The sequence below is a fragment of the Ailuropoda melanoleuca genome, chromosome 6 (genome assembly GCF_002007445.2).
Source record: "Ailuropoda melanoleuca isolate Jingjing chromosome 6, ASM200744v2, whole genome shotgun sequence".
Lineage (NCBI taxonomy): Eukaryota > Metazoa > Chordata > Mammalia > Carnivora > Ursidae > Ailuropoda > Ailuropoda melanoleuca.
The window spans coordinates 101,345,415-101,633,772 of record NC_048223.1 but is presented as its reverse complement, the minus strand read 5'-3'; the positions used below and the strand labels follow the sequence as shown (position 1 = coordinate 101,633,772).

At 42.9% G+C, this 288,358-nt stretch overlaps 4 protein-coding genes and 2 pseudogenes across 13 annotated transcripts in view; 4 read left to right on the top strand and 2 right to left on the bottom strand.

The window, feature by feature from the left end:
* Window positions 1-35,800, top strand: part of ERLIN1 (ER lipid raft associated 1) — a 38,580-nt gene extending 2,780 nt beyond the window's left edge. The window contains exons 4-12 of one of the 2 annotated variants that reach the window (XM_002924276.4): window positions 3,681-3,727; window positions 5,886-5,947; window positions 10,680-10,805; window positions 13,453-13,526; window positions 20,569-20,627; window positions 22,518-22,609; window positions 30,104-30,193; window positions 31,258-31,337; window positions 33,497-35,800. In XM_002924276.4, coding sequence (XP_002924322.1) covers window positions 3,681-3,727; window positions 5,886-5,947; window positions 10,680-10,805; window positions 13,453-13,526; window positions 20,569-20,627; window positions 22,518-22,609; window positions 30,104-30,193; window positions 31,258-31,337; window positions 33,497-33,718 — 852 coding nt within the window. In that variant the 3' untranslated portion in view covers window positions 33,719-35,800. The remainder of the gene's footprint in view (window positions 1-3,680; window positions 3,728-5,885; window positions 5,948-10,679; window positions 10,806-13,452; window positions 13,527-20,568; window positions 20,628-22,517; window positions 22,610-30,103; window positions 30,194-31,257; window positions 31,338-33,496) is intronic. The other variant, XM_034663134.1, reaches the window with a different exon arrangement.
* A 6,106-nt stretch (window positions 35,801-41,906) lies between these two features.
* LOC100467427 lies at window positions 41,907-43,890 on the top strand (annotated as a pseudogene).
* A 20,984-nt stretch (window positions 43,891-64,874) lies between these two features.
* On the top strand, window positions 64,875-89,165 carry CPN1 (carboxypeptidase N subunit 1). Its single transcript, XM_011231121.3, has 9 exons — window positions 64,875-65,350; window positions 69,777-69,973; window positions 74,598-74,753; window positions 76,249-76,431; window positions 77,941-78,052; window positions 80,779-80,918; window positions 82,142-82,241; window positions 85,069-85,187; window positions 88,886-89,165. Exons 1-9 carry the CDS (start codon window positions 65,128-65,130, stop codon window positions 88,997-88,999), a joined length of 1,344 nt encoding a protein of 447 aa, XP_011229423.1. The 5' UTR covers window positions 64,875-65,127; the 3' UTR covers window positions 89,000-89,165.
* A 12,869-nt stretch (window positions 89,166-102,034) lies between these two features.
* On the top strand, window positions 102,035-209,095 carry DNMBP (dynamin binding protein). Of its 9 annotated transcripts, none has more exons than XM_034663129.1 (18): window positions 102,035-102,269; window positions 102,511-102,999; window positions 142,490-142,644; window positions 143,103-143,225; window positions 153,543-155,546; window positions 187,021-187,214; window positions 188,053-188,152; window positions 191,629-191,776; window positions 192,372-192,389; window positions 192,720-192,919; window positions 194,656-194,786; window positions 195,749-195,853; window positions 199,411-199,539; window positions 200,818-201,150; window positions 201,591-201,770; window positions 203,349-203,547; window positions 205,612-206,159; window positions 207,467-209,095. In XM_034663129.1, exons 3-18 carry the CDS (start codon window positions 142,500-142,502, stop codon window positions 207,650-207,652), a joined length of 4,743 nt encoding a protein of 1,580 aa, XP_034519020.1. In that variant the 5' UTR covers window positions 102,035-102,269; window positions 102,511-102,999; window positions 142,490-142,499; the 3' UTR covers window positions 207,653-209,095. The 9 variants fall into 9 exon arrangements, with proteins under 9 accessions (XP_034519020.1, XP_019660473.2, XP_034519023.1 ...); XM_034663132.1 differs by lacking the exon at window positions 102,035-102,269 and having other exon boundaries at window positions 102,336-102,999; window positions 153,543-154,069; window positions 154,214-155,546; XM_019804914.2 differs by lacking the exon at window positions 102,511-102,999.
* A 14,038-nt stretch (window positions 209,096-223,133) lies between these two features.
* ABCC2 (ATP binding cassette subfamily C member 2) lies at window positions 223,134-281,480 on the bottom strand. The gene is made up of 32 exons (XM_034663127.1): window positions 281,023-281,480; window positions 279,258-279,431; window positions 271,074-271,199; window positions 268,937-269,071; window positions 268,610-268,717; window positions 268,124-268,179; window positions 266,742-266,976; window positions 264,427-264,587; window positions 263,430-263,607; window positions 258,920-259,174; window positions 257,659-257,724; window positions 254,726-254,863; window positions 254,038-254,184; window positions 252,381-252,465; window positions 251,597-251,663; window positions 249,641-249,767; window positions 247,651-247,827; window positions 246,534-246,701; window positions 243,717-243,897; window positions 238,847-238,970; window positions 238,422-238,551; window positions 237,498-237,717; window positions 237,202-237,356; window positions 234,401-234,556; window positions 232,735-232,934; window positions 231,228-231,354; window positions 229,275-229,376; window positions 228,701-228,844; window positions 227,710-227,868; window positions 226,538-226,704; window positions 224,607-224,801; window positions 223,134-223,953 (listed from the first exon to the last, which is right to left on the bottom strand). Exons 1-32 carry the CDS (start codon window positions 281,053-281,055, stop codon window positions 223,824-223,826), a joined length of 4,626 nt encoding a protein of 1,541 aa, XP_034519018.1. The 5' UTR covers window positions 281,056-281,480; the 3' UTR covers window positions 223,134-223,823.
* LOC105239786 lies at window positions 270,003-270,789 on the bottom strand (annotated as a pseudogene).
* Window positions 281,481-288,358: the final 6,878 nt, after the last annotated feature.

Below are 288,358 nucleotides of genomic sequence, written 5' to 3'. Positions count from 1 at the left end.
GAGGATCCGAATTTTTATATACAACTTTTCTGCCTCGCATTTTTGCCTGGGACATTAAGCACAATTTTATGTGGAACCTTAGTGAATGCTCTTATTTTGACAGCATCCCAGAGTATTTGAAATAAGCATCTGTTCATTGAAAACAGTATCTTGGCCATGGGAGACACTTAGTAAATATCTTTTGATACAACAAGATGACGAAACAGGACTAGATCATGACTGCTTTTGCAAGCTCAGTGTGATCATAAATCTTTGGATTCAGAAGTTTTTGTACTATCTGCTGCTAATTTTTCTAGGACTCAGGAAAATTCAGTGTATTTAATCTTGTAATTTAAGTCTAGGCTTCCTGCTAGTGAGAGTTTCGTAATGAATACTTAAATCCTCCGGATTTCCTTCCAATTCCCTTTTGGATGGCTTTGGGCAAGAATTGTGTCCATTGAAATGAGATGTAGTGTTTTTTCCCTAGTCAGATCCATTTCCATATTGTTTTCCCATGTTTATTTTTTCACTTTTGCCTTGGTTCATGTTGTCACCTCTTCTCTCACTATCTCTCCCTTTGTTACTGCTCTCTATCTCAATCTTGCCAGCCTTTTAAAGTCACATTGCAAATCCCTCTTCGTCTAATCTATAGCTCCTAAAGTCTGTATCGTAAGTTTTGGCTCTTGTCATATTTCCTTTAATAATGATGTTTGTAGTCTCCAAGTTTCTTTGTGTATTTTCTTTCCAGAAAGTCTCCCAATTTCCTGAAGACAGGAGTTGTAACACATTCATATTTCTGCTTGTGCTGAAAGTTTTTAAATTGAGCCTATTTCTTAGGAAGCAATATGGTATAGTGAACATGAGGCCAGAAACCTGGAGACTTAGGTTCTGGCTCTGCCACTAATTGATTACATGACTTTGCAGAACATTTAACCATAGACTTCAGTTATTCCTCCATGAAAGAAGGGGTTTTAATTACATGACCTCACCAACAGCCCAAACAGTTAGTAATGATGTTATCAGTGGCATACTCAGACCCTTAGAGATAAGGAGCTTTTTAAAAATCTTACTCAAAGCCAGGCAAATCTGTTTCTGCCTTCTTGGAGCTTATTGAGTCATACTGCTGCAGAGATATATGAAAGAGTTACAGTCAATAAACATTAAAACATATTTAGAAGTTAACAGCATATAACAGACATATGGTGTATATGTATATATACATAAATAGTAATAAATCGTCATACTTAATAAGACATGAAATTAGTAAAAAGATTTTAGGTTAAACTAATGCACTTCACATCTACAGAATATTAAAGGCTAGAGCCAGTGTGGCTAAATAGGAATGTTCTTTCTTTATACATGATACAATAACATTCTAGGAAAGAAATACATTAATGAAACTCTTTTAAGAAATTGTTCTTGTAAGAATGAGACATAAATTTATTTTTAGGAATTTTTGGAACACATGAGAACACAACCTATATAAACAAATGGCTTAACAAACTTGGCAGTTGAAAGGAATATATAAGTAGCATCTTGGAAAATGTGAGATCCTGCATATGATATTAAAAAAAAAAACCCTATGCTTAGAGAAATATGAAAACCTACACCCTTTAAAACGTATATAACATAACCAAAGACTGACTTCTAAAATAACTGTTTATACTGGGAAGATAATTTTGGGGATGATAGAAAAGAACTATAAAAGTACTTGAAGATAGGATATTAAATAGAGGATTTAACATTTGAATTCTTTCCTAGTTCTTGGCTAGGTTATATCCTCTAGGTTAAATAGGAATGTATATTAAAAGTTGATATGGGATATGGAAATTGAATTTGGTTAATATTTTGAAGGAAATAAATTGAATTCATCTCTTCATCAATTCCCCTCACTCTGCCTAGAACCTGTCACTAATGTTTACCATCCCCCTAATCTCTCAACCCTAGAGTTACCTTCTTTTCTTTTCCCTCATGGAATGTTGTTTGTAGCTACTTACTACATCCTTCCTGTTATGTCTCTTGAACTGACAGCCTTCAATTTCCATGGCTTTTATTAAATTAATCCAAACAAAGTAATACTTTAGCTTCCCAGCTGGTTTTCTTGCCTCCAGGTAAGATGGATAATGAGAACCATATCACATAGAAGTACAGGAATTAAGGGAAAAAAACATTTGAAAGGTCCATTTTGTGGCTGAATGTAAGATGGACTAGGGAGAGCCCAAGCCCCCCAGTGAACATCCTGGGCCCTCTGTCTAATAGCACATTCTCTTACCAGAATTTGCCCTCCTCTATATTGCCTCTTTTGCTCCAGGCAAGCCAGATCGCTTCCTGTCATCTAGACACACCTTGTACTCAACTTTGTATGTTTGATAGTATAGCTCCTTTTTTTTTTTTAAGTTTATAAAGCTTTATTAAATATTTCAAACAGCTGTGTAGCAAACACACCAGAAATAAGAGCTCCAGAATAGCAGTCCAAATGTTCTACATGTTTGGTCTCATGGTCCCGTTTCCTAGATAGACTGCCTCCAGTTCTGTCCTCTGCCTGGCCTGCCTCCTTTCCTCAGGCAAGAGAAAGGTGGATGGTTTAGACTATAAGGACAACCATGTTGGTCCCTAGTGGGCAGGGGCCCGGAGAAAATCTCATTTGCCAACACTTGTTGCCAAAGCACAGAAAAAGAAAAAAGTAGGGCACCTGGGTGGCTCATCTGGTTAAGTGTCTGCCTTTGGCTCAGGTCATGATCTCAGGGTCCTGGGATCAAGCCCCATGTCAGGCTCCCTGGAGGAGTCTGCTTGTCCCTCTCTCTCCATCCCCACTCGTGTTCTCACTCTGTCTTTCTCTCTGTCAAATAAATAAATAAAATATTTTTTTTAAAAAGTAAAAAGCAACTGACAGTCACAAAGTCTTTCTGTGTGTTCTTCATAATGTATAGTCTGTATGTGTAGGCCATAAGGAGCTCCTGGCCTGAGAAACTATTGAACCTAAGATGTGTCTCTGCCTCATCTTTCTCATTTTTCCCCGTCTAGACCTGGCTTATGAATACTTCACCACAGAGAGCTTTCCAAACTATTATTTTACTATCACTTAACCTAACAATTTAGTGTATACTCTCATATTTTGTTTTATGAGGGTTTTATCTCCTATGTTGGATTGTGAGCTTTTTAGAAACAAAAAACAAGGACCATGTTTCCTTTCTTGTTTATATTCCATAGTGTAATATTTTGCTGTATGCTTAAATAAGGTTCAGTGTGTCCAGAATATGCAGTGGAATTAAAGTTCAGAGCACAAGTCCTAATGGTAGTATCCTTGTGGGTAAGCCATGTAGTTTCCAATCCCAGGCCAGCTCTATGCAAATAAGGAACTCTGAAAGACTGAACATTGAAACTTTCAGATTGAATATTGAAACTTTCCAAGTGTACTTTTTTTTCTTGGCCCCAGCTTCCACCCCCAATCAACCTCTCCACTCTGGGTTGTGCAAGTGCATCTTGATTGGGACATTAGTTATAAAATATTTTGTCTTGTTTTTCACGTCTACTAGGATACGAAAAGAAATTACTCTGATAGCTAATCTTTGGGGACTGAAATTGTAATGGAGCTCTTCTGTACTTACCTCTTAGCCGTTCTCTGGAGGTTTTCCTCTGGGACCAGTAGTTCTTTGACAATATGTGTCCTGAGTATTCATGAAAAAAATTTTTTCCCCCAGACAACACTACAAACCGATGAAGTTAAAAACGTGCCTTGTGGAACAAGGTAAGCTTTCCCTTTGCTTACCAACCTGCCTTTAGTTCAGATGGCGTTTCTGTTCATGAACTCTGGTAACTTAAACATCTTTCAGATAGACATGATAGTAACCCAGGGAAATTTCTCTTCTGAGAGTCATTTGAGTAATTCCCTGTCTCCAAGCTTTCCATCTCAGAAGTCACTTGGGTATTGAAAAAAGTAGTTTCAGAGCTGGCAGACTTAACTTTGTATATCAGCACTGCCACATCTGCTTTATTGACTTTTTTCTTAATAGACTAGTTTTTAGAGCACTTATAGGTTCATTGCTAAGCAAAAGGACAGAGAGTTCCCATATATTCCTTGTCCCCATACATGTGTTTATTGATTTTGTTAAGCTTACTTTCCTTGTTTGTAAAAATTAGGTAATAAGACCTCTCTTGCAGAGTTACTTTGAGGATTAGGATTAGTGTATGTAAAGTGCCTAACCCAGCACTTTACTTAGAATAGGTACTCAGTAACAATAGTTGGAATGATATCATCTCACCTTATTGTCATCTGTAGTACTAAATGCCATCTAACAAAGATTTTTTAAAGATTTTATTTATTTATTTATTTATTTATTTATTTATTTATTTATTTATTTTAGAGAGAGTGAGTGAGCAGGGGAGGAGCAAAGGAAGAGGGAGAGAGAAGCTCAAGCAGACTCCAATGCAGGGCTTGATCTGACACCCCTGAGATCATGACCTGGGCCGAAACCAAGAGTCGGATGCTTAACCTACTGAGCCACCCAGGCAGCCCCTAAATGCCATCTGATTGGAGTTTCTGGTCCATTAGGTCTGGAATTAGGCTCAAGAATTTGCATTTCTAGGGCACCTGGGTGGCTCAGTCAGTTAAGCATCTTCCTTCAGGTCAGGTCATGATCTCAGGGTCCTGGGATCGAGTCACACATCAGGCTCCCTGCTCAGGAAGGAGTCTGCTTCTCCCTGTCATTCTCCCTTTGTGTTCTCCCTCTCTTTCTCTCTTTCTCAAATAAATAAGATCTTTAAAAAAAATATGAAAAGAATTTGCATTTCTTATAGAAGTTTCTAGGTGATGCTCCTGCTGCTGGTCTGAAGACCTTACTTTGAGAGTCTGTGCCGTAAAGAGTTTTAGGGGGAGAACGGCAAGCAAAGCCCAAATTATTTCTAGAGTATAATCAGTATGTTGAATTGTATCAAAAAAGATTGTAGAATTCAAGGTTTTAAATGCTCTATTTTAAGTGACTAAAATACCTGTATTTATAAGCCTGTAAAAGAGGCATGCACATCTATGGAAGGGCAGAAAAAGGGAGACTCTCCCTCTTTTAAGTTTACATATTTGGTATTAAGTTTTTCCTAGGTCTTTCTGTAACTCTCTTTTATGAATTCCCTTTAGAGAGGACTCAAAATTGGCAACTCATGAGATTTGGGGTGAATTTCATCTTTACGCTTCCCTTATTTTCTCAGATTTTTTTCTGTGAGTAGGTATTACCCTTTTTTATCAGGAAAAAATGTCACTATAAGTTGTTAGGAAGACTTAGTTGTTTAGTTTCAAAATCTCTAACTTCAATTGAGGTTCACATGTGTGTTAAGGTCTGTGCTGACAGGCCAAGAAGTATAGGAAGTCATTAATTAACAAGACTGATCTTTCTGAAGTGTCAATTTTACTTGAGGGTTTGGGGGGAAATCCTTTTTTTCATATTAGAATAAATACAGATTAAAAAGTAGATTAAAACTCTTCATGAATTATTAAGATAAGTGAGGAAACCAAAAAAATGTCAGCCCATGGCTGGCTTTCATACCTCTTGGGGAACCATTTTACTTGGTTCTTTGATGGAAAAGTTTGAGAAGGGCACTGCTTTAGTTGTTGGCTTCAGTTAGTAAGGGCAAAGTGCTAAATAGCCCTGGGTTACAGGTTTAGCCTTCATGTGAGCTGATTTGATTACAGCAGTTACAGAGGTGAACCTTGGTTATGAGAGGAGCTAGATTAAGTGTGTGTAGGGACATCTGAGTGATGAGTGAGTAGTGGTTAGTGGTCATTTTATCAGTGAGCTGTGGATGTCTTTAGATTTTCCTTCTAAATTTCTATCCTGTGGGATATGTTTGATGATGTGGGAATCTGGGGTTGTAATTTTATTTGGCTCACATTTTTTCCATTTCTTTGTTTTTAGTGGTGGGGTCATGATCTATATTGACCGAATAGAAGTGGTTAATATGTTGGCCCCTTGTGCAGGTATGGTACCCATATATTTCTGTTTTGGTTTTGTTTTTTGTTTTTTAAGTAGGCTTCATGCCCACTTTGGAGCCCAACATGGGGCTTAAACTCATGACCTTGAGATCAAGACCTGAGCTGAGATTAAGAGTTGGACGCTTAACTGACTGAGCCATCCAGGCGCCCCTATTCTGTTTTTTTTTTTTTTTTTTTAAGATTTTATTTATTTATTTATTTGACAGAGAGAGACAGCCAGCAAGAGAGGGAACATAAGCAGGGGGAGTGGGAGCAGAAGAAGCAGGCTCCTAGTGGAGAAGCCTGATGTGGGGCTCGATCCCAGAACGCCAGGATCACGCCCTGAGCTGAAGGCAGACCTTAACGACTGAGCCACCCAGGCGCCCCTTTGTAGTTATAATTAGAATATTTAGGGAAACAAAAGGAAAAATGAACTGTTGGGACTTAATCAAGGTAAAAACTTCTGGACAGCGAAGGAAACAAATCAACAGAACTAAAAGGCAGCCTATGGAAAGGGAGAAAATATTTGCAAATGAAATATCTGATAAAGGGTTAGTATCCAAAATCTGTAACAACTTATCACACTTAACAAACAAAAAACAAATAATCCAATTAAGAAATGGGCAGAAGATATGAATAGATACTTTTCCAAAGAAGACATCCAGATGGCTAACAGACAGATGAAAAGATACTTAACATCACTCATCATCAGGGAGATACAAATCAAAACCATGATGAGATACCACCTCACACCTGTCAGAATGGCTAAAATTAACACAGGAAACAACAGGTGTTGGCAGGGATGTGGAGAAAGGGGAAACCTCTTGCACTATTGGTGGGAATGCAAACTGGTGCAGCCACTCTGAAGAACAGTTTGGAGTTTCTTCAGAAGTTAAAAATAGAACTACCTTACAATCCAGCAATTGCACTACTAGGTATTTACTCAAAAGATAGAAAAATACAGATTTGAAGGGGTACATGCACTCTGATGTTTATAGCAGCGTTATCAACAATAGCCAAACTATGGGGACGCCTGGGTGGCTCAGTTGGTTAAGTGGTCTGCCTTCCGCTCAGGTCATGATCCCAGGGTCCTGGGATGGAATCCCGCAACAGGCTCCTTGCTCAGCAGGGAGTCTTCTTCTCCCCCTGCCTCTCACTCCTCCTGCTTTTGCATGCGCTCTCTCTCTCTTTCTCTGACATATAAATAAATAAAATCTTAAAAAAAAAAACAGAAAACAGCCAAACTATGGAGAGAGCCTAAGTGTCCATCAGCTGATGAATGGATAAGGAAGAGGTGGTTATATACACACACACACACACACACACACACACACTGGAATATTAACCATCAAAAAGAACGAAATCTTGCCATTTGCAACAACGTGAATGGNGTATATATGTGTGTGTACACACACACACACACTGGAATATTAACCATCAAAAAGAACGAAATCTTGCCATTTGCAACAACGTGAATGGAGTTAGAGTGTATTATGCTAAGTGAAATAAGTCAGTCAGAGAAAGATAAATACCATATGATCTCACTGAGATGTGGAATTTAAGAAAGAAAACAGATGAACATATGGAAAGGGAAAAGAAAAAAGAGGAAAACAAGCCATAAGAGGCCCTTAAAAATAAAGAACAGACTGAGGGTGATGGAAGGAGGTGGGTGGGGGATGGGCTAGATGGGGGATGGGTATTAAGGAGGGCACTTTTGATGAGCACTGGGTGTTATATGTAAGTGATGAATCACTGAGTTGTATTCCAGAAACCAATATTGCATTGTATGTTCACCAACTAAAATTTAAATTAAAAAAAAAAAAGAGTTGGTGGGGGCGCCTGGGTGGCACAGCGGTTAAGCGTCTGCCTTCGGCTCAGGGCGTGATCCAAATGTTATGGGATCGAACCCCACGTCAGGCTCCACCACTATGAGCCTGCTTCTTCCTCTCCCACTCCCCCTGCTTGTGTTCCCTCTCTCGCTGGCTGTCTCTATCTCTGTCAAATAAATAAAATCTTAAAAAAAAAAAAAAAAAAGAGTTGGATGCTTAACTAACTGAGCCACGCAGGAGCCCTTATTCTGTTGTTTTTATGTTGTTTTTAACTAAAGAGATTCCTTAAGGAATAAAAGGGTACTTTTAAAGTTTTATGACCTCATTCATTTCTGATACATATAAAAAAATGATGACTGGAATCTTTGACATTTCTGGGGAATGGTGGCAGAGTCACAAGTCAGGTCACAAGTCCTAAACAGAGCTGACTTTCTGCAACTGTATGTGTTACTCTTCTCTCAGCATAGTTTTGCTAAGAGCAAGACAATCATTGATTATTTCTATAGTTTGTAGTTATCCAGTCAGAATGAGAGAGCATTTCCTTGCGTGCTAAAAATCTGTAACTGATCAGTTCCTGGGCCAAACTGATTTATGATCGTAGAAAACTCTTTTCTAATTGAGATTTGCTATAACTTGCAAAGCAATCTGAAAAATCTCATTGTGGGGAAAACATTTCCTTGGTAAAAGATCAAAACCCACAGAGATGGAATGGTTTCTGTTCAAATCAAAAACTTAATTAGAATTTCTGAAGACAGATTTGCTTTTTTTTAATGTTTGATTTTTTCCCCCAACTTTTTTTTTTACTGTGGTAAAATACATATAACTTAAAATTAACCATCTTAAGTATTTTTAAGTGTACAGTTCAGCAGTATTAAACACATTCGTAGGGGTACCTTGCTGGCTCAGATGGTAGAGCATGTGACTCTTGATCTAGGGGTTGTAAATTTGAGCCCCACATTGGGTGTAGAGGTTACTTAAAAATAAAATCTTAAAGAAGAAATTCACGTTGTTGTGCAGCCATTACCACCATCCATCTCCATAACTTTTTTTATCTTGCAAGAATGAAACTATACCTATTAAATGTTAACTCCCCATTTCCCTCTGTCCCCAGCCTCAAGCAACTACCATTCTATTTTCTGTCTCTATGATTTTCTTTACTCTTAAGTACCTTATATAAGTAGAATCATAGTATTTGTCTTTTTGTGACTGGCTTATTTCACTTAGCATAATGTCCTCAAGGTTCATCCATGTTGTGGCGTGTGTTAGAATTTCCTTTTTTTTCTAAGGCTGAGTAATACTGCATTGTATAAATATACCACATTTTGTTTGTGTCATTTATCCATTGGTGGAAACTTGGGTTGCTTCCATATTTTAGCTATTAAGAATAATGCTGCTATGAACATGGGTGTATGTGGATCTATTTGAGACCCTGCTTTCATTTGAAAGAGCTGCCATTCTATCCTTATTATTAAAATTGGCATGCTTAATATGTACAGGATACTGTGTTTGGCAAAAACAATTTAAAAAGGTGAAATTAGACCCTTTTCCCTAAGGGGTTTTTCATTTTACTTCTGAAGATGTGATACCAACCTTAAAAAATAGATATATCTATAGATATATATCTATATCTATATCTATAGATATATCTATATATATATATAAATGTAAGTTCATGCTAAATTTCATGGCACTGGTACAGGCACAAAAAGCAAAAGGATTTTAGAGTAGAGAGCAAGCTGTATTACTGCCACGAGGATTTGGATTATATTTTTCTGTGATTATTTTTGTCTTTTTCTCATCTATTTCCCTGGTGGAATGAATTATGATTGGGAAACTAGATGAAGGGAAAGATATTGCTGGTTCTGTAGCCAGAGATGAGGAAACTGTTGGATCACCAATTCATTTGGAAATGACCAAGCAAGTGAGTTAGTCAGCAAGTATTTATTGATGGCCTGACCATCATTTGTGATCTAGAATCCAGTTATATCTGAAATCTTCCATGGGAAAGCCAGTAGAACAAGTCCTTGGGTCTGAAGGAAGAAAACAACATGTTTTAATAGATAGAGCACATATTCTGGTGTGGTTTAGTATGTGCCCTTAAGAACTTTTCTGAAATTCTCTTGTTTCTGTTTCCTATTATGCAAAATTAGGAAAGATTTTTGTGAAAATTAAGTGGTAATGTATGTAAATTGCCGGATATAAAGCCTGGCCCGGTAAAGGTTCACTTCTTTTCCTTCTAGTTTGGTGTCTTTTTACAGCCTTTATTTATTTTTAAGATTTTATTTATTTGTCAGAGATAGAGCACACAAGCAGGGGGAGCAGCAGGCAGAGGGAGAAGCAGGCTCTCTGCTGAGCAAGGAGCCCCGAGGTGGGACTCCATCCCAGGCCCCTGGGATCATGACCTCAGCGGAAGACAGATGCTTAACTGACTGAGCCACCCAGGCATCCCTTTTTACAGCCTTTAAAAAGTATCTTTTCAAAAATGGTCTTTGGCAGCTGCTTCCTTCTTTCATATCCAGTGTTTTTCAATTAATTCAGGCCTTCTTTACCTCCTTGATAAACTTTTGCTTTGTAGTAATTGCCTTACACTTTCCCTGCCTCCCTATTTACCTTCACACTGCTGCCACAGTACAAATGAGATTGTGTCAGGCCCTTCCTTGAACATTTTGACAGTTCCTTATTATCTCCAAGATAAGGTATACTCTCCTTAGTATGGAACTCAAAATTTGCCCATTAGAATTGCAAATGCAGTGATATTTGGAAAATTGAGCATAGGAACACATCTAGGTTTGTGAGCTGTGTTTCATTTTTCCACTATTTTGTTGTCACTTTTCCTCATGTATATTATAACTTTTACCTTGGTTGAATTAGAAGATACATGGTAAAAATGGATTTTACCTTTCCTTCAGTGTTTGATGTTGTGAGGAACTACACTGCAGATTATGACAAGACCTTGATCTTCAATAAAATCCACCATGAACTGAACCAGTTTTGTAGTGCCCACACACTTCAAGAAGTTTACATTGAATTGTTTGGTAAGTGTCTTATTTGTTGTAAATTAAGTATGTGAATAACCAATTGGAAATCTTAGTCAACTCTGTGGACTCTCTAATATTAGTAAACATTATCCTATTTGAGCATTTCTTCTGAATTTATAATAGAGCATTTGTCTTTAAAATATTCTTTAAGTTTAAATTTTCTTTTTTTTTTTTTTTAAAGATTTTATTTATTTATTCGACAGAGATAGAGACAGCCAGCGAGAGAGGGAACACAAGCAGGGGGAGTGGGAGAGGAAGAAGCAGGCTCATTGCAGAAGTCTGATGTGGGACTCAATCCCGGAACGCCGGGATCACGCCCTGAGCCGAAGGCAGACGCTTAACGACTGCGCTACCCAGGTGCCCCTAAAATTTCTTAAAAGATATTTTAAGAATGATAATTTTCCAAAATATATGTAACTTAATAGAAATTGAAAAAAGATTATTTACAGGCTATATTCTGTTTTTACTCTGATAATAGTGAAAATTAGCTTTGTTGCTATTTTAATAATAGATAATTTGGGGAAATTTAAGTCTTGGAGTTTCCCAAAACTCACCTCCATGTTTGGTGACTTGCTAGGAAGACTGACAGGACTCAGTATATGTTCTACTCACAGCTAAGATACAAAAGGATACAAAGTAAAATCCGGAGGAAGCCAGGCACAAGCTTCCAAGAGTTTTCTCCCAGTGGAGGCATGCAGGATACACTTACTTCAGTATTAGTGTGACAACACATGTGGACTGTTGTCCACTAAGGAAGCTCATTAGAGACTTACTGCCCAGAATTTTTTTTAGGGGGGAGGGGCAGAGGGAGCAGTAGAGAGAGAAGGCTCCACACACAGTTCAGAGCCTGACAAGGGGCTAGACCTTATAACCCTGAGATCATGACCTGAACCAAAATCAAGAGTCGGACACTTAACCGACTGAGCCACCACAAGCCCCACTGCTCAGAATTTTTACTGGGGGCTATTGGGGGCTAGATAGGCATCCTCTGCCTATAGCACATAAAATTCCACACTCCCAGAAGGAAGGCACGTGTTCAGCATAAACCGCATTGTTTGTATAAACAGTTTAGGCAGAGTGAGTCATTCTTACCAGTTCTGGGAATAGTGGGAATCCTTTCCAAATCCAGGTGACAGCCAAAGGCAAACTTGCAAACAGGGCTTTCTAAGGATCACAGCTTCAGGCCTGCTGTGTTAACTCTTTTCTGTACAAATTACTTTTCGTTTGTGATAGTGAAAGTTGTGACCTGTGATACGGTTGTTGCTGTTGTTTGCTTACTTCTCCCTCCTGGAATTCTTAGTGAATTTCTTACAGGCAGGCATAGGGATGGTTAATCATTTTAGAGCTCTACCAGTTGATTCCTCATTGATGATTGACAACTACTAGGTGTATGAGAAAACTGTCCTCATTTTTCATATCACCAGTCATTTTAATAATGGTGAAAGTACATTGAGGTGGATAGAAAATTCATGACTTACAAGACCAAGTGAAGTGATAGTTTTATTGTCCATTTTTGTGTACTTCAGAGACCTTCCTGTGAGCCTCCCCCCTTCCTTATTTTAATTTAATGTTTTGTTTTTTTTAAGAGAGAGTGAGTGTGTGCATGAAGGAGGGGTGGGAGGGGCAGAGAGAGAGAGAGAATCCCAAGCACTCCATGCTCAGCACGGAGCCTGTCACAAGACCGATCTTGCAACTCTGAGATCGTGACCTGAAAGAGGCAGATGCTCAACTGACTGAGCCACCCAGTCGTGCCCCCCCCCAATCCAAAATACTAGCAGAGACCCATGGAAATGAAATTTAGTTATTTGGAGATTTGGGTTAAAGACTGACTGAGGGGCACATGGGTGTCTCAGTTGGTTAAGTGGCTGACTCTTGATTTCGACTCAGGTCATAATTTCAAGGTCCTGGGATCAAGCTCTGCATAGGGCTCCACACTCAGTGCGGAGTCTGCCTGGGATTCTTTTTCCATCCCCCTGCTCATTTGCTCATGCGCATGCTCTCTCTCTCTCTCTCTCTCTCTCTCGCTCTAGAATAAATAAATCTTAGGGGCTCCTGGATGGCTCAGTCTGTTAAGCGGCTGCCTTCGGCTCAGGTCATGATCTCCAGGTCCTGGGATCGAGCCCCACATCAGGCTCCCTGCTCAGTGGGGAGCCTGCTTCTCCCTCTCCCTGTGCCCTTCTGTCCTACACGTGCTCTCTCTCTAGCTCTATCTCAAATAAATAAATAAGATCTTAAAAAAAAAAAAATCTTAAAAAAAGATTGAAAAATGGGAATTTGGTTTTTATGAGAATCAGGACACACATTCAGTAGCCACACTGAATTAAGATATTAGAGACCTAGAGTCTCCATTTATTGGATAAACAACCTGTTTTTCATTTTCTTCCTTAAATTCTTTGACAGTTCTTCACACTTTCTCCCATACAAAAGGAAAACTAAATATGTATTTTAAATGAATATATAATGACATATTTATAATTTGCAATTAGTTTTTTTTTTCATGTATATGTGAAGTGGTTTAAGCTCTATAGAGTAGTACCATGGAAACTTTAGGTCTAATAATGATTGGGTTTTTTCAATATTAATACTATGAAAAAAGATTATTTTTGAGTATCATGAGAGCTGTTGTTCTTGGCCTCAAAAACAGATCAAATAGATGAAAACCTGAAGCAAGCTCTCCAGAAAGATTTAAACGTCATGGCCCCAGGCCTCACCATACAGGTAAGCCCTTTTCCTAGGGAAATTCTCTAGGAATTTTGAGAATTTTGAATTTAAATGTTCTTTCATCGGACATTGTTTATTCCGCAATAATTTAATTGAAATGCTGCAGGATTTTATAGAATAGCCTTCTCAATTTGACTTAGGTCTTTGCCAAAATAAAATACTCTTGTAGCTTGTCCTGGGTGGCATTTTCTTCTGATAAGCTGATAACCTAAGGGTCTTAAAAGGAAATGAAATCCCTGCACTGCTAATTGTGAGACATTATTAAGATACAGTAATGGTTATAAATCAGTGTAAGTATAAGGCTGTAGTCTCAGTAAGATTATGAAAAAGGATTTCAAGTATAAGATTGGAACAATAATTCTAGCAAAAGATGTCACATATGATTAATTGACAGATGAACTGATTGGATGATTATTGCTGTAAGTCTTTAGAGTTCAAGAACATTTCAAGAGAGTCTCCCTGGAAACAACTATAATTGAGTTGGAATTTTAGGTGGGTCTGGAAGAATTAGCAGGATTTGTATGGTAGGGAAGGAGTAAGGAAGGTATTTTAAGTGGGTAGAATGGCCTGAATAAAAGTAAGGTAGCAGATGAATTTGGTGGTGGTGATGGTGGTGGTGGTGGCAGTGGCATTGGGAGATAGAATGGTGAGGGGTTGTAGGCTGGTTTTTTTGGGTCAGTGTTTTTTCAGATTGGGTTGAAATCCATGAGTGATTCTAAAATCAGTTTTATTGGATCATGACATGAAAGCATTTTAAATAAAATAAAATTGAATAAGAAATCAGAACACATGACATGTACTAAATTTAAGTATCGTTCTGTAAAACTTTTGTTTTCTCTAAGTGTGGTGTAGATGTTTATATTGGGTATCGCTGTAAAATGCGTGTCTTACAGTGGTCACGGTCAGTAATATTTAAAAGCTATGACTATAGGTCTGGATTACCTGAGAAGTGGTAAAATGGCTTCTCTAGTGCCCTTTCTTAGAGTTTTTTAGGAGACCAGTTGTTGTGGTAATGAATGTTACTGCAGCTAAAGAGAAAACTTTGGTGTCATGATGTCTCAAGTATTGCACTGTTGAGAGTGTGCATTCACTGTAAGTGACCATGTGTGATCTCATCAACAAGACTGGAAAGATGGTGAGAGTTTCCCCTGTCCTTATCCATGCTGTGCATTATCTCTGGTGCCTGAAGGGAAGCTGCCAAAGTTAAGGGGTCATTTGAAAAGCCCAGTGCTTTGTAAAATCTGCCTGGTTGTCCATTCAGTTGTGGCTGGAGTTCCTTTTCAGTTTTAAAGATAATAAATGTGAATGTCACAGATTCTTAGATTCTGCTCACGTTGTTACTTGGGAGATGTAGCTCATCTTAATAGCTTCCTAGAATTCTTTCCTTATATTACATAATCATTTCTCTGTTGTTTCTAATTTTTGCTATTAAAAAACAATAGGGTAGGAATATTCTTGGCACATCTCCTTGTATGTACAAATTATCTTTCTAAAACCTGCACAAATCTATATTTTTATCAGCAATGTATGTGAATACTTATTTCTCTATAAACCTCACCAGCATTCGAAGCAATCAGACATGCTAATTTTTGCCCTGGAATGATGTTATGTCTCTCTTTGATTTGCATTTCTTTAGTTATTAATGAGGTTAAAAAAATCTTGATTTTTTTTTTTTGTGACCATTTTGTACTTTGTCAACTGCCTATTCATATTCTTTGCTCACTTTTCTGTTGTATTGTTTTACTTTTTTTTTCCTCCTGATTTGTAGTAGTATTTTGTATATCCTGAATATTTTTATACACAATGTGTTTTATATGTTGTAAAAAAAAATTGGATATTGGGGAAAAAGATGAATAACAGAATGAAATTCACCAGTAATCATACCATGCAGAGATAAGAGTTTGTTGTATCTTTCTAGACTCTTCTTAATCTAGAGGAGTGTATGTTTGTTTATATGTATAAATAATGTTAAATTAAAGTGGGTTTGTACTCTAGCTGCTTTTTTCACTTATATATAAGCATCTTTTCAATTCAAAAATACAGATTCACTTCATCACTTTTAATGTTTTTATTTAATTAATCTGTGGCCTCCAATTTTCACCGTTACACACATGTTGCAATGACAAGCTTATACATACATCTTTTTAAATCCTTCCCTTAAAATATATTCTTAAGTGATTGAGGAGTCAAAGTGTATGCCCACGTTGGAAGCTTTTTGATAAATATTGTCAAATGGCCTTTCAGAAAAATTTTAGCATCTTACATTCTCTCATCAGCAGTGTTAGTGAGCTATAGTTTCCTACACATTTGATTTTTTGATTGTACCCAAATAATTAACAGATGCTTGCTGACTCTCTTAATCCTTTTAGAGAAGTTGATCTGATATTTTGTATTAACTATTGAGGTTGAATGCCCTAGGATATTTAATGGCCATTTGTATTTCATTTGTGAATTGTTTGTTGTGTTTGCTCATTTTTTAATAATTTATCTTTTTCTCACTTAAATAAGCAATTTTTTAAATAAGTAAATAAGCTGTTTTTAATATGTTAATTATTACAGTTATTAAATGCATGGGAAGTAGTTTCTCCTAGTTTTTTCTTTACCATTTAATGTCTTTTCCCCCAGGAATTCTGAACTTTTAAACTTATGTAGAAATTTTAGTATTTTTTCTTTATGGTGTTTTGCAGCATTGGCATGCTTTAAGCCACTTTCACTACTTTAAAATATAGAAATTTAAATAAAATTGGAAATTACATTTTTCTCTGCTTTTACAGTTGTGTTTTTATTTTTTAAGATTTATTTATTTTAAAGAGGGTGAGAAAGTGCACTTGGGTGGGGGGAGGGGGAGGGGTAAGGGGGAGGAAGAGAGAAACTTAAACAGAGAGTGCTGAGCATGGAGCCCAACCCAGGGCTCAATCTCATGACCCTGAGATCATGACCTGAGCCAAAACCAAGAGTCGGACGTTTAACTGACTGTGCCACAGAGGCACCCCTTTATGATTGTGATTTTAGATTTAAATCTTTAGTTCATCTGGAATCCATTTTGACGTCAGTTATGAGGTAGGGCTCTAATTCCCCAGCCCCCAACTTGGTAGTAACAAGAATTATGGAATAATTTATCTCCTCATCTGCCTTAATTTGAAATGCCATTTCTATTGTATGCTAAATCCCATTATATAGTACAGTGTTTCTTGGACTTTGTTCCATTGATCTGTTTCCTATTCCTTCATTAGTTATTGAGCTTTTAGTCTTTTCCCATCAGGTCTTCTCTCTTATTATTTCCTTCTTTTTAATAAATGACACCTCCTTCCCTTCAGACAAATCTAGATGTGTGGGAGGCATCTTTAACAGCCCTCTTACCCTTAACATCTAATCAGACCCTATGTCCTGCTGATTTTACCACCAAAATCCGTGTAAAACTGTTTGTTCCTTCATCTTCACTGCTACCTCCCTAAGCCAAGCCACCGTCTCTTGCCTGGATTTCCAACGGTAGTCTCCTACCATGTCGCCCCACTTTGACTTTTACCTTTATCCATGTTATTTTCTGCATAGCAGTGAGAAGGATCTTTTAAATTTAGTTATATTTATTTGTTGTTTTAATAAAAACAATTAATGAAAAAAGTCACTTCATAATATGTTTTTAAACTGGTAGATCAAGATCTCCATTGTTTTGCTTGCTTTAGTCTTGCCATAAAAGTTTGTTACGAGAGCTGGAATGCATTTTTCGAATTTCCTATGTATTTGTCAGCCTTTCTTCTTTAACACATTAGTATATGCTTATGATAATCAACTTTTTATTCACTTTTAAAATCTGGTAAGATGTATTATCTTTCCAAAAATAGTGGCCTTTGATATTTCTGCCAGGTTATTCTTCTAGATGAGTTTTCATTATTGATTTTTCCAAGCTGTATCAGGTACCTAAATTGGTGCATAAGTTTAAAACTGGGAACGTAGTTTATGGCTCTACTTAATCATATCATTTTTGTTTCTTTTAGAATTTCTGACCAGGTGAGAAATTCATTTCTTAAATTAATACTCATGGCTTTACTGAGTTTTAATGCTATTAAATATGTAGTCTTTTTTTGTATAATCATTGAGGACTGCAAATGATTCTTGGTGAATTTATTGTGTAGCTACTAATTTGCTGAATTCACTGTTTCTAATAAATTTGGGGGGTTAATTTCCTTGGATTTTTTTTGTTTTTGTGTATGTGGTATAAACATTTAACATGAAATCTGTCCTCTTAAATTTTTAGGTGCACAATACATTATTATTGACTGTAGGTACAGTGTTATACAATAGATCTTTTAGAGCTAATTTATCTTGCTTGACTGAAGCATCGTGAATTTCCTTAGATTTTTTATTTATATAATTATGCCAAAGTAAAAATCTTGATTTTCCCCTCTACAACCATTTCCCAGTCTCCAAATCATCCTATTTTAAATTCTTCCCATAACGCTCATAACTATCTGAAAGTTTCTTATTCATTTATTTGCTTTTTGTTATCTATTGTGTTTTCCCCCTTTAAAATTTTCAATTCCACAAGAGCAGTCTTGCCTTGTTCATTGCTATATCCATAGTGCTTAGAACAAACAGCACTTGACACGGACAGGCACCCAATTAATACTTGTTGAATAAACATTCTCTATAACAATCAGTATTTTAATTTTGCTCTTCTCTGTGTTTATACTCCATTTTTTTTTTAACAACTACTATGGCAAATTTGGTGAAAATATGCATCCTTGGTATTTTTCCCTATCTTATTAAAGAAAGTGACTATATTATATGCTGGTTTTCCATTTAAAGTATATGCTTATAACCCCATGGTCACTTTCAGATATATTCATTTCATCCGCTCTGCCCCCCCCCACCGTGTGTGTGTGTGTGTGTGTGTGTGTGTGTGTATTTTGGCCATCGTTTTTGGATATGTCATTTTATTTATCTAAGATTTTATTTGAGGGAGAGAGAGTGAGTGAGACAGAGAGCATGAGCAGGGGGCATAGGCAGAGGGAGAAGCAGGCTCCCAACTGAGCAGGGAGCCCAGTATGGGGCTCAGTCCCAGGACCCTGAGATAATGACCGGAGCCGAAAGCAGCCGCTTAACCGACTGAGCCACCCAGGCGCCCTGTCATTTTATTTTTTAAACGTGTTATGGTATAACTTACATTATCTATTATAGTAGGTGCTTAATTCACACATATTTGAAAATTTTGAGATTCCCAAGATTGGCAAGCATGTAGTATGTTCTTCAGCCTCATACAGCAAGATAGAAGTCTTCAGAAAACAGTCATATTTTATGCTTTTTAAAAAATAAGACTAAAAAGATATATGGTCAGTCTCTTAATTAAATGCAAAATGACAGTGCTTCCTTCTGAATCATATTAAAACATATTGGAAGTCATCTGTATTCCTGGTAGTCACATAGTGAAATCTGGCATTTCTCACAAATGCTGGTTATAAATTGTCTTCTAGTTATCTCTGTGAGTTTTTCCTTATGTCCTCACATGCCTCAACTTCAGCATATAATGAGTTTTTTCACTACAGTCCCCAGCTTCTTTTTTTTTTTTTTTTAAAGATTTTATTTATTTATTCGACAGAGATAGAGACAGCCAGCAAGAGAGGGTACACAAGCAGGGGGAGTGGGAGAGGAAGAAGCAGGCTCATAGCAGAGGAGCCTGATGTGGGGCTCGAACCCATAATGCCGGGATCATGCCCTGAGCCGAAGGCAGACGCTTAACTGCTGTGCCACCCAGGCGCCCCCAGTCCCCAGCTTCTTATTCCATTTCACTACTTCTTGTATTTGGTTATGATAGTTCTCAGATTCTTTTCAGATTTGACTGTTCTCTTTCATGTTGGGAGGTCTGTGTTGCTTAAAAGTCTTCTTTCAAAAGCCTTAAAAGAAGATTATGTGCTTGAGAAAGAGCACGAGCAGGGAGGGAAAAATAAAACAAGATGAAATCGGAGAGGGAGACAAACCATAAGAGACTGTTAATCATAGGAAACAAATTGAGGGTTGCTAAAGGGGAGGGGAATGGGAGATGGGGTAACTGGGTGATGGACATTAGGGAGGGCATGTGATGTGATGAGCACTGTGTATTATATAAGAACGATAAATCTCTGAACTCTGCCTCTGAGACTAATACACTATATGTTAATTAATTGAATTTAAATAAAAAGAAGGTTATGTGCTTAAAGCCTTTGTTGCTTAAAAGTTTAGCCAATTTTCGGAGAGAAATGAAAACTTTCTTAAGATCAGCAGTGTTTTGTGTGTTTTTGCAGTATACGTGGGGGGTGAGTGATGTTTAGTTAAATCAAAAGCTTTTGAGAGATCAGTTGCCTGATGTAGAAGAGTCAGCCTTCAAAAGGCTGCACTTGACAAGTAGATAATCTTAATTAACGTCAAAGTACACTATGGTTAGGGAAACAAAATGTCTAGTAAACAGGATCTACAAAGACAAGTAGACTTTGTTCTTTCTGGGAAGAAAGAATGTAAGCTGTTAACTGGTATTTTCCTTCAACTTTGGGCTGGTTATGTATAGTCAGTACTCAGTGATTGCAGGTTTAGGAAGTGGTAAATACATTTATTTCCACTCTATTAAGTTGCATATACTGACGTGAACATTGTTTGCTTTTATTTTTGTTTTTACCGTTTCCTACTTTACAATTTAAATTTTGGAACTTTGCCTTCCTTCTCTTTGGTTTGCAGGCTTGAAAAGGAAACAAAAGTATCCAACGGGAGAGCTTTGTTAGAGGTCTTTTAAGAGAGAACCTTTTCCCTAAAGGAGTTTATTTCATAGTGGACAGAGTGATTTTTTTTCCCCATAAGCAAGCATTTTTTAAGGAAACAAGCAGCAGCGTATCTTTGATTCTTGGTGTGATGGCGTGAAGAATAGATTTTCTAGTGGAATCTCCACACATGTTAGTAGGCAGCTATGTCATAGTTGTTTCATTAGTTTCGTTTGAGGAGCCTTTTCTGTAGAGGATTTAGTTTGAAGATTTATTTTTCAAATATACTTTGGCTTTTCATTTCTATTTTTTAGGCTGTGCGTGTTACAAAACCCAAAATCCCAGAAGCCATAAGAAGAAATTTTGAGTTAATGTGAGTAATATGCTTGGGATCCCCCAATTTTTATTTAGGGCTGTCTACATATTAATATACCAGTGTAGAGAAAACTTACATATGAGATGTTACACTCTGGGGTGGGGTGTATATCTGGTTTCCATACTTTAATTCTGATAATATTATCGATTCTCGTGTCTTCATTCACTAGATTATTCTTAGTTTTTTCTTTATATATGAACATTTCAGGAGCAGCATTAGTGGCTAAGGATGCAATTTGCTGTAGAACTGTGGTTGAAAGGCTAAGGAGCTATAATTTGGACATGAATATCTTGAATTAAATACGAATAGAGGACGGAGTCCTAGCTGCTAAGGGTGAAGAGAGTGCCTCTATTGTGTCACTGTGTTACAGTGGTAAGAATAGTTTCTTTATTGGTATAAAGTTTGGTTTTCCATTGTATGTGATTGTGTATCTGAAATTACACCTATATCTTTATAATTTGCTTCTGGGAAGCTTTGCCTGAATTGACTCCTGGTAATCTTCTCTTTTTTGGGTCCAGGGTTGACTAGGAATGAGAAGTTACTTGCTTGACATGAAATTAATTTCTTAGTGTTCTGAAGATCCATGTTAGGGAAATAGCTACTGTGGTTGAAATGGCAGTATTATTCTTGTATGACAGGTACTGAAAAGAAGAAACAAAAGGTCTTTAGGAAATTTGGCAAGTATTTTAAGAGGAAAAATGAAATGCTGGAAAAATAACTTCGCAAAAGTCAGGAATACAACAGGTTGTATAAGTATAGGGGGTCCAAGAAATAATAATACTTCTTCCTGGGGTGATTTACTGCTGAGTGCTTACTGTTCCCAAGTCTCTATCTTCTATTATACCGAATTTTATTTTCCCTTTTCATTTGTAGAAAAGGAACTCCTCTTTTAAAACTATAAAGCACAGAGTGCCAGGCTGGATAGATCATGGATCTGATCCACTTGTATAAAAAATTTTTTTTTATTGAAGGCTCAGGTTGTCTTAGGCTTTCAATATGATAGCTTCTAGTGATGGAAACATGAAGACTATATGTTCTCTGCCCTCAAATAACTCATAGTACCCAGAATGCCATTTTATGTCTTTATCAGTTTTGGCAGGAGGAAAGAAGAGATCTTTTGGGGGGAAATGTTTTGGGGGAACTATTGGAATTACTTTTCAGATAAATCTGGATCTTTCCTAATTTTGTAGACTATTGCAATCCCAGATTTAAAAGCCACCTTGAGGTCTAACCTCCTACATAATAGTAATCTTTTGTTATACCTTTTCTGCCCTGTGGTCACCCAGTCACCACTTGTACATGCTTAGTGATAGGCCAGCCATTTCCATTATTAGAAAGCTCAGATTCTTAGAAAATTCTTCCTTACATTGAGCCCCAGTTCACCACCCAATAACTACCACCTAACTATATCTTCCATACAACAAATAGGGTAACTGCACGAGAGTGTCTGCCTGAGGAGGGGTGAAATCTAGCTCCATTCTGCACACCAGGCCATGCACCTGAGGGACTGCATCTACCCAGAGGGTGTTGCGTTTTGCTAATTGGCCCAGAGGTGCTGTGTGGGCTAGCTGGAGGCCTAACAACAAAGGAAGCATTTCTGTACTCTGAGTACTTGCAGATCACAGGCCTTTTCATGATACAATTAGAAGAAAAGGTCAGACTAAAATTCAAATGTGTAAATTGTTTCCTATATTTGGGTGACTTTGGGCAAATCACTTAACTTTGCAGCCTCAGATTCATTATAAGTAAAATGGGGTAACACCTCTCTAGGCATGTTAACGGATCAGAAAGGTCGTGTTACAAATGGTTCTTTGACTCAACATAGAGTCAGAATTACTGCCTGTGACTGCACATCATTTCTAATTTTTATAATATTTTGCTTCACAGGGAAGCTGAAAAGACAAAACTTCTTATAGCTGCACAGAAACAAAAGGTTGTGGAGAAAGAAGCTGAGACAGAGAGGAAAAAGGCTGTTATAGGTACTTGGATTTTTTTCTGAAATGGATGTCTCTAAGTACGTGTGTTATGAGTTCTGTTCTTTGTCAGTCTGACACTGGTTATTGATGGGATCAAATAAGATTGCATCATACGTAGTGGAGAATTCTAGAAACTCTTCTGTATATTCAGATGTCCTACAGCCTTTAAAACTAGATGGTTCCGGTAGTTAATGAAGTGGCTCTCCACCATGTCTTTGACTGCTACTGCTTTTCGAGGACAAGAAAAATGAATAGGGTTTTTGGGCAACTCTAGCCTCTGTGGAGTAGAGTTTTGTTCATACAGTTAAAGAGTAGGGAAGTTTTTTGGCCAAAGCTCAGGATTATAGTATGCATCCTTGCCGTTGACATGCAGTGAGTTTTATCTGGGTGAATAGGTGTTGTCCTCTCCGACAGTAGGGCAGGATTGCTTACAGCTTATTTTGCATCACAGGGACTTCCCTAACACTCCAGGATACCGTATATTGGACTGCCCTCTGAGTTTCTCATTCATTTTTTCCTTGGGATGCTGAAAGCTTAAGAAGTGTTTCATTAACTATTTCAAATACGCAGGAATTCACAGAGAATAGTAAAATGAAGGCTTAATACTTGCCACGTTCCTTCAGATCATATTTTCTTAATTTTAAGAATAAACTTATCTATTTGAAGCCTCCTGTGTACCCTTACCTGGTCCTATTTCTTGACCTCCCTTCTCTGAGTAGCTTCTATTTTAAAGTTTTTATGTAGATCTTTTCTGTCCATATTTTAACTGTAAATATGTAATAATAAACAATTCATAGAATTGTCTTAAACCATAAAAACGATACCGAACTTTTATTTCGCAACTTGCCTTTATTTTACCAACGTCATTTTGAGTTTTATTCATATTGATATGTGTAGATCTAGTTAATTTTTAACTGCTGTGCTTCATTCTGTGAGTGAACCTCAGTTCATTCTGATAGATTACTGTTGAAGAGTTAGTTTCTAGTTTTTCCTTATTATGAACAGCGCTGCAGTATCCGTGTCTCTTGTTGCACACGTTCCGAGTTTTCTATGGTAGTGCTACGCAACATGTGGTGTCGGTCAGTGCCCTGTATCATGAGCTTTTTGTTTCTGACCCATAGTGAGGTGACTACAGAAATTGAGAATGAGTGCTTAGAAGTTCTTACAGTATTAACAGTAATTTTATATCTGTTGAGTCTAATAAACTGGAGACTGTGTTTTTAATATTTTTCTTAGTAATTAATTTTATTGTAATTTATAAAATATTGCTTCCTAACAGACTGAAATACAAATGGGGGGGTGCTTTCCCATAGGTAGTTTGAGAACCATTGCTCTGGAATACATAGCTCGAAGTAGAATTGCTAGGTCATAGGGTTACATGCATCTTCAAATTTCTAACATTCAGTATTGCCAAATTGCTCTGCAAAGTGATTCTTCCATTTTACCTTCTCTTCAGCAGGGTTTGAGTTCCCATTCCTTTGTTGCCTTATTGAATTCCCATTTCTGCTTATCCTCCTCAATTCTTAGAGTCATTAGACCTTTTAAAATTATGTCAGTGTGATGGTGAACATGTATCACATAATTTCAGTTTGTATTTCTCTGATTACTAGGAAAGTTGAATATTGTTTATTGGTCATTCAGGATTCTGTTTTTTGGTATGTGAATTGCCTGTTAATATACTGTTAGCCCATTGTTTGATTACCTTTTTTGAGCTGATTTGTAATTGTTTATATCTTCTGGATATTAATCCTTTCCCAGATTAATGCGTTGCAAATATCTTCTCTCACTTTGTGGCTTGTCTTTGAACTTTATGATGTCTTTGACATTCATATATATTTAATTTTCATGTAATCATATTCATCAGTCTTTTCCATTATGATTTGTACTTTTTCTTTCCCGTTTAAGAATTCTTTCCCAACCTCAAAGTAATAATTTTATCCTAAAAGTTTTAAAGTTTTGCTTTTTATGTTTAGATATTGAATCCATCTGGAATTTATTTTAGGTTTTAGTGTGACATTGGAGTTCAGTTTATTTTTCCAAGTAGCAAGCCAATTATTTTAGACTATTGAAAAGTTCTTTATTTCTTCTGTGTCACATCTGTCTTACAACAAGATAGACTGTATATGATTTGTTCTGTTGTTAGGATCTCTATATTGTTTTAATTTCTTGGTCTGTGCTCCAGAATTACCTTGTTTCAATTACCGTCACTTTTTATGTTAAGTCTTGCTATTTGCGAGAGCAAGTTTCTCCTTAATTATTCCTCTTAACTCTTCTAACTATTCCTAAAATTGTCTTGGATTTTCCTAGGCTCTTTATTCCTCCATATAAATTTTAGAACCAGCGCAAGTTCTGTAAAATGCTGTGGTGAGGTTTTGATTAGAATTATATTACCTGTACGTGTCAATCTGGAGAGAATTACAATATTTATGATACTGAATCTTATAAATCTGTTTATATTTCTCCATTTATGAGAAATGTCTTTCCAATAAGTGTTATAATTTTCTTCTTAAAGTTCTGGCACTTTCTTTCTTAGACTCTTATTCCTGTATATTCCTCAGGATTTTGCTATTATAAGTAGGTTCATTTTTTAAAGATTTTATTTATTTATTCTAGAGACAAAGTGAGAGAGTGTGTGTGTGAGCTTGGGGGAAGGGGCAGAGAGGGAGGAAGAGGGACAAGCAGACTCCCCTGAGCACAGAGCCCGAGAAAGGGCTCGAGCCCGTGACCCTGACTGAGATTACCACCTGAGCTGACCTGAGCCGAAACCAAGAGTCAGACGCTCAACTGAGTGAGCTACCCAGGTGCACCAAATAGGCTCTTTTTTGAAGGCACATTTTCTGTTTTTTTGCTTTTGTAGAGGTATGCTCTTAATTTTCTTTGTTTGTTTAGCAGCTTGCTGAAAATGCTATTTCTAATAGTCTCTTCAGTTTCCCATGTGAGCAGTCAAATTGTCTTCAGATCAGGATTTTTTTCTTTGTAGTGCCACATCTTTTTATTCTTCTTACCTTACTGATTTAGACTATGATTTAGAGTTCAGGGTTGAAAAGAAAGATGGCGACAGGTATTCTTGTCTTGTTCCTAACTTTAAACAGTCCCAGTGATGTTTGCTGTACTTAATTTTCATTGGGTTAATGAAGTTTCTTTCTGTTACTTGCTTGCTGAGAGTTTTTATCATGAGTGGCTATTAAAACTTGGAGAATTTTTTCTGTATCAGTTGAGATGACCATATAATTTTTCTTTTTGAAGCTATTGTGGTGAATTATATTAATAGATTCTCTATTACTGAATTATTTTGCATCCTGGGATAAACCCACTTGATCATGATGTAGGAGGTTCACCCCAATACATTTCTCTTTATGTCTTTTTTTTTTTCAAAGATTTTATTTATTTATTTGACAGAGATAGAGACAGCCAGCGAGAGAGGGAACACAAGCAGGAGGAGTGGGAGAGGAAGAAGCAGGCTCATAGCGGAGGAGCCTGATGTGGGGCTTGATCCCATAACGCCGGGATCACGCCCTGAGCTGAAAGCAGACACTTAACCGCTGTGCCACCCAGGCACCCCTCTCTTTATGTCTTGCTGATAATTTCTTTAAATTTTTTAGTTTTATTTATTTTATTTTCATTTTTACTGTATTTTATAAATTTCAGCTTACAATTTTTTTTTTCTTATACTCTTACTGTCAGTTTTTTCATGGTTACACTAGCCTCAAAATGAATTGGAGGGCATTTCTTCTTTTTCTGTGTTCTGGAACATTCTGTATAAAATATGTTACTATCTCCTCTTTATAGGTTTGGTAGAACTCACTTGTAAAAACCGTCTTGGTCTTACAGGGTTTGTGCTTTTTTGTATGCTTGTTTGTTTTTTGTGGTAATATTTAGCCTGCTGATTTGATTTCTATACTAACTATAGGTCTGTTCAGGTATTTGATTCTTTAAGTTTGGGCAGTTATATTTTTCTAGAAAATTGTCATCTGAAATTTCGGATTTGGGGGCATAAATTTGCAGAATTTTCTCCTGACTTTTAAAACCTTGTACCAAATATGCATGCCCCCTTTTCATTCCTAGTATTGTTTATTTGTGCTTTCTCTCTTCCTGGATCAGTTTTGCCAGAGGTTTGTTATACTTTCTTCATCTTTTCACAGAACTGCATTTTTATTTGGTTGATTCTATTACACTTACTTTTCAATTGTATTATTTACACTTATTTTATTATTCTCTCCTGCCTTTTTTGAGTTTTCTCATTGGTTCTTTTCTAACTTCTTGAGTTACTTAATTCTTTAGTTTTCGGTCTTTTCTGATGGAAACACGTAAGATAATAAATTTTCTTTTAAGTTCTGCCTTAGGTAAATCTCACAGGTTTTGAAATGTAGTTTATTGATGTTCAGTTTTAGTTTTTAAAAAACATTCCCATTATGATTTCTCCTTTCACTTATGAAGTATTAAAGGTATTTTTTTCAATCTCTGATTGAATGGATTTTTAGGGGGCTACCACTTTATTGTTGATTTCTAATATTGCATGATAGTCAGAAAATATGATCTGTTATATGGATTCTTAAGTATTTGTTGAAGTTTGCTTTGCGGCTTATCAATACATGATACTTTTTTGGTAAATGTGTGTGCTTGAAAAGACTGAATGTGTTTTCTTTATTTGTTGGATGCAGTTTTCTCTATATATCCATTAGGCTGGGTTTATGAATTGTGTCGTTTACATCTTCTGTATTCTAATTTTTGTCTTCTTGAGCTATCAGTTACTGAGAGGTGTGTTAAAATTAAAATCTCCCACTATGACCATGATTGTTGACTTGTAATTTTTTTCTTTATATATTTTAGGACTATATCATTAAGATATTCAGGATTATTACATCTCCCTGGAGAATTGCTCCTATTGTGTAATAACCCTCTTTATTCCAGACACACTTTTTGGCTTAAGATCTATTTTGTCTACCTTTAATGATATTATAGCTATGCCAGATTTCTCTTGGTTAGTTATTTTCTTGATGTATCTTTTCCCATCCTTTTACTTTCAACTTTTCTATGTCATTATGTTTTAGGTGTGTCTCTTGTAAACAGCATATAGCTGGATTTTGTTATCTTATCCAATGTGAGAATCTGTCTTTTAACTGGTGAGTTTAGTCTTTTTATATTTATTGTGGTTACTGTTATATTTGGATTTGTTTATATCATTTAATTTTTTGCTATTTACCATGCATTTTTGCCTCTGCTTCTTTTTTCTCTCTTTTCTGATTGGCATTGAATTGGCTGGATTTTCTTTATTCTTTTCTTCCTTTTACTTGATTAGAAGATTTGTATTCTGTTTCTAGAATGTATAGCTAGTCATACCTGTAAAATGTTAATAAGTATACCTGACTTGACAAAATCTAAAGCTAATCATTCTTGCTATCCTCTTAAATAAAACCTTAGAATGCCTTAATTCTTATCACTGTCCCCCAGTTTTACATATTGTTGCCTCTTATTCTGGTTTAATGTTCTTTTTATTCCCCCATTAATTATTATCATTATCATCGATTCTTATAGTAAACATCTATTTTGATTTATAGGTGTTACTTGATTTTTTTCCCTCTCCATTGTTTTTGGCAGTTCATTCTTTTTTCTGCTAGTTTGTTGTTGTTGTTGTTGTTTTGTTTTGTTTTTTTCAGTGAAGGCTAAGGAGTAGATACTTAGTCATTCTTCTTTGGTCTGAAACGATTTTATTTCATTCTTGAATGGTAATCTAGCCTACAGTTCTAAGCCCAGTGAAACTTACTTTTCTTTGTCACTGGCAATATTATTTCATTTTTGTTTGGCTTCCTCTTCTTTTTACTTTTATGATTTTTCTGTCTTTGGGTGTTTCATTTTCACTGTGATGTGTCTAGGTGGAGAAAAGTGTACGGCGGGTCGAGTTTTTTATCCTCCCTGGAGTTGAAGCCCACTAGTGGTCTTGATTTTATACAGGAGTCTCAGTTCTAACATTTCAAGGCCTCATCTCCTGGCCCTGCATGGGCAATAATCCCAGTCCCTCTCCCTCATTTGTCTAGGAACCACCACCAAGGCCACCATCATACCGGCTCTCAGCTCTCCCTTTGCTTATGTCTCTTGAGAGTTTCTCCTCCTTTCTTATGATCTTAGCCATGCATTAAAAAAAAAATTTGTTACATATTGCCTAGCACTTTAAGGTATTGTTAGCTGAAGGGTTTTCTCAGCCTACTCCACCATTTTTCCAGAACTGTAAGTCTACTCATGCTCTTTATTGGTTTATCCCTGCACGTCAGAGAGCAGTGTTAAATGGGATGACCGCAACAGTTTCTCTGGGTTCTAGGTGTAGGCTCCAGATGTCTTACCTGTTATTCAAGTTTAATCTTGAGTTTCTGCTTATCGGTAAGTTTCTAGTCCAGTTGAACATTGTAGTCTATTTGGAGGGTGGTGTGGTATAGGTTGATTTTATGCTAATGAGGAAATAGGGAAGTATGTGCTGGAGTTGTTGCTAAAGGATACTGGATCTTCTGGAAATAGGAAGCCACTTGGAAATTTTTTCTCTACTATGTACTTCCCCCAAGGGCCAGAGATAAGATGTGTTAAAGCACTAACCCTCTTTGGCTGAAAAGGAGAATTGAGAATGTTCTTCAAGAATTGCAGTGATTGGATTGAAAGTGTAATTAGAGTCTTTCTTCCCTGGTCCTGGATCCTTTGGTTAGGCCACTGGTTTACTTGAGGGTGTTTGGTTTTTCCTGCGGCAGCTAACTTGTTCATCCCCAATGCTTGTTTTCACAGTGTCAGACGAATTAGCCTGCTTTCTCTTTTATGTTCAACAGCAGTCAGAGTTATACTTCTCTGATATTATTTTCATCTTGTCATTTCTCTGATGGCAACTTAACCATCAACCAAGTTGATCCTGAGTATATAAAATTTCGTTACTGAAGATGGGGGTCATCTAGCCTTCTTTCTGTTCTAATTATTTGTTGTCTTCTCTTGTCAGCTGACTCTGTAATCACCTGTTCATTGTGACTTCATTTGTTCTTCTTGTCGTTATGCCTTCTGCCATGTCCTCCTAGGTCATGTCCCTTATTTTCTTTAGGATTTCTTCCAGAAGGCCTTTCTTGATTTAACTTACCTTCTTTGTTCTTTCTTTTTCCTGCCATTTTATGAGATTGTTCTGTGTTGCCATGCATTTATGTTGCTGTTTTTGTTCTGAGTACTTTCATGAAGTATCATTTTTCCCATTAGCTTGTGGACTGTTGCTGTGTAATCCCATGAAGGAATGGAACCTTTTGTACTCCCCTTTCCCACAAAACTAGCACTGTCAACAGAGCAGTGAACTAGGAAATAAATTCCCTTTTTTCTGTTGAATAAGTTTATAGTCTGGGTGGATAAAACTTAATGAAACAGTTAGCCCATAAAACCTTATATAATTAAATGTTAAGACAGTGTGCTGCTAATTCTGAGTATTTCTGTAACTAGAGAAATGTTTTTGAATGTGTCTTCTTTTGTGTATAATTATAGAAGCAGAGAAGATTGCACAGGTGGCAAAAATTCGGTTTCAGCAGAAGGTGATGGAGAAAGAAACTGAAAAGCGCATTTCTGAAATTGAAGGTACATCAGGGAGAAAAGAGGCTCTGACTGTTCCATGCTGCCTCTCTGCCTCAGAGATTGGGCTCTTGATTGTGGTAGGCGGGAGGGCCATAGAATAATCTGGTCTGGAGGAGGTAGCTGCCCTCATACCTTAGACAAATTTTTAAAAAATTGCCAATATGTGTTCAGCTCTTGGTTTGGTTTGAGACTATAGGTAACTCATCCTTTCATTTTCTGTCCTTAAGTTGTGACTTATTAGCTACCACTTTGTTCTCAGGCAGACAAGTGTGAGAATTACTCATAACCAGTTGTAAAGAACGTATAAGATAAGAACCCCACCACTACCAGTTTCTTTTCTACCTGGCAACCAAAAAAAATAACAAAAAAATTAACCTTGGAAAAAAGAAGCCCCAATTTTCATAGAGGCTGTCAAACTCCTTGACTTCATATAGTGAGATGTTGATGTTCTAAGCTCACAGTCTTGAAGACCAGATATTCAACCTCTTTTGCTTGTATACTGCTGCTTCCTGTCATTCTGCATTAACTGATTCTGGATCGTATTTGGAGGGGGTGGGGACAGTGCAATAAATAGAGCAGAGCTTTTCATGTCTGGACTTCATTATTTTACTTGAAGCCTTGAGTCTGCCATAGGGTGTGCAGCTTTTTGAGTGATGAGAGGTAGAGGAAAGGAGGAGCAGCATTAGGTGGGAAATGAAATGGGCTCTGATGAGCCGAAAGTTCTTCGACGTTGACAAGAGTATTCCCCTTGAGAAGAGTCTGTCTGGGGACTGGGATTTGAAAACTGCTAATGTTGTTAAATGCCTTTAAGTGATCGAGGAGTGCCTGGCTGGCTCAGTCAGTGGAGCATGTGACTTGATCTTGGGGTTGTAAGTTCGAGCCCCATATTGGGTGTAGAGATTACTTAAATAGAATAAAATCTTTAAAAAAATAAAGTAAGCAATCAAAATATTAGGCAGTGGAGAAAGAGACCCCTACTTTAACATAAAATCTGCTCTGACCCAGCTGAGGAAATGGATTACAGCTTTCCTTTGTTTTAAATACCCTGACTCTGTTTTGCTTACTAGATGCCGCATTCCTGGCCCGAGAGAAGGCGAAGGCGGATGCAGAGTACTATGCTGCACACAAATATGCCACCTCAAACAAGGTGACTGGCTCTCTGCCGCTCCTAATAGTACAGTGTTTGTGATTTTGGTTTCCTTGGGGCTGGGGTTGGGGGGGGGGGGCTCTGATGTGGTAGAGGTGATGTCTAGTGTCAAGGAAGGGTAGTTACCATCACACTCTCTAGAAATAGCCAATCGCTTATCAAGACATATTGCATACTCATTGGGGAGAGAACTTCATATAGTTCCGTGTAAAAATGGGAAGCTAGGACAAAGGCAGGCAGATACATAAACACAGGTCAGACACCATAAATCATCCATCCATACTGCCATATCAGGGCTCAGTAATCAGGAAAGGTGAGGGTCTTCTCATGGAATGACAGGAGTAACAGGAGAAGAGTAAAGTCCATTTAGAGTTGCTTCCCAGGTAAGATAGCTTTTTTGTATAAATGCTGAGCTTATTTAGTGCAGTGTTTCTCATCAGCAACTGTCTTGGCATTTTGAGATGGATACATCTTCATTATTAAAGATGTTTCATGCATTATGGGCTGTTTTGCATCCCTGACCCTTGCCTGCTAAGTATCAGTAGTGCTCCCCGCAACACACCTGTTTTCAAATGCCCCTGAGTACTGCTTGTTTACTGGATTTAAAAATATTCTAGTTGTGAGGAATTTTATGTGTGATAATTTGAGAAAGGAGGTTGGGTGATGTAAGTGAAGTTTTTGTATAGGGACTCGGCTTAATCTAGGTTTAGAGAATGCAGGCCTACTTAGCAGGACTTAGGAAGAGGCAGCTAGAACCCCTGTGGTATTCTGAGAAGGGAAGGGTATGACCAAGGTTTATAAATTATGAGTTGTAGAGTAGATCGGAACATTGAAAGAGTTGAGAAAGAGGTTGCCCAAGTGGTGTGGTTTAAAGGCTAGAGTCAAGATTTAAGGTATAGACAGGTCTTAAACTCTTTCGGTTTAGAAAGGAACATCATACTGTGGGTTCCGAAGAAATGATAAGACATGATAGGTTTATAGAATGAGAGTTGTCAGTACTTTGAAATCCAGAATAAATTTAGAAGTAAATTTAACATATTGGAGGAGACACAGCTCTGTAGAAACAGAATGGAATTTGGTCAAGGTGGAGACAAGGTGAGAAACTTGTGTATAAAACTAACAATCCAAATCTGTCATGGGAGAAGCTGGCTCAGCACAAGTATCAAGACTTTGTCATTGAGGTTAGCCTTATGCTGAAAGGGACAGTAGTTTTATGCCATATTGAAAAATGCTATTCAGATAATGACCTATATTAGTAAGGCATTAGAAAATAATTTGGTTATGCACTGTGACCAGATTTGATGGCAGTGTTTCAGCAGAGAGAGTGTAGACCCAGGGAGTGGAAGGTGTTGGGGGGCTATGAAGGGCCTAGAGGATAGGCCAGGGACTTGAGATGAGGAAAGGATTATTAGGGAAGGTTCCGAGAGGCTTTGAGGGAAGTATATTCCAGGGAATACTGGAAATAAGTTTTGATCAAGCCCAGAGAGATTTTGGTTGGATGTATTATGGCACCATGATTTAAATTAAAAAACAAACAAAAAACCTGTGTCAGGGAGAAAGATCTGTTTGATTGACAAACATGTGTCCATCACAGTCAGTTTAAACATCCAGCTTCTAGAGGCATGAGGCCAGACCAGGTGATTTCTTGAGATCTTTTTCCACTTTCAGAACATGGTCAAGAAAAGCAGAATCACAGATGGTTGATTATAAGGTTATCAGCCCACCCCCTTTGAAACTCTCCCGCTTCATCTATTGACCTGTTTACCTCGTAAGAGAGCCTGCAGAGATTCCAGGCTGATTCCAGGTTGAACTCAGCTAGATGAAATAAGAAAGTAGATACGAAAGCATTTTATAGGCTCCAAGTCACTATAGAAATGTTAGTTGTTATCGTTGTTCCCAAAAACCCACCTCCTCAATCCTTCTTTTATTAAAAAATGAACAACTTCTCCCTGCATTAGGACAGGAGCTTGTTTAAGGAACTTCAAGTCTAAAATACAGCTGTGAATGTGATAAACACATGTCAGAGTGAGAAAAGATCATTGGCAATGACTCAGAGTTGAGTAGTGATTCAGAAGAGCAGTAGGAAAAATGTGTCAGGAAAGAGATGACTGCTGGACCAAAGTGTCCTGATTCCTTTGCTCTTGTTTGCCCCTACACAGCACAAATTGACCCCGGAATATTTGGAGCTCAAAAGGTACCAGGCCATTGCTTCTAACAGTAAGATCTACTTTGGCAGCAACATCCCTAGCATGTTCATGGACTCCTCTTGTGCTTCGAAATACTCAGATGTTAGGACTGGAAGAAAAAGTTCTCTCCTCTCTAAGGAGGCTCTTGAACCCTCTGGAGAGAGCCCCATCCAAAACAAGGAGAGCACAGGTTGATGCAAGTGGTGGAAATGTACTCCCATATCAGAGTGTGGCCCAAGGGGTTAAATGGGAACAATGGTTATACGACTCTTCAGATTCACAGAGAACCTGTGCTCCGTCTGTTCTGCCTCTTCTGTGGTAGCCCTGGTTTATCAGCCGATTGCAGGATAGAGCCAGTTGTCTGGCACCCAAATGTCTTTTCAGCCACAGTTTTATCAAGTATCCTGTGTGTGTTCCTTTCTGAACTGGTACTCATGAATGAGGGAAAGTCTGATGCTAAGATACTGCCTGCACTGGAATGTTAGACATTAAGTATGTAACAAGCTGTGTTTTTCTAAGCTGAGATCTATTGAATAATGTTTACATTGGTCCCCGGGAAAATGTGTGCTCAGCCATTCAAGACATAGGAGGCCAAAGAAGATGGCCAGGATGCGGTAAGTGTAAAGAAGACCGATTACGCCTGGGGCCCAGGCTCTCTCTTTGGGGTCCAGTCCCAGCATTCATCCATGTGATTAGCATCTAGTCCGCTGAAGTTCTCCAGGAAATGATCTTTCACTTGAGCAACAATTTACTTGATACTATTTGCACCTTTTTGTTTTCCTGTAGTCAAGTTGGTGGCCTGCTGGGATAAGTACCTTGCCACCCAACCAGGGATTCCTAATCACTAGTTATTGCATTAGTAGGCTCAGAGATAGAGAGAGCTTGGCTTGAAGTTCTGGGTGAGATGAAACCTTTGCTTTGAACCAAAGCTCTGGGGCGGGCCCTGCATTCCCCTCCATTGAATGATGACTGTCTGTGTCACTGCCCCAGGCCATTCATAACTAAGGTGCCTGGTTTTTAGCCACAGACAACTCCTTATATGTCACCTCTCAGCTCTGGCTGGCCAAGAGCGGGGCAGGGCTTTAACCAGAGCTAGGAGCAACATATAATTCCTAGCTGTTCACTGCACAGTATTGTATCATAACTGCAGGAAGTTTTCATTTTTAAAACTGGATTTGGGGTACATTTATTTGCCCCAGTACCTCTGCCTGAAGGCCAAGTCCTAGGGCTGTTGTGGTTACTGGCACACTGATTCTCCTCAATGTTGTTCTTCTGGAGCCTACATAGTGTGAAACAGTGTAACTTAACATCTTTGGTCATCTTTGTCTCGTTTTTTTTTCCCCCTGGCTCTGAGATGCTGAAATCAAAGTTGTTTTCCAGCTTTCACCCTCCCTAGGAAGTCAGGATTCTACTGACATCCTGGGCAGCCAGGGGATTTAATTTCCCATGAGAGGATGACAGAGTGAGTTATGAGTTAGCCTGTGGCTATGGGAGACCTACTTCATCTGGGCCTTTTTTCCCTTTGGATTAGCTTTCCTGAAACAGTGTGCCCCATAGTTAGGCTGAGTTTGTGCAGCTTATTAAGACACCTTTCATGTATACTATGGTCAAGCCAGACAGAGAAGTCATGGGACCACTTCCAGAAACCTTTCCGCTGTCAGTCCTGTCAGTCTCATGACAGCTTGCGGGTTGTGCCAAACACTTTCTATGGGGAAGGAATCCCAAATTTGAGTGGGTCTTTTCCCTGGGCCTTATATTAGAGAGGCATTTGTAATAATGGAGAGAATCCTTTTTTAATTTTTGCTTATTATATACACTCTCTTTATGAATGGATCTTGTGTTCTCTAGCCCTCCTTTAAAGAGCCTTTGAACTATAAGAATAAACTCTTCACCTGTCATGTATTGTTGCTGCAGATAGATAATGATTGTTGTGGGAAATTTGGGTCATTGACCCTTGTGCTTTCATTCCTAGAGATGTTTCCTATTCCCAGGAGCTAAAAGCTGTTGCCCCAACGTGATGAATTTGGGTTTTCTTACAAGCTCCCTGGTGGCAGAGTTGAGGAACAGGGAACTAGTGTTGTGAAGTTATGAAGAAACTACTTCCACTTAAACTCTCCATGGAGTGTGCTGCCCAGTGCTCGCTCAGGCTCTAAGTCTATCCCTCCTGCAGGGATGTTCCTTTTGGCAAATATACACTGTAATCTTGAGGTCTAAATTTATATGTGAATTGCTACCTTTTTTTAAAAAAAGAAACCAAATAAAATTATTTTACTATCAGTGATTTGTATTTTTTCCTTATGTCTCCATTCTTTTCCCTTGTTTTAAGGTGTTCCTAAGGCTGCCTTGCCATTTCAACTAGGTAGCCAGTTGATTTACTCGTTTAACTCAACTATAGAGGCTTTTCTTATACTCTTCTCAGAATACTGCTTCCCAGGTATAAGAATTGTGAAAGCAGGGTTTCCACTCTTCCTGACTCACAGAATTTAACAAAGAATGTTCTTTTTTTTTTTTTTTAAAAGATTTTATTTTTATTTATTCAACAGAGATAAAGACAGCCAGTGAGAGAGGGAACACAAGCAGGGGGAGTGGGAGAGGAAGAAGCAGGCTCATAGCAGAAGAGCCTGATGTGGGGCTCGATCCCATAACGCCGGGATCACACCCTGAGCCGAAGGCAGATGCTTAACCACTGTGCCACCCAGGCGTCCCAACAAAGAATGTTCTGATTCCTGGTGGGATGTGGCCAGCAGCAGAGGAGGAAAGAGGGAGACTGGACATCGTGCCCTTCAGAGTCTGTCTAAGAAAGAAGGAAGGGGCGGTTATACTGAGGCGGAGGAAGGACAAATTGTACAAATTACAACTGGCAGTGATATGATATAACTAATTTCACTAATATAGGTGTTAGTCCAAGAGCCAGGACTGCTCTCCTCAGCTCTCAACCTTTCCTTCCTGGAATAATTTCACAGTGATGTTGGGCAGCAGGGCTTGGTAATTGGAAGTTTTGGGGAAAGCAGCCCTTTACTTGGGTTCCTGTGGGCTCCAACCCCTTAGTACCTTTGTCTGCTGCTGCAGACCAGGGAAATTTAATTCAAACCAATTAGGGTAGGTATTAAAATGAAGTGATTTAGAACTAAGTGATTTCTGCCTCTTGCTGTGGAAAAGGAATTTTGTGAGTTAGAAGTTGTGACCTCTGGTTGCTTTGGGATTAAGTCCCAGATGTGTGCATAGAAAGCAGTTTGTGATCTGGCCCCTACTGACCTCTCCAGCCTGGGTCCTTGAATGTGCCTTCTCTATGTCCCTTTACATATATTGTTCTACTGACCTGGCAAAATTTTTTCCCCTTATAACTCCAACTTTCCTTTGCTAACTCCTGATGAGTCTTTACTTCTTCAGACAGGTCACCCTAAACTTGGCTCAGACTGAGGTCAGCATCCACATTTCTGCCTTGGAACATTTCACACACCTCACTTTACCTGTTTAATGTCTTTCCTCACAAGTGTTCAGCTCTCTGGGGGCAGGGACTGTGATTCTGCTCTTTCTTGGGCTGGTATCTATTGCTCATGCCTGGCCTATATGAGTTGGTCAGTTTTGTTGCATGAAAGAACAAAAGCATGAATGTGAAATGCAGGAAAGTGAGTAGTGGGGAAAAAAGAAGAACAAAGAAGTTAGGGTAGGGTGTCTATGTGAGGACTTAATGTGTAACCTTGGGAAGTTACCTAACATCTCTGAACTTGTTTACACATCCTCACGGGGCTCTTCATTGGGTTCATTCAGCAACATATTTTTATGCACTTAGCATAATGATTTCTGCATGGTGATTGTTGGGATGCATTTCTGCCTTCCTAGAGTGGGGGAGGCTGATCTAGGGTTCCAAGGCCCCTTCCCATTCCCACAGAGAATGTATATAGGGGGCAGTGATTTCCAGTAATGAGAATCTCATGAAATCTTATTTTTTATGATGGATTAAAAAAAAAAAAAGGAAGAAATAGAAAATGTGTCTACAGCTGTAAGGTAATCAAGTGTCAACCTTCTTTAACCCAAATTCTCTTCCAGGACCTCACATACCACAACATTTGGGATATTGCTTCTTCTAACAGTTAATATTTGTAGAGCACTTTGCATTTACCAAAACATTTACATGTGCACTGAGGATGTAGGCAGTTTTTTGTAGTGATTAAGGGGTTGGGTTTTACATTTAAACGGTTCTAAATAGAAGAGGAAGAAAAGGTGCCAAACCTGACCAAAACACTATAAAACAAATAGCTACCAGTCTTAAAAATATCAGTGCAAAAGTCTACTAACACATAGTCTAGCATCACATTAAAAATAGTACACCACCACCAAATGAAGATAATCAGGAACACAGGAGTGGTCTAACACTAGGAAATCTAGTAAAATTAACCATATAGGGGCAGCTGGGTGGCTCAGTCAGTTAGGTGACCCTTGATTTTGGCTCAGGTCATGATCTCAGGGTCGTTAGAGCCTGGTGTCAGACTCTGTGCTGGGCATGGAGCCTGCTTAAGATTCTCTCTCTCTAAAAAAAATAAAATTTGCCATGTAAATAGAATTTAGGAGGCAATCACTTGATGTCTCATTTGTGTAGAAAATGGTTTTGGGGGCGCCCGGGTGGCTCAGTCGTTAAGCATCTGCCTTTGGCTCGGGGCATGATCCTGGTGTTCTGGGATCGAGCCCCACATCAGGCTCCTCCACTGGGAGCCTGCTTCTTCCTCTCCCTCCCCCTGCTTGTGTTCCCTCTCTCGCTGGCTGTCTCTCTCTGTCAAATAAATAAATAAAATCTTTTAAAAAAATGGTTTTGATAATTAACATCCATTTTTAGTTTTTTAAACCCTTAATAAAATGGGGATGGATGAATACCTCCTTAGCCAGAGAAAACATTTCTCAAATCAGGCTAATTGATAAAAGAGTAAAAGGATCCCCATTAATATCAGCAATAAAACAAGTCTATCTACCATTACTAGAATTAGAAAAAGGGAATGAGATTTAAAAAATTTTAAAGGAAGCAAATTTGTAGATGATACAATTGTACCTGGAAAGTACAAGAAAATTTTTCTGAACATGACTCAATAATGGAATTATTCTGTGGTTAGGTATAAATTTATTAAAGATTTCAAATGTATTTACTTTAGAGACAGCATGAGTGCAGGGAGGAGCAGAGGGAGAAGGAGAGAATCTCCAGCAGACTCAAAGATGAGCAAGGAGCCCAACATGGGGCATGACATCATGACCTGAGACGAAATCAAGAGTCGGATGCTTAAACAACTGAGCCACCCAGGTGCCCCACAGATTTATTATTTTAAAACAATCAATTGCTATCCTATATAAAATAAAACCTAAAAAAATATAATGAGGCCAGGTTTTTATTAATAAAAACCAGGATAAAATACTTGGGAATAAACAGGGAATTTCAAGATCTATAGAAAAACCTTTCAAAGAGAGGATGTAAGATTTTTAATAAATTAACTTATTCTGTGGGAAGGAAGAGATAGCAGTTATCCCAAAATCAGTCTATACTTTCATGAGATCTCAATATCAACCAGGTATTTTTTGGAACTAAATTAACATCCAAAATTTGATAGGGAAAATTTTTAAAAAATAGTCACAATAGCTCTATCTAGTGTTAAAGTATAAAGTCACAGTTATTGGGGCACCTGGGTGGCTCAGTTGGTTAAGTGTCTGACTTGATTTCTGCTCAGGTTGTGATCTCAGGGTCGTGGGATCAAGCCCCACATCCACCTTCATGCCCAATGAGAAGTCTGCTTGTCCATGTCCCTCTGCTCTGCCCCCCACTTGGCTCACACTCTCTCTCAAATTATAAAATCTTAAAATTACAGTTATTGAAGCTGAGTACCATAGCTTTAATAGATCAATTAAAGTATAAAAATAAACTGGATTCTATATTGAAACTTAGTACACGATAAAGGTGCCTTTTTCCTCGTAACCTAGAGGGAAAATATGGATTATTCAATAGAATTCAGAAAACTTTGGGGGAGTTGGAAAAAATATATATCCCTACCTCACAACTTACACAAAAATTTATTCTTGGTGGCTCAAATAAATACACAGAGAATCTTAGACTGTAAACTGTAAAATACCTATATGAAAGGCAATGTGGCAGTATTCATCAAAATTCAAAACACAATTTAAAAGGCACTTTCACTACTAGGAATTTATCCTTCATGTATATAAGTAAGAATATCCATCATAGCAGGATTTGTGATATTTAAAGACTGGAAGGTCCCTGAATGTTCATTTCAAAAGAATTTTTGAAATTCCCTTATTTCAATAAAGTAGAATACTAAGCAAGTGACAGAACACTATAAGTTGCTGCTATTTGTGTGAAAATAGTGGGGGATGTATATATGTGTCTTTTTTTTTTTTTTTAAATCTGTAAGCTATCTTCCAAAGGATATATCGTAAGTGGGTAACAGTGATTACATCAGGAGACCAAAAAAGTATAGGAAAAGAAGGGATACATTTTCACTTTTCACCCTTTTGTACATTTTCTTATATTTTATACCGTGTGTGTATTACTTACTCCAATCATTGTAAAATAATGTTTAAGGAAATGCAAAATAAAGTAAAAAGGGAAAAAGGAAGCTTTCACTTAAATAGGGATGCCTTATAATCAGATAGAACCTGGTTCAAGTTCTAACCATGCCACTTGCTTAAAGTCTAACCTCAAATTATTTCTTCTTTCTGAATGTCAGTGTCCTTGTTTATACCATATGAACAAAGAGAGAGCCTACTGGACATTGTTGAAGTGAAGATTAAATGAGATTTCTAAAAAACTAAGTGCAGTGTCAGGTAAATGTGAAGGACCCAATATAAATTGTGGTTATAGTTATTATTTTGTCATTTAATCCTCACACTCTTTTGTGAAAAAAGAAGAGAGCCTGTTGTTTTGATTACCCAACCCCATTTTATAAGTGAGAGAAGTGGGGTTTGATTCAGCAATTTCATATCTCATTTTCTTCCGTTCACAGCTGGATTCAGAAAGAAAAAAATTGTGAAATGTAAGCTCCCAATTTGAGGGAGCAATTAAAGTTCATTGTCTAGACAATATAGGTTGCAAACCCTAGTTTTTCAACAATTGATTATTGCACATTGACCATAATATTGCTCTTCCCACTGACAACCATCTTATTCAGTAAAAGGTAATGTATGAGAACGTGTGTAAAATAGCCATAACTCCAGACAACTGCTCATTAGGCTAGGTTAAGAGTGCTCAGTTCTTTTCAGTCCAATATAATTAAGAATGTTGGATTTTTTTTTAATGAACCAAGAATAAGTGTGATAAAGTAACATTTCACTCTCCATTTCTTGGTTCCAGGGCACTACTATATTGCATTACTGTCTTTAGTTTTTTTCAATTGCAAGGAGTTTCCCAATCCAGAGAAGTTTGATCCTGGACCCTTTTTGGATAAAAATAGCAGCTTCAGGTAAACAGAATACTTTGTGCCTTTTTTCCATGGTAAATACAAATAAATCCACCCTAGTCATACACATGCACATTCTGGACAGTTTTTAGCTTCGCTGAATTTATGGTGTAACTAAGTAATTCACTGGTGATGGCAAAGTCAATCAAATCAAATTGTTAAAACTCTCCAAATTCGGTGGAAGCCATTTAAGTCTGTACACCAGTAAGATCAGGTAAGTCATCCAGGAACTTTTTGTTGTTTGGTAATTGAGTACAATGCAGGTTTTTAAAGAAACCAAAGGAAGTCAATCAGATATCATGATTACCAAATGACAAAGGAATTTGTTTTTGCAAACTTTTGTTGATCTCACCTTTGTAATACAGACTTTTCCAAGACAAAATGTACAAGTTCCTTTCTTTTTTGTAAACTATTGACCATTATTAATTTTCTGATTCTTAGAGCCAGGGGCCATCAAAAAGACCTTGGCCAGTTTATCTTCTTCCCCCCTGAAATTCAGAGCTCCATATACCCTTGCCTCTGCGCAGTAGCTGGTTGGTTCCCAGTTACTATTTCCCATAAGTTCATAAAAATAACTTAGGATTGCTCAGCACATATTTTTTTTCCTTGTTATCCAGTCATTTGATTAGTATTTTCAAAAATAACGGTTGATATGTTTTGCTTCTAATTACAATGATAATAGGTGTTCAACGTAAAAAATGGAAAATGCAGAAAAGCAATCAATCAATCAATCAATAAATGTACTCTGCAGAGATAATCACTGTCAATACTTTACTGTGTATACTAGGTGCTCTTGAGCCCTCCTGTCACTGTTTTCTCTCCATCCGCCAGCCTGCCCTTCGCGGCACTGCCACCTCCAAGTTGGGTTGAGGCCCAGCAGCAGGAGCAGGAGGAGTCAGAGCTAGGAACCAGCTGTGGTCTGGGAGTCCATGGCCTAGTGTTAGGGAGGTGAGGAGAAGAAAGTCAGCTACTACTATGACGGTGATACTAGAAATTATTATTATGGACAGGGTCAGCCCATGAAACCTCAGAATCCTCGTGACCTGTAACTTGCTGCTAAATTATGGCTTATATAGAAAAATGGAAGTACACAATCCCCATAAAACCACTGCTGAAGAAATGACAAAATATCACAGTGATGAATACATCAAATGTTTACATCCAGTAAGACCAGATAACATGTCTGACTATAGTAAGCAGATGCAGAAATTTAGTGTTGGAGATGATTGCCCAGAGTTTGACGGACTGAATTTTGTCAACTGGTGCTTGGGACTGTGAAGTTAAACCAGCGACAAACCAACATGGCTGTTAACTGGGCTGGAGGATTACATCATACTAAGAAATCAAAAGAATTAGTATTCTGTTGTGTGAATGATATTGTACTTGCCATCCTTGAATTATTCAAGTATCATCAGAGAGTCTTGTATATTATTATTGATATTCATCATGGTGATGGTGCTCAAGAAACTTTTTATGTAATGACTATTATTCCATAAATATGGGGAATACTTACCTGGAACAGGAGACTTGAGGGATATTGGTCCAGAAGAAGGCAAATACTCTGCTGTCAATTTTCCATTGAGAGATGGTATGGATGATGAGTCATGAGAAGTTATGTAAGCCTGTTACCCGAAAAGTGATGGAGATGTATCTGCCTAGTGCTGTGGTGTCACAGTGTGGTGCAGACTCACTGTTTGGTGGTAGACTTGGTTGCTTCCATCTGACAGTCAAAGGTCATGCTAAATGTGTAGAAGTGGTAAAAACTTTCAGTATGCTATTACTGATGCTTGGGGGATATGCATAGACAATCTGTGTAATGTTGCTCAATATTGGACGTATAAGACTGCAGTTGCCCTCAGTTGTGAGGTTCCCAGTGAATTGCCATATAATGATTACTTTTGAGTATTTTGGACCAGACTGCAAACTGCATAATAGTCCTTCAAACATGACAGACCAGAACACTATGGAATATATAGAAAAGATAAAGCAGCATTTATTTGAAAATTTACACATGGTACCTCATGCATCTGGCATCCAGCTATTCCAGAAGATGCTATTCATGAAGACAGTGGCGATAAGGATGGAGAAGATTCAAACAAGAGAATTTCTATTTGAATACCAGGTAAACAGATAGCTTGTGATGAGGGATTCTGAGGATGAAGGAAAAGGAGGTCATAGAAATGTGGCTATCGTAAGGAAAGAGCAAAGAAAACTATAACCGAAGAAGACAAGAAGGAAACTGAGGACGAAAAAAGAGTAGATGTTAAGGAAGAAGATAAATCCAAGGACAAGAGTGGTGAAAAAACAGATTCCAAAAGAGCCAAATCAGAACAGCTCAGCAACCTTTGAATTTGAGAGTCTCTCAATTTCACAAACCATAAAAAGGAGAGAAAATATTAGGAAGAAAGGGTTTTTTTGCCTCTTGAAGACGCCTGGCTTCATTTTATACTAGTTTGGCATGGACTATGTTTATTTTCAAAATGGCTTATTTTTGTTTTTGTTTTTCTTGGTAAGCTTTATTGTGACTTTTCTAATTTTAAAGCAAAATTTCTTTTCTCCATCATGCTTTATGTAATAGTATTTAAAGTTGATGTTGCTATGTCAAAAAATGATCTACTAAAGAAGTAAGTGGACTTTCTGAGCTGATTTTTCCGTGTTTTGTAATTCTCTTTATTAAAAAAAAAATTGTAATTGGAGAAAAGAACAAACTACAAAAATACAGTAATTAACAGTGTGTGACACTGGTGTGTAGATAGACATATAGATTGAAGATCCAGAAATAAAACCTCACACTTATGGTCAATTGATTTCAACCACGGTATCAAGACAATAGGGAAAGAATAGTCTTTTCCGCAAATGAGGCTGGGACAACTGGATATTCACATGCAAAAGAATGAAAGTTGGACCTCTTCCTTAAACCATACACAAAAATTTACTTCAAGTGGGTCATAGACCTAAATGTGAGAGTTAAAACTGTAAAACTCTTAGAAGAAAACATAGTAGTAAATCTTCATGACTTTGAGTTAGGCAGTGGGTTCTTGAAATGACACCAAAAGCACATGTAATAACAACAACAACAAAAACAGATAAATTAGACTTCATCAAAATTTTAAACTTTTGTGCTTCAAAGGACAACATCAAAAAAGTGAAGAGACAACCCACAGAATGGGAAAAGATATTTGCCAATCATATACGATATGAGACTTGTACCCAGAATATATAAAGAACTCTGGTAACTCAGTAATAAAAAGACAACCCAATTTAAAAATGGCCAAAGGGCTTGAATAGATATTTCTCCAGAGAAAATATACAAATGGCCAGTAAACAAATGAAAAGATTCTCAAGATTGTTAGTTACCAGAGAAATAGAAATCAAAGCCACAATGAGATACCACTTCACACCCACTTAGGTGGCTAAAATAAATACAGATAAGAACAGGTACTTACAAAAATAGGGAGCAGTTAGAATCTTCATAAATTTCTGCTGGGAATGTAAAATGGTGCAGCCTGTTTGGAAAAAGATTTGGCTGTTTCTCAAAGTGCAAAGTATAGAATTACCATATGACCAACCATTTCACTCCAAGGTGTATACCCAGGACAAATAAAACACGTCCACACAAGAACTTGTACAAGAGTATTCATAGTAGCATTATTCATAATAACCAAAAAGTGGAAACAACCCAAATGTTTATCTACTGGTGAATGGATAAACAAAAGGTGGAAGAGCCATACAATGGAGTATTATCTGGCCAGAGAAAGGGAATGAAGTACAGATAAACGCTACAGTGTGAATGAGCCACAAGGACATTGTGCTAAATGAAAGAAGCAGACACAAAAGATCACATAGTGTATGATTCCATTTATATGAAATGTCCATAATGGGCAAATCTATAGAGACAGAAAGTGGATTCATGGTTGCTTAGGGCCCGACAGAGATGGCAAATGAGCACAGTGCTTTCTCCGGGAGAAGGGGGTGATGAAAACATTCTAAAATTAGATTGCAGTGATGACTGTACAACTCGTTTTCTAAAAACCACTAAACTGTACACTTCAATGGGTGACTTTTGTAGTATGTGAATTATATCTTAATAAAACTTCTTTAAAATGAAAGAATATATATACAAACATAACATAATAGCACAAATTGTCCTGATAAGATAGAAGACGATGCCTAGTAAGTACTTCATGGCTCATAGGTGAGCTTCTAAACCATGCCTCAGGGCATGCAGTGTCAAGACTTGCATTCAAGGGGCGCCTGGGTGGCAGAGCGGTTAAGCGTCTGCCTTCGGCTCAGGGCGTGATCCCGGCGTTATGGGATCGAGCCCCCACGTCGGGCTCCTCTGCTATGAGCCTGCTTCTTCCTCTCCCACTCCCCCTGCTTGTGTTCCCTCTCTCTGGCTGTCTCTATCTCTGTCTTATAAATAAATAAAAAATCTTTAAAAAAAAAAAAAAAGACTTGCATTCAAGACAATATCCCAGCGGAAGGCATGCTGGAATGTATGTACTCAGAAGTATGGAATTGGAACAGGCCAGTACGGAGAAGGGAAAAATCCCAGTAACCAGCACAACCAGAACTGGAAGGAATTGGGCCGCTTTTGGGGAGTCAACAGTCCAATCTAGAGGTTCCCAGGTGGGTTGGTGAACTCTGGCTGGACTGAGGTTGATGTTGATATAAGAGGAAGATTTGATACCAGGCATAGGTCCTATCAGGTAAACAGTTGGTAATTCTACAAATTTGCAATCACAGTGAGAAAGATTTAGGGCAAAATACCTTTGGCCTCAGTGATGTCAAAGTTTAAGTCTCCAGATCTTTATGTAATTGGTACCAACGTTATATTCAGAGTAGTCCGATTTTTTCATGAAGCTGGACTCAACTTCATATTTATGGTTTTTTGGGATGAAATAACCCTCATGAATTTCCATTCTCAGGGCTCTTATAAGCCAAACTCAAGAAGCTTACTCAGGCCTCTCTTTCCTGTTTCTCTTCTCTGTTAGTTTCTAACATGGAAGGGATAGGTGTGATCGCCAATGATGATCCAATTGCTCAAACTGAAAAAGGTTTTCTTCCAGTCTTAGATAACAATTATTTTTATTTTTAGGGTTAGTGCTTGCTTCAGGAGGGAACATAGAATAGAACAAAACTAACAGGTTTTGAAATCTGATCGTTTATGACATATTCCAGCTGTGTGACTTTGGGCAGGACCAGACTTTCTCGATCTTCACCTAAAAAGTGGAATTAATAACGCCTACCTTCCAAGGTTAGGAGGTTGAGGATGAGTGAAATGTGTGTATTTTCTCTGACAATTGGAAGGAGCTCATAAGTGATGGTTTTTTACTTTCAAGTCACTGAAAATTCTCCCATAGTCAATGCAAATTTAAGTTTTTAGACATTCTTTGTAAGCCATTCATGCTTTTTCCCACTCTGTTTCCTGGATTAATGTATGAAATTCCAGGCTTAGGCACTAATCAATCAATTAATATTTGTTATTGTATTTCTCTGGTATAACAGTGACATCAGATTTCTCTTATACTTCTTATTGTAATATTGTATTTCTCTGAATTTAAATACATTCCAGTTTCAGAGACATGAAAATGTGAAGTACGAGCACCTTATAATCAATAAAATATAGTTGCCCCCTGCTACACCCCATGGTCCGTTACTGGTCCAGTTAGCAGGCTGTTCAGAGTCTGGCGTACATTAGTCCCTTCATCCCAGATGACCAGATCACTTAGAGTTAGGCTTCTCTTTTCCAGTTAACCTTCTGCCTGATACCCTGATACCTGATATGATGTCATGTCAGTAAACACACATTACATTAGTTTTTTTCAAACTCAGAAAGAATCACTTTACTCCCACAGAGAGGATTACACAGGTACGGGCTATTGACAAATGAAGCAATCCTGGTACACAGAACGGATTCAGAGTCCATGCTGTGCCTGCTTGCCACTGGCTGCAGGGTGGTCTGAGTCAACATGTCACCGAACCAATGATTGCCCTATTGGAAGCAGGGTTAGTGGGGGCATACGGAAGAGCCTGGGTTTCTGAAATTCCACTTAGTCATTTCCTGCCCTGTTCTAAAGTCAACAAAATGTAAATGCAGAGGAGATAGTTCATTATTTGTTAATGCTTTTCAACATTTGTTCAATTCTGTTACATAATTCAAGTATAGGTGCTGGACTGGCAATCCAGAAATACGCTATTGTCCCTGGATTTAAGGGGAGACAAACAAATAAGCCAACAATTATGGCATCATGCTATGTTTGTAGAGAAGTGTGCACAGAGTTTTATGGAAACACAGGCAAGGACACTGAAATCAGACCAGGGGTAAATGAAAGGAAAGGTTTAGAGAAAATGATGCCCGAACTTAGTTTTGAAACACAAATAGGAGTCAGATAGCTTCCAAATGGAGAGACAAGAGGTTGCAAACCTCTTTTCTGTTGGTGTATTTTACCATAATTTTTAAAGATTGGGGAGAATATCGTAAAGGCTTTTGAAAGATTGTGGGTTGCTTGGTATGGCTAGCAGGAAGGAGAGGTATTGGGGAAGAGAGGCCATCTGATGTGGGACAGGCAGTAAACAGGCCTTAGAGGGCCTTGTTGCCAGGCAGAGAGGTTTGAACTTAGAAGAGTTGAGAACCAATAAAGGATCTGAACAGTGATGGGAGGGGCTCGCAGGAGACTAGGTGTGGTTTGCACTGAAGAAAAATGACACTGGCTGCTGTGTGACAGGTGCAGCCAGAGGGGTTTGAATCCCAGGCGGGAAGACAGATCCAGTTCAGGATGAATGAGAACAGAACTGAAGCAGTGGCAGTGGAGGTGAAGAGCAAGGGCAGTGGTGAGGATCATCAAGAAAGAGAAGGGAAAGGCCTTAATGAGTGAGTATGTTTGGGAAATGGGTGAGAGGGAACATTCAGAATGGCTCCCATGTTTTCGACTTGGGCAACAGGTGGTGCCATTTCCCAAGGAGAGCAGCCAAGGGAGAAGCGATGTTGTGTTTAGATTCAAAGCGGTTGCATTTGAGGTCCCTGAGGAACAAGCAAAAGGGGAAAGCATCCTAATCAAGACAGTAAGAAATTAATAAATACAGCCAAAGTATACATAGCACTCCACAGTTTATACAGAACCTTTATTGAAAAGTGAGATCTGACAAGCAGACAGTGTGTGTGTGTGGGGGGTGAGGTCTGAGGGGAGTGTATCTCGAGGAGAACAGCCTCTCTGTAGAGAGAACTGAAGGTCCAAAACTGGGGGCTGGGCTAGATTCAAAAAGTAGAGGAAACCCCAGGCAGACTTTAGCTTCTACAAAATCCCAGAAGGGCTGCATTTAGGAAAAAACGTATTCAAGAGTATTTATCCTGAAAAACTGGAGTTAAAAATAGTAGGAAAGGGGCATTTTGAATTCACTTCCAACTTTTGAAACCAACTGAAAACAAAATAAAAGCAAAAAGTTAAAAAAAAATCTTCCGCTTTCAATAAACAAGGAAAATGTTATAAAACAAAACTATAAAGAATGACTGCCAAATGAAATGAATTTTGATCTAAACAAAGCTAACACATCCCTGCACAGACCTGGGAAAGAGATCAGTTTACCTAAAATTAAGTGTCGTGTTCCTGGAAAGTGCATCCAGTGACCCTCTGTGGGTAGACTGACAAGATCTAAGGTCTGACTAAGTTGGGTCAGGGATGATCAGTGTCCTGCAGTCTCTGTCCTCTCTTTTTATTGGAACAGAACCTCTGGTTTTTAGCTGGTCTCATGGCTGTCTGGGATAAAGACTGCGTTTACCAGCTTCCCTTCCTTGTAGGCATGACCGTGGGACTACCTTCTAGCCCAGGAGATGGAAGTGGAAGCCATGTGTAAAACTGGGAAGTTTGCTTTTGTTTTTATTTTTCATCAGCTTTATTGAGATATAATGCATACACCACATACAGAGGGAATCATGTAATATGTAGGTTTTCTATGACTGGCTTCTGTCATTTAGCATAATGTTTCCAAGGTTCATCCATGTTATAGCATGCATTAGTACTTCATTCCTTTTTATTGCTGAATATGTATACCCCATATTCCATTTATCTGTTCCTACCAGCAGTGTGTGAGGGCGGAAAGTTTGCTTTTCAAGGAAGAAGGTGGGTTCCTTCCCGGTGGTTGGAATGTGAACATGATGGTGGGGCTGGAACATCTGTCCATGCATAAGGTGCATGTCTGTTAACGGAGATTGCTAGAGCAACACACTAGAAGGGGCCTGGGCTGTTCGATGATCACAATGGTCTTGAACTGCTTGCTTCCAAGCTCCGTCAACTTGAGAAAGAAGTAAAGTTACAATCAGTTGGAGTTTTCTATCTAATCCTAATGGGTATAGGGAGTTGAGGGGCAGAGAATACTCCTGGAAAATTAGAATATAAAGAAAAGCCATTCAGGAAGGCAGAATATCAGGGAGGTGGCTGAAGGAAGAACTCAGGAAGAAAAATAAGAGAGAAAAATAAAGCCATTTCGAAGAGCTCAGCACAGCCTTGAAGCACAAGCGTACATGGCTTTTTATGAGGACTCTATTGTCAAGAATGTTAGAATAGACAAGACACCGACAGCCTTGATTTTATGGCAGGCTTTGACAAGTAAACAAAAATTACTGCAAAGGCCAGACAAATGCACTTTGAAAAGGTATCAACCCAATACCATGGAAAAAAGAACTGTTTTCAGGTTTAAATTACATTTCTCTTGAGGTCTTTTTTCATCTCTACAAATATGTTCTTTAATATGTAATGATGGGAAACAATAGAATTAATTTTTCTTCTGAAAGAAAGCCAAGGGAAGAGGGTGGGAGAAAGAGAAGCCACATTTTTGAACAAGGATGATAAACATTGTACCATTTTAAATCTAAAAGCCAGCTCAACACTGTGAGAATTGAACACAGAACTGAATAGAAATCTTACGGTATCAAGTAATGAGACTAACAGAAATCCGGAGCCATCGGACTGCACAGGAGCTTTTAGGATAAGGGAGAGCTCACTTAATGCCATCCTTCTGTTTAAAGCTTGTCTTTACTCTTTGAATAAAATCTGAACTGCTTGCCAAACAATGAGGTGTGTGCCTCCTCCCTGCTCTCCTCTTGGACGTGTGTGGCCTCCTTGGTCTCCAAGCTCCTACACTGTCCAGCTCTCCAGTCTCCAGACTAGCCAGCAGGCCATGCGTCTGCCTGGACTGTTCGCTCTCTGTTCCCAGAGATTCCCTTGACTCCTTTGATGATGCAAAGCTCAAATAAATTTGTCACTTGCACAAAACAGTCCATCTCTGACCCCCAATCCAAATCAGCCACTCCAACCCACCCTAGCCTGTCTTGGGCCAGTCTCTGTCACCACATACTGTTTTATTTTCTTCGTAAATAAAATCTGAAAATGTCTCAGTCATTATGTATTCACTGTCTATTTTCTGCCACACACACACACACCCCCCATGATGGGATCCTGCCTGTCTTACTATCTAGCACCATACCAGAGCTTGACACGAAGCGTTCAATATATTTTTGTTTAATGAATAAATGAACAAACAAAAAGATCTATTGTAGCATAGATTAAATAGTTACCACCTAAAAGTGAAATATGTGGTTGAAAAACCTAACAGCAGAACAATCGCCATCCCTTAATGATTTCTTTTTTTTTATTTTATTTTATTTTATTATATTGTGTTAATCACCATACAGTACATCCCCAGATTCCGATGTAAAGTTTGATTGCTTCATTAGTTGCGTATAACACCCAGTGCACCATGCAATACGTGCCCTCCTTACTACCCATCACCAGTCTATCCCATTCCCCCACCCCCTCCCCTCTGAAGTCTTCAGTTTGTTTCTCATAGTCCATAGTCTCTCATGTTTCATTCCCCCTTCTGATTACCCCCCTTTTCTTTATCCCTTTCTTCCCCTACCGATCATCCTAGTTCTTATGTTCCATAGATGAGAGAAATCATATGATAATTGTCTTTCTCTGCTTGACTTATTTCACTTAGCATTATCTCCTCCAGTGCCGTCCATGTTGCAGCAAATGTTGAGAATTCGTTCTTTCTGATAGCTGAGTAATATTCCATTGTATATATGGACCACAGCTTCTTAATCCAGTCATCTGTTGAAGGGCATCTCGGCTCCTTCCATGATTTGGCTATTGTGGACAATGCAGCTATGAACATTGGGGTGCATATGGCCCTTCTCTTTACTACGTCTGTATCTTTGGGGTAAACACCCAGTAGTGCAATGGCTGGGTCATAGGGTAGTTCAATTTTTAACTTTTTAAGGGACCTCCACACTGTTTTCCAGAGTGGCTGTACCAACTTGCATTCCCACCAACAATGTAGGAGGGATCCCCTTTCTCCACATCCTCTCCAACAATTGTTGTTTCTTGCCTTGTCTATCTTTGCCATTCTAACTGGCGTAAGGTGGTATCTCAGTGTGGTTTTGATTTGAATTTCCCTGATGGCTAATGATTTTGAACATTTTTTCATGTGTCTGTTAGCCATTTGTATGTCTTCATTGGAAAAGTGTCTGTTCATATCTTCTGCCCATTTTATGATTTGTTTATTTGTTTCTCGTGTATTGAGTTTGAGAAGTTCTTTGTAGATCTTGGATACCAGTCCTTTATCTGTGGTGTCCTTTGCAAATATATTCTCCCATTCCGTGGGCTGTCTCTTAGTTTTTTTGACTGTTTCCTTGGCTGTGCAGAAGCTCTTTATCCTGATAAAGTCCCATAAGTTCATTTTATCTTTTATTTCTCTTGCCTTTGGAGATGTGTCGTGAAAAAGGTTGCTCTGGCCGATGTCATAGAAGTTGTTGCCTATGTTCTCCTCTAGAATTTTGATGGATTCCTGTCTCACATTGAGGTCTTTCATCCATTTGGAGTTTATTTTTGTGTATGGTGTGAGAGAGTGGTCAAGTTTCATTCTTTTGCATGTAGCTGTCCAATTTTCCCAGCACCATTTATTGAAGAGACTGTCTTTTTTCCACCGGATGTTTTTTCCTGCTTTATCAAAGATTAGTTGCCCAAAGAGCCGAGGGTCCATTTCTGGGTTCTCTATTCTGTTCCATTGGTCGATGTGTCTGTTTTTGTGCCAGTACCATGCTGTCTTTGTGATCACAGCTTTGTAGTACAGCTCGAAATCCGGCATTGTGATGCCCCCAGCTTTGTTTTTCCTTTTCAACAGTTCCTTGGAGATTCGGGGCCTTTTCTGGTTCCATACAAATTTAAGGACTATTTGTTCCAGTTCTTTGAAAAATGTCCTCGGTATTTTGATCGGGATAGCATTGAAAGTGTAGATTGCTCTGGGTAGTATGGACATTTTAACTATGTTAATTCTTCCAATCCATGAGCATGGAATATTTTTCCATCTTTTTATGTCTTCCTCAATATCTTTCAAAAGTGATCTATAGTTTCTAGCATATAGGTCCTTTACGTCTCTGGTTAAGTTAATTCCAAGGTAACGTATGGTTTTTGGTGTTATTGTAAATGGGATGGATTCCCTAATTTCTCTTTCTTCAGTCTCGTTATTCGTGTATAGAAATGCAACTGATTTCTGGGCATTGATTTTGTATCCTGCCACCTTACTGAATTGTTCTATAACTTCTAATAGTTTGGGAGTGGATTCCTTTGGGTTTTCCATATAGAGTATCATGTCATCTGCAAAGAGAGACAGTTTGACTTCTTCTTTGCCGATTTGGATACCTTTGATCCCTTTTTGTCTTCTGATTGCTGTTGCAAGGACTTCTAGTACTATGTTGAATAATAGTGGCGAGAGTGGGCATCCTTGTCGTGTTCCTGATCTTAAGGGAAAGGCTTCCAGCTTTTCCCCATTGAGAATAATGCTTGCAGTAGGCTTTTCATAGATGGCTTTTATGAGATTGAGAAATGTACCCTCTATTCCTACACTCTGAAGGGTTTTAATCAGGAAAGGATGCTGTATTTTGTCAAATGCTTTTTCTGCATCAATTGAGAGGATCATATGGTTCTTGAGTCTTTTCTTGTTGATATGATGTATCACATTGATTGATTTGCGAGTGTTGAACCATGCTTGCATCCCAGGTATGAATCCCACTTGGTCATGATGGATAATCCTTTTAATGTACTGTTGGATTCTATTAGCAAGGATCTTGTTGAGGATTTTGGCATCCATATTCATTAGAGAAATCGGTCTGTAATTCTCCTTTTTGAGGGGGTCTTTGCCTGGTTTGGGGATCAAGGTAATATTAGCCTCATAGAATGAGTTTGGTAGCTTTCCTTCTGTTTCTATTTTTTGAAATAGCTTTAGGAGAATAGGTATTATTTCTTCTTTGAATGTTTGGTAGAATTCCCCAGGAAAACCGTCTGGGCCTGGAGTTTTATTATTTGGAAGGTTGTTTATCACTGACTCAATTTCTTCATAGTTAATTGGCCTATTTAAGAAATCTATTTCTTCCTGTTTCAGTCTTGGTAGTTTATAGGTTTCCAGGAAGGCCTCCATCTCTTCCAGATTGTTTAGTTTTTTGGCATATAGCTGTTGATAAAAGTTTCTAATAATCCTTGCAATTTCAATGGTGCTGGTCGTGACCTCTCCCTTTTCAGTCATAATTTTAATAATCTCAGTCCTTTCTCTTTGTTTTTGGACAAGTTTTGCCAGTGGTCTATCAATTTTATGGATTCTCTCAAAGAACCAGCTTCTAGTCCTGTTGATCTGCTCTACTGTGCTTCTGGTTTCTAATTCATTGATTTCTGCTCTAATCTTGGTCAACTCCTTCCTTGTCAGTGGGTTAGGCCTGTCCCTCTGTTGCTGTTCCAGTTTCTTGAGGTGAGAATATAGAAACTGCATTTTAGATTTTTCTATTCTTTTGAGTGAGGCTTGGATGGCTATGTATTTCCCCCTTAGGACTGCCTTTGCAGTATCCCATAGGTTTTGGACCGTTGTGTATTCATTCTCGTTGGTCTCCATAAATTGTTTAATTTGTTTTTTGATTTCCTGGTTTATCGAGTCATTCTTGAGCAGGATGGTTCTTAGCCTCCAAGTGTTTGAGTTTCTTCCAGGTTTTTCCTTGTGGTTGAGTTCCAATTTCAGAGCGTTGTGGTCTGAGAATATGCAGGGGATAATTTCAATCTTTTGGTATTGGCTGAGACCTGTTTTGTGTCCCAGAGCATGATCTATTCTTGAGAATGTTCCATGGGCATTTGAATAGAATGAGTATTCTTTGGTTCTGGGGTGTAGTGTTCTATATATATCTATGAGGTCCAACTCGTCGAGTATGGCATTCAAAGCCTTTGATTCTTTGCTTAGTTTTTGCCAGGGTGTTCTGTCTATTTCTGATAGTGGGGTGTTGAGGTCCCCTACTATTACTGTGTTCTTATCTATATGTCTCTTTATTTTGGTTAAGAGTTGGCTTGTGTATCTTGCTGCTCCCCTGTTGGGGGCATATATATTAATAATTGTCATATCCACTTGTTGAATACTTCCTTTAAGAATAATATAGTGCCCTTCTGTATCTCTCTCTATGGCCTCTAGTTTAAAATCCAGTCTATCTGATATGAGAATTGCTACTCCAGCTTTCTTTTGAGGTCCATTTGCGTGGAAGATGGTACTCCATCCCCTTACTCTAAGTCTGAATGCATCTTTGGGTTCAAAATGAGTCTCTTGTAGACAGCAAATGGATGGGTCATGTCTTTTTATCCAATCTGCAACCCTGTGGCGTTTTATGGGAGAGTTTAAGCCATTTAGATTGATAGAGATTATTGACAGATATGATTTTAATGATGCCATTTCTCTTTAAAGTCTTTGTATCGGTTGTGACTTGCTGCTCTGTATCACTCTTGGGGCCTTTTTACCTTTATAGAGCCCCCCTTAATATCTCCTGTAGGGCTGGTTTCGTGGTTACGAAATTGGTTAATGATTGGCGATTTTGGAACGTCTTTATTTCTCCATCAATTCTGAATGACAGCTTTGCTGGATAAAGGATCCTTGGCTGCATGTTTTTCTCTGAAAGAGCTTTAAAAATGCCCCCCCAAGCCTTTCTCTCATTCCAGGTCTCTGTAGACAGGTCTGACGTAATCCTGATACCTTTGCCTTGGTACGTGAGAAATTTCTTTGCCCTGGCCGCTTTCAATACTGTATCCTTGGATCTAATATTTGCGAATTGCACTATGACATGCCGTGGCGTAGGTTTGTCCTGGTTGAGCTTGGATGGGGTCCTCTCTGCCTCTTGGACACGAATGCTTGTTTCCCTTGCTAGATTAGGGAAGTTTTCAGCTACAATTTGTTCAAATATCTCTTCTAGACCTCTGTTTTTCTCCACCCCTTCAGGGATGCCGATGATTCTGACATTGGATCGTTTCATAGAGTCAGTAATCTCCCGTAATCTACATTCGTGGGCGTGGATTTTTTTAAGACCAGCTTCTATTTTCGTTTTTTCTTCTACTAACCCATCCTCCAATTCGCTAACGCGTTCCTCTGCCTCGGTGACCCTGGCCGTCAGAGCCTCTAGTTTTGACTGCATTTGGCTCATAGAATTTTTAATTTCTGTCAGATTCGCTCTCATTTCTGCCCTTAGGGATTCTATATTCTCAGCAACGCTTTCTCTGATGCTTTTTTCAAGTTTACTCATCATCTTGACCATTGTTGCTCTGAATTCCATTTCTGATAATTGGGATACATCCATATGTATTAATTCTGTGGCCGAGGCCAATTCTGTGGCAGAGGCCACAGACTCATTATCTTTTCTTTGCTGGGGGGGACTTCTCCTTCTCGTCATTCTGATGAAGAGAGATTGCAGGGTTGTCCAGAGCCCAAGTGTTGACTGGGACCCAGGCCGTGCGCCCTTGTTTTATAGAGATCTTAGGGATGTGGGCTTCTTCCTTAAAGAGTTTATTTATTTATTTGAGAGAGAGAGAGACAGTCAGCAAGAAAGGGAACCCAAGCAGAGGAGTGGGAGAGGAAGAAGCAGGTTCCCGGTGGAGAAGCCCGATGAAGGACTCCTTACGGAGCGTTGTGATCACACCCTAATCCGAAGACAGGTGCTTGGTGACTGCGCCACTCAGGCGCTCCGGGTTGTGGGCTTCTTGATTTTTCAGCCTGCCTTCTGGGGGAGGGGCCTGCCTGCAGGTACTCAGAAAACCCTGTTTGGGTAGAGTCTCTGTGTCCCTTGCGAGGGGGGATGGGGATGGGCACCCTGTGAGCCGGTATTTCCGGGCTTTTGTTCTCTGGCGGCTTTCCCTGGCGGTTTGCTATGCCTCTTCTGAGAGAGCAGCAGCGGCTGAAATTCAGCCTCTGTCTCAGAACAGAGGGATCGCGGATCGTTCTCCACTGATGTTCTGGCCACTTTAACTCTGTTTCTGTTGGTGCTGCTCAACCCTGCAGCATCCCGGGCTGTGCGCCCCACACCCGGCGTCCCAGCCCTCACTTCCAGGGCCGGCACGTCTCTGTCCTTTGTGTTTCCAACCCCGCCCGCCGCCAGCCGCCCCGCGCGGGCTCCCGGAGCTCCCCGTCTCAGTCTGGTGTCTCACGGGTGCTGACCGCGAGTCCGCCTGCTCCCCCGTGCAGGTGGCCCTCCAGCCGCCAGCCGCCCCGCGGACGCTCCCGGAGCTCCCGGTCTCAGCCTCGATCCAGTGAGCACACCGGAGCTCCGGAGCTCCGTGAGATGCTTGGTGGTGCACGCTCCCGGCTCACGGACTCAGTCTGCCGTTTCCAGAGTGCGGGTCCGCGGTCCGCCCGCTCCCCGGTGCAGGTGGCCCGCCAGCCGCCCTGCGCGCGCTCCTGGAGTTCGCGTTCTAAGTCTGTTGTCTCGCGGGTGCCGTCCGCGAGTCTGCCTGCTCCCCCGTGCAGGTGGCCCGCCAACCGCCAGCCTTCTCGCGTACGCTCCCGGAGCTCCCTTCTCAGCCTGCTGTCTCAAGCGTGCGGGTCCGCGGTCTGTCCACTCCCCCTTGCAGGTGGCTACCGCTTCCCGGCGCCCTGACACGGCGGCTCCCTCCCCCTTCTGTTTAGCTTCCGATATCTGTGCGCGGTTTCACGGCTCCCCGCTTCGTACCTCGATACTCAGCGCTGGAGATGTTCATTTGTAGAGATCCAGATGTATCTTCCTGCGTCTCAGGCTGATTCCGTGGATATTCCTGCTGGTCTGGTACCTATCCAGCTCAACTCAGGGGACCGGCTGAAAAAGGTGTCCCCTACTCCTCCGCCATCTTAACCCCTTAATGATTTCTATGCGTTTCTTTTTCTTTAGAGCCATTATTTGGCAACTATTATGTCATCTTATGAAGAGACATTTTTTTTGAAAGGTAAGCAATTCCTTTGGCTTTATTTCAACTTCTTTTTTTTCCTGTTAAGTATAAGAAATATTCAGTATAGTAATTTTTATTTTTAAAGCATAAAGGCTATAATCCCTTTTTTATAAAATTATTTATCTATCCTTCTATTTACAAATTCATTTAACAAACATTTATTGAGCGTCCAGTATGTGATAAGCATCATTCCAAGCATTGAGGAAAAGCAGGGAAACAAGACAGTAATCCTGAATTCATGCAATTTACGTCTTGTAGTAGATACAACAAACAAACAAAAAAGGAACAACTAATTACATAATATGCCTTTAGGTAATGAAAGTATCACAAAGAAGGATCAAGCAAAGGGATAGAGAATGGAAAGGGGTGGCAGCCAGGGACTAATTTAGGTAGGTGGGAAGATCAGGGCCAGCCTCTCTAAAGTGGTGGTATTTGAGTGTGAATTTAAATGATGTAAAGTGAGAAGCCACACAAAGATGTAGGAGAAGAGAATTCCAGGCAGGGAAAACAACGAGTGTAAAGGCCCTGGGGCAGAAATAAACTTAGTATGTCCAAGGAATATAAAGGACATTGTTACTGTTGCTGACTAGGCCTTTATGTCATGTACGAATTTAATGTTAAGTACAGTGGGAAATCACTGAATTGTTTGAGTTGGAAAGTAATTTGATTTATGTTTTCAAAATTCTGGCTATGGTATGGTTAATAAAACTAGTGGAGCAAAAATAGAAACAAGAAGAATATTCGAGGAGGCTATTATCATTATCCAAACAAGAAACACAGGGTGAAGCTATTGTCATCATTCAAGCAAGAAATATATGGTCACCTAGCCTAGGATGACAGTGGTCAAGGTGAGAGAAATAGTTTCCAGATATATTTCAAAGCAGAGTTCCTATAACTTGGCGACATGAAGAGTGAGATAAAAAGAGGGATTATGGATGAGTCCTAGGTTTTGGCCTGAGAAATTGGGTCAATCGTGGTAATATTTGCCAGTTTCAGAAGGCAAAGGAGGGAAGGAACAGATTTTGAGTTATCCCAATAGGATTGACTATTACCAACAGTGTTATTCCTAGTTGATGGGGTTTGGGGGAAGCATCTTATTTTTATCCTTATTCTTTTCTATGTTGTCTACATTTTTATAACAAATGTATTTCCTTTTTACATAAGCATATAAAGTCATTTTGAAAGAGAATTCTTTTCAAGGACCCTTAAGAACAGGAAGTCAAATTGGAAGCCGTTTCATAATGTAACCAGGCCAACGTGATAGTTCTGGCATTGTGGAAAGCTTTGGAGTCAGAAAGCTAATTTAATCTCCAGATATGCCAAACATAAGTTATATGATCTGGGAAAATCATTTAAATTTTAGGGATTCTCATGTATATAAATGAGATATAATGGTCCCCCAAGAAAGATTCAGGTAAAGATCAGAGGGGGTTATGTGAGTAAGAGCATTGAATCATTCCATCATTCACTCACTCAGCGAGTATTTATGGGGAGCCTACTATATCCAGACCCTGCTCTAGGTTAGAGACACTTCAGAAAATACAAGAGATCAATTCTCTACCCACGAGGTGTCTATATTCTTACAGGGAGAGAAGACAATAAACAGATATATAGTATGTCAGATGTTATAAGTGCTTTGGGGAAATATTAAGCAGGGCAAGGTGAAAGGGAGTGCTGGGGGAGAGGACTGGGTTTCTTCTAATCCAGTTGACCCACCATCATTTGGTGGCATTTGTGGACACAGTTTTCATCTGTAAGGCTCTCCTCTGGGTTTAGAGACTGGAGGGGGTGGGCGATACTCAGCAGGAATGCCTGTTAGAAACCCTAGTGAAGATGGGAAGAGGGCAGTTGGAAATACAGTTCTGGAGTTCAGAGAAGTAGGAGCAAGAGACATAAATGTGAGACTCATCAGCTTATATTGAGATTTGTGGATGAGATCATCTAGGAGCAAGCACAGGTAAAGAAAAGAAATCCAGGAACAGACCCCAGAAGACTCCACATGGTTGGGACAGAAAGAAGGAAATAACAGGCTCTTCCCTCTCAAAAACATACCCAAATTTCCACTGTTTTTACCGGGTCAACATCTGCTCATTCAGATCTCAGATCTTAGTTCATACATTATCTTCTTCCTTCATTCGTTAATTTGTCCAACACACTGTCCAGGGATTACATGGTGAACAGTAAGGTAAGTTAGTCTTGGCCTTCACTGATTTGCCTTCTGCTGGGGAAGACAGCCAATAAATAAGTAAACAAGAAAAGAAATAAGCAAGATAATTACAGACTGACAAGCGAAATGCTCTGATTAAAATAAACAGGAGATAAGACCAAGCATAACCAGGGGAGGCCTGTTTAGATGAGATGATCAGGGGAAGGTCCCCAGGTGACAAGCTGCAAGACGAACGTTCCAGCAAGGAGAATTGGAAGGGGCTCGGTCTCTCCTGAGGATTGCCTTTCCTTACTCTCACACTTGGCCAGGTTCTCTTCACCCTGCTCTCTCATAACATTTAAAACCCAAATCTCCAAGGGTGGTAGCTGATGTGAATGGAGCTGGGCGTGTGATTCATCCACAGGTCCAGCCCACTACGATGTGTTTGCAGGGTTAAGTGATGAGGTTGCTCTGCGGAAACTCAGTTACTGCTGCATGATAGAAAGAACATTTAAAACTAAGATAACTGGAGGTGTGGGTTGGGAACCCACAACCTCCTCCTTCTCTCTCTCTTCCTCCCAGCCCCCACTCCCTCTCTCCTTTGTCTAGGGTCTGGGGAGGAGTGACAGAAGGAAGAAGGATGACTGCTCCTCACCTCCCTACTTGATGTGAATATTCTTCTACCTGCTCCCACTCCTTTGCAAATTTTCATGTACTCCTTTCTTTGCTCACATCTCCCTGGTGGGAACTTACTTCTCTGCTGCATATCTGTATCCTCTGGAATTGGTTGAGTAGAATGTTGGGCTCACTGCCAGGGGGTTGTGGAGTCCAGACCCTCCCCCACTACTTAGTTATGTGACTCTGGGCAAATCCCTCCTCTGAAATGGGAATTGCTGCATCCTCCTCCCCAGGCTCTTGTGGGGAATAAATAAGGAACGAGTTGGTACCCTGTAGGGCAATGGAAAATTGTGAAATAGTGGAGACTTCTTGGCCCAGGCAGGGGCAGCTTTGAGGATACTGTGAACCCAGAAAGAAGGAAATGCCTAAAATTTGCCCTCTTTCTCACATCTCATCACTGTGGCTCTAACCCTTCTGTCTTCCTCTCTCACTCATAGGGACATTTGTGATTACACAGGGCCCACCTGGGTAATCCCTCTATCACAAGATCAGCAGGTAAACAATCTGAATTCCATCTGCAAACTTCATTGCACCTTGCCATATAACATCACATACTCACAGGTCCCAGGGATTTGGATGCGGACATCTTTGGAGGCCATTATTACACCTACCTCGGGAGGAGGCAGGACCCTCTGATCTAGTTCAACTCCCACATGCTGTCCCTGGCCCTCCCAAGCTAGGTTAGGTGACCCTGCTTAGTGGTCCCAAGTGGTTACATCCATCACTTTTCCCCAGTGCTGTGCTTGCTCCTCTGTGGCTCTGAGGATAGAAACTGCCTTTTTCACCCTGATTGTCTGTCACTTCACCAGAAGGTAAGCACCCTGTGGGCAGGAGTCTTTGTTGGTTTTATTCTAGATCAAAAATAATAATAGTAAAGCTGTTAGCCTTTAGTAGTAAAGGCCCTATGTGTAATTTGTTGAACAAACGAATTGTATCTCCATCTTCCAGCATGGTCTCTAGCACAGAATAAAAAGGCTTCATGCTGCTGCTACTACTATTAATACTGCTAATAATATGTGTTGAGCCCTTACGATGTGCCAGGCACTGTGCAAAAGGCCTTGCATGCATTTTCTTAGCTGATCCACACAACTCATGAGAAAGGAACTGTTTCTTCTCCATCCTATACAGAAGGAAACCGAAGTTAAGAGGAGTTAATTAATTTGCCCAAGGTCAAATGGCCTAAGAGGGAGTTGAACTGGTATTTAAAATCATATCCTTATGTGTTATGCTAAGTGAAATAAGTCAGACAGAGAAAGACAAATACCGTAGATCTCGCTTATATGTGGAATCTAAAAAAGCCAAACTCATAGATGCAGAAAGTAGAATGGTGGTTGCGAGTGGCTGGGGGTTGGATGAAATGAGGTGTTGGTCAGAGGACGCAAACTCCCAGCTGTGAGATGAATACATCTGGGGATCCAATGTATAGCTCGGTGACTGTAGTTAACAACGCTACAGTCTGTACTTGAAAAGAGAGCAGATCTTAAATATTCTCACTACGTGCACACACGTGCACACACGCACACAGATAACTGAGGTGTCGGAAGTGTTAAGTGACCCTACTGTGGTAATCATTTTGCAACATATACATGTGTTAAAACATCCCATCGGGGTGCCTGGGTGGCTCAGTCCTTAAGCATCTGCCTTCAGCTCAGGTCATGATCCCAGGGTCCTGGGATCGAGCCCTATGTCGGGCTCCCTGCTCAGTGGGAAGCCTGCTTCTTCCTCTCCCACTCCCCCTGCTTGTGTGCCCTCTCTTGCTGCCTCTCTCTGTCAAATAAATAAAATCTTAAAAAAAAATCCCATTGAACATCTTAAATGTACACAATGTTATGTTAATTATATCTCATTAAAGCTAGAAACATTTAAATGTCATATCCCTCTAACACACAGGCCCCTTCCACTTGTAGTTGTTTTGAGAGGCCTTGCGTGCACTCTGGCTTTAGGGCACATGTTCTGGTATTGAAGTGGAATTCCAGGGAAGGAGTGTCAAGGTTAGCTCTGATATATAGAGAGTATTCCCTGTTTACCACAGTCCAAAGTTCAAACAGGCGGGGAGGGTACATCCCTCTCCTAGAGAAGGGGGGTCACCTCTTTAGCACGAGTGAGGTCCCCATAATAACTCTCGGCGCATTTGCCAGAGAAATGGGAATTCTTCTGCAGAGGAACAATTTGGGCTTCTCTGAGGGCTGCCAAACCAAGCCTTCAGTAATCACAGTAGATATTGTCCTAGAAAAAGGGCCTAATGTGTGAAAGCACTAGCAATGCCTTCCCAGCCTTCTGTCTGGATTTATGACCTGGGGTGTCAGGATCTCATCAGAATATTATGGATTTTAGCAATGGGTGTAAGGCAGCAGGCCTGTGGTACTAAGAATTTGGTACTTCTCTTGGGCCAAACCTCTGGACTACATGTGAGTTAGACTGGCCTATCTAGAGAGTGTTCACTCAACATATCTAAGAGGAAGTAGTGGTCTTTACTGACAGGTTATGTAAGTGTAAGAATTCCTCGGGAAAGTTTGCTAGAGATAGAGCAGCAGGATGCAAGAGGAAAAGTCAATATTGGGTTTGTTCGTTCATTCATTTAACAAGTGCACACCTGTGCCAGGCTCTGTGTTAGAGGCGACAACCATCCTAGAGAACGGGAACAGGGTGTCAGTGGGTTTGCACTATATCCTAACACCCAGCACAGTGGATGAGTACATAACAGGCAAAGCAGTAAGATTGGAAATACAAAGACTGGTTATAGTAGCAATTGAAGGGGAAAGTGAGGAAGACCCAGGTTTGGGAGCTGAGTTAAGCTCTCTGGGGAAACAGCACGAGCAAAAGCAGGAAGGCAGGCAATGAGGGCGTGCTCAGAAGACAGTAGGCCGTGTGGTACAGCTGCACTGAGGTGAGGGACAGGATGGCAAGTCACAAGTGGGCCTTGTAGGAAGGACTTGAAGACCAGGCTGAGGCATTTGTATTTTACACTATACTGCGTGAAGATCCACTGACATTTTGTTCATGTATAATTTGAAAGCATGTATAATTTATATGCCATAAAATTCACTCGTTTTAAATGTACAACTCAATGATGTCTAGTAAACTTACTGAGTTGTGTGACCATCACCATCATCCAGTTTTAGAACCTCCTCATCACTCCAACGAGATGCCTCATGCCTGTTCACAGTGAATCCCCATTCCCCATTCCCATCCCCAACCCCAGGCAATCACTAGTTAGGTTTCTGTCCCTGTGGGTTTACTTTTGCAAGGCATTTCATAGAAAAAGAATCATTTAATACATGGTTTTTCGTGTTGGTTTCTTTCACTTAGCATAGTGTTTTTGGAGCCCATCCGTGCTGCCGTGTTCAATTATATGGATATACCACATTTGATTTATTTATTCACCAGGTGATGCACATTTGGGTAGTTTCTATCTTTTGGTTATTACGAATAGGCTGCTATAAACATTCTCATGTGCAAGTCTTTGTTCCCTTGGCTAGGTACCCGGAGTGGAATTGTTGGGTTTACGGTAAGTTTATAGTTAACTTTGTGGGGAGGGGCTTACTTCATTATTTTTATTTCTTTTTTAAAGCAGCTTTATTGAGGTATAATTTGTATACCAAAAAATCCACCTGCTTTACATATACAATTCAATGAATCTGTAAATTAGTATATTTACAGAGTTGTACAATCTAATTTTAGAACACTTCTAGCACCTTAAAAAGAAAACTTCTGCCCACTTAGTTACTGCATTTCCATTCCCAGCCTAGGCGACCTCTTATTTACTTTGTGTCTCTACACAGTTGCCTCTTATAAACATTTATATGAATTGGATCATGTAATATGTGGCCATTTGTATCTGACTTCTTTCACTGAGCTTAATACTTTTAAAGTTCATCCATGTGACACAATATAGCAGTATCTCACTCCTCTTTATTGTCAAATGATATTTCATTGTATGGATATATGCCATATTTTGTTTATCCATTCACCAGTTAATGGACATTTGGATGTTTCCACTTTTTGTCTATTTTGAATAATACTGCTACAAGTATTATTCATGTAAGTTTTTGTGTGGATGTATGTTTTCATTTCTCTTGGGTAGATACGTAGGGGTGAAATTGCTGGGTCACGTAGTAAGTATATACTTAACCTTTTAGGAAACTGCAAAACTGTTTTCCATAGTGGCTGTAAGATTTATTTTTCCATCGGAGGGTTCCAGCTTCTCCATATTCTCACCAACACTTGTTATTGTGACTTTTTGATTGTAGCCATTCTAGTGGATGTGACATGATGTCTCAATGTGGTTTTATGTTGTATTTCCTTATGACCAATAATGGCAACCATCTTTAAATGTGCTAATTAGCTATTCGTATATCTACTTTGGTGAAATGTCTATTCAAATCTTTTGCCCATTTTTGAATTGGGTTGCTTGTTTTGGTATTGTGTTGTAAGAGTTCTTGATGTGTTCTGGATGTATTATCAGATTTATGAATTGCAATTGTTTTCTCCCAGCTTGTGGCTCATCTTTTCATTTTCTCAGTGGTATCTGTTGAAAGATGTTTGAGGGGGAAAACGGACAAAACTCTGAGCTGTACTTCAGAAGAAGTCTAGCATCTGTGTGTGGGATTGATGGAAATGGACAGAGAATTCTCATTAATAAAACTCCTTAAATTGTAATATAGGGAATAAGCCTACGCCAAGTTTCTGAAAATTCTCTGGGAATCAAAGGGTTATAAGCAACTATTTATCGAAGCTTGTTTACAGTCCAGTTAATCAGTAAGCCAGAATCAGTGAAACTACCCATTCTGGGGGAGTACAAAACCCTTTCAAAAGGTTTCCCTGGATTAGGAGAAGCAGAGGCACGGGGGAGGAGAGATGAGTGGCTGTTCCCGAGCTACATAAATAATTTCCAGCTCTGAACGGGACAATTCTGCACTTCCTTGCCAGGTTCTGTCACACTGGTGTTTACTGGTGGGAAACTAGGAAGAGCTGGTTCTTGGCCCTTGGATTTTGACTAGTTGTTGGGAGAGGTAGAGCCCATTTTAGTGGGTCTCTTTGAGAAAGCCCAACAAGATGCCAGGCCTGCTCTCAGTCTCCTTCCACCTCCTCCTTGTCTTCAAGTTGGTTGCCCCCGTGACCTTTCGCCACCACCGCTATGCTGAGCTTGTACGGACGCTGTACAAGGTGCACAACGAATGCCCCTACATCACGCGGGTTTACAGCATCGGGCGCAGTGTGAAGGGAAGACACCTCTACGTGCTGGAATTCAGTGACCACCCTGGAATCCACGAGCCCTGTAAGCCCTGAGCGGTTCTTGGAGTGGATGGGGCAGGACCTTTCCCTTACAAATCCAGTAATTGGGGTGGTTTCTGGGGATGTCCATGGACCCCTCCACCTATAAAGTATCACCTCTTTCTCCAGCTGTGCTAAGTCTTTCCCTACTTAGCCCTCAAATTGCCCCTGCTTCTGGGGAGCTGCTGCCCCAATTCAGCCTCTAGTCTGTTCTTCCTTTTGAGGTTCTGTTTGCTCAAGACCTTCATGGTAAAAGGTGAGTCTTCTTCCCTGCTCCTACCCCATCCCCCTGCCTTCCCTCCCGCTACTCTTCTTTCTTCCCTGCTATTTTGCTATCTTTATCCAGTGCTTCAGGAGACCAAGCAGAAACAATTAGCTCTTCTCATTGTGCCAGGAAACCACAAAGTGTTTAGGGATTTCTCTTTGGGTAATGACAGTGTGATAGTGTATGGGACCTGGAGAGAGCTTGGGTCTTGGGTATTAGTTTTATTCATTGGATTACTTTCTGTTAGTTTGTTTCTATTATAAAAGCGATCTGTGTTTAGATTGAAATAGAAATTAGATAAACAAGAACAAAACTCACACATAATCCCACCACTCACAGATGATCATTGTTAAACATAGTGATGCATATCCTTCCAGACTTTTTTGTATGCATGCTTAATACCCCCACAACACATACATTTTTTTTTTATAAAAATAGAATCATGCTAGAACTGATTTTCTCATCTCATTGTCTTTTAGAAATAGCGTCCATGTCCATAAATGTGCGTCTACGTCGTATTTTTGGGCTGCATAATATTCCATCACATGGTTGTAGGTAACTGTTCATTGACAGACATTTAAGTTGTTTCTAATTTCTCACTTCTTTACTTACAGCAATTGTGACATCCAAATTATGTCAGTTCCTCCTTCACCCTGTCAGCTTCAAATCTCTCTCTTCCTTTCCACTTCCACATCCCCCACACTAGCCAAACACCATCACAACATCCCTGAAACACTGCACTAGGCTCCTGACTCTTCTAACTCCTACCTGCCACCACTCTCTAAACCTTCCATTTAGCTCACAGATGCCAGAATACTTTCCCCAAGTACTGATAGAATCCTCTCAGTGCCCTGCTTAGAATCCTTCAGTGACAACCTCACACGCAGTGGATCCTGTCCCTGACAGCTTCAGGATGTTACGTGGCCAGGGGGGAGGGTAAGGGTGGGTTGGTGCTGGCTCAAGGAAATCTATGCCATTAAATGAGGATAAGGACTTTGCTTTGAAGCCACACTTACATTGAAAGCACCATGCTTTTGGGGGGTGTGTTCATTGTAGGAGCCTGTGGGTGCTAGTGGACATTATAGGTTAGCCCCTCCCTCCCTTGCCCCCTTCCACTGCCTAGCATTCAAGGCCTCCTTGAGGCTTTCTCATCCTATTCTAGTCCTCACTATTCTCTTTCTCTGATGCGCTATCTGCAAGGGCTTGTAGATTCTGAACATACAACAAACAGAGAAGAAAACAAAGACCCCTCCCTTGGGGGCCTTAATTCTAGTGGTGTGAGACGGGAAACAAGTGGGAACGAAAGAAATACATATTGAATCAGAAGGAAAAAGTGCTATAGAGAAAAATAACCTTGAAAAGACAGAGAGAGAATGTCAATGCCAGGGAGGGGGTCATTGCTGTTAAGGAAAAGCTTCTCCTTTGAGGTGATTTTCGAGCATGTGATGGAGCGTGCTGCCCCCTAATTGGGGAAGAAAACGTTTGCAGGCAGAGGGAAGAGCAGGAGTGTGCTTGGCATGCCTGAGGAACAGCAAGGAGCCCCCTCCCCCGCCCCCTCCGTGGCTCCAGCAGACTGAACAATGGGAATGTTCACTCTGGGAGTGGTGTGATTGGGGGTAGAGATACTGGGCAGGAGATCATGTGGTGCCTTATAAGCCTTTGTAAAGATTTTGGCTTCCAGAGTAAAGTGAGAAGCCGCTGGAGGGTTTTAAGCAGAAGAATGACACAACCTGACTTAGAATTTATTTTTATTTTATTTTATTTTTTTTAATTTAATTTTATTATATTATGTTAATCACCATACAGTACATCCCCAGATTCCGATGTNCCCCCGCCCCCTCCGTGGCTCCAGCAGACTGAACAATGGGAATGTTCACTCTGGGAGTGGTGTGATTGGGGGTAGAGATACTGGGCAGGAGATCATGTGGTGCCTTATAAGCCTTTGTAAAGATTTTGGCTTCCAGAGTAAAGTGAGAAGCCGCTGGAGGGTTTTAAGCAGAAGAATGACACAACCTGACTTAGAATTTTTAAAAGAGCACTCAGAATGGGGGTCAGCAAACTAGAGCCTGAGGGCCAGCCCTGTTTAGGTAAATAAAGTTTCACTGAAACCCAGCCACGCCCATTTTCTTTTTTTTAAGTAAACCCTATGCCAACATGGGGCTGGGACTCAAAACCCCAAGATCAAGAATCGTATGCCTTACTGACTCAGCCAGCCAGGCACCCCTGCCCATTTGTTTTCGTATTGACTATGTCTGCTGTTGCTGGAAGCATCGAGTAGCTAGACAGAGACAATATAGCCTACCATCCCAAAGTATTTAGATCTGGCCCTTCACAGAAAACGCTTGCTGACCCGTGACTCCGGAGAATAGACTTCATGGGCGGGGCAGATGCAAGGGGTCGAGAAGGAGCGTTCCTGTAACAAACCAGGTGTCAGCGTATGGGGCTCAAACCAAGATGATAGCAGGGGTTGTTATGAGAAGTGGTTTTATTCTGGATAAATGGAAAGTGGAGACAGAGTTTTATATTAAGCACCTTTAGGTGCAAGACATTATGCTGGGTTCTATAGGGCAGTAGTTCCCAGACTTGAATTTCACCTTAGTTTTAAAAAAAATTTTTTAATAGGAGATTGGAGGGGACCAACATAGATTTTCCAGATCTTATTTTGCTGAACAAGGATGTTGAAGAATACTACCTGCCATCTGGTATCACCATCCTTTTCTAAAAGAAGGGATATTTTAGCGCCAAGAAAAGAAAGACATAATCTAAGATTAAAGAAATACCTTAAGATTTAAAAATACACATTACAGAAGATTCACTACACAATCCTCGTGGGTTATAGACGTTCCTTTGGGAGAGACTGCTGTAGGTATACTAAGATAAATACAGTGGATTGTATCCTAAGGAAAATTAAAATGTGCATACCTTGCAAAGGCCCGATCTAGTAAAGGAAACACGAGATGTGCAAAATTAGGTAAAACTCAGAGTAGAAAGTAAAGGAAAGTTCAATAGCAAGTTCATTCCCAGCAGGGAGAAACCAAGATGTCTTCTCAGAGTGAGTGACATCTGAACTAAGCCTAGAAGGATGGTGAGGAGGATTTGGAAATGTGGAGATGAAGAGGTCCAGAATCAGAAAAGTCACGGAGGCAGGAGAGTGTGGGGTGGAAGAGAAATCAAGTGGCAAGAGCTTTTCTCCCTTTTAAAAGGAGGCAAGACTGATTTTAAGCGGTTCTAGAGGCTCTTTTCAAGCCCTCAATTCTTACTTCAATTGAACAGTTAGCATAGCCAAAGAGAAGGCATAGGCACACTCCTCCTCTGTGCCTCAAGACATGGCATTCTCAGATATATTTTAGTTTTCTTGGTACCAGGAAAATTCAGTTTTCAACTGGGACGATTAGGAACTGTTATGCCACAACCCAGACTTTTTTTTATTTTTTAATTTTATTATTATATTATGTTAGTCACCATACAGTACAACCCCGGATTCCGATGCAAAGTTCGATGCTTCATTAGTTGCGTATAACATCCAGTGTACCATGCAATACGTGCCCTCCTTACTACCCATTACCGGTCTATCCCATTCCCCCACCCTCTCCCCTCTGAAGTCTTCAGTTTGCTTCTCAGAGTCCATAGTCTCTCATGTTTCATTCCCCCTTCTAATTACCCCCCTTTCTTTATCCCTTTCTTCCCTCATATGGTTTCTCTCATCTATGGAACATAACAACCCAGACTTTATACAAGCAGGTCTTGGGAAAACACCACCTTTACCTTGGAAAGGTTTATTTCTGAGAAGTACCAAGCTACTGTAAATGCCGCCTGGGCTTTGGGCCTCCATCTTATTAATTAACTAGGGACTCCAACAAGTTACTCAGCTGCTTCTGTTCCTCTCTCCTCCTGAGGCTAATCATGCCTTCTTCACAGGTTTTCTGTGAAGATTAGGAGTAATGAACACAGTAGGGGTTCGGTGGCATGAATTTCTGTGGCATTTATAATTGCAATTTGTTCACAAAGGCCTCAGGGATCACTGGAAACACCCAACCGAAGCGTAAGATTTTCACTTATTCGTTACGGGAAAAGAGGGAAAAGGCCCCCCTGGAAGGTGAGGAGTCCTTGGCACGTGCGAGCTCTCCCCATCTTCTCTTCCTGCGTGTTCTTCTCGCGCTTGCAGTGGAGCCGGAAGTCAAGTACGTGGGAAACATGCACGGCAACGAGGCGCTGGGCCGCGAGCTGCTGCTGCAGCTGGCCGAGTTCTTGTGCGAGGAGTTCCGGAGCGGGAACCAGCGCATCGTGCGGCTGCTGGAGGGCACGCGCGTGCACATCCTGCCGTCCATGAACCCCGACGGCTACGAGGTGGCCGCCGCCCAGGTACCGAGCCCTGGCACGGGGCCCTGCGCACAGCAGAGCCCTCTGCCCCGTCCGTCAGAGCATCCTCCCGGTCCCGCTGCCAGTGCCCCCGTGTCATTGAGAGAATGCCGGTGGGTGCACAGCACGGTGCGGAGACCGGGTTCAGCCCTGTGGCAGCCTAGGCAGTGAGCGTGGGCTCCCTCCGAGCTTCGAGCTTCGTTCTCTCAACACCTTTCCCGCTGACCTCGCGGCTTTATCGTGAGAATCAGGGAGGCGGTCTGTGACAACGCTCCCTAAACTGGAAAATACGCAACAGGTGTGAAGGGAGGGCTCTTGCAAAACAGGCCTTCTTCCCTCGGTGCTTGCTTCCCTACATACTTTTCTCCCTCCCACGATATAGTTCCAGTTGCATTTGGGGGGAATAGAACTAGCTTGTCCCAGAATTGTGTGGTTGCGGGCTAATTCTAGAGTCTTCATGTTTTGGGTTGTATTTTTTTTTTAAATTGAAGTATAATGACACAATATTATATTAGTTTCTGGTGTACAACATAGTGATTGGATATTTGTGTACTTTGCTAAGTGAATACTATATTTCTGTACAGCTTTTTCCTCTGTAGTATAGTACTCAGCCTTTAAATTATTCTAGAATTATGTTGTGCAGGGGTCTATGGGCTTTTACTTTATTTTCTGACATAATTTCAAAATGTTAGTGTGCTTAACTTTAAATCAATGATTTTTTTGTGGGGTATGGTTGTGCATCAGAATCATAGGGGAAGATTTTTTGAAATACAGATTCCTAGCCTCCTCCCCCCGCATCTACTGAATACGAATTTTTCCAGTGTGAAGCCAGGCATCTGCCTTACACAATGGATATGTTCCTTTAAAAGCTGTGTTTAAACCTGGTTTGTTTGGGCTTTTGGATGAGGGGGCAGGGGGTTGTAAATTAAAGAGGCTTTTTTTTTTTCCAACTTAAAAATATGTCTCTTTGAGGTAGTCTTGCAATTTTTTTTTCATTTTTAAGACTAGATTTCATTACTTTACTTTTTAAAAAATTTTATTGTAGTAAGAACACCCAAGATGAGATCTACCTTCTTAACAAAACTTTAAGTGTACAATACAATATTGTTGGCCGTAGGTACAAAATTGTCTCCAGTTCTGGTCTCCAGAATCTATCTATCCTGCTCAACCAAAACTTTATGTACCTTCATTAGGAACTCCCCATTTCCCCCTCCTCCTAGTCCCTGGCAACCACCCTCCACTCCCTGATTCCATGAATCTGACCACTCTGTCCTATACAAGTGGAACCATACAACATCTGTCCTTTTGGCCCGTCCCATTTTAGACCTACTTGAGGATAAGGCTGGGGAGGTAAGTAGAGGAAGGGAGGGGAAGGGAGCCAAAATGCTGAATGAAACACAGATTTGCCCCTTGCAATCTCACAACTTCCTGCCAACACAACAAATGAGAAAAAAAAGTTTTGTTCCCACACTGGAAAATCAGAAAGGTGCACATTAACATCTCGAGACTTGAGTTTCCAAAGTAGCAGGAATATTTGAAAGAGATGTGAGGGAAGACCTCTAGCCTGGCTGCTTTCCTTCTATTGGTCCTTCCCAATATTGCAGTGGGGAGACTGAAGAATGTCAGACTTGCCCACATCTTTTGGGGAATGAGGTGAGGTGGGAGAAAGTGGAGAAAACCCCTGCCAGCCCCCTAAATCCTAGAGCCACCTCTGGGGAGCCAGTCACCTTTGCTCACCTGTTGTGTACTTGTTCAGAGGGAGCAGATCTTGAACCTGAGCCCAAGAGAGGCCCCACCAGGTTCTCAAATTCCCAGAACTACCTGCCATACCCAGAGGAAACCTGTCTGCGTGGCTACACAGGGAAGTCATGCTTATCCACTATACTAAAGGTACCCGTAGGTAAAACAGAATAGTCTCTCCTTTCCCCACCCCACCAAAGATTTTTAATCTTAATCCCTAGAACCTGTGCATATGTTATGTTACCTGGCGAGGGAGGATTAAGGTTGCAGATGTAATTAAGGTTGCTAATCATCTGACCTTAAAATATCCTGGATTATTTGGATGGGTCTAGTGTAATTCATCACAGGGGTCCTTCAAATGTGGAAGAGGAAAACAGAAGGTCACAGTCAGAGAGATTTGAAGATGTTGTGCTACTGGTCTTGAAGAGGAAAGAAGGGACCATGAGCCAAGGAATGTGTGTCGCCTCTAGAANGGGGGGGGGGGGGGGGGGGGGGGGGGGGGAAAGCCGGAAACAGATTCCTTTAGAGACCTCAGAAGGAACACAGCCCTCCTGGCACCTTGATTTCAGTCTTGTGCAACCCATTTCAGTCTTCTGACCTCCAAAACTAAAAGATAATAAGCTTGTGTTTTTTAAGCCACTAAGTATGTGGTAATTTGTTGCAGCAGGAATAGGGAATGAATGAACATACCACCTACCCTGTTTATGGGAACTTTCTGTTAGGGAAATGCCCCACCTGCCAGCCTAATGACCTGGTATGATTGGTGAATCAACTGATAAGTAAATTAACATAGCTGTTAATATGCACAGTTAGAAGCTACGTTGATATGAAGGAGCAAGTAGTGAAAAACTCCTGGAAATGTAATGAAAATCATTATCTCATAGAAGTGAAAAATCAAACTCCCAATTGAAAAATTATATAAATATTTCCCCCCTGAACAGAATTAATGTAGGAAACTTGAGGTAGCTTAAATAACTATTATGTTCTCAATGAGATATAAGAGTAAATATGAGCAGCATGCCATGAAAAATAGAGAAATCTAAGAACAATAGGATTTTTTTTTAAATATGAAAGTGGTAGTACATCTGTGAGTCTTTAGCTGCCCAACATCCGTCCATTCACCCCACTTCCAGGAACAGCCACCAATTTGGGCTCTACTCTCAGTCCACAGGGCTCCAAAGGACCCATTCCCCTTCTCCAGTGCCATACAAAACATCGAACGGAATTTCAGTTTTGTGAAGGCCTTTGAACATACCTCTATTTTACTACTTGATATATCTAATTATTTACATATATATCTATCTCCCTGTATATATTATGAGTTTCTAGAAGGCTGGCCTAATGTCTCATTATCTCTTTTCCTAGTGTCTTTCAGAGGGCTTTGAGATGCACTTAAGTGAGTGTTGCTTGGCTACAAGGATGAATGAATGAGTGACTACATGACCGAATAAATGATACAGTTTGAAGTGTGAGCTGAGAAATTAAGGGAACCAGGAAGTTTATACTGCTAAGAAGAAAAATAAACAAGGATCCTAAATTTAAAAAATAAAGGGGTTGGGTTGATTTCCATGGTGCAGCTGCTTTGGAAACAGTTTAGCAGTTTCTGAAGAAGTTAAATATAGACTTAAATTATAACCCAGCAATTCCAGTAGGTATCTACCCAAGAGAAGTGAAAACATACATCCATACAAAGACTTGCACAGGAATGTTCATAGCAACGTTTTCACAATAGCCAAAAAGTGGAAATAATCCAAATGTCCATTTGCGGGGTTGCTTAGTATCCCCCTCCCAAATTCATGTCTACCTGGAACCTCTGGCTGTGACCTTATTAGGAAATAGCGTCTTTACATATGCAATCAAGTTAAGGTGAAATCATACTGGATTGGGGTGACTAACTTAAATATGACTGGTGTCCATATAAGAAAAAAGAAATCTGTACAGAGACACACATGGGGAAGAAGGCCTGTGAAGATGGCAATAGAAATTGGAGTGATGCGTCTACAACCAAGGAACACCGAAGATGGCCAACAGCCACTGGAGGCTGGAAGAGACAAAGAAGGAGCTCCCCTGGAGCTTTGGAACATATGACCCTGCTGACATCTTGATTTCAGACTTCCAGCTTCCAGATCTGTGAGAGGATACATTTCTGTTGTGATAAGCCACCTAGTTCATGTGATTTGTTACAGCTTAGAGCAGCCCTAGGATCTAGGGCCATATAATAGTCTATTAATTGGTAAATAGATAAGTATAGTAAATCCATAGAATGGAATATTAATCAGCCATAAAAAGGAATGAAGTACTGTTACATGCTACAACACAGAGAAACCTCAAAAAAATTATGCTCAGTGATAAAAGCCGAACATCTAATGTGTGATCCCTCTTACTAACATGGCCAGAAAAGGCAAATCTGTGGAGAGAAAAAGTGATGTCCCAGGACTGGACAAAAATGAGGAATGGTGGGATAGGCATAAGGTTTCTTTTCAGGGTGTTCGAAATCTTCATAAGTTAGATTGTGCTGATGCTCATGAGACTGTGTCAGCAGGGACTAATAACTCGTTGACTTGTACACTTAAAATGGTGTGTAAATCATACCTTTCGTGGTATGTAAATTATATCTCAATAAAGCTATATTTAAAAAAAATAGAGGTTCCCATTATTCCGAAACACCCTACTCTTGTTAGAGCTTCTCCTGGGATCTCTACCATCAGCATGTGGTCTACAAGAAAACTTGAACCGTGCCATCGGGACTTTGGATGAATTAAAGAAGAAAATGCTACATCATTTGATAGATTAAGCTAATGCCCCAAAATACTATGCCACATAGTTTTCTTCAACTCTAGGACTCAGCCGGAAACCTCCCTTTTTCATTTCTTCATTTCCCCACTAGGGCGCAGACAGCTCTGGGTATCTGGTTGGCAGGAGCAATGCAAATGGAGTGGACCTGAACCGCAACTTCCCTGATCTCAACACCTACATCTACTACAACGAGAAACACGGAGGCCCCAACCACCACTTGCCCCTTCCAGACAACTGGAAAAGTCAGGTAGGAGACGAAATCTGCATGCAGAAGCAGGTACATCGGGATCTGGAATTTCTAGCAATCTTCACATCAGTTAAACAGGCAAGAATTTAGCATCAACTTAACCTCATGTTAATCTGTCCAGAGTGGTAGGAAGGGTATCTTCTGCCCTTTGTATTCATTCTCTCCCCCAGCGGAGAGCCCTTCACAGAGCACATACTGTTTGATGTTAGTGGCCACAGTAGTGAAAGGAAAGCGCTATCCTACGGCTGGCTGCTCAGTACTTTACAGTTGTACAAAATTCTGTCTTAGCGTTTCAGTTGATCATTGTAACACTGTGGGGGGAGTGCACGGAGCAGTCACCCGTCCCTGTTTTACAACTCTCACAGCTAGTAATTGATGGGCTCGGGATTAAAACCCGGGTCTTCTGGCTCCTAAGCCAACATTCTTTCTACTGCATTGTACTGTTGGCAGAGGACCAGCACCTATAGAGAAGTCTCCCTTACATGGGACGCACTGTGTGCTCACCAACAATTAGCTGTAGAGGGAGGTTCGGGGAACTCTGAGCTCTCCAACCATGCTACCCCTCTTCAAACCAATCTCTCTCTCTCCCTTTTTTAAATAGACTTTTTTTTTCCATCCAACAAGAAGCCACAACTTTAAGAATGATAGAAACAGTACAAATTTCAAACCAAGCTATAGTTATTCTTTTGAAACACCAAAAAAAAAAAAGTTCTCCATTTTCTGATGATTACATTGTCATGTAATAACATTACTGCTGTTCTTCAGGCTCGGACTGCCTTTGCTCCTGACACATTTGCTCGTGACATGACCAATTCTATGTCCTTGACCTCTACACCTGTTGGATCTGCCTCTTCCTCTTTGCTCTTCCTGTGTACAATTGGAGTCTGGTGTTTTCTTGAATGTTTGAGACAGCTTCACCTTGAACTTTGAATTTCTCAGCAGCTGCTAGTTGCGCCTGCTAAGTTCTCAGTAACAGACTTTATTTTTTTATAGAGCAGTTTTAGATTCACAACAAAACTGAGGGGGAAGTACAGAGTTCCCATAAACCCCTGGCTTCCAGGGATCAACCTCCCCACATCAGAGTGGTAATTTGTTACAGTCGAAGAACTACACTGACTCATCATCACCCAGGTCCGTAGTTTACTTTGTGTTGTATATTCTATGGGTTTTGACGAATGGATCATGGCCTCTGCCCTCTGCTATCGTCTCATACGCAATGGTTTCACTGCCCTAAACGCTCGTTCTTTTAGCTGTTTTGTAAATTGGGATTCCATATGCGATTTCATTCTGAAAAAGAGTGCGTCTACTTAATTTTTTAAACCATCAGGCAAAAGACCAAAATTTCCCCATCTACTAGACTTCTCATATCCAGGAGGACACTTTCTGTTGTATTCGGACATGCCATCTTCTCAGGCCGCTTCCTGACAGACTCGTTTGGAGAGCCATTTGGCACCTCCGGTTGCAGCTTCACCGCCAGGCCCTCATCTCTCCACAGGTGGAACCTGAGACCCAGGCTGTGATCCAGTGGATCCGCTCCTTCAACTTCATTCTTTCGGCCAATCTCCACGGAGGGGCAGTGGTGGCCAATTACCCGTATGACAGGTCCCTGGAGCACCGGGTCCGAGGATTCCGCCGCACTGCCAATACCCCCACGCCTGACGACAAGCTCTTCCAGAAGGTGTGCAGAATGGCAACTCATCTGGCCAGAGGCATCTGAGGCTCAGGAGAGTGTTTAGGGGGTCTAATAAACGAGGTTATGATGATATGGCTACACTAATGAAAAGTAGATCTTGTGCATGAAAAAATATTTACATAATAGTTCAAAACAGCAGGAGAATAAAAAGAATGGACTAATTCTTTTATAGTTGCTATATTAGTAAATATGATTAATATAAAAATTAACATTATTAATTCATTAATGAATTCCACAGAGAATAACACCAGTTATGGCTTTGCAAAGCAAATTTATTATTATATTTTTTTCTTCCAGTAATCTCTTTTTTTCCACTGTTGTGAAGTAGTAATGAAAGAGACTTATAGAGATTCCACGTATGTTCCTCTCCTTCCAACACACCTCTCACCCCCAATACATACAGTAGTCCCCCTTTTATCCTTGGGGATACATTCCAAGACCCCCAGTGGCTGTCCGAAACCACAAATAGTACTGAACCCTATATATAATTTTTTCCTATACGTACCTACAATAAAGTTTAATTTATTAATTAGGCATGATAAGAGATTAGCAATAATAACTAATAATAAAATAGGGCAATTATAACAACATACCATGATAAAAGTTATGCGAATATGGCCTTTCTCTCAAAATATCTTACTGTAGGGGCACCTGGGTGGCTCAGTCAGTTAAGTAACTGACTTTTGGTTTTGGCTCAGGTCGTGATCTCAGGGTCCTGGGATCAAGCCCTGAGTCGGCTTCTGTGCTCAACAGCTGGGCCGAGGATTCTCTCCCTCCCTCTCCCTCTGCCCCTCCCCCTGTTTGTGGGCGTGCTCACTCTCTTGCTCTCTCTCTCAAATAAATAAACAAATCTTTAAAGAAAATCTTACTGTACTGCACTCACCCTTCTTGTGATGAGGCAAGATGATAAGATGCCTGCACGGTGAGATGAAATGAGCTGAATGACGTAGGCATCGTGACCTAGCGTTAGGCTACTATTGACCTTCTGACATATTGAACTCTGAACAATATGTCAGAAGGAGAGTCATCTGCTTCCAGACCACAGTTGTCCATGAGTAACTGAAACCACAGAAAGCAAGACCATGGGTGAAGGGGGGACTACTGTAATCGCTTTCATGGCCAAGGCCTATCTTACTTGCTCCTTGTTTTCTTCCGTAAAACTCAACTAGAAGATGGTACACCTAGAAAGGAGTTTATATGTTATCTAATATCACCCCTCACTTTGCACTTGAAGAAACTTATCCCCCAGATAGTAGAAAGATCAGAATACAGCTCTTCTAACTCTAGTCCCCCACACATGCGTGTGTGCATGTACACACACACACACACACACAAACCCCATCTTCCTATGCCTGCTGGTATTTTCTTTCACTAAGGCAAGTAATCAGTTGTTTATACATAGTGGGTTTTCATGGTGTCACCCTATTTCTGAGTGTGAGCATTGCTGTATGAGTTGGGAACACTCAGGGCATTTTCCATCTATTTTACCTACAGCTGGCCAAGGTCTACTCGTACGCACATGGATGGATGCACCAAGGTTGGAACTGTGGGGATTACTTCCCGGATGGCATCACCAATGGGGCTTCCTGGTATTCTCTCAACAGGGGTAAGAAGAGTCCTGGGTACAACAGTGCTGCAAGCCAAAGTGAAATAGGGCTTATCTCTCTTTCTCAGGGAAACAACAGGAAAACCATAGAATTTTGCATTCAAGTAGAGATCTGAGAAATGGAAAAGTCTTAAGTTGACATTTACTATCATCTTGTGATTCTTTAAAACGAAGGTAGGACCACCGTGTGGTCCTTTAAAACTGGTGGTTTACACAGTAGATCAGGGCATAGGAGGGAAATAGTGTCAAGTGGTTAAGAGTGTGGCTGTAAGGGTACATTGGGTGGAAGCCCAGCTTGCCCATTTACCAGTTACGTGGCTTCCGGGTAATTACTTAACCTCTCTGTGCTTCAGTTTCTCATCTGTAAGAGTAACAATACTTCTGGGGCAACTGGGTGGCTCAGTCGGTTAAGCATCTGACTCTTAATTTCGGCTCAGGTCATGATTTCAGGGTTGTGAGATTGAGCCCCACATTAGGCTGTACACTGGGTGCAGAGCCTGCTTAAGATTCTCTCTTTCCGTCTCTCTCTGGCCCGCCCCATGCTCTCTCTCTTTCAACAACAACAAAAAAAGAAAGAATAACAATACTTGCATTGTAATTTTGATGTGAATATTAAGCAAAACGATGTGCATAAAGCATTTGGAAATGCCTGGCTTAGAAATGTTAGGTTCTTTTCTCTCTTTTTTAAAAAATAAGATTATTTGTTAGAAAGAGAGAACAAGCAAGAGGGGGAGGGAGAGAGGGAGAGGGAAAAAGAGAATCTTGGGCAGACTCCTCGCTGAGCACAGAGCCTGATCTGGGGCTTGATCTCACAACCCTGAGATCATGACCTGAGCTGAAATCAAGAGTCAGATGCTTAACCAACTGAGCCACCCAGGCACCCCAAATGTTAGGGTCTTTTTTTTTTTTAGGTTTTTCTATTTATTCGTTTGAGAGAGACAGAGAGAGCGTGAGAACTAGAGCACGAGCAGGGGAGAAAGTCTGAGGGAGAGGGAGAAGCAGACTGTCCACTGAGCAGGGAGCCCAGTGTGCGGCTTGATCCCAGAATCCCAGGATCATGACCTGAGCCAAAGGCAGGTGCTTAACCAACTGAGCCACCCAGGCGCCCCTGTTAAGGTCTTTTCTAAGTAGCATGGAACTATGCCTTACATAGCAACAGATGACCAAAGGAGCTGGCCTGGACACCAGCAGTCCTCTGCTGTGTGCTCTCTGTACCCTGCCTGCCCATCTCCTGTGAGCCAGTGTTTGCCATGGACATTGGCTATTGATAGCATAGCAGAAACCTCCAGCAGGGGCTTCTCTCTCTATTCCCTGGGCCTTCCCCAACACCAGGGGTTGAGCTGGAACCTCTGTTTATGAACCTTCGGTAGATAGGGAACCTAAAGATAGGGAGGAGGCTGAAGCAGGAAGCCAGGTTCTTTCAGGCATCATGTTTTAGCAGCTTTCTCTTCCATACTTTCAAATCTGACCTGGACAGAGCCCAGGTAATAGAAAGCTCACTGGTAAGAGCTGAGCTGGTAGCTGGTTCTATGGAAAGTAAGGAGGAGGAAGGTTAGGGAGTCACTAAGTACTGGGAAGTGATCCACTTCTTGTGGCTGAAAACTTGCTTGAACACGAAGTGAGAAGATTTTGTTGAACTTTATTATTGTTTTTTTTAGTTTGCATTAGAAAACCAATAGATCACCCTCCCCCCAATTTAAAATATGAAATATACTTTTCCAAATTGTACTTGTTTCTCCTTCCCCCTTCCCATCATCTGGGAAACCATTAACCATGCTTCCACTGAAAATCGTTGCCCTAAAATAAGTTGATACAATTCCAAGTTTATTCAGCTCATTTAAATGATTGTTCCAACAGTGTGGTCTCCGGACCAGTGTTATTAGCATCACCTGGGAACTTGTTAGAACTGCAAATTGGAAGAGGGGGCTTACCCCATACCTACTGAAACCCTAGTGAAGGCCCAGCAAGCAGCCTGTATTCGGCTGGAAGGCACAGCCTTCTTGATGATTCTGATGCAGAGAGCGATCCAGTGTCAGAGGCACAGTTCTCCAACTTTCCCCGTTCTCTCTGTAACAGCCACTCATGCTCATCAGCTTAGAGCAGGTGAAGTTGATTCGATGAAGTTTTTAACCCAATACCCGTTACATAAATACCACTCTAATAAATCGGGCGTATATTAAAAAATCATTGATTCGATTGGAGAATACAGAAGATAGAAGCAGACAGACATTCGATGGAAGAAAACTATAGCTGCTTCTGTTTTTCCAAGGGCCTGTCTTTCTGGGTTAACTGTTCTCATGTTAGTGCTGTGTTCTCAGATAGGAGGAGGGATGTGAAAGCAAGACATTCATCTTCTCTCTACCCTCCAAGGTCTGAAGAACATCATCACCCAAAGAGAAGGTCTGTGCCCCGGAGGCAGTACAAGTGCGGGGTCTCAGATCAAGGCACCACTAACCAGCAGACTGTGGAAACGCTGAGGGTCATGAAGTGAATTTAAGGGATGAAATGGGGAGGAGGAGGGGATGGGGGTGACAACATGGGCATTTATGACGAGAGGAAACTGGGAAGCTGGGGAAAGGTTTTCTGGAGGAAAGAAATACATGGAGACCGAGAGGTAGAATGGAAGGTCATGGCGGGGTGCGGAGAAATCGTGGTTGTGGAGAGTTGAGTGGGGGCATTGATGGGATCCAGGTTATACAGATCTCCCTCTGCCCTCTTCCCCTTAGGAATGCAAGACTTTAACTATCTCCATACCAACTGTTTTGAGATCACACTGGAACTGAGTTGCGACAAGTTTCCTCGCCAAGAGGAATTACAGCGTGAGTGGCTGGGTAATCGGGAAGCCCTAATCCAATTCTTGGAACAGGTAAAATCCCATACTTGAACTTTCCTGGTTACAGAAAGAAAAGTGTTTTCCGGTGGTAGGCAAGGTGTTTTTGTGAGGCTTAGTTCTGACTTTTACTTTGACTCCATAGCATACATCTGGGCTGTTTCTACCCATCAGATTTACTCATTCAACATTATTGAGCACAGTTATCTGTCAGAAGCTGTACCATATGCTGGGGGTAATGGGCAAACAAATACCCCTGCCCATATAAAGCTTGTATTCTAGGGAGGAGAGACAGACACTAAACAGAATAGTAAAGTAAATTTTATGACTTGTTAAATGCGAAATCTAATGAAGAAGGCCCTACAGAGAAAATGACGTTTAAACAGACTTAAAGGAGGTGAGGGAGAAATTTATGCAGATTTCTAGGGGAAAAGAGACACCCTGATGGGGACACCACAGAAAATGCAAGGCTTGCAACAAGCAGTCATTAGGGAAATGCAAATCAAATACACACTCTTTAGGATGACCTCTATAAAAAAGAAAAAAAAATTACCATAAACGACAGACAGTAGCAAGCATTGGCAAGGATGTGGAGAATTGGAACCCTTGTGTATTGTTGCTGGGAATCTGGAATGATGCAGCCACTATGAAAAACAGTATGTGGTTCCTCAAATATTAAACACAGAATAGCGTCCATGATCCAGCAATCCCACCTCTGGGTGTAGGTCCAAAAGAACCGACAGCAGGATCTCAAAGAGATGCTTGTACACCGATGCTAATAGCAGCATTCACAGTAGCTGAAAGGTAACTGTGACCCAGCTTGCAACCCAACTATCCATTGATGGATGAGTGGGTAAATGAAATGTGGTTTGGAGATACAATGGAATATTCTTCAGTCCTATAAAAGAAGGGAATTCTGAGATCTACAACATGGATGAACTCTGAGGACAGTATATAAAGAAAAATAACCCAGTCACAAAAAGACAACATTTTATAATTTTGCTTCTATGAGTAGTCAAATCCATAGAGACAGAGAGTAGGCTAGTGTCATGATTTGCCTTGGATTTTCACAGGATCACTTTGAGCACGCTGTTGAGAGAGGTTGTCGGGAACAGGAGGGCGGAGAGACTAGCTAAGGGGCTATTATCATAATCTTTGCGAAAATCGAATGTAAAAACATATGAGAAAGGGCTTTAGGACTCCCAAACACTGAACACATGTCTTATGGTCATAACCATGCACTGTAAACTTTCTCGCAGGTACACCAGGGCATCAAGGGAATGGTGCTTGATGAGAATTATAATAACCTTGCGGAAGCTGTCATTTCTGTTAGTGGGATTAACCATGACGTCACTTCGGGTAGGTGGCCATGCTTAGTGGGGTGAGAAGGAAGCCTTCACGTCCTCACCTTTTTTCAGCATGATCAGGAGGCCAGTTTGTAAGCCAGTGAGGCTAACAGGGGTGTCCAGGACATTGGGGCTGGGGACAGTAGAAAGGAAGGATGCTAGACACAGAGACAGTGAACTAAGAGGCCAGGACCAGAAAGATGTAACGTCTCTCCCAGCATTCAGGAGTCACTGCCTCATACAACTTAGTTAGGGGTGTTTTCTGGGTTTGAGGTTATTGGTCGCTCACATACTGGTGTGAATATAAAACTGATGTTTAGGGGCGCCTGGGTGGCATAGCGGTTAAGCGTCTGCCTTCGGCTCAGGGCGTGATCCTGGCGTTATGGGATCGAGCCCCACATCAGGCTCCTCTGATATGAGCCTGCTTCTTCCTCTCCCACTCCCCCTGCTTGTGTTCCCTCTCTCGCTGGCTGTCTCTATCTCTGTCAAATAAATAAATAAAATCTTTAAAAACAAACAAACAAAAAAAAACTGATGTTTAGTCTTATCCCTGACCCAGGCATTTCACTACACCTCCATCCAGGGAAGAGTTAGCAAGATGCATTCTGTAGGCTTGTTGCAGGGCAAGAGTGATGGCGGAGGCAGATCTTCTTGGAACCAATCTGGAACCTCCTGGGATGGTACAGAGTATCTCATATGGCACAGGTGTTGCAAACTGCCCCAGCCGAGTTTGATCATGCGCAACTCTTAGGTTTTCTTTCTTTCTTTCTTTCTTTCTTTCTTTCTTTCTTTCTTTCTTTCTTTCTTTCTTTCTCTCCTCTCCTCTCCTCTCCTCTCCTCTCCTCTCCTCTAATGCTCCCATTTTGTGTATGTTGGTACACTTGATGATACCTTACAGTTCCTTTTGGTTTTAATGTAGAGCAGTAGGTACCAGTGGTCAGGGGTGGGTAAAATTTGCCTATCTCCCAAAACTTCTATACGAGCAAGTCTCAGCCACATTTTACGACTCTGATGCCTAACAGCATGCAGGCATCTTACAGTTCAGACTTACAGTCTGGTTAAACTGGATGAAATCTCAACTTTAAGGAGATAGCTAATATTACTGGAGGTGGATCCCAACACATCTGACATGAGAGGCTCATTCAAGCAAAAGCAGCAACATTCTAAAGGCAGGATTCTATAGCCTCATAGTCAAGCATCAGACAGCCAGAATCCTCCATACCAGTGGCTGGACCCAAGACTGTTTAGGCGTCAAACCCAGGCATCCCTCAGAACTTCAGGGCTTGCTAGATTTTTATACCCTATTCATGCACAGACAGGGAATGTCTGAAACATTCTAGCCAATCGATATATATTGAATACCTCTAATTCTACCAATAAGAGCCCAATTTCAATACTCATGCTAAATTAACAAATTACTCATTTCACCACTGAAAAAGCTCATTGCTAACATTCATTATGCTACTTAGAAAAGCATCTAGTGTTGACTACAGACAAAGATAACTGAAGCCCTTGTAATAGCTGTATCTGTAATTGGGGCTTTCTGATATAATGCTAGCTAACCATTCCTGGGTGTAAGTCCCCAATTAAGAAAAAGACAGCCCCTGGGGTATAACTTACACTATCCAACATATGCATAATAACTCACTGCTTTTGCTTAAGTATTTTTAAAGGAATTACAGACATTTAATAGGGGGCAGAGAAGAGACTTCCTTAGTATTTATAGTCTGTCCCGTTCTTAATTGCATTTGTTATTTCAATTATTCATTGCTTAAAAGAAATTTCAAAGGCATGGTCACAACTGATTCTAAAGAGATACAAAGTCATTAGCCAAAATGCTATATCCCTGCCATAGAAAAATAGGCTTTCTTTTGATTTTTATTTTCCCCTTTAGAAGGTGATGGAAGAAATATTAAAAATAGAATTCTCAAAATCAGGGACACCTGGCTGGCTCAGTCAGTTGAGCATCTGCCTTCAGCTTAGGTCATGATCCCAGGGTCCTGGGATTGAGTCCCACGTCGGGCTCCCTGCTCAGGGGGGAGCCTGCTTCTCCCTCTCCCTCTGCTACTCCCCCTGCTTGTGCTCTCTCTCTCTGACAAATAATAAAATCTTAAAAAAAAAAAGAATTCTCAAAATCAGAGCTTTAGTGGCTATTTAGTCTAGCCCTTCCACTTAATAGAAGATTACACTCATACAACACCACTGACAGCTGGTTTTCTAACTCAGGGTCATCATGTCATTTAGTGCAGGACCATGTCCATAAATGCAGGTTGTGCACTGCACAACTGTGTGGCTTTTCCACGGATGCTCATTCATTCTCTGATTCAGTGCTCACAATTTCATAAAGCAGTCCATTTCTTTTTTTATAATTGTGTTTGTCACAGTAGTTTTCCTTCTATCTAGCAAAATCTTCCTCCTACAATTTAAACTCATAGTTCTCATTCTTATTTTTTTAGGTAGATGCCATTTCTTCACAGTGGCTTTTCAAACATTGAAACAGAAGTCTCATGTAGTTTCTTTACCATACAAAACATTCATAGATCTTTCAACCTTTCTCCGAGTGACCCTTTCCTGGACGTGAGTTTGTTTTAAAGTACAGGGCATAGAATTAAACGCAATACTCTCAGTACAGAGCAACTCCTACGTCCCGTGAGCTGAGAAGCCCATGCTCTTATTACATAAAATAACCTAAGATTCTTTTAGCTCTTAACCAGTTTCATCACGCTATTTTAAAAAAATCAACCTTGTGGTCAGCTAAAACCCTCAGACGGTTTTCATATCAAGGCCTCAAATGGCAAATTTCTAATCAGCAGACTGACTTATGTTCTTGTAACTTTTAGGTGACCATGGCGATTACTTCAGGCTCCTGCTTCCAGGTACCTACACTGTCACTGCCACAGCACCTGGGTTCGACCCAGAGACAGTGACTGTGACCGTGGGTCCTGGGGAACCAAAACTGGTGAGTTAGGCTGACCTTCACAGAGCACTGTAACGATCACTCACAACCCACTGCATGGTTCTAATCTCTGCCGAGCTTCATTCTTTCACTTAAAAAAAAAAAAATTGCTCTCATATACTTATTTTTCTCCTGTCATTCTCCTATTATATCCTTCACCATTTCTTTTTGGCTTTTTCCCTTTTTTCTTTTTAACATAGAATAATGATGAAAAGCACTATCTTCTAAATCTGACTCATTTGTCCACAGACCTTGGACAATACCTAATCAGTATTCCTCAGTTTCTTCCTCTGTAAATTGGTGATAACTCTTCCTATAGTTAAGAGTCTTATAAAAGAGTTTGGAATGAGAAAGTGCATATAAAGCATTTAGTACAGTGACCTGTACATCGAAAGTGCTCAAAAAATGTTAGTTTGTAAATCCCAGAGACCTTGCCCAGATGGACACCCTTGGGTGGCATGCTTCTGTGCCATGAGCTGGGACTACCACCAGATGGCGCACTGCGCCCTCCTGGTGCCCCGTGTGCCAGACAGTCTTACTGGCCGCTCACCTCAGCAAAAGAGCCAGCTGATCTCCGGTATTCAATTCTCCACGGGTGTTTCTTAGAGGTAGCACAAGGAGCAAGGAACTTTTTTTTACCTACCGGCTGGACCTTTTCAGCTTTGGTCATCTTAGATTAGGATCTCAGAGCTAAAACTCAGAGATCATGGACGCTCATCTTCAGATTTCTCAAATGGGGAAAAGTTAATGAGGCAATCCTATTTAATGAGCACCTATAGACCTTGTTTCCCACAAGTCCACTCTTCCCTATGGCCTCCTCACTCTGTCCAGTTCCTTCTCTGTACAATTCTAGAGCTTAGCCTACCCACTCGCCCCTTTCCCTGTTAACTCTGTGCAGTCAAGTGGCTTGTTTTTTTTCAAATACAGTTACAGATACCATTTACTGAATGGTTACTATGTATGAGACACAATATGAGAGCTTTCCAGAATGATCTCATTTAACCTTAACAATAACTCTGTCAGGGACATGTAAGTATTCCATTTATGGCCAAGGAAACTGAAACTCAGAGAAGGTAAGAAGCACGTCTAGTGTCACACAGCCAGTAAGTGGAGCTGCCATTGCAAGCTCTCTTGGGCCTTCAGGGCTGCCTTCTTAACCAGCCTGTTGTGTTACAGGGCCTCATGCTAAGCTTACAACCTGTGTTCATAACCCCTTATTTTAACACAAGGATCCTAATAAAGAGTTCTTTACATCCTCTGAAAAGTCCTCTGAAATTTCTAGATAGTTCCCCCTCTCCCCTCTCCTCCCTCTGTTCTTAGCTCCTGCACATTATAAACTACATCTACTTGCTGATGCAGGAAGCAAAGACTAACTCTGCCATGGCAGCCTGTTATCTGGTCCCAGTTTCCCAACCAGCTTTCTCTCCCCCCACCCCTTTTTCTTAATTTAAAATCAATTTAATTAACATACAGCATATTATTAGTTTCAGGGGTAGAATTTAGTGATTCATCAGTGCTCATTACATCCTGTGCTCTCCTTAATGCCCATCATCCAGTTACCCCATCCCTTCAGCCCCCTCCCCTCCAGCAACCCTTAATTTGTTTCCTATAGTTAAGAGTCTTATGGTTTGTCTCCCTCTCTGATTTTATCTTATTTTATTTTTCCTTCCCTTCTCCTACGTTCATTTATTTTGTTTCTTAAATTTTGTTCATATATATATATATATATATATATAAAATCTATCTATCTATTATCTCATATCTTCTTTACCCATTTATCTGTTGACGGACATCTGGGCTCTTTCTGTAGTTTGGCTCTTGTGGACATTGCAGCTATAAATATTGGGGTGCTTGTGTCCCTTCAAATCACTATGTTTGTATCCTTTGGATAAATACCCAGTAGTGCAGTTGCTGGGTTGTAGGGTAGCTCTATTTTCAGCTTTTTGAGGAGCCTCCATACTGTTTTCCAGAGCAGCTGCACCAGCTTGCATCCCCACCAGCAGTGTAAGAGGGCTCCCCTTTCTCTGCATCCTCACCAACACCTGTCGTTTCCTGACTTGTTAACTTCCGCCATTCTGACTGGTGTGAGGTGGTATCTCATTGTGGTTTTGATTTGTATTTCCCGGATGCCAAGTGATGTTAAGCATCTTTTCACGTATCTGTTGGCCATTTGGATGTCTTCTTTGGAAAAATGTCTGCTCATGTCTTCTGCCCATTTCTTGATTGGATTATTCTTTGGGTGTTGAGTTTGATTAGTTCTTTATAGATTTTAGATACTAGCCCTTTGTCTGATAAGACATTTGCAAATATCTTCTCCCATCCCTTTTTCTTGTTCTACCCTAAAATCAAATGACTGATTGACAGCCGCATGCGCGAGCCCTGTCTTACAGGTGCTCTTCAATGCCAGATTCCAACAACTGCAAATCCTCTGAAGGAACGTACTCTACTGCAAAAGATTTCACTTCCTTTGTTGTATAGCCGTTAAATAAATTAACATAACCTATCATTATGTCAAATATAACCCGGAAAGAAAAAAATTGTCTTTTGGATATAGTTCCCAGAGAAAAAAACAGCTAAGAATCCCTTTGTTGATCACAGGAGAACCTGTCCCTCTTTTCATTCTAAAGCAGAGATCCATCTGGCTGGGGGAAGAAAAAAGAAAAAAAAGATTATTTACCAGAGGGTTTTCATGTTACAGTTAAGACTCTTTCAAATATCTCCCAGAGCCGTCCAGTGTCCTCTTTGCTTTTTCCCACATCTGGCCAGGCGTCAGGCCTTTTCCTTCTCCTCTGTCCTTCCCGTATTTTGTTGCCTTCTCTCTCTCTCTCTCTCTTTCCTAGATCTCTGAATTACTAGACACGAAATGGTAATGATACAGTACCGTTAGCTCTGATTTCCTCTACTTTGGGGAACTAGCAGAAAAGCTGGCTGTGGATTTTTGTGGAAGAGGCAGAAAATAACCCCATGGAGAGCTCTCTGCCTGTTTTTCAACTCCCAGCTGGCTTCAGCAGCTCAAACTGTTCCACGGGCCTGGAAGCCAAGGATCCCTCAGGGGAGTGTGGTTAGAACACTGCGCCACTCCCTCTTGCTAGGATGGTTCCGCGTCCAGCAGATCTACACTTGTCAGAGGCAGCTTGACGTCTGCGTGCCACGGCCAGAGGGCAGGTTTTAATGTACTGCTGGCAAGGATGCATTCCCTGCACGTGGAAATTTGGAATTTAAGAATCCATGTAATAATCAGCATCGTCTCTACTATCTATATTTTCAAGCAATTACAGCAGCAAGTTTTGATCTGAAGGTCTGAGCGACTCATTGGCATGCCTGAGCACGACGCCTGTGACTCACACATGGGCCCAAAGGGGGTTATTACCGCAGCGTCAATCGCAGCTCCCGCCCTGCGTGACAGTGTTGGTGAAATTGCTGTTTGAGGTGTAGTGTACTTTTCTTCTAATACTGATAGAGCAGCTGTGTAGTTTCATCCAGGTGCACCCTATGTATCACCAGAGATTAGGCACCACTTCTTGGGACGATCGGCCAAGCCTGACACCACCCGCGCTGCTGTACTAATGTTCCGTAGTCCCATGCCCTCAGGACCTGGAACTGTGGTGAAAGCAGCACCAAACAGGTCTTCCCCAAGTTCAATTCCAGGAAATAGAAAACTGACTCCTCTACTCACCTAGCTGCTTCTTTTTTTCTTCCAGGTTAACTTCCATCTCAAGAGAAGCGTCCCTCAAGCCACCCCAACGAGGAGAGCTCCCAACTCAGGACATGGAGGCAGAGTCTTAGCAAAGCCAGCGCAGCCCTGGGTCAGCTAGGAAGGAGATGGATGCGGCGTGGCCCCGAGAGTCCCTGCCTGGGGGCCATGGTGCTGGGGCCATGTGTCAGAAAGGCTTGTTCCTGCTCTCCCATCAGATGGAGCTTTCTTTCTATTTTATTACCTGGGACATATTTAAATATAAACATATTCAGAACAATTCAGAATGGTCTCTGTTCCTGCGGTTAGAACCTCTGATGTGGCAGTGCGTCCATTCAGCAGTGTCCGGTAAGATTTTCCGATTCTGGGGGTATGGTTTGGATCCAGAAGGCTCTACGTCAGTCCACGCTGCATCTGGAGACCAGCTTCGGCTGGTTGGCCACTCCACCTCCAGTCTAGCACGGAGCCTGCAACATAGCAGGCACTCAAGGGAGATTTCTGAATGAATGGCTGAGAGGCTGAGCCGACTCATCATTAACGTTGTTCCCACAGTAAGGCCAGGTGACCAAGTCTTCTGAAATCCTGGAGGACTATTTGAACAACAGCCAATAGGTTCTCAATAAGCCAAGGTTTGCACACACGGATACCTACATACTGCTACTCCTTTCCGTACATGGGCATTTTACATAACATGCATCCTTCAGAGCATTTTCTGGATTTGTGAGTGTAATGTAGGTGCTGCTCTGGACCGGCTCTGTCCTGTCCCTGTACCGGTGCCACCCAGCACTGCCCACCTCGCTGAGCTCCCCAGGCCCTCTGTACTAAGTGTTATTGAGGAAGGAGATGTTAGTGAAGATTTCAAAGACATGTGTAGTCACGAGCACACAAGTTTACACACTCCCATCAGGTATGTTGGGGCTCCGGAGTCCCCTGTCCTCGGGGCTTGGTGAGGGTTCTTTCTCACGCACCCCGTTTCAGAGCCCAGCCTCAGGGAGACAGGGCAGGCTCCAGTTCCCTCCACTTGTTCACGTCCCCCCACTCTATCCACCTCCCCTACCTAGGCTCGCACTAACTAACTAACTAACTAACTAACTAACTAACTAACTAACGTTGAGTAACCTTCTCCTTTCAAGAAGTATTCCTACACCCTCAGAAAACAAAAGGTGCTTTAGCTGTGAAAACCCACCCTCTTCAGAAGGCCAGTCAAGACGATTAACACACGATTTATTTTTCTGTGACTTTAGCAATCTCTCAATCTGTGGTCAAAAGGAAAACAGAAGAAAACGTATCTTTTCACATTTAAAAAGGGAATTCTCTTCTCAGGTGATTAATGCTTTCTCTGTATTTTTCCTTTCTCCCCAATTTGAATCCCACACTCCTTGGTTCTCTCTTTGTTTTTAGAAAGCAGCAGCTTCTTGAGACTTCTCAGTGGAATTTTATGCCTAAGGTTGCCACGTGCACTTGGTTTTCCCAGATTGTCTGAATATCACTTACTTTGTGATAAGTAAAGTGATATTACTTATATGTCCAGGTTCCCGGGTACATAGTCACTTAGCAGAGCCGATACTCGCAAAGCAGAGTCATGGTGTTTTCCCTGACACAGGCACGTATTTTCATTCATCCATTCATCATTCATTCATTCATTCATTCAGGGGACACGTATGAGTCCTTGCTCAATGCAGAGACTACAAAAAATATATATGAGCTGCAGCTTGTGATCTTGGCGGCCACAGTCTGGTTGGGAAGACAATAGGTCATTACACTGCATTGTGATGATTGCTGATACAGTGGGGAGTGCGGAGCCTGTGGGAAGGTCCTTACTATAGTCTTGGGACGATCGGGCAGGAAAGGGACCCCAGAGCTCGTGAAGCCTAGGGTGAGTTGTAATAAGGCCAGACAAAGAGGCATGGACCAGGTGGAAAGAAATGGGAAGCAAGTGAGGTGATAGGGTGGGGGACTGAGCAAGGAGCTGAAAGCTGAAAGTGGAGGCCAGGGGGGTGGGGAGGGACAGATCATGAGGGACCTTTGAACCATATCACAGTTTGGACTTTATCCTAGGAAGAACAAGGAGGCATTGAAGGGTTCCACTCAGGGAGTGGCAGGATTAGATTTAGAATGATCACCCCAGCTGTAGCCTTAAGAGCTGGCTGCAACAAGAGCGAGGCTGAGTCAGTGAGGAGCCTGCTGAAGGCCAGCTGAGAGGGCAGCTGAACCTGGGCAGGGCAACATGATAGGGAAACAAATCAGCCATTTTAGGTGAATCAAAAGGAAGATTACCCAGGGTGGGCCTGACCTAATCAGATGAGCCTTTTACAATCAGTTTCTCTGGCTGCCCTCAGAGGAAGAAAGCCGACAGCTAGATTGTGAACTGCCTATGGGGAGGAGCATCCCCTAGGAGCGGAGAATGCTCCCACCAACAGCTAGCAAGAAAATGGGGATCACAGTCCTACACCACAAGGAAATGAATTGAGCCAATAATCTGGATGAGTGTGGGCCAACACCTGAGCGCAGCCCTGTGCGACCAGAGCAGAGGACCTGGCCAAACCATGACCAGACTCCTGCAACATAATACGTTTGTGCTGTTTCAAGCCTCTAATTTGTTATGCAGTGATAGAAGTAGGCAGTTATGCAGTAATAGATTTGTTATGGAGTAACAGAAAACGAATATATAAACTATTTCAATTTTTTCCCTGTAAATTGGGTTGGATATAAATAGATAAAACACAAACAACCAATTGTAGTCATCGTCCTGAGAGGTAGGGCTGCCACGCTCCCACCTTGAGTGAATGTATGTAAAACACAGCACAGGAAAAAAACAGAAGCATAAAACTATTTTTAAAGAAGAGGGCTGCTGTAGTCAACTTGACTGAGGAGGTGACCATGACAACATTTTCTCTCTGTAAAGGGACATGTCTTTGACAGCAGGGACTTTAACCTATGGATAACTGTAGTGTCTTGCCTCAAATAGTTCCCGTTATTTGTACCAAATTGCTTGTCACTGGGCTGGGAGCATGCACCACTGGCTCAAAAACTAAAATGAGAGAAAGTGTAAAGGGTCTCCAGAGACTTTACAGACAGAATTGTTCTTCAAAGGAGGGCTCGTCTCCGTTTCCCAAAGGATCAAAAATCAATCAACGACATGCCACACCCCAAGCTCTTCCTTCCACCTCCAGGACGCCTTGAAGAGAAAGCCAGAGCAGGAGCCCTCGTAACAGCCAAACAGTTTAAAATCGGATTCTAAAACAATCAGATCCCGATACAGTAGTGTCAAGTTTTTATCTGTTAAAGATCCAGGATATGAATTCATAGCAGTTAATGTATTGATTTGGTCATCTGACAAAAGTTGAGTCCCATTCACGAGTCAGACCCTGTGTTAAGAGTAGGGGAAGCAGTGGGTGAACCAGAGAGACGTGGTTCCTCCCTTTTGGGAGTTAGAGGGACCTGGAGGAAGAGACAAAGAACAAAAGCTAATAAGCACATAAAAAGAATTAGTGTCTGAGAAGGTGCTGAGAGAAGAAATGCCAGGGGGGGTCTCTCTGAGATAGGATGGTTATGGACGATGACTTTTCCGCAGGGGCGATGTGTAAAGAATAAGAAAAAGAAAGGCTTACAGAGAATAGGAATAAAAGTTTCAGGCAGAAAGAAGAGCAAGCCCAAGGACCCTGTGGCAGGAAAGAGCCTGGCTTGTCCTAGCCACATCTCTTTGTAAGGATGTGTGTGTGTGTGTGTTTGCACGCACGCGTGTTTAGCTTCCCGATCTATGATCTAACTTGCTAGAAGCCTAACCCAGCATAGGTCCAAGACACAGGATAGCATCCAAACCACACTGAGTCTAGTCATAAGTGAACCAATAAGATTCACTTTTTCCATGGCCGCAGGGAACACCCCAACCCGAGCCAGTGATCTCAAAAACAAGGATCAAAAGAGTGGGACAGCATGGCTTGGGACAAATCTGCCGTCAGGCATCAAAGTTCATGTGTCCAGAGCCTCATCGCACATGTGTGGTACTGTGATTTGTCTAAGACACAAATTCCCAGCACACACCCTGCATGACATTATCATGCAACCTTCGGCCTGGAATATTACTTCATTTCTACTTTAACACTAGGCTCATTCTGGCTAGTAAACCATGAGTAAACATTCCCCCTGGGCAAATGCCTAAGCAAACATCAATCCTCTCTGTCCTCCCAAAAGTTAAATTCCACTATTTATACAGGCTTTTTTTCTCTCTCTCATTTTTTCTTATTTGTCCCCTCACTGACTGTGTTGCCTTACTCTCCTTCCCCTCATGGATCTTTCCTTCTTTTACCTTCATTCCCTTCACTTCCCACCATTCCCTGAACACCTTCACCCTCACCCCATCAAGGCCTCCATACACGAGGGATGTAGCATCACTCAGAAGGGAGGGAGCCGTTACAGAGCGGGTGACAAGTGCCAAGGAGAAGCCCTCCGGGTGGTGCTTTTTTTCTGCTGACACACCACTTCCCATGGCACAGTCCCAGGGAACAGGCAAATAAAATCATCACTTGGGTCTATGTCTACCCCCCAGGACGAGGGACGAAAGACCTCTTTGACTTGCTTTTAGAGAGTCCCTGTGAGGCCTTGGGAATGAAGAGTCCTTCCTGGGCATTAGATCAAAGGAGTCAATTGAGTTTCCTTAGTGCTTTCTGGACTCCAATGAAGTATAAATAAACTAAGAAATAAAAGGACCACAATTTTTATTATATATCCAAATATGGTATTTTACATGCTATCATTTATAGCAGACTTTTATTTCACAGGCTGATAAAAAAATTTTTTTAAATGGAGGGTGCTATGGACTGAATGTTTGTGTCCTCCCAGAATTCAAATTCTGAATTTGAAGCCATAATGTGATGGCACTTGGAGGTGGAGTCTGTGGGAGGCAATCAGGTCAGGAGAGCAGAGACCCCGCCATTGGACTCCTGTCCTTAGGAGAAGAGGAAGAGAGCTACCTTTTCTCTCCCTCTGCCGTGGGAGTCTACAACAAGAAGAAGGCCATTTACGAGCCGGGAAGCAAGTTCGCACCGGAATCGGCCCGGCTGACATGCTGATGGCAGACTTCCCAACCTCCAGAACTGTAAGAAATAAGCATTTGTTGTTTAAGCCTATGGTAATTTGTTATAGCAGCTGGAGCAGACCGAGACGAAGGATAGATAAAAGGCCCACTAATGGTCTCATTTTCTATTAAGGACAATTCAAAAAATACAATCGCGGAGCGCCTGGGTAGCGCAGTCGTTAAGCGTCTGCCTTCGGCTCAGGGCGTGATCCTGTTGTTCCGGGATCGAGCCCCACATCGGGCTCCTCTGCTGGGAGCCTGCTTCTTCCTCTCCCACTCCCCTGCTGTGTTCCCTCTCTCGCTGGCTGTCTCTGTCACATAAATAAAAATAAAATCTTTAAAAAAAAATACAATCGCTATCTGTTATTGCCATCCATTCACAGATGCTTTAATGCCAAAAATTAGGAAAGATATAATGTCAGGATAAAGGGCCTTATAAATCAAATTATTTTTCTCACTTTGCTATGGAACAGTAAATGTTTTATCTCGGGCTGGCATTTGTGAACCAGTAGTTTATTTATTTATTTTTAAAGAATTTTATGTATTTATTTGTCAGAGAGAGAGAGGGAGGCCACACAAGCAGGGGGAACAGCAGGCAGAGGGAGAAGCGGACTCCCTACTGAGCAAGGAGCCTGATGCAGAACTCGATCCCAGGACTCTGGGATCATGACCTGAGCCAAAGGTAGATGCTTAACCAACTGAGCCAGCCAGGTGTCCCTGAACCAGTAGTTTATGAACCAGATGGAACATTAGTGGCTCAGCTAACTAAAAATTTATAAGAGGAGTTTTCAGGCACGTCTGGATCCAGGTGCCCCAAATATGTGGTCTGAGATCTTTCTCCATTTCTTGATTTCATTATCTTCAGTGGTGACTTTGTTCTCACATGGGCTGTCCCCATGAGAGGACCAGATGTCCACCAGCAGCTTCAAGCGTGTGTTTTACCAGCCAGGCAACGAACTACTGATTCTCGGGCCTGACTCTCAATAGCACAAATTGGGTGATGTGCCTGTCTCTGAAACTATCACGGTGACTCTGATTGGTCAGTCTGGGGTCATATGCCTAACTCCTGGAAGGCAGAAGGGGCCTAAGGGTGATTTATAGTACAGCTGACCCTTGAATGACATGGGGGCTTGGGGTGCCAACCCCCCTGCCCTGTGCAGTTGAAAATGATGTTTAACTTCTTACTTCCCAAAAGCTTGACTACTAATAGCCTACTGTTGACCAGAAGCCTTACCAATGAAATCGTTGTATTATGACATAATAGTCATAAATAGTCAATTAACATATATTTCATATGTTATATGTACTATATACTGTGTTCTCACAATAAAATAAGCCAGAGAATAGAAAACGTTATTAAGAAAATCATAAGAAGGGACGCCTGGGCGGCTCAGTCAGTTAAACGTCTGTCTTTGGCTCGGGTCATGATCTCAGGGTCCTGAGATCGAGCCCCACATCAGGCTCCCAGGGAGCCTTCTTTTCCCTCTCCCTTTGCTCCTCCCCTGGCTCATGCTGTCTTTCACACTCTCTCAAATAAATAAATAAAATAAAAAAAGAAAACCATAAGGAAGAAAAAATACATTTGCAGTACTATACTGTATTTATTTTAAAAAGTCTGCACATAAGTGGACCCATGCAGTTTAAATGCATGTCGTTCAAGTGTCAACTGTATGGGAGAGTTGATTCCTATTTTCTAAAATAAAAAAAAAACTGTTTCAAATTAAGAAGAATCAATGATTATAGACAAAAACAACAAAAGAGCATTGCAATTTTATTAAATTCAAGAACAATTTTAATTTTACTATGACTCTTGAGTCAAGTGAATTCAATCATTCAATGCACATTTATTAAGTACACCTCTGTGCCAGGTACTTTGATAGGAAATCAGAATACGAAGATAAATTCACAGTCCCTGCCTTCAATGAACTCACCATCTGTGAGGAGAGTGAGAGGTTGATACATTTTACAATAGTGTGTGAAGCAATTGAGGGAAGTCCTGTCAAAGGCCAAAGAATCATAATCCACGTTGTCATTCAGTCCCCTACTTGGCTAATGTAGGCCTGACTTAGTACCATATGAAGTCAGATGTCTCTTCCCTGTGAAACACTGCACACATATTCAAACAGGTAATTATCATACAGGAGGTGGGGGTGAGGGGGAACGTTAACTCGACCACAGTACAACAAGAAACAGCAATGTGGCCCAGCTGCTTAAACAGGCAATGCATTCCCAGACTGTGCTAGAAAAAGCACAGCATTACATCAAAAGAGCACAGTCCCACCAGGCCCCACAGGGGTCAGGCTTCCTCTGGAGTGTGGTCTAGATTTCCTGGCACATTTTCAGGAAAGACATTGGAGGTCATGACATCACTAAGCCTCATGGACGCACCAGGATAAAATATTGTCAAGGGAAGACACACATGGCCAATTCAGAGCAAAGTTTTGAAATCAGTTGAGTGGGGAGCCCACATTGCACAACGGGAAGACTTCGATACTGGCAGATGGGGGTTTGAATCCCAGCTTTGTCCTTTACAAGCTGTTCTCTTGGGCAAATCAGGTATTCCCCAAGGTATGGGTAAAGAATCATGGGTAGTACTCAAGATGTTCTCCAGGATAATTCAGGTGGTGCAGGAGCCAATTTTGGGTTATGCTCTGACCCAATAATCACTTGGTGGAAAATCACTTAGTGAAAAAGTTGTTCTCTTATCAGTTTCTTTAGATCCTTCCGAATATGTCAAGCAGAAAAGCTGTTTGATCCTAACTTTCTAACACTGACAGGTTTCATTTTTTAACAAACGCAGAGTAGTCCTCAAGCTCAGAATTAGAATTTACTCACAGTTTTATTTTCACTGTATTTATTTTAAAGATTACCTTCTATGAATTACGATCTATACTGGCTTTGCATTTATGGGAGTGGTGCAAAGTTTCCCTTAAAAAACAAAGTGAGTAAATTTGAGTAAAAACACTAAACAAAAAAATAGCAAGGTAGTATGCCATTTCATCAAGAATTATGATGATGGTTTTTCTGAGAGTATCAGAATACAGCAATTGTGGCATAGGAATGATTAAAGTGTGGGAAGCGTGGGAAGCACGAGGCAAGCACACTGCTCAATCTCACAGAGCCTCAGTGCCTCATTTACAAGCTGAGGATTACCGTAACTACCTGGCTGGACTGTTGTCATGATATGTGTTAGTAAAACACAACCAATATCATTTGGAAAAGGAAAAGATAAGCTTGGCTATCTTGCTTCATTAATGCAGACAACCAGAAAAAGAAAAGAAACATGATTTATAAAGGTGATTTATAAATTTATAAAATACTTTGTAAAAATTATTCATTCTATTCAAATCGAGAATCTATTTCTTAGGGTACTACATATTTTACCAACCAACAGAAGAAAAAAAAGATAATATATGGTAGACTCTTAACTGAAGGCCAGGTCTCAATAAACATTTACTATAAAATTGTGTTCATGGGGCACCCGGGTGGCTCAGTCGGTTAAGAGTCTGACTCTTGATTTCTGCTCAGATTGTGATCTCAGGGTCATGAAATGGAGCCACCGTCAGGCTCCGCACTCAGCTGGGAGGCTGCTTGAGACTCTCTCTTTCCCTCTCCTTGTGCCCCTCCCCCCTGCTCTATCTCTGTCTCTCTTAAATAAATAAATAAATCTTTAAAAAATAATAAAATAAAATTGTCTCCAGTTTTTCAGCTTCCCTTTTCCTTCCACTATTTCCTTCCAGATCCCCAGATACCTTCTTTCTTGTCTTCTCATGAAAATAGTAAAAGATAGAATAATATTACTTAGATGTATCTTGGTGGATACACAAAAGAGTGAGTTTTTTCCCCAAAGTATTACCTCAACTAGACACTTGCATTTTAAGGTAGATTTGTTTACCTATTTGATTTTTACTTCTAATTGTAAAGGATTCTTTATTCCTCATTAAACCAATTTCAAGCTTCTGCAAATAGATAGGAAGAGAAGGAGCCTGTAGGAAACACTGTATCCAAATGTAAGTTGAGCCCTGAAGATACACATGATAGGGTCTTTTCTTAGAACTCAGAAGTTTCCTTACAAGGTCCTTCTCTTCTAGGAGGAACAAACCAGGAATTGGCTTTACTCTTACCCACAGGGGTCTATGCCTAGATGGAACCAAATGGCTTCTGATGTCATCTTATAGGAATTGGCCTGGTCCTAGCACTGGACAGATTCCCTGCCCCCAAAATCAGCCTGCCTCATCTTCCAAGAGAGCACTCCTCCCCAGCCCTCCTCCGCCATCTGACCTGAGTCCTCTCCTTTCTGTCCTGGTGCATTCTGGTACCATTTTGGTGAAAGATTAATAATATTTCCAAGAGATGTTTCTTCCTTCTCTGACATCATAGAATACAAATCTATGCCTTCTATATTCTTTCATGAAGACGTTAAAACACATCTTTGGTGTGGGAAACAAAGGCAGAAGAAAAATTATTAAATTTCTTTACTACTTACAGACATGTCCTTGAAACAGGGCAGAGTGACATTCCTCTAGGAACTCAGCTGCCTCAACGTTAATACTTTTCTAAAGGCAAATGGCAATCCTAGCCCAATCCCCAGGATCCTGTAAGTCTACTTTAATATATAAAAATTCCTTTGGGGCGCCTGGGTGGCTCAGTCGATTAAGCATCTGCCTTCTGCTCAGGTCGTGATCTTGGGGTCCTGGGATAGAGCTCTGGAGCCCCACGTCAAACTCCCTGGTCTTCCACTGCCTGCCACTCCCCCCTGCTTGTGCTCCTTCCTGCCCCCTCTCTCTGTCAAATAAAATCTTTAAAAAAAAATTCCTTCGGAAACTTCATCTCTACCCCCCAAGATACATGTTGGCAATCATCCTCCAAGCATATGACCCACTGATAGATATCTGAAGAGTCTCATGACTGAGTTTTTAGTAAACAGTAATAAATGACCTTTTCCTAACAATAGCTAGTCCCCTCAGGATCCTGGAAACCTTGTTTCCAAAATACCTGGGAGGCTTCTGCTACCCCTTACCATCTCTCAGCTTGAAAGTATATAATGGGCCACTCCCCACGACCCCAGTGCAGCTTCTCTTTCTGCCCACAGGTCCTGACCCCGTGCTTTAATAAAATCACCTTTTTGCACCAAAGATGTCTCAAGAATTCTTTCTTGGCTGTTGGCTCAGGACCTCACCAATGTTCAAAAATGACACCATCTTTAATAATAGAGATACGAATATATTATTTTATCTGAATTTTTTTTTTTTTTTAGTGCTGGACCCTTGGCTATTCAAAGGCGAACAGATGACTCAACCATGAGCAAGGCCAACTGATATAAGTGTCAGCAGCTTGTTACTTTCATCAGCTTGCCATCACTAGCAACAGCTTGCGACTGTGATGTGACACATTCCAGAGGGAAGCCGGGGGGAGTTGGCTTTGATCTGGGGCCAAGCCATGCCAAATGTTAGTGACGCAGTCCGTCACAGCAGTAACAGACACTTTAGATGCTGTATGTCCTGACAGGTCCAGGTTCAGTCATGAGAGACCAAAAAAACACCACGACCAGGGGCGCCTGGGTGGTTCAGACTCTTGATTTTGGCTAAGGTCGTCATCTCAAGGTTGTGAGATTGAGCCCAATGTCAGGCTCTGGGCTGGGCATGGAGCCTGCTTAAGATCCTCTCTTTCCACCCCTCTCAAAACAAAACAACAAAACAAAACAAAACAAAACAAAATGACACAACTGAACAGTTTTGATCAATGAGATTAACCAAAATATGCAACAATTGAACCATTCTCTGTTTGGGCTTGTTGGGGATTATCCAGGAAAAAAGTCAGTCAAGCTTTTTCTTGTTATTTCTGTATTTATTTATTTTTAAGATTTTATTTCTTTCAGAGAGAGAGAGAGAGGGAGTGCACAAGCAGGGGGAGAGGCAGAGGGAGAAGCAGGCTTCCCGCTGAGCAGGGAGCCCAACCTGAGCTGAAGGCAGACACCTAACCGACTGAGCCACCCAGGCACCCCAGTCAAGCTCTTTCATTTTAGTATGACACATATGGGTATTGTCAGTATAGCTAGCAAAGAAATTCCATGCACATTTGTCTCCATTGATCCTTTTCATTCTAGTGTGTTAAAATTCAGGATATTTTATAAGGTATCAATACCTTGAAAATGAAATTTAAATTCTTTACTAAGACCCACCAGGACCCGGATGATCTTCACCCCTGTTTTCAGTTTCATGCCATAATACTTGCTCTCTCGCTCGCACTGGCTTCTCTGATTCTGAAACTTACCAAGTTGTGTTCCACTTCAAGGACTTCGCACCTTCTGTTTTTCCTACCTCAAAGTCACTTCCTCAGCTCTTAAATAACTGATTCTTTCTCATCCTTTAGATCTCAAGCAAGCATTACAACCCCAGGGACTTCCCTGACCATTACTATATTCAAAGAAGCTTCCCACCGCTTACTTAGGACCTTATCAGACCAGATCCTCATCGCAACCACAGAACACTAATTATTTTCCCAGTTCTCTCAAAAACTGTATATAACTTGTACCACGCTTGTTGCACAGGAGAGAAGTTAATTCATGACAATACAGTGGCACTAGGGCTTCATTCTCTATGATTTAATCTATCACACCATCTGGTTTATTTCCTTCACAGCACTCACCACACCCTGTCATTATTCGGTTTATCATTTATTTATGTATTGTTTGTTACCGCACTCTACAATGTGAGCTCCATGAGGGCAGGAGGCTGGTTGTCTGTCTTATTCAGGCGGGATCCCAAACATAGAGCACAAGGCCTGTTCCATCACAAAGGTATAGTGAATCTTTGTCCATGAGTGAAAAAATACTATCCTGCCCTTACTGATTTAGAATCTTTGCAACGCCCTAGGGCAGTGGCCCTAAACTTGACTGTGCTCAGTGAGGAAGATTCCTCCAAAGACTCAGATTCAGTCAGCAGATCATTCTGAAATTGACTGTTTCAGGTAAAAGAAAAAGCCTGGGGGGCTCAGTTGGTTAAGCATCTGCCTTAACATTTGGCTCAGGTCGTGATCTCACGGTCCTGGGATGGAGACCTGCTGCCCTCCAGCGGCCCCCCCCCCAAATTGGGCTCCCTGCTCAGCAGGGAGTCTGCTTTTCTCTCCCTCAGCCGTCCCTACCACCCCCACCCCACTTGCGCTCGCTCTCTCTCAAATAAATACATAAAATCTTAAAAAAAAAAGTTCAGATTGGTTTGAGTGTATGTTAAGACATTCAAAATTGTCTCTTCTTTTTAAAATGAAATGCTTGGGGCACCTGGATGGTGCAGTTGTTTGGGCTTCCAACTCTTGGTTTCAGCTCAGGTAGTGATCTGGGGTCCTGGGATCCAGCCCCGGGGTGGGCTCCGGGCTCCACGCTTCCTGTGGAGTCTATTTCAGACTCTCCCTCCTTTCCCTCTGCCCGTGCACTCTCTCTCTGGAATAAATAAATCTTAAAAAAAAAAAAATGAAATGCACCTGGGTGGCTCAGTTGGTTAAGCGACCCACTCTTGGATTCCGCTTGGGTCATGATCTTGGTGGTGAAATCAAGCCCCTTCTGGGGCTCACCCTCCGGTAGAGTCTGCTCAAGGCTCTCTCTCTCTCCCTCTCCCTCCCCTGCTACCCCTCCCCCTGCACGGTCTCTCTCTCTAAAATAAAAAAAATAAACATCTTTAAAATGAAAAGCTCAACTTTTATTTAATCCTGATTTCATAGGACATACTCAACTCTGTCCAAGAAACATTAGAAAAGTACATGCAGAAAAAACAAAATTGTGGTTAATGGAATAGTAACAGTATCTTCAAAAATAAAGGCAATAAATTTGCAGTGTTAATTACTTATTCTTAGGAAGAAAAGTCACTGTTCTACAGACAAATGAAGCATTTGTTAACAATTTTGTCAAAACCCATAATATTGATATTTTACCAGAGAGTTTTCTGCCCACAATGTTCAGACGCAGCAAAACAGCAAAGGAGGAGAATCGTATGGCGGTTCCTCAAAAAATGAAAGCTAGAATTACCATGTGATCCAGCAGTTCTATTTCTGGGCATAGACTCAAAAGAATTGAAGGCAGGGTTTCAAACAGATACTTGTACGTCCCTGTTCATAGCAGCATGATTCACAACGGTCAAGAAGTGGAAGCAAACCTTGGATGGAACAAGTCCACTGACACAGGGATGGATAAACAGAAGGCTGAATCACACAACGGAATACTGTTCTCACCCACGGGTCAAGGTGGACGAACCTCGAAGGCATTCTGCTAAGTGAAGAAGCTAGTCACAAAATGACAGACACATGATTCCACCAATGGGCGGTATGTGGAGGAGTCAAATTCACAGAGACAGAAAGTGGGATGGAGATTGGGGGGGGGGCGCTGGGCGGAGAGAAATGGAGAGTGGGTGTTTGAGGACTATGGTTTCAGTCTGGAGAGACGAAAAAGCTGTGGGGATGGGTGGTAGTGGTGATTGCACAACAGTGTGAATGTCCTGAATGCTACCATGCACTTCCAAATGGTTCAAACGCCAAGTGTTATGTTACGCGTATTTTACCACCAGGAGAAAGGAAATCCCGTGAACATTCCTGAAACAGAGGTTTCTCTGTCACGCACACACAGGGCGAGACCGGAATGTCCTCGCCCCCTCCTAGGGAGAGCCCAGAAACTTGAGGCACACATTCAAACGACACGCCCGCAGAATGACCCCGCGGCCTTTAAGCGGCAAAGGGAGCCCAGCGAGCGTTCGCGGCAAGTTAAACGCATCCCGCCGGCCCTGCCCGGTTCTCGCCCTCCGTCGTTCCTCGCTTTTACATTCGCCGAGCGGGCCTGAGACTTTCCTCAGGCAAAAGCGGGCCGGCCAGAAGCGAACGCCAACACGGTGCGCTGCGATGACGAGAACGGCCTCGGGGAGAAGGAGGACCGCACCGCGCGCAGCCGGGAACCGAGCGAGCCTTCTCCCAGTGCAAGTCCGCCTTTTTTCTGGGCTGGAGGGCCGTGCGCGGCCGGGGACTCGCTCTTAGCCACAGCGGCACGCGGGGCCCAGCGCCTGGTGAGCGGCGGGCCGCGGTGACCCGTGCCTCAGTTTCCCCGGCCAGAGGCCCTCGGAGCGCCGCCCCCTCTGGCTCCGCGGGGCGGGCGGGCCGGCAGGGGGCGCGAGCGGCGGGGCGGGCGCCGGGAGGTGGNCGCGCCGCGAGGCCGGGCCTGCGCCACCCCTGCCCCGCGGCGGCCGCTGCCCCGGCCGGGAGCCCCCGGGGAGGGTGTCAGGAGGTGAGGGGCGCCGGCCCTCCTCGGAGCCCGGGTCAGGTCCGGCCCTGTGAGGTCCCCGCCGGGTGGGGGGGAGGCCGGGCGGCCAGCAGTCAGGGTGATGCGGACGTGGGCTTTTTAAACGGTGTCAAGCCCCGGGCTCTTTTCCCTGCACCGCCCTGCCACTTGGGCAATGAGGCGGAATCGGAGAGCTGGAAAAGAATTCAGCATTAGCCCAGCCCCCCTATTTTACAGATGAAGAAATATTCTGGCTTGCTCAAAGTCCCATCCAGTCGGTCTAGCAGTCCGTGGTTCTGTGTCTGGGAGGCAGGGAGGGATGATTTCGGAAGCAAGAGCAAGACCTGTTTGGCTAGAGATGCAAGTTCGGTTATGCTGGAGTTTTGCTGTTACCCACGGACACCTGCATTCCTGCCACAGGTAGTGATGTCCACCAGGCATCAGTTTCTCAAAGCACTTAACCTTGAAGTGGGTGATGGTGCTGTCAGTTGCATAAAGGAATAGTGGGGTTACAAAATGGCCATGTCTGCTGGACATGAGGCGCTGTGGAGAATGCTTGGGGTGTAGAGTTAATATTTAAAAGCAAAAAACCCCCACTTTAAATGCAATCTCATTATCCTTCATTGTCTCATTTAGGCGACAATGAAGGGCTCTCGCACCGTTACTCTGTTATATTGGTAACTTTCCTGTTTTACAGTAATATGCACATCTTGTGTCGATAGACTTTCTTTTCCTAATTAGTAATGCTGTGGTATGTGGCAAGCCGGTGGTAGGCTTAATGTTTAGGGTTGGAGCATAGTTTAGCTCCAATTGTTTGCATAGCTGAGTTCCAGGGGGAGAGTGGGACTGATTAATCCCTGGTTGTACCTGGCAGCATACAGGTGTGCTTTCTTAGCGCTGTGTTTATTACCTTGGCAACAGGAATAGATTCCAGGTGATGAGCAAGTTAGTTTATCCCTCAGCACCTGTTTTTCTCTAAATTATTGAATTAAAGGATCTCTAGGCCCCTTTGAGCTCCTGATTTTACATGTTAATTTGAAACATATGTCACTCATGGTGACAAAAGTTTTAATAAAACAAGTCACATTATCAGCATTGGCCTAATATAAGTGAAAAGTGGTTTTTCAAATTACTTCAGTGTTAAATTCACTTAAATTCAGAGATTGGAATGGAGTGTTTGGTGAGGATAGCTAAAGTCTGACCTGGGAATGGGGTGTGTGGGGTGCACAGAGAACTTCTGCAGTAAGCTGAGAACATTCTGCCTCAGGAAATGCGATGTCTTTCATATAGTGCTCATATCGTGTATGTATTCGGCCGAGATATAATAATCATCTTTATAGACAGCCTGTCCAAATATGTGCAAGTTATTTATTTTGTCTTGCGGCCCCAGAGCAGAGCCTTTTCCCACTTCTTGTTTGTTTTTTTTCTGGCTCTTTCGGAGTGGCCCTCTTTCCTGTAGAGACCCTTTCCCGTTCCTCTTTCACCCACATTGCAATTCAGAGCCTCCTGCAAGCATTGGTTGAGCTTATGTTACTTTTTCTTCCCCTAAAGAATATGGCAAATCATAATTCTTGAGTTACAGTTTATGATCTCCTAAAAACTAACGGTGTGTGTTCATTTTTAGAACATGCAAGACTCCATGAGGCTCTGGTTCTGAAAAAGGGTTAAGTGGACTGCGCTTAGATTTTTATCTTTCGTGTACTTGGAGGCTGCAATATAGGAACGCTCCAGGGCCAGCAAACTCGCTTATCTCTGCCTCAGAAGGAAATCCTTTCTGCAGGATGCCTAGGGAATCTTCAAGTGTGTTATTGTTCTCAACCCTCCCACGTTACAGTGTTGGGCTAAAATAAGCAAAAAGCTGTTTTTCAAATTTCAGATACTTAAGTGATTTTTGAAATTAAAGATACTTTTTATATTGGAATTTTTTTTAATAATAAAAGCAATTACAATAGAATGCAAATGGAGACTTGCATACCTATTGCCTGGTAGAAGGCTTAGAATCATTTTCTACATTCATTATTTCTGAAGTCAGTGTATTACTTACCTACAGCATAGCATTGTTACAGGATTATTTGCTCTGAAATTCTCAACTGTGCTTGGTTTTTAGCTAAAGCATCCTGAAAATTCATTCAGAGTTACGTATGAAAACTTTCACAACAACAATCCAATTAATGTTAAATAGTTTCTTATGCTCAGCTTAGGATAGCATCTGGATAAACTAATTTTCAAGATTGGCTAACATAGTCTTGTGGGTCAGGTGTTAATTATGAGATTCCGGGGGCATCTGGCTGGCTCAGTTGGTAGAGCATGCGACTCTTGATCTCAGGGTTGTGAGTTCAAGCCCCATGTTGGGCCTAGAGCTCACTTAAATAAAAAAATTTATGAGATATCAGCCTTTCTCCTGGAAAGGCAGAAACCTAAAGTAATAGCCATAAAATCAGATCACAGAACAGCTCTATAATGAAAGAGCCCTTAAACCAAAAGTGTTAACTTTTGGTCGGGTGTTTATCCTCGATGCTATAAAAGTCAGCCAGAGGAGATAAAGTAAGCATAGAGTAGCTAAAATGTATTCTTTTATTTTTAGATGTTCGGGTTTACCCAAGGACCCAATCACCAAGACCCGAGGGCTCACAGCCGAGCAAATAGGGCATCGTGCTAGGGGGCTGCAGTCTGCACTTCTGGTTTGTTCATTCACCACAGGGTCATTAAGCACCTGTGTCTACCAGGCACTATTCTGGGTGCTGGGGATACAGCTGTGAAAGAAACAAAGCCCTGCGGATGCGTGACAGCATTGTGGTGGGGTGGGGGCCGACCAAACCGTGAGTGGATAGACGGTCACATGCTCACCGTGCTGCAGGGAACTACAGGCTGGGCAGGACTGACTCGATACCTCCAGAGTGGTCAGAGAAGGCCTCTGCTAAGATCACTTTTGATCTAGGACTGGAAGGAATTGAGACCGGGAGGGTGGGGGGACAGAGGGATGAGCAAGTTCCAGGCCCAGATGCAGAGCCTGTTGGGCATGTGTGAGGGCTGGCGAGGTCCTAGCGGCTAGGGCAGTGCCAAGGCGGGTGAGGGCGAGGTGACGGCAGAGGAGAGGCGGGGGGGAGCGGGAAGGGGCGCCATCAGTATAGGCCATTGTAAGGACTTTGACCTTTCCTCTGAGTGAGGGGGAAGAAGCCATTAGAGGGTTTTGAACAGAGTTGCTCATGACGACTTCAGTTTGACAGGGTCACTCTGGCTGCTGGGCGAGAACAGAAGGGGGACGAGGCACAGAGTCAGGAAGACCTTCCCTTTCGTGCTAGCTGTGTACCCTAAACGTGTAACTCTTCCTGGGGCCTTAGTCTCCTCATCTGTGGCATGACCAGGTCCCTTCGAGCTCTAGAATTTTAAAATTCTGATTAGTGTGGAAATTTCTACAGGGAGGCCAGGGGATTGCATGCGAAGAGGTTCTAAAAGTAAACAGCTGCAGATGACCTGAAAACTTAACTTGGACTCGCCTGAAGCTGAATCACGCAAAATCAGGAGGTAATCAGGTCTTTTCAGGCAGGTTGGCAGGTCGGCGGGTCATGGGAACAAAAACACTGTTTCGTGAATAGTCTCTGCTGATCCCTGAATTTTCTCTTCCTGCTTGGAAAAGGGTGAAGAGCTGTTACTCATCAACAGAGCTGGCAGCCAAATAGCTTTTGTTGTTAGGAAGGTTGGAAACTTTGGGGAAGGAAACAATTCTAATTTTATATTTATCATAGATCATTCGAATTCTTCTTTCTTAACATGGAAGGAGTTGGAAGGATTTCTTTTGCTTTTAATTCCCTTCCCATTCACCTTATGTCCCACAGGTACTCATTTTAATGCACGTCATGTGTTTCTTTTTGTCTGTATAGCCTCTTGCTTGTTTTATATGTATTTTAATTTATAACGCTGTATTTCATTTTGCTGCTTTTTTCTCTAAAGGCTGTTTTGAAGATCCACCTGTTTCTCTGTGTACAACTAGTTCTCTGGTTTTGTTTTGTTTTTTTAAGATTTTATTTATTTATTTGACAGAGAAAGAGGCAGCGAGGGAGGGAACGCACAAGCAGGGCGAGTGGGAGAGGGAGAAGCAGGCTTCCCGCTGAGCAGAGAGCCCGATGTGGGGCTCGATCCCAGAACGCTGGGATCATGACCTGACCAGAAGGCAGATGCTTAACGACTGAGCCACCCAGGCACCCCTAATTCTCTGTTTTTGACCGATGCATTATACCCCATGCCATGTGCTCAAACCGCAGTTTTACGTATCTGCTGCTGTGTGATAGATACTCGAGCTGTCCCTACGTCCTAACATACATATTGCTGCAGTGAGCATCTTCGTACCTGTCCACTTATAAAGCTGCATAATATGTATTCAGAAGGGAATTGCTGGGTTATAGGCTGGCACATAATGAATTTGACTTAGTAGTGCCAGATTCCTCTCCACAACGGCTGCCCCAGTCTCTCTTCTGCCAGAAGTGTTGGAGGGTTCCTATCCCCTCCTGTCCTACCAGCGCTCAGCTTCCCCCCTCCATCTTTTCTAGTCTCTAGGTGCAAAGTGATCTCTTGTCATTTTAATTTGTGTTTCTTTGCTTACAAAGGATTGCAAATGTCTCTTATACATAGAGCCCCTTCTGTAAATTGCTTGTTCATACCTTTGCCCATTTTCTGTTGGAGTTGCTATCTGCGTTGTTCACATTTAGACTCTGCAGATGTCTTCTCTTTGGGCACCTGTTAATTTTGTCTTTGTCCTTTATTATTATTTTTTACAGATTTATTTATTAGAGAGAGAGTGTGTGTCTGTGTGTGTGCGTGCACCCGTGCAGGAGAGGGGCAGGGGCAGAGAGAATCTCAGACTCACTGCTGAGCATGGAGCCTGACTTGGGGTCCATCTCAGGACCCTGAGATCATGACCTGAACTGAAACCTAGAGTCAGTCCCTTAACTGACTGAGCCACCCAGGTGCCCCTCTTTGTTTTCCTTTGATCAAGAAACATTCTTAATTTTGATGTAATCAGATACATTCTTTGACATGTTTAATACTTGTGGAGTTTCAAGAAGCCCCTCTCAATCCCTGGGTGATGGCGATTTCTTTAATTCATCTAGAGCCCACGTTGCATATGATGTTAGGGATCCAGTCCTATTATTCTTCATTTAATGAGGCAAGTTTTCCAATAATATCTCCAAAAACATCCATGCTTTCCTCCATTGAGCTGTGGTACTTTCTCTCTCATCTGTGGTTTCCATGGATATACTGGTCTGTTCTAAGCTTCTATTCTGTTCCATTGGTCTGTCAGTTACTGCTCCATGTTTTATTGCAATGACTTTATAATACATTCTCATGACTGGTATAGCAAGTGCCCCATCTCTGTTCTTCATTTTTAAGTTTAATTAGCTATTCCTGGACCATTATTTTTCTATACAAAATTTGGAATTAAGCTTATAAATTCCTCAAAAATTATATTTTTAAGGAATTTTTATTTGGATTATGTTGAATTTATAAATTATTTGGGAGAAGCTTGACATCTTTTTGATATTAACTCATTTCCTCCAAAAGCGTGTAATGTGTCTCTCCATTTATTCAGCACTTTTTAAAAAGAATTTTTGTTTTATTTGGAAATAATTTAAAACTAGAAGAGTTCTAAGGTTAGTACAAAGAGCTCCTGTATATTCCTCACCTAGATTCACCAAATGTTAGCATTTTGCCATATTTGCTTTATTACTCCCTCTCTACATTCCTATGCATGTTTTTTTTTTCCAGACCCCTTTGAGTTAGTTGCAGACATCATGCCCTTTTAGCCCTAAATACTTCATCAGCTCATTTTTAAATCCTTTATTAGAATTTTAAAAATTTTCTCCATAAAGGTCTAGGAAGGTATTTTTGGTTACATAAATTCCTAAGTATTTCATAGTTTTGTTGCTATTATGACTCATGTCTCTATTTTCTAGTTGAGTGTTGGTAGTTTAAGAGAAATAGTGTTCATGGCATAATGATCTTGTATCCGACAGCCTTTCTTCCCCATCTTATTCAAATAGTTGATTTCTGGGTTTTTTTCCCTCTATTGTTAATCACAATTCTTTGAAAAAAGTGATCGTTTTGTTGTTTCTTTCCCATCCTTACACGTCTTATTTATCTTTCCTTACGGCATCGGCCAGAACTTCCAGGACTATGTCAAAACAGTTGCTGTGCTCGTAGGTGTCTTTGTCTTGCTTTCAGTCTTATAGAGAACGAGTCTGACGTTTTTCCATTGTATATACTGTGTGTTTTAGGTTTTAGATGTGCCTTTGTCAAGTTGGGTGTTCTCCTCTATTCCTAGTTTATTGAGCATTTTCGTCCTAAGTGGGTATTAAGCCTCATCAGGATTTGTCTCCAAAGAAGTAAGGTGGCATCCGGAGGACTCATTCCGAATCCTCAGCCTGTGCCAGGATGAAGTTTCAAGCGAAAGAAGATTCGTGGGAGTCTTCATACTTCTGAACCTTGCTTATATAAATTTATGGTAAACGTTTCATGATTCCAATATCAGCTTATTTCACCATTAGATCAGCTTTTTTTCTCCTGTTAAGAGTCAGTATTTAAATAGCTGGTGTGAAGAATGAGAGAGGGCCACATTCAGCATCACAGCTGGGGTCGTCAGCACGAGTGTAAATAGAAGATATGTAAAATTATAGCTTGTTTACTCTGTGGATCAGTCTCCACTCCAGGTATAAATCTTTTTTTTTTTTAATTTAATTTTATTATATTATGTTAATCACCATACAGTACATCCCCAGATTCCGATGTAAAAGTTTGATGCTTCATTAGTTGCGTATAACACCCAGTGCACCATGCAATACGTGCCCTCCTTACTACCCATCACCAGTCTATCCCATTCCCCCACCCCCTCCCCTCTGAAGTCTTCAGTTTGTTTCTCATAGTCCATAGTCTCTCATGTTTCATTCCCCCTTCTGATTACCCCCCTTTTCTTTATCCCTTTCTTCCCCTACCGATCCTCCTAGTTCTTATGTTCCATAGATGAGAGAAATCATATGATAATTGTCTTTCTCTGCTTGACTTATTTCACTTAGCATTATCTCCTCCAGTGCCGTCCATGTTGCAGCAAATGTTGAGAATTCGTTCTTTCTGATAGCTGAGTAATATTCCATTGTATATATGGACCACAGCTTCTTAATCCAGTCATCTGTTGAAGGGCATCTCGGCTCCTTCCATGATTTGGCTATTGTGGACAATGCAGCTATGAACATTGGGGTGCATATGGCCCTTCTCTTTACTACGTCTGTATCTTTGGGGTAAACACCCAGTAGTGCAATGGCTGGGTCATAGGGTAGTTCAATTTTTAACTTTTTAAGGGACCTCCACACTGTTTTCCAGAGTGGCTGTACCAACTTGCATTCCCACCAACAATGTAGGAGGGATCCCCTTTCTCCACATCCTCTCCAACAATTGTTGTTTCTTGCCTTGTCTATCTTTGCCATTCTAACTGGCGTAAGGTGGTATCTCAGTGTGGTTTTGATTTGAATTTCCCTGATGGCTAATGATTTTGAACATTTTTTCATGTGTCTGTTAGCCATTTGTATGTCTTCATTGGAAAAGTGTCTGTTCATATCTTCTGCCCATTTTATGATTTGTTTATTTGTTTCTCGTGTATTGAGTTTGAGAAGTTCTTTGTAGATCTTGGATACCAGTCCTTTATCTGTGGTGTCCTTTGCAAATATATTCTCCCATTCCGTGGGCTGTCTCTTAGTTTTTTTGACTGTTTCCTTGGCTGTGCAGAAGCTCTTTATCCTGATAAAGTCCCATAAGTTCATTTTATCTTTTATTTCTCTTGCCTTTGGAGATGTGTCGTGAAAAAGGTTGCTCTGGCCGATGTCATAGAAGTTGTTGCCTATGTTCTCCTCTAGAATTTTGATGGATTCCTGTCTCACATTGAGGTCTTTCATCCATTTGGAGTTTATTTTTGTGTATGGTGTGAGAGAGTGGTCAAGTTTCATTCTTTTGCATGTAGCTGTCCAATTTTCCCAGCACCATTTATTGAAGAGACTGTCTTTTTTCCACCGGATGTTTTTTCCTGCTTTATCAAAGATTAGTTGCCCAAAGAGCCGAGGGTCCATTTCTGGGTTCTCTATTCTGTTCCATTGGTCGATGTGTCTGTTTTTGTGCCAGTACCATGCTGTCTTTGTGATCACAGCTTTGTAGTACAGCTCGAAATCCGGCATTGTGATGCCCCCAGCTTTGTTTTTCCTTTTCAACAGTTCCTTGGAGATTCGGGGCCTTTTCTGGTTCCATACAAATTTAAGGACTATTTGTTCCAGTTCTTTGAAAAATGTCCTCGGTATTTTGATCGGGATAGCATTGAAAGTGTAGATTGCTCTGGGTAGTATGGACATTTTAACTATGTTAATTCTTCCAATCCATGAGCATGGAATATTTTTCCATCTTTTTATGTCTTCCTCAATATCTTTCAAAAGTGATCTATAGTTTCTAGCATATAGGTCCTTTACGTCTCTGGTTAAGTTAATTCCAAGGTAACGCATGGTTTTTGGTGTTATTGTAAATGGGATGGATTCCCTAATTTCTCTTTCTTCAGTCTCGTTATTCGTGTATAGATGCAACTGATTTCTGGGCATTGATTTTGTATCCTGCCACCTTACTGAATTGTTCTATAACTTCTAATAGTTTGGGACCACTCCAGGTATAAATCTTATCCAAGTAGATCTCACAAAATACTGAGATGCTTCAGCTGGTAGGTCCGTGGCCACCAGAACTGCAGGGGTGTCGGGCAGCTGATTCTCATCGCCGTCTCTTTTGGTATATGGTTGGGTCTTGTTTTGTTTTCTTTTAACTAGCTATTTTTTCCTAATTATAAAAATTATACATCTTCATTGTAGAAAACTTGTAAAAATACAGAAAGGCAATTCTTTCATCCTGACTTTTAGCACCAGCCTATAAATGTGGGTTATTTCTTGCTCTTTTTTATTATTATTTTTTTTATTGTGTGTCGGGGGCGTGTGTGTGGATGAAGAGAATGCCTTAAACTTGGGCTGTTTATGCTTGTATCACCCTTCCTCTTTCAGGGTTCGGCCTTCAACTCTTGTTCTTCGATTGATCCTCTGAAAAAAAGCAAGAAGATACGAATAACTTCTAGGTGTGGGGTAAATGCAGGCTGATTCCCTAGATATAGTGAGCAGACTGTGCCTGTGGGAGCCATCGGGCACAGACAGCCCAGCCTCGCTGTCAGAATATGGGGCAGTTGTAGCCCAGATGCTACTGGACCAGAGACTGGCAGGAGAAGCGGAGGACAAGTCTGTCTGAGGTCACCTTGCTTTGGTTCATTTAGCACTTTCCCTTCTTAAGGCCACTTTCCAAAAAGAAAAGTATGGAGAAAATACTTGTAATTTATCTTTCTTTGACTCTGAAATAAGCCTAATGCAGTTGTCTTGTTTCCCTCAGCACCTGCTCGCGTGGTGAGCGGTGAGGGAGTGATAAATAGCAGGGAATGAGGACTCCTAGGTTAACACTCCTGTCAGCTGGTAGACTCCACATCCGATGGCCCGCCCCCTTCTCCCTCCTTATCCTTTCGTTCTGCTTTTTTTTTTCCCTTCCATATTTTATCCTAACACCCACCTGTCACTTCCTAAACTGTTGTCTGCCTCCCCCATCCCTCCGGGAGAAAGTTCTCCAATGGCAGGGATCTTCGTTTTGTTCACTGATAAATCCCAAGCAGGAGCCTGGCACAGACTGTGCTCTCAACTAATGAAGCCCTAGAATGAATCATCTGTGAAGAGGTAGCTCTGTGTTACAGAGCAGGGAAAGCTAAGGGAGAGCTGAAGAAGGAAAGTTCTTAGCCTCTGTTAAATGCATGGGTTCAATAAGGTAGCAGAATGCTGTTTCCTCCTTGACCCTGTGAGCCTAGCCATCCACGCAGCCACAGAGCTCATTTCTCCCCACCTGTTCTAGCAGCCCCTGCGGAGGCCGTAGTTTCTGAAGGTGGGGTGTCAGTGCCTGTGTCTCGCTGACAAGCACGCGGTGGGAGCGGGGCCCCGGAGAGAATAATCCTTGCTGACGCCCTCGCCGTGGGCTCTGGGCCGGCGCACACTCTGCTTTGTTTTCATGAGGCGATTGTCTGAGCATAAATGATGTGCGCCATCAGCAGGAAAAGTTGCCACGGATGTGTCGGCTTGTGCTGAACTCCCCAGCCTCACGCCCCGCGTCCTCCCCTCTTCTAGTCTATTCTTCCCTCCCACCCCCAGTAACGCGGAGCCGTTTTGGTGTCGCTGCCGCGCCTGGGTCCAGTTCAGGATGGCCACGATGAGCAGTCCTGTTGCGCGTAGCTGGTTTCTGCGCTGTAAAGCAGGGCCTTGGATCATAGTGCACAGGATCGGCCGAGAAAACCGAATACGTGGCCACAAGTGCACCAGGACCCGTTCACCCTGTGCAGACTGCCGTCTGACTCACTGCCGTTTGTTGCTCTACTGTTTGGCACCTACTGCCCACCGCTGCCCCCAGCGAATCCTAAACTCCGCTGCCTGGCCCTCTAGTCTGTTCCAAATGCACCCATACCCGTTAATTTACTTTAATGTTCCCACTTTCTGCTGTCCTCACACATTCCTCCGATGTCCTTTCCTGCAGCAATAAGGATAGCGGTAAGTGTCCTGTTAATTACAATTGTGACTATTTCATCTTTCATTTTACTGGGTTGCACGCATGGTCTAAATTCAAATGAAAGAAGCATAAAACAACAAGAACGCTATTAATAGAAAACGGCCGCTAATAATTTAGCCAGTCACCGTGCTAATGCATTCTCATTTAATCTTCCGAATGATTTTATAAGGAAGGTGCCAGTGTAATCCTCATTTTACATATGGAGAAATTAAGGTCCAGATTGGTGGAGAGGGGCGCCCGCCTGGCTTCATCTCAGGGCCGGGAGTTCAAGCCCCACATTGCATGTGGAGCCTCCTTAAAAAAAAAAAAAAAAAAATTGGCTGAGAAATGTGCCGGAAGTTAGGCTGCTGTGACGTGGTAGGACTAGAATTCAGATCCACATCTGTCTCTCTCCAAAGCCCACGCTCTGAACCAGCGTGTGGTATGTGGTAGGCCTCAGGTGAGCAGGTGACTGAAGACAGGGCATGACACAGAGTCACAGCGTTCTCGAGGACTGCCCTTTTCTCACCTATGCCGCATTACTCACTGCGGCTCCGAGTCGTGGAGAGCATGGCAGGACTTTGCCTATAGCCGAAACCATCTGGGAGGCCTGCTCTCCGGACCCTGCCTTGACTACAGCAGACGGCCAGAGAGGTTGGCACTTCCAAAATGGATGGGCCCTGAAACTCCATCCGGGGAGCATGCTTTGAATTTCAGCCTTTCTCCTAATGAAGTATTCAAAATTGGCAAAAAATGAATAAAGAATAATATGCCGAACATCCCTGTATCCAACACTCAATTGGAGATGTATACACTGCGCTGTTTTTGTGTCCCACCTTCTTTGCATTTTTGTAGACCCTCTGGTTCTAATGATTAAAAAAAAAATTCCCTTTTATTTACATGCGACAAAATACCATTACTATCACCTAAAAAAAGTAGTAATTCCTAAGTATAATAAAGAAACTAGTCAGTGTTCAAAAATTCCCTATTTGTGGGGCGCCTGGGTGGCTCAGTCAGTAAGGCGTCTGCCTTCAGCTCAGGTCATGATCCCAGGGTCCTGGGATCGAGCCCCACCTTGGGCTCCTTGCTCAGTGGATAGTCTGCTTCTCCCTCTCCCTCTGCTCCTCCTCCCTGCTTGTGCTATCTCCTTCTCTCTCTCTCTCAAATCTTTAGAAAAAATTCCCCATTTGTTTCAATTTTTGATTTTATTTTTATTTTTAAATCTTTAAAAAATAGAAAAAATTGAAACATGGGATGGGGAATTTTTTAAAAAGATTTTATTTGAGAGAGAGAGAGAATGAGTTGAGGGGGGGCAGAGGAAGAAGCAGACTCCCCACTGAGCAGGGAGCCCAATGCGGGTCTTGATCCGAGGACCCTGAGATCATGACCCCAGCCGAAGGCAGCCACTCAACTGAATGAGCCACCCGGGCACCCCACCCCCTTTTTTAAAAAGATGTCTCAGGGGCGCCTGGGTGGCACAGCGGTTGGGCATCTGCCTTCGGCTCAGGGCGTGATCCCGGCGTTCTGGGATCGAGCCCCACATCAGGCTCCCCCGCTGTGAGCCTGCTTCTTCCTCTCCCACTCCCCCTGCTTGTGTTCCCTCTCTCGCTGGCTGTCTCTATCTCTGTTGAATAAATAAATAAAATCTTTAAAAAAAAAAAGATGTCTCAGTTTTTTAAATAATTGATTTGTTTGGATCAGGACCCAAGAAATGGGCACATACTGCATTAGATTAATGTTCAAGTGGTTTTTAACTGAGACGTCCCCCTTCCTTTTTCATTTTAATTTTTTGGTTATAATTTATTTTATTGAAGAAACTGGGTTTTTATCTTATAGTTTCCCACATTTCGGATTTTTGAAAAAATATTTGAGAGAGCGAGAGAGAGGGAGTCTTAAGCAGCCTCCATGCTGAGCACGGAGCCCCATGGGAGGCTCTATTCCAGGACTCTGAAATAATGACCTGAGCCGAAACTAAGACTCAGACGCTTAACTGACTACACAGCCAGGCGTCCTACATGCTGCATTTTAAAAATAGTTTTTGACTTAACTTTTTTGACCTATTGTGAATTAAGTTCCCCTTCTAACCTGTCAGTCACTACAGGGGGTTCCAAGCTATTCGAGTTTCCATAAATAGAAAGGATTCACTGGCCCACATATTGCTTGGTCTGGCCCAGAGGTAATTTCTGAGGAGTCTTCCAAAGCATCCCATGTGACAGGGTATGACATTATCAACAAACCATCTGTATTTCAAAATATTTTTACTCTGAAAGAAGTTTATAACTTCTAATTGGCAAGGCATTTCTGTGTTCCCTAGAGTTAGTGGAGAGAACAGAGAAGGGAGTGAGTAGCCTGGTTTTCTTCTTTCAGACAGTGTTTGTTGCTTTAAGGATTTCTGGGGCTCAGTGCCAGAACCTCCTTGGGATATTATTGTCTTACAGTTTAGATCTGCTTATCAGGAAACAGAATCCCCGAAGGGTCAGGTAAGAGGAGAATGAGTTTACATGAAAACCAGACTTTCGTTAGTGGCTGTTGGGGTCCTGTATTCTCGAGCAGCTAGCTGGACTGTGGAGCGTGACGCTAATACATATGTTTTTCAAACCCTTAGTTTTCATTACTAGTTCTTTTTGCTGCCGCTGCCTAGATGTTAATTGGTAATTGTGATAGCTGGACCACTGTAGACATGAAGAAGTCAGTTTTGTCTTATATTTCTTGTAGTCTTGTTGCCTTGACCTGCTAGTCAGCTGTGATCGTTATGCAGGGTAGTGAGTTGGTATTAAAGTACAAAGAATGAAAATTGCTGAAGTATGAAGCGATGTGTGGCTTTATGTATTCAGTGACTTCGAGAGTGTAAGAATATGGTATTTCAATGTCAGTATTTTCATCTAGTTTTAAAGCCAAGTGGTTAATAAACCAAGGCTAAAAATCTTAATGTAGAATGAGAAAGACATGTGATGAATTTATTTTAAATAATTTTATTATAAGGCAACTTATTTTTTTAACCTTTACATTTTATTTTATTAATTTTTTATTATGTTATGTTAGTCACCATACAGTAAATCCTTAGTTTTTGATGTAGTGTTCCATGGTTCATTGTTTGCGTATAACACCCAGTGCACCATGCAATACGTGCCCTCCTTACTACCCACCACTGGCCTATACCAATCCCCTACTGGCCTATCCCAATCCCCCCAACCTTTACATTTTATTATTTTTTTAATTTTTAAAAATTTTTTTATTATGTTAGTCACCATACAGTACATCCCCGGTTTTTGATGTAAAGTTCGATGATTCATTACTTGCGTATAACACCCAGCGCACCATGCAATACGTGCCCTCCTTACTACCCATCACCAGCCTATCCCATTCTCCCACTCCCCTCCCCTCCCCTCTGAAGCCTTCAGTTTGTTTCCCAGAGTCCACAGTCTCTCATGCTTCATTCCCCCTTCTGATTACCCCCCCCTTTCTTTATCCCTTTCTTCTCCTACTGATCTTCCTAGTGACTTGCTTATTTTAAGTAAGAGGTTTGCTTTCAGGGTTTGATAACAATAAAGGAATGAAATCTCTGTGTTGACTTTTGCCAGTATGTTCAGACTTTATTCTTATATTCTGTAGGTATGAGTCAGACTTGGTCTGTGTTCTTTTCTGGTAACTCCAAATGGTAACAGTAAAATATATTTATTATTCACAAGGTGTTAGAGTGGTTTGAGAGTTCACAGTTGTTCCTTGCAGGGATCAATTAGCAATGAAAACAAGCACTTCACATTCACATCTGACCGCAGATAGCAACAACACACACATGAGATATTGTGTTTGAAAAGCAGGGTATAGATAATTCGATTGTACTCAGTTGTAAAGCTATAGTGCCTCACAGAGTGCTGCCAGCACTTTAGTGAGGCTCGAGTTGAAGGCGCGTGGTAGGTGGGGAGTGTCTAGAAATGAGGCAGAACTTGGGAGAGCAGGGACCAGGTCGGGATGAGCTTTGTACAGTCTGTCGAGGGGGTTGAGATACTTCTGCAGGTGCTGGATGGGGTCCCCTTGTGGGGCTTCAAGCAGCAGAGAATGAGGGGATTTTGTATTTAAAGAGATAATCCTAGTTGCAGTGTGGAAAACAGAACAGAAGGTGGGAGCGTGGTAGATAACCACGTAGGGAGGCATTGCAGTAGTCCCAAAGGACAGGTGCTGAGGGTCTAACGTGGGCAACAGCGATGTCAAATTTGTACATTTCAAGACTGAAAGAACAGTTTTTAAAAGCTCAATGCACTTGAGGGATTTAACAGTAGTGTCAATGATTTCCATAGAAGTTCAGAGTTTTTTAAATGTTTTTTAGAAGAGTAAATAAATTAATTTTATATTCCTCTTCTAATCCCTGGAAAGCATTTGGCAAAGGTTTCCTTGGACCTGTAAGCAGGGATCTCGTTGTGAACTGCTGCCAAATCCTTGTGGGTCTGTTGTGAATACACAGCTCATTTAGAGCTTAGAGTAGAGGGGGTGTCAATTGCTTTGTCCTTGTGACCAGTAACCACAGAATCACGTTGTTCCCCCTTCCTCTCAAGAGGACTGTAGCAATTTTGGGCAGCGAGCCAGCACCCAGAAGTTGCTGCCTCATCTGTATTTTGTATGTTACAGTCAGTTTGGGTGATGAATGACAGTTCTCCTCTTCCATCACCATCATCATCTCATAGCTGACATTTACAAAATAGAGGAGCCCTTACTATTTGCCAGGAAGTGTATTAAATGTTTTATCTATGTGATCAGACTGAATCCTCCTAACACCCTGTCAAGTAAATTGCTACTACTATCTTCAGTTTACAGATGAGGAAATTAAGGCTGAGAGTGGTGTGTAAGTAACTTGTCACGTGTCGCACAGCTTCACAGATGGTGGAGCCAGAAATTGAACCCAGTGCTCTTTTTAGAGTCTGAGCTCTTCACTGTTACGAATATAGTTATTGCTTAATATAATTTGGTGTGGTTTCTCTTTTTAAGTTTGTTCTTTATTGTAGCTCTGCCCAGTAAGGTCCACGTAATCAAACACTGTTCACTTACCCTCCATCGCAGCTCGAAACAGGTATAAAACACAAGTACAGAACATTTTTAAAACATGAAATACAGGAGGGGCACCTGGGTAGCACAGTTGCTCGAGCATCCGGCTCTTGGTTTCGGCTCAGGTCGTGATCTCAGAGTTGTGATCTCTGGGTCATGAGATTGAGCCCTGCGTGGGATCCCTCGCTTAGTGCGGAGTCTATTTAAAACGCTCTCTCCCTCTCCGTTTGCTCCTCCCCACCTCAAATAAATAAATAAGTCTTAAAAAAAAAACAAAACAAAACATGAAGCACAGGAGAAACCATGGGGGGAGGTGCTGCATGGGCAGAATAGGGAAGCTATTGAAATTTCTAACTTTTTTCAAGGTGGAATATTCATGTATGTCTTCACTATTTTGCCTCAAGTATAGTGATTGCTGAAATAGGAAAGACACTCAATTTAAAAATTTGATCTATAACTCACCATAAAATTCACCCTCTTAAAAAGTATACAGTTGAAAGGGGTTTTTAAATTGTATTCACAAGGGGCACCTGGGTGGCACAGCAGTTAAGCGTCTGCCTTCAGCTCAGGGCGTGATCCCGGCGTTATGGGATCAAGCCCCACATCAGGCTCCTCCGCTATGAGCCTGCTTCTTCCTCTCCCTCTCCCCCTGCTTGTGTTCCCTCTCTCGCTGGCTGTCTCTATCTCTGTCAAATAAATAAATAAAAATCTTTAAAAAAAAATTGTATTCACAAAATTGTGCAACCATAGCCACTATCTAATCCCAGGACATTTGCTTCCCCCTGTACTCATTAGCACTCATTCCCTGTTTCTTCCTGCTGAGACACTCATTTTCAAACCTATTGAATACCAAAACACATCCTAAGCTATGAAAAGGATTCTGAGAATATCTATCCACAATCCCTTTCTCTTTAACCCAGATAATAATAATAATAGCAGCCAACACCTGTATAATGCTTAGTATATGTAAGGCACTATTCTAAATGCCTTATGTATATTAACTCATTTCAATTTCACTATGACCCTACGAGGCAGGTTCTATTATAAAATCCATTTTACAGATGAGGAAGGCACAGAGAAGTTAAGTAACTCGCCTCAAATCATATCATTCTAATAAGGGATGGAGCTAGAATATAAATCTGGGCAGTGTGGCTTTGTAGTCTGTGCTCTTAATTATTACATATGTTTTAAGCTAATTATATTTATATTTGAAAATGATATGAAGACCTTGAAAACGTTACACTAAATGAAAGAAACCAGTCACAAAAGACCACATACTGTATGATTCCATTTATGCGAAATGTCCAGAATAGGCTTATCTCTACAGAGTGTGTGTGTAGGATAGTAATTTATAGAAAGTCAATTACTGGTTGCCGGGAAGTGGGGTGGGCTGGGTGGGGAGACTGCTGGGGGGGAAATAGAAAGTGACCGCTGATGGGTAAGGAGTTTCTTTTTGAGACAGTGAAAGTGCTCTAAAATTGATAATGGTGAAAGTTGCACTACTCTGAGAGTATACTAAAATACATTGAATTGTGTACTTTAAGCGGATGAATTGTATAGTATGTGAATTATAACTTAATAAACCTGTTTTTAAAATGATATCAAAAGAAACAAGCAGAATGATTTTCCTTAGAATACCTTTGTCTTCATCTGAAAAAAATTATATATATACACACACATACATTCCCACACTCTTTCCCCCCCTTTTATTTGGGGGTGCTCAATCACTTGCAACCAATTCTGATTCTAAGCATCTGCTTGCCTACTCAGATATTTCAGATGCTTCCAAGTACCTAAAAAATCAAAACCCAACCCTCCCTGACCTGGAAGTGAGGCCTATGAGACCCCATAGAGCTCTGTGGGAAAGAATAACGTGATAATTGGGAATGTGATATTATATTTTGGTATAGAACTTAGAGCAGTTCGGTGTGTTCAGTCATTGATTTTGCAGATATTTCGGGTGGGCCTGCGATGTACCAGACACTGCTCTAGGTGCTTGATATACATCAGTGAATAAAACAGACAAAAAGGATCCTTGCCCTGTAGAGTGTGTAGAAGATAAGGCCTAATCCCATAGGCTTCACAGAGGAGGTACTGTTTGAGTTGGATCTTAAAAGATAATAGGAGTTTATCCAGATAATAAGAGTTATGTGTGTTTGATGGAAGAGTGAGGTGCCCAGCTCATCCAGGCAAAACATCTAGCATCTATATCGTATCTTTTTTTTTTTTTTAATTTTAATTTTTTGGCTGTGTAACGGGTAAGTTTAAAATCTCAGTGGTTTATCCCAACAACCATTTACTTTCATCCTCCTGGGTCTGAAGTCTGGCTGCAGTTTGGCTGATCTAGGCTGGGCCAGGTAGAACTCAACAAGCTTTCATTTGGGTTCGAGTCTCTTTCCCCTTGTCTTCATTCTGGGGCCTGGCTGAAGGGGCAGCAGCTTCCCAGGGGATGCTCTTCTCGTGGTGGGTTATTAGAGCACAAGGGGACAGGCCAAACCATAAAATATGGTTTAAAGCTGCTGCTCATGTCCTTTCCACTGGCACTCCATTTGTCAAAGCAAGTCACATGGCCAAGTCCAACAGAAATGTGACAGGGAGCTATACTCTGCCCACAGTGGGAGGCTCTGAATAATCACACAGCAAAGGGTGTGGGTCCATAATTCTGTTGTAAAGATGGTGATGAATTTGAATAACAATTTGATCTACAAGAGTATGTATTATAAACACAAGAAATAGCTGAGCAAGGCATGAATACAGAGGCGAATAGACATGGGGATAAAAATGACTAAAAGTTGTAGAGGGATGTCAAAGGTGTTGTTAGAGGATTGGAACAAAGTGTCAGTTACGGTGCTCCACTGAGCCACTGATTCACTGGTTCTTGTTTTATTCTGTGTTGCTGCTATCAATTTTATTTCATAGCACTATGGTGTAAAGACACGAAATATTTCTTTTTTTTTTTAGATTTTATTTATTTGAGAGAGCGAGCGAGAGAGAGCACAAGCAGGGTAAAGGGCAGAGGCAGAAGCAGACTCCCTGCTGAGCAAGGAGTCCAATGTAGGACTCGATCCCAGGACTCTGGATCATGACCTGAGCCGAAGGCAGACACGTGACTGACTGAGCCACCCACGTGCCCCTAAATATTTCTTTATTTATCTAAGTCATATTTTACCTATTCTAAGTTCCCTTCTGCCTGGCTGTTGGAAAATTTGATTTTAGGCATCCTTGGAGCCCTTCCTTCCCTGCACCCAGTAGTATCAGAGAGATTCCTGGACCTGCATGCTAGAGCCTGAAGGGGGAGCTGTGTCTTTACAGTGCTTGTCTCCTAATGTTATGGGAAAACCTACTATTCACATATGCAAAATTCAGAGAGTTTAAAATTTAGAGTTAGAAAAAGATATTAAACCTTTCTGACTCATAGATTAGAATATGAAACATTTGCAAATACAAAATGCTATGAAATGTTTCTGTCTTTGATGGAAAAACCAGTGTCCTACTTATATCCTCACTGTGAACAACTGTAAAACTGGGAAAAACATGAGGCAGCTGTTTTCAGGCATTAAACAATAGGCAACACAGGTCCGTGATCCTTGAGAGAAAGGAAACACCAGGTGAACCCCATATTCATCCTGGCTCTTTGCCTGGGGACATTTTCCCAACCAGCCCAGGGAAGTGGAGCAATGGTCTCACTGAACAGAGGAGGAAGAGATTAGAGTTTGAGGCTACCAAGAAGGCTGATTTGTAGGACAGGGTACAGGAGGAGAGGGAGCGGCATATGGGTATAGGGAACAGGAATCTGCTCAGGGATTTCCCTCACTTGCTTGGCCAAGGGCCGGGCTGGGCGTGCACAGGGCAAGACTCTGTGAGACCTGACACAGAGTGGCTGCTGTGGGGCTGAGAGGTGAACAGAGACACCTGAGGGGGGCTCAGTGCTCAGAAATGTTGGAGTTCTAGTCCAGCCAGAGTGAGAGACCTTGATGAGCACTTAAGGCATTCATTTGGGACCCCAGATAGGACAACTTTAGGAGTGAGAACAACACCCTAGAGTAAAGGCTGTACCTTAAGACTAGGGACAAAACCAAAGTAGACCCACCTGATGTGGCATAAAACCAAACCTAACAGGATCAAAAGGATCTTCCATTAGTTTAACTGCTTATCAAATCAAAATTCAACACCCATTAAAGGAAAACAGCATAATCCAGGCTTTGCACAACATTTAACCCACGATAGTTAGCATACAATAAAAATTACCGAAATAAAAGAAGTAAAAATATGACAAGCAAAAATGTGACCCATACTATGGAGAAAAAGATATATGATGTCCCACATGATGGATTTAGCACACAAAGAATTTAAAGCAGCTGATGTAAATGTGTTCAGATATTTAAAAGCAGAGATGGACATAGTTAATGAATAGATGGGAAACATTAGCAGAGAAACGGAACTATTAAAAAGAGCCAAATGGAAATTCTAGAACTGAAAAGTACAATAGCTAAAATAAATATTAACCAGATGGCTTTATGAGAGCAAGAGAGACATGCAGAAAAAAGAGGCCAATGTGCTAGAAGGCAGATAAATAGAATTTATCCAAACCGAAAAGCCAAGAGCAAAAAGGTTGGGGGCAGGATAGCAAAGCTATAATGACTGTGAGACAATATCAAGTAGTTTAACATATGTCTAATTAGAGTCCCATAAAGATGGGAAGAAAGACAAGGAAGAGGGGCGCCTGGGTGGCTCAGTCATTAAGCGTCTGCCTTCGGCTCAGGGTGTGATCCCGGCGTTCTGGGATCGAGCCCCACATCAGGCTCCTCTGCTGGGAGCCTGCTTCTTCCTCTCCCACTCCCCCTGCCTGTGTTCCCTCTCTACTGGCTGTCTCTCTGTCAAATAAATAAATAAAATCTTAAAAAAAAAAGACAAGGAAGAAATCATATTTGAAGAAATAATGACCACAATTTCCCCAAATTTAGTGACAAATATCAACTCACAATCCAAAAAACTCTGAACCTCAAACAGTAAATATGAAGAAAACTACACCTGAGCATTGTACTCACCTGCTGAAAACCAAACTTAAAGAGAAAAATTGTAAGAGTAGCCAGAGGAAGAAAAGATACATAGAAAAAGATATGAGAGTGAAATAAAAATATTTTCAGAGAGGGGCACCTGGGTGGCACAGTCGGTTGGGTGTCCAACCCTTGGTTTGGACTCAGATCATGATTTCAGGGTCATAAGATCAAGTCCCACATCAAGCTCTGCACTCAGCTCGACATCCGCTTGGAATTCTCTCCCTCTGCCCTTCCCTCCACTCATGCACTGGCATGCATGCGCGGTCTCTCTCTCAAATAAATATTAAAAAAATATTTTCAGATAAATGAAAGTTGGGAGCATTTGTTGCCAGCAGACTTAATACTGTAAGAAATGCTAAAGGATGTTCTTTAGACTGAAGTGATACCAGAAGGAAACTCAGATCTTTAGAAAGGAATACAGAACATTAGAAATGGTAGTTATATAGGCAAATGTGAAAGACTTTTCTTTCTTTCTTTCTTTTTTTAAAAAACTGTTGATAACAAAAATAGCATTGTAACTTTTCTTTATTTAAAAAACAACTGTTTTTAACAAAAATAGCATTGCATTATGGGTGTTCTAATATATTGCATCGATTATTTATTGCTGTATAATTATCTCCAAAGTTAATAGCTTAAAACAATAAATATGTATTATCTTACAGTTTCTGTTGGTTAGGAATTCAAGAGTGGCTTAACTGAGTAGTTCTGGCTCAGAGTCTGTGATGAGTTGCCATCAGGATGTTGTCTGGGGTTGCATTCATCTGCAGGCTTGACTGGGCTCTAGGATCTCCTTCTAGATCTTACAAGGCTGTTGACAGGAGGCCTCATTTTTACCACGTGGGTTTCTCCATAAGGCTGCCTGAGTGTCCTTACAACTTAGTATTGGAAATCACACTCTGTCAGCACCACCACATTCTGTAGTTTAGAAATGAGTCAATAGGAAAGCCCACAATCAAGAGGAGAGGGATTAAGCTCCTCTCTTTGAAGGGAGCAGTATCTAAAAATTTGTACAGATACTTTAAGACTACCACAAAAATGTAGAAGAAGTATATATGACAAAAATAACACAAAGGACAGCATGGGGTGATAAATGGCATTATACTGTTGTATAGTTCATACATTGTATGTAAAGTGGTATACTATTAATTCTAATTTGATGCAAATTGTAATTCCTAGAACAACCATTGAGAAACCCAGAGGTATAGCTAAGAAGCCAATAGAGGAAATGAAATGGATTACTAAAAAATATTTGATTAGCTTGAAATAAGGCAGGAAGGAAGGAACAAACACACGTGACAAGTAGAAAACAAATGCCATTTCAATAACGTTAAATGTAAATGGTCTAAATATTCTAATTTAAAAGTATAAGTGATCAGGGTTAACGATTAACTGTTTAAAAGAGAGGTATTTTAGAAATAAGTCAGAGAAAGACAAATACTTTGTGAACTCACTTATATGTAGAATCTTTAAAAAAGCCAAAATCATAGAAACATTGAGTAGAATGACGGTTGTCAGCAGCTGAGGAGTGAGAGAAATGGGAGGACATTGGTCAAAGAGTACAAACTTCCAGTTATAAAATGAGTAAGTTCTGGGGATATAATATACAGCATGGTGACTATATAGTTAACACTGTATTATATACTCAAAAATTGCTAAAAGAGTAGATTTTAAGTGTTCTCACTGCAAAAAAGTTCTAATTGTGAGGTGGTGGACATCTTAACTAATCTTATTGTAATCATTTTGCAATATATACATGTATCAAATCATCACATTGTGTACCTTAAACTTACACAATGTCATATGTCAATTATATCTTCATAAAGGTGAAGGAAAAAAGAGAGGTACTTTAAATATAAAGGTATAGATATGTTGAAAGTAAAAAAAAAAACCATGTAAACAGTAAGGAAAAAGCTGGCATGGCTATACTGGTGTCAGAGAAAGTAGACTTCAAGGTAAGGAGTGTTAACAAGATAAAGAGGGACATATTGTTATGATAAAAGAGTCAATTCATCAAAATGAAAAATTCTAAATGTTCTAATAACAGAGCTTCAAAATACTTGAAGCAAAACCAACAGAATTAAAGAGAAAAACAAATTCCATTAAGAATTAGGGGTTTAATACCCCTTTCTCAGTTATTGACAGAGCAAGTAGAAAAAAATCAACAAAGATATTTATGATCTGAATGCCACCATCAGTCACCTTAACCTAACTGACATTTATAGAACACTATTCTCAACAACTGCAAAAGTGAGCATAGAGCAGTCACGAAGACAGACCATATGCTGGGCCTTAAAACACCTCACTGAATTTAAAATAATACAAAGTATATTTATTTTCTTCTTCTTCTTTCTTTTTAAGATTTTATTTATATATTGGACAGAGACAGCGAGAGAGGGAACACCAGCAGGGGGAGTGGAAGAGGGAGAAGCAGGCTTCCCACTGAGCAGGGAGCCTGATGCCGGGCTCAATCCCAGGACCCTGAGATCATGACCTGAGCCAAAGGCAGACACTTAACGACTGAGCCACCCAGGCACCCCCACAGTACATTTCTTGACTGCAGCAGAATTAGACTGGACATTAATAATAGAAAGATCACTGGATATATGGAGTCTTTGGAAAGTAAACAATGTACTTCTAAGTAACCCATATTTAAAAGAAGAAATCATATGGGAAATTAGACTTTTTGGTTGAATGAAAGTGAAAGCATCATATCAGAATCTGGGATGCAGCTAATGCAGTGTTTACAGGGAAATTCATAGCTTTAGGTGCTTATATTTAAAAAGAAGAAAGACTTAAAATCTATTGTCTAAGCATTCACAGGAATGAGAAAAAGATGGAACAAATTAAACCCAAGGTTGAAGCAGGGACATAACAAAGATAAAAGAAAAAAATCAGTGAAACAGAAAGCAAACAATAGACATTTAACAGTGCCAAAAGTTGATTCTTTGAAAAGATCCACAAAATTGATAACCCTCTAGCAAGACTAAGAAAAAAGGAGAGAAAACAAAAATTTCCAATATCGTTACAGATCATGCAGATATTAAAAGGTTAATAAAGGAATATTATGAACAATATGCCAGCAAATTTGATAGCTTGGATTAAATGGACACATTTCTTGAAAAACACAACTTACTAAAACTGAGAGAAGAAGAAATGGAAAATCTGAATAGCCCTATATCTGCTAAAAGTATTGAATATTTAATTAAATACCCTTCCTTGTAGTTTTATAGGCCCAGGTTACTTTACTGATGAATTCTATCAAATATTTAAGGTTGAAACATAGACTTTTTCAGAAAATAGAGAAAGGAACACTTCTCTGTTCGTCATGTGGCTAGCCTATCCCATATACACAAATCTAAAAAGGGCATTTAAAGAAAAGATTACAGACTAATCCCTTGGGAATATAGGTTTAAAATCTTCAACAAAATAGTAGCAAATCAAAATTCACACCATATAAAAAGAATATTAGGGGCACCTGGCTGGCTCAGTTGGAGGAGTGTGCGACTCTTGATCTTAGGGTCTTGAGTTCGAGCCCCAGGTTGGTGTAGAGATTACAAAAAAAAAAATTTAAAAAGAAGACTACATCATAAGCAAATAGAGTTTATTCCAGGAATGCAAGGGTGACTTAACATTTGAAAAATCAATGTAATTTGCCACATTAACAGAATAAAGGAGAAAAAACATTCTCTCAGTAGATTCAGAAAAAACATTTGGTAAAACTCACTTATTCATGCCTTAAAAAAAAAAAACGCAAAACAAAATGGTATGCAGAACTGAAGCAAAGTCCTGAAGTCATTTCTTTTGGCAGGAATCACAATGATCAGACACGCTAGCTGCCCGGAAGGCCCAGCAAAAGACACTGTGCGATCTCTAGGACATAGTTAATTAATTGCCCTGTGATTGCATGCATTTTCCATTTCTTAGGGAATCAGCATTCCAGCTTATTATAAAATACCAGATACTACTGTTTGTTTCTGTAGCAATTTTGTAATCTTCTTATTAAAATGTCATCTTTGTTTTCTATCACAACAGTTTGTAATATAACTCTCCCACCTGTTTTGTTCTCCTTTTATCTTATCCCAGCTACTATTTGTAATGTGTCACTCCCAGATTCAAGGTTTCCATGTAGATACATCATTTGCTTTACATATCCTGCTTTTGCCCCCTTTCCATTGTTGAATCTTAGGTTTGAACATTCTTTTTTTTAAAAAATTTTTTTTTATCATATTATGTTAGTCACCATACAGTACAACACTGGTTTCTGATGTAAAGTTCGATGATTCATTAGTTGCATATAACACCCAGTGCACCATGCAATACATGCCCTCCTTACTACGCATCACCGGTCTATCCCATTCCCCTACTCCCCTCCCCTCTGAAGCCCTCAGTTTGTTTCTCAGAGTCCATAGTCTCTCATGCTTCATTCCCCCTTCTGATTACCCCCCCTTTCTTTATCCCTTTCTTCCCCTACCGATCCTCCTAGTTCTTATGTTCCATAGATGAGAGAAACCATATGATAATTGTCTTTCTCTGCTTGACTTATTTCACTTAGCATTATCTCCTCCAGTGCCATCCATGTTGCAGCAAATGTTGAGAACTCGTTCTTTCTGATAGCTGAGTAATATTCCATTGTATATATGGACCACAGCTTCTTAATCCAGTCATCTGTTGAAGGGCATCTCGGCTCCTTCCATGATTTGGCTATTGTGGACAATGCAGCTATGAACATTGGGGTGCATATGGCCCTTCTCTTTACTACGTCTGTATCTTTGGGGTAAACACCCAGTAGTGCAATGGCTGGGTCATAGGGTAGTTCAATTTTTAACTTTTTAAGGGACCTCCACACTGTTTTCCAGAGTGGCTGTACCAACTTGCATTCCCACCAACAATGTAGGAGGGATCCCCTTTCTCCACATCCTCTCCAACAATTGTTGTTTCTTGCCTTGTCTATCTTTGCCATTCTAACTGGCGTAAGGTGGTATCTCAGTGTGGTTTTGATTTGAATTTCCCTGATGGCTAATGATTTTGAACATTTTTTCATGTGTCTGTTAGCCATTTGTATGTCTTCATTGGAAAAGTGTCTGTTCATATCTTCTGCCCATTTTATGATTTGTTTATTTGTTTCTCGTGTATTGAGTTTGAGAAGTTCTTTGTAGATCTTGGATACCAGTCCTTTATCTGTGGTGTCCTTTGCAAATATATTCTCCCATTCCGTGGGCTGTCTCTTAGTTTTTTTGACTGTTTCCTTGGCTGTGCAGAAGCTCTTTATCCTGATAAAGTCCCATAAGTTCATTTTATCTTTTATTTCTCTTGCCTTTGGAGATGTGTCGTGAAAAAGGTTGCTCTGGCCGATGTCATAGAAGTTGTTGCCTATGTTCTCCTCTAGAATTTTGATGGATTCCTGTCTCACATTGAGGTCTTTCATCCATTTGGAGTTTATTTTTGTGTATGGTGTGAGAGAGTGGTCAAGTTTCATTCTTTTGCATGTAGCTGTCCAATTTTCCCAGCACCATTTATTGAAGAGACTGTCTTTTTTCCACCGGATGTTTTTTCCTGCTTTATCAAAGATTAGTTGCCCAAAGAGCCGAGGGTCCATTTCTGGGTTCTCTATTCTGTTCCATTGGTCGATGTGTCTGTTTTTGTGCCAGTACCATGCTGTCTTTGTGATCACAGCTTTGTAGTACAGCTCGAAATCCGGCATTGTGATGCCCCCAGCTTTGTTTTTCCTTTTCAACAGTTCCTTGGAGATTCGGGGCCTTTTCTGGTTCCATACAAATTTAAGGACTATTTGTTCCAGTTCTTTGAAAAATGTCCTCGGTATTTTGATCGGGATAGCATTGAAAGTGTAGATTGCTCTGGGTAGTATGGACATTTTAACTATGTTAATTCTTCCAATCCATGAGCATGGAATATTTTTCCATCTTTTTATGTCTTCCTCAATATCTTTCAAAAGTGATCTATAGTTTCTAGGATATAGGTCCTTTACGTCTCTGGTTAAGTTAATTCCAAGGTAACGCATGGTTTTTGGTGTTATTGTAAATGGGATGGATTCCCTAATTTCTCTTTCTTCAGTCTCGTTATTCGTGTATAGAAATGCAACTGATTTCTGGGCATTGATTTTGTATCCTGCCACCTTACTGAATTGTTCTATAACTTCTAATAGTTTGGGAGTGGATTCCTTTGGGTTTTCCATATAGAGTATCATGTCATCTGCAAAGAGAGACAGTTTGACTTCTTCTTTGCCGATTTGGATACCTTTGATCCCTTTTTGTCTTCTGATTGCTGTTGCAAGGACTTCTAGTACTATGTTGAATAATAGTGGCGAGAGTGGGCATCCTTGTCGTGTTCCTGATCTTAAGGGAAAGGCTTCCAGCTTTTCCCCATTGAGAATAATGCTTGCAGTAGGCTTTTCATAGATGGCTTTTATGAGATTGAGAAATGTACCCTCTATTCCTACACTCTGAAGGGTTTTAATCAGGAAAGGATGCTGTATTTTGTCAAATGCTTTTTCTGCATCAATTGAGAGGATCATATGGTTCTTGAGTCTTTTCTTGTTGATATGATGTATCACATTGATTGATTTGCGAGTGTTGAACCATGCTTGCATCCCAGGTATGAATCCCACTTGGTCATGATGGATAATCCTTTTAATGTACTGTTGGATTCTATTAGCAAGGATCTTGTTGAGGATTTTGGCATCCATATTCATTAGAGAAATCGGTCTGTAATTCTCCTTTTTGAGGGGGTCTTTGCCTGGTTTGGGGATCAAGGTAATATTAGCCTCATAGAATGAGTTTGGTAGCTTTCCTTCTGTTTCTATTTTTTGAAATAGCTTTAGGAGAATAGGTATTATTTCTTCTTTGAATGTTTGGTAGAATTCCCCAGGAAAACCGTCTGGGCCTGGAGTTTTATTATTTGGAAGGTTGTTTATCACTGACTCAATTTCTTCATAGTTAATTGGCCTATTTAAGAAATCTATTTCTTCCTGTTTCAGTCTTGGTAGTTTATAGGTTTCCAGGAAGGCCTCCATCTCTTCCAGATTGTTTAGTTTTTTGGCATATAGCTGTTGATAAAAGTTTCTAATAATCCTTGCAATTTCAATGGTGCTGGTCGTGACCTCTCCCTTTTCAGTCATAATTTTAATAATCTCAGTCCTTTCTCTTTGTTTTTGGACAAGTTTTGCCAGTGGTCTATCAATTTTATGGATTCTCTCAAAGAACCAGCTTCTAGTCCTGTTGATCTGCTCTACTGTGGTTCTGGTCTCTAATTCATTGATTTCTGCTCTAATCTTGGTCAACTCCTTCCTTGTCAGTGGGTTAGGCCTGTCCCTCTGTTGCTGTTCCAGTTTCTTGAGGTGAGAATATAGAAACTGCATTTTAGATTTTTCTATTCTTTTGAGTGAGGCTTGGATGGCTATGTATTTCCCCCTTAGGACTGCCTTTGCAGTATCCCATAGGTTTTGGACCGTTGTGTATTCATTCTCGTTGGTCTCCATAAATTGTTTAATTTGTTTTTTGATTTCCTGGTTTATCGAGTCATTCTTGAGCAGGATGGTTCTTAGCCTCCAAGTGTTTGAGTTTCTTCCAGGTTTTTCCTTGTGGTTGAGTTCCAATTTCAGAGCGTTGTGGTCTGAGAATATGCAGGGGATAATTTCAATCTTTTGGTATTGGCTGAGACCTGTTTTGTGTCCCAGAGCATGATCTATTCTTGAGAATGTTCCATGGGCATTTGAATAGAATGAGTATTCTTTGGTTCTGGGGTGTAGTGTTCTATATATATCTATGAGGTCCAACTCGTCGAGTATGGCATTCAAAGCCTTTGATTCTTTGCTTAGTTTTTGCCAGGGTGTTCTGTCTATTTCTGATAGTGGGGTGTTGAGGTCCCCTACTATTACTGTGTTCTTATCTATATGTCTCTTTATTTTGGTTAAGAGTTGGCTTGTGTATCTTGCTGCTCCCCTGTTGGGGGCATATATATTAATAATTGTCATATCCACTTGTTGAATACTTCCTTTAAGAATAATATAGTGCCCTTCTGTATCTCTCTCTATGGCCTCTAGTTTAAAATCCAGTCTATCTGATATGAGAATTGCTACTCCAGCTTTCTTTTGAGGTCCATTTGCGTGGAAGATGGTACTCCATCCCCTTACTCTAAGTCTGAATGCATCTTTGGGTTCAAAATGAGTCTCTTGTAGACAGCAAATGGATGGGTCATGTCTTTTTATCCAATCTGCAACCCTGTGGCGTTTTATGGGAGAGTTTAAGCCATTTAGATTGATAGAGATTATTGACAGATATGATTTTAATGATGCCATTTCTCTTTAAAGTCTTTGTATCGGTTGTGACTTGCTGCTCTGTATCACTCTTGGGGCCTTTTTACCTTTATAGAGCCCCCCTTAATATCTCCTGTAGGGCTGGTTTCGTGGTTACGAAATTGGTTAATGATTGGCGATTTTGGAACGTCTTTATTTCTCCATCAATTCTGAATGACAGCTTTGCTGGATAAAGGATCCTTGGCTGCATGTTTTTCTCTGAAAGAGCTTTAAAAATGCCCCCCCAAGCCTTTCTCTCATTCCAGGTCTCTGTAGACAGGTCTGACGTAATCCTGATACCTTTGCCTTGGTACGTGAGAAATTTCTTTGCCCTGGCCGCTTTCAATACTGTATCCTTGGATCTAATATTTGCGAATTGCACTATGACATGCCGTGGCGTAGGTTTGTCCTGGTTGAGCTTGGATGGGGTCCTCTCTGCCTCTTGGACACGAATGCTTGTTTCCCTTGCTAGATTAGGGAAGTTTTCAGCTACAATTTGTTCAAATATCTCTTCTAGACCTCTGTTTTTCTCCACCCCTTCAGGGATGCCGATGATTCTGACATTGGATCGTTTCATAGAGTCAGTAATCTCCCGTAATCTACATTCGTGGGCGTGGATTTTTTTAAGACCAGCTTCTATTTTCGTTTTTTCTTCTACTAACCCATCCTCCAATTCGCTAACGCGTTCCTCTGCCTCGGTGACCCTGGCCGTCAGAGCCTCTAGTNGAGAGCAGCAGCGGCCGAATCTCAGCCTCTGTCTCAGAACAGAGGGATCGCCAACCATTCTCCACTGATGTTCCTGCCACTTTTACTCTGTTACTGTTGGTGCTGCTCAACCCTGCAGCGTCCCAGGATGTGCGCCCCACACCCGGCGTCCCAGCCCTCACTTCCAGGGCCGGCACGTCTCTGTCCTTTGTGTTTCCAACCCCGCCNCCAGCCCTCACTTCCAGGGCCGGCGCGTCTCTGTCCTTTGTGTTTCTAACACCGCCAGCCGCCCCGCACGCGCTCCCGGAGCTCCCGGTCTCAGTCTGGATCCAGTGAGCACACTGGCGTTCCGGAGTTCCGTGAGATGTCTGGTGGCGTGCGCTCCCGGCTCACGGTCCCAGTCTGTTTTCTTGCGGTGCCGTCCGCAAGTCCGCCCGCTCCCCCGTGAAGGCGGCAACCACCTCCCGGTGCCCGAACACGGCGGCTCCCTCCCCCTTCCGTTTATCTTCCGATATCTGTGCGCAGTTTCACGGCTCCCCACTTCGTACGTCAATACTCAGCGCTGGAGATGTTCATTTGTAGAGATCCAGATGTATCTTCCTGCGTCTCAGGCTGATTCCGTGGCTGTTCAGTGGTCTGGTACCTATCCAGCTCGACTCAGGGGACCAGCTGAAAAAGGGGTCCCCTACTCCTCCGCCATCTTAACTCCCTCCCAGGTTTGAACATTCTGATTTAGGACATTAAATCCTTCTCATTGACACTGTCTAAGGAATCAGCCATTCATTGGGTTTGCTCTGTCTTGTCATTACTCTCTGGTTTGTCTTAAATAGATGCTACGGGAAGATTCCATATATACATTTGCTTTTCAAATTTAGTGGCTCTAGTTTCTATAAATGTCAGGTATTCGTTTTTGTTATTTGTTTCTATGAAGCTGCAGGTCCCTGTTTTCCATGGTGTTTGGATGGTGGTGCTCTTTGAAATGAGCTAAGTCACCCACCCTGAGAACGGTTTTAGCTACTTTTAACTCTGGACAGTTTCTTTCCTCCCTATTTTTCTTCCTAAGAATCTTTTGTTTTTAGAATTCCTTTTCCGATCCTTCCTTCTAAAATACCAAGAATATTTTATAAAGTAGGCTGAGAAACTCCTCATGTCTTTTTAAATCTTTTTCCTTAGCAAAAAACTAGCTCGTACTTGAAACAGATAGGGAAAAGAAACAAGGTGCCTACTTGGAGATCTCTGTAACATATCCTCACAGTTTGGAACACTGGGTTAATGGCGTTCCCTGGAAACTGTCCTAAAAACTGCCTGTTCTTGCATGTTCGTGGAGCTCCTTGTTATCTGCGACCTCACCCGAAAGTTTCACTTTACAGTTTCATCTTCATCTGCACTTATGCAACTGCTATCAGACGTGTTATCTGGGCATTTATTACATACACAGCATAGCAGAGCTGTGAATTTTAATGTATTGCTCAGCTGCTTAGCTCAGATATGTCCAGTGTGTTTACTTATGAGTCAGTAATTCTTAAATTTCCACCCATAATTGAGATTCATGCACGGTTTAAGACATAGGTCCTGGAGAGAGTACTTTCAAGAACTCTTAGTTTGACCCATCTGAAAATATTTCTTTAATTGAAGTATCTTCACACTTGGTAGGTCCTGAACTATTAACCTTGGGACCTTCCTCCACCGGTGCAATTTTTCAAAAAGACAGAATTGATATAGAGATAGATAAGCACGTGTTTTAAAAGTAGCTACGGCTTTGTTTTCGATGAGAAGTGTTTGGTTTAAATCCTCAAGTTGTAGACCAAAGGACCCTTCCGTGATTCGTGGAAGGTCTGATCTATATCCTGTCCGTCTGCCAAGGTTGCTGCCTTCCAACTTGGGACCAATTTGAAACAGCGAAATATAATATAAATTGTAAGAGTTTATGATAGCAGATTCCTTTTCTGCCCTCATTACTCTGATCACCCTAAGTCAGAGCTGACTTTCCATTTTTTCCTAAGAGTCCAACATTCCATATAGCTTATTTAACCAAAGTACATGTGAGTCAGTGCTGTTGGCATTAGAGAACTAGGCAGAAGATTCTCTTGTAGGAGGACAGGTTGACCCAGACTGTGCTACTCAGCCTCATGGGGGACGCCATGGTCAAGATGGATTCTACTTTTCCTCCTCGTCCGTTGCTAGTTCTCTGAGTAATCACCTGGCAGTGACTATTAACCTTCTGTTCAAAGTGAACTCCAGTGACATAAACCAGAAGAGGAAATGCTGCTTTCCCAGCTTCCCTCATTTCCTTCCTGAAACAGATTTAAACTTCATTTTCTGACACCTCTGATCCCTTCACACAAAGCAAAGAGACTATTCTTTTTAGCCCTGTATTGTCAAGAATAAGAGAACTGCACAACTGCTTTTTTTTTTTTTTAAGATTTTTTATTTATTTGACAGAGACACAGCAAGAGAGGGAACACAAGCAGGGGGAGTGGGAGAGGGAGAAGCCGGCTTCCCGCTGAGCCGGGAACTCGCTGTGGGGCTCAATCCCAGGACCCTGGGATCATGAACTGAGCTGAAGGCAGATGCTTAATGACTGAGCCACCCACGCGCCCCTGCACAATTGCTTTTTGAAGTTAAATATTTTTTCTCATTGCCAGGACGTGAAATGTTTAAAATGGATTCCCATTCCTAAAAGGTAATGTTTTCAGGAAAGTCAGTTGCAAGACCTAAAGAAATTTCCACATGCTCATGAAAGCATAGTCCTTTGAAGGAACCTATACTGGGGAGTCCCGACAATGAAGACCCTCCCCCCAACTCTTGTCAGGTAGGCAGAGATGTTCCTGTGTGTGTGCCAGGGCTCCCCCTCTGCAGGAGCAAACAAGGAGAAACTGCAGTCTTTTGTTAAGGAAACCCCTTCAGAAATTTTGTCCTGGAATCCCAGAATTTAGACTTACACTATGAATTAGGAAATATTAGGAAGAATATTGAAAGCGTCACCAGTGCTTTTTCAAAGAATAAATTTTCAAAACTCTTACACATTGGGTCCTACTTTCCTAGTAGTAGAATAGATGGCTCAGAGTTTCCAAATGAGAATTTAGACTTTGGGTCCCGTGCACCACATCCATCAAAAGTGGGACTATTTTTTTAGTGGCGTAATCCACATATCAATATCTTTATAAATATTTTTTGAAGTTTTCAAAATTTACATCTCTAGCTCTTATTTTTCACCTGGATTTATAGTGGTAGATTTAGGAAACCAGTTTTACAGTTTTCTCTATTCTTGGTCCCCATTTTTTTCATGCACAGTTCTCAGAAATCCTGAAAATCCCTTCGGGCGTGTATCCATCACGGGCTTAGCAGAATATGGAAGGCATGCTGATGTTGGGTCATTTGAGGAGGTCCTACTTAGAATGCAGTGGATAGGTTTGGGGTATATAACAACCCCAGGCTAGCAACCAGGCCGGAAGGGGCAGGGAACCGGGAGCCGACTGACAGCCCAGCAGGGAAGGAGCCAGGGGAATAAATACCCCTCTCCCCTTACCATCCTTCTGCTGTCAGCTCTTCTGTTGTGCCACCCGTTGGCTGAACCCAACTGGAAGCCAGAGGCAAGGGGGCGCCTTGATGCAGTTCTTGGGGGGTCAGCTCTGAGCAGCACAGTTGCAGGGTGCTGGGCTGAGGAAGGTGGAAGACAGGCCTAGGGGGGAAATGCAAGACATCCAGCACATGCTTATCGTTCAGGGTCCTCAATCTGAGCCAGGCTCAGCTCTTTTCTCAAAAGACTGCTTTGGAAATGGCTTTTTAAGCTGTGCAATACCAGTATTGATCAGGGTAAAAGTTCATAGTTGGCGATCTCAGGAGATTCTTCAGTACGCATGTCCAGACTTGTAGGTATGTTGCTTATTAAACGTGACCGTAGTTCCCCAGGCCTTCCTTCACGTCCTCTCCCTTGTATGACACACATTTTAAACTCCTCGTTTACTGGGGTTAATATATGTAACATAAAAGAGCCCGTTTTGATCACGTGTAAGTGCGCAGACCTGTGGCGTGCAGCACATTTGCTTTGCTGTGCGGCCATCACCACCAGCCAGCTCTAGAAGTTTTCATCTCCCCAGACCGAAACTCCAGACCCGCTACCCCCTCACGCCAGTCCCTGGGAACCACCATTCTACTTTCCGTTTCTTTGGGTTTGACTGTTCTTGATACATCACGTAGGTGAAATCACACAGTATTTGTCTTTTTGTGACTTAGCATAATGTCTTCAGGGTCGTCCGCATTCTAGCATGTGTCAGACTGTCCTTCCTTTCTAAGGCTGAATGATATTCCATTGCCTGTATATACCACATTTTTTCCCCAAATTTTTATTTAAATTCCAGCTTGTTGACATACAGTGCAATATTAGTTTCGGGTGTAGACTTTAGTGATTTGTCACTTGCATACAACACCCGCTGCTCATCACGAGTGCCTTCCTTAACCCCCACCACCTGTTTCACCTGTTTCGCACCCCCCTACCTCCCCTCCGGTAACCATCAGTTTGTCCCCCCATTATGTTCATTTGTTTTATTTCTTAAATTCCACATGAGTGAAATCATGGTATTTGTCTTTCTGACTGACTCATTTCACTTAGCATAATACCGTCTAGCTCCGTCCATGTCATGGCAAATAGCAAGATTTCATTTTTTTTTTAAAGATTTTATTTATTTGAGAGAGAGAACATGTTTGGGAAAATGGTAGGGACTAAGCTAAGCTTCTTGGGGGCAGGAACTATATCTTGAATGTTTGTTGGCACATCATGGGGGTAAAACTGGATTAAGAGGTAGCTGCCACAGGTATCAGCTGATAAAATATGTTAAAATATCCTTGAGTCACTAAAAAATGTCACTGTAGATTTAAGAATCTCTTTTTTTCTCGATATCTAACTGAAAGATAAGCCTGGTATCTCCTTCTGAGATTAATGGTCCAGTTATCTGCAGGGTTTTATTTTTCCCTTGGTAGGGTAGATACTTTGGAGTGGGAGTTGAGCTGTTTCGGACAATAGAGGAGAGTTGAATACTCCTGTCAGCCACCAACAGAATTGGAGAATAAATATTTAAAGAATAGTGGGTTCGGCCTTCATGGGAATTTGATTGAGTCCATTAGGCTTGATAAATATTTGTTAAACACATAATGAATTACAGAAAACAGGAAGACCTTGTGAATTTGTAAGCAACTGAACAATATGTAAAAATCAACAGTTTAAAAGATTAACCAGGTTCATTGACAGATTAGTGGGGAGAAATGAATTACATCTTTGGTCAAGAAAAGAGGAAAATGACTCTTAAATAAAACAATGACAACAAAAGGTAAACAGATAATGACCCTCATTAAGCTATATGCGCTGAAGTGCTGGAGGGGAAAGTCTGGTTTATTTTGAAATGCATCAAAAATAAAATAATATTTGCAATGGGTCGAAAAATAATGGAGTGATAAATGGATAAAGAGAGATGATGTGTGATAAAGTAATCAGTAAGATGTGAATGTTAGAATCCAGGTGGTGGGTGTGAAATTCTTTCAACTTTGCTGTTGGAAAATTTTTATAAGAAAATGTTGGAGAACCAAAGAGAGGAAAATGGAAGTGTAGAAGATTTTGAAGGAAGAACCAGTAGGATTTAAGAGAAGCGATACCTGTAGTAAAAACACAAAACAAAACAAAATCCCCCGTGTGGGCGCTGGAGTCAGACAGGCCTGAATTCTGGTTCTGGCTAAGCAGTGGATTCGCTAGAGAGTTTAGATACACCGTCGTGGGGTGGCCCAGGGATTGGAACCCGGGCACCTGGCTCTAGAGCCTTGCTGTCTACCTTGCAAAGCAGCTGCGATTCAGGCTTCTGGCCCGGCGTCTGGCACACGGCGGATTCTCCGACGGTAGCTGTTGCTATGAGTGTACCGTCGGCTGTGGCAGATGAAGCAGCCCACGGGAGTGTTTGCTCTGGAGGATTTGTAGGACCCTGTTACACAAGCCGGAAGGTCAAACCATTTGTGGAGAAGAGATGGTTAATTTTGTTTTAGATACGTAGAAGTAGAGATTTTGATACGAACAGTTTCATATATTTTTCTGAAGTTTGATAAATGATTTGCTCGCTAAAAATTTATAAGCATGTTATGTGCTGAGCACTGCTCTAGGCCGGTGAGCAAAACAGACAAAAATCTGTCCCCTCATAGGGATCTGTGTTCTAAAAGAGTTTGAAGGATTAAGGACCTTTGTATCTCAAACGCAAGGGAAGTGCGAGCATTCAGCAGAGAGAGAAGAAGATGGTGTTTTCACAGCAGACTTCCCTGAGGTCCCTGGCGTCCTGCTCCTCGGGCAGCTCTTGCCTCTGCTTTCTCGCAAGCCCAGCTGTGTTCTGATTTCCTCTGCAGTTCTTTCCTTCCATCTGGAGTTGGTGGAACAGCTTATATAAGCTATTTATGATTAAGTTTCAAAATATCTGTCCAGGCCTCTAAAATGGCCCAGACAGGAACAGTGACTTTTCACAGGGCACCCGGGGCAGAGAAGACGAAGATGAAACCATGCCATTCCACGTAACCCAGAGGGCGCCAAGATCTCCGTTCTGGTCTCACACACACATCCTGCCCTTGAGTCACACTCTGGCATCCTCGCAGGGTGTGTGTCCCTCAGCGACTATGCACTCATTCCAACAGGGTAGGAAGTCAGTCAGCAAAAGTGTTCCTTGAGCCGGACCCTCCTCTGCTTCTGAGTCACTTTCTGGTGCGGCAGGAAGGTTGTCAGGGAGAAGCTTTAACTCTCACATCACAAAGTTCACTCCTCGGTGTAATAGGGTCTCTCTCTCTCTCTCATCCTACAGAGTGTATGCTAATTCTTTCTTTGACATTTCAGATAACGAGGGATCTATGTAGTCTGAGAGTGAGATGGAATTTGAGAAAATGGACTAGAAGGAGGAAAATAATATCCACCATGGCCCAACCTCGAGTTGTGTTAATAATATATAGATGGCTAAGAGGTTTGTAAAACATTATGCTTGTTTAAAAAAATATATTTATGACACCACCCTTACATGGAAATCTGACATCTGGCAACTCCAGCCGTTTGGAGAACAGCCAGAAAATAAGAAAGGGGCCTCAGAGCACATGAAAAATAGCTGTTGAGAAACTCTAGCTAACTAACACTTGTAGTTGACCGCCGCAGAAGAGTTTGTTAGCGTTTCCTCAGAGCTTGTTTACTTCTTACGTATCCGGGAACTTCTAATAATTTGGGCGGTGTCTGTGTGGTCTTCTCTCCCCGACAGAGTATGAACAGCAATCTAGAGAGCGGGTGGAAAAGCTGTCAGAGGAGATAACTGACAGCAGAAAGACCCCAGAGTTACACAGTACTGGTATCACGCATCACCGCACGTACAGTGGTGCATGGTCTGAGTAATGGACTTGTATCCGTCAGTCAAAGTAAATCCGGTTCAGTGTCTTCCTGTTGCAGAACGCAGAGGTATATGATGGGTCTATTTTTAAATGTGGTCAAAGCTAAACCAGGTTTTGACATGTTGAAATGGTAAATTCTGTGGTGTTTCTGTACTTGGAATAGCACATTCTCTGGTGGTGATGTATCCGTGAGAGCCGAGCTTGTAGCTGATTACGGAAGGAACAGTTAGTAATAAGCTGTAACATTTATCGAGCACCTCCTGGACCAGCCCCGTCGTAGGTGCTCTCACACCAGCAGCACACTGTCTCCTCGGAGACAGATCTGGGTTTGCACTTCGCTTCTGTCTCTGACTTACTGCGTGACCTTGGACAGATTACATCACCTCTCTGAGCCTGCGGCTGCATCTGCAAAATGGAAACCAATGATACACGATAGGATTGTTGTGAGGACTCAGTGAAGGAAATACATAGTACAGTGCGTGGCACATAGTAAATGCTCAGTAAATACCGGGCATTGTTATAATTATTTTGATCATTATCATCATCCTCTTGATGATGATTATGAATGTATAATTATCCCCATTTTTCTGAACAGGAAACTAGCCCGGAGAGTTGAAGGAGTATATCCAAGGTGAAATAACTAATAAACAGTGGTGCTGGCATTTGAACCTTGGTCTCAGACTCCACCCACCTGGTTACTTTGCATTCCCATTATGGGCCTCCTCAGCATGTAATTATAATTAGACTTTTATACTTAAAGAAAATACATGGTAAGAAAGGGCAGAGGATGTGGGGAACGTTATTGGCCACTTCTCTTTTCCACTGTGGACCCAAGTCATCTCATTATAGAAAAATGTTCCAGTAACACAAAGATAAGCTCCTTTTACTCAGCGGTACAAGTTAAATATGCAATGTTGAATTGTGTTGCATGATTCATTAATATCTTAAAGGTACCCCCACATTAATATACTCAATTATTTATTATATGCCTAAAATGTTTGTCCACATCACTGTTTTCTTAGATAATAAACTCAGTGGAGCTATAACGATGTTTTTCTTTGTAATTAGGCTTTTAGTGCTTTTCGATATCGTCATAGTTGTATGTGAGATGAAAGTTAGAATCCTCATCGCTAACAATATCAGATAGATACTTGAGGTGAATAGAGGTGGATAGACTTGAGGCGTGGACACTCTGGAGAGCGCCAGCCGCTCCTTGCGGAAGACCTAGGGGGAGAGGTTGCTGACATGGCTGAGCGCGTACAGGTGAGCACATGCCCGCTGGCTCCTCCATCTCTGTTGCTTAAACGCGTACTTAGGCTCCCCAGCCGCACTTGTCAAGGTAACAGACCCATCAGCACAGCACAGACACCGTACACGGTGGAGACACGATGCAAGGTTGCGCCGTAGGTGTCTTTGAGCTGAAAACACATTCTTGATCTGGGGTAGCGTGTGTACTAGATCTCGTCTGGAGGTGTCATTTTTATACCACCCTTTCTTGTTCTTTCTTATGGATTTTTACTTTTCAGTACGTTTTAAATCTCTGCCTTTGAGGGGTGATCTCACATTCCCTTTTTTTTTTTTTTTTTTGTAGTGGGTAGGGGCCAGGATGCCCTGGGCCTGAATCCTGGTCCTGTTGCTATGAACTCTGTGATCTTAGACAAATTAAGTTTTCCAACTTGCTGAGCTTAAGTATCTTAATCTTTAAGATAGTTCTGGGGAAATAAAAAGAAACGCCATATTTAAAATCCCTACTTTTTAAATACCACATTTTAAAAGTACCATATTGCCTGTACTTGAAAAATGTTAATTTCCTTATTGCCCTCTTCAAGCATGTTGAGAAGTCTACATTTCCCAACTTATACCTTTTCTGTCACTCATAGGTAAAGGTCACTTTTTTTTTCCCATTCCAGAATTGCCTGGAGAATCAAATGAAAAATGTATGAGGAAATTATTATTTTTGTGAGATAGTACCTTAATTTCTTCATAAGGTACAAACTTCTTATTTGCTTAGCTTTGACCTGATTCCAAGTGTTTACTTTAAGCTTTATCATTCTCAAGATATTGACCTACATTCCAAAGTCTTAAAACAGTTATGCTTTACCATTTCTTTTGACCTGTCTTTCCAGGTTGTAAAACATGGAGGCTGGCTCAGTGGTTCGAGCCATCTTTGACTTCTGCCCTAGTGTGTCCGAAGAACTACCACTCTTTGTGGGAGATATCATTGAGGTGTTGGCAGTGGTGGATGAATTTTGGCTTCTAGGAAAGAAAGAGGATGTTACAGGTAAGAGGCTCCCCATTCCTCGGGTACAAAATAGACCACAAGCCCTCTCTTCTTTCCATTTTAAAAATAGAGGTTAAATGGGAAGTCCAAGTCCATAAACTTCAGAATCCTTTGTGCTTTTTGTTATGTTTTTACTGTGGTTTCTACCAGTGAGGAGAGAATGTTTGTTATCGTCCCATCTCTCCTTATGGGCTCCTTCCAAAGGTCGAGATGGTTTGATACCAGCTTCCCCAGCCTTGTTGTCTGTTCACATGTTTACCTTCCCTTCCTGGGTCTTTATCCTTTGTGCTCAGCGTCCTTGCTTCCCTTCTGAAAACATGCATTACTTCTTTACTCAGAACTCTGTTACTTTCCTTTACTTTTCACTACCAGTCTTTTTCTCTGATTCATGAAACTTAAGTCACTCTCCAGACAGAAAATGAAATTTCAGTATTAGAAATGTTTGTTTTTATTTTCAGGGCAGTTCCCCAGCAGTTTTGTGGAAATTGTGACCATTCCCAGCCTTAAAGACGGAGAGAGGCTGTTTGTCTGTATCTGTGAATTTACATCCCAAGAACTGAACAGTCTTCCCCTCCATCGAGGTAAGTTGGCCATTCAAGAGTAGACTGTTTAATTTTTTTGAAGATTATTTATATATTATTTGTTTATTTAATTGACAGAGAATGAGAGAGAGAGGGGACAAGCAGGAGGAGCAGCAGGCAGAGGGAGAAGCAGACTCTGCCGAGCAGGGAGCCCGATGCAGGGCTCGATCCCAGAACCCTGGGATCATGACCTGAGCCAAAGGCAGATGCGTAACTGACTGAGCCACCCAGGCGCCTGAATACCAGACTATTTAAAATAAGATTAGTTGGGGCACCTGGGTGGCTTAGTCAGTTAAGCATCTGACTCTTGATTTCGACTCATATCATCATCTCAGGGTCGTGAGATGGAGCTCTACGTCAGGCTCCGTGCTCAGTGGGGAGTCTGCTTGGGTTTCTCTCTCTCCCTTTGCCCACTCCTCACTTACTCTCTCTCCCTCTCTAAAATAAATAAATAAATAAATGAATAAATAAATAAATAAATTTTAAAAATAGGATTAGTGGAGTTGTCCCATTTTGACAATGAAGTTTTTTTTTAATTTTTATAAGTGACTAATATCTGGAGAGTAATAGCAGGATTGTGCTGACAGTAATAATGCATTTTATTTGCATAGCATTTTGTAATTTCCATCGTATTTTATCACAAATACATTCTCATCTGATCCTCACCACAGTTTTGGGAGGTAGCAAAGTAGGTATTATTAACTGCATTTAATAAATAATGAAAATGAGGGGCGCCTGGGTGGCTCAGTCGTTAAGTGTCTGCCTTTGACTCAGGGTGTGATCCCAGGGTCCTGGGATCGAGCCCCGCATCGGGCTCCCTGCTCTGCTGGAAGCCTGCTTCTCCCTCTCCCATTCCCCCTGCTTGTGTTCCCTCTCTCGCTGGCTGTCTCTCTCTGTCAAATAAATAAATAAAAATCTTAAAAAAAAAATAATGAAAATGAAGTTCAAAGAATGTTACTGTAGATGAGAACTTTTGGCCTCAGGATGTGAAGTCATGTCACCTGATAAGTCCCTGCCCCACTTTGCAGCCACACTTCAGACTACATTTATCTTTTTTTCCTTTAAAGATGGTGTGACTTTGCTAGCAACATTACTATTGACGTATAAGAGTCGAGGAGGAATTGCTGTATGGAGAGTAAGAGACAGTTGTAAAACACCCCCGTTTGACTCCCTACCATTAGGTAATGTTACCTTAAAGTTCTCATCAGAAACAGCTTAAAAGGAAGTGGTTTAAAGTGAGTAGTCATAGCCATGTCTCAATGTCGTTCCAAGTATTTCTCACTTCACTCTGATAGTTCATCTTTAGAAGTTCTTATATCTATCAACCGTTTCACCAAATATACTTAAGTCCACACATTTGTGCATAAGCGCAGAAACCTGGAATGTTCTGCAAACTGATGTTTATCATCAGTGCGGTGTTGTGATGACTCAGGACAGCCAGCACCATGGTAGCGTTTATTGGGCATATTATTAATATTGTTACCTGTTCTTTTGCATGTGGCCCTAAAGGGCCTTAACTTCTTAAACCACGCGCACATATGAGAGAGACAGAGCAGAGGTGGGGAAAGAGAGGAGCCTCGACGACGTCCCTAACGCTGCAGGAGAGGAAGGGACACTGGATTTGGATCTTCGTCCTCAAAATCGGTTTTGAGAGTTTCTTGTACTTCACTGTACACTGACCCTCTCCCTCTTTTCTGGACGCTTCCTTGTTAATCAGTGTTGGGAGGGTAGAGAGAAATAGGTGAAGATGTGATAGCAGGGGACTTTCACCTGTCCCTACTCACAGCCCTCCCATTGGGGGCCTTAGCTCATGTCAGACCAGAGGGAGCGGAGAAGGGGCCACAGAGCACAGTGCAGAGGGTGCGGGTGGCATGGATTTGTCCTTTTCTACATCTGGTTCCTGGAGCAAATAGTGGGTGTAGGAAAATACAGCAATATGTCTGTGACATTTGGGAAATCTGAGGGTGTGGCTTCTGGAATTAGCATTTTTCGCTTCGTAATTGTATCTTGCGTCGTCAAGTCTTAGATGCTAAAAAGAGAGATTTTCTGCTAAATGCCTTCGCTGGGAAGACTGGTCTCAGAGGTTGTTCTGAGCTTGCTTTGAAGTTAAAATCCACGTCAGCAATCCCAGGGCCACCAACTAGATTTCTCAGGAAGGCCCTGGCGTGGACCTTTCACCCACGAGCCTCCTGAAGCAAGACTGACTCAAGCTCAGGCTGGGTTCTGGAATCTGTAGATGTTATCTTGACTAGTTTTTAAGCAAAGGAGAGGATGCAGCAGGGGCGATACATAGGAAGCGACCAGAAAGAGGTGTGCTAACTGTCGGTGGTTTGCTTGTGTTCTCGTCCCTGATGCGCTCCTGCCAGTAAGTGCCACCGACTATTCAGCTCTCTTTCCTTCTGTGCCTTTCACATCCCCTTCAGCTCCCTGTCTCCCGATCTGAACACACAAGGCTTGAGAATGCGAAGTTACACGCATCTCTGCAATTTGTCTTTTTCTGGGAAGTTCAGCCTGAGACACAGAAATGATACTAACTTCTCTAGTTTTCTTTTTTCTTTTTTTTTTTTTTTTAAAGATTTTATTTATTTATTTGACAGAGATAGAGACAGCCAGCGAGAGAGGGAACACAAGCAGGGGGAGTGGGAGAGGAAGAAGCAGNTCATAGCAGAGGAGCCTGATGTGGGGCTCGATCCCATAACGCCGGGATCACGCCCTGAGCCGAAGGCAGACGCTTAACCGCTGTGCCACCCAGGCGCCCCTAACTTCTCTAGTTTTCTATACGTGACGGTCCACATTAACAGATAATAATGTTACTAGTTGGAAACGCAGTCAATAAAAATGAAAGTATTATTTTATACCACGTATGGTTTATAAGACTGGAGTCTACACTTCTGATTTTCAGGTCTAGCGCTTGGAATGGCCCTTCTACTTCTGAGGCTGAAAGTCATTTTTTCCAATAGATCAGTGTCCCAGCTCATGAATAGCATACGTTCCTCTATCCATCTCCTAGTGCTATTAATCCTGTTTCTTTATCTCTCCTTAGTACCTTCAGTGTAGCAGTGAAGCTTCTGTTCTGTGTAAAGAAAACTTTTAGTGATTTAATATGTCAGGAGAAGATTTGAAAACCTTAAGAGCATGTGGGATGATGTTTGAGACCTGTTTTGTTTTACCATGCCGCCTTTAGTTATCTACTTACCTTTCAGAAATATCGTTGGGGTTAAATTATTTTTTAAAGATTTTGTTTATTATTTGAGAGTGAGCATGAGCAGGGGGAGGTGCAAAAGGAGAGGGCGAAACAGACTCCCTGCTGAGCAGAGAGCCCGACACGGGGCTCAATCCCAGGACCCCGGGACCATGACCTGGGCTGAAGGCAGATGCTTAACCGACTGAGCCACCCAGGCACCCTGAAAAAATGATATATTTTAATTGTAAAATTATATTATTGAAGAAATATATGTATTTAGATATATTTAGAGCAGGCAGTGTAGCTTAGGGGTAAGAATTCTGATGGCCCGCTCTTCTCGTTGGCCCTAGATTTAAATCCGACTCCACAACTTAGTTGCTCTGATGTTAGGCTAGTTACTTGCATTCTCTTGGCCTCGGTAGGATAATGATACATAACTTAGGTAGTTGTCAGGACTGAATCACGTACGGAATCTGGCACAAGGCAAGTACACAGTAAAGATGAGCTATCTTTATTATTCTTAACCTGGGATTCCTGGACTTCGTAGATGGGCTTTGGGGGGCCTGGCTTCCTGATCCTTACAAGAAGGTTTGTGTGTGTGGACATTTTTCCAGGGAGAGTCTATCTGGAATTGGAATCACCAGTTGTCCTTCCAGCAGGTGTCACTCTTTCTCCTTTCCACAAAACTGCCCAATTGTTTTGGACTGTTCCCTGTCTTTTGAGTTATATTTAAACTCAGAAACAAGGCTGTCTTTGTATGTCTTCTTTGGGAAAACATCTATTCAGACCCTCTGCCCATGTTTTAATCAGATTGTTTGTATTTTTGGGGTTGAGTTGTATAAGTTCTTTATATATTTTGGATATTAACCCCTTATTGGAGCTATCATTTGCAAATATCTTCTTCCATTCAGTAGCTTGCCTTTTATTTTGTTGTACAAAAGCTTTTTATTTTGATGTAGTTCCAACAGACACATGAAAAGATGCTCAACATTATTAATCATCAGGGAAATGCAGATCAAAACCGCAACGAGATATCACCTTATTCCTGTCAGAATGGCTAAAATGAAAAAGACAAGAAAGAGGTGTTGGTGACGGTGTAGAAAAAAAGGAACTACTGTACACTGTTGGTGGGAATGTAAATTGGTCCAGCTACCATGGAAAACAGTATGAAGGTTCCTCAAAAAAATTAAAAAGAGGGATGCCTGGCTGTCTCACTCGGTTAAGCATCGGACTCTTGGTTATGGTTCAGGTTGTGATCTCAGTGCTGTGAGATCAGGCTGGGCTCTGCACTGGGGATGGAGCCTACTTAAGGTTCTCTCTCTCCCTCTGCTCCCCCACCATCCCGCCTGGGCGCACACATGCACTATAAATACATACATATATACATACATACGTACCACATGACCCAATAATTCCAATAATTTATCTGAAGGAAGTGAAAACACTGGAGTACCTGGGTGGCTCAGTAGGTTGAGTGTCTGGCTCTTGGTTCCAGCTCAGGTCGTGATCTCAGGATCATGGGATTGAACCCCAAATTGAGCTCTGCTCCTCATGTGGAGTCTTCTTGGGATATTCTGTCTCCCTCTCCCTCTCCCCATTCCCCTGTGTGCACGCACATGGGCATGCTGTCTCTCTCTCTCAAATCAGTAAATCTTAAAAAAAAAAAAAAACAACCCAAAAACACTAATTCAAAAATATATATGCACCTGTGTGTTTATTACAGCGTTATTTATCATAGCCAAGGTGTGGAAGCGACCTAAGTGTCCATTGATAGATAAATGGGTAAGGAACATGTGGTAAATATATACCATGGAATCTTATGCAGTCGTAGGAGAGAATGAGGTTGTGCCATTTGTGACAACATGGATAGACCTGGAGAGTATTATGCTAAATAAAATAAATCAGACTGAGAAAGACAAATACCAGATGAGTTCACTCATATGTGGAATCTAAAAAAGTGAGTAAACAACAACAACAACACAAAAGCAGAATCAGGCCTAAATACAGAGAACAAAATGGTGGTTGCCAGAGGAGTGGAGGGGTGGAGGGGTAGAGGGATGGGCAAAATGCATGAGGGGGGTGGGAGGTACAGGCTTCCAGCCATGGAATGAAGAAGCCACAGGGATAAAAGGCCCGGCATGAGGGATGTAGTCAGTGGTACTGTAATCACCGTAAACGGTGACAGATGGTAGCTGTGTGTGTGGCGAGCATGGCATAGCATGTAGAGAAGTTGAATCACTATGTTGGACACTGGAAATTAATGTAACGTGTCAACTCAAACAGAAAAAATTTTTAAAAAGAGAAAAACAAGGTTTTCTCTTAGAAGGATTAGTGGAGGTGGCCAGGGCCACTGACTGTCTTAAAAATAAACGGGGAGAAAAAAAAAAGGGGGGTGGAAAACAAAAAACAAAATAGAGAGTGTGACAAGGAAAATACAGAGAAAAAGGAGAGAAGAAAATTAGTGGGAGTGATGAAGTACCACTAATAATTGCCTCACGTAACATAGAATGCCTATAACCTTACGTTTCTAGGCCACCCCCCACCCTCAAAAATGACCAGTAAAAAATAAGTTGATAAGTTATTTTTTAAATGAAGTTTTAAATTTTAATTCCAGTATAGTTAACATACAGTGTTATATCAGTTTCAGGAATATAATATAGTGATTTGGCGATTGTATCCATTACTCAGTGCTCCTCATGGTAACTGTGCCCTTAATCCCCATCTCCTAGTTCACCCATCCCCCACCTACCTCCCCTCTGGGAACCATCAGTTTGTTCTCTGCAGTTAAGAGTCTATTTCTTGCTTTGTTTCTCTTTTTTACCCATTTGTTTTTTTATTTTTTTATTTTTAAAGGTTTTATTCATTTATTTATTTGAGAGAAAGAGAGAATGAGCATGAGTAGGGGGGAAGGGCAGAGAGAGGGAGAAGCAGGGAGCCCAGCTCGGGGCTCGATCCCAGGACCCTGAGATCACAAACTGAGCCTAAGGCAGACGCTCAACCAAATGAGCCACCCAGACGCCCCTCGTTTTATTTCTTAAATTCCACATATGAGTGAGATCATACGGCATTTGTCTTTCTCTGCCTGACTGACTTCACTTAGCGTGATATACTGTAGATCCATCCATGTTGTTGCAAATGGCAAGATTTCATTCTTTTTTATGGCCGAATCTGAATAACATTCCTGTGTGTGTGTGTGTGTGTGTGTGTGTGTGTGTGTGTGTGTGTGTGAGTGTGTGAGAGAGAGAGAGAGAGTGTGTGTGTGTATTAGATCTTCGTCCATTCGTCTATCAATGCACACTTGGGCTGCTTCGGTAATCTAGCTATCGTAAATACTACAGTAAACATAGGAGTGCATGCATCCCTTTGAATTAATGTTTTTGTATTTTGGGGTTAAATCCCTCAATAGTGCGATTACTGGATCATATGGTAGTTCTAGCTTTAGCTTTTTGGATAAATTTATTAATGAATAACCTGAGGAATGATACAGCATCCGTGCCGTAAGTCTGTGATGCCGTGTGTGTGACATATGAGGGTAAGGTCCTGACGTGGCTCATATGGGAATCTAAGAAGCACGTGTGGTCAGTCTGCATAAAGCACACAGTCTCCTGGGCATTGCGATTCGGTGGGGGACCTAATACTGCAGAGTCAGGCTACTTACATGCAGAGTCTAAGAAGACTTGCATTTGTTCTTACCATCTTATTCCTAATGCATTTCTTGTTCAAAGAAAAAAAATTCAACCAGAAGAAGCAAGCAGCCGGACGGCTGGGATTAGCTGTGCACGAGTGAGAGCCTCGGCTTGACCCGAAGGGTCACCGCACTTGCTGTTTTTCCCTTTGCGAAATGGAGGCACTCTCCTCCAGCAGTTGCTCATAGTGTTGTTTCAGAAGTCTGGAAATGACCCCTAGGTAGCCTCCATTCCACAGGAATCACCTGGGATGCCAGGGGAACCCTGCAAGACTCTTTCTGATGAAAACGAGAGACTCGTGCAAAAAACCCAGTACCAACAAAATAAAGGTGTCGAGCAAAATTACCTCTCAAGTGCTTTGCAGGGTCTAAACTGTGATTTTTTAAACTTTCATCTTTTTTATATAGAAGTAGCCAACAGAGTGACAGTCTCCCAGGTAATAAAGCTGATTTATCAGAACAGTGGCCCAGCTGAAAATTGGAAAAGCAAGCGCTGTGATAAGGCTTTCCTGGCGATCTGGCAAAGCAGGGAAACGATTGTCATCCTGCAGCTCTCGGAAAGCCAGTTCATTCCCAAGCCAGTGGAGTGGGAGTCGTGGCCAGCTTTCATTCTTCTCATTCCCCATAAGGCCTGTTGTGCCTGGACAGTAGCCACGTCTCCAGTGAGTTCCCTCTGCGGTTCTGATGGAAGAGCCTTAGAGTGAGTGGGGGAAAAAAATCACTTGTAACATTCTCAGGACCCCGAACTCCAACCAATGGATATTGAGGCATAAATTGAAGGAATATAGAAATAGACGACCAAGGCCCTATTTTTCAAGAATATCTAAGTAAAACACATCAAAGCAGTGAAAACGTATTGGGTGCCCACCACCACGTGCAAAAACTTACATTAGGTTCTGTGTAGTCTGTAAAAATACAAGTGTCAAAATGAGTGATGTAAGTGATCATTTCTTTAGTAGGCAACAGATGGCCAAGGTGAATGTGGGTTTCTAAGGTCTTTGAGAGAAATATGCTAGGGTTTCTGACGGACAGGCTCGTATAGGAGCTAATGAAAGTGACCTTGTGTGAATAGGGTCTCATACGTGAGATAATATTGGCTGGCTGGGGTGAGGCTTGGGGGGGGGGATGACTGACAGTAGATCTGGGTTGCACTAAGGTAAAAAACATAAAAATAGTCTTTTGGGGTGCCTGGGTGGCACAGCGGTTAAGCGTCTGCCTTCGGCTCAGGGCGTGATCCCGGTGTTGTGGGATCGAGCCCCACATCAGGCTCCTCCGCTAGGAGCCTGCTTCTTCCTCTCCCACTCCCCCTGCTTGTGTTCCCTCTCTCTCTGGCTGTCTCTATCTCTGTCGAATAAATAAATAAAATCTTTAAAAAAATAGTCTTTTGGTAGTTTAGTAACGGAACCTCTATAGAGAGTGTCCGGAGCAAACTTATTTTTTATGTATTTCAGTTAATAAGAATAGGATTTCTAGAGAAGAATCCTATGGGAGTAGGAAGAAGCCTTCATACCTCAAAGGAAAAGTTTGAGCAGGGGAGGGGTGTGGCAAAATTGGTACATTCATCATCTTAGTTTGGCATGAATCATTTGGAAGAGACTGGAAGAGACAAAGTCTGGGGCAAGGCTTAAGAGAGTGAGATGATGATTGTTGGACTAAAGTGGTAGCAAGAGCAAGTGAATGAATGGAAATAATTTCTGCAAGAGGATATTAGAGGGAGGGGCGCCTGGGTGGCTCAGTCTGTTAAGCGTCTGCCTTCTGTTCAGGTCATAATCCCAGGGTCGTGGGATCCAGCCCCAATTTGGGCTCCCTGCTCAGCGGAGAGCCTGCTTCTCCCTCTCCCTCTGCCTACCACTCTGCCTGCTTGTGCTCGCTCGCTCTCTCTCAGATAAATAAATAAAATCTTAAAAAACAGTCCCCTGCCCCAAAAGTACTGATTGCTAGAACATGCTTTTAAGATTTCATCATGCTGTATTGTCAGGGTAAAGATAGTTCAGAAAGACCTCTGTTGGGAGTAAATAAAGGGCTTGTTACCCACACCCTGTACCTCCAACAAAGAAACCATTCCTGAGGGGTGCCTGGGTGGCTCAGTCGTTTGAGCATCCGATTGTTGGATTTGGCTCAGGTCCTGATCTCGGTCGTGGGATCGAGCCCCGGGTTGGGCTCCTTGCTCATCGTGGAGTCTGCTTGAGATTCTCTCCCTCTCCCTCTGTGCCTCCCACTCATGCTCTCCTTCTCTCTCAAATACATAAATAAATCTTAAGAAAAAAGTAAAAAGAAACCATTCCTGATGACTTCTTTTGTTGTTCTATATTGGATATTGAATAAAGGTTAGTGTGAGAGACCTGATGCATCTGTCCAGGATTATTAGGGGCATATATATTCTTTATCATTTATAAACTAATTCAATGGCACAGAGTGAAAGAACCTTGTTCATAGTGTTATTTTTCGAACTTTTTGGTGCTAGGAGCCCTTTATAGTCTTACAAGTCACTGAGACCCTAAGGAGATCTTGCTTATGTGAGTCTATTGATATTTGCAATATCAGCTGTTAAAACAGAAATTTTAAAAACATTTGTCACTTCATTTCTTTAAACTTATATATTAACATAAATAGCATATTTTTTTTAAAAAAGATTTTATTTATTTTACAGACAGCACAAGCAGAAGCAGGGGGAGCAGCAGGCAGAGGGAGAGGGAGAAGCAGGTTCCCCTCCGAGCAGGGAGCCCGATGTGGGGCTCAGTCCCGGGATCCCGAGATCGTGACCTGAGCTGAAGGCAGCTGCTTAACTGACTGAGCCACCCAGGTGCCCCCATAATTAGCATACTTTTAATGAAAAATAGATTTCTGAACTTTTTAAAACAACTTAGAAGAGTATCATTGGTTTGCATTTCTGCAAATCTCTTTAATATTTGCTTTAATAGGGGCGCCTGGGTGGCTCAGTTGGTTAAGCGGCTGCCTTCGGCTCAGGTCATGATCCCAGAGTCCTGGGATTGAGCCCCACATCCAGCTCCCTGCTCAGTGGGGAGTCTGCTTCTCCCTCTGCCCCCTGCTCTTGCTCTCTCCATCTCAAATAAATAAAATCTTTTTAAAGATATTTGCTTTAATAGAATAAAGCTAGATTCTCATATTTGTATGTATATTCAATCAGCTCTGATATGTTGTTTTAAGTGAAGGATATAAAGTATATGAAGAAAATATAGTTTGGACTTTACAGACTCTCTGAAAGGATCTTGGGGCTCCTCCAGGATTCCATGGACCACATGTTGAAAAGCACTGGTTTACAGAACTGTGCACTGTGTTGTCACTAAATTGTCGGTCAAGTCACTGAATTGTCCGAAGTATTATGCCCTTAAAACGCCGGAGGTGCATTTCCCTGAATCTGACAGATGTTTCAAGTGTCGAGTTGTGCTGTTAGTTATGGTCATGTTCTTTGCTTGTCTTTCTTTAGGTGACCTAGTGGTTCTCGATGGTGCCCCCACTGCCAGCTGGCTGCAGGGCCGGAGCTGCTGGGGTGCCCGGGGTTTCTTCCCTTCATCGTGTGTTCGGGAGCTCTGCCTCTCCTCACAGAGCCAGCGGTGGCACTCCCAGAGCGCCTTGCTCCAGATTCCTGAGTACTCCATGGGACAAGCTCGGGCACTGATGGGGCTTTCGGCCCAGCTGGATGAGGAGCTGGACTTCAGAGAAGGGGATGTGATCACCATTATTGGAGTTCCTGAACCAGGCTGGTTCGAAGGGGAATTAGAGGGTCGAAGAGGCATTTTTCCAGAAGGTTTTGTAGAGCTTTTGGGGCCCCTGAGGACTGTGGATGAGTTGGTAAGTTCTGGAAATCACGATGACTGCATTATTAATGGTGAAGAAGAGACCCCTACAGCAGAAGAGGAGAGGGGGCCGGAAGAGGATGAGGACCAGCCGGGGACCTACGGGATTGCCCTCTACCAATTCCACGCCCTGGAGCCCAATGAATTGGATTTTGAGGTAGGTGATAAAATCCGAATTCTGGGAACGCTGGAAGATGGGTGGCTAGAAGGTTCGCTGAAGGGCAGGACAGGCATCTTTCCTTACCGATTTGTAAAGCTGTTTTCTAAAACAAGAATGGATGAGACTATGGCTCCCCCACAGGAAAGCAGCTCTACTGAGATCCCTGATGGCTCTTTGGGTTGTTCGGAGGACTCCTCGGTGGTGGAGGGAAGAAGACCCGAATCCGAGTATAAAGCAGAGAAGTCCAACTGTGTTATTTCTGAAACATCTGCTTCTCCCCTGGGGCATCTGACTTCTGAGTATGAAGTAAACAAAAACTCTCATCAGGATGAGGGCACCTCAGGGGGGCCCCCGAAAAGCCCGGGCCTGGGGCGCAGTCAGCCTCTTGCCAAAGACTCTTCTGCAGAGGATCCTTCAGAAATAGTCAATGGGGTTTCCTCCCAACCTCAGGTACCTTTTCCTCCCAGACTGCAGAAAAACCAGTATTACTCAGCAGAAGGAGGGGGCCGCCCAAGCTCCGAGCAGTCCGCTGACCCTCTTCCCTTCGAAGCCAGGACGAAACACTACTCTAGCCTACCTCGCAGAGGACTGTCCTCCCCACCAAAAACCTTTCAGAAGCCAGTGCCCCCTCCTCACGGTGGCTCTTGTCTTTTAGCCCCTCGGGTAGCGAGACCCAGCCAGCTGAGCTCCCCGCTCCAGGGCATGGCAAGGTGTGCTAAAAAGCACCACACACCCAGAGAAAACGCCACCAGCTTTTGTCCTGCCCCAGAGAGACCCGAAGTGAAGCCTGGTCTGCAAGACAAGGTGTTTGCAGCCGAAGCGATGGCACCTTTACAGGGAGAAGGAAACACTGACCTGGATTCTAAGTTGACACAGCAGCTGCTAGAGTTTGAAAAGAGCTTGTCAGGGCCTGGCATAGAACCAGATAAAATTTTGCGCCACTTTTCGATCATGGACTTTAACTCTGAGAAGGACATTGTCCGAGGTTCCTCAAAGCTGATCACCCAGCAGGAGCTGCCTGAGAGGAGGAAAGCCCTCAGGCCCCCGCCACCACGTCCCTGTATGCCAGCATCCGCTTCTCCCCACATGCCTATTGACCAGAACCTGAAACCAGAGCTGCCCTTGGCAGTGCGACCCTCTCGCCCGGCTCCCCTGCCTCCCGCGGCCCCGCACAGAGTGACTGCGGGATCCCCCAGGCCCCTGAGCTGTCCCCAGCCGAGCTGTGAGACGCCAGAGACGGAGGGCCCTGAGAGTGTGGACCAGACTCTGGACCAGACTTCCCAGTGCCCCTTAGTATTGGTGAGGGTTCAGGAAATGGAGCAGGACTTGGATGTGGGTAGCAGGGCTCAAGAAGAGCTAACCTTGACGCTGGAGGAGAAGCAAGACGAATCATTAAGGGCAGAGACCCTGAAGGATCTCGAGTTCTATGAGAGCAACGTTGAAAGTTTGAATATGGAACTCCAGCAACTCAGAGGTGAGTGACAGGGAAGCAATAGATATTGGTTTTTGACATCCACGAGTCCACGTAATGGCTTCCCCATGTTTTGAAGGGAGATGTCACCATCTTTGACAAAGAGTGACTGGCTTTCTCGTTACCTCATGTCTCACTCTGACAGCACAGTTTGACTGCTCTGTCTCCATATATCCAATGACCACTGTAGCCTCCTGATGTCACCTGTTGCTCAGGCAGAGCGGCTCAGACCTCACTGACATGTATACGTCCTGTGACATCCCCAGCAGTCCTGTGGACGGAAGTCCCTGAATACACTGACCTACTTTAACCGGCCTCTAGTGAGGACTGAAGACTTCCAGGCTCAGATTCATGAAAAAACCATATCTTATATCTGTGTAATTTAAGGACTAGGTTTCGTTAAAGATTTTATTTATTTATTTATTTATTTGAGAGAGAGAGAGAGAGACTGAGCAAGAAAGAGAGCACAAGCCAGGGGGAGAGGCAGAGGAAGAAGTGGGCTCCCTGCTCAGCTCGATGCCAGGCTCGATCCCCGGACCCTGAGATCATGACCTGAGCTGAAGGCAGATTCTTAACCGACTGAGCCACCCAGGTGCGCCCCAAGGACTAGGTTTCAATAGTAACCATTAGAGCTAACAATTATTAACTTGTTCATAATAAGGACTTGTCACCATTTTCTTGCACAAATAATCTTTCCAGCCACCCTAAATGTACTGGGATAATTCACACGGTGCTTGAAAGATGAGGCAGGTAAGCTTTGTAGAGATGGAGTAGCTTGGCGAGGGAGCTGGGAGCTCCTGTTTTTAACTACTACAGTTTACTGCTTCCCACCTTGCACGTTCAGAAATTCGGATTCTGTCCCTTAATTTAGGGGTGACCAGCCCCAGGGGACTTCATACGTCTTCACCGGACTCCCATGAGAAATAATTTCTAGAGGAGAAAGAGGCAGAAAGCAAGGCAAGCACTGCAGACTAGGGCCCAAGGACACACGGCCGTGTCACTTTGGGCAGATGTGCCGGAGAGCTCCGACCCCATGTGCCCTCAGGAAAGGAAACACTCCAGAGTGATCTGTGGATGTAGGGCCTACAGGTTACTAACGAGAAATAAAAGCAGGAAAATGGCGGGCCAGGTCTACACGCTTCCCTCCCCGTCTACTTCAGGCCGCTGAACGTGATTGGAAAAATAAATTCCAACGAGAAAGAGTGTTTTGGGGAGGCCAGAAATGGCGTGATCTTCCGAAAGCTGGAAAGCAGAGGGTATTAAAGAGAGGAGACTTCTCTCTGAAATATGCTTGGGAGAGGACTGCTCTGTGAGTGGGTGCAGGTCTGAGGGACTGCAGACTCAGAGGCGGGGCAGTGGGAGGGGGGTCCCGGAGCAAATTTGGTGTGATGAGTGAGGAAAGAGCTAGGCCCCTGAGCCCCTGGGCCACTGCGCTGAACGGGAGCGGGCGGCCCGCAGTAGTTACCCTGAAGGGGAAGCGTGAGGATGAGCTCTGAGCACGTCCTTGGGGAGGGGATCCTGTGGGGGGGCCTGGCTGGCACAGTCTGTAGAGCGTGCAACTTTTGGTCTTGGGGTTGTGAGCTTGAGCCCCATTTTGGGGGTAGAGTTTACTTAAAAAAAGAAATAATGGTGGCATTAAAAAAAGTTCATTGACTATGAGTACCTGAAGTCCTGGGGGTTGCCAGATACCGTGGTGATTTCAGAGTGTCTGGAAAGGAATTCTGAGGGCATCTCGGCTCAGTGCTACATCCCCAGAGCTATAACAAGTTACAGGTTCTTCCACCGCCTTCTGTACTTGCGAGTTTTGAGACACACTCGTAAGCTGTTCTTGCATGAGATATACAGGGGACAGAACAAACATGTCTCAAATTCCGGGTAGTGGGGATTTCTCAATAATGATACTTTTTTGGGGTGTCTGGCTGGCTCAGTTGGTAGGGCATGAGACTCTTGATCTTAGGGTCATGAGTTCGAGCCCTGCATTAGGCTCCTCGCTCAGCGTGGAGTCTCCTTGAGAGTCTCTCTACCTCCCTCTTCCCCCCCCCCAGCTCATACTCTTGTTCTCTCTCCCAAATGAATAAATAAATCTTTAAAACTTTTTTTTTCTATTTAATGTAAAATAATTTAAGATCTATGGAAAAGTTGCAAAAAATTTAAGTTCTTGTGTGCCCTTCACTCTGCTTCCCCTTACCCTAAGGTGTTACATAACTACAGAATATTTATCAAAATCCGAAAATAAACATGGCAGTAAACATTTGAAGACATTAGAAGGGAGCATTAACATAAAATAAAAGTTAAATAAAAATTTAAACTGTAAAATAATACTGTAATTAGTCTTGAAAGGTTATTCTTAAAACAAGATTTTAAATGCACAAAACTTTAGTTGCCCTGATAGTATCGATCTTTGTTTCGTTAACATTCTAGGCATAGGAGAGAGTTTCCATCTTGGATTGATGTTGGTTGAATTAAGAATGTATCTAAAAGCATCTTTAGATGGAGCCATTAGGGTACATGTAGTTTCATGTAAGATCATTTTCTTTTTTGACAATGAAAATATTTTGTGTATTTGCTCTGATTACTTTGCTGTTGAAATCGATATTGCTTTTGCTAATTCAAAATTTAGATGATATTCATATCTTAAAATTTTTTTATTGAGCTATAACTGATATACAGTATATTAGTTTCAGGTGTACAGCATAATGATTCAATATTAATTTTCACATCTTATCTTCTATTAAAATATTTTAATTAATATATAAATTAAATATATATAAACTTAACATATAAATATATTTATTTAATTATAACCTATAGCAAATATTAAACCCTGGAGAACACTGGGAAAACATTTTTGGTTTCAAGTACTCAAATAATGGAACATTATTCTCCTCTCTGAGCAAGATTTAGCACTACACAGAATCATTTGTCAGCATTGACAGTTTAAGGACTTATTTTGCTTCTCAAAATTGATATTTCTTTTTTTTTTTTAAGATTTTATTTATTTATTTGAGAGAGAGAGTGAGTGAGTGAGAGAGAGCACAAGGAGGGCGACCAGCAGAGGGAGAGGGAGAAGCAGGCTCCCTGCTGAGCAGGGAGCCTGACGCGGGGCTCAATCCCAGGACTCTGGCAGATGCATAACCAACTGAGCCACCCAAGAGCCCCTAAAACTTGATATTTCTTCAAGAGTCACTTTATAAGATTTGTGTAAAGTGTACTGTACAAACAAGCTTATTAATATTTATTTGATTTGCAGGAATGACTCACTGTCAGCAGCACACAGGGCCACGAACACAAACAGTTATAAACACACTCAGAGCATAGCAACAGCTACAAGCAAAGCTAACTGATTAGATCCTGATCACTTCTCTCCTGTTCCTCCCGTCCTGGTCAACCTTAATCTTTTACTCTGTGTGTCAGTATTTTCTGCGCCTGCTTTCAACTTCACATTGGTGGATTCCTTCAAACCCATAATGCGGTTACATTTATTACTAGGCTTTATTGTCACAGGAGAATTTTAGTATTTTCTCTTGTGTTCCACATTTCTTGACTGATTTTTCTTCAGATTCAGAAAGACAGATACATTTCTCAAGAAACGATGAAAAGGAATTCCCACATGGAAGCTCTACTCAGTCTTGGCTCAGTTACCTGAAACTAATTTCAAGGCTTAAAATTCTGTGGACGAGTAGGATTTTGGAATCCCAACTGTAATTTTGCAAGAGGGCTGGTCTAATTCTGACGCATTCTGAGGAGTCCTTTGGAATCTTAGCTTGTTCTAGAAAAAGGTCGATTTTTAGACTTCTCACCTCGGATGGGCTCTGGGCTTTGAGTTTTGACCACTTCTCCTGAGAGGGCCATTGAAACACAAGTTCTGTTTTCTGGGACGGGCAAATGCCCTGGGGCAGTGCCATTGCTGTGGTTATTTACCTGTCTGGATTCCAGTTTTCCTTTGGTTTTGGCCAGTGCACTCCCATCTTGTCAGTGTATGGATAGCTTTAAGAGTTTTTTATATTTCCTCCAACTTTTTAAACTTTGGGTTGAGGACTGGCCCAAATAACCCAAACTTCAATTATTAGAAATAAAAAGCCGCGATAGTTTTACTATTTTTTTTAAAGATTTTGTTTATTCATCTGAGAAAGAGAGAGGGTGCGTGCATGCACATGTGCACCAGCAGGGGGGAGGGGCAGAGGCAGAGGAAGAAGCAGACTCCCCACTGAGCAGGGAGCCTGATGTGGGGATCAATCCATCAGTCGCAGAACCCTGGTCATGACCTGAGCCGAAGGCAGACACTTAATGGACTGAGCCACCCAGGCGTCCCACAAAGCCCCGATAATTTTAGGTAAGCCATTATTTGGCTCTGAGAATTTGGAGCTTCAAATCTGGAATTAGCACGTAGAGTCAGGGTAGAATAGTAGCAGGTGTCTCTGATTACAGTGTTTTGGGGAATGAAATGCCATTTTGCAGGCTTCAGGATGGCATTCCGTTCAGTCACTCATTCACCCAGCAGATGTTTACTGAGTTTTGCTGTGTGCCAGGTGCTGTGCTAAGGGCAGGGTAATAAACAGATGTGCTCTCTGCCCTCAAAGAGCTTCTAGTCAAAATGAGTTGCTGGTTAATAAGCTAAGGTTTATCTCTAAAACACAGTACCTTCAAATCTGATAAGTGGGTTGACTTCCAGCGCAGTGGAAACACATAGGGTTAATCCACAGACTTTCAGATTTCCCAGTACATACTTTTATTTTTTTAATTATTTATTGATTTTCATTTTATTTTATGATTTATGTCTAGTTTTTATTTAAATTTAAGTTAACATACATGGTAAAATTGGCTTCAGGTGTAGAATTTTGTGGTTTATCACTTACATACAACACCCAGTGCTCATCACAAGTGCCCTCCTTAATCCCCCGTCACCCATTCAGCCCATCCCCCTTACCTCCCTCCATCAACCCTTAGTTTGTTTTCTGTAGTGAAGAGTCTCTTAGGGTTTGCTTCCTTCTCTCCTTTTTTTTTTTTCCTGTGTATATCCTCTAGTTCCATCCACGTCCTTGCAAATGGTAAAATTTCATTCCTTTTTGATGTAATATTCCATTGTATATATATACCAGTACCTGTCACCTTTAGAACCCCTAATTAAGACTATATCCTGTAGCCCTGAGAGAATCTTATTTCGGCATATGATCGTTTTGTTCCATCTCTAGGAGAGGTTCACATGCCTCAAAATGACAAGTACATTTATTTCTTTACTCAGCAAATATTTCTTGAGCACATACTAGGAGGCAGGCACTGACTATCCATTGATTAATAAAAAGGACATAGTCACAGTATCATTCATATTTGTGTATCTCTGAAACGCTGGTGATCATAGCGATATTGACCTCTGTATTTAAGCACACTGTTTGTCTTGCTGCCTCTGACTCATGGCTGTAGTTACTCCATCGGGGGCAAGGACCCCACTATTCTGAATCAGTGTGGTGGATGGCCAAGTGTAGTCAGCCTCTTCTTCATCAAGAGCCTTGCTCCCAAGCTTCTCTTCCTTTAAGGTAATGTCAAGAGGAATGTTGAACAGAGACTCTCAGGGTAATTTTAAAAGACTGTTGCAAATAAAATCAGAACATGTTTTTTAGGAACGGAACATTTTCAGCAAGATATTGAGTGAGATCTAAGGCCCATTATAGAGAGCCATTCAATTAACAAGTTGGAAAATTGGGGCGCCTGGGTGGCACAGCGGTTAAGCGTCTGCCTTCGGCTCAGGGCGTGATCCCGGCGTTATGGGATCGGAGCCCCACATCAGGCTCCTCTGCTATGAGCCTGCTTCTTCCTCTCCCACTCCCCCTGCTTGTGTTCCCTCTCTCGCTGGCTGTCTCTATCTCTGTCAAATAAATAAATAAAATCTTTAAAAAAAAAACAAAAAACAAAAAAAAAACAAAACAAGTTGGAAAATTACTGATATGGAAACAATGACATCTTTATACTGAAGTGATATGTAATATTCTAGACAGATTTTTAAAATTTGAAAGTCTAGTTTTTCTACATTCAAAAGCAATTTGTTATTCTGAAGATTCCTTGGAATGCCTCAGGTATTAAAATTCATTCTCAAACTTGTAAAAGATTATGGAGTTTTTAAATAGCCAAATATTTTGTGGTCTTTCAAGGTATGGAAGTTTATGTGAAAGGAATAATCTTATCTCTCTGGTTTGTCAGTACATAAGAAAAAAACAAGTACCCTTGACTTGTGACATCTGGTTCAGGGTGTTGGCTCAGTAAAAATTAGCTCAGTTACTTGTAATGGATTTTATCTTGGTATAAAACAGCAACCAGAGTCAGAAGGCATTAATCATCTATGTTAATTCAGGACTGAAACTAGTTTTCCTTTGATGATAGGTGTTTCAATGTATGTCAAGAAATGTAGCTTGAAATGGTTAACTTAGTTATAATTAATCTGTGAATCACTATTCTTTTTTTTCTTTTATTTTTTAATTTTTTAAAAATTTTTAAATAATTTATTATTATGTAATGTTAGTCACCATACAGTAGTACATCCTTAGTTTTTGATGTCGTGCTCCATGATTCATTGTTTGCATAACACCCAGTGCTCCATGCAGTACATGCCCTCCTTAATACCCATCACCGGCCTATCCCAATCCCCCAGCCCCCTCCCCTCTGAAGCCCTCAGTTTGTTTCCCAGAGTCCATAAGTGCAGTAAGTCGAGCAGAGAAAGATAATTATCATATGGTTTCACTCATTTATGGAACATAAGAAATAGCAGGACGATCGGTAGGAGAAGGAAGGGAAGAATGAAGAGGGGGTAAACAGAAGGGGGAATGAACCACGAGAGACTGTGAATCACTATTCTTAACTTTGTAGTATGGCTTTGTGAACATTTCCTCACCCTCAGCTTGGGGCCGAGGGGTGGAGAAACTGGAATAGATCCAGGGATTTTAATATCATTTTCAGCTTTCACTGAGGCTTTGCAGGACACAGTGAGAGGACCTGCCTCCCGCGAGCCTGGGACCTTCAGCAGCGAGCATTCCTGCCACCGCGGCTGCCTGAGTGCACCACCTCCCATCCTTCACTTTACCAGATGTAGCTAGACCCAGAAAGACTCTAGGGCAGTCATTTCTGCAGCAAATATTAAGCTCCTGCTGAATTCCGAGCAGTGATCTCTGCCCTCGTGGGGAGAGAGAAATAATAAGTACGCAGAAATAGGAATATGTGTGAGAAGGCAGAAGAAGCTATGGTATCAGGGAGGACCTCACTGAAAAGTGACATTTGAGCGAAGATCCGAATGATCGTAGGAAGCCAGCCGAGCCATTTTTGGGGTGGAGGAAATTGTCGCCGGCAGACGGGACAGCAAGGACAAGAGTGCGTCTAGTGTTTGAGGAACAGCAAGGAGGTCAGTTCAGCTAGAGCGAAGGTGTGGGTTTTATAGCTCATTGTTGAGAGTAAGACGAGAAGGCACAGGAAGGTTTTGGGCAGGGGAGTGGTAAGATTGACTTACAACCTTACAGAGCCCCTCTGGGCGGCCTGGACCAGAACGGTAGACTGGGGAGGATGCAGAGCGCGAGGTTCTGGGGACATTTTGAGTCCGAGCCTGTAGGACTTCCTGGTGGGTTGGGTGTGAGGTGTGAGAAGAGAGGAGAGTCAAGGATGACCCTGGGGTTGGGCAACTGGAAGGACTGGAGTTGCCAGTGATTTCTCAATTCCTGGTGAAGACGGCAGGAGCCGCTGGCTGCTGGGGGAGGTGGGAAAGGGCAGAAGTCAGCTCAGCTTTGGTCATGTTGTCGTGCCCGTAAGATGTCCAGGTGCAAGTGTTGCTGAGGCAGTCTGATATACAGCCCGGGTTCAGGGCAGAGGTGAGGGCTGGAGACGTACGTTAGTGACACGTACATTTTGGCAGCACACAGACATTGTTTAAAACCATGACATTTAATGAGATTACTTTTTAAAAAAAATTTTTAAAGAAAGTATAGTTAGAGAAAAAGAGAGGCAGCCAAGGCCCTGAACCTCCCCGGGAGTTGAAGGAACTGGAAGAGTAAGATGGTGATCATAATTATAATTAACTGAGGACTTAGTACTTGTCAAACAACATGCCGGGTCTTTGAGCACTTTTTCTAATCCTCCGCATTTGACAGACGGGAAAGCTGAGGACAGCCCAGAGTGTCACAGTTAGTCAGCGGTAGCGCTGCGGTTCAAGTTCAGGCCAGTCTCCTCCTACAGGCTCTGTGCTCTGTCCCTGTGCCCCACCGGGGTGCCCCTGCATTTCAGCTTAAGGAGGGACTGCTTGATCTCCGAGAGCGGGTGGTAGGAAGCAGCACTTGAAAAACTCAGAAATACAAGTGCTCATGGAGGAGGGATCCCGAGTGACCCTTGCCAATTTCCAAAATAATGTATGCCAGGCATAACATTTTTTAGTAATCTCATCTGCTGAAAACTATAAGAGCACATACGTATGTGTTGACATGCTTTGAAAAAATATTTAACCCTCCCTCGCAGATAGCTTCTGACTGCTAGCTTATCATGAAGTTACACAAGTTTCCAAAATGCTTACCCATTCGCACTAGCAACCTCCCCAAGCTGTTCACTGTTCCAGTTTCTCTATTTGATCCCTCACCTAACTCCTAACCCTTAAGTTCATCACCAGGTTTAAACTCTGAGGCATCTGTAATGCTTCTCACCAGCCTGTCCCACTGAGAGTGTTCACACCCTTCAGAGCATATCAGATTTCCCACAAATACCTCTTACGTTCCTATATTCCAGCCTTTACTGCCTTTTACAGGGCTCCCAGACTCACACTCCAGCCTTCCCTTCCCCAAGTTGTCTCTTTTTTCATTAGCGCTTCCTCTGTCTGTCGAATTTATCTTTAGATCTTAGGGGTCTTCTTTCTCCCTCAGTTGCAGACCCTCTGTCCACACCACCAGAGGCTGTGGCACTGGGGATGCCCTATGAGTAGCTTTAGCCAGCGTGATTTCATTTATAATTCTCCCTTAGGCTGAGAGGCAGCTGGACTGAATAAGAGTGGAAACCACGTTTCCAGTTGTATCCATGTCCCCTGCATTCCTGCTGTGTGCTAGGTAATTGCAGCTCTAGGAGAAGCCCTGGGGCACGCCAGTGTTCAAGACCAGGAAGATGGACTAGCAAAGAAGAAGCAGATAGTCCAGTAAGTGGGACTGACCGTTAGAGCGGGTGCATTGACAAAGCAGAGGAGGGAGGGCTGAATTGCTGGAACATAGTCTCTGAGGGTTTAGGCAGGATTGGGATCCAGTGAACCAAGTGATTTCAGAGTGTCTGGAAAGGAATTCTAAGGGCATCTCAGCTCAGTGCTACATCCCCAGAGCTATAACAAGTTCCAGGTCCTTCCACTGCCTTCCGTATTTGCGAGTTTTGAGACACACTCGTAAACTGTTCTTGCATGAGATATACAGGGGGCAGAACAAACGTGTCTCAAATTCCAGGTAGTGGAGATTTCTCAATAATGATAGTTTTTAGAATTACTCATGTTCCACAGAAATGTCACATCTTCTGTGCTTAAGATGAAAACATGACGACACAGGCTCCAAGGGCTTCAGGAACTTCCCCAGGATTATCCAGCTGGTGAGTGGCAGAGTCCAGACTCAGACCCAGGGCTCTCAGAGCTGCACTCTTAACCCCTAAGCTATCCTGCCCTCTGCCTGGCATCTAACACATGCCTGTAAATTGGACATGGTCCTTGCCTACGGGGAGCATTCAGTATTCAGTGTAAGAAATGGAGATAAAAAAGCATAGTAGAGTAACATGGGTGAGATGAGAGAGATTGGCTCGGTTCTCTGGAAAATGGCAAGAACCATAGGAATCAGAGAATGTCACAGGGGCAGTCTTTGTGCAAAGCGCCGGTCACCTGACCAGAGGCAGGGGATGGTCTGCACAGTTACGGAGACATTAACGAAAGTAGGGAAGCACATGTTCTTGCTGGTTCTTTTCCTGCCTCTTCCCTCCTCTTCCTTTACTTTTCCTGCACCTTCTCCCTTTCTGTCTCCTTCCAAATCCTGCGGCCCGTCTTCCCTTCCAGCATTGCACACAGCAGCATTACCGTTTACGGGGGGGTGGGGGGGGCACACGGATGGTCACCACAGCCGATCGCCCACCCTCTGGTGACAAACAGCAACCATTGGACCGCACTGCTGCTTTAGGGCCTCCAGAAGAGCCAGTGGGATGTGACGGCTGTGTCCCATGAAAGGGAGAGACGCAGAGAGGGATGCTGTCTGAAGGGTCGAGTTGTGCCAGTGATACCAGGATTGAGAAAAGTAGAAGAGTCGTCCTCCTCCCCTTTCCCTCAGGCCTCGTGTCTTTGCACACAGATTTATCACATGAAAATAGCACCGCATTCACTGCTTCTGGTTAGTTCTGGGTCACAGCAATATGGAGGTGAAGTCGAGGCGGCTTACATCTTTATGCAAGCTCTGCAGGCAGTAGGACTTAGAAGAGAGGGGTCTGGGGGGGTGGGAGCGGGGAGCCTCGTCCTATAACCGGCAACTCACTCTCCTCTTATTCAAAGATCATTTCTTTTAGCTTCACATAACCTCTCCTAGTGGGTCATTTTATAACTAGTATCCTTCGTACCTGTAATTTATCCTCTTTTATCTCTTCTCTTGGTTGACGTACTAGGTTTGTTTCTTACCCTGCTTGCTTTATCAACGATACGAAGTTGCTGAAGGGGATTCTGTTTTCCATAACAGTTAGGGAAAGCTTCGTCTTTATTTTGAATATTTAAAAGTGTGCCCGGCTTACTTTCTGCGCCAGTCTGGGCGCACACTGGGGTTGAGCGGCGAGGGACAGCCCTGCGGCAGGGGGTCTCAAGGGGCTGTGGGCCGGGACTGGAGACACAGAGGGAACGGCAGTGGCGGGGAGGGGGGTGGCAGTGTGGCACACTTGCCTCAGAGGTGGCCCCCCTCTGACCGAGACCGTGAGAGCGTTTCCTTGTTTGTGGGCTTGGTTCGAGGGACATGAAGGCTCTACTGCATTTGTGAGGTACCCTCTCAGTCTAGGGCCACGAAGCCGGATGGACCTGCGATCGGGTTGTAGCCCCACCTTGCGTGACCAGTTTATTCAAACTTTGAGTCTCTTACTTTACCTGCAGTAAAGTAAGGATAATACTGAAGATTAAAAAAAAAAAAAAAAGGCTCTCGACTCTCTAGGCCTCACCCTGATCGTAGCACACATCTTCACACTGAAAACCCAGAAGCTGCCAGGGCTGCGGCTGCCTCTGCTATTGGTTTGGAAGGTGCGAGGGAACAGAACAAGCAGAAACCTTCGTGGGAAAATCAGAAGATTTTCCAGAGGTTGACTGGTCACTATTAGTAGAGAATCCAGAAGGTGCGTACTAGCACATTAGGTATTTGAGGAAAGGAAAAAGTGGTAGTGAGGAAAACAGAACCATGGGTTTTTAAAACTGAAGGAACTGGGAGTCATGGGGGCCAGCTGTCTCATTTTACAGATGGGCAGGTTGAGTCCCAGAAAGAGTAAGTGATTTGTCCAAGAGTAAACATCTCATTGTTGAAAAAGCACATGACCCTGGTCTCCTCACGATTATGTTGGATATTGTTTCACAACTAGGGATTAGACAAAGGCTCAAGGAATCATTCCTGGACATCCAACAGGTGACCAGATAGCCAGAAGAGTCGTCTTACGAAAGCCTGTCTCTGAGCATGCTACTCCCCCTTGAGTGAAGGAAACAGCACCAGGTCCCTTGGGACCTGCCCCGTTCTACCCCTCCAGCCTTAATTCCTGTTACTTTTTCTACTTCCTCTGTCCTTCAAACTGTTCCCCATTTCCTAAGTCTCCATTTGTAGACAGTCTGTGGAAAGCCTGCTCAAATGCCGCCCCTTCGTGAAAGCTCCAGCCGCCCCGCCAGGGACTCTGCTCTGTCATCTTTGCCACTTGTATTTGTTATAGAACTTGTCGCATTTGATTTTCCTTTAGAGTGTTGCTCCTGCATTTAAGCAGCAGGGGCTAACTTGCCCATTCTTTCTCTCTTCTACGATACCTCACCTGTAATAGGCGCCCTTCTAATGTTCGCTGATCCAAATAGGTATTTTTATCTGCACATTTCTGATTTCAACCCTTATTCCCCAGTTCCTGAATGTGCTGGATGATTGGATGGAGAAGAGATTTAGGAAATGGCCTTCATACTTCTCTGGCGTGGCAAGTATCAAGGGAAGTGTGAAAGCGTGCGTAACTACATTCTTCTAGGGGACAGTTTTCAATTACCCATACACCAGTTCGGAGTAAAAGCAAAGTTCTCTTTCTTTCTTCAGTGGGATGTCCCCGTGCATCTGCAGGTGGGAGTTGAAACCACTTGTGATTTGAGTGTACGCCAGCTGGTGACCTGACTCCCATAAAAGCAAACTCTCAAAGGAGGAAGAGTTCTGCCTCTCACGACGGGGAAGGGAGTCCCACAGAGTTTCAGATGTCCAGGGATTAGAAAGCTGAACTTGGAGGAATGGGAAACGTCCATGTTTCGTGTGTTGAGCTCTGCACAAAAACATTCTTTATAGCCCTGGTTGATGACTGAAATATTGAGACAGAGGAGATATAGGGCTTTACCTTGGGCTTTTAAAGGGGGCTGTTCTCGCTCACTCTGCTTTTTCTACAAAACCTTTTCAAACAGCAGAATACTTCTACCTTCAGCACAGAAAGCAGCCAAGCCAGTTTGACCAGCCTGAGGGAAACACCGAACAAAGCTGCCAACCCCAATCACATGAACACTAGTTACTAATTATCTTCTGGCCTCTGCGGGGAAAGATAGAGCAGCTCACTGATTGGATCCCGAGGTTGAAATAACTCCACATCTCTCTGAGCTCCAGCCAGAGGAGCAAGAGTGTCTCGAGCACTTTGGGAGACATTTTCAGAAGGACGGATACAGCCTTAGGCTAACCTGCACCTGTCCACATTTCAGCCCCACCCAGGCCCATGGAAGAAGGAAGTAAAACTCGTGTCTTTACACACACTGAACATGTGTGAGACTCACAAAGTTAGAGAAGACAGAGAAGTGGAGAAGAAAGGGCCCTGGGGCTCCAGCTGGGAGTATGAAGACCGAGGGAGTCTACAGAAAAGGGACCTTACCAGGCTGGCTCGACTTTACGGAGAAGGCAGCTTGGATTCCAGATCCAGGACCTTGGGGCACAATCGGCCCTACAGAAAAAGGCATTGTGGATACTGGGCTTTTGAGTGGAGTGAACCAAGCTACTCGGACCACGAGGAAGCGGAAGAAAGTGAAAAGGACTGTACGGACTACAGAAGTACGGCTCGGGGTTGGGATGGTTACGAGAACTCAAAAAATGTGGATTGTGGGAATCCGAGCCCGGGGACTAAGGATAAGTGGCTTACAGGCAGCCCAGAAGGCCGGAAAGCTGGATGGTACGGGGACATGAATGGCCACACAGATGGTCAGAATCTGAATTATGATCCTGAGGACTTGAAAGAAACTGAATGGTGCACTCGCCACAGTGGTTTGGATGATTCTGTGGGCAATTGTGGTCAACCTGAAAAGTGGCACATGGACCACAGGAATTTTAATTACAATCTCAAGGATTGTAAAGAAGCTAATTTTTATTATAGAAACCGCAATAATTTATGTCAGGTTCCCGGGAATTATACTAATGGTCAGTCTGTGGACTTCCCAGATTTGGATGGAGTCAATGAAGGTAAAGAATTTGTCAAATACTATGAAGGGGATGGAAAGGTTTGTCAAAATGGTAAAATCTGTCCTAAAGCAAAGACTCATGCCCTGGGTCAGTGTGACTTTGATACAGAAAATAAAGGCTGCGATACTCTATTTGCAAACTGTGAGTATAACTTTCACAACTACAGAGGAAGAGATTCTGTCCATCAGGTGAAGAATTGGGAGGATAATGGCATTGACAAAGCAGGAACGATGGTGCTCGGGAGCAGAGAGATCTTCCCGGACGGTCTGCAGAATCCGTGGACGGGAGAGCACCAGGGAGACCATCACTGTGGCATTCTTCAGGGCCTTTCATTAGGGAAGAACACTTGGCATTTTGAGGAAGAGAAAAAGAGAAATGGCCTGGAGACTTGGAAAAGGAATAGTTGCTTGCGCCGCACGGCGCCCGGCAGCCTGAGACGCTCAGAATTTGTGCAAAACAGGAAGAAAACTCAAGGTATGAACTCGGCCATCCTTTTTGAGAAAGATAAAACCTGAAAATAAATAAAAGGGGTGGTTATACCAGGTACTAGGAACACTCACGCACTTAAGGAAACTGACCCTTGAAATTCTTATCTAAGTGTATCTTGAATGAGAACAACCTTAGAGATTTAATCCCTTGGGGAGGCACTTTACAGAGCGAGAGCCTGGACGGGGTTGTAAATAGGGACCGTGGCCCGGAATGAGACCGTGTTCTCCTGGGAACTTTCTTTACCATTCTCGGTTTTGTCAGGCATCTCTAAACCCAAAAATCTTTCCGTTCTTACTGTTATTTTATTTTTTTCTGTCTTATGGGGATGGCAAGTTCATTATCGAGGCACCTGGAGAAAATTTATTTTCCTGGCATGCAATCCCTACATTTCTTTAGACGTTAGGGAAAAGGAGACTTAACTTGTTCTATGGAGTGTTGGGGTCTTGACATTCAGGCATCTTAAGTGAGCGACAAGTACTACAACTGTTCTGGAAGTCAGAAGATTATCTTCTCATGGTGCTTTGTTCCTGCACATGATGCTTTGTATATTCAAATTACTTCATCTCATTCGGCCTTGACTAAGTTACCTGTAACAGGAGTATTACGGAGAGTCTTTTCTAATGTAGAGGTTATTTCTTTTTTGCCAGTTTGTCTTCTCCTGTTCTCTGAAATGAACTATGTTTATTTTGTTTTATATTGTTGTTTTTTTATAATTTCTGGACTCCCTGTTAAACCTTTGTTTTTATTATGTATATGCCGTTCTCCTGCCAAGCCAACTTTCTGGTTTGGGCCAATTTGGGGGTGTGCAGGTTATGACTAGAGGGTAAGGGTTAGAGTCAGAAAATGTGAACAATCTAGAAAATCCATGTCACACCTTCCTCCTAAGTGGAAAGTCTCTCGTCTAGATCTTCAGAATAGGTTCACTGTTGGTGTTGCACGACAGGTCCCTGGTATATCCTGTGGTTTTCCAACACAGGCTTGACCAAACCCGAATTTCCAGGGCATTGTTTTGGATAAATAAGGCTCTCCACCTGTATTTGTAAAGATAAGAATGAAACCAAACCCGGCTTTAGTTGGGAGACCAAGGTATTTAGCAGGTAGCCACTTTTTCTAGGTGCATTTTTGCTCTGAGATGATAGGGATCGAATCATCTCTAAATTTTTTCCAGCTCAAAACAACAACAACAACACCACACACACACAAACACACAAGTGATTCTATGATTCCCTATACTGGTTATTGTACTGCTCCTATTCCCTTTTGCCACATCTGTTCCTTAGTTGAACTTTGTTTCGTATCTTTAGTTCCTTATTGTATTTGGCCTCCTAAGTGTAATCAGAGTGTGTTTACTCTGTCTGACTTCACAAGAGTCAAGCCCTTCTCTCTGGAGTGGTGCAATTTGCCCTATGATCTCTCTAACGCCAGCTCAGTCCCACCTTTTGTCACTTCCAGTTTTATAACTCTACTCGAGGACTGAAGTTTTGATGGTGTATTCGTATTTAGTTCAAGTGACACCCCTTTTTTGTACCTCTAGGACCCTCCTTGACCTGCAACAGAATCTTAGCGTGCCCTTCTGCCATTCCTTGCTGGCCGTCTTACACACACATCATTGCCCTTCCCGAATGTTACCGTTACGACATGTAATTCCAGAAAGAAACAAGTGTGAGAGTCCGTCTTCTGCCCCGAGTTCACCTCTCAGCCCCATCATTTACTACTGGGTAACTTCAGGTGAATTACCTAACCTCTCTGAGCTCTGGATTCCTTATTTATAAAGTGAAGATACTACTACCTGTGTCGGTGAGAGAACATAAATAAAACACCTAATGACATGTCTGGAACATAGTAGGTGCTCATAAATTATGAGTTCTTCGTCTCTTGGTGACCCTCCTCCCTTTCCCCTTATCATTTGCTCCACCAGCCTGTCACTGTGTGGTCTCCTTTCTCCTGAGATCCAGATGGACCCCCCATGGGACATCTGCCCTCAGACCCTGCGTCTGCAGATGTCATGATCCAGGGGGAGCGCCCCCTCCCTTCCTACTCTCCTGCCCTCCCCTGCCTCCCCCTACTGCATCTGAGAGACAAAGCACTGTTGAATTGCTGCTTCAGCCTGGCTCTCGAGCTGGAAACCAGGTCCTTCTATCAGGATGTGTCCTTTCCCTCACCTGCCTTATCATTCTCCCAGGACGGCCTCAGTCTTAAGTGTTGTTAGGCGGGTCTGTTATGGGTTTGCCCTTAGCCCTAGGCTGCGGCCCCTGGTCCTGGAAGGTGGGCCTTACTCCTAAGCTATGGCTCTTTTGAGTTTTCAGTGGAAAACCAGAGTGTTTATTGAACCTCCTAAGTTGGAGAGACTCATATTTCAGGCTGTGTCTTCTCAGCCCCAGACGGTTGTGAATATCTGCCAGGCTCTTTGGCCTCCAGCTCCTATTATTGCTTTCTGCTGGCTTCCTGGAGTCTCATCACCTGCAGACGTAGTTCAAGGATTTGAGGAGAATTTCTGCACAGATTTTGGGCTGCTGTCCCTGTGGCCCCCTCTTTTCCAGGATTTCTCCCATATTATCTAGCCCTTCAGTGCCAGATGTGAGCCTTTGACTCTTCAGCCCAAGAAAATTGCCAGTTGTTGACTTACCATTTTTTTTAAAAGATTTTATTTATTTATTTGACAGAGAGCCAGCCAGCGAGAGAGGGAACACAAGCAGGGGGAGTGGGAGGGGAAGCAGGCTCCCAGCAGAGGAGCCTGATGTGTGGGGCTCGATCCCAGAATGCCGGGATCATGCCCTGAGCCGAAGGCAGATGCTTAACGACTGAACCACCCAGGCGCCCCTGTTGACTTACCATTTTTGCTTTATTTCCCCCACATTCTGGAAGACTAGGGATTGACTTCAGAGGATAAGAATTGGGCAAATATGGATCTACCCAGTTTGCTTCCCTTGTTTTGAGTTCTATCTCCTCTAGTTCTGGCCTGCTTTTGGTTGCTCTCCAATGCCTTCACATAGTTAAAAAAATGCCTTATTCAGAGTTGCTAGTAGTCCTCAATAGGGAGATTGGTAAAATGTAAGCTGCTCTCCCATTGCTAGACCAAAAGTTGGCATGAAGATTTTACGCTTGCTAATAACATAAGTGGTTACGATGGGGAAAGGACCTGGGGCTTCAAATTCCGTGTTAACTCAGTTATGTGATATTAGGATATCGGAATGAAGGACCTTTACAGAGAGAAAGAGGACGCTGGAGTTCAGGCGAGAGTCAAGGCTTGGAGGGCTGCAGTAGAATCCTGGATCGCTGCACAGCAGCAGGTCCCGTGTTTTATAAATAATGGGTAACCACCCACAACTGGGTCTTAAAGTCTTTTCAGTGGGTTACAACTAGCATTTTTGAAAAATAAAATAGAAGTGAATAGAAAATGCACATCTGACGTAGAAGTGTGCACATACTTTGTGAGTGTGTGTGCACACATGTATTAGGTGTTATGTATATGCTGAGTCACAGTGTAAAGTGTGGGGGCCACAGTAAAAAAAATGTTTGAAAAACACTTAAATCTGACCCCCACTGTTTTTGTAACCAGAGAGATGAAGCTCAGAGAAATTGAAATGTATGTCCAAAGTCAGTCCTTAGATCAGGAATCAAATCAAGGTCTCCTGATGCCCAGACCATCAGGGTTGAAGCCAGAAGCACAGCTCTGAGTTCCTTCCCCATCAGTGAACTCAGAAAAGCAGGAAAGTATTGTGTTAGGGGTGTCAGAGAAGGGGCTTCAAATGGAGGGGGCCGTAGCTGAGTGACATGCCGCAGAAATATGGGGGGGTGTGGACCAAAGAAAGACCTTGCCTTTGGCTGGTGGAGTGAGGAAGAGGAGCAACCGAGGCCCCAGGCAAATTACAAGGAGTTTAGGAGGGAGGTGGTGATGAAAATAGAGAAGCAGTTCCTTTAAAGTTTGGACAGTAACTGCTGTGGAACAACAGAATCCAGGAAAGTCCTGTGTTGTTTTCTCCCAAGATGAGAAAAAGCAGCAAGATTTGAAGGCACCTTTGCCGGTGTTACACATAGCCCAGGTTTTAGGACTCTATGTGGCAAGGTTTCTTTTCACTGCAAGTGTGGAAACATGATATCTTTGTAGCTACAGACTGGATTCAAACTATAGGAATAAAATGTCTATCAGGCAATCCAAGGCATTAGCTTTTCATCCTGGCTGATTTCATATGCTGATTGCAAGCCGTGAGTGTGGCAGGTGCCATGAGGCCTCTGACACTCTAGAGACAAGGGGTGTACCCATCGGAGTCACAAATGGCCAGCAAAACAGACTGGAGTTTCGCGCTCAGTAATACAGGTGGCAGTGGTAGGATCGCTCTACTTTGCCTGCTTGAGTGTTCTCAGAGCACCTCGTGCATTTCCCTCTAATTTCATGTTACTATAAGCACGAGCCACTTGGCTATTTTTAGCTCACAGAGATGTATTGAGTACCAAACACTGTTATGTTCTGGTTAGACCTCGATTACCTGAAGAGCCTGAGGAGGGATGGGGCTCCTGCTCCCGTCTGGGTGGGTGTGAACCAGATGTCCTTGGGACCAGCCGTTTCTCTCTCTCTCTCTCTCTCTCTCTCTCTCTCTCTCTCTCTCTCTCTCTCTCCCCCTCTCTCCCTCTCCCTCCTTCTCTTGACGTTTTTGCATTTCCCTGAACTTCTGCTTTGTCCCCTCTTGTTGCAGACCCACACTTCCCGTTTACTCATAGTTTTTTACTCCCTCCTCACTTCAGATTACACATAGCTGACTCCTCCCACACTGCCTTGGGGCATTATTACAGCTTCAGTTCCTGTCTGATCTGCCTGACCCCATAACTCAGATTCCCGGGAGAGTGAGTATAAGTGACTCAGCTTGTGTTTTTTAGTTAGTCCCCATCATATGAACTAGTCATTCATTGATTGGGTACAAATCCATGGTCCAGAATGGTAGAGGTGAAGTCCGGGATGGGGGTCACCTGGTGTAAATCATTGCCATGGGGACTGCTGATGGTGCCGATTTGGGATGTAGTGGGCTCTGGAGGTGGCAGGGGTTCTGAGGTGTGGCTGGTCCACACCAACCCCCATGTTTGGAAGTGGATGGAGGTATCTTTTGGCTGTCACAGTGGTAGGGTGCAGGGAACTACTTGTTTAGAAGGCAAGGAACAGAGATGCTAAATGTTTTCAGTGTGTAGAACTCTCCTACCCAATGAAGAATTATCCTGCCCAGAATGCCAGTTGTGTCCCCATTGAGACATTGGAGAAAATGGGTAAGACTTGTGCCTGCCTTCAGGAACTTGCGGTTTTGAACAGAAAACAGCCTATAAACAAACAATTAAAATACAGTTTTGTAAGTCCCTTAAGGGGGACTGTTAGATACCTTTCCCCCACTTGGCCCTACTCCCTGTGTAACCTTGTGTAAAGTATTTAATCTCTCTATGCTGCAGTTTCTTCATCAGTAAAACAAGACGATGACGGTGTACCTACGGGACAGTCTTACGAGAATTAAGTGAGTTTATAGACGTCTACGTAGCTAGAACAGTGCAGTAGAGCCTGGCGCATGGTCACGCTGAATAAACACGAGCCGCCACCATCATTCCACCAGCGCGGAGATCCCACATTGCCTTTGAATACAGCTCAGCAGGGATTTGGTAACCAGGACTTGTCCTTAGCACTGTACCAAGCATCGGGGTATCCAGAGAAGGGTGCTCCCCCACCCCCAGCACACACACAGGAGTTGACAGACCAGTTGCAGAGGAGAGATGTAAAAATAGGAATCCTGTATTACAGTACCCAAGTGTGTAGTCTGGACCGTGAATGCCATGGGCAGTCAGAAGGGGGAAGCTCAGTCCTTTCCCGAGTTATGGGAAAAGGCCTCAGGAAGATGTTTGAACTTGGACTAACGCTGAAGAGAGTGAATGATGGGGGTTGGTGTAGGCAGAGAGAAGCGGGGGGGAGCATTCCTGGTCCCGGAAACTTTATGAGCAAGGGGACACAGTTGCGGTGACAAAGAGAGCACAGTGTGGGGAGTCCTGAAGCACTGAAATCTGAGAAGCCAGGTGGCAGTTTGGACCAGAGCTTGAGGAATAAGGTGAGCTCGGCCTGCGTGTGGTGAGTCACCCTCTCAGCTGTAATCACTGAAACTGCGTAGATGCCCTCTGGGGGGCAAGGAGCCACTGGAGAGGAGAGCAGGTGTCTGAGAACTGAGCCACAGGTTGGGGGCGGGCGGAGGAGCGATAGGACGAGATCACATGAGGAGGTCAGGAGAAAACCAGAGAATTTAAATTAAGAGAGAACGGCCAATGCTTTGAAGAGCCCCAGGGAAATCAAGGACAATGCCGTTGGATTTGTTGAGGGGGTTATTTGTTGACTGAAAAGACAATATTGCTGGAACAGTGGTGATTCAGATTACTTGCAGAGGATTTCTGTGGGGGAGGAGGTCCTAGAAGGAGGGCATGAAGACCACTCTTTCAAGACCTTTCACTAAAAGAAGCAAAGACCCGTGACTGTAGCTGAGGGGGCACAGAGTCGGACAAAGCTTTCCTGTGTTTACTTTTTAAAATCAGGGTCTTGTTGCTTGTTGGAGGATAGATGGGTAGGCAGGAGCGAAAGGAGAAGGAAAGGGTAAATACGTGGAGGCAAAAGGACATATATGTAGGGCCCTGTTTCCCCAAAAGTTGGGAGATGATTGAAGCGTGAGAGGAAATCAGGCCCTCCTGAGGTTGGAATGATCCAGTCTGGCAGACTCCCACCCAACCCAGAAGCCTTGCGCTGGCATCAGGAGTTGTATCCTCAAGCCAGGTTGTCTGTTTTCTCCACAAGCCATTACCTAAATTGTCTTTGTGTAATGTTTCATCAGCAACATAGGAAGATTGGCCCGGGAAGATTGCCGGTCTCTGTAAATCAAGAGATCTCAAGGAAAGGCGAGGTATTGAGTATGGATAGGAAGAGGTGAAGCATCTTCTTTCATGTGGACCGGAGGAGGGGTGAATCAAAGCAGAAAACTTGCAAAACCGTGGCAGGCCTGGCCTTAAATGGGATGTCAAAGTGGGAACTCAGGAACTCGACTCACCCACAGAGTGGGTGCCGCAGAGTTTTCCAACTTGATATTTCCTGAGAAACCAGGCAGTGCCCACACTGGGCATGACCATCAGGCTGTGACGGTGCCCACGCACAGTGATTGCTCGTGGGAAGGGACACATTTGTATACATGGTTCCACAGTGGACCTCATTGTACCATATCAACAAACCCCTTTCTTCTAATTGTGAACTGAGAGGAGACCGATGGAATACATTGTGTTTCATTGAATCTAAAACACCATCTATTGTAAGACACTGAATAAATTTAGGTACCATTAAAAAGGAAACTTGTAATTAAACTTTAACACGTTATTACTTGGAAAACACATTTTGCTTTTAGAGATGTTAAAATGTGGGGGAAAAAAAGTGCATCTTAGCAGCTCCTGAAACGTGAAGATACTTCTACTTAGTGCTGACCTCACAGCAATGCTTCGGCAAAAAATATGGTAGAATTCCTCTAGCTGCTTCCTGAGTGCTTTGGAGATAGGGACTTCGATTTTCTTGCTCTCCAGCCTCTGCCCTACTTAGAGAAGGATTGAAATCTGATTTACGCCCCGTGCCACAGGTCCTAAATTTTCACTAAAACTTTAATCAAAGTTAGAATAGTTCATGATTTTTAAAATTCTTTGGGTAGTGTCTTTTATCCCAACTATAGCACAGTAATGCTCAGGGCACTCTGAGTTATAATAACTGTTGGCATTTATTAAGTGCCAGTTGCTGTGCTAAATCCTATGGATTAGGTAGACATTAGGCATGCACAAAAGTCCAGTAGCGTCTAAGCTTTGCGACTGTGGTAAAGATAGTATTTCCAGAACCTAGTAACTTGGCATATCGTAGGTGCTCAGTGAACGTGTGTTGCCGAGTGAAATATTCCATTTTGGGGCACAGAATATGTACATCAAAAGTTAAGTAGGGTTTTAATACATGTTCTCAGCCAAGTTGAAACAGTTGCACGGCATTCCTAGTTTTGTGGTATCTATTACAATAAATGGATGTTGGATTTTTTCAAATGTATTTTTTTCCCTGTCAGTTGACTTGGTCATATGATTTTTCTTCTTTTGCCTTTTGATGTGGTGAATTACATTGTTTGATTTTCAGAAGTTGAACTGGCATCTTATACCTAGAATAAACATGATGTGGGAGTGTTTAAAAAAAAAAGATAAAATAGTACATATTGTTTTGTATTGCTGTTTGAGAAGAAGGGAAGTTTAGGGAAAAGACCAATCCAGGGATTAGAGAGGCCTTCATGTAGCTGGGCTTAAAGGACAGTAGGTGAGCAGAAAGGCAGAGGGACAAGCTGGGCTTGTCATGTTCAAGGATGAAGAAGGGAACAAATACCGGAGTCCTGTGCTGGGCTCCATAATAATGGCCTCAGGGCTTGCTGAGAGGAAATGGCTAACTGCCTAAGTGAGTCCAAAGAGGTTTACATACCGAGTGCCACTCCTTGTGGGACTAGTTAGTAGTTGACGTGGTTACTCCAAACTGAGAAAAGTGAAGTAACAGGGTAGCAAGTCATATAAGATTTTAGATCTTGGAAGTGACCCACGAGGCCCAACCCATTTGTTATATATACACGGAAACAACAGGCCAGAGAGGTCATGTAACATGTATGAGATCACACAGGAAGGAGGGCAAGCAGGGCTAGATCCCAGGGCTTTTTTGAGTATTTTATCCACCACACCTGCTACCCTCTCAAGATCTTAGAAGCAGTTCCACTTATAGCCCAGAAATGGAAGCCAAGGGAGATACAGGCGGATGGAGTGACTCCTGGGCTGCCCAGAACTTGTTTAAACCAACGCAGCACTTATGATTGGGGTCCCAGGGAAAGACCTGATTTATATTTCCCTGGTTTTGAGGTTTTATTTTTTTCCCATGTTTCAGCTAGAAGATAAGATACTAGTATATAATGTCAGATATCCTGCATTTAATGAGATTTTACCATCAAAATATCAGATCACACTCGGAAAGAATCTTTGAGAGACTGGGTTCATTCAAATAAATATAACCAAAATCCTTAATGCTTAAGTTCATTCTATTTTGCATTATTCTTTTGTTTCATGAATTTATATTTTGCCTGTTCAACTAGTTTCATTAAGTCAAACAGAAATAACTTTAAAGACCATCAGTTTAACCCTATCCCGTTTGCTGTTCCTGAACACAGGAGAGATGACACGACTTTCCTGATGAGACTAAAGAAAGCTTTTGAGGGCATTTCAGCTTCTTCTACGTGCCCGATGGCCTAGCGCTCTGCTTGGTGGCGCTCTATTAAATATTCATACAGTTTTGTAGTTAGAACTTGAACAGGATTATGATTCAGGTGAATTGATTGGGGGGTGCACAGTTATAAAGGGTACATAAAATACTATGAGGGCAGGTGGAAGGAATGAAAGTAAACCACCTCGTAGAAGCTGAAGAAAGTCTCTTTTTTTTGTTTTTTTTTTTTTTTAAGATTTTATTTATTTATGTGACAGAGAGACAGCCAGTGAGAAAGGGAACACAGCAGGGGAGGGGGAGAGGAAGAAGCAGGCTCCCAGCGGAGGAGCCCGATGTGGGACTTGCCGGGATCACGCTAACGATTGCGCCACCCAGGCGCCCCAAGAAGTCTAGTTTTATAGAGAAGGATAGAAACATAGCCAGAGGGGCTCGGACATGAGCAAATTTTGAAACATCACTGTAGTGTCATTATTAAAATTGGAAATATAATGCCAGACATGGCCATGTGCTTACGGAGAAGACATATAATCCAGCACAGGCCTTGACCCTTCATAGAAAGCGCTGGCCCTGGGTGCTGGTTTTGAATATGCAGCTTTCTTGGCCCTGCAGTCACCAGCAAGCCAGTCACACACGAGCCCTGTCATTGCTTTGTGCCCGTTTTCTCATTTGTAAAATGAGAGCAATAATAACTTCCCTCAGAGACTCGGTAAATACAACATCAGACGTGTGTGCATTTGGAAAATACAGCTTTTCATATAGAGGTTTGTTGGCTGATTATAATAAAAATCCGCTTACTAAACTGATAATTTATTCCTAGTGAACTGTTTTATGAAAACTGTCTTTGCCCTCTTGATACTTTCACCTCTTCCGCCTAAAGATTAGACAACAGTAATAATGTCCCACCAACAGGGCACCCCTCTAGGAGCTGTGTGTATTTGGTAAGTGTTCAAAAATGGTGTTTGAGTTGGTCCTAGAATTAAAGTTCCCATCCTGGCAGTATAGGAAATTGCAGACTCTTGTATGTGGGGCACTTGACTTGTTGACTCTTCCAAAGGCCCGGATGGGGCCTGGAAAAGCAACGGGCACATGAGAAGTTTTGAGCTGAGTTTCCCCGAGGTGGAAACCATCCCAGCAGGGATTGTGCTAGAAGCCACTTGCCAAAGTAGGTGGGCAGTGGCTGAGCAAAAGCCACAGGGAAAGTTTTTTCAGTTGCTGTTGAAAAGCCAGCAAGACAGTGCCCCACCGTTAGACACTGAGCAAACCTTCTCCAGGTTGGAGTCTTGTAGGTGCTAAAGGTAAAGAGGCGGTGGGGGCAGGGTGGCCCTGCTGGAGTGGTGGGAAAAGCGGAAAACCAGGATTTCTGATTGCTCCTGTTGGGCCTGGGGGGAAGATGAGCAAATTTACAAAGACCCCTTTCTCTGGGGGATTCCTAACACATTGCTAAGTAGACAGTGGGGGTTTTGCTTTTCAGCAGCCTTTCCTGACCCACCGTGTTCAGCAGTCTACAGGGATCGGGCCAGGAAAGTGACCTCAGATTATTAAAAAGTGAAGAAAGAATTTGAAATGGATTAACAGAGTAATTGAGAACTGTCGGTATGAGAATATTCTCATTTTATAGCAAATGTTCTTTCTTCCACTTTTTTACTCTTTGTCATATCGATGTTACGTGTTCACTGTAGAAATACTAGAAAATACAAAGAAAGGAAAAAAATCAGAATTTCCGTCACCGTCAAGACTTTCTCATTTTCAAATATACGCACTGAAAGTATTTTCCCTTTTTAACAAAACTGCAATTCTTTCATAAACTCTTGGAATATGCTTTTTTCATTTAACCACACAGACAACATTCCATGTTAATATATATAAATCTGTATCTCAATGGCTCTAATGGTATTCTGTCACACAGATATGCCACAATTTATTTAACCAGGTCCCTTTGGGGAGAAAGTTCAGCTGTTTCTGCTTAGGTTGTTTCTGCATTTTTTTACACCTTGGGGAACATCCCTACGTATACGACTTGTGCATTTGTCCAACAATTTATGTATAATAAATTCCTAAAAGTAGATTCCTGGGTTAAAAGGTTTGACTTTTTTTATTTTAAGAAGTAGAGAAAGTAGGGATGCCGGGTGTTTCAGTTGGTTAAGTGTCTGCCTTCGGCTCAGGTCATGGTCCCATGGTCCTGGGATCAAGCCCCACGTCAGGCTCCCTGTTCAGTGGGGACCCTGCTTCTCCCTCTCCCTCTACCCTTCCCCCATGCTCGCTCTCTTTCTCTCTTGCACTGTCTCTCAAATAAATAAAATCTTTTTTTAAAGCAGTTTTTTTTTTTTTAATTGTATTTGTCAGAGAGAGAGAGCACAAGCAGGGAGAGATGCAGGGGGAGAGAGAGAAGCACTCGCATGGTTTGCCTGCAGACAGGGTAGCTGTTGGTCAGGGGCCCAGAGGCGGGAACCGGCGCTGGTTTGGATCCAGTCCTGTGCTTACTGAGCCCGTTAACGGAGTTTCTCATCATTCCTCCTCCGTATAGTGGGGACGGGGATATGGTAGGATTGTTAGGATTAAATACGCCAGTGTTTGTAAAGGGCTCAGAACAGTGCTTGACACACCCAGTAAGGGCCTTGTAAGTATTTGTTAAAAGGAGAGGAGCTGCACTAGCTGGTGAAGGGAAGCGGCGACGGGGCTCACCAGCGGGGCGACTCACTGTGAGTGCTGCCTTTCGAGGGGCAGCGGGAAGGGCTCTTTACCAAAAGCCGTCATCTCGGGGATTGCTCAGAATCTCACCAGTAGAGACGTTTAGTTAGCTTGACACTCTACGTTCAATTACTGGTGATAATTAATAGATTCTTGTGAGATTGAGAAGTGCTGGTTCAGCGCTTTCACAGCCTTCTGCCCCAAATCCGGCTCCTGCCCTTAGGCAGGTTTTCTTTTTTCTCTCTTTCCCCTTTTCTTTCTGGTTGTTATTGTTGTTTTTTACATTGGTTCTTTCGAAGTGTAAGTGCTTGCAAGCTGTGAGTGGGCTCCCAGTCCCTGTAAATTCCTCTGTGCTGATTTGTGCTGGGGCCAGCCCACGGAGATCTGCATTCTGATGGCTGTAGGGTAGGTCCCCAAAGTAGGAGGGCCGGGTCCCTGGGCAAAGCCCCAGCCTGGGGTGGAGGGGGTGCAGCAGAGGGCCAGGTCCTAGGGCAGACAAAGTAGACGAGTGCCACTTACTTCACAGCGTGGCCTCTTAAGTGAGAGATGTATGGGACTTCAGAATTCTTCCCTAAAAAGAGCGTCCCCCCAAACAAAGCTGAGTAGGAGTAGGCGAAGTGGGCGTTAACACTCTCGGATTAAAAACTCCTGAAGCGAAATCGTGACTGTTTCAGGACCGGGAAAGGAAGGCGGGAGGGGAAGGTGCTGAGCCCGAGCCGAGCTGGGCCGCAGCCTGGCGCTCGTTCCCCTCGGGAGGACTCCAGCTCCATCCTTTAGAACCGGCCCTGCCCTGATAGCCTGGGGGACTCGGGCGATTCATATGTAAATGTGGGAAAGCCTGGGGGAAATGCCTACCCTATTCAAAGGATTTGGGGGTTGCAGAGCATTCCAGAGCTCTGGGAAGATTCCGATCCGCCTGTTACCCGGGGACTCACACGTCCTCCCTCCGGCAGCGGCCCTTCGGCACAGCAGGTGTGTCCCGGGGCGCTGGAGCCCACGGCGGCAGGTGGGGCCGCCGGAGCAGCCGCGGACCTTGCCGGCGGGTCAGAGGCTTCCCCACCAAACCCAGGGCTAGCTTTCAGGGGAAGGCCAGAAGTGAGTGGCTTTTCTCCGTGACTCTGCTTTCAAGTGTGGCTTGTGGAGTTGTGGGAAGCTGCGGGTTCACTGGACCCCTTCCTGACCGTGCCGCGGAAGGAGCCTGGTGACGCCCACTCACCGGCGGGGGGTGGGGGGAGAATCGGGACTTCGTCGGGGTGGTGGGACCGGGAAGGGGAACAAAAGGGAAAAAAACGCACGAATCGTTTGATCAAGGAGTAAATTTGTGCCATCAGCTTTGGCTCCGGCCTCTAAATTCCTCCAGGGCCATCCTAGGAAGAAGGTGGGAGGTGGTCCGCACACTGCCGGGAGGCTGGTACCGGCCTCAGCCTCCTCCATGTGCTCCCTCAGCTTTTATTGTTCTTAGAGAAAAGCGGAGTGTTCCACGATCTGGACAGAGCGTTTCCACTTGGTGCATTTTACCTCAATCTGGTGCAGACAGCATGTTCCGGTCCATGGTGGGAAAGGAATTAACTTGTGTCGAGTAATGACCTTGTTTATTCCCTCAACAGCTTAGGCTAGCAGGCACTGTTACCCTCATTTTACAGATGAGGACATTGAGGCCCAGAGGTAAGAGTGGCCTTGGCCGGGGTTCCCCAGCTAAAGCAGGGACGAGCAAGATTCCAAGCCTGTCTCCCCTGCAGCTAGCCAAGCGAGGAGGCCACCTTCTCTCACTCGGTCGTCCCAGATACTAAAATTTATCAGACTTTCTCCTTAGGACCTATTTGGAATAATGGAAAAAGGGTTTTACTTTAGGAGTCATTTCAAGCCAGATATTTCTAGTTTGACTTAATCTTGAGAATTAATATGTGTGTGAAGCTTGAAGGTCACCTACATCTTCAGAAACATGTAGAATTTTGTCAAAATTTCAGATACATTCCACAGGAATTTTAAATCATGCTAAGTGTTCTTGGTTTTGTTTTAAAGGTGGTCCAAGAGTTTATAAATGCACCTGCAAAAAAAAAAATCATGCTGATAGTTTAAAAAAACTGTTAACCATTTCTTTTTTTCTCTTTTCGTAAAAATTGAAAATCTGAGTTTCTTAGTGTAGGTTGCTGGCTTTTGATTGATGAATACTTGGTGGCATTTTAAGCTTTCAGCTGTTAAAATTAATAGAACTTTGATTCCTGAGAGTGGAATAATTTCCAGGGAATTTTAAAGATTTGAGGCGAATAAACCCCTGACCTTTTCTAGTTGAGATTCCAGGCTAGGGAGGCAAAATGGTACAGGATTAAGTACAGAGGATTGGATTGAAATATATTTAGATTCAAATTCCAGAACTGTCATTTGCTCACTACAACCCTGGAACAAGTCAGTCAGCCTCTCAAAACCCAGGTTTTCTAAGTAATAATACAACTTCAGAGTTTTGACATGAATATTAAGTAAGCTCAGGGACATAAATATGTAAAGTGCATTGCCTGTGGTAGGAATTCAATCAACGTTCTCCCTTTCAGAGCTTTTTAGTCCTGTATTAAAAATGAGCGTCTTCTAAAAATAACATATCATTAGGTTGTGCGCCTGAAGCGAGTGTGTCAATTATCCCTAAATAAAAAAATAATTTTAAAAATGAGTTTCTCTTCTCAACTTGCCACTTATGAAACCATATTTGTGAGTGAGACCCTATTGCTTCAAATTGCAAAGAAAATTTGAAACAAGGCTATAGAAAATAAATTTTACATATGCAACAATTAATTTTTGATTATGACTTAGCACGCTAGTGAAATAAGAGTTATGCTTGAAATTTTGTCATTCATTCTACCAAAAAAAGTTCAAGAAAGATATTTTCCGATTGTGTCTTTTTAAACTTTATTTTGAATAATATAAAATTTATACATTATTGCAGTCGTACAAAGAACCTCCTATGTCCTTTATTCACATCCACCAGCGTTTAACATTTTGTTGGGTTTTTGTGTTCATTCTGTCTACACACACACACACACACACTTTTTTCTGACTGAGTGTAGGTTGCATATATTGTGTATTTTCGTAAGGTTCCGTGTGTATTCTGTATGAACCATGGATTTTATACATGACCACATGGATTTGCTATTTTAGGAAAATTTTCACTGATTTAGTTGTTTATCTAATTTACAGTCTATATTACAACTTCACCGATTGCCCTAGTAATTTCCTCGGTAGCAATTTTTTTCCCCAGATCAGGACCCAGTTCAGATTCACACATGGCATCTGTTTGTCGTCTCCTCAGTGACCTTTGATTGGGAACTGTCTCTCAGGCTTGTCTGTCTGTCTTTCATCCATTCATTTTTTTAAGTAAACTGTATACCCAGTGGGGGCTTGAACTCGTGTGACCCCAAGATCAAGAGTCACAGGCTCCTCCGAGGGAGCCAGGCAGCCATCCGGCGCCCCTCTTTGTCTTTCATAACATGACATTTTGAAGAATACACATCCTCGGTTTGCGTGTGTCTGATGTTTCCTCAAGATTTGTTTCAGATTATGCATTTTTGATGGGGATACCACATAAGGGATCTTGTGTTGTTTCCAGATATGACAAATGGAAAAACATGATGTCTGTTTGCCTCTTATTGGTGATGTGAATTTTGTTTACCCAGTGTTCGTATTCTCCCTTTCTCTACTATATATAGTCACTATTTTTCATTTTTGTAATTAATAAGTAATTTATAATAACTAACTAAAAACTGTGCAAATATCCTTATCCTCAGACCCCGCTGTCAACACCAGAATCCATTGATGATTTATACCTGGACCACATTTTATTCTGATCATTGCAAAATGTTGATTTTCTAATTCTCGTCATTTCTTCTATATTTATTAGTTGACATTAGACCATAAGAACAACATTGTCCTCTCCCCCATTTATTTATATACTTATATGTTACCAATATGAATTCATGGATTCTCATTTTAGTCAATGGATTATAGTCCATTGCCGTGCTTATTTACTCTGATACTCAAATTGTACCAGATTTGGCCAACGGAAGCCCCTTTAAGCTGGCTCTATGCCTTTTCGAAATACCTCCATCATTTTGTTGGGCGCTTTCTTACTTTCTGCCATTAGATATTTCTGGTTCACCTATACCTTCCTTGCCCCGGTCTTTGAATTAGCTATTTCTCCAAAGAATTCTGGTTTCTTTTAGTGGAGATTGGTTTTTAGAAACCAGAATCTGGGTGCGTTCTTTTTTAAACATTGGAATTCCCAGGTTCTTTGAGAAGGGGCAATGGGGAAGATTTTTGAAGACTAAAATCTGCTGTGAAAGCCTAGTTTTCCATAAGCAATGTAAACACGCATGTTTTTGCTTCTTAGATCTGCTAAAAATATTCTTGTGATCACGCCCAGATTAGTGTAATGACTTAACCAAATTCGTAGTTTTTTTAAAGTGGATCTTAAGGAATTTGAAATAAACTGAGCAGAGACTGCTTCGTTGTTGGAATTCTCTTCAATTGTTTATTTTAGTGTTTAATATTTATTTTAAATGAACAAATGCCATCCCATCTTTATAAATCTCACCATGTGTAGCTAACTAATGCATAATTGTAAAAGCTAATGACAAGGTACATATTTGTTTTTGTTTTTAGATCATGCAGTTTGGTCCTACAGAGCTTCTTTTGACTGAAAATACCATTAAAAAGAACATCATCTTTCTGGTACCTTTGTATCTTCTAGGGCATTTGAAATAACAAGGTGCCCAAGTCCTTATTATAATGTTTCAAGGGAGAATCTGAATAATTTTTTGTATATTTCACTGGGGATGTTCATCCTCCGTCACAGTGACTGGAACAGAGTAGGTCCTGTACTCACCCAGTTCTCAGACAGCTAATTCCTATCTAACTCTCGTCTTCTCCCTCGTTGGCTTGTCATGTTCCCCGTGATACTCTTTTTTTAACTTCCAGCTTGGTATTTCTGCTGCTGACCTCATGCATTGGGTTTTTTACCTAATTAAGTGAAAGCAATTCTTTATAAGAACAGCGCCTCTCTCAGCCTCTTCCCCAAGAGGTTGTGGACGCTGATTTGTCCTCCCGAAATGGGCCAGCTACTCCCGTTTAGGACAAATTTGAGAAATGTTATCACTCACATGGGAGAAGTTCTCTTTGCAGAAACGGCTTTCTCAGCGCTTCGTTTGTTCATAATCAGAGCTGACATGTGATCGGATTTCCTGGTGCTTGACAGTGGCGAGACTTTGGTTCTCAAGGAATGTGTTCTTTTCAGTCTGAACTGTTGAAGAGTCTCGCTTTCACACCCAGAGCTGTTGACCAGTTCTCTCTTCCCTTCTAGAAATGACGCTGCTCTCCTCCCAGTCTTCGTTGCCGGTGGTCCCTCCTGGGTCCGTGTACACTGAAAACCCAGAGCAGAGGATGCTGGAGAAGAGAGCCAAGGTGGTAGAAGAACTTCTCCAGACGGAAAGAGACTACATTCGGGATCTGGAAATGTGCATCGAGCACATCATGGTGCCGCTGCAGCAGGCACAGGTGGGAGCCGTGGGAGAAAGTTCGCTTTACCCGAATGTGATTCTCCAAGCCGGGAGCGTTAGGTTATGGGCGCTTTCACCACAACGGTTACTGGGTTTGAAATAAAGGTGGTGGTGCTGCTGCTCTTAGTTGAAGGGTCCTGCCATGCGTGTGTCATCAGCTTACGCTTTCAGCATCCTGTCCCTTCCCAAGACTGCCGTTAACTTACCAGACTTGCCGCAGTAGCTCCCGGGACATGTCCTGCTTCTATGGCTCCTGAAGACCTCGCAGGCTGTCCGGATGGCCACCGCGTTGGGACGGTGGTATGATAAGTCCGGGGATGGTGGGCGCAGTGGTCTCACACTTGACGGTACAGCGTTTACTCGGGAAACCCTGACCGTCATGTATGTGTGCAGCTCCTTGTCTAGATGCTGGCGGTAGGGAAAAAATGTTAAAAACATCCTGGGGAGTTCCTGTCCTTGTTGCTGGTTACTGGACCATCTGGGCCTGGCTTGGGTTCGTACATCTGGAACATTCACTCCTAAGAACTAGGATAAGAAATGGGCACCTCCATCAGATTTTGGGTACTGCGTGGGAATTTGTATCCCAATATAGTGCTAGACCAATTGGTAATACGGTCCTTTACTAGGGTAGTGGGGGAGGGGGTCGAGCAGAGAGTAATTGGATCAGGGACAAAGAGTGACACTAAAGATAATGTTGGCACGCTTCTATTCTGGAATCTTGGTGACAGTGAGTGAAGATGACCTTTTGTATCATCCTTGAAGAAATGATCCTAGTATGAATGGCATGCCATTAATTTCACTTCCATGCATCTTTACCTTTTGTTTCCCTTTCTCAGATACCAAACATTGACTTTGAAGGACTTTTTGGAAATATGCAGATGGTGATTAAGGTCTCAAAGCAGTTATTGGCCGATCTGGAAATCAGCGATGCTGTAGGTATGAGCTCCTGCCGTTGCTTCCGAAGCAGCCCCCCCCCCCCGCCTTTTTGTTAAACTTCACGGGTAGAAGGTAAGGGGTGAAGCAGCCCTGCTGGTACTAAGTGGGAAAATGAAGTTCAGGCTACTTAGCTCAGAGGTCACTTGGCCCTCTGCTTCTCCTTTTATCTACAGCCTACTTTGAGGTGCCGCAGGACGTTAGCAATAGAAGAGATTTTAGATGTCACAGAGGGTGAGTTTTCTAGACCGATGGTTGCAGCCTGTTGGTGGTTCATGAGATCACTAGAGCAGGTTGCACCTGGTATATATTTTTTCAATAAACTAATATAGAAAATATCCGAATGTACTATAACGGATAAGCACAGCTACAGGTTTTTGACACTTATTTCAACTCTACATATAAGTATACTGAGTCATGATTTAAAATGTTGTCACTCATGTGGGTCATTGTCAAAAATGTTTGAAAAACAGTCATCTGTTTTTAATCAACAAAAGAACTGTATTAGTTATCTATCGCTGTGTAACTAACTATACCCAAACTTAGCAGCTTTAAATCAGAAACCGGTATTATCCCACAGTGCCTGTGGCCGAGGAGTCCGGGAGTGGCTTAGCTGGGCAGCCCTGGCTCAGGGTCTCTCGTGAGGGTGGTCAAGCTGTTGGCCTGGATCCTGGGGCTCAAGGATCCACTTCCAAGGAAGCTCACTCAGCTCCTGAGGCCCTAGTTCCTTGCCCTTTGAGCCTCTCCATGGACTGTCCTCAGGACATGGCAGCTGGCTTTCACCAGTGAGTGACCCAAGAGGGTGGGAACGCTCAAGATGGGAGTCCCAGTGTCTTCTGTAACCTAATCCCTCACTTCTGCCATCTTCTGTTGGTCACACAGACCAGCTCTGGTACAACATGGGAAGGGACATCCTACCATTTGCCGTTTTCCTAGGATCACAGTCACAAGATGTTACCACAGTTCTAGCCATCCGCCTACATACAACATCCAGCAGAAGGGAAAAGTAACCCTGTGTCATTTAAGAGTGAGCAAAGCTTTCCCAGTGCTCTCCTATCAGATTTCTCTTTATTTCTCATTGGCCAGAACTGGGTCACATGCATATGCCTAAGCTGATCACTGGAAAGGAGAATGGGATCATGATGTTGGCTTAAACTAGGCAGTGTTTACCCGACTCACCTGGGAGAGGAATGGACGCAGGAACAGAATGCGGGCAGATTAAAGCTTTGGTGAACCTTTGCTACTAGCAAAGGGCAGGTTGGCATGAATTACATAAGCAATTTTTGGGGAGGTCAAGTTTATTTTAATACGTTGCTTTGTTTTTTATTTTAATATATTTCTAATATATTAATGCATTCCATGGCACACAGAAAGTTACAAAGAACTATTTAATGATAAAGCCCTTACGCATTCCCTAGCCAGCAGCTCTTCAAACCAGAAGCACCCACTGTTACTAGTTTTCTTCTGTCGCCCGCCTTCCAGAGAGTTCACCATGTACCAGTGGTTACATATATATTTCTCTATCCTGGGCCCCAATCCCCATTTTGTAAAATCACACAAGTGGCAGGGAATTATTCAAACTGTTCTACATTAGCCCCCCGCCCCCAAGCTCTCAGCTTTGTACCTTCCAAGCCATTTTATGACCCGGGAATAGAAATGGTGAAAGTAGACAGAGAGGGGGTAACTTGCAAAAAATCAAGGTAATGCAGGTGCTGGCGAAAGCAGCGCAGAATTTGCATTAGTAGTCTGACCGGGGAGGGATTCTCCTGCAGGCAGCACAGGATCTAGTGAGGAAGGAAAGAGCGGGACGTGCTCAGGGCTTGGCTGAGTAAGGAGATGAGAAAGAAGCATCAGGAGACTCTGGGTATGTAGTAATGTGGAAGGGACGGGCTTTTAGGTTATTTTAGGTTATTTTACACCTGTCTCACAGAAAGGAATCTATTTTACATCGTGACCCAGGATTTGTGTGTGCGTGTGTGTGTACGCACGCGCGTGCTTTGACTGTGTCCAGTGTTTCCTGAGATTTTCTCTTCTATGCCATTTTATTTCCCTGAAGTACTGAATGTGACCCACAGAGTAGATTCATGACCCATTTATGGGTTGTGACCCACAGTTTGAAGGACCCCGGAAATTAAGGTGTAGCTTTGCTAGTTGGTGATTGATTTAGAGTGGTCCTGAGGGGGGAGGTTAGAGCGAGTGGAGGTCGTGCCGCAGCCGTGTGATCGCGACGGTTCTGGGACTGTCTAGGGGAAGGGTGGGAAGGAATAACGTGAGAGGAGAAGGCAGGTGGATAGTGGATAAAGAGCCATGGGTGGTCAGGGCTCCCGAAGTGTCCTGAAGGTCAGGAAGGCAGCCAGCCTGTGCACTGCCGTGCTGCTGAGCTGTGGGGACAGACAGACGTGAGGCCGCCCCGGAGGGGGCAGCATGAGTGCGATGTTTATGAAAAAAGTCAAGTTTCTCTCACAGAAAGGAGCAGTACTAAAGATGTAGATTTAATAGAAATGAAAACTGAGCTACGCGAAAGCAGAGCGTTCCATAGGGCGGCACCTGAGAACGGAGGGGACATTGTGGGGAGAGCAGTTGGGTTCCGTGGCGGAGTTTGCTGCCCACGCAGCTGGTCGGAAGGGTCCGCGGGGCAGCACCGAGCGGGGTCGTGTTTTAGGAGAGGAGCCGGGGGCGAGCTGAAGCAGGAAGGACAAGGAGTCCGCAGAGGGAGAGGCGCTATGGTGCCTGTTAGATTTACAGCTACATTTTGCTGGTTTGTTTTTTTTTTTTTAAAGATTTTATTTATTTATTTGACAGAGAGAGAGATAGCCAGGGAGAGAGGGAACACAGGCAGGGGGAGTGGGAGAGGAAGAAGCAGGCTCCCAGCAGAGGAGCCTAATGAGGGGCTCGATCCCAGAACACAGGGATCATGCCCTGAGCCAAAGGCAGACGCTTAATGACTGAGCCATCCAGGCGCCCCTGTGTTTTGCTGTTTAATGAAGATGTACACGTGTTACTCTATCACAGATTTGGGTTTTTTTTTTATATTATAGGTATTTTAATATAATAAACTTCATTTATAGTCTGGTGTATTTAATTCATGCACAAAGAAAAAGTTAGAAACTGCTGCTGCTGTGGTTTCCCTGGGGCTTAGAGAGTGAGGGCCTCGCCGTTCTGACCTCCTGCGGGGAGCCCTTGTAAACGCCTCTGCTTGCCTGGAAAGGGACTGGAGGCGGTTTCCGGGACCAGCTGCGTGTGTGCGCGAGCGCACACGTATGTGCGCTGAAAAATAAATATGTGATGACATGGTTCTCTTAAATTTTTCTTTAAATAAATATAATTTTGAGCTATGTCATGGAAATTATAAATTGGGTGTTTAGTCTCATTATTTCTTGTGCTAGGATTTAACTGATAAAAGTTGGTTATCCACTCGACATTGAGGCAATGGAGAAGAAAGTGACTAAAAAACACTGTATGTTTACATATGTTCAAAGGGCCTGTGTTTCTCGATCACCGGGACGAGATTGAGGGAATGTACAAGGTTTACTGCCAGAATCACGATGAGGCCATTTCACTGCTAGAAATCTACGAGAAGGATGAGAAGATCCAGAAGCATCTTCAGGACTCCTTGGCAGATCTCAAGTAGGAGTTTTGACCCCACTGGGCTTCCATCATAATTCTTTAGTTCTGCCTTTGAGAAGTCAGTCCGTGCATAGGTCTAGACTTCTTATGACATCAACTTTTTTTAATCATAAATGATATGTTGTTATAGGTCCTGTTATGTAACTTGCTCTTCTCTCATCATATTGCCTTTTCCCTTGAAAATCTTCAGTGGCTTCCCACTTTGTATCTGTAGATACAAAATATTAAGTTAGCATTTCAGGTAGGAAGCAGCCAGGGAGATAGTTGGGTCCAAACCAACAAGAGCATAGGTAAAAAGACCCAATTCACTTATTCTTGACCTTCAGGTGAGATTCTCCTGGACTTAGGCAGGTTATAAGGATACAATATATGTCTGAGTAGATTAAAATGAAGTTAGGGGCTTAAATAACTCTTTATCTTAGATATGCCTCCGTAGATATTCTTAATTTCCCTTTATCCCATGTGATTTTTTTTTTGTCTGCCCAACTGATAGGCGTTAGTTGAACTAATATATTCTGTGAAGAATGTGAAAATCGGCATTGAGCATTACCTCTAAGCAGCTGTCTGTTTTCTTTTCATGCTCGCGGCCCCGTAGGAGCCTGTACACGGAATGGTAAGTCCCTCGCCCGTGATGCACAAGCTCATTTCTTTATTTTCTTATAGACAGAAACCTAGAAGTAGACCTCCTTTGCTGTATTTTTCTCCATAGCGCTTACCGCCAAATGATACTTCCTACAGTGTTTGTTGCCTGTCTCCTTCCACTAACCCCCTAGCACCTACAACGGTACCTGGTATCTATTAGGTGCCCAGAAAATATTTGCTGAATGAAAGAAATTGGAAAGGAGGGTGAGAGAACAGAGCTATATTTAAGAATCACGTACATTACCAATAGGCCCTGTATCATGGACATTTGATTAAAGGTCTCTTTTTCCTTCTCTATGAGGGGATGCACGAATTACATTAACCTGGGCTCCTTCCTCATCAAACCGGTCCAGAGGGTAATGCGCTACCCACTGCTGCTCATGGAGTTGCTGAATTCCACGCCAGAATCCCACCCCGATAAAGCGCCCTTAACCAACGCAGTCCTTGCAGTCAAGGAGATCAACGTGAACATTAATGAATATAAACGTCGAAAGGACCTGGGTAAGAACAGCATACTTGCAGAAAAGGAGGTATGCCCTTGAGAATGCTCTCCTCCTCAGAGGAATTACTCCTTCACGAGAGATGGGCAGGGCAGAGGGTGGGTAGGAGGGCTCTGCTGCAGAAACGGTGGCAGAATGGGGGGTAACGGGGTATGAAAAAGCAGGCAATAACATAATGAAAGTACAGCCGTGGACTATGGAAGTAAGGCCCCTGTGGTCACGCTTGTAGCAATGAGTCTTTCCCAAGGGCACGCGGAGTGGCTCCTGGGTGCTGGTGATGGCTTTCTCTGCTCCTGGGAGGCACGCCTTTCCAACTGTGCTTAGACGTGTTTTCCTGCATGTCGTGTTGGATGTTTTACTACTTCCACTTAAGGTAGAACTTCACCTCTTCTTTCAGAAAACCCCCCTTTCCCCAGTCTCTGGGTCTTGTGACTCCTCTCTGGTCTGAGCTCTGCCCCCAGCGCTGTGTAGTCAGTAGCAAACCACCCAGCGCTTTCTTTACAATGTGGAAGGAACTGAATCATTTCTTTTCTCTTTCATCAAACCTCTTGGGAGGCTCTAATTTGAACCCTCGATGAGTAATAGCATGGTGACCATGCTAAGTTGATTTGTTAGTCATATCACCGGAGACTATATAATAGTATGACCTCTTTCTCTGGCTTCCACCCACCACATCGCCCGCATTGGCGTACTGTGTTGATTGGGCCCTTAAAGCCCTCAGGCCATCTAGCCCTTTGTCTTGGTTCCTATCGCCTTTTTTTTTTTCCTCTTTTAGATTTATTTTTCTCATTTTTCTTAAATATTTTATTTATTTATTTGAGAGTGAGAGTGAGAGCGTAAGGTGAGGAGGGTCAGAGGGAGAAGCAGACTTCCCACTGAGCGGAAGCCTGATGTGGGGCTCGATCCTGGGACCCTGGGATCATGACCTGAGCTGGAGGCAGATGCCTAACTGACTGAGCCAAGTAGGAACCCCCCTTTTTTTAAAAATTTAAATTCAGTTAATTAACATATAGTGTCTTATTGGTTTCAGAGGTACAGTTCAGTGATTCCTCAGTCTTATAGAATGCACAGTTCTCGTTCCATCACGTGCCCCCCTTAATGCCCATCACCCAGTTACCCCCTCCCCTTCCCTCCAGCAACCCTCAGCTTGTTTCCTAGAGGTAGAGGTTCGTATTTCCTAATGTAATGTCTTCATCTCCTACAACAATCAAGTGTGCCTTTGTAGCACCACCCAGTCTTCTCCTTGTGACCCTTCTGATGTCTCCAGACTTTTCTAGAGATTGTGCCTAAGGTATGACACAATAGTTGATCACAACTCCTGTGTAGCATTTTACTATGTGAGACAATTAGATATAAATATCTCGTTTGTACACGAGACCATTTAAGAGGGTCTTATAAAGCAAGCTGTGTTCCTTTCTACATTTTATTGGAAAACAAAATGAGGCTCAGAGGAGTTAAGTGACTTCTGGAAGGCCACACCTTGATGAAATGACGGACCCAGGCATTGAGCTCAGGTTTCCCAGACTCCAAATCTTAGACCCTTCTCCTGACCCCTCTGGTCCCTTTCCTCCCGACCCCCTCCAGAGTCTGTGCCATCTGCTTCGTCACGTATTCTGTCTGTCCATGGTGGTGACTTGCATGCATGTTTGTCCCTAGTTTGGGTTGTTGATCTCATCTTGTGGCTCGTTTGGTAGTCTGTCCATGCTCAGAGAAGGGCTTTCTTGACTCACTCCCTAGTCCTCAAGTACCGGAAGGGTGATGAAGATAGCCTCATGGAGAAAATTTCCAAACTGAACATCCACTCCATCATCAAGAAATCCAACCGCGTGAGCAGTCACCTGAAACACCTCACTGGCTTTGCTCCGCAGGTGAGGTTCGCACCCACAGCTCCGGCAACGTTTTGGGGTTCCACAGGGCAGCCTGCGTGGTAGCGACTGGCATGATTCCCCTCTTAGTACATCTTGCGGTGTTTGCCGGCTGGTGGGTGCAGGACGCTGCAGCTGCTGCGTGTGCGAATCCACCCCCCTGGCCCCCCAGCCGTGCTGCGCGGAGCCGCTTACCCTGCGCGCAAAGGCGGATCTGGAGGCCAAATCGGTCACTGTATAGTGGTTACTGTGGTTCTAGACACCCACGAGGAGCTTGTGATGTATTTGGGGAGACCGTACTGTAGACATGAAGCTAGAAGGGATTTAAGAGATCACCGTAGCTCAACACAGCATGTCACAAATTTTAAAAAGTCAAGTCTGAGAAATTGAGTAATTTGGAAACACTGATCCGCATTGCTGAGAGCGGGTCAGAGTCACCAGGCTTCACGCTAGAGCCTACATGTGGCACGCAGTTTGTGGGAAGTAGCAGCTAGAAGACAGTCCGCTGCCAAGGGGTGGCGTTTGTTCTCCGCATGCGCCAGTGCTTGGGAAGACAGGAGTTGCGGGACGCTGAGCTTCATTTGACAATAGATTTAATCTAAGCGTCAAAGAAAGGAGGCAGTTTGGCATAGGGACAGGGGAGGGCATAGCAGGCAAGGGGACAGCTCGAGCCACGGCACCAGGGTGAACAAATGTGTCACCGGGGACAGGAAGAGAGCACCCTGACCACAGCAAAGCACATCTTCCCATCAGGAACAGGGAGAGTAAGGTGTGAAGGCAGGAGGGCCCGTGTGTATTTTGATCTTTCAAGGTCACATAGAGGTATTTCAATTCAATTCAGTATGATTCAGGGAAACATCAAAGGCTTAAAATTTAGACAAAAGATATTTTTAAGAAAGATACTTTTGCCAATAGGATAGATTGAGGGAGAATCCAGATCTGCTAACAGCACTTATTTTGAACAGATCAAAGATGAAGCATTTGAAGAAACAGAAAAGAACTTCCGAATGCAAGAAAGATTGATCAAATCTTTTATCCGAGACCTGTCTCTCTACCTCCAGCATATCCGGGTGAGTGAAGGCCGCGCTCTGCTTAGAATCACATAGGGGGCAATTCCATCCGTTTTCCTGCTCCGCGCTCTGCTTAGAATCAGATAGGGTGCAGTTCCATCCGTTTTCCTGCTCGTCAGCATATTGTGGGATGCGTGGACTCAGATGACTACTGTGCCCTGACATACTTGTTCCTGGAGGTCTGGTAGGTTATTTAAGAGGTGACAGAGATCGGAAGATGAGCACACTGAATGAATTCTAGAGCCGCCCCGCTCCTCTCTCCCTCTTGCGGTCACTGACCTTCCCACCACCTTTTTCTTTTTTTTCTTTTAAAGATTTTATTTATTTATTTGACAGAGAGAGACAGCCAGCGAGAGAGGGAACACAAGCGGGGGGAGTGGGAGAGGAAGAAGCAGGCTCCCAGCGGAGGAGCCCGATGCGGGGCTTGATACCAGGACCCTGGGATCACGCCCTGAGCCGAAGGCAGACGCCTAACAACTGAGCCACCCAGGCGCCCCCACCACCTATTTCTTACCATCTCCTCTGTCCAGTTATTTGTGAAGCACTTGTCACAGTTCATTATGTCAAGATCATTTTGAAGATCGAATAATACGAGAATGGTTCCGATTGGAGGCACGCTTTCTCATAATAATGTTAATTTCCGTCTAACTTAGTTGCTGTACACAAGGCCTCTAAAGTCGTTAGAAGTGTGAATAGGTCTGGGGAGCTTGAGGGGCAGAGGAGGTCAGGCCGTGTTTGCGTCACGGTCAGAGACGGGACTAGACTCCTTTCTGTTCGGGTCTCTCCTTCCCCTGTGGGCTTCACAGAATGGTGTTTATGTGAGCCTGTCATGTCCCCCTGTCCCTCACACATGAAAATCTCTTCCTGTGAAACTGTTTTCTTAAAAAGAGATCCTCTGCTTTCTTAAGAAAAAAAAAAAAGAATTTAAGGAAAACGGTCCAAATTCAAAAGGTACCAAGGGGATAAGTAAAAAGTGAAAATAATTCTTCCTCCAGCCCATCTCCTAGGCACCTTCTAGGAACACAGTCTGCATTAATCAGATTCTTTTCTCATCAGAGATAACTGTGCGCGCGCATGTGAGAGAGAGAGAGATATTGTTGAGTATCTTGGGTTTTGCACATAATAGTATTTTGAAAGTCATTCTATGCCTATGCACACAGAACGGCTTTCTTAACAACTGCTCAGTATTTAATTATATGGATGTGTCCTAACATATTTAACTTGTCCCCTTTTGATGGTCATTTATTTGTAGTTGGCAAATGATTAGATATATTGGCACAAGGAATATCCTGGTAGCTACATCATTTTCTGATCTATGAGGGTATCTGAAGACCAGAGTACTGGATTTGCTGAGCCAAATCATGCAGCCTGTGTATTTTGCTGTTATCAAATTTCATAGACATTGTTCCAGGGAAGACTATCAGTAGTGATGAAACGATTTCCCCATCCCTTACTAACACACAGTGTCACCAAAATCCAGATGTCTTCTTTTTGCAAGATAGGTTAAAAATGCTATTTCCATATAGTTTAAATTTGCATTCCTTATGAATGAAGTTGAAGATATTTTCCTATCTTTAAGTCATTAATTCCTTTTTCTGTTGATTTGTCTGTATTTTGAGGCTATTTATTGATTTGATGATCTTTCTCTTATTGATTTGTAGTACGTCTCTATAGTTGGAGAAAATAGAATAGCTGTGTGTGTATGATAATGGTTTACAACTATTTCTCCCTCAGTTTGTTGACTTTGGAGTTTGCCTAAATATTTTCTCCGTGTAGAAAATTTTTAGGTTTACATGGTCTGAGCTTTCCTTTTATGGCTTCGTAGATCTATATCCTACTTGGAAAGGTCTTTCTTTTTCCAAGATAATAAGTATCTCCCAGGTTTTAGTATTTATATTATTTCATTTTTTTAAAGTTGAAGTCAATGATTTAGCTGGAATTTAGTGTATAAGGTTGAGGTAGGGATCCAGTGTGATTTTTTTTTTCACCTGCTTTTCCAGTTGTCATCATTTATTAAATAATCCCCGTGATTTGAAATGCCCCCTGCATTTCTTCTAAATAGCAAACTCTTTCCCTTCACATTTTAAGTATGTGATTAGGTAAAAATTAGGGTTTATAAAACTTTTTAGGAGCACAGTAGCTAAAAGTAAGAGATTTGGCAAAAACAATGTTGATACAACTCCCAAGTGCCTTCCCTGCTCTAGGACTTTTCCCTTACAATTCTTCTACTTCCGATACCCTCCTATTAGGTGTTTTCTCCCCATGTTTTCTAAATGTGTAGCAAGCATATCTCTGAGTCCCCAGCTCTTAAAAGGCCTATCTCCATAGCAGTGGGTGGGACATAATGTAACGTGGACAGCCATTTGATGGCAAGGTCAGTTTGGTTCCGGCTGCTAACCAGAAATGAAGGGAGGAAATGTTGAACAGTGTCATCACTGAGCTAAAATGAAAAGCCCTGCCAAATAAAATTAGCTGGATCCACTGAGAGCGAGCGAGCTGGCAGGAACATAAGCTGAGGGACATTGGCTGTACTGGGGTATCTACATTGGCGTGGGGACTACTAGTTTGAGACTTCACAACATTTTTTTAGAAGAATATAAGAGGACATTATGTTTCACATTCATTCTCCCACTCAGGAGGAATTAGGAAGATTACACAATTTATCCTTCTGATGAAACATGACGTCTACACATAGAGGCATAGGCTATAAAGACAAGAGGTCTGCCAGTGTCATAAAATGTTGTAAAATCAAACCAATGTATGAGGCACTGATGTTTTTTGCTTAGGGACTTCATTTGCCCTTGAAATAATATGAATGGGAGTTTTTGGCACATTTAGATTTTATTTGGGTTGATATCGAAATAACAGGCGTTCCCCTAACTTAAACTAAAGAAGGTGAGAACCCAGCGTTGGTTAAGTAGCCAGAGAAAACAGCCTGGGATTTAAAACCTATCAGGATCCATCAGGAAGAGTTGACTATGCATTCACTTATTTATTCATTCAGTCGGCAAATGATAATGGAGTCAGCGAACACCACAGACAAAAATCCCTGCCCTCCTGGAGCTTACATGTCGTTAGGGGACTGTGGGAAGGAAATCGAGACCGTGAGCAAACATCAGTAAGTTATATCGTCTGCAGTGACAAAGGACAGCAGTCAGGTGCGCCTGAGTGCGGCAGTGGGGCTGTAATCTGCATGGGGTCGTGGCCAGCTGTCTTTGAGAAGGTCACAGCCTGAGCCGACTCTTGAGGAGGACAGGTGATGGCTCATTATCGTGATCCTGCAGGAATCATCTGGGCTCAAATTAGGAACATAAAAAAATGCTGAAGAGCTGATAAAAACCCTCACCATTTTTTTCTATAAGTAAGAGTCTTGGGCTTTTCTCTGTGCCTCGTAAATCATAGTTTACGAGAGTGTGCTTATTTCAAAGCTGAAATACTGCGCTAGAGAGAAAATTTTTAATTACGGATGCTTTTTGTCCCCTTCTGCTATCCAGGATGAATGGTAAAGCCTAGAAAGTTCTGTCTGTCTTACTGCGTTTGTTTCTAACTGGCTCCAGGAATCGGCGTGTGTGAAAGTGGTGGCTGCCGTGGGCATGTGGGATGTGTGCATGGAGAAGGGACACAGAGACTTGGAGCAGTTCGAGAAGGTGCATCGCTACATCAGTGACCAGCTCTTCACGAATTTCGTAAGTGACTCTTCCTTCAACCCTCTTTTCGTAGGGTGGTCATCTTCCTGGGGTTCTTGAACATCCAGCTTGTGCAAAAGGTAATTCCAGAGACGTGCCGTGTACATCAGGAATATCAGTCATCTTCTAGCACTATCCGTATCAGGGTTTTATATTCAGAACAATGGCTTTTAATTGGTTAAAAGGACTGGTTGGGCCTCTGGTATTCAGAGATTTTTTTTATAGCCTGTGATCAGTCTAGTTTGAAGAGACAGGAAAACTGGGAAATTTCATCTGGTGTCACTGTTGATAACTCTGAAGAAAGAAAACAACTACAGGAGCACTGACTTTAGAAAGGAGTATTCAGGAATAGTTTCAGAGTTAACCAATGGATCTTTGAGACAGCACGCGCTTCCTTATAAAGACGGTACTAAAGGCCAAATTGCTCTGGCAATTCTAAATATAGATGTGGGATTGTTTGATGGTGAGGAAAAAGTGATGAGTGGGGTTTGAAGGTTTCTTGGAAATTTCTGGGTGGCTTGAGACTGAAGAAAGCATTCATTCACACTTGGGGAACTTACAGGTAAAAGTAACGTACTAAGTCCCTGTTTATGTTCTTAATGGGGCAGTATCCTGCCCCTCGCTGTCTGCCCCTCTAGAACAAATTAAAGAGAAAAATCTTTTGAAAAGTAGAAACAGGTGTTAACAAGTGGTTATGATTAGAAGAGGTATCATGGGTGTACGAAAGCTTCTCTACCTCAGATTTATGTAACCACTACATCTTCAGTTAAATTCAAGCCGTGTAGACCTTGCACATAAGAGGTGATACGCGACAGACTGTCCCAGCCAGGTTGTAACGCAAGGATGACATTAACGTGTGTCATTTCGCACTTGCTACCAACCCCTGGCGGAGGCGGGCTCAGCACAGCTCGCAGACTCTTTGGCGTGTGCGTACGATTGACGAAGGTTACACATTGAGACGTTTTGTAAAACGCGTGAGTCCGTCTGGTGTCGGGTAAGTAGAACACCGTTCGATCCGCACGGGTTTAGCTGGTGCGTAGCAGCAAAGCAGGTGGTACAGGGTATCACAGATCCGCCTGAAGGCCATTTCAGAGCAGGACAAACGTGTGGTGACGGGTGTTCGCTGGACTTACTGTGCTGGTCGTTCTGCGGTGTATACAAATACCGGATCCTCATGTCGTGCTCCTGAACCTGGTGTTATGTCCGTTATTTCTCAATTAGAAGCCCTAAATGTGGGGTAGGGAATAGCTGAGCCGTGTGATTCTCTCGTCCCCACAGAAGGAGAGGACAGAGCGGCTGGTCATCTCTCCCCTCAATCAGCTGCTGAGCATGTTCACTGGGCCCCACAAGCTCGTGCAGAAACGCTTCGATAAGCTTCTGGACTTCTACAACTGCACGGAACGGGCGGAGAAGCTAAAGGACAAGAAGACCCTGGAGGAGCTGCAGTCGGCCCGGAACAACTACGAGGCCCTGAACGCGCAGCTGCTGGACGAGCTGCCCAAGTTCCACCAGTTCGCGCAGGGGCTGTTCGCCAACTGTGTGCACGGCTACGCCGAGGCCCACTGTGACTTCGTGCGCCGCGCGCTGGAGCAGCTCAAGCCGTTGCTGTCGGTGCGTGAGCCGCGGCCGCCGGCCCTCCGCCTGGGTCCTGCCCCGTCCCCCCTGGAGGAGTCTCGGGGGCTCTCCCCGTGTCCTCCTGGGAAGGTGCACTTGGGTGGCTTGAGAGCGCCTTCGAACTAGAGAGATTAAGCAGGTCATTAGGTCAAGCCCGTCCGACTTGGAATTCTCCATCCCCTGCCGGGGCCTGTGGCTTCCAAGAGGCCCTTTCCTCCCTGAGCAGCTGGGAGAGCCATCCTACGGGGGGCCGGCCGGTGGGGGCGAGGGAGGTGTGCCCCCCAGGCCGGGTGGCCCGCCAGCAGCTGCGTCCAGTGAGGGGGGGTTGAGCCGGGGCTGCGGGCCAGGCCTGGGATCTTTCATCCGCGGTGTCTCTCTCTTTCTCTCTCTCTCTCTCTCTCTCTCTCTCTCTCTCTCTCGCCGCCCACACGCTCCAGTTGCTTAAAGTCGCTGGCAGAGAGGGAAACCTCATCGCCATCTTCCATGAGGAGCACAGCAGGGTCCTGCAGCAGCTCCAGGTTTTCACCTTCTTCCCAGAGTCGCTTCCGGCGGCCAGGAAGCCGTTTGAGAGGAGGACCATGGACCGCCAGTTGGCCCGGAAGCCACTCCTGGGCCTGGTGAGTGGGGGGCCGAAGAGGGGGCTTGGCTGAGAGTGAGAGCTGTGGGGTTCAGGCCCGGCTTGGAAGGTGACTCGCCCCGCGTCCCGGAGCAGGCCGCTCAGCCTCTTGCTCGTCTCTAGAACCCGGGTATCCTACTTCCATTGGCGAGGTATTGTGACGTTCAGATGAGTGCACATGCGTAAGGCACTTAGAGATGGCCCGGCACGTAGTAAGCGCCGCACACGTAAGCTGTCCTCGTGGTTATCGATGGACCCGGCTTTGCCCACGGCAGGTTCATGGCAGGTTTAAGGTCATGAGTTCTCTCATCTGTCCTGGGCTCCCTCTCTCAGTATTCCCGAGCGTCGCGGCTGATAAGGCTGGTGACCTGGTGACCGCCAGGAGCTTTTTCACACCCGCTATGCACGTCAAAACACCTTCTGGAAAGCGTTCTCAGATCTTAGTCTATACAGTGAATGGAGTTTGCGAAGGATTAATATTAACACTTTGACCAGTTAATTAAGGAAACTTATTTAAGGGTATGTTAATTCTGCCAGGCTTCCCCACGTTTGATCATGTATTGGAAAAGGTAATTATCTGGGGCACCAGGGTGGCTCAGTCCATTGGGCTTCTCCCTTCAGCTTGGGTCATGATCCCGAGATCCTGGGATCGGCCCGTGTCAGGCTCCCTGCTCAGCGGGAGGTCTGCTTCTCCCTCTCCCTCTGTCGGCTGCTCTCCCTGCTTGTGTGCTCTCGTTTGCTCGCTCTGTCAAACAAATAAAAATAAAATCTTTGGAAAAGAAAAAGAAAGAAAAGGTAATTATCTGATACATGGCCAAACTGTTCATGGCTGGCTGCTTTCTTACCTGGAGTTACATTCTTTTAGAACTCAATTTTTCCATATTTTGAAAAGTAGGATAAGATACTCCAGATTATGTGGGGCCATAATAAAAAAGATTATTGATCTCTGTTTACCACATTTTGCTCCGTATAATCTTACAGGCATTAATTTATATTACCTTAAAAGGGAGAATCAAATTTATTGTTACATTTATTTTTTCTAATCCTTACGAATAGTAATCTTTTTCTATAGATAGGGAAGTCAAGGAAAGTCTCGGTTGTTTAAATTCATATAGCAAAATAGAAGATCTTGTAATATTGCTTAGATATTTTGACTCTTTTCGTGGCCCCCTTTTTTTTTTTTTAAAGACTTTATTTTTAAGTAATCTCTACCCCCAGTGTGGGGCTGAAACTCACAACCCCAAGATCAAGAGTTGCACTCTCTACCTACTGAGCTGACCAGGTGCCCCACGTGGCACTTTAATCACATTTTTTGTCACAAGATAAACAGATATGAAACTAAGTGTGTGTTAAATTTTCCTAATAGCTGCCAAGGCACTAAAACATGAACTAAGATCATGATTTTTACCCAGCCACATGGACTGACTCAGGCATGAAAACATCCCATGGGAGTAGCGAGTGGCTGGCTGTCATTGCCCCCATTTCTGAGACTCAGCCTGTGAGTTGGGATTAAATATGGGCGCTGGGCTGGTGGCCGGGGAGGGCTCTTGTCGATCGTATCTCTTGTGTTGCCTTGCAGCCAAGTTACATGCTACAGTCGGAAGAACTCCGGGCCTCCCTCCTGGCAAGGTATCCCCCTGAAAAACTCTTTCAAGCAGAACGGAACTTCAATGCCGCTCAAGACTTAGATGTCTCACTTCTGGAAGGTGACCTGGTGGGCGTGATAAAAAAAAAGGACCCCATGGGCAGTCAGAACCGCTGGCTGATTGACAATGGAGGTAGGAAAGTTAGACCTCAGATTACTCCAACTCTAAATGAGGAAGAAGTTATTTCTGGCTGTACCCGAATCCTATCTAGGCCAAAAAAAAAAAAAAAAAATGAGAGTCTTTGATTAAAGGGGAAAAATAACCTTACAAGTTCTTGCCCATCTTGGGAGAGTGTAGTGCCCAAGTCATTATCAAAACAAACCCTGTCTTTGGTTTTGGTTTTGTTTTTACAAATTCCAGAGAGGGCTCCGTTTCTTACCTTGCAGGATCTTGCCATGGTTTACAGCTCTGCAGGCAGTGCTTCCCTGGGCTCAGGCCCCCTCAACCTGTTCTAAGTGAGCCACAAAGGAAGCTGCCCTCTTCCAAGCTCTGTAAATGGGTTTTGAGAGCGTTTGAATTTAAAAACTATAGGAAAGGATTTTTTGTTTGCTTTTTGAGTTTTTTGTTCCATACCAGTTTTACCTCATGACTAGAGAATGGCTTTAAAAATAGCTTACAGCGTTTTTTCTAGCAGGGGTGGTGGCGGGGGTTGGGGGTTTGTTGGGTACAGAATTTAAAGAAAAGTAAAAATAATAATCCATGTCATTTCTCCACGATTCCAAAAATCCAAAAAGCTCTGAAAAACAAAGGGCAACCCCCAGAACTCATTTGCCAAAACCGTCCCTGATCTGAACTTATTTGGTAGGAAAATCTGAGCAAAGTGTTGTGAGGCTGTTTATAATTGTTACTCCTCTTTTTTGATGTGAGCAGTCACACATTATAGAAACATTAATGGGTTTAATTAGGAGGTGGTGACCCAGACCCTGCTGGAGATATCATTGCCATAAACCGTATACATACTTGATTACTTTTCCCAAATTCACAAAGTCTGAATTCCAAAACCCATCTGGCCCTCAGCATTTTAAAGAAGGACTGTGAGCCTGTACATAACCATCTCTGTTCACACCACCGGAATGGAAAATTGTGACATTCTCAGTTTGAGAGTATTTTGTGGATTCCCGCACCCCCACCCCAGCATCCCTTCCTGCTTACCCAAAAGAATGGAGATTGGCAGTTGGAGAGGAAGGCAAGGTTGGAGGGTGATGGGCAGGGGAAGCCACTGATGGGCTCACAGAAGGACTCCTAGTAAAGATCCAGGCTGCCCAAGAAGCTGTCCCACCCTTGGGGCTTTCATCTACGCCATCCTGGTGAGTGGCGACAGGAAGCCCACAGTCTTAGGATCAGCTGTTAACCCTCTACCCCTCGCCATCTGCCCAGGGGACGTCCCCCATTCAGCAGGTGTAACAAAAGTGTGCCAGCATATTTTTAGGTACAGAAAACACAAGGACGGTGAAGACGGAGATGGCCCTTGCTCGCATGGAGGTTACGTGTGCTGGGTCCCTGCCTTGACAGATACTTCTTTCTTAATATTATAAAAAAATGTTTCCGTGGATCAAGGATTTCAGTGTTTTAGGTTTAAAAGGTTGAGCTGAGGGCCCCCCCTCTGTCATCATCTTAGGCAATTTATTAAAGCGATCGTGTGCTATGTACATACTAACCCCGATAAACCGCTTCCTACCTTAGACTGTTCTCGCGGTGTGTCCACCACGTTCCCAGATCAGAAGCGGAGATTCAAGGGCTCCGGGCGGATAAAAGGCCGGCAGCCATATCTGAGGGGCCCGGTCACTGCGAGGATGGTCTTTAAAATCGCTTTTTCCAGGCTCAGTATGTCTGAACACATCCTTAGTTAAGTCTCTCCTAGCCTTTGTTTCCATGGTGTAGATGTCCTGTTAAATTTCCTCGTATGCTCATCCTCAGACAGTGGCCATTTGTATTACTTCTTCTCGAGTCTCCGCAGGGCTCCCGTCACTCGCTGTAGGAGGCTGTAGTGAGAACGAGCTGGCAGGTAGACGGAGCTGCGTCTGCACCCACCCACCTTGTCTCCTGGGATTGAGTGTCTCAGCAGTTTTGTCCCTAGGCATCTTATTCTGTGTCTCTCCCTATTGGCCTAGCTTTTCAACCACAGTTTTTTTCTCCGTTGACCGCCCGCCGTCCCTTCCATTAAAAGCTCTTCCTGTTGGTTTTTCCTCCCCGTAGTCACCAAAGGCTTTGTGTACAGCTCCTTCCTGAAGCCCTACAACGCCCGCCGCAGCCACTCCGACGTCTCTGTTGGCAGCCACTCCTCCACCGAGTCGGAGCACGGCAGCTCCTCCCCCCGGTTCCCACGGCAGAACAGCAGCAGCGCCTTGACCTTCAATCCCGGCAGCATGGCTGTGTCCTTTACCTCAGGGTCTTGCCAGAAACAGCCTCAAGATGCAACTGCATTGAAGGAACTGGACCAAGAAACTCTCAGCGCATCCTTCAACTTGGGTTGTTCAGAGAGCAGTCCTTCCAGATGCCCCTCAGACCCAGACTCCAGCCCCCAGGCCAGGTCATGGGACTTTCCGGAGGCAGCCAGAGCCCTTCACCAGCCCGCGCCGGCCCTCGGGAGCTACAGAAACTCCAGGCACGCAGAAACAGTCGGCTACTCCCTACCAGGGCGAAATGGTCAGGGAAAAGACCTCATGAAAGGGTGTACGAGAACAACCCCGTCTCCGGAAGACAAAGGTGAAGAGCCAGAAAGCCGGGAGGCAGAAGGCAACCAGGTAAGCGCCCTGGTCACCGTGTGGCAGCGGCGGCGGGAGTCGGGGGCAGGCCCGGGGCCTGGGTGGGGAGCTGGGCTGAGCTCACAGACGAGTCTTACAAAGCACACTTGGAAACGTGCTGTAAGAGTGAGCACGTCCACACCGTCTGGGCACCTTCTGTGGCTGACCCTTCCCGGGCTATTTCTGGGCCCCTTCTGCTATGTCATTGGGCACGTACAAGGCGTTATCATGAAAAACGTTTCCACTCTGCCAGCTCATAATTCCTCATTGTATAAAGTCCACCATTTATCCCATCTATTTAGTTTTTTATTCAAAGAGCTGTATTTTTCTCCCTGGAATTTAGAAATAACATTCTGACTCTGTTTCAGTTTTTCCTATTCTTTTCATAATGGCCTGTTTTTGTATTATGAATTTGAGCAAAGCTTTTGTATCTTGAACATATTAAACCTACCTGTTTTAAAGTCACTTTCACATTCACGGCTGAGGAACCCCTGTTCACCCACTTGTTGCCTGTGCCGCCTCTTGCAGCAGGGAGTTTCCGTGGGTGTCTTATACCATCTGTCTGTGAGCCCATCTCCATCAGGGTTGCCTTTGAGAGACTCAGACGTGTCCTGGGTTGTGGAGGTATTTGCCTCTGCCAAGCTCTGGATTCCAAAAGACCAGTTTTCACATGAGCTTCTCAGCTCAGTCTTTCTATGCCACATTCCTCAGAGCTACAGATGAGGATAGGGCCTGCCTGTTTCTCTGGTGATTCTGTCATCTGCTGCCCAGGACAGACATCCGAGTTCTGGGCCCATCAGTGGACACTTTTTCTAGACATGTGGAAGGAGAAGATGGCCCTTTTTTTGATTCTGATTTTGTTTAAAAAGCTCACTTCTAGCTTCATTGATTCCTCCAAGTCCTAAGAGTGTGTTTTCGTTCTTGTGCCCCCATGGGCCTCATGGCTTCCCCTCCCGATCACCCAGCACCACCCATCTGCCATATTGGCTGAAGATTCCTTCTACTTTTTAAGGCAACTCTGAAAGAGTAAAAGGACATGAATTTTGGTTTTCTTTGGAATCTGCCCTGTTCATTATGATAGCCACCAACCCTATGTAGCTATTTAAATTTAATTAGAATTAAATTTAAAATTAAGTGCCTCAGTCTTACTGGCCATACTTCAGGTGTTTGATAGCCACATGTGGCTAGAGGCTGCCATATCGGATAGGGCAGGTAGGGAACATTCCTATCACTACACGAAGTTCTGCTGGGCAGTATTGCTGCAAGCAGTTTCCCATTTCCCAGCTCACTTTCTCTCCCTCTCACAGGTCTATTTTGCTGTCTATACCTTCAAGGCACGGAACCCAAATGAGCTGAGTGTGTCAGCCAATCAGAGACTCAAGATTCTGGAGTTTAAAGATGTTACGGGAAATACCGAGTGGTGGTTAGCCGAAGTTAATGGGAAGAAGGGCTATGTTCCATCCAATTATATCCGCAAAACTGAATATACCTGAGTCTGCTCTCCCTCCCGCTCAACCTTGCTGCCTTCACTTTCCTTCTGCTGAAGGGTTCTGGTTGCCCCACGAGAGGGCACCTGCTCCTGGATCACAGGCATTGTTTCACCACGGCACAGCACAGGACACGAGATGAGTCTTGTTTTCTGCCATTGGGTTGTCAACTTTGATGCTCACTAGACTTTCTAGAATTTGAAATGGACCCTGGGGCTTGTGAATGATTCCGTGACCATGAGAAGAAAGGCAAGTCTTAGGTCAGCCTTTGGAATTGAGAAATTTCCAGTGGAAAGACCAGTATCCGATGTATGCTGGAAGCTGTGCTCCAGCATGAGAAGACGTCGGCGTGGGTTGTACCACACTGAGTTTGGGGTGTTCCCATGCTCCACGAACAATCGACCAGAAACTGACTCGGATGAAGAGAATTCTCTGGGAGCCCTTGTAGACTGTGCCTCTACACATGGCAGGGAGTTTGTTGAGATTGTGCCAAATCTGGTATTTCAGCGCTTCCGTGTTTAGCCCACATTCACCCATACACACCCACCCCGAATTTCTGAAAGTCCCTAAATACTACCATCTGTAATCTTTCAAATACTGCATTTCCAGATTGGCTAGGCAAAATTCATTTGTGTTCTTTTTTTAAAAAGCATTTAGGGTTTTATTTCCCTTCAACCTTTCTACGAATGGTTCTCTCCCCTTTCAGGTGTACAACCATCTACCCCTTTCCAACAGTCACTCTGCTTTATCGAGTCTGTGTGTGATCTCTCCTGGCCCTTCACCCTTAACCCAACAGCTGACGGCTTTTGCCAGGGGAACGAGACCAGAGCTCCAGCCGCCCCATGGAAAGAACTCGCCCTGCAGTAAGCTGCAACCAGTTCGGCCTGGTGGAAGACTGGATGCCTTTCTCCTTCATGCACACGACTGTCCACAGAGGCAGAAGGCATAAAGCTTGTGCACTGTAGGGATGCGGGGACACCGTCCCAGAGGTAGCTTATCCAAGACTTGGAAATAAGCAGTCTCTGTTCACCACTAACCTCCACGCTTCAGAGACTGTAGTCTAAGCCAAGCGGACTCTAAAGTGCCTGACCATACCTCCCTCTGCCCTCAGGAACATCTTTGCTAATCCTTACACAAAGAATCTCCCCCTGAAAACGCTCTTTAGGCAGGGCTCTTAAGGTCTGCCCCAGATATGAGGCCCACTTGGGAACAGAGAACTATGAAGTTTGTCTTAAGAAAGGGAATTAAGAACACCTTACAGCCCCTGCTCCTTCAAGTGCACCTTTGGCCTTAAAATCCTGACGAAGTGGGAGACACCTGTGGACCCCTTAGCCCTGTGTGTCTGCGGTTCGGTCAGAAGGCAGCAACGCGAGTCTTGTGAATAGTGTTTATATTTAGAGATGTTTATATTTAAGTAGTTATTTTATAAATAAAGGCATTTCTAAGGGCCATGAGTATGCTTTCTTGATTTCCGTCCATGTGTTTAGCCTGAACCGTATTGGATTTCTGAGAGTACCTTTTTGACAATTCAAAACAATGGAGAGATTCCAGAAAATGGGAGAGGCTAACTGAAGAAATTCAAGTCAAAAATTCATTTTGTCAAACATAATTTCAACAGAATTACTGTACCGTCAAAAGATGTGCATACTGCAGGTGATTGCCTGTTTTTTTAAGCTGTTTTACACTATAAAATCCTAGCAGAACAGAAGAACTGAAGGCTCTAAACTGGAATCCCTACAAGGTAAGTGCTTTCCTGATACCACAGAGGTGGAGACTGACGCCCTGGGATGAAGTAAGGCACGGGGTAGCAGCTGGGCGAGGGTGGGGGCGGGAGGGGAGAAGTAGCAGGAGCCCTGGCTGCGGGGGGGGGGCTGTGTGTGGGGGGGACCGTGAAGCAGTTGCCTGATACCGTGAAGAGAGAGAAAACATGATGGAATAGGTGGGCTCTGGAAGAGAAATCTATAGATCGGCTAGACCAACTTTTGCTTTACGGAGTAGGAAAATGGGGTCTAGTGACATTGTGACCTCCCCAAGCCACACATTAAGTGTTTGATGGATCCCGAATTGAAACTTGGGTCTCGGGTTCTCTAGCTGAGTCTTTCCACCTTGTTCTGGAGCCAGACTGGCTTCAGATACTTAAGAGCTTTGTGACTTTGGCAACTTACCCAACCCATTCTTCAGCTTCCTCATCTAACGTAGATGGTAATACTACCCACATCGTGGGTTGTTGTAAGGACTGAATGAGTTAGGACATGGAGAGTGCTAGAATACTGCCTGTTGCATAGTAATAAATTGGAGAGCCTTGAGGTCCAAGTCAAGGAATTTAGATTTGAAGAGTCTGGTAATAAGAAACTCTGGTAGGTTCTGAAATGGATTGCCTGTTTTAGGAAAGCTAAAAGTTAACAGGATGATTGAGAGGGAGGACAGATCAAAGGCAAGAAAATCTAATTAGTCGGGAAAGAGGTAACCACTTTGGGCATCAGACTGCTTGAGAGTGGCAAAAAGCATCCTATAAAGACTATGAAATTGAAGAAATGATGGAATCACTGGCAAAAGGGAGATCACTGGGATGGAAGCAGGTTTATGAAAAGATGTTTTGTTTCAAACGCTAAGTGTCTGCTTGTCTTGCTCCTGCAAGTGTGGCCTTCAGCCCAGCAGCATCACTATAACCTGGGAGATGCTGGAAATGCAGGTACCTGCCGGGCGTCCCAGTGCTCAAGATCCTGGCATGATTTGTGTGCACAGCAAAATTTGAGAACCATCTGTCAAGGCAATTTTTTTTTTAAAGATTTTATTTATTTGCTTGAGAGAGAAAGCAAGAGCGAGAGCACAGAAGGAAAGGGAGAAGCAGATTCTCTGCTGAGCAGAGTCTGACATGGGGCTCAATCCCAGGACCCTGAGATCATGACCTGAGCCGAACATAGACACTTAACCAACTGAGCCACCCAGGTGCTCCAAAAGCAATTTTTTAAATGGAACTTTCTACTGTCAGAAAAGTAAGAGTTCTAAGACCCATGGAAGGAAAGGGTGTCAGATGTCTCAGACACAACAGAAGGAAAAGTTATTGAAGAAAATTTCTAAATCTGGGTTGTCTGCTTGCTTCCTCTCATGAACTTTCTCCTTTCCTGCCTGGAGATAGCTCTTCAGTTGTGCTTTTGTCCAAGAGTCCTAGGAGAGCAGAACAGTGGTGAGGACTGCCATCTCTACAGTCTAGGTTTCTGGCTTTCATCTCAAGATTTTTGTGAGAACCAAATAAGATGATGTGTGTAAATTTTTTGTGCAATGTGAGCTCTAGGAGTACATGGTTCTAATAAGGATTGAATTTTGCGTCACCCTGTTTTAATTCGTTGTGAAGCTAGGACTCTGTTTATGTGGGTTTTGTTTCAGGGTCAGGAATACAAACTGGCCCTAGAAGAACACAGTTGTTTCACGTAGAGAACCTTTGACCCGAGGACCAAGAAACCTCAAGATGTACACACGTCATTCTAAATCCTTTCTCTAGTTGCCACAACTGGTACAACTGGGGATTTTAAGCTCTTCTGCCTACTAATACATTGTATCGATGGAGCTTTTACTGTCACACCTTTGTCAAGTACAGCAGAGCCCTTGCTCTATCTCACCCAGCCCACTGGAATCTTCTTCCATCGTTACTGAAGATCAGCATTACTATTTTGCCTGTATCAAGAGGGAGTATTCAACAACAAACTGGGGGCCTTGCAAGTTACCTAGGGCTATCTATTCCTTAATACCCCTCCGAGGTGACCCTCAAAGGAGCCAATTTAGTGTCTTCCCAGAGGTAAGTTCTGGTAGTGTGGTGGGAGGGAGCGAATGTTCTGGTTAGGGCAACGGCGGGGTGTTCAGTCAGGAAACGTTGATTGGGAGCAGGGAGAAGCATGGGAATCCACGGCAGATCGGGGGTCTGCAGACTTAGACCATGGTACAAGGCACTGCCTGTGTCCCGCTGAGCCTAGCTATCCCTGAGACCCCAAGGTTCAAGCCCCAAACCTTTCCCATGGCAGCCACTCCTTGGTCCAGGATCAGGGACATGAGAGAGACTGCCGGTCTATCCACAGCCTCCTCTTGTTGTTGGAATCCCCATGTCTTACTTTAACAAGGGACCTTCCTACAACCTCTCAACTGAGATCAAGAAAAGATAACCTCCAAAAATGATGGTGCTGAATAAGATCTTTGCAGTTTGCTAGAAGGGATGACAGGCATGTGCGTTGAAGCCATTCTCAGCAGGGCTAAAAAGATGGCCTAGTCCTCCACAAATTCAAACAACAGGATTCAGTGACTATCATGAATTATTAAACCAACTTCAGTTGGAGAATATTGGCCATTTTATCAGACCTACTTGGACGTAGGTTATTGTATTGGTTTCCCATGGCTGCTACAACAAATTACTACGGTTTGTGGCCTAAAAACAACACAAATCTATTATCTTACAATTCTGGAGGTCAAAAGTTCAAAATGAGTCTCACCGGGCCAGAGTCACCATGTCAGGAGGGCTGGTTCCTACTGGAGGCTTCAGGAGAGAATTTGTTTCCTTGCCCTTTCCAGCTTCTAGAAGCTGCCTGCATTGGCGTATGGCCCCTTTCTCCAGCATCAAAGCCAGTAGCATAATGTCTTCGTGTCTCCGTCATCACATCATCTTCATTCCAGCAGACCCTCCTGCCTCTCGTATGGGAATCCTTTTGATGACATTGGGCCCATGTGGGTACGGTCATCTCCATGTCCTTAATCATATCCGCAAAGTCCCTTCTGTTATGTAAGGTAAATAAATCCTCCTGGGTTTTGAGAATTAGGACATGAATATCTTTGGGGGACCATTATTCTATCGGTTGCAGGTAGGAAGCCGTGTGATATTTCTGAGGCAAATGATCTTTTTGGAGAGGGAAACATGATCCAGTTTAGGCTACACTGCTGGAAACTCTGGAATAGGGGTCAGCAGACCTTTCCTGTAAAAGGCCAGATAGTAAACATTCTAGATTTGGCAGGCCATACAGTCTGTCACAGCTCCTCAGCTCTGCCATTGTAACCCCAAAGCAGGCACGGATAATCCAGAAACAAGTGAGCAGGGCTGTGTTTCAGCAAATCTCCATTTACAAAAACAGGAAGCCAGATTCGGCCCTTCAGCCATACTCTAGGTCCGGCTAAAACAAAAGGATTTGGGTCAACCATGAACATTGAAATTAAGGATGCAGGAAAATGAGACCCTTGATGAAGGAAAACGAAAAGCTAGCGAAAGCGTGATTGGTTTACAGATCGGAACTAATGTCTCAGCCAGGCAGGTCTCTATGGGGCTAGGAGGTGACTTTATGATACCAGAACGTAAACCCTGACAAAGCAGATCACAGTTTACCTGCAGTTGGGTACTAACAGCAAAAGAGCCAGCTGACAATGTTGTTAGCACCAGGCTTGTTTGAAATCTGTCTAGATGTACTATGACTGGATAACTTGGCAATCTCTACAGGAGGATTCCCACAAAGTTTGCCAGAGAGGAGTGAGTGGCTGTGAGCTTCAGCAGCAAGTGTCCCAAAGTTTGCTGCTCCAGCAGAGCCCGTCGTTCACAGGGGAAGCCAAGAAGAGGGTAAGTGGATCTGAAACCGGTGACCGTGGTGGCGAGGTAGAGGCTATCACAGCAAGGACCAAGGTGACTAACCAATAGGGCGACCGAGGCCTTGATTGAAGAAAGGAGCTCGTATATTAGTCCATTTTTTTAAGTTCAGTAAAAACCAAACTAGCCTTAATTTTTCTTTTCTTCCTGAAACTTTATTTTTCTGCTCATTTTATATAAAGAAATCCTGCCTTTACATATACCCCCTTTTGTTTCTGTTTGCAACTTCTTTCCTAAGTGGCTGCTTTTTACACAGCAGCGGGTAAATTCCACAGCATAATCTATTACTTGCCTCTGAAGTAAAAAGGAATACTATGGAAATGGAGTGCTTCCTACAGCCAATTCCTTTATGCATTTTTACAGTCTTCTACTTTAATATCTTCAAGCATCATAAAGACTTTTTAAAAAATTTTTATTCCAGTATAGTTAACATACAGTGTTATAAGAGTTTCAGGCATAAACTATAGTGACTCGGCAGTTCTGCACATGACTCAGCGATCATCATGGTAAGTGTGCTCTTAACCCCCTTCATCTGTGTCACCCATCTCCGCATCCCTCTGCCCTCTGGTAACCAACCATCACTTTGTTTTCTTAAGAGTCTGTGTCTTGGTTTGCTTTGTTCATTTGATTCTTTTTTTATATATATAAAGATTCTTGTTTATTTGACAGCGCATGAGCACAAGCAGGGGGAGCTGCAGGCAGAGGGAGCAGCTGGCTTCCCACTGAGCAGGGAGCCCAACGTGGGGCTCGATCACAGGACCTGGGATCACGACCTGAGCCGAAGACAGATGCTCAACCAACTCAGCCACCCAGGTGCCCCTGTTCATTTTGTTTTTAAATTCCACATAGGAGTGAAATCATATGGTAATTGTCTTTCTCTGACTTATTTCACTTAGCATTATATCCTCTAGGTCCATCCATGTTATTGCAAATAGTAATTTCATTCTTTTTTTATATAAGGCTGAGTAATGTTCCATTGTGTATATACACATCTTCTTTATCCATTCATCAGTCGATGGACACTTGGGCTGCTTCCACAATTTGGCTATTGTAAAGCTGCAGTAAGCATAGGGGTGCACGTACCCCTTTGAATTTGTGTTTTTGTATTTTTTGGGTAAACACCCAGTAGTGGAATTACTGGATCATATGATAGTTCTATTTTTAACTTTCTGAGGAACCGCCATACTGTTTTCCACAGTGGCTGCACCAGCTTGCATTCCACCAGCAGTGCACGAGGGTTCCTTTTGCCCCACATCCTCACCATCACTTGTTTCTTGTTTTTGATATTAGCCACTCTGACAGGTGTGAGGTGGATCTCGTTGTGGCTTTGATTTGCATTCCCCTGATGATGATGATATTGAATATCTTTTCAAATCTGTTGACCATCCTTGTGTCTTCTTTGGAGAAATGTCTGTTCATGTCTTCTGCCCATTTTTAACTGGATTATTTGGGTTTTTTTGATGTTGAGTTGTGTAAATTCTTTATATATTTTGGATACTAATCTGTTATTGGATATGTAATATGGAAATATCTTCTCCCATTCAGTAAGTTGTCTTTCAGTTTTGTTGACTGTTTCCTTTGCTGTACAGAAGCTTTTTATTTTGGTGTAGTCCCAATAGTTTATAGTTTGCTTTCTTTCCTCTTGCCTCAGGAGACAGGTAGAGAAAAATGTTGCTGCAGCTGATGCCAGAGAAATTACTGCTTGTGTTCTCTTCTTGGATTTTTATGGTTTTAGGTCTCACACTTAGGTCTTTAATCCATCTTTTTATTTTTTTATGTGTGTGAGAAAGTGGTCCAGCTTTCTCAACACCATTTGTGTTTTTTTGGTTTGTTTTTTGTTTTTTTAAAGATTTTATTTTTATTTATTTATTTGACAGAGAGACAGCCAGTTAGAGAGGGAAGACAAGCAGGGGGAGTGGGAGAGGAAGAAGCAGGCTCCTAGCGGAGGAGCCTGATGTGGGGCTCGATACCAGAATGCTGGGATCACACCCTGAGCCGAAGGCAGACACTTAACGACTGTGCCACCCAGGCGCCCCTCTCAACACCATTTGTTGAACAGACTTTTTCCCATTGTGTATTCTTCTCTCCTTTGTCCAAGATTAATTGAGCATATAATCATGGATTTATTTCTGTGCTTTCTGTTCTGTTCTATTTTTTTTTTTTAAAGATTTTATTTATTTATTTGACAGAGATAGAGACAGCCAGTGAGAGAGGGAACACAAGCAGGGGGAGTGGGAGAGGAAGAAGCAGGCTCACAGCAGAGGAGCCTGATGTGGGGCTCGATCCCTTAACGCCGGGATCACGCCCTGAGCCGAAGGCAGACGCTTAACCGCTGTGCCACCCAGGCGCCCCTGTTCTGTTCTATTGATCTTGCATCTATATCCGTGCCTGTACCATACTGTTTTGATTACTACAGCTTTGTAGTGTCTTTTTTTAAATAAATATTTTTTAAAGATTTTTATTTATTTATCAGAGAGAGACAGCACACAAGCAGGAGCAGCAGCAGGCAGAGGGAGAAGCAGGCTTCTCCGCACAGCAGAGAGCCCAACGTGGGGCTGGGACCCTGGGATCATGACCTGAGCCGAAGGCAGACACTTAACCGACTGAGCCACCCAGGCGTTCCTGTAGTGTGTCTTGAAAATATCTTGAAATCTGGGATTGTGATACCTCCAGTTTTGTCCTTTTTCAAGACTGCTTTGGCTATTTGGGGTCTTTTGTGGTTCTATACAAATTTTAGGATTGTTTTTTCTAGTTCTGTGTAAAATGCTATTGGTATATTGATAGAGATTGCATTAAATCTGTAGATTGCTTTTGGTAGTATGGACACTGTAACAATATGATCATGGAATATCTTTCCATTTGTGTAATCTTCAATTTCTTCCACCAGTGTTCTGTAGTTGTCAGAAGACAGGTCCTTCACTTCCTTGGTTAAGTTTATTCCTAGGTATTTTATTATTTTTGTTGCAATTGTAAATGGGATTGGTTTTGTTGTTGTTGTTGCATTTTTCCCTTGTTTTGTTTTTTAATTTTTAAATTTAAATGTAATTAACATATAGTGTATTAGTTTCAGAGGTAGAGTTTAGTGATTCTTCAGTTGCATGTAACACCCAGTGCTCATTCCATCAAGTGCCCTCTTTAATGCCCATCACCCAGTTACTCCATCCCCCCACCTCCCTGTCTTCCAGCAACCCTCAGTTTGTTTCCTAGAGTTAAGAGTCCCTTATGGTTTTTCTCCCTCTCTGATTTTGTCTTATTTTATTTTTCCCTCCCTTCCCCTGTGCTCCTCTATTTTGTTTCTTAAAGTCCACATATGAGTGAGATCATATGATAATTGGCTTTCTCTGACTTATTTCACTTAGCATAATACCCTTTAGTTCCATCCACGTCATTGCAAATGGTAAGATTTTATTTTTTGATGGCTGAGTAGTATTCCATTGTATATACCACATCTTCTTTATCCATTCATCTGTTGATAGACATCTGGGCTCTTTCCATAGTTTGGCTGTTGTGGACATTGCTGCTATACACGTTGGGGTGCAGATGCCCCTTTGGATCACTATGTTTTTATCCTTTGGGTAAACACCTAGTACGGCAATTGCTTGGTCATAGGTTAGTTCTATTTTTTACTTTTTGGGGAACCTCCATACTGTTTTCCAGAGTGGCCACACCAGCTTGCATTCCCACCAGCAGCGTAAGAGCGTTCCCCTTTCTCCGCATTCTTACCTGACTTGTTAATTTTAGCCATTCTGACCCATATGAGGTGGTATCTCATTATAGTTTTGATTTGTATTTCCCTGATGCCGAGTGAGGTTGAACATTTTTTTCATGTGTCTGTTGGCCATTTGAATGTCGTCTTTGGAGAAATGTCTGTTCAGGTCTTCTGCCCATTTCTTAACTGGATTATTTGGTTTTTTTGGGTGTTGAGTTAGATTGGATTGTTTCTCTCTTTGCTACTTCATTATTAGTGTGTAGTAATGCAATGGATTTCTGTATTTTGATTTTTTTATCCTTCAACCTTTCTGAATTCATTTATCAGTTGTAGTAGGTGTGTGTGTGTGCGTGTGTGTGAAGTCTTTAGGATTTTCTATTTGTAGTATCATGCCATGTGCAAGTAATGAAAGTTTTCGTTCTTCCTTACTGATTTGGATGCCTTTTACTTCTTTTCGTGGTCTGATCACTGTGGCTAGGACTTCCAGGACTGTGTTGAATAAAAGTGGTGAGAGTAGACATACTTGTCTTATTCCTGACCTTAGGGGGAAAGCTCTCAGTTTTTCCCTCCTGAGTATGTTTGCTGTGGGTTGTTCATATACTGCCCTTATTATGTTGAAGTATGTTCCCTCTAAACCTACTTTGTTGGGGGTTTTTATCATGAATGGATGTTGTACCTTGCCAAGTGCTTTTTCTGCGTCTATTAAAATGATCCTATGGTCTTTATCCTTTGTTGATGTGATGTACCACATTGATTGATTTGTGAATATTGGACCACCCTTGTATCCTGGGAATAAATACCACTTGATCATGATGAACGATTTTTTCAATATATTGTTGGATTCTGTTTGCTAACATTCTGTTCAGAATTTTTGCATCTATGTTCGTCAGAGATACTGGCCTATAGCTCTCTTTTATGTAGCATCTTTATCTTGTTTTGGTATCAGGGTAATGCTGGCCTGATAGAATGAATTTGGAAGCTTTCCTTCCTCTTCTGTTTTTTGGAATAATTTGAGAAGGATAGGTATTAACTCTTTTTTTAAATGTTTGGTAGAATTCACTTGTGAAACCATCTGGTCCTGGACTTTTGTTTGTCGGAGTTGGGTTGTTTTGTTTTGTTTTGTTTTTTTATTACTGACTCAATTTCATTGCTGGTAATTGGTCTGTTCATATTTTCTCTTTCCTTATTCAATTTTGGGAGGTCATATGTTTCTAGGAATTTATCCTACTCTTCTAGGTTGTTTAATTTGCTGACAATTTTTCATAATATTCTCTTATAATCCTTTGTATTTCTGTGGTGGTGTTTCTCTTTCATTTCTGATTTTGAGGTTTTTTTTTTTTTTCTTTAATGAGTCTGGCTAAAGGTTTATCAGTTTTTTGATCCTGGGCCTTTGTTTTATTTTCCCTTGTCTCCATGTATTGTATTTCCTCGTTGATTTCTTGGTTGACCCATTCATTGTTTAGTAGCATGTTATTTAACTTCCATGTATTTGTGCTCTTTCCAGATTTTTCTTGTGGTTGATTTCTAGTTACATAGTGTTGTGGTTAGAAAAGAAGCACAGTATGACTTTGATCTTTTTGAATTTGTTGACACTTGTTTTATGGCCTAATATGTGATTCTGTTTTTGGAAAATGTTCCATGTGCCCTTGAGAAGAATGTACATTTTGATGTTTTAGGATGGAATGTTCTCAATATATCCGTTAAATCCATCTGGTCCTATGTGTCATTCAAAGCCATTATTTCCTTGTTGGTTTTCTGTTTGGGTGATCTGTCCATTGATGCAAGTGGAATGTTAAAGTCCCCTACTATTATTGTATTACTTTTTTTTTTTTTTACTGCTTTATGTATTTGTTTGCTCCCATGGATGCATAACTATTTACAATTGTTATATCTTCTTGTTGGATTGTTCCCTTTGTTTTAAAATCTACTTTGTCTGACGTAAGTATTGCTACCCCAAATTTCTTTTTATATCCATTTGCATGATAAGTGCTTCTCCATCCCTTCACTTTCAATCTGCATGTGTCTTTAGGTCTGAAATGAGTCTCTTGTAGACAGCATATAGATGGGTCTTGCTTTTTTATCCATTCTGTCATGCTAGGTCTTTTGATTGGAGCGTTTGTCCATTTACATCCAAGTAATTACTGATAGGTATGTATTGCCATTTTGTTACTTGCTTTATGGTTGTTTTTGTAGTTCTTTTCTGTGTCTTCCTTCTCTTCCTGTCTTCTCAAGGTTTGGTGGCTTTAATGACAGACTCTTTTCTCTTTATTTTTTGCATCTGTATTACTGGGTTTTGATTTGTGGTTACCGTCGGGTGTATATATAACCTATATATATATAGCAGTCTGTATCACGTTGATGGTCACTTAAGTTTGAACCCATTCTTTACTCCTCTTGTCCCCACATTTTAGGTATATGGTGTCATACTTTACATCCTTACTTTGTAACTTCTTTGATTTGTGTAGATATACTTAATTTTACTGCTTTTGTGTTCCTTACTTTTCTTATTCCTACTTATTGTCTTTCCTTTCTACTCAGAGTCCCCTTAATATTTCTTGGAGGGCTGGTTGAGGGATGATGAATTCCTTTGTTTGGGAAACTCTTTCTCTCCTATCCTGAAGGATAGCCTTGCTGGATAGAGTATGTTTGTTTGCAGGGTTTTCTTTCAGCATTGCATATATCATGCCCCTCCCTTGTGACCTGGAAAGCTTGTGCTGAAAAATCAGCTGAGTCTTATGGGATTTCCCTTGTATGTAACAGTTTTCTCTTGCTGCTTTTAAAATTCTCTAGCACTACTTTTTGCCATTTTAATTACTATGGGACTTGGTGTGGACCTCCTTGGGCTGATTTTGACTTGGGGGCTCTCTGTGCCTCCTGGATCTGGATTTGTTCCCATCTCCAGATCCAGCAAGTTTTTGGCTATTATCTCTTCAAATTTTCTCTCTCTTATTCTGGGATCCCTATAATGTGAATGGTATCATACTTCATGGTGTCACTGAGTTCCCTTAGTTTATTAAATCTTCAAAAAAAAAAAAACCAGTTTAGGTTTAGTGTCTATGTGGAAGACTCCACACTTACAGCTAAATATGGTCTCTGCTCACTAAGTTGTAGCCATTTAAAGATGTAAATGTCAATGTTTGTACAACAGTGTTTGCTAATTTTTTAGTAAAGTCATGATCAGTGTGCATTTGTGATTACATGTGTTCTCATCCTATGACCTAAATGGAACAAATTTCTTTAGAAAGTATTTCAAAAGGCACTTATACAAAACTAGGCTGCTAAAAATTGAGGTTTGATTGGTATGTTTATTCTTCCTGTTTGTGCCAATGGATCAGTGCTAAGTTACTTTTCTTTCCCTATTGCTGCACTTAGCACACATTTTCCCCATTGTGTTTCTTAAGATTTTTTGAACACTGGAAAAAATGTGAGTACTTGCTATATGCTAGCCACTGGAGATACAAAAAATAAGAAACTGTTCTCGTTTTCAAGAGGCTCACTCACAGCTTAGTGAGAGAGACCCAAACAGAAAATTATCTGACAAAGTGCTATAATAATAAGTTAGCCGGGGAGTATTTTTAGTTGTAAATAACAGTCCCCAATTCTGGTAAACTTAAGCAGGAAGGAAGTTTTCAAATGACAGCAGGTAGCTGTCACTGACTCTCTGGAAGAAAGCCCGATGCGAGTCTTTGAGGCTCAGTATCATGCAGTCTCACCGGCTCTGGTGCCAGAAACCCCACGAGTAGAAAACAGCTGTGACTGTCACAGCTGCTATCACCAGATGTCCCTGCCTCTGTGTCTCCAGCATCTGAATCAAAATCTGCTGCTGGTGTATCTGATTAATGGAAAAACCTTTATAGGCAGAAGGGAACAAGACAAGGAAGTTATACTAGCAATAAGCAGCTTGGTTGTGGTAAGGTCACCTTCCTTTACAGGACACAGGGGTCTGTCAGGAGATTAGTGTTGACCATGGAATTCCAGATTGACTGGTTTAAGATTCCATTCCTGGGAAAGGCTGAAACTATAAAATAGGTATTAAGTCTCACTTTGGTGGCATGAGGCTTAGCATAAGTGACCCCATTTTGGGCTTGTCTCTCTAACAGGAATTAGAAGAAATGTGATTGGACCAGATGTTAGGGAGCTCTGTTATAGCATACTCAGGATTTTTACTTTACTTTGGATTGCCACTAAATGAAGGGTTTAAACAGAAGAGTAACCTGGTCAGTTTTGCATATTTGATCACTCCAATAGCCATGAATAGATATATTTAAGAAAAACACAGGATGGAGGGATACCTATGTCCTTAGATGTTGTGAAAACCTGAATTGTACCAAAAGGGATGGGAGTAAGGAAAACCAGAAGGGCATGGTGGTCAGTGTGATCTAAGAAGAAAAGAGTGATGCCCAGGGTTTTCATTTTGTAGGACTGAGTGGACAATGAGGTGTCACTGGAGGTAGGAAGTAAAGGAAAAATCTTTTGAGTGGAGGGAGTAGAAAGGTCTGTCAAAGTAGAGGGAGTTGAGTGTCAGTTACCCGAAGGATCCAGGTGAGAGTAACTGCAGGCAGTTGAATATATGAATGTCAAAATTGGATGAGAGGAAGGGGCTAGAAATGAGAATCATAGAGAAACTGGAAGGTCAAGGACCAAAACATAAGAATATCCTAGTGCTTCAAGGGCAAGTGAAAGAAGGGGACCTTCAGGAAGGAAAGTAGGAAAGAGTGATCATAAGTGGCCCAGAGTAGGGATTCAGTTACCCAGGGCCTGGGCCAAAAAGATTTGAAATGGGAGGAGTCATCACCAAAGTTTTAGACCCAGGCTGGTTCTGGTTTCTACCACCGTCACTGGATGTCTTAGTCATCACTGCTGAGAAAATAATGACCTTCGCCTTCTCTTTATCTGCTTCAGCAGGAGTAGGTAGGTCAAAAATCCTCTGCCATTGAAGGAAAAATCATTGGACCAAATCAGCAAATTGGTTTTGGTCCTGGCTCTGCCAGAAACACCCATGTTTTGACTTTGAATGTTCTAACCTTTCTCAGGCATGTGCTTATCTGAAAAATAAGAGACTTTAACCTGATAATCTCTAAGGGTTCTATCAGGTTAGTCAGGAGACAGAAACCATACATTATTTTAATAGAACCATATGAAGAATTAAGTAGGCACTGAAGAAAGGGCCAAAGGAAAGTAAGCTAGCATCTACCAGAAGCAGCTGCCACCACGAAGGCTGTGAGAACAGAGCGAGAGAGGTCTGCATGCCAACCAAACACAGGAGGTGCCCCCCAGAGCCAACTCCCAGACCGCTGAGCAGGTGTACTGCCAGTGTCTCTGAGGAGCACGACGACACTGGTTCCAGGAATGCAGGACAGACTGAACTCCGTGCTGCTGCCTGGAGGACCCACCACCGCAGCCAGCGCTGCTAGGGTGATGCTGATGGGAACAGAGCAAAGAGGAAAAATCCGTTCCTCATCCAGCCTTGCCGCTGTGACACTCTTCCTACAGGAAGTTTCCGTCACCGCACATCTCACTCGACAGCAAAAATGAATAAATGAAAATATAATTTCATCACTGAAATGGAAGTAAAGCATATACTAAACCCAAAGTAATGTGACACAGAAAACCCTGGAAGATAAGAAGGGTTAAAGCTTAGGGTGACGTCTGAAACCTGGAGACTTTGACCTTTGTTGACAATACAGGATGCCAAGGCAAGAGATATAGCCATCGCCTATCAAGATAAAGAGTATAACGGGAGACCCTCTGATAAACCTGGACCCAGAAGCTACATACCTTTATCTGCAGTATATAGGTAAACCCGGAATAAACCCCACCCTGCAGAAGGAGTCAACAAGGCTACGTGTCTATCTCCAACTTGGCACTAGGTCAAGGGGTGGAATCTCCCTTAGGATTTGTGAACAACAAGTTGGTTCTTGTGCCCCAGATTATGGTCTGAAGTCATACTAACTATATGGTTGGAAACCCCTAGTGGAGAATTTAATTCAAATTGGTACTGGGTAATGACCCGAAGGGACAGGCAAAAGCTTTCCCAGGAGAACTCAGGTTCAACTCAGCTTTCAAAGAATGCCCACAGATAAAATGCTAAGGAGAGTGAGCAGCTTGCAGTCAAAATTCACAAGGCACACAAGGAAATAAAGCACCATGAATAAGAACCAGCGGAAACCTCAGTAGTTCCCACGGAAACATAAATTAAAACCTCAACGAGATGCCAGTTCATACTCATCAGATTGACAAGAAGTGTATTAAATTGGCATTACCTAGTGATTGCAAGTGCATACCTCCATTCCTACATTATATCCTAAAGAAACTCTTACACGTTTATCTCAGGAGTGATACACCAGAATGTTCCTAGCAGTGTTGTTCATAATGGAGAAGAACACCTAGAAATAACCCGACGAGCGACCTGACAATGGATGCACCGTGGCGCGTTCACGCATTGCCATGCTGCGGAGGGAGGGAGGGAGCCAGCCTCACTTTGTGCATCAACGTGGACGCATCTCAAGAATAATACTGAACAAAAGCCACAGAATATGTCAGGTAGGAGTTAGGTCGTTTACATAAATTAAAAAAGATACACCTCGTTTAAGGGTACATACCAAGTAGTAAAACTACAGTAAAAAAGCAAGAGGCTAGGATTATCACAAAATTCAGGACGGTCGTCATCTCTGGGAAGGTAAGTAGGAAGGCGGTATAATCAGAGTGGGGGCATTGAAGAGGGGTTGGGGGGTCTACTGTAACTGGATATAATATCCTTCTTTAAAGCGTACATTTTACACACTTCTGTGTAATCTCTCTCACAAAAAGGAATGATCCTTATAGTCCTTTCCAACCCATGGAACCTACTGTCAGAATGATGTGCTGTTCACATTTTCAATGCCAGCTTCTTTGGCCATCAGATAGAAGGGGCCCGAACTTCTCAGCAGTTCCTGAGGGCTGCCATACTCTACAATCTTCCCATTGTCTAGGACCATTATCCTGAAACAAAGGAGAAAGAAAGGTTTCAGCAGCGTCTTGAATCCTGGCATTTGTAAGAACAACCAGGACTAAGTCGTGGTGTAGTCTTTCACCAAAGGCTACAAAGCAGTGGGAGTAAAGGACTGCAGCTGTCTGCACTCACAGGGGTGGGTCCCACGTCTAAGCCCGAGAGTCAAGTAGTAGAGTATATACAGTGGAAGTCCACTTACGTAAGCTTTTTAAAGAGATACACTGTCTAAGGGAGCCGACTGTCTCCAAACAGGTTCCAAGATTACTGACACTACCCCCACTTTTAATGTACTATGTCAGATTTGGAAGAAGCAGAAAGCTTCGAGTCATTGTTTGGGGCAGCTGCTGAGACCCGGTGTAGCTGAGATCTGTGGTTATTATCCGCCTCTCGTGGCTTGGGCCTCCACATCCCCACACTCAGTCATCATACACAATTGCCCAGTTTGCCCTCAAGTCCGTTCCCTTAACTCTGTTGGCTTTCATTAGCTTGGTGTATGATTTTGGACAAATTACTCGAACTCTCAGTTTCCTCATCAGGAGAATGATGGTGGTTAGACCTTCGACTGTAGGATATCTTACGACTAAGGCTATGACTGTTGTTCAAGGGCTCAGGCGTGTGTGTCAAGCTCTGAGGCCACACTCACTTGTCGCTGTCCATGATGGTGTGCAGCCTGTGAGCAATGGTGATGGTGGTGCAGTGGGAGAACTCCTTCTGGATGGTCGTCTGGATGAGGTGATCGGTCTCCAGATCCACGGCGGCAGTGGCCTCGTCCATGATCAGAATCTTGGATTTCCGAAGCAGAGCCCGGGCCAGGCACAGCAGCTGCCTCTGCCCGATGCTGCAGGTGCGGAACAAAGCGGGCATTAGCCCCTAGAGACAAGGCCTGACGTAGGACGGGGTGTGGGCACCCGTGCACCTGCACTGCCATGTTCCAGAGCCGACTCTTCACAGAAGAGGCTAACACGATGTTTTCTAAACTCTCTCCTACCGCAGGTGCTTCGTTTTAAAATTCATATTTCTGGGCCCTACTCTTCTCAAGCAGATTGGGGAGGAGCCTAGGGACACGTGTTTTAACAAGCACCCCAGGCAGTTTCCTTGTGTAATGAGTCTGGAAAACTCGAGCCTGGGAACGGTTCTTTGCCTCCCCAGGTGATATCCCAGCACATCAGCAATTCCAAAATAAGACAGGATGCCACCAAGTTCACCGCAGCCATGTTTGACCTGACACTATTGACATAGGGTGACACTGCATCAGAAAGCCCCGGTGGCGTTTCTTAGTGGCCTTAGCAAACCCATTCATTATTTTAATGTGTAATTCTAGTCTCAAGGCTAATTATTTGTTCAAGGCCTTCTGCCTTGATTAGAGACGTAGCTATCTAATGACATGATGTCTTGGTGTGAGATGCAATGTATGTGGAATTCGAATATGCTTGTAAAATGCAAATCGCTTTAATTTGCTAAAAGCCAGTAATGAAGGCTGGACCTCTTACATACAGAAGCTTTGGGAAATGATGTGGAGGAAATATTCAGGAATTCGCTAATTGCTCTTTCCTGCTGTGGCCATTAGGGAACATATTAAACAGAGGGTGGCTAGACTAAAGTTCTGTAATTCTCCGTAAGAAAATGTCTGCAGGAGATGAGAAGTCACCCAAGACGAACTTCCAGTTTCCCTCTGCAGCGTCAGAACAGAGACGCGGCAAGAGCAGGTCAGCGGTACCGCACCCTGCCTGGCCCTGCCGGGCTTGCTAGAGCAGGCCGGGGCCGCCAGTCTGGCCTTCAGCTGCCGTCTCTCTCCACCTGACCACGTCCCGTCACTCACCAGAGAAATGGAAGCTTCAACACCTCCAACCCAGCTCTGAAATCAGGGCCCTGGTCATGCCATTTAGGTGTCCCCCAGCATGGACAGAGAAAGATGGGAGGATTTGTTCTCACAAACCAGGCGTGTCAAGGCCCCCGTGTCACATCCTGCCAGAGGGGCCCACACAGCCCCTCACGGCTGCGTATCCATTACACGACATTCTTTTGTACACGATCAATACGTATTTGTGGACTGAAGGGTCTTTTCCACAGGCCTAAAGACCCGCTTACATCCTGCTGGTTCCCAGATCTGTTGCAGCCCGAAAACAAATAGGATGGATTCTATACCCAGGCTACACACTGAAGTCACCTGGCCCCCTGATTCAGTGGCTCTGGGGGTACCGCCTGGGCACTGGAATTTTTAAAAGTTTCCTCAAGTGATTCTAGCATGAAGCCTAGCTGAGAATCCGTGCTCCAGGTAGCGCTTCTCCAGTTGTAATGGACCACACGTCACCTGGGAAGCTTGCTAACGTGTAGTTTCTGATGAGTGGGCCTCGAGTCAGCGTCTGCATTTGTAACAAGCCCCCAAGGGAAGCCAGAGCTCCAGGGCCTCCCTTCTGTTCTGAGCTTCCGCAGCTCACAGTCCATGCCCTGCCTACCGCTCCACAGGACTGGAGTAATCCTGAGGTACCACGGCCGGCCTAGCACCGCGGACAAAGGGGTGCTTCCCCTACCTCCTCCCACTGCCTGTGGGGGAAGCGGGTTATGAAACATTACCTAAGGTTGTCACCAGCTTCTGTCACTTCGTGAGACAACCCAAGTTGCAGGCCAGACACAAAGGATTTGAGGTGAGCCAGCTCCAGGGCCTTCCAAATCTCCTCATCTGAGTGGTTGTTAAAAGGGTCTAGGTTCATCCTCAGGGTTCCAGAGAACAGGATGGGATCCTGCAAGTTGAGAGAGGAGGGGGCTCTTGAGGCTCATGACAAAAAAGGGTCTAGCAGTTTTTTTGTGGCCAGGAGAAGGCAGAGTGGACTGGCCTGAGATGAAAGCTGGTTAGTGGTCAAGCTTTTGCAAAGTTTCCTCACCGAAGACCAGAAGGGCTGCCACAGGATTAAGAGGGGTTCTTGGTTTTTTTCATTTTGAGATTCATGTATGGATTTCCAAGTTTGCCTGAGCATATCTTAAGAAGGTAAGAGGAATGTTCCACACCCTCAAATGAAAACTCAGGGTATGGAAGTGACGGGATCGGGGTGGGCAGGGGAAGAGATAGTACAGTCATGGAAGACTTTACTAGGCTTTTGAAGAAGCTGCAGAAAAGATTACCTCAAACTGAGCGAACACCAGACAAACCAAAACCACCCCGAGAGTCTTGGCTACAGAATAGAGGAGGAATGGTTCTAATAAGGATCCACATACTGCACCCCCCCGACCCCCCCTCCAAGCCAAGAAGCTTCCAAGGCAGACCTTATTTGGTAGGGTCCAGAGAGGAAGCCAAACGGAAGCCTTTTTTGCTGATGCATTAAGCGTTCCACTTGCTGACAAAAACCTGCAGCAGATTCCCTCCGCTATCTTTTAACCATATCAAATGGGGAGTATAAAGCTTAATGGTTTCAAGCTTCAGCGGCAAAACTGCTAATGTTGATTGTAACAGTGTTGTGAACCCAGGATGGGCTATAGAAATGCTAAATAATCATCTGCTCTATTTGACTTCTGTTGTGTTGCTGCCACCTTGTGGTTAGACACTGGCAGTCACACAAGCATATCCCCCCAAAATGCTGAAGCTATTTTTGTGAGTTCTGGAAAGGATGTCTTAGGGAACTGGCTTAGGTGTCCTGGGTAGACTGCAGAAATGACACTGCTAAGTGAATATACACCAAGAAGGAGATGCATATGTTTCTGCAGAAAAAGCTGTTTCCTGTTGCATGTACAGAATAAGTTATAGAGCTCACCTGGGGGATGATTGTCAGTTTCTCCCGGAGGTCATGGAGCCCAATGGAAGCAATATCTACTCCATCGATGATGATCTGGCCACCTGCAGCCTCCAGGATTCTGAAGAGGGCATTTGTCAAGGAGGACTTACCAGCTCCTGTCCTGCCAACCACACCAATCTGTAAATACAGTTCCTTTGCACATTAGTCCACCACATACTTCTTTGGGGGCGGGGAATTTAGCCTGGGGCATTCGTAATCCCAGGTGGAAAGAGGCAGTGACTGACTACTTCATCTCTAAGACGTTCAACTGGTTTTGGTTTTGGTGAGAAAAAAGTACCCAGATGTCAGAAAATGCCTTCTCATTCTACCTTCTCAGTTGTTGGTTGCTGAGAACTACAATGACCTTTGGAAACGGACACATCAGCAGCTGTTATAATTATGACTGGACATTATAGGTTTTTAAAAACAATCTTTGTTTAGAAGTGAGGAAAAGGGAAGGATCAGGCCTCATAGCAGTTGAGAACCTCATCAGCAGGACCTCAGCATCCTTACCCAGACTTTCCCCCACCCCACTTTTCTACATTCTTACATCAGACCCCAAGTCCTCGGAGAACAGGAACACCACAGGAAGGTGTAGGACTTTGTAGACCAGAGAACTAAGTCATTCTCTCTGCAGGGACCACCTCCACATGGCTGTTCTCACCAGTTCCTTCCCCTCTACATGTCATGGCCCTTACAGGAAGTGAGCCCCCATCAGCCAGAGGTGGCGGCATCTTGTGAGAACACAAGAAAGAAACCCAACCCCAGTAAGTCTGTTTGATCCCTTGTTGATATCCTGCCCTCTGGTGGTGGCACTGTGTCCCTGCACCTTCCCAGGGCAGAAGAGGTGCCCTGAGCCTCTGATTCTCTCCCAATGATGAAAGCAGAGGCCAGCTGCTTTCCACCCCTAAATCCAACTGTGTTCTGATCATAAGGACTCACATTCAGGCCTTTCTTCATCTCCACTTACCTTCTCCATGCTCCTAATGTCACAAGTGATCCCTCTCAGGACAAGATCCAGCTCCGGCCGGTACCGCACTTGGTAGTTGTTAAAATGGATCTCCCCTTTGCTGGGCCAACCTGCGGGAGGTCTCTTATCAGTTACCCAGGGTGCCTGGCAGAGACAGGAAAAGAAGTGCTTTACATGGTGGCAACTCACTGAAAAGTCCCTACAGGACTCATGTCCCAGATTAGAAGGATAGCAGTGTCCTAGCCACCTGTGGGCATCTGCATTGACTGGAATGAATTAGACTAGTACTTCCAGAAGGTCCCTACCCTATTCAGTGAAAGAAACTCTGTTCCACGATGCTGCTCTGCGGACTTCCAGAATGAAGACACCTTTAACTTGGTGCATTCCAAGACCTGACTTCCCCCTAAACCATTTCCTATTCTAAGTTTCAAGAAACTGGGTTGAGTTAGAGCAAGGAAAACTTGAGGAGAACCGTTATGACTCCATGTGAAATTGCTAGACAGAGTAAAGATGCTCTCTTGAAGGAAACATTTTTCTTTTGCCTTGTCCCCAGGTTCTTCTAATTCCTCCTTACCTCGTTCTCCACTTTTATGTACTCATTTATTCTTTCAACAGCCACAATGTTGGTCTCTATTTCTGACGTCATCCTCACTAGCCAGTTCAGGGTCTGTGTGATCTACAGAAAAACCAGAAGACTAATGATCACCCCAGGCTCAGAAACCAACTCAATTGTCAAACTGCAAGGTCAGGCCAGTGCCTACTCTGTACCTAACACTATGCTGAGCTCTTCGAGAGAGCAAGGAAAAGTGTTAGTGACAATCCTCACCTCCTTGGGGGAGGCAATGAGACCAGTGTGGTCTGGAAGACAATTAAATGCTCAACTGTCTGGTGCTCTAATGAAAGCCAATATGAGCTTGGAGTGGCTTGGGCTAAGCTGGGGTTGGAGAAGCCGGCAGTTCGTAGAGTGGGTCCAGAACTCCTAATGTTCTTTGTGGAAGGAGCAGTGGGTAGCATTCTGTAAATGAGGAAAGCATAAGAAAAGGCACAGGGTAGGAAAAGGCTTTCCAAAAAGCTGCTTCCTCTCTCTGCTCTCAACAAGAACCCAACCATCAGGGTGGAGCATCTCCATGGACCCTCCTTTACCCCAGTAAACTCCTGCCTCCAAAAATACATCTAACCATCAGTGAGAGGTTGTCATAGTCTGGGCCAGTCTAGAGTCTGGGGAATCTGTGGGTTACTTAGATGCAAGCTTCCTTCACACATAGACCAGGGAGTTTTTGTTAAGCAAACGGCGGTTAAAAAGAGGGAGAGCACAGGATGTTGGAGAGAGGAGTAACCACTTTGTGTAGGTTGAACCACATGAAACTAATTGTCTATATTTGAATGTTTTTGTTTTCATTCAGTCTAATAGTTGTCTTTGCCCCATCTGCCCCAGGTTAATAAGCCTGAAAACGGGGTGGGGAGGAGGTAGGAGCAGTGGTGCAAGGAACTGAATAACTGGTGAACAACAGAGTCTTTTTGCATGCCCCACCATGACTGCCTTGGGCCTTATTAACTCCTAATGAACATGGCACCATACAGAACTGACTGATAGTAATGTAAACCAATATATTAGTTCCAAAAGAGATCATTGAAAGATGGCCAAATGACTCACCGAATGAGTATCATTTAGTGAATATGGACTGCGGTGCCAGCCACCATCTTGGGCACGAGGAAATGATGGCTGACCTGTATCGCCTAGTCATGCTAGGGATGCATTGTATAGTTTTATCAGATTCTACGTTATCAGAATTAACTCTATTCTGTGATTTAAGAAAAACAAAAGTAGGAGAAGATAGTCAAAAGACTTTCTGTTGCTGCTATATTATGGAAAAGAAACTGGGGGTGCCTGGCTGGCTCAGTTGGTGAAGCATGTGACTCTTGCTCTCGGGGTCATGCGCATTTGAGCCCCACCTTGGGCATGGAGGCTACTTTAAAAAAAAAATGAAAAGAAGCTCATTTATTCTCTTTTGATTAGAATTAAGCAAAGAGACAAAGAGGGAACTATCAGATAAGTCATATTGAATTGCTTTCTTTTTTAAAGATTCATTTGAGAGAGACAGTGAGTGAGAGAGAGAGCGCATGCACGAGAGTAGGGGGAGGGCCAGAGGGAGAGGGAGAGAGGATCCCAAGCAGACTCCACACTGAGCACCACAGACCCCGATGAGGAGCTCTTCTCATGACCCTGAAATCACAACCTGAGTCAAAACCAACCCACTGTGCCACCCAGGTGCCCCTCAAGTTGCTTTCTTAACTCCCAAGGGCAACAAAATTTTTGTCCATTTTTCCAGATGACACTGGTACCCACTTAGAAAGGGTAAGGAACACGTCCCTAGATTACACAATAAGTAAGAGACAGAGCCAGGGTTTGAACCTCAGTCTTCCCTAGTCCCTCTGGATCCAGAAAGGAATCAAGAACACAAACTCTGTGGTATACTTTAGATTCAATTTAAGAATAAGTGCATTAACTCCCAACTTTCAGACTCACATTAAGCGCGTTGGACAGAACAAAGCCCACAGTGTCTCCACTTAGGGTATCTCTATAAATAACCATCATCAGTGATGAAAAGAAGACAATCAGGTTCCCAATCAGCTCCAGACGAACTGCAAGCCACCTGTAGGGCAACAGAACCAGAGAGAATGGTGTCACTGATGTTCACCACCTTACCTTAACCAGCAACCTAGGTGTTCAGGGAACATTCTGAGAGGGATTGAGCTGGTTGGGTTGTGCTCTCACAAGATGCCTCAATTTGACTATACCATATGTTCCTGAAGTCTTTTAAATTAGATTTTGGAAAATAAATTGCATTTTAAAGGTACTAGAGAAGTTTGTTAGACTAAGGGAATCCTATGATTCAGTGGCTCCCATACTTGCCAAATCATAAGAATCGCCTGAGGTAATTGTTAAAAATACAAAATTCATGCAAGAAAATTCCTGGCCTCTTCCCCAGAAGATTGATTCAGGGAGCCTAGGGTGGAGTTCAGGAATTCACGTGTGTGTGTGTGTGTGTGTGTGTGTGTGTGTGTTTTAAGGTAACTCTACCCCCAGCCATGGGGCTCAAACTCACAACCCCAAGATCGAGTCATGCTCTACTGACTGAGCCAGCCAGGCACCCCAGGAATCTGTATTTTTAACAAATTTTCTAAGTGATTTCTTTCGATTAGGCAGGGCAAACAATGCCATCGAGAATCCATTTGTGAGGTTGGAAAGTAAGCACCGCATGAGGGTTCAATGTACCCTGATTTCATGATTTTATTTTTTAATTTTTAATTTTTTCATTCTTGGAAAGTATCTAATAAAGTATCTTTACAGAGTCCTGTCCTGACCTCTCCATGTTCCAGATAATACCAAGCATCATGAGTCTGCCCTTGACAATGTGGAAGCCACTCAGGAATTTTCACTTCCTGAAAAAGACCTTCCTCCTTCAAGGACATATCACTTCTTGCCAAGGTCTCATAATGCTGCAGAAACAAAGAATGCTCACCCTGCCTGGGGAGTCACCAGCTTTCCATTTCTGTCATCACTGGTTTTAACCTAAAAATGACTATGGAGTCTCCTCCCTCCACCCTCAGCTTCTTTTGCCACCCTACAGAGTGTCCTGCCTGTGGAGACTCTCACATCCGCTCTCAGGGATGCCAACTACGAATGCCCAGCTCACCCAGCACTTGGTCAGTACGTGGGATACCAAATGCTTAGAGAGGTCATTTGACTCACCAGAACTCTATGATATAGGTTGTGTTCTAGTCATTGTAAAAACAAAAACTGAGATTTTCCTTAGAAGGTCAAGGCGTTTTACGTAGCTCGGTAAATAGCAGAGTAGGCACAGGGACACGGTCTCTGACTCCAGAGCCCATGTTTTCTTCTACTTACGTGACAGGTATGTTTGGCCACAGTGAAATTCACATCACTGGCTACACCTGCCCTCCCACAGTTCATGCCAAACATGTGGAACCCCAAAGCACATATTTGGGTAAATACCCAGGCGCAGCCTCACCTGTTGGAGACAATCCAGGAGAAGACACATTTCTGGTTGGTGTCAATCCCCACTTCATTGTGTTTCAGAAATCGCTGCTGGTGCTCAAAGGCACGGATGACAGACAAACCTGACACAGTCTCACTGAAGTGAGAGTAGATCGGGGACCTGGTGACAGAGTCCAGACGTTTCAGCTGGCGGGCAGTAGCCACATAAAATATCTAGACGCCAAAAGTAAAGAGTCAGTCACACAATCACGTTGCATAAGCAATATCCCTCCGTTGGTAGCCCTGATCCAGCATCCTTCGCCTTGACGGGCACAGCCCATATTTGAACAGGACAGAAGCCTCCAGTCTCACCTCTGGCTAGATGAGAGAGACCCAAAGGAAGAGACTGGTGGGGAAAAGAAGATGAAAGTGAGGAGACTATAACCACATGAGAAATTTTGTCAGCCTGATCCATATTTTCCCAAGAACCTGCATACACTGTCCAAGCGACAGCTTTTGTAGCAGCTAGAAAAGTGGTCTCCAAATGGATTTTGTAAATTGCAGCTGGGACCTAAGGGGCGTGAAAAGTGGAGATAGGCAGGAAATGGCCAGAGAAAGGTATCCTGAGGTTTAGATAAAAATTGAACAGTCAGGTAAGTGACCAAACTGTGCTTCAGTGCCGTATGAAGGTGAAGATAGTTCTGGAAATATGCGGAGTGTTGCGAGTCTAAGCACTAGAACTAAATGTAACAGAGTACAGATGACTCTGAGATGCAAGGGGTGAAGGAGGACGTTCAGCGGGATGAGCTTCAGTGGTGCTGCTGTGAAGATTTGTTGAAACCAGGAAAAGCTGGGCATTTGAGAGTCAGAATTAAAAATGTTGTCCTTCAAGTTTCCTTAAATACACAGCTTATTTGTTGGTTTGTTATTACAGCTGAAAGGCTGTTATTGAGATAACAACGTACCTGAGGAACTTAACACAGATACCAGGGGGTGTCACCTTACCGTAGGTGACAAGGCTGCCCTTGAATGCAAGTTTTTCAGAATTGTTTTCCCAAGGTGAACAGATCATCCCAAAGAATCTCTCCACAGCTTGTGTCCCCTCATCAGTTTTTAATATGGGAATGGAGTCCCTTCCTCTTGCCCCAGTTTTTCTGTGAGGCGTGGCTTTCAAGCTACCTATTCCCTCAATGACATACTGACATTGAGCCTAAGTCATCCATAGATATCCCGGTAAAACCAGAACTGCCCTGAAGCGAAAAGAGATCTACCTCCTGCCGAAATACATCTCCAAGACATCTCCGAGCAGATAAACCTAAGCCGATCAAGGAAGCAGCCATAGCATAACCCTTCTAGAAGCAACCAATGACCTAACCATTATGGGGGAACTTACAGAACTTCAAGATCGTCCAGAGTCAACCTGAAGGTAGTCCTGGATCCAAACATAAATCTGCCCCACATAAGGTTCTGGGGAGCAGCAGGTACGGTGAGATTTGCCGTGAACCATATACCAACTGGTGCTGACACTTGAGCTTTAGACAGTGACCTATGGGCTCCTCGATATATCCATATAGGACTAAATGACAAAGATGCTGGAGAGGACCGAGTGACTAGCAATCGACAAAAGAGAAGAGTCTCAGGAAGGAGCCTGGGCTTTTGTAGGTAGAAAGGAGAGGAGACCTCGCTATTTCCAAACCTACCTGAACAGACACATAAATGATGCCAAGAGGAATGATGACGACAACGAAGATTGGAGTGGCCGTGCAAATCATGACAAGGGTGCTGATTATTCCCAGAAAACACAACATCCAGCTGCGCAAGGATAAGGGAAGGGTGTCATCCACTGTGGAAATATCCTAGGAACACATAATTAGAAGAATGGTATAGTAATGGATTCCTGTGCCATTTTCTATCTTCCTGATTCCAGCAGAGAATTTGTTTGATTCTGGGTTCCCAGTGACTCCTCCATTGAAGCATTTCATCATCTTCATTTGCAATATGCTGTTCTGCTCCTCCCAATAGCCAATCTCATTTCTGCAATTTCCTCATCTTTCTAAATTCCTCCAAACAGACATGGCAGTCACCCTTCACCTTTTTCAATAAACTTGGTAAAAAGGTTTTTGCTCTTCTCAGTGAAATTCTCATTTGTCAAGTTTATTAAACCATTCATTACATTGTAAGCTAACAGAGCCTTACAGGTGAATCCTCCTATAACCAAGCCAACGCAATTAATCTAACTGTACCTGGGTCCTAATTCCATCAGGTACCTAAATAGAACCTGGCGCATGACTAGCACTCAGTGTGCTTGAAGGCTCCGGTCAACAAGCCTGGTCACCCCCTCGTGACTGAAGAACCATCCTCTAGCTGGGAAATTGTTTTCTCCGCCAAACATAGAGCTTCAGGGGGAGAGGGAGGTGGAGTTCGAATGGGACCCTTCCCTGACTAGTGTTCTAACTAAGTAACCCAGAGGTGAAAAATGGGCCTCACTGCCATACTGAGCTTCATGTCATATTGAATAAATGAGCAGATGGATGGATAGATGAATGGAAAATGGTTTAGTATACTATACAAGGATGCCTGACGTATACTTTGGGTTTCCCTTACCTATTATTTCTTAGATTACATTGATTCTACGATTCTCACGATATGTGAGTATCAAGGTGAATTCAAATTATCTCTGAAGTGTCCCAAACTGGGTAAGTTTCCCATCTTTTTTTTTTTTTTTTAAGATTTTATTTACTTATTTGACAGAGAGAGACAGCCAGAGAGAGAGGGAACACAGCAGGCGGAGTGCGAAAGGAAGAAGCAGGCTCCAGCAGAGCAGGGAGCCTGAGGCGCAGCTCGATCCCAGGATCCTGGGATCACACCCTGAGCCAGAGGCAGACGCTTAATGACTGAGCCACCCAGGCACCCCTAAATTTCCCATCCTGAATGACTCCTGAGTCCACTTTCCCAAAGTCATAGCAGAATGCAAATAAGTATGTCCAGGATTAGCAGAAAAAAGAAATCCTCACCAGCTATCAGTTCTAAGTCGATTACTTTTGACCCTTATTTGGCACAGATTCTCCAGCTTGCTTTCTTCCACCCCGCCCCCTTCACCTCTTCTTAGGGGCTCAGCCATCAATCTAGAGGATTCTAAATCAAACTCTCCTTTATAAGCAGGAGCCACCTTCCCCTACAAAACTCACCATAAAATCAATGACAGTTTCCTTTTTTCATGCAAAAGCGTTAGCAAAATATGACAGTTGCCTTACTAATGCACAGTAAGAGCTCTGTGTTCTTTTTCAGAAGATTAATTAGATATATTTTGCAACATCAGAAAAGAGTGTGAATTTTTGCAAAATTCCTGTGAGAATCTCCCCATCTACAATTGTATGCTTTTTTAGGTTCTATTGAAGGCAGAAAGCCCACTGAAATGGTCTCCAATGACCTCATGCTCCCCATTTTTGTCCTCGAGGAAAGTGATAAATGGAGACCAGTCAACTTGCCCACTTTTGAAGCAGCCACTATGTCCCCAGAACCTGGCTGTGGGCTGGCCTTTCTTCTGTCAGCTCCAAGACCAAACAAATAAGGGTCCGAAGCTGCTCAGACATTTAAAAAAATGTGCTCTCTCTTCTACAAATAGAGAATCAAAACTGTGCTGATGACAGCGGACGGTTACTCAGAATTCCTTGGTTTCTGCCTCTGTTCCTGAAATTTCTGACTCCTACGCATTAAGAATCAGTAAGTTCGCTCTGGCCCTTGGAAGAGAGCCGTCTAGGATCTTAACATTCAGTAAGCATTCCGGTGCTATCAGGTGTTCAGTAAGTGCTGTTGAATACATGAATGTGAAGGGCTCCAGGATCTGCAATATGTGGAAACCATGTTTTAAACCTTGTTAAAATTATAGGTGGCTCTCTTCCATAGTCCAGACCCAATTTATTCTTAAAGCAGCAAAGATAGAAGCAGGAATGGACTAGAGACCAAGCAAAGGGTTATCCTGTTTTCCCTTTTACTCGCCAGCCTAGCCAGTGATTGTGCTTTTACTTGTGTTTTTCCCTCTGCAGAATAATCCTCATTTTGCTTCTACCGCCAACCCCCTGCTCCACCCTCTCCCTGGCTAAGTAAGTTCCTTCGGGGACTTAAGTCTCATGTTTTCTGACATTTCCCACTTGTCACCCAGGCTGAGCTAGTACTGCTGTTCTCAGTCACTGTTTTGTGCTCCCAGAACACCACTATATACACATCCTTGTTACGGGTTTTATTGTGTTCTACCATACTCCTTTATTTCCTTGTCTCCCTCACTAGCTGGTGAGCTCCTTAAAGGGCCAGAGCTTTTCATCTCTGTATCCCCAGGATCCTTGGGACCTTGCACAAGATACACAATAAACATCTGCATGCTAAGTGGACCAAAGAATTATAACTGCATGGTGTTGCCTAGGGGGACAGGAGAATTCAGTCCCTATCTGAGTGGAAAGATCTTCAGCATAAAAACACATCATACAGCCGTTTAGACACTTACACCAGCAAACCTGTTCACAATCCGGCCTGTGGGTGTTGTGTCAAAAAAACTCATGGGTGCTTGAAGGATATTGCTTAGCAGTTGCCTATGAAGAATGTTTGATGCGTACGTGGTACCATAGGCACTCCAGAGACTTGCCATGAGCACAAACGCACCTAGAAGTGGAATCAGTTTGGTCAGCATGATGCACAGGACTTGGGCCAAGGACGCAATGGCATTTTTTCCCCCGAGTCTAGGTAAAGTACATAGACCAGACAGATTCTGCAAGAAATGGCTGTCACAGCCATCAGACGTACCTTGTGCTAATCCCAGAGCTCCATAGACACCAATTCTCAGGTCCCTCTGAGACGCTGGATAGTTACTGCCATTATAGGTTTTAGAGTCATTGGTCCAAGCACTGAGCCAGAGGTTGGATCCAATATAAGCCACGGAATTGATCACATAGGCAAAGACGATGAAGAATATTGAACACCATCCTATTGCTCGTAGGTACTTCAGGTAGATGGAGAATTTCACCTGAAAAGCCCCCACCCTCAGTGTTAGAAATTCTAATGGCTTTTGGTGAGGAATTACCTAGAATACCAATCACAAGGGGGAGTGGAGACCCCCTGGAAAACTGGACAGCGGGTAGCAAAATTTGGTAATCTATGGTCTCTTTCTGCATTGAGCCAGGATAATAGATGCTGAAATATAGTGCAGGGAAAATAACATCACATTGTTAATGAGCTTCTGGATGCAATTAAGGGAGAAAGATAAAAACAGAGTGGGACAACCACACACACAACAGAATGGGATGGGGGTTATACAGCAGACCTTGGAATTTGTTTTTATTAATTTGGACTTAAGTTAAAACCCAGGTCTTAGGTTTAAGGTCTTCAGTTTTATTAATTTGAATTGCGGACTCTCAGATTGATTTATTAGTGTTCTCTGGCTCCAAGACTTGCATCTCAAAGCAGTTTTGTTGTTCTCTCCACACATCAGAATGGAATTACTTATGAAATGTGCTATGAGGATATTCACAGGAAACCTGTCATTCTTGGAAATATGATTTAATAGAAAGCCCAAAACCTCTACCAACATTGCGACGACGAATTTAATGATTTGCAAAGCACACGAGACCTATCTCTCTGGTAGATAAATATTCAAGTCATCAAACGAAAATGTTCAGATCCCAAACCTTATGTATCACCTCAAATGGTACTTTTTATTGTGGTGTTCACCTTTCCAGTTTCTATGAATTCCTTCTTAATTAGTTTTTGTCCTTTCACTAGTTCCTCCTTCTCCTTCACGGTTTTCACATTCCGAGTTTTCAAAGAGTTTCTTAGGGATTTCCGATGCCTGCTGTTGGACCTAGAAGTGAGAAATTGAGAAGGGGGGATGCGTTCCTGAGCATGCGGGTGCATCCCGGGGTCTTCTTGCAAGCACATGCAACAGGCGCTCTCCTTACAGCCAAGTGCATTTCAGAATGGATGGCTCTGGGGAAACATGCCACCTTACTCCACCTCTCCTCTCCACTCAAAGAAACAAAGGAAGAGCTGGGAGTGACCCAGGGTCCACTCCCTCAGGAAAAGCCCACAGAGAAAAAAAGAATGATCAAGTGGAAATATGGAAGTGATGAGGGCTGCCAGTTGACAAGATAACCAACCTGCGACTAAGTGCTCGATGAAAGCTGTTCTCTCTTTTCATGGTTAAGGCGGCCACATCTTCAGGGATTTCCTCCACACTGGGCATCAGCCCACAGTCATCTTCCTCTTCAGTGTCCTCATTGACTAGGAGATACATCAAAAGTTAGGGAGATGGCGACATAGAGCTGCAAAGTTCTATGAACAAGAATTATTTTCTGATCTTCCTGGCCCTTCAGCAAGAGATCCCAGATGTACACACAGGTTGGTAATTTTGCTCCAGAAATATTACTGATTAGTACATCTTCTCATTGAAAAGTACCAGGATAAAGGAGAGAGGAGTTTCTAGTAGAAGAAAAAATGGTCGAAAGGAGAGAAATATTCCCATAAGCTTCTCAGTTTCTTTGCATCAGGAAAAGAACTTTTTAAGGGTTATAGTAGATAAGCAGAAGAGTCCTAATTCCCAGAATCGACTAATGAGGTGAATGTAAATGAAAAATGTTCTTGAATTTCAAGTAACTTTACAAAGTTTTATGAATGTAAAACATTTTTTATTTTTATATTTTTTCTTTTCCTTTTGGGGGGGGGGAGAGGCAGGGAGAGAGAGGATTCCAAGCAGGCCCCATGTCCAGGATGGAGCCTGACACGGGATTCAAACCCACAACCCTGAGATCATGACCTGAGCTGAAATCAAGAGTCAGATGCTTAACTGACTGAGCCACCCAGGCGCCCCTGAATTTAAAACATTTTAAAAACATACCCTGCAATAAGAAATTAAAAAATTAAAAATAAAATGTAAAACAGCCTGGGCATCAGCGACAATGGTAAAGACCTCTGGAAATTGTTAACTCCGTAAAAGCAATGACAAAATATTATTAAAATCAACTTTATAACTCTGAAATTAACCAATCCTGCAACAACCCAAGGAACATTTAAGAAAAATGGCTAAATCTCAGTAAGAACAATAAGTTTTGTGATAGTTTAATTCACCCCATTCCCATTCCCCCTTCCCTCAGATCTGCTGTAGCCTAGAATACTAATAACCTCAAAAACATGGTAACTACAAAAAATCAGCAGCCTCCTAACTACTGGAGGGAACAGAATGTGTTCAAAACTCTCCCAAAAGCCTCATCCTGGAACCAAACCCAAGTCTGTCTGCCCGATAAACAGCAAGGGCAATCACTGAGATACTGAGTATTCAGCAAGGAAAGGGTTTATGCAAGAGGAGACCAAATGAGGAGAGAGGAGGACAAGCCTTAAACTTGCCTCCCCAAAGGAGAGTCAGGGGAATTTAAAAGCAAATGAAAAAGGCTTAGGTAAAGAGTTGCAGTTGTAATTACTAGTCCCATTAACCCTTTGGTTACCAGTTTCAATCCCTAGAGAACTGTCATCATTTGACCTGGCTGGCAGTTTTCTAGAAAACTCCATTCACAGGGCTTGTCTTTATTGGACTGGACTTGGAGCTAGCTTAAATAATCAGCAGCAATTGTTTGACATCACAGCTGCCTGAGGGATGATAACAGTTGGGGCAAAAAAGAAGCTAAACAAAAACTTAAAAGGAAAAGCTGGGCAAGAAGATACCCTTAGGGAGGTTTGGTATTTTTTATGTATTCCTGGCAATCGAGAATGCCACACACATGGGTAGGGCTGTTCACATGCTTGAGAAAGAAGTGAGAAGGCCCTATTCTCTTACCCCAGGCTAAACTTCAGACTCTGTGCAAGCAGGAAACAAAAGGTGACGTAGAATTGTGAACTGCCTGCTGGAGTGTTAAGGACATGCCATCCCCCAACCATGCACACATGCACACAAAGCCTTTCAGAAGAAGCTTAGTGACTTATTGATTCCAGGACTTTAAGGAAATCTCCGTCCAATCATTAGCTGACCAACCAAGCAGAGACTTCCGTGGCCACATATGACAAAGAATACAGATTTCCTAAGAACTAGTTCAGGAAACTAAGAAGGAGGAACAACAAATCCTGGCAGTGGAAGGTGGGGAGCAAAATCTTATTTCCAGAGTTGCATTATTTAGAGTGACCAGCTTTCAATGAAAAATTATGAGACATACAAAGCAAGAAAGCATGGGACCATATTCAGGAAAAAACAAAACAGTCATCTGGGAAGCACAGACACTGGACTTACCAGAGAAAGACTTTAAAATGACTATTATAAATATATTCAAAGAACAAAGGGAAACCATGTCAAAGATCTAAAGTAGGAGAATGAGTTCTCATCAAATACAGAACATCAGTAAGGGATCAAATTTAAAAAAGAAAATAGAAATTCTAGAAAAGTACAATAACGAAAATGAAAAATCCACCAGAAAGGCTCATGAGCAAAAGAGATGGAGCATGTGACTTCAGCTGATCAACCATCTTAGCAGAAATGATGCCGGCTTGGACTGGAGGGGACAGAGACAGGACTAAATGAAGGAACACTGTCAGACTGCTAGGAATCTACCGGCAGAAAATGTACCAATAGAACTATCCAGCTGTGAACATGTGTTATCCTTCAAGGAAAGGGAAAATTGGCCCTGGGGTTGGCTACTCATCAGTTCCAGAGGGTGGGACCACTGCCCAGGGCTGGAAGGGTTGAAACCACCAGCCCAGGCTGAGTCTAAACAACAGAGACAGCATCAGGCCCAACAGGAGCATTATCGAACATTAAAATCTGGTGGAATTTGCCCTGCTAGATTTTAGATTTGCTTGGGATTAATGACCCCCTTTTCCCTCCTGATCTTTCCCTTTTGGAATGGGAATGTCTATCCTAATGCCTGTCTTACTACTGAAGCAGACAAGTTGATTTTACAGCTTGACAGAGTCTTGGGACAGAATCCTTCTCCTAGTCTCACCCACAACTGATTTTGCGTGAATGATGAAATGTGGGACTTTGAACGGACATTCAGATGAGATTTTGGACTTAGAGTTGATACTGGAATGATTGAGACATTGTGGATGTTGGGATGGCACGAATGTATTTTGCACATGAGAAAAATATGAATTTGGGTATGTCAGAGGACAGGTGTGACAGACTGAGTTCATATGTTGAAATCCTAACCTCCAGGACCTCAGAATGTGACCTTATTTGGAAATATGCTCATTGTAGATGTAATTAGTTAAGAGGAGGTCAGATGGGCCCCTAATCCATTACGTCTGATGTCCTTATACCAAGGGGAAATTTGGACATAGATGCACACATGCATAGCACGTGAAGAGGAAGGCAGAGAACAATGTGATGTGTCTACAAGACAAAAATGCCAAGGATTGCCAACAAACCCTCAGAAGCTAGGGGAGAAGCCTGGAACATGTCCTTCCCCATCACGTTCAGAAGGAACCAATCCTGTCAACACCTTGATTTTGGACTCCTAGCCTCCAAAACAGTGAGCAAATATTTATTTGCTCTGTTGTTTAAGCCGCTCAGTTTGCAGCACTTTGTTATGGCAGCTCATTAAGAAATGAATACACCAAACCAGTATTGATACAGGTCCCGTTGCCCTTCCCTTCATTCTACCATGTCATGGCCTGTACCTTGAGTCCCAGAACCAACAACAGCAGCATGCCAGGCATTGCTCAGAAATAGTCAGTGTTTACCAGAACAAAGGCTTGATGAGCTCTTTTGCAAACTGACCTTTGTACATAAAGGACAGGCTTCCTCAAAGGGTCTGTCCACCCATGCGGGTTTATAAGAGAATCCAGAAACTCACATCATGGCCAAGGGCCGAGGCTGGGGCCCGGGTCGACGGGGAGCCTAGACTTAGCATAAGGAAACTGTCAGAGCAGGTCATGGTGATATAGCTGACTGAGGAACGACTGGGGAATTAAGCATCAGACACTGCCCTTTGGATTGGGACCTTCGCTCCCCAGATAAGTGCTTTTAGTTTCCTCCAGGCCAGTCCCTAGAGTACATAAAGGCTGATAGAAAGTTCTGGCCTCTCTTTCTGCTGGTTCGTGTTACCCCTGACCTGGTCTCCTGGGATGGCTGCCAGTCTTTGTCACCTATTCTTTGCTCCTGCCGTATCCCTCCAACACTTACAGACTTTCTGGTTGAGGCTTTTCTTTCCATCTCTTGTGCTCCCAGGGTGGTTTTGAACCATCATGTTTCCTGACTTCAACACCTGCATGAGTCCCCACTTGCGGGCTCTATAGCTACTCCCTCTCCCAACTGACTTCTGGAATGCACCCTCCAGGTCTTGCTTTCTCAGGCTTGATCTCCTGCTGGTAACTGCTACCTAGAACTATGTACAGGACTACTGTTGGCAGGTTCTTGGGAAGGTCCTCAGAGATCAGGGCTCCACTGCTGACTAGAACTAATTGATGACCCCAGTGGTGGTGGTATTAGGGGCTATTCCTGTGGTAGACCGTGAGACCATGCAACTGCCATGATTTTTCCTGATTTGAAACACCCAGTGGTTTTTGGTATATTTTTGTCAAGATGGCTTTGTTAGGGCTTATCAAGAATTTTGCAGTACACTCTTAGTACCAGCCCATGAAGCTGTGCAGGAAATGGTTTTAGTGGATTCAGGGTAGGTGAGGTGGGATGTATAGTTTGAATCAATAGAAATATAGCATTCCTGAAAGGGGGCCCTTGATGCCACTAGTGTTTCTTCCACAAGGGCTAATCACCCTAAATCTTTAGTCACACCCTTCTAGTGTCATCGACTACACGTTAGAGATCATATGAGCAAGATGAGCCCCCAGTTTGGCTCAGGCACAGAGTTTCTATGTCTGTGTTTCTTTACAAAGACAAATACAAAAAGAACAGATTTTGGATCTCTGGATAATTCACTTCCAAATCTAATCTACTGGATACTGAATAGTTCAGGAAGTAAATAGTAGTTTATAACTCCTACCCTTTCCATACCTAAGCTTTATCCAGTTCCAATCTTCTCTACGTACCTGTGGCCTCTTCCTCAGGACCCGTCTGTTTTGTGAATGTCTTCAGAATCTTAGCAAATGGTCCTTTCTTGGCCAGCAGAGTGCTGTAAGATCCCTTCTCCAAGATGGTGCCATTCCCCAGAACCACGATCTCGTCCACTTGGGGAAGAAAGTGAATGCTATGCGTAACCAAGAGTCGAGTCTGAAAAGACAACAGTAAGTTGTGCCAATGCCTTCCGGCTCTGAGATGCTCTGTCCACCACCATCCTTGGCTCGCTCTTAAAAAGGAAAGAAATTAGCCTCCCACTAACTATGGGTAGCTAATTTCCAATTACCCAGAATGTCTACCACCTTCCTTGGCAACAAAAGAGAGAGAGAGAGAGAGAAACAGTCATCTTAATTCACTGTAGGGCTCTGTTTCAAAATGTAGCCCTGACAACTTGACCTCTTTCACTTCCGCTTTCCTTCCCAGTACCTCATCCTGACACGAAACCCTGTGTGTTAAGAGGAGACTCCTTCCCTTGTGGATATATTCAGTTATTTTCCTGTAGTGTCAGCGAGATTTGCCCTGCACACATTCTTCCAGCTTCCTGGGAGCTTAGGAAGGTCACTAGAGATCAAAGCCTATCAATATAACCGATGCATACAAACCTAATAACTAGCTAACTAACTTCCCCTTCAAATAACCAGCTAACCAACTGTACTAACAAGAGCTGCTCAGATTCTTTCAGCACATGAGAGATACTGTAGGGGCATCAAACTTTGTCTTCAGCCCAGGACCTCCCTGGTGTGGGAGGCTGGTCATCCCTTGTATTCCTGTGTATTTGAGGATCACACTGACCAATGAAGCAGACTCCAGTTGGAGAAAGACGAAGGCTCAGGGATCAGTAATGCAGTTAACAGGGGTCTTGGGGTTGAAATGGGCCTCTGGAGAGAGAACCCAAGCCACCACCTCTGCTCACTACTTCATAGCCCCACAGAGAGGAAATCCCGCTTATCTGGAAGACCCAGGAAATGCTCACCACCCCCCCAGTCTCAGCTCAAAGCCAACTCTTCTGGAAGCCTTTCCTGAATCCCCAGGTAAGACTTGGGTATCCCTCCTAAGCTTCTATTGTGGTTTGTATAGACTGCCATTAAAATAATTCTTGTATTATAGTATTATTGTTTGCTTTTCTGTATGTCCTCCCATTAGATTGTATGTTTACTTGAGAGCAGGGACCAGACCTTTTCATCTGTGCAAGCCCAGTCTTTGCAACAAGTCAGGCACAGGGTGGTATACAGTTCATGAATGAATGGAGCCAAGAGGCCTTACAGACAGGAGCCAGAACCAGGAACAGGAGGGAGAGGGAGTCCCTGTTGACTCATTGATCCAAGAGAGGCAAAGGGCCTCAGTGGGACAGCAGCCCACCCATCCTCTAACTGGCAGCAATCAAAATATCTTGAAAGAAACAAGCCAAACACAGATGGAGTTTTACTGACCAATACTCAGGGAGATGTTCCTGACAGCCCTCATTCTACACTTGCTGTTGGTGAGGAACATATTCAAGCCCTCAAGGGGCTCTGTCAGCCCCTCCGCCCCTTTCAGCCCACAGTGTCTGGGCAAATGGGCAAACTGGCCTGTGGTCAGGAAAGCCTGGTCTTCACTACCACCGGCTCTCGTGACTTGTTCTGGCTGCCCTATCTGTGCTCTCAGGAGCATTGTGAGAACCAAAGGAGGCAACGCAATCAAAGTGCTTAGCACTGGCCTTATGAATACTCGAGAAACATTAGTTTTGGGTTTTTTGTTTTGTTTTGTTTTTTGTTTTTAATGTTCAGGTTGAGCCATCCCTTCCAGGCATAGCATTCCTACGTCCTGCAAGGGATCCAGGGGAAGTGCCTTCTTAGAGCATAGCTCTAACACCTGCAGGATGACCTCTGTCCCACCAGTGAGGAGAGTTATTGGGTCCTCTGGGAGGTTTTCAGACACCAACCAGGTGTCCAACAATTCAATTCTGACACGGACTTCCTGGAATTAGCACAAACCCCACGGTTTATGGGCTCGGTCCCATGAGACTGACCCAACTTCAGATGCCAGGTGTAAGTCCTGGGCCACCCATACGTCTGACCAAGTAGCTATAAGGCTCCTTCCTCGTGAACAATAACTGCCTAGAACGGCTCATCAGATCTCCAGAATACACTTATGTTTGTCGGCTTGTTGTGAACGGATACAACTCAAGGAGAGTCGAATGGAAGAAATGCACAGGGCAACGTATGGGGGTGTGAGGTGAGCCTGCGGGCCATCCCTGCTCTCCCCAGCTGTGCCATCCTCTCAGCACCTTTGCGCCGTCACCTATCCAGAAGCCCTCTGAAGCTCATTGTTCACAAATTTTTATAATCCTGTCTTCAGCCCCTCTCCCTCCCCAGAGATCTGTAGGTGGGGCTGAAAGTTCTAATCTGCCTATCACCTGGGCTTTCTCTCCAACAGCCCTGTCCCAAGGCTATGGAGGGGCCGGCCACACCCTAAATCACTTTTTGGCTTGGGAACGAAAACCACTCTTAATATTACTCAGGAAATTCCAAGGGTTGGGGGTCTGTGCCAGGAACCAGGGACAAAGACCAAATACACATCTTTTTATACCACAGGTCTCAAAGTGCCTTTTATCACAGTCAATTATCCTGAGAGGCTTCAAGCTGGGAGCTTTCATGGGTCCCTTCTGGGGAGACAACTCCGACACTGTTATCTCTCCGCAGCCTAGGAGGCAGGTGAGTAAGGGAATTTGCTTTGGACCGCAGCGGTCCTAGGAGATGTGTTTCACCACCCCCATGCCAATGTCTTCTTTGCTTTAAGTCATTTCTCACCTTGCCTTTCAGTAGGCCATTGGGCCCCAAGACCTTATTGAAAATATGTCTTCCCACATGAGCATCCACAGCCGACAGGGGGTCATCCAGGACATAGATGTCTGAGTTCTGATAGGTAGCTCTGGCCAGGCTAATCCGCTGCTTCTGACCCCCGCTGAGATTTATACCCTGAAGAAGAAGAAAATTTCTATTAAGCACTCCTCCATAGTTCTGCCTTGCAGGGACTATTAAGGAGGGGAAGGAAGAGATCTGCCTCAATAAGGTATCAAGGACTTTAAAATCTTTCAAGTTCCTCTATATAAATAACTTCGATTCAAATAAATTCCTTCAGGCCCAATTAAATGTATGTCCAAATTACCATTCTCTATTATATGATTTACTTATGATTTTTGTTTCCTGCCCCGTGGGAATATAGAGCTAGACCAGAGCAGATTTTCTCTAGTTTACTCACGGATATAACTCCAGCACTTAAAGTGAGAGTGTGGCACATAGTAGGTCCTCAGTAAATGCATGTTGAGTTAATGAACAAAATCATTCTAGAGCTGTATCTTCATTAGTTTGCTAATATCTGAAGATCCTTGTCCCCCAAAGACTGCTCTATTCATTGTTAGTAATAGGGAGGAAGGTTGAAAACTCCCTAAATATGTAACCAGTTATGCTGTGACCACATAATGGATACAGTAGAGTCATTAAAAATCTATTTTTAAGGCATTTAAATAACCTGAGAAAATCTTTCACACTTAATTTCTTAGTGTGTGAAGAGATTATTGGAACCTTTCTCTGAGCCTCACTCATACCCACAGGTGGAGTCAGGACACCTAAGCTCTGGTCCTGCCACTCTGCCCCTCCCCCTGTGAGGTTGGCCTTGGGCCCAGACACTGGCTAGTTAGCCTCTCAGATCCTCAACAGCTTTCTTTTAGATGACACAATTCCAATATCTGCTTCCAGCTACAAAATTTTAAATTTCAAATATTGTGTAAACTCATGGTTTCTGGTATTTGTTCCAACACGACTACCTAGACTGGCCAGCTCTTCTACTCCCATCCTCTTCACCATCCTCACTTCTTTGTCTTCACTATCTCTTCACCCTTTCAAGGTCCCTTGGGGTTCCAAGTACCTTCTCTCCAATCTCGGCCAGGTCTCCTCCAGGCAGCACTTCCAAGTCTTGGAGGAGGGCACAGGCCTCCAGAATCTGCTGGTATCTCTTTTCATCTAACTCGGATCCAAAAAGGATGTTGTCCTTTATGGTGCCATTCTGGATCCAGGATTGCTGTGGGACATAGGCTATGGTGCCCTAAATGGGAAGGATCAGAGCACGTGACAGGCGTACCTCCAGAAAGGCAGGGTTGAAGGAGGGGATGGCAGGATGGGAAGGAAAAATCAGAACTTAGATCTGAAAAAATGAATGTATTTACTGCACCAAACAAGGAGAATGCTTTGATGTCCTATTCATCGTTTAATCTCCCCCCACCCTTTTCTGTTTTCACTATCACTTTCTAGCCATGATCCTAAAAACTGGGGGATGAATGCATAAGCTGCTTCTAGAACAAGCTTTTAGTCGGACCCCAGTGAGTTTCCTAAGACCAACAGAGGGCTAACACTGACAGGGGAGAGGATCTAGATGACATTTTAGGAAGAACCAAGAGATTTGAATTAGGGTGCAGGCTGATGCATGAAGCAGATCATGTCCAAAGAGAGATGGAGCCTGACAAGGCCTGTGTTTGAGAATGAGCTCACTTACGAGTTAGCAAGAAAAAGCTCCTTAATACACCTGAAACTAATGTCACACGGTATGTCAACTCTACTCAAAAAGTTTTTTGAAAAAGCTTCCTGAAAGGAGTTAGGAGACACGGCGCACCTGGATGGCTCAGTTGGTTAAGCAACCGACTCTTGATTTCAGCTCAGGTCTTGATCTCAGGGTCCTGGAAGCAAGTCCCCCCACCCCATGCACTCTCTCTCTAAAATAAATATTTTTTTAAAAAGGAGTTAGGAAACAGATTTTAATCTGTAGAGTCTGTTCTGCTATACTACATGTTTATTTAACGTAAATTAGCTCATAAGTGACTGGTAAATCAGAGAATAATGTCAGGATAATGTGCAAGAAGCGTTAGTTCTTAATTTTCTAAGCATGTCAGGGTCAAGCAATCAGGGGCAAGCTTTCTCATAATGAAAAGAAATGCTTAGCAATATACAAAGATCTTAAGGAAAAGAGCTAAAAAAAATCTATAACTTTTTTTTTTTGTATGCAAGTAGTGTCTGGTTAAATGATTCCAAGTACTTTTAATTTCCCCTAAATTCAACTCTCCAGGGAAGCAGACAGTGCTAATGAATTTACTATGAAAAGATTTCTTCTCTGTTAAAAAAACAAAAACAAAAACAAAAAAACAACAACAACAAAAAACTGATGGCGAGGTCCATACCCTATATTGAATTTCTGTGTTGGAAGCAAGTGCCCTCAAAGACCAAGCTCTCAGAGGAGGAGGAAGTTGGTCCAGGACCAACTGTGGCGCTGAGTGTAATTTACAGTGCTGCTCTTTTAATTATTGTTATTGGTTTTGTTGGTACCCTGGTTACAAAGTTATGTAAGTTTTTTTTTAAGATTTTATTTATTTATGAGAGAGATAGAAAGAAAGAGAGAGAGAGCACGCACAAGCAGAGGGAGGAGCAGACTCCCCACTGAGCAGGGAGCCTGACTCGGGGCTTGATCCTGGGACCCAGGGATCATGACCTGAGCTGAAGGCAGATGCTTCACCGACTGAGCCACCAGGTGCCCCAAAAGTTATGTAAGTTTTTAATGATGCTTTTAGAAGCATAGACAAAGCAGAATTGCCTATGCTTTGAAGGAAGAGAGCTCTCTTCAAGTTTTCAAACTGAAGTATACATAGGGGAATCACTTGCAGACTTCCAACCACCCCAGAGCCCGAGTCTATGCGTGGAGCGGGGAAAGAGCCCGCAGTGCACAAGTCTCCCAGGCATCTCTAAGACTGCGCCTGCAGCAGAGCAACGTGCTGAGCACATTCTCCTCCGTGCACTCTCCCTTACAAGAATCAGCGCTAAGTGGCCCACATTTGAATGTCAGAACTCTTCTCCTTGGCATCTTCTCTCACCTTGATGGTGACGTGCCCGTGGACGTTTTCCATTTCTCCCAGCATGGCTGACATCAAGGAGGACTTCCCAGAGCCCACAGTGCCCACCACAGCCACCAGCTGGCCTGGCATAATGTCCAGGTTCACACTGAAAAAGAGAAGAGTATTTGAAGGAGATGAGGGGAGTTATTCAAGAGTAAATCAGGCCACTTCTCAGATTCTCCATGGGAAGTCTGATTTTAGGAAACTTTTCCTCAAGATTGGAAAATTTGTCTTGGATATTGAGGACTCTGAAGTGTTTCTTTAATACCTTTTTTAAGCTCTAAAGGGCTAGAGAGTGAACCCTAACTTACCCAACTCTATAAGCTGTTTGTAACATTGTAGCTTTCAACAGGAAAAATTCTCTCAGCACCGACATGGCACCATTGAACAAGACCCGAATGGCAGCCTGGAGACCTGAGTTCAAGTCTCAACTCTGCTACTGCTAAGCTGTATGATCTTAGAAAGCCACTTCCCCTGGACTCTCTTTCATGAACTAATGGGGTTGGAATAGATCTGTGTTTCCCAAACTTGGCCATTCAATGAGAACAGCCATTCAGTGGGACACTTGCTGAACGTACAGATTCCCTGCCCTGGAGATCTGGCTGTGTCTGGCTGGGGAGGGGCACACACTGGGCTAGACTCCTAGAAACTCTGTGCCCACTCTATGTTTAAGTCTCTAGAATATTTGGAACATCAGGAACTTCTTCACAATCTTTCTGAACCCGTCCATTGCTAGTCTAAAAGAAGTTCGGCTCAAACTGGGCGCTCTGTCCAGTCTTCTGTCTGCAAAGGGAGGCTTTCAGGTTGGGAGGGTTCAGAGGAGGGGCTTCTGGCCTGATGCCTCCTGGGACAGGCTCCAGAATCCATATCAAAGGCTGTAGGAATTAGAGAGAAGTGTGGCAAGTCCTAGGTGTAACAGGGAGAAGATAAGGCATTCTGGGTTGAGAAGAAAGATCTGGGCTGCGCCAGCTTCCTGTGGTATTGTGTGTGCTATGTTCAGAGGAGCTGGGTATATGCTGTGTTTCTCACCCTGCATATACTGTGTTTTCTCCTATCCAGACATCCCTATGATAAAGTTAAATTTATAAATTAGGCCCAGTAAGAGATTAACAATAACTAATAAGATAGAACAGTTGTAACAATATACTGTAATAAAAGGTACGTGAATGCGGTCTTACTCTCTTATGGTACTGTACTCACTCTTCTTCTGAAGCAAGAGGAGACAATGCCTATGTGAAGAGCTGAAGGGAGGTGAATAATGGAGGCACTGTGACCTAGCTTTAGGCTACTATTGACCTTCTGACTGTTGGTCAGAAGAAGGATCACCCCCTTCCAGACCAAGGTGGACTGCAGGTAACTGAAAGTGCTGAGAGCAAAACTGTGAATAAGGGAACTCCTGGGCAAGCAGCAGCATGGCAAGAAAGGGTTGACTTAGGGCAAAGGTGGTGGGACGTGGAAATGGGTTATTTAGATGTCAAACTCCAGATCTCAAGTTTAATCTTAGTTAAAGGCAGCTCCCATTGTTCATTTTGGGGAAAGAAGCCATATTCTTGATTACTATTCTTGAATGAATGAATGAATACACGGAAATGGATTTCAGATTCTTGTGTGTATTCTTTACCCTCCCCAGAGCCCTAGGCTCCTCGCCGACGCTGCACTCCCTCCATCCGCAGTCTGGAGCACGAGTGCTTCTTGGGCCCTTAGCTGGAGGCGCACGGTCCCACAGGAAGACAGTGGGGGGGGCAGAGGCAGTTACGGGGAAAGAGGCTCAGGAGTTTTGCTCTCAGCTCATCCTTCCAGGGGTTTAGCCTGCGCTGATCCCTAACTGAACATGGGGACATAGCCATTTCCCATGCGTCCTATCACGTGGACTTTTCCAACAGGACCGGCAAGGAGAACCCTGAAGAAGAGCAGGATGGAAAGGAGGCAACTCACTCTTGGATTGTGGCTTCCGAGTCCAGGTCCCAGGTAAAGAAGGCCTCCGAAAACTGTACAGCTTTGTCTGTGGAGAAGAAGGCCCTCTCTTTTAGTCAGATGGAGGTCCCCATGTGTCTGTCTGCCCCTTCTCAGCTCTCACATGTCCCTCCTTGCTTCCTTCAGCGGCTCCTGAGTTCAGCTCTGCCAGGTGCTGGCTCCTCGGTTAACAGGAGGCAAAGGAAAGCTCCCGCGGTGAGTGCGAAAGTGGCCGCCAACAAAAGCCTTTTTGCTTGGATTTCCAACCCAGTTAGGAACCCAGGTTCCTGACTTGCAGACACCCTGGGTACATTCTCAGGCCCTCTGTTGCCTAGTGTCCTGGTAAAAGTTCCACCTCCAGATAGAAATATGGCCACTCCCTGGACTCCAGACACACAGCTCGCTCTGGCCTGTGGCTGCCCCCAGTCCTTAGAGCTTCAGAACCTCTGTACATTCTGCACTCCAGCCTACCTTCCCCAAGTCACAGGCTTGGCTCCATCCTGACTTTTGCTTTCTAGATCTTTTGCAGGACTTCCTGCTTATCCCCAGAGTAGCTGGCCTAGCTTTGTTTAGCAATCTGGCTAAGCATGCTGTTCTAAATGAAAACATAAGTAGAAACAGTAAGCTTATTATGCAAATGAAGGTTCAAGGTAAACCCCGCCTAGCTGTCCCTGTCAACCCATTTGCTGCTGCTAAGCTCCCCTATGTCAAGGTGCCAACGCCTGCGCCGTGAAGCAGCTTGGGGAGCAACTTCAGAATTTGTTACCAGAATTGCGGTCATGTCGAATGGCGGATGTGTCCAAGTCGTCCCCTCCCAAGTACTGTTCTAGCCGGTCTCTGGAAACACTGGCCTAGAGAGGGACACACAGGATCGGAATAGAATATCCAATGACGAGCACAAACAGGGAGAGGATTTTGACTTTGTCATCAGCCTGGATGTGGAAGCAGAGTCACCTTGCCAGGCGTCTCGTGGATGCTTCGCCGTGCGCCATGGCTGGAATTCTGGACACCCACCAAAACCTCCGCCACTCCCCACCCTCGGGAGACAGAGGGTGGTTAAGGTGGTCTGCTTCAGCCCTTTAGAAAACTCGGGGGCCAACGCTACTGCCATCTCTCCAATCTTTGGACCCAGTTCCAGAAACTGTCTTCTGCCTTCTTCTAAGACAAAACCCTAACTTCTAAGACAAAACCCTAACTTCTGTCCGGTTTTGATAACTGGGCCTCTGGCGTGCTCTTCTGTAACTGAGTCCATGCTTTGGGCTCATCCCGGGTCCAAACCGGGCCACAACTGGGACCCTTTATAGAGAAATTGGCCACAGCACCCCAGCGACCTTACAAATGTCCACATAGGCCAGGTTTAAACTGCAGCTGACTTAAACGTTGGCAGGACATCCGATGGTCTCCCGAAACATGAGAACTTGGGAGGATGCCCAGGAACTTTTACAAGGACATTTCTCACTTGTTGCCTCCCTATTCCCAGGGAACCTGTCATGAGACGGTTTCTCATCGCCGCCTGGGTTCTCGTGAAGTGGCAGACTCTCTGCCTTGCCCCCCTCCTCTGAGAGCAGCTGCCGCGTGGGTCAGTGTCTCAGACACGGGGGGAATGCCCCACGGCCCGTGGTGCGTGGTCAGCTGGCCCATTTCATGTCAGGGTCAAACCACGAGACAGAGAATGCAGGGAGCGGGCACCGCTGCTGATCTTGCTTTCGTGCTCTCTGTAAGAAACAATCCGAATCGAAAGAGCCTGCTGTTTCTTTATCAGCCCAATCAGTCAGCCTTTCTTAACACCCTCTGGCATGGGGAGGTCTAAACTCGTCATTCTTACCTCCCGCGTGGCCTGAAGCCAGCTAGCCCTGGGGTCCATGCACATCACCGCACTCCATCTAGTCTGCCACCTGCCCTGTGAATACGCTCCTGAGGTCCAGTACCTGGTCCAGCTCACTGACTGTGCTCACTCTTCAGGACCCTGACACTCCCACTGGCCCATCTGAGGCCTCCTGAACTCCGAACTCCGTTTTCTACAGCTCGGGGCTCAAGAACTACATCTGGTCTTACCACCACATGGCTTCGTGCAGAGAGAACCTTTTTCTTCCCTTCGTGCCCTATTTCCCTGATGCTGTATCATACCCCAAAGCCTTGGGGAAATGTGGGGGAAACCGGGCTGGGAAAGGGCTTAGGAATGTTCCAGGTATCAGGGCTCATCCTCATCCTCTCACTGAATGCTTTCACAACCGTTGTCTCCCTGTGCGGTAGAGGAGATTGGTAGGGTTATCCCCATTTTAGATCAAACTTGGTCTCCAGAGAACAAGCAAATCTAATTGAAAGTTCACCCCCAGAAGCTAGAAGTGAGCTATGATAGGCCATTCTGGAATGTAAGGCTTTTGAGCAGAGGTAAGTGGTTGGCGGGGAGAGATCTTACCCACCTGGAGAACGGTGGAGATCACCATGGGAAACATGCTGAGGGGAAAGCGCAGCATGTTGAAGAGGGTGATGGACGTGAAGGCCTTTTCTGCATCCAAAATATTATTGCTGTCCACCAGAGTGTAGACTGAAAATGTGATCACAGACACCTGGAAAAGCAAGGCCGTGAGGAATTCATTCCTAAACGGCTTCAAGTGGCCTTATGCTAAGTCTCGGGAACACAGTATCAGAGTTGAGGGAGCCTTAGTGACGATTATCTCAATTCTTGTGTTACAGATGAGAAAGCTGAGCCCAGAGAAAAGGAAATATCTTGCCTGGGGTCACAAGGTCAATTAATAGTATTGCTGGGACCACAGTTCGTGTCTCCCGGCTCCTACTTTGGTGTTCCCTCCCGCTCTAGACCCACACAGCCTCCACAAGAAAAGACGCTCTCCTCTGCAAACCGTTCCTGGATACCACATTCGCGCGGACCGTCCTGGAAACTTGCTCTGGGCTGCCGGACTGCCAAACTGTACACCAGGGTGAAACTAGAGCTGGAGGCATGAGGCAGGAATAGCAGTTTTGGGAAGCTGTGGAGGGAGCAGAGCTCCCTGGATTTCAGGGTTAGGCCTACAGGCCCTGGGGGAGTCTCTCTAGAACTGACCTTCCTCTTCGGGAAGCTGACCCCACCCACAGATCCCTGTCACTCACCAGGACAGGAGTTAAGTGTAAGAGAAACGCCATTACAGACTGCATCCGCGCAAAGGTCAGCAGGTTCTTGAGCTCTTTCTTCCGAAGTTCATGAACTTGGTTTTTGAATGAAGGTTCCCAGGCAAAATATTTCAGGATCTAAGAGGATAGAAAACAGCACAGCTCACACTGTTGCCCCAAAAGGACACCAGGTAGGTCTCACCCACCCAGATTTTAGGATATGTTCTCCAAAATGGGGGATGGAGGTTAGAAATCCAGATTAGAAAGTAGAATTATAGAAAGGTGGGTTGCATTCGTTGACAACCTACTATGGACAAAAACGGTTTATATACCTTACTTAATCCTTATAACAACCTTAGTGTGATCAATTGTCCCAGTTTGCCTGAATCTAAGGGGTTGCTCAGGACATGGGGCTTTCAGAGCACTAAGCCCAGAAAGTTCTGGGCAAACCAGGGAGAGTCCCAGTTTTATTAGAATTATTGTACCAATTTTAGTGACAAGGAAACAGGCTGAAGAAACTAATTAACTTCCCCAAAGTTCCCAAGCTAGCAAGTGTTAGAGCCAAAACTCAAAGCCAGGGCTATCTTTTCATTTTACTACATTTAGCAGAGAGGCATATCAGAGCTCTGGGTAGAGAAATCTCAGGGAGTTAAAAGAGGTCTCCGCATCACAACACATGTGGCGATGAGCACTGGTGTTATACACCACTACTGAATAGTTGAACACTACATCAGCAGCTAATGATGTACTGTATGTTGGCTAACTGAACACAATAAAAAAGAGGCCTCCGAAGAAACAACAATTGCTGGAGAGGATGTGGAGAAAGGGGATCCCTCTTACACTGTTGGTGGGAATGCAAGTTGGTACAGCCACTTTGGAAAACAGTGTGGAGGACCCCTTAAAAAGTTAAAAATAGAGCTACCCTATGACCCAGCCATTGCACTACTGGGTATTTACCCCAAAGATACAGACATAATGAAGAGATGGGCCATATGCACCCCAATGTTCATAGCAGCATTGTCCACAATAGCTAAATTGTGGAAGGAGCCGAGATGCCCTTCAACACATGACTGGATTAAGAAGATGTGGTCCATATATACAATGGAATATTACTCAGCCATCAGAAAGAACGATTACCCAACATTTGCAGCAACATGAACAGGACTGGAGGAGATTATGCTAAGTGAAATAAGTCAAGGAGAGAAAGACAATTATCATATGGTTTCACTCATTTATGGAACATAAGAACTAGCAGGACGATTGGTAGGAGAAGGAAGGGAAGAATGAAGAGGGGGTAAACAGAAGGGGGAATGAACCACAAGAGACTATGGACTCTGGGAAACAAATTGAGGGCTTCAGAGGGGAGGGGGGGTGAGGGATTGGGATACGCTGGTGATGGGTATTAAGGAGGGCACATATTGCATGGTGCACTGGGTGTTATACGCAACTAATGAATCATGGAACACTACATCAAAAACTAAGGATATACTGTATGGTGACTAACATAATAAAAAATTATTACAAAGAAAAGAGAGGCCTCTGTTGCATTTTCAAAAAGTTTAGGGTAATGCTTAAATCCCTAAATTCCAAACAATACAAATATTTGAAAATAACTTCTTGGTGACCTTTGCAGGAGGAAATGCATAATTTCGAAAGTTGGCCAATAGAGGGAAAGACATAAGCATTTACCCTGCCTGTCCTGTACAAACTGCATTTTAGGGTAACCAAGTAGTTGACTAAAGGTACTACTTCATCATAGAAGTCCGGCTAATCAATGCCAAAGGAATGATAGAGTTAAACTTTCACTCTTTTGCAACTCCTAATGAAATAATGGATCGAGGCCATGATCGTCAATGGATGCAAGCACTTTTATGACCATTTTCGATGTTGGCTGCATATTAGAATCACTGGTGGATCTTTAGAAATATATATACGCCTAGGCTTCGACCCCAGAGAGTCTAATTTACGTGGTTTGAATTAGGGCCCAAGCCTCAGTGGATTTTACAAACTTCCCAGGGGGTCAAAATGTGCCGCCAGGGCCACAGAGGTCTGCTCTAGGTGAGACAATGGCGAGAAACCTAGTAAGGGGTGAATCAGGCTGACTACACCCAGACCCCCGACACAGTACCACCTGAAACTAGCCTTCCTCCCTACCCCCACCAAAAAAAAAGAAAATGAACCAGAAAACCTATCTAATCAAGCCTCTAGATCTGATTACTAATTTATAAAAAATACAGGAACTAAGACAACCTGGTTTCTCCAATATGACCAAAAAAGATTTAAAAAAAGGGAGAGAGTTTATTGTAGATTAAAAGTACTATCACCTAAATGTCACATGTGGACATTTTTTGGATCCGTATTCCAACTAATTTACAGCAAACAAAGGACATATGAGGTAATTGGGAAAATTTAATGGTACCAAAAAATGATTTTTTTTTTAGGTGTGATAATGGTATTGTGGTTATGTTCAAAAATAAAGTCTTTTAGAAACACATACAAAGCGTTTATGAATGAAATGACAAGATATCTGGGATCTGCTTTAAATATCATTTAGCAGAGCATGAAGAAGGTACAAAGTTGAAACTAGTGAGATCGTGCTGATAACTGCTGGACGTGGGTTAGAAGCCCATGGGGTCTCCTCAGATCATCCTCTCTACTTTTGTGTGCATTTGACAATTTCTACAGTAAAACATAAAAACAAAACAAATCATTGAAGGTAAATAAACAGAAATCAAGGTTCAAAAGAGGGAGAGGGCCTGAAACAGTTAGGAGGAGAAGCCGGAGACCTGGAGACTTGTGGGCAAAGTCGGGGGTCCGATGATACACCTCAGGCCCACAAGGGGGCGTCCACCACCCCCGCCAGGCCCGCTTGAGGCTTCGAACCCACCAACTCGGCCATTTCACGCGGAGGGCCGCCCCCCTCAGCTTCTCACCTTGATCCCACTGAGAATTTCATTCATGATCTTTAACCGTTTGTCTTTATTCTTCATATTTTTTACCTGCCAGGAAAAGTAAAACAAAACACACTGCCTTGTGAGAGGGTCCCGATTTAGCACGAATGCTAGGCGGCATTTGTGGAGGTCACCTGGTAAGAACTTGAGGTGCCTCGTGACGGGCTGCATCTCCCCGCCACACTTTTGCCCATTGCTCCTGCCACACCCGTCTTCGTTCTGATCCTTAACCGTGCGAAGTTCATTTCCACACCCACAGGCTTTGCCTGGCTTGCCCTCTCCCCAGGGCGTTCTCCGCGAGGCCGACTCCTTCACAGTCAGGCTCCTGCTATTCAGAGTGGGACTCAAAGGAACCCTCCTCACCAGGCTGTCCCTGACCCTGTAATCGGAAACTACCACCCGCTCACCTGCTAGCCTAGCACCCTGTCTCATTCTCTTCATAGTACTTATCATGACCTGATAGTTTTCTTGTTTATTTCTGTGGGTGGCCTGACTCTCCACCCCAAAGAGAACGTAAGCTCCACCAGGGCAAGAGTTTGTCTAACATGCTGCCGTGTTCCCAGAATAGCACGTACGATAAATCTTTTAAAAAGAATTATTTGTAACTAAAGGAATGAAAAGTGAATGAGTGACTATATCACGTACACCACTGAGTCCTCCCACCCAACCTTTGATTTCTGGCAGGTCAAAGGACTGTCCACAGGGAGCCCTGCCCCCTGGTAGTAGTAGGGCTGACTGCCAGGAGTTAGGCTTACAGCTTTGGTCACTCGTGCTTCTGCTCTGCATGACTGGTTTGTCCTGCTTGATGGGGGAAACAGGGCCAATCATCAGGACTCTAAGAACAGCCCTGGGGTACATGTGTGGCTCCGTTGGTGGAATGTGCAACTCTTGATCTCAGGGTTGTGGGTTCGAGCCCTATGTTGGGTGCAGACATTACTTAAAAACAATTTTTTTTTTTTTAAGGATGCCCAGCAAGCAGGGTAGAAGAGAGACGTGCAGGGCCCCTGGGCAGATCTTCCCTCTCTAATCAGGCTTTGCCCTCTCAGATGAATAAAGAGGAGTATATAAACCTTAAGAGTGGCCAAAAGATGAAAAGGGAAGATAGAGAAAGCCACGTTCATGTGGGATGGTGGAACGTATTCTATCAGCTTTGCCTGCCCAAACGTTCAAGAGTTAGAGTAAGCCCAAGACTTCAGACTTTGAGGAAGGCGTGTATATCCCCAGGGTGACTCGGTTTCTTTACCTGAACAGCTCTACTCTTGGCAGCAAGTATCCCATTAACTGGAATTAGGAGTACCATCACCCCAACACCTGCTAAGACAGAGGGTCCCAGCTCTGCCCATAGGAAGTAGATAGACAAAGTAATCTGGAGAATATTTGACCACAGCAGATGAAGGTAGCTGGTCACATCCATGAGCTTCTGGGCATCCACAGACATCAGGTTCACTGTTTCTCCAATGGTGTACTGCTTCCTGGCCTGGTTGGATAGGGTCAGCGCCTAAAGAAAAAGATTGGAATTGTGATCTATGGGCAAGGCCAAGGATAATGGGGAGCAAAAAGGAAACTCAGGAAGTGAGGACACAATAGAAGGATGGGCTCCATATGGACACAATTTTTCCCAGGGGCTCTGCCTTCTTTCCTCCAAATCGCACAGTGTTCTTTCATTCCTGACTACTCTTTCAGGTTATTCCAACCTCCCTGAACCCCTTGCCACCCCCTCCCCAACACACACATTTCTTTTTTTTTTTCTTTTTTTTTTTTTAAAGATTTTATTTATTTATGTGACAAAGAGAGACAGCCAGCGAGAGAGGGAACACAGCAGGGGAGTGGGAGAGGAAGAAGCAGGCTCCCAGCGGAGGAGCCCGATGTGGGACTCGATCCTGGATTGCCGGGATCACGCCCTGAGCCGAAGGCAGACGCTTAATGACTGCACTACCCAGGCGCCCCCCAACACACACATTTCTTTGCTCAGAAAATTCCTACTCTTGAGTGTTTAGATGAAGTTTATTCTGAGAAGACTTCCCCGGACTCCTGAGTTTGGGTTAGATGCCGGTACCTCCTGTGTACTCCCAGAACATTCTGGGCTTACCTCTGTCATTACATTCATCACACTGAACTATAATTGTTTCATTTTTCTACTTCACCAGATGTAAACTCTGTGGATAAGGGCTACATCCGTTCATTTCACTACTGTAATACATGGCACACAGTAGGGCATCAGATACCAAAGGATGGCAGGAAGGGAGGAATCACATATTGATTCCGGCCCTTCAGACTGGGGATGCGGCAATATTATTTGGAGCCATGTTCTTATGAGGAAGCTGCAACCATTTCCAAGAAGGACAGATCTTAGAATGAAGAGGAAAGCAGGGTTCATGATTTTGAAGCAAAACAATTTGCTTATTGTCAGGAGTTTGCGGGCAATATCTAGATGCTGAATCATTTAGCATGGGCTCCTGTTTTCATGTTAGATCAAAAGACTGATATCCACAGGTCTTTCACTTACAACAACACCTTGCAAATGCACCCGGCCAAGGGACTTGGCACTGGGGCACTGAAACCAGTTCACACCATGCTCACCAAACCACCACCTGGCATGGGCTATGTCTGCCTGGAGGAAGGAGAGCCTTCTCATTCCCACAAAAGATAATGTACGGACTAGGGATCCACCCCCGTCGTCGTCCTAGAAGCTCTACTGTCACCTTGATCCACCAAGACATGCTTCTTTGGAACATAACAGGATTCTTAGTTATACAGTAAAATGAGGGAAATTCCCCCAAATGTTAGGCCACCAAGGTTTTAGAGAAATCAGTCCAACGCTATGTCTCCCCTTTGGTATGAGAGAGCAAAAACAAACACCCTCCTCCCCAAAACAAACCAAAAAGCCAAGCAAACTAATTACCCTTCAAGGTCATCATTTTTCTCTTCTCAATAAAATCTCAGTACAGTAGAAAAGACATTAATTTAGTGCCAATAGCCTTAATCTGAGGGCAAGACCTGGCTCTGTGATTGTAGGCATTGAAATGACCTAAGCCTTACTTCTCTGTAAAACAGGGATAATGCAGTTACTTCACAGGGCCATGAATTACAAATGGATATAAAAAAATGTTTCACTACATTTCTTAAATGAAGCATTGTCTAAACATGAAATTTTAAATTCTATTTCAGTAGCAATATTTATTTGAATGAAAGTCTTATTAAGGGTTTCATTTTACAAATTCTTTATGGATTGTAACAGTTGCAAAACTTGGAATATATTAAGAATCAAAAATAGTGGAAATGAATCCCCACAACTGTAAAAGTGTACATTCACAGAAATGGCTGAGAAACCTGGTTAGTGACCCCGATTCCTGCAAACAAGCAGAAATCCATCATCTCCAAAAGAAATAAGGGGATTAAATATTGGGGGGAAGACAAATTCCTGTGTGAGGCTACCCAGGAGTTCAAAAGACTTGACCAGACTTCCGATCTAAAGACATTTTGGACTACCTGTCTGGTCTCTGGACAAGTCAACGTCTGCCCAGGGAAGACAACGACACATTAGTTTTAAGAGACAAATGCAGGGGGGCGCCTGGGTGGCACAGCGGTTAAGTGTCTGCCTTCGGCCTTCGGCTCAGGGTGTGATCCTGGCACTGTGGGATCGAGCCCCATATCAGGCTCCTCCGCTATGAGCCTGCTTTTTCCTCTCCCACTCCCCCTGCTTGTGTTCCCTCTCTCACTGGCTGTCTCTATCTCTGTCGAATAAATAAATAAATCTTAAAAAAAAAAAAGAGACAAATGCAGGGCATCTTGGCTCCTTTCACAATTTAGCACTTGTGGACAATGCTGCTATGAACATTGGGGTGCATATGGCCCTTCTCTTCACTACGTCTGTATCTTTGGGGTAAATACCCAGTAGTGCAATTGCTGGGTCATAGGGTAGCTCTATTTTTAACTTTTTAAGGGACCTCCACACTGTTTTCCAGAGTGGCTGTACCAACTTGCATTCCCACCAACAATGTAAGAGTGTTCCCCTTTCTCCACATCCTCTCCAACATTTGTTGTTCCTTCAACAGACGAATGGATAAAGAAGACGTGGTCCATATATACAATGGAATATTACTCGGCCATCAGAATGATTACCTAACATTTGCAGCAACGTGGACGGGACTGGAGGAGATTATGCTAAGTGAAATAAGTCAAGCAGAGAAAGACAACTATCATATGGTTTCACTCATTTATGGAACATAAGAAATATCAGGAAGATCAGTAGGAGAAGGAAGGAAAGAATGAAGGGTGGGGTAAACAGAAGGGAGAATGAACCACGAGAGACTATGGACTCTGGGAAACAAACTGAGGGCTTCAGAGGGGAGGGGGAGGGGGGACTGGGATAGTCCAGTGATGGGTATTAAGGAGGGCACGTATTGCATGGAGCACTGGGTGTTATACACAAACAATGAATCATGGNTCAGGAAGATCAGTAGGAGAAGGAAGGAAAGAATGAAGGGTGGGGTAAACAGAAGGGAGAATGAACCACGAGAGACTATGGACTCTGGGAAACAAACTGAGGGCTTCAGAGGGGAGGGGGAGGGGGGACTGGGATAGTCCAGTGATGGGTATTAAGGAGGGCACGTATTGCATGGAGCACTGGGTGTTATACACAAACAATGAATCATGGAACACTACATCAAAAACTAATGATGTACTGGTTAGTATGGTGACTAACATAACATAATAAAAAATTAAAAAAATAAAAAGACAAACGCAAAGGAGAAAACCAGGAACCATAACAGAGAAATCATTATGATGGAACACTCTAGTGGTACAAGAAAGAGGAAGGAAAGGCAGTTGGTGTTTAATGTTCTATTCTATAAAAAGTCCTATCTCCTCATGTATGAATTTTTTTCCTCAGACTTGTAGCCACTGATGGTTAACTATTCAATTCTCATTTTTTTAAATTTTTTTATTGATATAGGATTGGGACAAATGAGGGACAAAATGAGGTTTCACGTTGGTATCTGGGACGTGAGGAAAATACAACGGCTCTGAGAAAGTTAATTAAAAGCAACATGTCAGAGGGAAGATTAGCAAAATCATCATGAAGAAGTGGGAAAGTTCCTAGGTCTGCAGAACTCAGTAACCAGACAGCATGTGTTTACAAAATGAAAAAAGGACTCAGGCAGAGAAGGGGTGGCAGATGCTGAAGACTAGAAAAAGCAGTCTCTAGGCAAAAGTGGGTCTGGGGAGATGGAGCCCTGGCCCATAGAGCTTTCTAGTCTGTGGCAAAGCCATAACTGAGATGGACGCACCAAGTCTTATGGACCCAGTTTCATGTAGCAACCAGTTTAAATGTTGGTGGTTTTAAGAGTTTTCTGTGGGTCAGCTTTTCTGATCTCACATTCTTTCCAATTTCAATATATGTGCTGCCAAAGGGAGCACTCTGATCTTACATTCTTTTCCAAGGTGTTCTCACTTTGTCAAGAGGGACAGGTACGCAAGCCTTCAAGGCTGAAAGGCAGATCCTGGGCAGAAAGCAGCTTGCCAGCTTTCCTCTAGAGTGCACCCTCCCCCGTGTCCCCTGAACACACACGCGCCCTAGGTCTGGGAATCCACTTTTCACAATTTGCAAAGGAAAATCCAAAAGGAGGCTATCTGGTTAGTCAGAATCAAGGGTGAAGATCAGTTGTAATTTCCATCAAAATTTTCTCAATCTTGGAATAAATGTTCACATTTAAGGGGATTTTCTTCAGTGAGGTCTGACATGTTCCACTCACCTTCTTATATATGGACGCCATGATGGTTGTCCGTACAGTGATGCCCAGTGTGAAGCACATCTGAAAGTAGCACTGAAGGCAGAGAGACTGGATGAGGGCCACAACAAAGAAGAGGACCGAGTAGAGATAGCCGGTCCATATATACGTGTCCCGGTCATTAGCGAAGGAGATCAGCAATCTGCCAAAGCAAAACCAAGTCAGTGATGCCCATCATGTCTCCAAGGACTCTTCACACTCCTCATGCACAGCCAGCTACCCTACCCTCGCCCCGCAGTTAACAAAAGTGACCAGAATTGTCCAAAGCCGTTGGAAGACCTGAGCTCCACAGCTGGGCCGGTGCTCTTGCTTGCAGGGCTAGCAGCAGGAGGCTCGAGTTGGTGACCCATGGCTGTGAGCAGGGATAATGAAAGAAATGCTCCTTACACCTGCCACTGTAATGCTTTGGCCCTGCCTTGCCCACCCGCTGGTAAAAGAGGTTGTATGGGAGAAGGGGATTTGTTCTTGGACCACGCAAACCCAAAAAGTAATTAAGACAGGTATCCAATTCGAGTTAAACCTTCCCCTAGAGGAGACTGCATTCCATAGATTCTAGCAGACTGTGAAGTCTTGTCACGATTATGCTGAACCTCTCATCGAAGGCTGCAGCTGTAGAGATGGGGTTACAGACACCAGGGACAAGGCTCTCCTGCATTGTGCTGCCCGCGCATTGGTCAGGGCTCCTCCCATATCAGTTCTGTTTAGCAAGAGCGCCTAACAAGTATCTGGCTTCCTAGGAGGGAAGGGATGTAAAAAAGAGGAAAGCTAGAAGACCTAGCATTTGAGATCTTGAAAACTGCCTTGTGCTTTTCATGAACACAACGCGATAAGGTGGAAGATATTATCAGCATTTTAAACAATGGGAATTTAATACTAAGCTCCTGCCTGCACATCCGAGGGGCCAGCAAGGAGGAGAGCGGCAGATGGGGCCCTGAAGGGATACCCAAGGCCCAGGACTCACTTCAGCAGCTGAGGATTCAGAAACATGAGGAGGTCATACACCAGCTTCAGGAAGAATGATTTCAAGAGAACGATGTAGAAAGTTTTGAAGAGAGTCTTGACCAACCAGGATTTGGGAAAGTTTTTGGTGGTCCCAGACTTTTTTTTCTTTTTAACTTCTTCCTAGGTATAAAACCAAATAACAACAGTGCTTACAGAGCCATGCCATGTAAAACTTTGTCTCACACTGCTCAGCTCCAGAGTGTTAAGCCCCTGAGTCCTGTCGCTTTCTCTGTACAGGTTTTTTGTTTTTGTTTTTTTAAAGATTTTATTTATTTATTTATTTGACAGAGATAGAGACAGCCAGCGAGAGAGGGAACACAAGCAGGGGGAGTGGGAGAGGAAGAAGCAGGGTCCTAGTGGAAGAGCCTGATGTGGGGCTCGATCCCATCACGCCGGGATCAAGCCCTGAGCCAAAGGCAGACGCTTAACCGCTGTGCCACCCAGGCGCCCCTCTCTGCAAAGGTTTTGGTCTTCTCACTGCCTGGTCACCATCCACACTTTCAGCTGCCGTCACTGGTCCCCCTTCCCCTCCCTGATACTCCTAATCTAGTTGGGGTGAGAAAACCAGACAAGCAGACACCTAAGCTGGTGAGAATGCCACGGAAAGGAAACAAAGAGTAGATGCTGAGTGGGGGGCCCTGGAGGGTAATCTCGGTGAGTCGAGGGCGTGAACACTATAATACGTATTTTTGATACTCAGAGCCTTTTCATTTGTTCTTGCTTGTGGCTGTGGTGGGATGTCATGGGTTAAATTATGTCCCCCCAAAAGATGTTGAAACCCTAACCCCCAGTACTTCCGAATGTGCCTTGATTTGGAAACAGGGCCTTTGCCAGTGTAATCAAGATGCGGTCCTTAGGGTGGGCCCTAGTCCGAGAGGACTGGTGTCTTTATAAGAGAAGAGACTCAGAGCCAGAGAGAAGACGGCCAGGTGAGAACAGAGGCAGAGAGTGGAGCAATGCCTCCGTAGGCCACACCACAGCCAAACTAGAAGGCAACAGAAGCAAGGAACGCTTCTCCCCTATGGGTTTTGGAAGGAGTGTGGCTCTGCTGGTACTTTGATTTGGGGCTTCTGGCTTCCTACCTGTGAGACAATACATTCATTATCAGCGGTGCAGTTAGTGGCACTTTGTGAGGGAGGCCCCAGGAATCTAGTACGGGGGGGGGGCATTACCGCTCACTCACCAGCCTCTTCCTCTTCCTGGGATTTGGCCTCTTCATGACATTCTCCAGGGTCCCATCAGGCCCCAAATTCAGCTTTTCAGCCTTAGTTTCCAGGTTTTTCTACCAGTGACATCCTCTTGTAATTTTGTCACTGAGATCCCGTCTGATCAGTGTCTTGCGGGGGGCAACTGCCCCAGCCTGCCTCCCAGCTTCTACTCTTGCCCCCCAACCTTCCATCCTCCTGGCAGCAGCCCAAATGCACTTTTAAGAGTACAAATCTGATCCCATTACTCTTTGGTTCAAAACCTCCACTGGCTTTCCATCCTTTATAAAATAAAACCCGGACTCCTTACCATGGTCCTCAAGGGTCTACACGGCACAGTCCCTGTCCACCACCCTGAGCTCATCTCACCCCCACCCCCAGCCTCTCTCTCCATGCCCCAGGACCTTCTTGCAGTTCTCCGAACTAAATGTGTCCTCCTCGGCCTCACACTTCTGCTCCCCTGGACGGGATTACACTTGCTTCTGATGGTCCCCTAGGTGAACTCTTCTCAGACTTTGGATCTCTGCTCAAGTGACACCTCCTCTGAGAAGTCTCTCCTACGACCCTGAAGGCACTTCACTGCAAAGACATTAGCGTGTTTTATACATTCTTAACAGCATGTATTACTCTCAAAGAGTAACAGGCATTGGTTTATTATTTGTTTTGCAGCTCTCCAAAGAGGACTCTTACAGGCTACACCTTGTACCCAGTACCCAGACTAGTCTGACACTTGGTACTTAATACTTTTGAGTGAGTAAGTGAGTGAGTTAGCTGCTGGCACTAAAGCCCACTGAAGTGCACATTCTGGAAATGCTAAGGTGTATTTTTCTATTTTTAAAGACAAAATATAGAAATTTTCAAATATACCCGAAAGGAGAGAAAATGGCACATTATACCCAAATGTATCCATCACTAAGGTATTATTAGTATTATAAACACGACAAATAACATAAAACACACTGTAATGTATACACAGGTATCAAAACATAAGGACAGAATCGCTAAGACACGGCTATCCTCCTGCCTGAAACCTAGAGCACATTCACACAGACAGTCATGGGGGAGTTACCAGGACAAGGATATCTTGGCTTTGACTCTGATTCTTGTTCAAGCCATGTGGCCCATCTCCAGCGTTTCGCTGGGCCTTTCTCTGCTGCCGTCTCTGGAGCGCCTTCCTGGCCTTCTGCAGCTCTCCTACCATATGTTTTTCAAACGTGCTGACCAGTGCTTTGGTTTTAATCTCTTCATCGACATCCCAGACATCTTCAAGAGTCAGAGGTTGCTTGTAGCCTTTCATAACAGTGCTGGAACCAGAGCGATCCACAGGCTGAGACCCTACAGGCTGGGTCAGGGGCGGTCCCTTTGCTGCTTCTGTCAGAACCTGCCCCGCACTCCCAGTTCTGAGATGGAGGGACAGAGGCCCACTGCTCCATCTCCTGGCCCTTTAAACTTGACAGAGGCGTGGGGAGGGCAGAAAACTGATAGGAGAGGTGATGGACCGTGGAATACAAGGAGAAGGGTCAGAGGAGCAGCGCGGCTGAATTAAAGCCAAAAGAGCATCACGTCCTCCTGCCCATTCCTCCTTGAACACTGGCTGCCTCTCTGCCACTCTGGCATCTCCCCGAGGGGCCTTCACGATGCCCTTAAGGAACTGAGCAGCCCTGGAGGCCTCCTCTACACTCTGTCTCTAGATCAGGGCCCATCAACCTGGTGTTTGAGAACATGCTAGCTTCTAACTGAAATCTAGCCTTTCCGTATAACATGAACGGTGGCAACCAAACACTTGTAAACAGTTGTACCTGTCTTTGACACCAGGAGATGTCACAGTGTTTTCATGGTGCGTGTACACTCATTGATACTTCGAGATCGTGGTGGTATCAGCCCCATTGCTAGATCACTACATGTTGTTATTTAACACATTTGTAAAGAAGCACTTGTTACATCACAAATTTGTGGGTTTTTTAATATTTAAGTGATTATATTTCAATATATTTAGTTTCCTTTGTAATCCTGTGTCTTTTTCTTTAGGCACTGAAAACATTATCTGAAAAAGGACTCACAGGCAGTTCCAGCCTGCCAAGGGGTTTATGGACTACAAAGGCCAGGAGTGCTTGCTGCAGATCCTTTGGTAGCCGGGCCAGCTGGTTCCTCCCTTAGCCTTCAGATCGTGCCACACTGCCTGCCCCCAAACATCCCTTTTCTTATCCTTCCACCTTTTCCCTAACGTCCTTCCTTTTCCCTGTGGAACCCCCAGGCCACCAAGAGCAAACCCCCTCCATCCTCTCCTCCACATCCCAGTCTGAAATAAATAGATCTACTAAGTTAACCTCGGACTCTAAGTAGAGGAGAAATGGAGGCCTCAGGAAGCATTTTTAAAATTAAGATTTCCATCACTTTCAGAAGAATGAGGGGGTAGGGATATGGACAACCCACATTCCAGGCTTTTCCTACCTGTCATACCAGCTAAACGTAATGTTACTCAGAAACGAGGCTGTGAATGATGGATTCTGCAAGACACACACAAAAAAACAAAAAGTAAATCAACTTGAAACAGGAACTCTGTGGAACTCTAAAATCAAACTGATCTTCCTAGATATAATGTTATGCTAAAAAGTAGACATAAGACTGAAATGGACTGGACATCTTAGGTTTATCTGGAGACCCTAAAGTCACCAGTAAAACAGTCAGATTTTCTGGCATAGATAGATGAATGAATTGTCCATGCTGAAGACTGGTGGGTCAATGTAGAGGTACTTCCCCACTTGTAAGAGAATTTCCATATGCTAGCCACTCTCAATTTCCTTAAGCCATAAATGGTCCACACGGCTATATTCTGGGCTCGTGGGACCTCCACGAGGCCTAGGCATCTCAAAGTTACATGTGTCCAAATACCATCCAGTGAAATAATACATGAGGTGGGCGCATTTAGAATCTCACATTTGAGGAGGCATCTTTTTCTGAAAATCCTGAAAGGATCAGGACCAGGATCTGCAGTGCATAGCTGACGAAGAACAGGCAGGAATAGGCCAGGTTAGAATTGTTGCCCTATGGGAAAGAAAAACAACAACAACAACAAAAAACAGAGAAAATGAGCCTTTTTCCAAATTAAGTCTAAATGGCCCACACAGGTCAATGCTTGTCATTGAAGCCGATCATCAAACCCCCTAAAAACAATTCTATCCCGTAGTTCAATGGACTGTAGTCCATTCACTGACTTAGAGGTTGCTCACCACTACCTCAAGTCACTCTCTCTTTCCTCCTTACCTTCAAGAGTATCCGGATCAGAGTCTGAAACTGGAAAACGCCACAGAGTATTGAGAGAATCCAGAACAGGGACAGGAACCAAGAATCCTTCTGCATGCACCATCGTCTGCTGTGTTGGATCAGCAAAACCAGGAGCTAGAGAGAAATTCACGTCAAGTTCTGAAAAATACTGTCACCAAGGACAAGAGGCAAGAAAGATGCGGGAGAGACAGGGGAAGAACGGTGGGTTAAAGGAGGAGATTGTTAGAACTAATCTGGCCAAGCAGAAAACACACAAATGCCAAGTTGTAGGCTTCCTGATACAACCCAACCTCTTCTTTTAGGGTGTCCTGCTCTTCCTGGGACTCCCTTCCCCACTTCATCTCCCCGAAACACTTGGGTGGGGGGTTAGCCAGGAACACAGAGGGTCACCTTCTGCATTTAATGGAGTTACTTTGGAAGCCAGAAAAGTCTTTTCAAGACCCAAGGAAGTTAATTTCTGTCGCTGCAGGGGTCCACCTTGGGGGCAGTTCCTGCTGGGCAGGTGTGAGCTGTCGTTGTGATTTTCTGAGAACATCAAACTAAGCTATAAAAAATACTTGCCTTGTAACTTCTCACTTAAGTATAATTAAATGTTGGTTTCCTAGTCTCAGTGCAGTTTGTAAACTAGCATTCTGAAAACCAAGCCATGATTAGTAGCAAATTTATTAATTTCTGTGGTATAGATATTACCACCGTGGTGGATTTCAAGCCCCCACACGCTGTCACTAAACACAGCATTGGGAAGAGAGGCACACGATTGGCCCCGTGCTGGCTGACCACTGCCCTACGGGGATACAGGCCCATAGGTACAGGGCATTCTGAGTTTTCTAGAAAGTTTAGCAATCCAAATAGTTACGTGGCCTCTTCTGCTTTTAAAATGGTAGCAACTAATTCAGTTGTTAATGCTGTGCAGGCCTCTGCAAAAACTGAGCCTGCAGGAGAGTGAGCAGTTTCTCTTATTGAGTTTATACAAACAACTGTAGACTCAGTGATCCATTGATGAGTCATTAGTCAATTTAAGAACAATATTTACAACACTTAGAAATTATTTTACATACAGAAACTTGGCTTTCATGTGTGTATGTGTTATTTGTTTTTTACTTTCCAAACACTGAAGCCTGGAGGCAGGGAAAGGGTGTGTGAATGTTTGGGACACCAAGCCCAGGAGTGCATGTTGACAACGGTGACATACAGGGCCATACATTGCTGTCCAGTTGCCCAGGGAGCAAAGGTGGATGAAGATCTCCATGATAAAGGCCTCATAGATGTTAAGGAACATCACTAGGAGAAATGCTGGCTGAAGAGTGTGGTATAGGTCATAGCGTGTTATCATCCAGATCTGGGCGGATGAGATGATGTAATGGACCAGACTGATGCTGGAGTCCATGCTCTTCTGGTGTACTTCCAAACTCAATGCCCTGAGCTCTAACTCAGATGGGAAGCAGTGCGACACAATCAGTGTGTCCGTGGCCCAGCCCAGGGCAACAACCATGATCTTGTGTACATTCCAGGACGTGAGACGGTTCAGGCCTATCAAGTCCGCCACACGCACGCTGACCTTCATGACATCCCAATGAAGTCATAGATGCCGCCTTCCCAGGTGGGAAAAGCATGGCCAGGAATAGCATCTTGCACAGCCGCATGAAGAGGTAGGTGACCCTGGCCTGCACACGCTTCTGGAAGGCGATGTACTCGGGCCACAGCGTTTGTAGGTGATGAGGTAGGGGAAGTGGGACAGGGTGAAGCCATTCCAGCAGTGAAACAGGGTCATGGTGTTGACCGCCTGGGCCTGCCAGAGCACGCGTCTCTGCCTCGGCTGGCCTGGCACCCATTCATGTATAATTATTAGATGGAAAGATAGGAGGGCATAAGATACATATCGTAGGCACCAAAGCTAGTATTTATGCCAGGGAGAAGGATCTGTAAGTTAGTGTTCAAAAGAATATACAAAACTAAAATTTGATTCAACCCCATTTCAACCAAGCCTTGCCTCATCATAGGCCCCTCAAAAAGGGAGATGAAATTGGACTTAATTTTACCCCAAAAGAGTACATTTCAACTAGATAACTATGAATAGGAAGAGGATAAACAGGGCAGGAGTGGGGGTAGGCCTTACCCATGTGCCCAGGTAAAGGCTTGGATTGGTGTATCTAATGGCAGGAACCGTGACTTGTCCAGAGTCTTCTGTGAGTACAAGGGCCAGCTCTATGGCTGCTAGAATAAGAAGAAACCCAACAAGCACCTGAGAAGGAAAAAGACCACTGTTGAGAGGATACCATGCTTTAGAATAGAATGGTTCCTAACAGGTAATAAAGATGGTATGCGGGGATTCAGAGAACACAAGAAATACTTCTGGCATCAACGAACACATGTAGTTCAAGCAACGGAAGGAAGTTCAATGTATGCTAGGGTAGGTTTTTGAGGAATGTTGAGTGTGATGGTTTTAAACTATGTTCACAAATTCTTTGATATTCCTCCCTTCAAAAAGTAGATCCTGGTACCCCTTCCCTTGAGTGTGAGCTTACCTTAGTGATTCAATTCTAAAGGACAGAATGTGGTAGAAAGTAAAAAAAACAAAACAAACCAATATGGCTTCCCTGTTCTCTCTCTCTCAGATCACTCACTTCAGGGAAAGCTACGAGTGCCATCGTGAGGACACTCAAGGAGCTTTATGGAGAGATCTATCCACTTGGTAAGTAACTGGGGCGTCTTGCGAACAGCCATGTGAGGGAGTCATCTTAGAATTAGATGCTCTAGTCCCCAGTCAAGCCTTCAGAGGACTTTAGTCTCTGCTAGCGTATCAGCTGCAATGCCATGAGAGACCCTGAAGTAGAACCCAGATACGTGGCTCCCGAATTTCTGATCCATGTGTGGGGTTTGTTTTTTTTTAATTGCTAAGTTCTGGAGTAATTTGTTATACAGCAATAGGTAACAAATAAAAATAGATTTAAAAAGGGAACCCCCTTACCCCAATTGGGATTTCCAGTTTCCTTGGCCATCTTCCCTTTCCTTGATTATTCCCAGCCTTTTCCCCAGACAAGATTTGAAGCTAATGTTGCAAACAACTGACTCTGTCACCCTAGGAGGACTCTAAGCCAATCAATATTTGTCCTCGGAGTTCATAAAACATGCTACACGTTGTATTACTCTGAAGAATCACCCCCCAGCCATCAGGATGAAAAATTACTACTTCCACTGAGGAGGTCCACCAGCATCTTAGCCCTCAAAAGGAGGATCCTTAGGACCATCTCCTCTACCCCCATCCCTTCAACTCCCATCCATCCATTGCTACTCATTCCGGGTCTCATTCATCCAGAGTGATTCAGGCAGAAATACTGGGCTGCTTGTAATGAAAACCAACCGACAAGGGAGATGAGTGTATCTGTAGTAGGACTAGTGTGATTAGTGAGGCATAAAGTCAAAGACATGTTGAGAGAATGCATTTCTCAAGTACATAATATACTAGATTGTGTTTTCTCATATGAGACTGAGGTTTTATCTGGAAAAAAAAATAACAGCTTTTGAAAATGGTAACATCTGTTTGCCTTTAGGTAAATTGGGAGTAAACTGGAGCAAGGCGGAGCCAAAGCGTCCAGTCCAGGAGGACTTGAGGCACTGGTGAAGAGAATACTAACAGCTCCCCAGGCCAAGGAAGAAGAGCAGGCCTGGCCACAGGCTTCCATATATGAAACTCCTACACATTGACTAGAAATATACTGAGCGAATCCATATCAAAAAGAACAATTTACATTATAAATAACTCCCACAAAGCATTTTAAGATGAAAACAAACAACCCAGTGCAAAAGGCATAAAATGGAAAAACATATGGCTTTTAAACACAGGAACAGATGCTTAACCTGATAATTAGTGCAATTTCAAATTATAACGATACCATTTTTCACTTAACTGCTTAGCAAATGTCAAAAAGTTTGGTATTGCTTTCATATGGAAAAATATGAGCCCCTCTCTACCATTTACAGTTTTATTCAGTTAACCTACCCACAGGGGTAATCAGGTAGGCTGCGGGTGCACAACAGAGGGCACTATGCAGCTATTTTCCACCCCAAACTCCCCTGCCCACTTTCCACAGCCATCCAGACCTTCAGCTCCAGCTTTCATAGAGCGAGGGGCATGCTGGTGAGGTCAGAGGGTAGTTATCTGAAGTGGTATTATTGTGCACCAGAATGGCTTTCTGCTAGTTATCTAAAGTAGCCACAGCGGAGAACAAATGGAGAGCCAAAGATGGAGTCAGTGTTGTCTGCACTCCTACAACCCATCCTCAATGTCTTTATGGCCTTCACAGTCTTTGCACAGCATTCTTCACGATGACCTTAGAGCCAGGTTGCAGGAGGTGACTTGCTTTCCTAGGTCACAGCAGCAATACAAACAGCAACACAAGACCCCCCGGCCTGGTAAAGAGGTCCTTTCCTCAGACCCAACAGTTGAAGTGACAGTGAATTTCAACCTAAGAGGTAGCCCATGACAGGAAGACACTTCCTGATGCCACAGGAGGGAACATCAGCAATGCTAAGCCCATGGGACCAATGCTTTATGGGCAATAGACATGGCAAACCTTATTTCAGCAATAACCCAGTAGCTGTTTTGGCCCCATGAACCAATACCCCCCCTGACTTTTCATCATTCCTCATTCTGGAGAGATAGGGGTGACAACCACTCTAGCTTCATCCTGCTGAAAAGGGGTGTAGATCAGAATTTGAAGAATGAAGCAGCCTTTCATCCAATTAAAGATATTCCCTAGTAGTAAGTTGGAGCCCCACCCTTCATAGAACCATTATTTTGGAACTTTCACGGGTGATCGTAGCATCTTATTCCACATTTCATGTCAAGGTCGATTAGGTCAGTTCAGTTAAACAGTAAGTGTCATTTCAGGAGGCAGTCCTGCAGGTGGGCTTTCAAATTCAGACCCATAGTGTGCAAGCAATCAGGTAGAAAATCGGCCAGATATACAAGGAAACCAGAATAATTCAGAATCCAGGCTAGTTTTATAGGTAAACAATAAACATTCAAGGACAATCAGAACTAGAATCTCATAGCCATAAAGGTATGTTACAGAGAGAGAGAGAGAGAGAGAGAGAAAATCTGAAGCAGACTCCTCACTGAGTGCAGAGCCCAACGTGGGGCTCGATCCACAACCGCAAGATCATGACCTGAACGGAAACCAAGAGTCAGACGTTTAAACTGACTGAGCCACCCAGGCTCCCCTGCTGGAACTTTTCATAAGGAATTTCAGATTGTGCCTTTAACACCTTTCAAGGCCAAGAGCCAAGCCAAATATCTGCTATTAACTCCTCTTCAATGCTTATAGATTTGGGGTACTTCTTCTGTTCCCCAAAATATTGTGAACATGCCAGGAAGTGACGGCAGATTATTTTTAGGAACAAGGGTAACCAACAGAACTGCAAACAATCAGACAAAACTAAAAGACTGAGAGAGGAGAAGAAAACGAAGGTGAGGGGAGGGCCAGTGAAGTGAATGCCTGTCTTTCACAGACGGCAGAAATAGACCTTTTTTAAAGGTGATAGAACAAGAAATACAGGTATAAACACATTGTTTGCAGATACAGAGGTAACCATCAAAATAAATTTAAATGAAGGCCTCTGGAGAATGGTACTGGGAGATAGAAGGGTGAGAAAGAGACTTTACGTTTCATTTTGTGTTTCTTTATTCAGTTTTTTTTTTAAGAGAGTGGCAGGAAACATACCAAAATGTTAATAGGAGTATATCAGAGTGATAACAATGATCAGTGGATTTAATTGGCTTCCTACTTCCCTAGAGTTTCCAAACTTTCTACAATAACCATGCATTATTTTTTTTTAAGATTTTATTTATTTATTTGCCAGAGAGAGACAGACAGAGAGAGAGCACAAGCAGGAGGGGAGGCAGGCAGAGGCAGAAGGAGAAGCAAACTCTCTGCTGAGCAGGGAGCCAGATGCAGGGCCTGATCCCAGGACCCTGGGATCATGAACTCAGCCAAAGGCAGACACTTAATCGACTGAGCCACCCAAGTGCTCAACCATGCATTATTTTTGTAATTGGAAACATGAACACACTTTTATTAAATATGATCAGGGAAATATTATGGTTGTTCTTAAATAGTCCTTGTCTTTGATCTCTGATTTATTGGAGGAGCTTCAAGTGTACATGGAATTTACTAAACTTCTTAAGAAGACACAATCTCATTGGTATTAAAACAGAAAAGACAGTGGTTTGGCCATATTTAATATCTCTCCATCCCTGCAAGTCCTCCTTTTCCCAGAGCTTTATGAATGATAGGCACTCTGGTTGAATTGTCTCTCCATTGTCAAGCGTCTATTTCTACCACTTCCCTGGCAGATAAGTGTCTAATTTCAGCATCAATATTTTCAGGGAATATGACCCCCAGCAGTCTATTCTATTTTCAGAAAGTCAGTATTATTAGGGGCGCCTGGGTGGTGCAGTCGTTAGGTGTCTGCCTTCAGCTCAGGGTGTGATCCCCAGCGTTCTGGGATCGAGCCCCACATCAGGCTTCTTTGCTGGGAGCCTACTTCTTCCTCTCCCACTCCCCCTGCTTGTCTTCCCTCTCTCACTGGCTGTCTCTCTCTGTCAAATCAATAAATAAAATCTTTTTTAAAAAAAGTATTATTAGAAAGTCCTTCAATATATTTAGCCAAAGTGTGCTTCTCCAGAATAACCTCCACCTACTTAATCTTGATCCTGCTCTCTGAAACTTTTCAGAACAAGCCCAGCAATCTTCTATGCTATATTCTGCAATCACATAAAGATGATTTCCACATTTCGCTGGCTCAACACCAAGTCTATTTTTGCTGCACACTTTCTTGCTCTGACCTCAGCACTTCCACAACCTCCAGAACCAAATTCCTTTCATTTCCCTGGGATTGAGCTCATTCATTCATTCATTTATTTTGTAATTCAATTCATTCAATTACCTACTGTGCATCGGGTCCTTTCAGTAAGGATGCACCTTTAAGCAAACAAACTTGTAGAATCTCTCATCTTGGTCAAGCAAACTGACTTAGTTCAGATAAGTATAGACAGTTCAGGAAAGTCAGAGAGAAACAGCCCAAAAGCAGGTAGAAGAGAAAATGGAGAAATAAAATCAAGTTGAGGAATGAGCCAAGAAGAAGGTTCTCATAGAAGAAGTAAAGTTTTACTGTGTGAAGAGTTATACTTCAGACTGTTTTAGAGAAGAGACCAATTATTTTGAAATTTTTAAGAGGCAGCTAATTATGAACGGAGTTCCTGTGACCATGAGCAAGGACGAGTGGGTTATTAGCTACAGAAGAAAAAAAAAGCCAATACATTGATTTTCTTTTTCTCTATAGAGATTTATATTTATAAAAGTTAGACAAAATGTGTTCTACCCATGTAATAGAATATAATTCAGCCATAAAACGTGAATGAAATACTGATTCATGCTAAAATATGGATGAACCTTGAAAATCTTATGCCAATTGAAAGAAGACAACCATAAAAGACCATATATTATTATAAGATTTCATTTATATGAAATGTCTGAAATAGGGAAACTATAGAGATAGCAAGTAGGTTAGTGGTTGCTTAGGACTAAGGAGGAGGGGGAGATAGGAGGCTTATTTCTATTCTAAAATTAATTATGGTGATGGTCGTACATATCAATATGCTTAAAAAATGTATTTAAATGGGTGAATTGAGTTTCCAAAGGCAAGGGAAACTAAAGCAAAAATGAACTATTGGGACTTCATCCAGTTAAAAAGTTTGCATAGCAAAGGAAACAGTCAACAAAACCAAAGGACAACCTACAAAATGGGAGAAGATATTTGCAAATGTTTTATCAGATAAAGAGCTAGTATCCAAAATCTATAAAGAACATAACAAATTTAACACCCAAAGAACAAATAATCCAGTCAAGAAATGGGCAGAAGACATGAGCAGACATTTCTCCAAAGAAGACATACAAATGGCCAACAGACACATGAAAAAATGCTTAACATCACTTGGCATCCGGGAAATACAAATCAAAACCACAATGAGATACCACCTCACATGGGTCAGAGTGGCTACAATTAACAAGTCAGGAGACAACAGATGTTGGTGAGGATGAGGAGAAAGGGGAAATTTCTTGCACTGCTGGTGGGAATGCAAGCTGGTGCAGCCACTCTGAAAAACAGTATGGAGGTTCCTCAAAAACTCAAAAATAGAGCTACCTACTGTACCACTAGGTATTTACCCAAAAGATACAAATGTAGTGATATGAAGGGGCACCTGCACCCCAATGTGTCTAGCAGCAACATCCACAACAGTCAGACTATGGAAAGAGTTCAGATATCCATCGACAAATGAATGGATAAAGAAGTTGCGGTATATCTATATACAATGGAATATTACTCAGCCATCAAAACATGAAATCTTACCATTTTCAATGATGTGGATGGAACTAGGGGATATTATGCTAAGTGAAATAAGTCTATCAGAGAAAGCCAATTATTATATGATTTCATTCATATGTGGAATTTAAGAAACAAAACAGAGTATCATAGGGGAAGGGAGGGAAAAATAAAATAAGACAAAATCAGAGAGGGAGACAAACCGTAAGAGACTCCTAACTACAGGAAAGAAACTGAGGGTTGCTGGAGGGGAGGGAGGTGGGGGGATCGGGTAACTGGGTGAGGGACATTAAGGAGGGCATGTGATATAATGAGCACTGGGTGTTATATACAATTGATGAATCACTGAACTCTACCTCTGAAACAAATAATATACTATATGTTAATTAACTGAATTTACATAAAATCAAATTAAATTAAAAAAATGGGTGAATTGTGTGGTATGTGAATTATATCTCAATAAAGCTTTTTTTTAAAGTTGAAAGTTCTTATAGCTAGTTAATAACTATAATTAGGATAGGATACTGATTTATTCATTACCCAGCCTTTTCTTGGACGTCTCTAAGTCTTTCCCAAGGGTATTGAAGCATGCTGTTCAATGTTCAGAATCTAACATATTCTCGACCTCCACTTCTAGAGTACATCTAAACATTTAATTCCACGAATTCATACTGAGTGTTAAGCCCTGTGCTTGGCACTTGGATCAGCAAAGAAGACAATGGCCCTGCCCCTACTCTCAGGGACTATTCTTTCCTATCCAGAATCCAACAAAACTCACCACCAGCCCCTAACTTGGAGTGTCAATGAAAATCCCATTTCATTTGGCCAAGTTCCTTCCTTCCGTTTAGATTCCAGGAAACCTGAGGCCATTGGTATGTGTGCTCATAGCACATCAAATCTAATTAGCCTTTTTAATTAAACTCTGTTCAGATCAGGACAGATAAGGAAAAACAAACAACCACCACCAACAAAGAAACTAGTGAAAAAAGCAGATGGTGGAGTTTATGAGGTGGCTTTTCAAACTCAATCGAATGTCTTGGTTCCCACAGACCCTTTCTGCATTAATCAGTGCAACTGACTGACGGCACCTCCCTAGTTCCTCCTGGGCTCTCTCCTGCAGCTCCCGTGCTTTCCACATTTCCCTACTCAGGCATGTCACTGTGAACGCTCACCCTACCTCATTCTACTGTGGGTGACTGTCCAGACTCATGGAAGATTTTGGGAAAATGGAAGCCTTATTTCAGACCCAAGTTATGGGAGATGAATGATGGTTGGATTGCCTGAATGGTACACAGAAAATGGTGCATTTTGTTTTCATTTCATTGTAGGTTCCAACTGAATTACAGTCTCCTGATTTATTAGAACAGTTTCAAGACAGGTCATCCAGTATTTGCTTCTCAGATATTAAAAAGATAGTAACTATTTGACTGATTGGTTACTCATCATTGGTGTTTAAAGATTTGACTGATTGGTTACTCATCATTGGTGATGAGTCTGATATCAATAAGATTTAAGAGTCACTATCCTTTTATTTTTTAAGATTTTATCTATTCATTTGAGAGACAGAGAGAGGGAGAGAGAGAGAGAGCGCATGCACGAGTCGGGGTAGAGGCATAGGGAGAGGGAGAAGCAGACTCCCCGCTGAGCAGGGAGCCCAACACAGGGCTGGATCCCAAGATCCCAAGATCAAGACCCAAACTGAAGGCAGACACTTAACCAACTGAGCCACCCAGGCAACCCAAGAGTCACTATCCTTATGCAAACTTTAAAGTTACCTTAACTAAGAAATATGACAAGGGGCCAGTGAGCACCTGTCTCAGGAAAGCTGGTTAAAGATAGGGAAGAAGACACTTTAACCACCAAAAAATGTCTCCATCCTGTACCAAGCAATTAGAAAATAGTGGAGTTCCCATACCTGCTTAGCAAGGTAGAGTTTGGTTATAGGAGATTTCTTGATTTTGGATCTATACACATGAAGAAGCTGCCAAGGGGCCAGGAGCCAAAGGAAACCCAAGGGAATCCACACCAGAACAGTTTGCTCAAAACAAAGTGGCAGGTCTGCTTCTGGGCTATCCAAGAGTGAAGAATTCTGGGGGACCAAAACAGAAAGATTGTTGAATATATTCATTTTTGGAAGACAGAAAACCAGTGTGAGCACACCCTCCACTTCCACCCGTGTTCTCAAACAATTTTAATTCCATTCTATATCCATACCCAACCTGACCTTTACCTAGATGCATTTTCCTATTTATCTCCATTGATACAAAGTCAACATTTAATGACAGTGACTTTTCTGGTCAATTCAACCTTTAAAAACCTTTTGTTCACCAGCTAGTCTAAGTAAACCTCACCACTGCATTTGCTAAGTTGGGGGAAAAAGAGGAACAGACTGTTCTTCAAATAGTTCCCTGGAATATAGAAACTTGTTCTTATTTTCGCTTCTAGCAGTAAGTAAACCCCCTGACAGATGTTCAAACATTCAGGCAGCAGGATGTTTTAGTCATACTATGCCATTTCGCCTCCTTTGAGCCAGAGGGCTTACAATGATTTGAACCCGAGGAGACTTTGGGCCTAGGAGCTAGTGGATGGAAGGCTCATCCCTAGCAAGTCTGTACTGTGTTTACGTTCTGCAATAGATAGAAGTGTCTTGTGAAGTGAGGGTGGGGGGCACCCACTCTTACTTTTTGAGTCTTGTGAGGGTAGATTTTTCTCTCCTCAAAAATTTTTAGTTGTTTTGTATAGTTGTTCACACAGACTCTTTAAAGCAAATATTGCAGTGCCCTGACCAAGATATCTGTCAGATATTCTCAGAGAGAATTCCCAAAAGATGGCCTGGTAAGATCCTGGAGCCTATTAAGCCCCACCTTCCTGGGGTATATATGTCCCAGCCTTGAGGCCCTTGGGGCCCAGGTTCTTTCTAAGATGTGCTAACCAACCTACTCTGCTATCTCATCCCCACTTTTCTTATCTCTCCAGAAAGTTATCTAACTTTAGAATTCAGAAAAATTACCTAAGACATTTAAACTATTTTAACAACCCCTCCATGTGATTCTGATGCTGTGCTAGGCATTTGCAGACCACACTTTCACAGAATCACTAAATCCTAGGCTTCTTCTCATTTTTGATTCCACTAATCCATTTGGTACTGTTGATCACCCTGACTTGAATGTCTCTGCTCTAATGGTTCAAAAATTGTCTCGGTGCTCATGATGCCCAAATCTGCATCCCTGGCCTCAACTTCCACTCCATCCCACTAATTGCCAGTTCCTCTAGAAGATATCACTATCATTTCAACACCAGCAGGATTCAACCTTGGGTCTTCTCTTCTTCCTCCCACCCCCCAAACTCCACAACAACAACTTTCCCTCCTAACATTGTTGAAATTGGAAGCCTTTTCCCTATTTCTCTTTAGAGAAGACAATTTTACAGCTAGCTAGTCTGAGAAAAGAGTCTGAGATACAATAAATATATGTTAAGAGAATACATACGTTACCTCTTCCACATAGAATATCATCTGAAGATATTATGACTTAACTTTTCTTAAGTACCCCCCCAAAACCTAAAAAAAACCCCAAAACCAAAAAACATCTACTTCTCTGGTTCTTATTGGTAGCCACTGAGGCTCATCCGAGTTCTTAGTCTGAGAAAAGTCAACTGTGAAAATAAGTATTATTTCTCACCCAAAATGTAGAGTTGCAGAACTTCTCCAGCATGATTCCTGGAGCACTTCTGGAATGAACACTCTTCTGTGACTCTTTGTTTTTTATTTATTCTTTTCCTCAGAGAAGGTGGACTGCGAGCAGTGATGTGTTATCTCCCATTCTGATGTTCTGATGTTCCTAATAAAAGCAGGTCTCCTGACCTTTCATCCTAACAGTTTACTCATTAACCTTGCTCAGATGTTTATTTACATTATCCCAGTGGATAGACATGTGACTGAGGATTGAGGAGCCCCCGGGGCAGCTAGACTCACCATTCCCCAAGGACCAGAAGCCTCTGTAGGTATGGTCATATCTAAAAGGAACCACTGAAAAATGTCAGCAGAGCTGGCGGACAACTTAGGAGTGGAGAAGCCTTTCCTTCTCTTGAAGACACATGACCTAAAAAGAGAAGCATCAGTGGAGGGGAAAGTACCCTTAAACATGCAGTTTCACTTCCATTTTAAGGCCTTAGAATTTATAGGAATGTGAAATATCCTACTCCTTTGGGTTTTAAATTAAGACCATTAAGGGGCGCCTGGGTGGTGCACTCTTGTGAGGTCAGATTAGGCATCTGACTTTTGGTTTTGGCTCAGGTCGTGATCTCAGGGTTGTGGGATTGAGCCTCTCATGGGGTTCCATCCTCAGCATGGAGTCTGTTTGAGATTCTCTCTCTCCTTCTGCCCTTCTCATTTGTGCGTGTGCTCTCTCTCTAAAATAAATAAGCAACTCTTAAAAAAACACCACATAAGTTAAAATATACTTAAAAGTAGTATAAATTTTATTTCAAAAAGTCAGATTATAAAATAGCATATCTAGCGTGAACCTATATGTATGTATTATATATATATATATATATATATATATATATATATANACATAAGTTAAAATATACTTAAAAGTAGTATAAATTTTATTTCAAAAAGTCAGATTATAAAATAGCATATCTAGCGTGAACCTATATGTATATATATATATATATATATATATATATATATATATACACATATAATTTATGTGACAAAGTGTTAGCAATATCTGTTAGGATTGTGGGTGAATTTCCTTTTTGCTTGCCTGTATTTTCTGATTTTTCCATAATTATTAGGTATTATGTAATATTTTAAAGCAAGTTTTTGGTATTGTGGGGAAAAAATGCATGACGTAAATTTTACCATTTCTTTTTTTTTTTAAAGATTTTGTTTTTATTTATTTGACACAGAGACAGCTAGTGAGAGAGACAGCCAGTGAGAGAGAGACAAGCAGGGGGAGTGGGAGAGGAAGACGCAGGCTCCCAGTGGAGGAGCCTGATGTGGGGCTCGATCCCAGAACGTCGGGATCACGCCCTGAGCGGAAGGCAGACGCCCAACGACTGAGCCACCCAGGCGCCCCAAATTAGGAACATTTCTAAAACAGGAATAACTGATTCTTAACTTACTGTTAGGTAGTGAGGGATAAACACAAAACGTACATACAGTTCTTACCAGAGACCTTGGCACATAAAAAGAATCTCCAAAAAATGATAAATAGCNGGATCCCAGACCGCTGGGCTCACGCCCTGAGCCAAAGGCAGAGGCTCAACGACTGAGCCACCCAGGTGCCCCATCCCAAACCATTTCTAAATGTATACAGTTTAGTAGTGTTGAGTATATTCACATTGTCATGTAACCAATCTCCAGAACTTTTTCATCTTGCCCAACTGAAATTCTATACTCATTAGACAACAACTCCCCATACTCCCTCCCATAGAAAAGCAAATGCTCTTTTAAAATCAGGTCACCCCTAAATTAGCCGCAGCCATACATGCTTGCCAACGTATTAAAGTGCAAATGCCATCATCTGGGGGATCACGTGAAACCATTTTGGTCACGAACACAAAAAAACACTTTCTTGTTCTATGGTTATATGCAGACTATACCTACAGAGAGTAATTACCAAGAGCGTAATGTACACTTTAATGTCTACATACATACATATATATTTCATGTATACTTGAATGCCTGGCCTAAAATTATCTGTACCTTTGGTTACCTTAAACTCACAAATGATAGTAACATTTACCACTAGTACCGGCAGATATGTTGTGAATTATTAACATCTGAAAGATGTATAACTTTTGTTAGGACATTCATTCAGTTCTCTTCTTATGAGAAGATAACCATAAGATGAGCTTCCACACTTTTCTATGTGCCTATAACAGTGTTAAAATGATTTAGGCCTTAGGGTTTCCAAATATATTTGACTGGATATTTGCTACTGTTTACCACAAACAACATTTTCTAGTTCCTCAATATGCACATTCTAAACTATTCTTATGTAATCAGTTGGCATTGCCATACTTACCACATAAATGTATAAATGCATAAATAAAACCTGGATGAAAACATGGCGCCAAATACTTCTTACGGATTTGTGATTATCCTCATACTTGTTGCCTGCTTCCACTGTTGAATATCAGAATGATTACATGCTATATGTCCAATATCCCCAGCTGACATCCAACTGATATTGTCTCAAAAAAAAAAAAAAGGAAGAATGAAATCCTCATGGTTGAATCCATTCTTTGGGGAGCTACTTTGACAAAAGTGGGGAAATGAGAAATTCTGACGAGAGAAACAAATAGTATCAATCTGGCTTACCTAATGCTAATGGTACACAGGAAGATAATAGACAACTGGTTGCACATGCCCCACGGCCAAACTCCAGGGGCTTTTCAGAAAAGTCATAAATATCTGCAGTTGTTTTCCCTGATGACCCGGCTGGCCTGCTCAACACCAGGCTTCCCAAACCGATGCCCTCCAGCTAATTAGCTTAGTCAAGAATAGACCCTCACTCTTCCCAAACTGTGTGTTTTCCTCCCTTCCTGTCTCCTTCTTCTAAGTCCTGGATTTTGCCTTTGTTTGTTGACAATAGTGTAACGACAGTCCCCCTCAAGCATGAAAAAACTAGCACACAACATCTAACTAAATGTCTGAGTTATTTCTTGACAACCATGTCAGTCCTCTATCTTTCTAGCAGATGGAGAATCTATTGACTGTGCTTGTCTAGCAAGTAGCTGGGAAAGCCAGTCGGCTATGCTTGGAAATGTTCGTTGAGACTGAGGAGAGGACCTAATGAGGGGTATGGTGTGAGTAGAATTATTTTCTATAGATAAAATGTAATCCCCCGTGATGTCTATCGCAAATAAGAGGAACAAAATGACTGATAGAAATTATAAACATGTTTTAAAACAAGCAGAATTTGTATTCGTTTGTGCTTAAAACATTTTGAGTAGCCAAAAAAAAGAGATGGAAGAGTATCTAAATAGTCATCAAAACAAATACTGAGATTATAGAATATATACTGACGTGGATGGAATACACATATGATGTATTATTATATGATAAAAGAAGTGGGTGGGTCTGGCACATAACAAGCTTGGCAGTTACCTTTCCGTCCTAACAAGTAAAATGCTGAGCAAACTGAGAAATCAACAACTCTTCTTAGATCAGTAAGAGAAGTGAGGTCACACAGCAAAATGCTGCCCCCCCAAATTGAAAAGACAGACAAGCAAATGCAGAGAATCACACTTTAATAGAACGAAACCCCATGAACTAAAACCTCGACAGGATCCAGCTCCAGGGTAAGGATCCCTGAACTATAACTGACCAACTGATAGAGTCTCAGTGTCTGAAAGTCACGGAGTCATTGAGAGTTTTGTTTTGTTTTGTTTTTGTTGCTGCTTTTTAAGATTTTATTTATTTGTTTGACAGAGAGAGAGACAGTGAGAGAGGGAACACAAGCAGGGAGTGGGAGAGGAAGAAGCAGGCTCCCAGTGGAGGAGCCCGATGCGGGGCTCGATCCCAGGACTCTGGGATCACGCCCTGAGCTGAAAGCAGATGCTTAATGACTGAGCCACCCAGGCGCCCCTGTTTTTTTTTTTTTTTAACTACATGAACTATTTATTAAGGGTTTTGCCTACAAAAGCACAACACAAATAGACAAAGTCCTCCTGAAATATAATTAGTGTACACATCATCCAGTTGATAATTTGCAGTAGAAAATGCAGGAGTATGACCTATGACTGGCTTCCCACATGCAAACTCAGGGAAGTGCATGGGGGAAGACTCTGCTCCAGGAGCCACACCATGCAACTGTTCTGCCATTGTCTCTGCCAAGTCTGTTGGGCAAGTTCGAAAGTACAAGCAGGACTTACTCTATAAACAACCACCCCAAAGCAGGGAGTACCCAACTGACCTCTTCAAATCTTTGTGCGTTTTCCACAGCCATGAGAAATTCTTCTCATAAATCCTCAAAGGTTTCATATGGAGGTAAGTCAAAGCCGTTAAAGCATGTGTGAACCTGGGCAGTTCAGAACTCCACTATTGCTCTACTGTGAACAGCTGTGAACCACTGGGACAAAAGGGTGAGGCAAGTTCATAGATAGGTACTTGGGATGTCCCTGGGACAAACTGTAGTAACCAGAGACACTTCTCGGCAAGCATCAGCAGCACACCCTTCCAGAATCATGGAATGACAGGAGGGTTTGGGCAGTAGCCTTTCCTGTAAATAGAATGTTGTCTCTGATCATTCATGTCCACACTGCCAAGGTTGCACATCAGCAACTCCAGCTCGTTTTCATAAAACATTTTAATCAAATTGATAGAAAGCAGTTCTGTGAATCGTTCCAAGCGGGTGTTCATTTGCTGCTGGACCCTGTTCACGAATCTGCTCTGGGTGACTCAGTCTCTGCCTAAAGTCCAACTGAAGTCTCAGTCAAGTCTGAAAGATAAAAAAAATCCAGGGAGGCTCAGTTATAGGGGAGCTCCACCCTACACTTTTGTGAGCTTTACCTTCAGGAGTTTAGGAGGTTCTCACAGTGAATACTGGAGAAAAATCTCCTGCTTCTGACAGGGGGAGAACAAAAGCCATTTGAAATATACCAGATCATTCTGTTCTTAACAAGGTCTGCTCTCAGAAGAAGCTCTTTAACCAGAACTTAACCCGTTGGTGTTTCATCAGAGCCTAACCAACCTGGGGGAAGAGAAATACCCAAATCCAGCCTATTCTAGCCTTCTTGTTCCATCTAAGGGAGGGAGCTGGGAAGCACTTGTGAAGTTCACAGTCCAGAGGCATAGGCTCTCTGAAAGGCTGAGTTCTAATCATAGGACCATAGAACACTTTCTCTCCTCCAACACCTTACTACCGCATCACTAAAGGCCTATTTTCAGCGGTTCCTTTTACCTAGTACATCAAGTCCATCTATCAAGAAAAGATTACGAGGCATACTAAAAGGCAAAAAACAGTTTGGAGAGACAGAGCAAGCATCAGAACCAGACTTAGATATGGCAGGGAGTTTGGAACGATCAGACTAGGAATTGAAAACAACTATGATTAATATACTAAAGGATCTATTGGATGAAATAGGCAACAGGCAAGAGCAGATGGGCAATGTAGGCAAAGAGATAGAAATTCTAAGAAAGAATAGAAATACTGGAGATAAAAAGCACTGTAACAGAAAGGAAGATTGCCTTTAACGGGCTTACAGGTAGACTGGACATAGCTCAGGAAAGAATCTCTGAGCTTGAGATCTCAATAGAGAATGCTAAAACTGGAAAGCAACGAGAAATTAGACTGAAAAACAACAGAATAGCTAAGATCTGTGGGCAACTACAAAAGGTGTAGTTCAAAGAGATGAACAGAATTAGTAACCTAAAGGAGAGCTTTACCTCCATGCCAAGAAGGTCCACAGTCACTCCAGCACCGTAAACATTCGTATCAATGACTTACAGGCATTAAGGTAACTCCCAGTTAATGGATCTCTATTACATGTCAACCTCACATAGTTTTCTTAAATAATGAACACATTTCTATGTTAGACACTAACAATTTTGTCTTCCTTAGTCCCTATAATAATGCTATGAGATAGGTACTTTTATTACAATTTCACCAATTAGGAAACTGAGGTTCAGAAGGTTAAGAAAATAGTTCTACATCCCACTATATCTGAAGAACAATGTTCCATAGCTGCATAGTAGAAACATTGTCAGATGTCCTTCTACCCTTTCATGAGGTAGGGAACACTGGACAAAAGATATATGCTCTGTGGAGAAGTTCTGACTACAAGATTTCCAAGATTTTATGATATAATGTATATGCAATTTACCATAAAAGACGAAAAGAGTGTGATGATTCCCTTTACCTGAGGATACACTGTAGGATTTCTTGAAATCAAGCTGTCCTAGTGCCCTGAGGTTGTGATCTGAATATGTCAAATACATACAAGTTTGCAGGAATGCTGTATTCTATCGGATGAGGTGTTCTGTGAACTCTCTCCCTTCCTGTTATCGTTGATGGGTAAAGACTGTACTAAGAACGATTGCAAGATGAAAAGCAGTCGGGAAACCTGGATCCTGGCCTTCCCTCTGCTGGTCTTATGTAAAATGATCTCTCCTAAATCTTTTCCTAATGGTCTCCAAACATCTCTTTTTAATGGTTCAAGGTGTGTACGTTAAATTCATTGCATAGAGATAATTCAGTTGGAGAAAGTTTGATCAGAATGAACTGGCAAAAAATGTGCTGTATCATTTTTATTTAGCAAGCAGATGTTGATTAATAAATGATTACATTAAATGACTTTGAAAAATATGCGAAAGTTCAATGTTCAAGACAAGCAAAGAGTCATATACTTTTAGTTAATGATTACAGATGAAGTCAAGAAAGGTCTTCTTTCTTGTGCAATACCTTAAAATAGATATCGGGATTTAACTGGGAACAGCAAAAAGATGGCTTTTTCCTTCATATTTTAAAATGTGGCCTAGGAATTCATGTTCCTATAGCAAAACCTAAAAACTATAATTATAAAGTAACAAGATAATTACTCCCCAATTCTTCCACCAAACATAATCTGTATATTTTTGTACTGCTAAAACAAAAAATCTTTTTAGAATAACCAGAGAACAGGATGTACAGATGATTAAATTAGCACTAATTTTTAGAATATCGTCATTTATTATAAACCTATATCTTTTTAATTATTAAAACCTGAAATATAGTGAAACTCTTCCGGAAGAATAAACAAATTGCAATACATTTAAATAATGAATGAACTCATTGAATTAGACTTAAAGCCTCCCCAAAAAAGAGTCAACTACTAAAAATTTTCATATAGTTTTAAAAAAGAGTATATACTTTAAAAAATAGTAAAAGTTATTGATGGTACAGAATAATGTCCCAGTAAATTCAAAGGAAATCTTGTAACTTTTGACAAACTACAGAGAAATAGGATGAATTGTTTAATGTTTTTCGGACAGCAGCATATTAGTATAGGAAGGAAGTGATT

Bases quoted from the DNA above. Each gene is read 5' to 3' on its own strand.
- DNMBP (XM_019804914.2), top strand. From the start codon at position 142,500: ATGGAGGCTGGCTCAGTGGTTCGAGCCATCTTTGACTTCTGCCCTAGT. The intron at 188,153-191,628 runs GTATGAGCTCCT...ATATGTTCAAAG, and splicing joins GGAAATCAGCGATGCTGTAG to GGCCTGTGTTTCTCGATCAC. The intron at 194,787-195,748 runs GTGAGGTTCGCA...TATTTTGAACAG, and splicing joins TCACTGGCTTTGCTCCGCAG to ATCAAAGATGAAGCATTTGA.
- ABCC2 (XM_034663127.1), bottom strand. From the start codon at position 281,055: ATGCTGGAGAAGTTCTGCAACTCTACATTTTGG. The intron at 247,828-249,640 runs GTGAGAGAAGAT...CTTCCCATTTAG, and splicing joins ACGGGCACGTCACCATCAAG to GGCACCATAGCCTATGTCCC. The intron at 226,705-227,709 runs GTGAGCTCTATA...CTCAACTTGCAG, and splicing joins AACTGACAATCATCCCCCAG to GATCCCATCCTGTTCTCTGG.
- CPN1 (XM_011231121.3), top strand. From the start codon at position 65,128: ATGCCAGGCCTGCTCTCAGTCTCCTTCCACCTCCTCCTTGTCTTCAAG. The intron at 65,351-69,776 runs GTAAGCCCTGAG...TCGCGCTTGCAG, and splicing joins CCCTGGAATCCACGAGCCCT to TGGAGCCGGAAGTCAAGTAC. The intron at 78,053-80,778 runs GTAAGAAGAGTC...TCTTCCCCTTAG, and splicing joins CTGGTATTCTCTCAACAGGG to GAATGCAAGACTTTAACTAT.